At 45.1% G+C, this 230,000-nt stretch overlaps 2 protein-coding genes across 2 annotated transcripts in view; one reads left to right on the forward strand and one right to left on the reverse strand.

Moving 5' to 3' along the window:
* The first annotated feature begins 2,050 nt into the window (after nucleotides 1-2,050).
* On the forward strand, nucleotides 2,051-186,335 carry dnah6 (dynein, axonemal, heavy chain 6). Its single transcript, XM_065004536.1, has 74 exons — nucleotides 2,051-2,132; nucleotides 2,532-2,642; nucleotides 5,730-5,819; nucleotides 6,109-6,229; nucleotides 6,536-6,687; nucleotides 6,988-7,140; nucleotides 9,157-9,408; nucleotides 10,107-10,235; nucleotides 12,886-12,999; nucleotides 15,135-15,278; nucleotides 19,331-19,486; nucleotides 20,886-20,936; nucleotides 21,007-21,219; nucleotides 21,655-21,835; nucleotides 21,924-22,020; nucleotides 22,177-22,405; nucleotides 26,906-27,070; nucleotides 27,244-27,354; nucleotides 27,554-27,679; nucleotides 27,976-28,131; nucleotides 32,787-32,948; nucleotides 33,305-33,442; nucleotides 34,055-34,222; nucleotides 34,312-34,460; nucleotides 38,555-38,662; nucleotides 38,902-39,028; nucleotides 41,504-41,716; nucleotides 42,919-43,140; nucleotides 43,311-43,433; nucleotides 46,663-46,845; nucleotides 47,148-47,291; nucleotides 68,857-69,078; nucleotides 70,255-70,402; nucleotides 71,606-71,763; nucleotides 74,299-74,430; nucleotides 79,598-79,769; nucleotides 82,435-82,581; nucleotides 86,222-86,295; nucleotides 86,450-86,604; nucleotides 86,839-87,070; nucleotides 90,040-90,192; nucleotides 92,488-92,628; nucleotides 99,812-100,054; nucleotides 100,504-100,671; nucleotides 103,084-103,319; nucleotides 108,975-109,077; nucleotides 109,316-109,474; nucleotides 109,648-109,771; nucleotides 111,357-111,553; nucleotides 113,549-113,752; nucleotides 116,516-116,641; nucleotides 116,814-116,978; nucleotides 118,724-118,791; nucleotides 118,917-119,097; nucleotides 119,418-119,597; nucleotides 120,385-120,524; nucleotides 120,629-120,722; nucleotides 123,984-124,119; nucleotides 132,007-132,194; nucleotides 133,028-133,218; nucleotides 147,284-147,444; nucleotides 149,231-149,319; nucleotides 151,009-151,025; nucleotides 151,118-151,190; nucleotides 155,156-155,294; nucleotides 157,691-157,810; nucleotides 158,326-158,447; nucleotides 158,742-158,871; nucleotides 159,399-159,526; nucleotides 161,528-161,713; nucleotides 163,660-163,732; nucleotides 181,021-181,172; nucleotides 181,654-181,876; nucleotides 185,716-186,335. Exons 1-74 carry the CDS (start codon nucleotides 2,064-2,066, stop codon nucleotides 185,817-185,819), a joined length of 10,911 nt encoding a protein of 3,636 aa, XP_064860608.1. The 5' UTR covers nucleotides 2,051-2,063; the 3' UTR covers nucleotides 185,820-186,335.
* Nucleotides 186,336-204,428: 18,093 nt separating this feature from the next.
* LOC135561759 (neuronal acetylcholine receptor subunit alpha-7-like) overlaps nucleotides 204,429-230,000 on the reverse strand; it is an 85,011-nt gene continuing 59,439 nt past the window's right edge. Inside the window, exons 5-10 of the mRNA XM_065003569.1 lie at nucleotides 222,414-222,493; nucleotides 218,075-218,242; nucleotides 213,307-213,501; nucleotides 209,293-209,379; nucleotides 207,126-207,235; nucleotides 204,429-205,736 (exon numbers count right to left, since the gene is read on the reverse strand). Of these exons, the coding sequence (XP_064859641.1) occupies nucleotides 205,041-205,736; nucleotides 207,126-207,235; nucleotides 209,293-209,379; nucleotides 213,307-213,501; nucleotides 218,075-218,242; nucleotides 222,414-222,493 (1,336 nt within the window). The 3' untranslated portion in view covers nucleotides 204,429-205,040. The remainder of the gene's footprint in view (nucleotides 205,737-207,125; nucleotides 207,236-209,292; nucleotides 209,380-213,306; nucleotides 213,502-218,074; nucleotides 218,243-222,413; nucleotides 222,494-230,000) is intronic.

Consider the following 230,000-nt stretch of genomic DNA (forward strand, 5'->3'; position numbering starts at 1 on the left):
GCTGGAGTGCTTTACCTGTGGAGGTGCCGTGAAGGAGCCCCCTTCCTACTCTGTCTTGTTCCAGTTTCATCCGGTTGGCTGACTACCTGATGGTGAACACCATGCACATCCTGGCTGTGAACTCTGTGGCCAAACTACTGGCCGTCCTGCAGGACCAGATCCAACACACCCCACACACGCTGTCATCCACAGCTGGGCCGACACCGATGCTGCTGGAGACGGAGGTGGAGCCACGGAGGACTCTGACAGGAAGGTACAACAAGACCGTTTCAGACCTCTGGTCTGGGACCCACAGCCGTTCCATGGGTCAGATCTATTCCAGAACTAGTCCACGGGATTCAGCCAATCACCAAACCGTTGACCTGGTGACTCAGGTGACTCAGGGGACTCAGGTGACTCAGGTGACTCAGGGGACTCAGGTGACTCAGGTGAGGTTCCGAGTGGCTACATGAAGGTGGCTGTGGAGAGGTTTGACAAAGGCTTCAGGGACACTTCCTCAGACGGGGATGTAGCCTCATCCTGCACGGACTAAAAAGCAACTATGGAGCTAAACAGACACGGTTGGCTTAGTGTTTATTGACAACATTAATACATTTAAACAATGACCACCTTTTTGTCTCTCAAATACATTGTGCCAGTTGTTGATTAGCTATGAGTCAAAACGACATGGTATCAATAACAAGATACAACTAGGATTCTCCACATGGCAGCTCCACGGCTTCCAGCCCCTTCGATGGGCCAGCATCATTACGGTTTCAGCCAACTCATCTCAATGGAGATCCTCCAGTGGACCACTAGGCTTTCTGAAAGCAGAGGCCTGTTTAGGAGAGTTTAAAGCTACAGAGGGACAGTGTGTAACAGGTGTTATCGTCTGTCTTGTAGAATGGAGAAAACAGTCAGCTTTCTGAAAGCAGAGGCCTGTTTAGGAGAGTTTAAAGCTACACAGGGACAGTGTGTAACAGGTGTTATCGTCTGTCTTGTAGAATGGAGAAAACAGTCAGCTTTCTGAAAGCAGAGGCCTGTTTAGGAGAGTTTACAGCTACAGAGGGACAGTGTGTAACAGGTGTTATCGTCTGTCTTGTAGAATGGAGAAAACAGTCAGCTTTCTGAAAGCAGAGGCCTGTTTAGGAGAGTTTAAAGCTACAGAGGGACATTGTGTAACAGGTGTTATCGTCTGTCTTGTAGAATGGAGAAAACAGTCAGCTTTCTGAAAGCAGAGGCCTGTTTAGGAGAGTTTAAGCTACAGAGGGACAGTGTGTAACAGGTGTTATGTCTGTCTTGTAGAATGGAGAAAACAGTCAGCTTTCTGAAAGCAGAGGCCTGTTTAGGAGAGTTTAAAGCTACAGAGGGACAGTGTGTAACAGGTGTTATCGTCTGTCTAGAATGGAGAAAACAGTCAGCTTTCTGAAAGCAGAGGCCTGTTTAGGAGAGTTTAAAGCTACAGAGGGACAGTGTGCAGGTGTTATCGTCTGTCTTGTAGAATGGAGAAAACAGTCAGCTTTCTGAAAGCAGAGGCCTGTTTAGGAGAGTTTAAAGCTACAGAGGGACAGTGTGTAACAGGTGTTATCGTCTGTCTTGTAGAATGGAGAAAACAGTCAGCTTTCTGAAAGCAGAGGCCTGTTTAGGAGAGTTTAAAGCTACAGAGGGACAGTGTTAACAGGTGTTATCGTCTGTCTTGTAGAATGGAGAAAACAGTCAGCTTTCTGAAAGCAGAGGCCTGTTTAGGAGAGTTTAAAGCTACAGAGGGGCATTGTGTAACAGGTGTTATTTTTTCTGTCTTGTAGAATGGAGAAAACAGCCAGCTTTCTGCCTGCATCCTTCTAAAAACCTTTACTAAACGGAATAGTGGGTTCCTTTTGTTGTGACAATCCCTTCCCCTTTAACTGTGTATTAACCCCTGTGTGTGTGTGTGTGTGTCTGTGTGTGTGTGTGTCTGTGTCTGTGTCTGTGTGTGTGTCTGTGTGTGTGTGTGTGTGTGTGTGTGTGTGTGTGTGTGTGTGTGTGTGTGTGTGTGTGTGTACCTCAGGCAAGAGCCCACAGTGGAGGCTGTTCATCTTCTACCCATGTTTGTGTCGGAGCTGATGCTGGAGACCCACGCTCTGACCTATGAACCCTCCGTAGACGTCTTCCAGGTCTGTAACCCCTGACCTCTCACCTTTCAGCTCACCGAAGATGTCATCGTTCTGCAACATGTCAATATGGCTCTGAATGTGTTACTTTTTTTGTTTGTAACAATGTATCTCTCTCTCTCGCTCTTTATGCTGTGCCTGTGTTTTTGTTTGAGTGTCTGTGTGTGTGTCTGTGCGTGTGTCTGTGCCTTGTGTGTGCCTGTGTCTGTCTGTGTGGGTTGTGTGTCTGTGGGTGTCTGTGTGTCTGTGTGTGTTGTGTGTCTGTGTGTGTTGTGTGTCTGTGGGTGTCTGTGTGTGTTGTGTGTCTGTGCGTGTGTCGTGTGTGTGTTGTGTGTCTGTGCGTGTGTGTGTGTGTGTGTGTGTGCCTGTGTGTGTGTGTCTGTGTGTTTATTCCCCTAACAGGAGTGTGTGTCAGAGATCATCTCTAGGTTCCAGGAGACGGTGTTGTCATTAGTTGTGCTGGTGACTGACTCCTACTTTGATGCCTTCACTCAGCCCATGATCAACAGCAAGGTGTGAAACACTACCACTGACTAATTAGCATAACAAAACTGTTTTTTGTTTGTTGCAGATAGCTAGGTGAGACAACTACACCTGTTATAGTGAGTACATTTTTCCTCAAAGTCCAGTGCAGGTCTTAGTTCACCAAAGACAAGGCTGTTATTTAGTTTAGTTGTGTTTTGGGGACAGTTTTCCAGACACAGATTTAACCTAGTTCTAGAATTAAAAGCAACGTGAAGAATCTTCATGATACGTTCTGTTCAGTATTAGTGTTGGTCTGTGTCCAGGAAACCATCCCTAAATGTTTTAATAGTCTGACAAGATGGCTGTTGTCCAGTTAGTAATACTATCCTATCATAACATGGTTGTATTCCACTACCATTCAGGTAGAGGAGATGTAATACTATCCTATCATAACATGGTTGTATTCCACTACCATTCAGGTAGAGGAGATGTAATACTATCCTATCATAACATGGTTGTATTCCACTACCATTCAGGTGGAGGAGATGTAATACTATCCTATCATAACATGGTTGTATTCCACTACCATTCAGGTAGAGGAGATGTAATACTATCCTATCATAACATGGTTGTATTCCACTACCATTCAGGTGGAGGAGATGTAATACTATCATATCATAACATGGTTGTATTCCACAACCATTCAGGTGGAGGAGATGTAATACTATCCTATCATAACATGGTTGTATTCCACAATCATTCAGGTAGAGGAGATGTAATACTATCCTACCATAACATGGTTGTATTCCACAACCATTCAGGTAGAGGAGATGTAATACTATCCTATCATAACATGGTTGTATTCCACTATCATTCAGGTAGAGGAGATGTAATACTATCCTATCATAACATGGTTGTATTCCACTACCATTCAGGTGGAGGAGATGTAATACTATCCTATCATAACATGGTTGTATTCCACAATCATTCAGGTAGAGGAGATGTAATACTATCCTATCATAACATGGTTGTATTCCACAATCATTCAGGTAGAGGAGATGTAATACTATCCTACCATAACATGGTTGTATTCCACTACCATTCAGGTGGAGGAGATGTAATACTATCCTGTCATAACATGGTTGTATTCCACTACCATTCAGGTGGAGGAGATGTAATACTATCCTATCATAACATGGTTGTATTCCACTACCATTCAGGTAGAGGAGATGTAATACTATCCTATCATAACATGGTTGTATTCCACTACCATTCAGGTAGAGGAGATGTAATACTATCCTGTCATAACATGGTTGTATTCCACTATCATTCAGGTAGAGGAGATGTAATACTATCCTATCATAACATGGTTGTATTCCACTACCATTCAGGTAGAGGAGATGTAATACTATCCTACCATAACATGGTTGTATTCCACTACCATTCAGATAGAGGAGATGTAATACTATCCTGTCATAACATGGTTGTATTCCACTATCATTCAGGTAGAGGAGATGTAATACTATCCTATCATAACATGGTTGTATTCCACTACCATTCAGGTAGAGGAGATGTAATACTATCCTATCATAACATGGTTGTATTCCACTACCATTCAGGTGGAGGAGATGTAATACTATCCTACCATAACATGGTTGTATTCCATTACCATTCAGGTGGAGGAGATGTAATACTATCCTATCATAACATGGTTGTATTCCATTACCATTCAGGTAGAGGAGATGTAATACTATCCTATCATAACATGGTTGTATTCCATTACCATTCAGGTGGAGGAGATGTAATACTATCCTACCATAACATGGTTGTATTCCATTACCATTCAGGTGGAGGAGATGTAATACTATCCTGTCATAACATGGTTGTATTCCACTACCATTCAGGTGGAGGAGATGTAATACTATCCTACCATAACATGGTTGTATTCCATTACCATTCAGGTGGAGGAGATGTAATACTATCCTGTCATAACATGGTTGTATTCCACTACCATTCAGGTGGAGGAGATGTAATACTATCCTGTCATAACATGGTTGTATTCCACTACCATTCAGGTGGAGGAGATGTAATACTATCCTATCATAACATGGTTGTATTCCACTACCATTCAGGTAGAGGAGATGTAATACTATCCTATCATAACATGGTTGTATTCCACTACCATTCAGATAGAGGAGATGTAATACTATCCTGTCATAACATGGTTGTATTCCACTACCATTCAGGTAGAGGAGATGTAATACTATCCTATCATAACATGGTTGTATTCCACTACCATTCAGGTAGAGGAGATGTAATACTATCCTATCATAACATGGTTGTATTCCACTATCATTCAGATAGAGGAGATGTAATACTATCCTATCATAACATGGTTGTATTCCACTACCATTCAGATAGAGGAGATGTAATACTATCCTGTCATAACATGGTTGTATTCCACTATCATTCAGATAGAGGAGATGTAATACTATCCTATCATAACATGGTTGTATTCCATTACCATTCAGGTAGAGGAGATGTAATACTATCCTATCATAACATGGTTGTATTCCACTACCATTCAGGTGGAGGAGATGTAATACTATCCTATCATAACATGGTTGTATTCCACTACCATTCAGGTAGAGGAGATGTAACATGGTTGTATTCCACTACCTAGAGGAGATGTAATACTATCCTGTCATAACATGGTTGTATTCCACTACCATTCAGGTAGAGGAGATGTAATACTATCCTGTCATAACATGGTTGTATTCCACTACCATTCAGGTAGAGGAGATGTAATACTATCCTGTCATAACATGGTTGTATTCCACTACCATTCAGGTAGAGGAGATGTAATACTATCCTATCATAACATGGTTGTATTCCATTACCATTCAGGTGGAGGAGATGTAATACTATCCTATCATAACATGGTTGTATTCCACTACCATTCAGGTGGAGGAGATGTAATACTATCCTGTCATAACATGGTTGTATTCCACTATCATTCAGGTAGAGGAGATGTAATACTATCCTATCATAACATGGTTGTATTCCACTACCATTCAGGTAGAGGAGATGTAATACTATCCTATCATAACATGGTTGTATTCCACTACCATTCAGGTGGAGGAGAAGACGTGTGGTGACGGTCCTGGTCTGGAGGCCATGTTAGAGGATGATAAACACCTCCTGAACATCATCCTTGACATCAAGGTCAGCATTCTGTGTCCTCTTTAAAGGTCATTTGAATTAGCTAAGTGGATGGTAATTGTCTTGGACATTTTGATGTCAACTTAGTGTCTATTATGATTCCCTAATGCCAAAGCTCTTTAAATCTGTTGTGGGAGTTAAATGACTTTCACAGTTCAGTGTTTTGTTGTCTTGCCTCTTCGTCCTTGTGCCCTGATTCCCTGACTGTTGGTCTAACTGGCTGCCTCATTAAGAAGTTTGTTTTGTTGTCTCTCCTCGTCTCCCTCTTCCTCCTCCTCTCGCTCCCTCTCAGCAATCGCTCCAGTTTGCGTTTGACTCGGCCAGCGTGTACGCGCGCACCTTTGAGAGCTTCCGCGTCTTCTACAGAGAGAATGAGAGTCTGGACCTGGACGCGCTCAGAGATCAGGATCACGGTACCGTAGCAACGCTCTTCATCATCGTCACCAACATCATCAATTCAATGAACTTACCAGGGAACAGAGACAATGGATTAGCCAAGGCACTTCTTTTCAGTATATAGCTTTGAGTTTCTACAGTCAACACAGATACCACAGCAGCATATCCATTTTGTCTCAGTTCATTCAGACCTTTGGATCCAACGAGGTCCTTTAGGCGTTTTCTGTATATTTCACAGTGTCAGATCAACACTCCACCATCTCTCTTTTTAAACGGTCTAGAGAGCCATCATGTGACTCGGTACCCTGTCCTGTTCCCTGTAGGAGTGGCGTTCTTCTCTGAGAGTCTGAAGAAGTACCACAGAGAACATAAAGAGGCCCTGGCCATCAAACAGAAGAGGCACCTGGGCCTGCTGCTGGTGGACACCACTCTGCTTAAAGGGAAGCTCCTCCCCTCACCACTACGCTGTCTGGAGGTAGGAGGAGAGGAACAGTGTTACCAGTGTTAATAACCCCCTACAGCCCGGGCCTTTACACTGTGGAGATCTGAAACTTATTCATTGGTATTAGCAATATGTACAAATATAAACTTCCACTTAGCCTATCAGAGGGCGAGTTAGAGCTATTACCAAATTGCTTACAAATGTCAAATCCTATCGGTTCTCCACAAGTCCATAGGGCTTAGGATCAAGTGGTGGATTTGGGATTGGGCCGTCCATCCACCCACTGACCAACATTAACGCCTGTGCTGCCCCCCCCCCCACCCTCTCCTCCAGGCCATCAATGACATGCTCCCCCTGCTGGCCAAGAGAAAGATCGACGCCATCATCGCTGAGGCTCAGGATGCCCAGTTCAAACTGGAGTTCATCCCCTCTGCAACTACAGAGTTCGTCAACTCCCTCACCTTCCTAGAGGAGATACAGGAGCGGGTAAGAGACGGTTTTGTCTAGCCTCTTAGTCCGCCCCATCCCGCATGCGGTATCGTTACTACAGCCTCAAGCTCATTAGCATAACGCAACATTAGCGATTTTTTTAAATCGCAAATGAAACGAAATAAATATGCCTGTTCTCAAGCTTATCCTTTTCTTAACAATCCTGTCGTCTCAGATTTTCAAAATATGCTTTAGAACCAGAGAAAATCACTAATTTGTGTAAGAGTGGTGATAGCTAGCTTAGCGTTAGCATTAGCATTTAGCACGCAACATATTCACAAAAACCAGCCAAGGAATCAAATAAAATAATTTACCTTTGAAGAACTTCAGATGTTTCAATGAGGAGACTCTCAGTTACATAGCAGATGTCCAGTTTTTCCTGAAAGATTCTTGTGTAGGACACATCGTTCCCTTTTGTTACTATGCATATGGCTACCGAAACTAACCGAAAATTCAGTCACCTACATGTCGAACTTTTTCCGAATTAACTCCATAATATTGACTGAAACATGGAAAACGTTGTTTGAATCAATCCTGAAGGTGGTTTGTCATATTTCTCTCCGTTGAAAGAACCGTCCTTGTAGCCTGGTTTGTTCTGAGATTTGAATGGAAAAATACCGGGACCTGACTTTTGCGCACCAATTGCCACGCAGCCACCTAGCGGGACACCTGGTAAATGTAGTCTCTTATGGTCAATCTTCCAATGATATGCCTACAAATACGTCACAATGCTGCAGAGACCTTGGGGAAACAAGAGAAAGAGTCCGTTGATTCCTGTCGCATTCACAGCCATATAAGGCGATCATGGAAAACGTAGCCTCAGAAATCCTGTGCATTTCCTGGTCGGTCATACATCTTGGTTTTGCCCGAAACATTTGTTCTAAGGGACTCACAGTGAAAATCTTTGCATTTCTGGAAACGTAAGACTGTCTTCTTTCCAAAGCTATCAATTCCAAGCATATTCGAGCATCTTTTCGTGACAAAATATTGCGCTTAAAACGGGCACGTCTTTTTATCCAAAAATGAAATACTGCCCCTATAGGACTAACAGGTTAAAAGGGATACAGCTTTTGTAAAAATTGACCTTTTTCGTGGCAGATTAGGAGAATTTACGCAGTAGGATTAGGAAAATGCACATAGCAGGTTAGGAGAACTTACACAGTAGGATTAGGAAAATGAACATAGCAGGTTAGGAGAACTTACACAGTAGGATTAGGAAAATGAACATAGCAGGTTAGGAGAATTAGGTTAAGGTTGACGGTCACACAGAGCCATCATCTTCTTCATTCAAGAGACTGACTCCGTCCCAGAGTAGCGGACTCAAACCCAGAGTAGGGGACAGACCCAGAGTAGGGGACTCAGACCCAGAGTAGGGGACTCAGACCCAGAGTAGGCGACGCAGACTCAGAGTAGGGGACTCAGACCCAGAGTAGGGGACTCAGACCCAGAGTAGGGGACTCAGACCCAGAGTAGGGGACTCAGACCCAGAGTAGGGGACTCAGACCCAGAGTAGGGGACTCAGACCCAGAGTAGGGGACTCAGACCCAGAGTAGGGGACTCAGGCCCAGGGGACTCAGGGGACCCAGGCCCAGAGTAGGGGACTCAGGCCCAGAGTAGGGACTCAGACCCAGAGTAGGGGACAGACCCAGAGTATGGGACTCAGACCCAGAGTAGGGGACTCAGACCCAGAGTAGGGGACTCAGACCCAGAGTAGGGGACTCAGACCCAGAGTAGGGGACTCAGACCCAGGGTAGCTGCTGACTCAGCCCCAGAGTACTTTGTCACCTTGTATCACACTGTAGTCATTGTTACATTACTCATTACCAAACTATTGGGAAAGATGACCAAGGGAGTCAGTAGTGTTGGGTTCATGTTGTCAGGTGAAAGTCTTTCTTGGATGTTTCTGGGAAATGACTTAGTCGAATTTCTGTTTTCAGCCAGCATGGCCCGCCTAGGAAAACATCTGGGGTAAACACTGACAGTTCTTTCATGGTCTGTGTGTTTGTGTGTCAGATGGAGTGGTTGGACGAGCAGACAGAGACCGTGTCCCAGATGTACAAGCTGATAGACTCCTACTCCGTGCCCAGCCCTCCTGAGGACTTTGCCGTCTATGCCACCCTGAAACCCTCAGTCACCGGCGTACGCAACGCCATCGACAAGGCCGTGGGAGAGAAGGACGCCAACGTGGACAAGTTCTGTGTCCACCTCCAACGGGACATCACCGACCTCAACAAGGAGGTCAAGAGGGTCAAACAGCAGGCTCAGGTAACTAGAGGTCAAGGGTCAACGCTCAGATGCATTGTATCACACTAGCTTCAGCATCACGCTAAGGGTCAGTGTTTGTCCCCAGATAGGCTTTATAAATAACCGTGGAAAAAGCTAAGAATGTAGACATTAGTCTCTGGATATGACAGTCATTTACAACTGGGTTCCTCTTCCCCAGGTCGTTGTGTTCTAAATCAACTGACCTGAAAAGATAATTTCGTCTGTCACAGTAGGGTAAATAGAGATGTGTATGGGTTTGATCCAGACCAGGGAGGGACAACTTTGATGGGGTTTGGAGCCATTAAAAATCTGAACTCATAGTGAGTGGCCGCTGTGGCTCGCGGGTCTGCATACCCACATCCAGGGAGGGGCGTCAGGTAGCCTAGTGGTTAGAGCGTTGGACTAGTAACCGGAAGGTTGCAAGTTCAAACCCCCAAGCTGACAAGGTACAAATCTGTCGTTCTGCCCCTGAACAGGCAGTTAACCCACTGTTCCTAGGCCGTCATTGAAAATAAGAATTTGTTCTTAACTGACTTGCCTAGTTAAATAAAGGTAAAATAAACATCCATACCCAAGCACACAGGCAGAGCCGGCCCTAGCCTTTTTGGGGCCCTAGGTGACATTTTGCTGCGAGTGAAACAGTTGCCCGTCCCTGACCCATGTATAACTGTGTGTATGTGTTGATCTCTGCTCCCCAGAACAATCAGATCATGGACATCAATGCTGAGCGTCCCAAGGTCCGTCTGCTGCTGGACGAGGTCCAGGTCTCCATAGACGAGCTGCAGAACCAGGCCTTCCAGTACAAGTCTTTCCAGAAGAACTTCAAGGTTCTACTATACTATACAATACTATACTATACTATACAATACCATACTATACAATACAATACAATATTCTACAGTACCATACTATACCATACTATACTATACAATATAATATTCTACAGTGCCATACTATACCATACTATACTATACAATACTATACTATACTATACAATACCACACTATACAATACAATATTCTACAGTACCATACTATACCATACTATACTATACAATGCAATACCATACTATACTATACAATACAATATTCTACAGTGCCATAGTATACCATACTATACTATACAATACAATACAATATTCTACAGTACCATACTATACCATACTATACTATACAGTACAATACTATACAATACCATACTATACATTACCATACCATATAATACAATAACATACTATACAATACAATACCATACTATACAGTACCATACTATACAATACCATACTATACTATACAATACTATACACTACAATACCATACGATACCATACTATATCATACTATACAATACTATACAATACCATACTATACCATACTATACTATACAATACAATATTCTGCAATACAATAATATACAATACCATACTATATCATACTATACCATACTACACAATACAATATTCTACACTACCATACTATACAATACCATACTATACCATACTATACTATAGAATACAATAATATACAATACCATACTATATCATACTATACAATACTATACAATAGCATACTATACAATACCATACTATATGGTACTATACAATATTCTACAATACTATACAATACTACACCATACTATACGATGCCATACTATGCAATACCATACTATACGATACCATACTATACTATACAATACAATATTCTACAATACAATACTATACAATACCATACTATACTATACAATACAATATTCTACAATACCAGGCTATACAATACCATACTATACGATACTATACAATACGATATTCTACAATACTATACAATACTATGCAATACCATACTATACCGTACTATACCATACTATACCATACTATACAATACAATACTATACAATATCATACTATGCTATACCATACTATACAATACTATACCATACTGTACAATACAATATTCTACAATACCATACTATGCCATACCATACTATACAAAACAATATTCTACAATACCATACTATACGATACCATACTATACCATACTATATTATGTAATACAATATTCTACAATACTATACAATACCATACTATACCATACTATACAATACAATACCATACTATACCATGCTAAACCATACTATACAATACAATATTCTACAATACCATACTATACTACACCATACTACCCTATTCAATACTATACAAGGGGATACTATATAATACGATACAATACCATACTATACAATACAATACTATACAATACTTTACAATACTATACTATGCCATACCATACTATACCATACTATGCTATGCAATGCAATATTCTACAGTGCCATACTATACCATACTATACTATACAATGCAATATTCTACAGTACCATACTATACGATACCATACTATACCATACTATACAATACAATGTTATACTATACAATACCATACTATACAATACGATATAATACAATACCATGCTATACAATACCATACTATACCGTACTATACCATACTATACAATATTCTACAATACAATACTATACAATACAATACTATACGATTCAATACATAGATGCCGAGAAATAGGATACAGTACGTCTTCTGACCACCAGAGGACAGCAAAACACCACCTTTCACCATTGTTCCTTGAGAGAAACAGTATAGTTAAATATAGAGTAACTTACTGTTGTGCGTTTAAGTATCTTCCCTTTGGCACTTTTTCACACCTGGATGTGCATTGATTGAGGCAATTCAGATTAGGTGTCTCTTTCAAAGGATGCCTATATTCTCTATCCCTCATTGACCCCTTTCTCCCTGGCCTTGGCACCCGTCTTGTCCACTACCCTCAAGTAGAGTCACCCCTCTCTGACTTCTAACCCCTTGCCTCTGTAGGTTGAGGTGACTAAGTACGAGGCGTTAGTGGAGGTGAGTGACACCTCTCTGACTTCTAACCCCTGACCTCTGTAGGTTGAGATGACTAAGTATGGGGCGTTAGTGGAGATGAGTGACCCCTCTCTGAGCTCTAACCCCTGACCTCTGTAGGTGGAGGTGACTAAGTATGGGGCGTTAGTGGAGATGAGTGACCCCTCTCTGAGCTCTAACCCCTGACCTCTGTAGGTGGAGGTGACTAGGTATGAGGCGTTAGAAGAGCTCAGTGACCACTCTCTGACCTCTAACCCCTGACCTCTGTAGGTGGAGATGACTAACTATGAGGCGTTAGTGGAGATTAGTGACCCCTCTCTGAGCTCTAACCCCTGACCTCTGTAGGTGGAGGTGACTAAGTATGGGGCGTTAGTGGAGATGAGTGACCCCTCTCTGAGCTCTAACCCCTGACCTCTGTAGGTGGAGGTGACTAAGTATGGGGCGTTAGTGGAGATGAGTGACCCTCTCTGAGCTCTAACCCCTGACCTCTGTAGGTGGAAGTGACTAGGTATGAGGCGTTAGAAGAGCTCAGTGACCCCTCTCTAACCTCTAACCCCTGACCTCTGTAGGTGGAGGTGACTAAGTACGAGGCGTTAGAGGAGCTGAGTGCAGAGGTGAAACTGAAACAGCTGCTGTGGGACTCTCTGGAGGAGTGGGACGCCCTGCAGGCCGGCTGGATGGAGGTACAGTATGGAACCATGCAGGGGGTTAGATATCACACACACGACACTGTGTTCCCTACCATACACTTCTGACAAAGGGGATTGTTCCTCTATTCTTCGCTGTCGCAAAGTCTCACCTTTTCCATTCTGACCACACTGCAAAAGTTAATACGATTTTGTCCGAAAATGAGGCGACAGCAACATATTCTAACTGCCTGTGTGTCTTCCTTCTCAGTGTATGTAATAACAGTAGTATACTCCACGTGTCTTCTCAGTGTATGTAGTAACAGTAGTATACTCCACCTGTCTTCTCAGTGTATGTAATAACAGTAGTATACTCCACGTGTCTTCTCAGCGTATGTAGTAACAGTAGTATACTCCACCTGTCTTCTCAGTGTATGTAATAACAGTAGTATACTCCACGTGTCTTCTCAGCGTATGTAGTAACAGTAGTATACTCCACCTGTCTTCTCAGTGTATGTAATAACAGTAGTATACTCCACCTGTCTTCTCAGTGTATGTAATAACAGTAGTATACTCCACCTGTCTTCTCAGTGTATGTAGTAACAGTAGTATACTCCACCTGTCTTCTCAGTGTATGTAATAACAGTAGTATACTCCACGTGTCTTCTCAGTGTATGTAGTAACAGTAGTATACTCCACCTGTTTTCTCAGTGTATGTAATAACAGTAGTATACTCCACCTGTCTTCTCAGTGTATGTAATAACAGTAGTATACTCCACCTGTCTTCTCAGTGTATGTAATAACAGTAGTATACTCCAGCTGTCTTCTCAGTGTATGTAATAACAGTAGTATACTCCACCTGTCTTCTCAGTGTATGTAATAACAGTAGTATACTCCACCTGTCTTCTCAGTGTATGTAATAACAGTAGTATACTCCACCTGTCTTCTCAGTGTATGTAATAACAGTAGTATACTCCACCTGTCTTCTCAGTGTATGTAATAACAGTAGTATACTCCACCTGTCTTCTCAGTGTATGTAATAACAGTAGTATACTCCAGCTGTCTTCTCAGTGTATGTAATAACAGTAGTATACTCCAGCTGTCTTCTCAGTGTATGTAATAACAGTAGTATACTCCACCTGTCTTCTCAGTGTATGTAATAACATTAGTATACTCCACCTGTCTTCTCAGTGTATGTAATAACAGTAGTATACTCCACCTGTCTTCTCAGTGTATGTAATAACAGTAGTATACTCCACCTGTCTTCTCAGTGTATATAATAACAGTAGTATACCTCACCTGTCTTCTCAGTGTATGTAATAACAGTAGTATACTCCACCTGTCTTCTCAGTGTATATAATAACAGTAGTATACCTCACCTGTCTTCTCAGTGTATATAATAACAGTAGTATACTCCACCTGTCTTCTCAGTGTATGTAATAACAGTAGTATACTCCACCTGTCTTCTCAGTGTATATAATAACAGTAGTATACTCCACCTGTCTTCTCAGTGTATGTAATAACAGTAGTATACCTCACCTGTCTTCTCAGTGTATGTAATAACAGTAGTATACTCCACCTGTCTTCTCAGTGTATGTAATAACAGTAGTATACTCCACCTGTCTTCTCAGTGTATGTAATAACAGTAGTATACTCCACCTGTCTTCTCAGTGTGTATGTACTCCACCTGTCTTCTCAGTGTATGTAATAACAGTAGTATACTCCACCTGTCTTCTCAGTGTATGTAATAACAGTAGTATACTCCACCTGTCTTCTCAGTGTATGTAATAACAGTAGTATACTCCACCTGTCTTCTCAGTGTATGTAATAACAGTAGTATACTCCACCTGTCTTCTCAGTGTATGTAATAACAGTAGTATACTCCACCTGTCTTCTCAGTGTATGTAATAACAGTAGTATACTCCACCTGTCTTCTCAGTGTATGTAATAACAGTAGTATACTCCACCTGTCTTCTCAGTGTATGTAATAACAGTAGTATACTCCAGCTGTCTTCTCAGTGTATGTAATAACAGTAGTATACTCCACCTGTCTTCTCAGTGTATGTAATAACAGTAGTATACTCCACCTGTCTTCTCAGTGTATGTAGTAACAGTAGTATACTCCACCTGTCTTCTCAGTGTATGTAATAACAGTAGTATACCCCACCTGCCCTTCTCTCTCTCCCTCCCAGTGTAAGTTTGAGGAGTTGGACCCAGAGACTCTGAGTGCCCAGGTCAATAAATATGCCAAGTGTGTGAACCAGCTGGAGAAAGGCCTGCCACCCAACAGTGTGGTTCCACGACTCAAAGAGCACGTTGAGGGCATGAGGGAGAAGGTATGATGTGTGTTGTGTAGGATGATTCTCTCCAGTTGATGTGTGTTGTGTAGGATGATTCTCTCCAGTTGATGTGTGTTATGTAGGATGATTCTCTCCAGTTGATGTGTGTTGTGTAGGATGATTCTCTCCAGTTGATGTGTGTTGTGAAGGATGATTCTCTCCAGTTGATGTCGATATGATGTGTGTTGTGTAGGATGATTCTCTCCAGTTGATGTCGATATGATGTGTGTTGTGAAGGATGATTCTCTCCAGTTGATGTGTGTTGTGAAGGATGATTCTCTCCAGTTGATGTCGATATGATGTGTGTTGTGAAGGATGATTCTCTCCAGTTGATGTCGATATGATGTGTGTTGTGTAGGATGATTCTCTCCAGTTGATGTCGATATGATGTGTGTTGTGTAGGATGATTCTCTCCAGTTGATGTGTGTTATGTAGGATGATTCTCTCCAGTTGATGTCGATATGATGTGTGTTGTGTAGGATGATTCTCTCCAGTTGATGTGTGTTATGTAGGATGATTCTCTCCAGTTGATGTCGATATGATGTGTGTTGTGAAGGATGATTCTCTCCAGTTGATGTCGATATGATGTGTGTTGTGTAGGATGATTCTCTCCAGTTGATGTCGATATGATGTGTGTTATGTAGGATGATTCTCTCCAGTTAATGTGTGTTATGTAGGATGATTCTCTCCAGTTGATGTGTGTTATGTAGGATGATTCTCTCCAGTTGATGTCGATATGATGTGTGTTGTGAAGGATGATTCTCTCCAGTTGATGTCGATATGATGTGATATGATGATTCTCTCCAGTTGATGTCGATATGATGTAGGATGATTCTCTCCAGTTGATGTCGATATGATGATGATGTCCAGTTGATGTGTGTAGGATGATTCTCTCCAGTTAATGTGTGTTATGTAGGATGATTCTCTCCAGTTAATGTGTGTTGTGTAGGATGATTCTCTCCAGTTAATGTGTGTTGTGTAGGATGATTCTCTCCAGTTAATGTGTGTTGTGTAGGATGATTCTCTCCAGTTAATGTGTGTTGTGTAGGATGATTCTCTCCAGTTAATGTGTGTTGTGAAGGATGATTCTCTCCAGTTGATGTGTGTTATGTAGGATGATTCTCTCCAGTTGATGTCGATATGATGTGTGTTGTGAAGGATGATTCTCTCCAGTTGATGTGTGTTATGTAGGATGATTCTCTCCAGTTGATGTCGATATGATGTGTGTTGTGTAGGATGATTCTCTCCAGTTGATGTGTGTTGTGAAGGATGATTCTCTCCAGTTGATGTCGATATGATGTGTGTTGTGAAGGATGATTCTCTCCAGTTGATGTCGATATGATGTGTGTTGTGTAGGATGATTCTCTCCAGTTAATGTGTGTTATGTAGGATGATTCTCTCCAGTTGATGTGTGTTATGTAGGATGATTCTCTCCAGTTGATGTGTGTTGTGTAGGATGATTCTCTCCAGTTGATGTGTGTTGTGTAGGATGATTCTCTCCAGTTGATGTGTGTTGTGTAGGAGGATTCTCTCCAGTTGATGTGTGTTGTGTAGGAGGATTCTCTCCAGTTGATGTCGATATGATGTGTGTTGTGTAGGATGATTCTCTCCAGTTGATGTCGATATGATGTGTGTTGTGAAGGATGATTCTCTCCAGTTGATGTCGATATGATGTGTGTTGTGAAGGATGATTCTCTCCAGTTGATGTCGATATGATGTGTGTTGTGTAGGATGATTCTCTCCAGTTGATGTCGATATGATGTGTGTTGTGAAGGATGATTCTCTCCAGTTGATGTCGATATGATGTGTGTTGTGAAGGATGATTCTCTCCAGTTGATGTCGATATGATGTGTGTTGTGAAGGATGATTCTCTCCAGTTGATGTCGATATGATGTGTGTTGTGAAGGATGATTCTCTCCAGTTGATGTCGATATGATGTGTGTTGTGAAGGATGATTCTCTCCAGTTGATGTCGATATGATGTGTGTTGTGTAGGATGATTCTCTCCAGTTGATGTGTGTTGTGTAGGAGGATTCTCTCCAGTTGATGTGTGTTATGTAGGATGATTCTCTCCAGTTGATGTCGATATGATGTGTGTTGTGAAGGATGATTCTCTCCAGTTGATGTCGATATGATGTGTGTTGTGTAGGATTATTCTCTCCAGTTGATGTGTGTTGTGTAGGATGATTCTCTCCAGTTGATGTGTGTTGTGTAGGATGATTCTCTCCAGTTGATGTGTGTTGTGTAGGATGATTCTCTCCAGTTGATGTGTGTTATGTAGGATGATTCTCTCCAGTTGATGTCGATATGATGTGTGTTGTGTAGGATGATTCTCTCCAGTTGATGTGTGTTGTGTAGGATGATTCTCTCCAGTTGATGTGTGTTGTGTAGGATGATTCTCTCCAGTTGATGTGTGTTGTGTAGGATGATTCTCTCCAGTTGATGTCGATATGATGTGTGTTATGTAGGATGATTCTCTCCAGTTGATGTCGATATGATGTGTGTTGTGTAGGATGATTCTCTCCAGTTGATGTGTGTTATGTAGGATGATTCTCTCCAGTTGATGTCGATATGATGTGTGTTATGTAGGATGATTCTCTCCAGTTGATGTCGATATGATGTGTGTTATGTAGGATGATTCTCTCCAGTTGATGTGTGTTGTGTAGGATGATTCTCTCCAGTTGATGTCGATATGATGTGTGTTATGTAGGATGATTCTCTCCAGTTGATGTCGATATGATGTGTGTTGTGTAGGATGATTCTCTCCAGTTGATGTGTGTTGTGTAGGATGATTCTCTCCAGTTGATGTCGATATGATGTGTGTTATGTAGGATGATTCTCTCCCAGATCACAGACTGCCAGTTGATGTCGATATGATGTGTGTTATGTTAGGATGATTCTCTCCAGTTGATGTCGATATGATGTGTGTTATGTAGGATGATTCTCTCCAGTTGATGTCGATATGATGTGTGTTATGTAGGATGATTCTCTCCAGTTGATGTCGATATGATGTGTGTTGTGTAGGATGATTCTCTCCAGTTGATGTCGATATGATGTGTGTTGTGTAGGATGATTCTCTCCAGTTGATGTCGATATGATGTGTGTTATGTAGGATGATTCTCTCCAGTTGATGTGTGTTGTGAAGGATGATTCTCTCCAGTTGATGTCGATATGATGTGTGTTGTGTAGGATGATTCTCTCCAGTTGATGTCGATATGATGTGTGTTATGTAGGATGATTCTCTCCAGTTGATGTCGATATGATGTGTGTTGTGTAGGATGATTCTCTCCAGTTGATGTGTGTTGTGAAGGATGATTCTCTCCAGTTGATGTCGATATGATGTGTGTTATGTAGGATGATTCTCTCCAGTTGATGTCGATATGATGTGTGACAGAAGATTGTTTTTTGTTACGGTCTGTAATGTACTGTATATGCATGAGGGAACACCTGCTCTCTCCATGACAGACTGACCAGGTGAATCCAGGTGAAAGCTATGATCCCTTATTGATGTCACTTGTTAAATCCACTTCAATCAGTGTAGATGAAGGGGAGGAGACATGTTAAAGAAGGACTTCTGAGCCTTGAGACCATTGAGACATGGAATGTTTGTGTGTCATTCAGAGGGTGAATGGGTAAGACAAAAGATTTAAATGCCTTTGAACAGGGTATGGTAGTAGGTGCCAGGTGCACCAATTTGAGTGTGTCAAGAACTGCAACGCTGCTGGGTTTTTCATGCTCAACAGTTTCCTGTGTGTAACAAGAATGGTCCACCACCCAAAGGACATCCAGCCAACTTGACACAACTGTGGGAAGCATTGAAGTCACCATGGGCCAGCATCCCTGTGGAACGCTTTCAACACCCTGTAGAGTCCATGTCCTGATGAATTGAGACTGTTCTGAGGGCAAATGGGGGTGCAACTCAATATTAGTAAGGTGTTGCTAATGTTTTGTACACTCAGGGTGTGTGTGTGTTACCTGGCTGTGGCTGTGTGTGTGTGTGTGTTACCTGGCTGTGGGTGTGTATAACGTGTGTGTCTTTTCTCCCTCCAGCTCCCAGTGATCACAGACCTGCGTAACCCGTGTCTGAAGGGCAGACACTGGGAGATTCTGGAGGCCGTCATAGAGGCCAGTCTCCTGGAGGAACCTCAAACTCTGGCCTCTCTGGAGGGACTCAACATCTTCAGCTACAGCGAAGCGATACAGGAGGTAACACCCTCCCTCTGCTATGACATGGACATACTGGAGGTTACACCCTCCCTCTGCTATGACATGGACATACAGGAGGTACCACCCTCCCTCTGCTATGACATGGACATACAGGAGGTAACATCTGCTATGACATGGACATACAGGAGGTAACACCCTCCCTCTGCTATGACATGGACATACAGGAGGTAACACCCTCCCTCTGCTATGACATGGACATACAGGAGGTAACACCCTCCCTCTGCTATGACATGGACATACATGAGGTAACACTCTCCCTCTACTATGACATGGACATACAGGAGGTAACACCCTCCCTCTGCTATGACATGGACATACAGGAGGTAACACCCTCCCTCTGCTATGACATGGACATACAGGAGGTAACATCTGCTATGACATGGACATACAGGAGGTAACACCCTCCCTCTGCTATGACATGGACATACAGGAGGTAACACCCTCCCTCTGCTATGACATGGACATACAGGAGGTAACACCCTCCCTCTGCTATGACATGGACATACAGGAGGTAACACCCTCCCTCTGCTATGACATGGACATACAGGAGGTAACACCCTCCCTCTCTGCTATGACATGGACATACAGGAGGTAACACCCTCCCTCTGCTATGACATGGACATACAGGAGGTACCACCCTCCCTCTGCTATGACATGGACATACAGGAGGTAACATCTGCTATGACATGGACATACAGGAGGTAACATCTGCTATGACATGGACATACAGGAGGTAACATCTGATATGACATGGACATACAGGAGGTAACATCTGCTATGACATGGACATACAGGAGGTAACATCTGCTATGACATGGACATACAGGAGGTACCACCCTCCCTCTGCTATGACATGGACATACAGGAGGTAACATCTGCTATGACATGGACATACAGGAGGTACCACCCTCCCTCTGCTATGACATGGACATACAGGAGGTAACATCTGCTATGACATGGACATACAGGAGGTAACATCTGCTATGACATGGACATACAGGAGGTAACATCTGCTATGACATGGACATACAGGAGGTAACATCTGCTATGACATGGACATACAGGAGGTAACATCTGCTATGACATGGACATACAGGAGGTAACATCTGCTATGACATGGACATACAGGAGGTAACATCTGCTATGACATGGACATACAGGAGGTAACATCTGCTATGACATGGACATACAGGAGGTAACATCTGCTATGACATGGACATACAGGAGGTAACATCTGCTATGACATGGACATACAGGAGGGTCCAACCACAGACTTGTTGATGTAGTTGTATGTATCCATTCTGTTGTAGCAGGTGAACCAGGCCAAACAGAAGCAGTACAGTAAAGTGTTTGACCCAGTCTGGTTCTCCTCTTCCAGGTGTCAGGACAGGCTTCAGGAGAGGCATCGCTGGAGACCATCCTTAAAAAGGTAGGAAAGACCCAGGAAGAACATGTTGTAGTTCTACTTCCTGTAAACTCAACTCAACCCCACTGTGTAGGTTGAGGATTCCTGGAAGACCACGGAGTTTCCGGTTCTCTCCCACCGGGAGTCTAAAGACCTGTTCATCCTGGGAGGAACTGATGACATTCAGGTGCTGCTGGATGACAGTACCATCAACATGGCCACGGTGGCGTCCTCTCGCTACGTCGGACCCATCAAGACCAGAGTAGACGAGTGGCAGAGGCAGCTAAACCTCTTCAGCCAGACACTGGTGAGACCGAGACCAATCACATTCATTTACTGTTTTGGCTAAACTCAAGGTGAGAGACTAGAGACCATATGAAATGGATGGGACTGTGTGATGATGCTGTTTTATACGTCAAATGGTCATGTATCAAATGCTAATGGTCATGTATCAAATGCTAATGGTCATGTATCAAATGCTAATGGTCATGTATCAAATGCTAATGGTCATGTATCAAATGCTAATGGTCATGTATCAAATGCTAGGTAATTCTCTCCTCCTTCTCCCCCTCTACCCTTCTAATCTTAACCCTCTTTCTCTCACTGATTTCCCTCCCTCCCTCCCTCCCTCCCTCCCTCCCTCCCTCCCTCCCTCCCTCCCTCTCTCTCTCTCTCTCTCTCTCTCTCTCTCTCTCTCTCTCTCTCTCTCTCTCTCCTCTCCCTCCCTCCCTCCCTCCTGTAGGAAGAGTGGCTGACGTGTCAGCGTAACTGGCTGTATCTGGAGAGTATCTTCAGTGCTCCAGACATCCAGAGACAGCTTCCTGCTGAAGCCAAGATGTTCCTCCAGGTGGACAAGTCCTGGAAGGAGATTATGAGGAAGGTCAACAGGCTTCCCAATGCTCTGAGGGCTGCTACACAGCCAGGTAACTAACTCTCTCTCTCACACACACTCAGAGAGAGAGAGAGAGGGTGTCACCCCCCCCCTCCCCTGTTCTCTTTGTCTCTCTACAGGTCTGCTGGAGATCTTCCAGAACAACAACGCCCTGCTAGACCAGATCCAGAAGTGTCTGGAGGCCTACCTGGAGTCCAAGAGAGTCATCTTCCCCAGGTACTGTGCTGTCTGCATGTATTTCTCTAGGACCAGGATTGGTGGTCAACATCTGAACCACTTGGTTAAGTCTCACTGTGTTGTGATGTTCCCTGTGGTGAAATGTTAGAAGACAATTCCTGAATCAACGGGTCCGTCTCTCGGTACCGTTCCCAGGTTCTACTTCCTGTCCAACGATGAGCTCCTGGAGATCTTGGCTCAGACCAGGAACCCCCAGGCCGTTCAGCCCCACCTCAGGAAGTGTTTTGATGCTATCGCCCGCCTGGAGTTCGCCCTGCTGCCCCCTCCGCCACCCGGCGCCATGACAACGCAGCCTGCAGACGGAGAGCAGGAGAAGGTCTACAGCAACGACATTCTGGCCATGGTCTCACCTGAAGGAGAGAAGGTAGGTAATATACTGGTCATGGTCTCACCTGAAGGAGAGAAGGTAGGTAATATACTGGTCATGGTCTCACCTGAGAGAGTGAAGGTAGGTAATATACTGGTCATGGTCTCACCTGAAGGAGAGAAGGTAGGTAATATACTGGTCATGGTCTCACCTGAGAGAGTGAAGGTAGGTAATATACTGGTCATGGTCTCACCTGAAGGAGAGAAGGTAGGTAATATACTGGTCATGGTCTCACCTGAAGGAGAGAAGGTAGGTAATATACTGGTCATGGTCTCACCTGAAGGAGAGAAGGTAGGTAATATACTGGTCATGGTCTCACCTGAAGGAGAGGAGGTAGGTAATATACTGGTCATGGTCTCACCTGAGAGAGAGAAGTTAGGTAATATACTGGTCATGGTCTCACCTGAGAGAGAGAAGGTAGGTAATATACTGGTCATGGTCTCACCTGAAGGAGAGAAGGTAGGTAATATACTGGTCATCGTCTCACCTGAAGGAGAGAAGGTAGGTAATATACTGGTCATGGTCTCACCTGAAGAAGATAAGGTAGGTAATATACTGGTCATGGTCTCACCTGAGAGAGAGAAGGTAGGTAATATACTGGTCATGGTCTCACCTGAGGGAGAGAAGGTAGGTAATATACTAGTCATGGTCTCACCTGAAGGAGAGAAGGTAGGTAATATACTGGTCATGGTCTCACCTGAAGGAGAGAAGGTAGGTAATATACTGGTCAGATTCTCACCTGAAGGAGAGAAGGTAGGTAATATACTGGTCATGGTCTCACCTGAAGGAGAGAAGGTAGGTAATATACTGGTCATGGTCTCACCTGAAGGAGAGAAGGTAGGTAATATACTGGTCATGGTCTCACCTGAAGGAGAGAAGGTAGGTAATATACTGGTCATGGTCTCACCTGAAGGAGAGAAGGTAGGTAATATATATGGTCTCACCTAGGTAATATCTGGTCATGGTCTCACCTGAAGGAGAGAAGGTAGGTAATATACTGGTCATGGTCTCACCTGAAGGAGAGAAGGTAGGTAATATACTGGTCATGGTCTCACCTGAAGGAGAGAAGGTAGGTAATATACTGGTCATGGTCTCACCTGAAGAAGAGAAGGTAGGTAATATACTGGTCATGGTCTCACCTGAAGAGAGAGAAGGTAGGTAATATACTGGTCATGGTCTCACCTGAAGGAGAGAAGGTAGGTAATATACTGGTCATGGTCTCACCTGAAGGAGAGAAGGTAGGTAATATACTGGTCATGGTCTCACCTGAAGAGAGAAGGTAGGTAATATACTGGTCATGGTCTCACCTGAAGGAGAGAAGGTAGGTAATATACTGGTCATGGTCTCACCTGAAGGAGAGAAGGTAGGTAATATACTGGTCATGGTCTCACCTGAAGGAGAGAAGGTAGGTAATATACTGGTCATGGTCTCACCTGAAGGAGAGAAGGTAGGTAATATACTGGTCATGGTCTCACCTGAAGGAGAGAAGGTAGGTAATATACTGGTCATGGTCTCACCTGAAGGAGAGAAGGTAGGTAATATACTGGTCATGGTCTCACCTGAAGGAGAGAAGGTAGGTAATATACTGGTCATGGTCTCACCTGAAGGAGAGAAGGTAGGTAATATACTGGTCATGGTCTCACCTGAAGGAGAGAAGGTAGGTAATATACTGGTCATGGTCTCACCTGAAGGAGAGAAGGTAGGTAATATACTGGTCATGGTCTCACCTGAAGAGAGAAGGTAGGTAATATACTGGTCATGGTCTCACCTGAGAGAGAAGGTAGGTAATATACTGGTCATGGTCTCACCTGAAGGAGAGAAGGTAGGTAATATACTGGTCATGGTCTCACCTGAAGGAGAGAAGGTAGGTAATATACTGGTCTAAGGTGGTCTCACCTGAAGGAGAGAAGGTAGGTAATATACTGGTCATGGTCTCACCTGAAGGAGAGAAGGTAGGTAATATACTGGTCATGGTCTCACCTGAAGGAGAGAAGGTAGGTAATATACTGGTCATGGTCTCACCTGAAGGAGAGAAGGTAGGTAATATACTGGTCATGGTCTCACCTGAAGAGAAGGTAGGTAATATACTGGTCATGGTCTCACCTGAAGGAGAGAAGGTAGGTAATATACTGGTCATGGTCTCACCTGAAGGAGAGAAGGTAGGTAATATACTGGTCATGGTCTCACCTGAGGAGAGAAGGTAGGTAATATACTGGTCATGGTCTCACCTGAAGGAGAGAAGGTAGGTAATATACTGGTCATGGTCTCACCTGAAGGAGAGAAGGTAGGTAATATACTGGTCATGGTCTCACCTGAAGGAGAGAAGGTAGGTAATATACTGGTCATGGTCTCACCTGAAGGAGAGAAGGTAGGTAATATACTGGTCATGGTCTCACCTGAAGAGAGAGAGAAGGTAGGTAATATACTGGTCATGGTCTCACCTGAAGGAGAGAAGGTAGGTAATATACTGGTCATGGTCTCACCTGAAGGAGAGAAGGTAGGTAATATACTGGTCATGGTCTCACCTGAAGAGAGAGAAGGTAGGTAATATACTGGTCATGGTCTCACCTGAGAGAGAGAAGGTAGGTAATATACTGGTCATGGTCTCACCTGAAGGAGAGAAGGTAGGTAATATACTGGTCATGGTCTCACCTGAAGGAGAGAAGGTAGGTAATATACTGGTCATGGTCTCACCTGAAGGAGAGAAGGTAGGTAATATACTGGTCATGGTCTCACCTGAAGGAGAGAAGGTAGGTAATATACTGGTCATGGTCTCACCTGAAGGAGAGAAGGTAGGTAATATACTGGTCATGGTCTCACCTGAGAGAGAGAGAAGGTAGGTAATATACTGGTCATGGTCTCACCTGAAGGAGAGAAGGTAGGTAATATACTGGTCATGGTCTCACCTGAAGGAGAGAAGGTAGGTAATATACTGGTCATGGTCTCACCTGAAGGAGAAGGAGAAGGTAGGTAATATACTGGTCATGGTCTCACCTGAAGGAGAGAAGGTAGGTAATATACTGGTCATGGTCTCACCTGAAGAGAGAAGGTAGGTAATATACTGGTCATGGTCTCACCTGAGAGAGAGAAGGTAGGTAATATACTGGTCATGGTCTCACCTGAAGGAGAGAAGGTAGGTAATATACTGGTCATGGTCTCACCTGAGAGAGAGAAGGTAGGTAATATACTGGTCATGGTCTCACCTGAAGAGAGAGAAGGTAGGTAATATACTGGTCATGGTCTCACCTGAGAGAGAGAAGGTAGGTAATATACTGGTCATGGTCTCACCTGAAGGAGAGAAGGTAGGTAATATACTGGTCATGGTCTCACCTGAAGGAGAGAAGGTAGGTAATATACTGGTCATGGTCTCACCTGAAGGAGAGAAGGTAGGTAATATAATGGTCTCACCTGAAGGAGAGAAGATAGGTAATATACTGGTTATGGTCTCACCTGAAGGAGAGAAGGTAGGTAATATACTGGTCTGGTCATGGTCTCACCTGAAGGAGAGAAGGTAGGTAATATACTGGTCATGGTCTCACCTGAGAGAGAAGGTAGGTAATATACTGGTCATGGTCTCACCTGAGAGAGAAGGTAGGTAATATACTGGTCATGGTCTCACCTGAGAGAGAGAAGGTAGGTAATATACTGGTCATGGTCTCACCTGAAGGAGAGAAGGTAGGTAATATACTGGTCATGGTCTCACCTGAGAGAGAGAAGGTAGGTAATATACTGGTCATGGTCTCACCTGAGAGAGTGAAGGTAGGTAATATACTGGTCATGGTCTCACCTGAGAGAGAGAAGGTAGGTAATATACTGGTCACACATTCTGTGTGTGTGTATTTGTGTGTGTTCATTCTGTGTGTGTGTATTTGTGTGTGTTCATTCTGTGTGTGTGTATCTGTGTGTGTTCATTCTTTGTGTGTGTATCTGTGTGTGTTCATTCTGTGTGTGTGTATCTGTGTGTGTTCATTCTGTGTGTGTGTATCTGTGTGTTCATTCTGTGTGTGTGTATCTGTGTGTTCATTCTGTGTGTGTGTATCTGTGTGTTCATTCTGTGTGTGTGTATCTGTGTGTGTTCATTCTGTGTGTGTGTATCTGTGTGTGTTCATTCTGTGTGTGTGTATCTGTGTGTGTTCATTCTTTGTGTGTGTATCTGTGTGTGTTCATTCTGTGTGTGTGTATCTGTGTGTGTTCATTCTTTGTGTGTGTATCTGTGTGTTCATTCTGTGTGTGTGTATTTGTGTGTGTTCATTCTGTGTGTGTGTATCTGTGTGTGTTCATTCTGTGTGTGTGTATCTGTGTGTGTTCATTCTGTGTGTGTGTATCTGTGTGTGTTCATTCTTTGTGTGTGTATCTGTGTGTTCATTCTGTGTGTGTGTATTTGTGTGTGTTCATTCTGTGTGTGTGTATCTGTGTGTGTTCATTCTGTGTGTGTGTATCTGTGTGTGTTCATTCTGTGTGTGTGTATCTGTGTGTGTTCATTCTGTGTGTGTGTAGGTGGGCCTGGCTAAAGGTCTGAAGGCGCGTGGTAACGTAGAGGACTGGCTGGGTAAAGTAGAGGAGGCCATGTTCTCTTCCCTCCGCCGCCTCAGCAAGGCCTCCATCGCTGACTACCAGAGTAAAGAACGAGAGGAGTGGGTGGTGGCTGGACACCCCTCACAGGTACACACACACACACACACACACACTAACCTCCATCGCTGACTACCAGAGCAAACAACGAGAGTAGCCTCTGAAGAAATGAATGAATTCCTATTGTATGATTATCATGTGTTGTAAACCTGGTGTCTGTAAGAGGTTAATGTCCAGCTGCAGTGCTCCTCTGTGTCCACCAGGTGGTGTTAACTATCAGTCAGTTGATGTGGTGCAGAGACCTGGACGGCTGTCTGGAGGGAGACCACGACCACTTCATGGCCCTGCAGGACTTTGAATATGTCAACATTGATGTACGACCGTCCAAAATGACTGTTTTCAACAGCCTACAGTGGTGACAACACCTTGGAACAGAGATATTTATCTTTATAGAAATACTTTTGTTTTTTTATCATTTGATGATTCTCCTCGTGTCTGTCTGTCTGCTTGTCTGTCTGCCTGCCTCCCTCCCTACTTGTCTGTCTGTCTATCTATCTGTCTGTCTGTCTATAGAGGCTGAATGCCCTAGCAGCCCTGGTTCGAGGCCAACTTCCCACCCTGCACCGTAACATCATCACAGCTCTCATCACCGTAGACGTGCATGCCAGGGACATTGTCACAGACCTCGTGGCCCGGAAGGTATTGTACGCCTGCAAACCACCCACTGCATCATGGGAAGTGTAGTTCATTCAAAAAATATTGTTTTACATAAATCCAACTTGTCTGATCAAAAACAACAGTTTATGTCCTGTTTATTTGGCCTTGACCTTGATTAGTGACCAAGGCTGTGTGTGTGTGTGTGTGTGTGTGTGTGTGTGTGTGTGTGTGTGTGTGTGTGTGTGTGTGTGTGTGTGTGTGTGTGTGTGTGTGTGTGTGTGCGCGTGTGTGTATGTGTGTGTCTGTGTGTGTGTGTCTGTGTGTGTGTGTGTGTGTAGGTTGACTCCAGCAGTAACTTTGAGTGGCAGAGGCAGCTGCGTTACTACTGGGACTTGGACCTAGATAACTGTGTGGCCAGGATGGCTCTGTCCACCTACATCTATGGATATGAATACCTGGGGGCCTGCCCTCGCCTCGTCATCACCCCACTCACAGTAATACACACACACACACACACACACACACAAACACACACACACACACACACACACACACACACAAGACAGTGACAAACAATGTTTCAAAGCAACAGTCTAAGACATTGCAGATGGTATCCTTCTGTGCATGATTGTCTTGGTGTGTGTGTGTGTGTGCACCTGCACTTCGGGACATTTTCCCTCATCAGACTGCATGGGGAAATCAGAAAAGCACTACGTGGGGAAATATGTGTCAGGATGCCTTGATTAACATGCCCATGTTCCCCGTGTCTCAAAGTTAAACAAATCAAAATATATTTTATATTTGAGATTCTTCAATGTAGCCACCCTTTGCCATGATGACAGCTTTGCCCACTCTTGGCATTCTCTCAACCCGCTTCACCTGGAATGCTTTTCCAACAGTCTTGAAGGAGTTCCCACATATGCTGAGCACTTGTTGGCTGCTTTTCACTCTGCGGTCCAACTCATCCCAAACCATCTCAATTGGTTGAGGTTTGGTAATGTGGATGCCAGGTCATCTGATGCAGCACTTCACTCTCCTTCTTGGTCAAATAGCCCTTACACAGCTTTGAGGTGTGTTGGGTCATTGTCCTGTTGAAAAACAAATGATAGTCCTACTAAGCTCAAACCAGATGGGATGGCATATCGCTGCAGAATGTGGTGGTAGCCATGCTGGTTAAGTGTGCCTTGAATTCTAAGTAAATCACAGACAGTTTCACCAGCAAAGCACCCCACAGCATCACACCTCTTCCTCCGTGCTTCACGGTGGGAACCACACATGCAGAGATCATCCGTTCAACTATCCTGCGTCTCACAAAGACATTACATGCCTGGTTCCTCTCTAGGTTTCTTCCTAGGTTTTGGCCTTTCTAGGGAGTTTTTCCTAGCCACCGTGCTTCTACACCTGCATTGCTTGCTGTTTGGGGTCTTAGGCTGGGTTTCTGTACAGCACTTTGAGATATCAGCTGATGTACGAAGGGCTATATAAATACATTTGATTTGATTTGATGACGGTTGGATCCAAAAATCTCAAATTTGGACTCATCAGACCAAAGGACAGATTTCCACCGGTCTAATGTTCATTGCTCGTGTTTCTTGGCCTAAGCAACTCTTCTTCTTATTGGTGTCCTTTTAGTAGTGGCTTCTTTCCAGCAATTTGACCACAAAGGCCTGATTTACCCAGTCTCCTCTGAACAGTTGATGTTGAGATGTCTGTTACTTGAACTATGTGAAGCATCTATTTGGGCTGCAATTTCTGAGGCTGGTAGCTCTAATGAACTTGTCCTCTGTAGCAGAGGTAACTCTGGGTCTTCCTTTCCTGTGGCTGTCCTCATGTGAGACAGGTAGCTCTAATGAACTTGTCCTCTGTAGCAGAGGTAACTCTGGGTCTTCCTTTCCTGTGGCTGTCCTCATGAGAGACAGGTAGCTCTAATGAACTTGTCCTCTGTAGCAGAGGTAACTCTGGGTCTTCAGAGGTAACTCTGGGTCCTCATGAGAGACAGGTAGCTTTCCTGTGGCTGTCCTCATGAGAGACAGGTAGCTCTAATGAACTTGTCCTCTGTAGCAGAGGTAACTCTGGGTCTTCCTTTCCTGTGGCAGTCCTCATGTGAGACAGGTAGCTCTAATGAACTTGTCCTCTGTAGCAGAGGTAACTCTGGGTCTTCCTTTCCTGTGGCAGTCCTCATGTGAGACAGGTAGCTCTAATGAACTTGTCCTCTGTAGCAGAGGTAACTCTGGGTCTTCCTTTCCTGTGGCTGTCCTCATGTGAGACAGGTAGCTCTAATGAACTTGTCCTCTGTAGCAGAGGTAACTCTGGGTCTTCCTTTCCTGTGGCAGTCCTCATGAGAGACAGGTAGCTCTAATGAACTTGTCCTCTGTAGCAGAGGTAACTCTGGGTCTTCCTTTCCTGTGGCTGTCCTCATGAGAGACAGGTAGCTCTAATGAACTTGTCCTCTGTAGCAGAGGTAACTCTGGGTCTTCCTTTCCTGTGGCAGTCCTCATGAGAGCCAGTTTCATCATCGTTTTTGCGACTGCACTTGAAGCAACTTTCAAAGTTCTTAATTTTCCTGATTGGTTGACCTTCATGTCTTAAAGTAATGATGGACTGTAGTTTCTCTTTGCTTATTTGAGCTGTTCTTGCCATAATATGGACTTGGTCTTTTACCAAATAGGGCTATCTTCTGTATACCACCCCTACCTTGTCACAGCTCAAATGCATTAAGAAGGAAAGAAATTCCACAAACCCGTTTTGTCTCTGTAGGATCTTTCCATCCATTAACCCATTGTGTCTCTCTAGGATCTCTCCATCTATTAACCCATTGTCTCTCTCTAGGATCTCTTCACCCATTAACCTGTTGTGTCTCTCTAGGATCTCTCTAGGATCTCTCCATCTATTAACCTGTTGTCTCTCTCTAGGATCTCTCCATCTATTAACCTGTTGTCTCTCTCTAGGATCTCTCCATCTATTAACCTGTTGTCTCTCTCTAGGATCTCTCCATCTATTAACCTGTTGTGTCTCTCTAGGATCTCTCCATCTATTAACCTGTTGTCTCTCTCTAGGATCTCTCCATCTATTAACCTGTTGTCTCTCTCTAGGATCTCTCCATCTATTAACCTGTTGTCTCTCTAGGATCTCTCCATCTATTAACCTGTTGTCTCTCTCTAGGATCTCTCCATCTATTAACCTGTTGTCTCTCTCTAGGATCTCTCCATCTATTAACCTGTTGTCTCTCTCTAGGATCTCTCCATCTATTAACCTGTTGTCTCTCTCTAGGATCTCTCCATCTATTAACCTGTTGTGTCTCTCTAGGATCTCTCTAGGATCTCTCTAGGATCTCTCCATCTATTAACCTGTTGTCTCTCCATCTATTAACCTGTTGTCTCTCTCTCTCCATCTATTAACCTGTTGTCTCTCTAGGATCTCTCCATCTATTAACCTGTTGTCTCTCTCTAGGATCTCTCCATCCATTAACCTGTTGTATGTCTCTAGGATCTCTCTAGGATCTCTCTAGGATCTCTCCATCCATTAACCTGTTGTATGTCTCTCTCTAGGATCTCTCCATTCATTAACCCGTTGTATGTCTCTCTAGGATCTCTCCATCCATTAACCTGTTGTATCTCTCTAGGATCTCTCCATCCATTAACCCGTTGTATGTCTCTCTCTAGGATCTCTCCATCCATTAACCTGTTGTATCTCTCTAGGATCTCTCCATCTATTAACCTCTTGTCTCTCTCTAGGATCTCTCCATCTATTAACCTGTTGTCTCTCTCTAGGATCTCTCCATCTATTAACCTGTTGTCTCTCTCTAGGATCTCTCCATCCATTAACCTGTTGCATGTCTCTCTCTAGGATCTCTCCATCCATTAACCCGTTGTATGTCTCTCTCTAGGATCTCTCCATCCATTAACCCGTTGTATGTCTCTAGGATCTCTCCATCTATTAACCTGTTGTCTCTCTCTAGGATCTCTCCATCTATTAACCTGTTGTCTCTCTCTAGGATCTCTCCATTCATTAACCTGTTGTATCTCTCTAGGATCTCTCCATCCATTAACCTGTTGTATCTCTCTAGGATCTCTCCATCCATTAACCCGTTGTATGTCTCTCTCTAGGATCTCTCCATCCATTAACCTGTTGTATCTCTCTAGGATCTCTCCATCCATTAACCCGTTGTATGTCTCTCTCTAGGATCTCTCCATCTATTAACCTGTTGTCTCTCTCTAGGATCTCTCCATTCATTAACCTGTTGTATCTCTCTAGGATCTCTCCATCTATTAACCTGTTGTCTCTCTCTAGGATCTCTCCATCCATTAACCTGTTGCATGTCTCTCTCTAGGATCTCTCTAAGGATCTCTCCACATCCATTAACCTGTTGTATCTCTCTAGGATCTCTCCATCCATTAACCTGTTGTCTCTCTCTAGGATCTCTCCATCCATTAACCTGTTGCATGTCTCTCTCTAGGATCTCTCCATCTATTAATCTCTCCATCTCTCCCATTAACCTGATCTCTCCATCCATTTGTATCTCTCTAGGATCTCTCCATCTATTAACCTGTTGTCTCTCTCTAGGATCTCTCCATCTATTAACCTGTTGTCTCTCTCTAGGATCTCTCCATCCATTAACCTGTTGTCTCTCTCTAGGATCTCTCCATCTATTAACCTGTTGTCTCTCTCTAGGATCTCTCCATCTATTAACCTGTTGTCTAGGATCTCTCCATCTATTAACCTCTCTCTAGGATCTCTCCATCTATTAACCTGTTGTCTCTCTCTAGGATCTCTCCATCTATTAACCTGTTGTCTCTCTCTAGGATCTCTCCATCTATTAACCTGTTGTCTCTCTCTAGGATCTCTCCATTCATTAACCTGTTGTATCTCTCTAGGATCTCTCCATCCCATTAACCTGTTGTCTCTCTCTAGGATCTCTCCATCCATTAACCTGTTGCATGATCTCTCCACCCATTAACCTGTTGTATCTCTCCTAGGATCTCTCCATCCATTAACCTGTCTGATCTCTCCATCCATTAACCTGTTGCATGTCTCTCTCTAGGATCTCTCCATCCATTAACCTGTTGTCTCTCTCTAGGATCTCTCCACCCATTAACCTGTTGTATCTCTCTAGGATCTCTCCATCCATTAACCCGTTGTATGTCTCTAGGATCGTTGCTACCTGTGTCTGATGGGGGCTCTTCAGTTAGACCTTGGTGGGGCTCCAGCAGGCCCAGCTGGAACAGGGAAGACGGAGACCACTAAGGACCTGGCCAAGGCTCTGTCCATCCAGTGTGTCGTCTTCAACTGTTCTGATGGACTGGACTACAAGGTACTGATTAGACTGACCAGCACAGAACCTTCTATTCCAGGGTTTCCCAAACTCAATCCTGCCCTAGCATTGCACGGCTGAGTCAAATAATCAGAGACTGATGATGAGTTGGTTATTTCAATCAGCTGTGTAGTGCTAGGGCAAGAAACAAACCTAGTTTGGGGAACCCTGTTCTCTCCCCCTCTTCCTTTACCCTTCTAATCCCAACCCTCTGTCTCTCTCTCTCCTATTGTCTTTGTTTTACCCAGACACTAACACTAGGGGACAGTGTCACCACAGCAGTGGATCTTCTTCATAATGAAGGATCCTGTTTTATTCCTGCTATCTGCTTAACCAATCACCTGTCTGTGTTGTAGATGATGGGGAAGTTCTTCAGTGGTCTGGCCCAATCAGGGGCCTGGTGTTGTTTTGATGAGTTTAACCGCATCGACATCGAGGTGCTGTCTGTCATCGCCCAGCAACTCATTACTATCCGCAATGCCAAGATGGCGAAGGTATACCCTCCCCTTTCCCCTGTCTGTCCCAATATCTTTACATTTAGAAACTGGGTGGTTCGAGCCCTGGATGCTGATTGGCTGAAATCCATGGTATATGAGACAGTATACCACCAGTATGACAAAACGTTTATTTTTATTGCTCTAATTATGTTGATAACCAGTTTATAATAGCATTAAGGCAACCCTGGGTTTGTGGTATATGACCAATATACCACGGCTAAGGGCTGTATCCAGGCACTCTGCTTTGTGTCGTGCTTAAGAACAGCCGTTAGCCGTGGTATATTGGCCAAGAACCACAGCTCCTCGGGACTTATTGCTGGAATATATCACAAATACAGTATATACTGGTACCTACAACTCATCACCATCCACAATGTGAAGACATCAGGCAAGATTGATGTCCGCTCGGCTGAAGAAGTTGTTAGCCCTCTGAACTAAAGCATGGATATCAGGTCTGTTTCTTCAGACCTCAGTGTAACAAAGGTAGTTTAACTAACAGAATCGTCTGTTCCTGTTGTCATGGTGATGTGTACACTACCTAAGTAAACGACACGGTAGATGCTCACAACCCGGTTCAGTCCTCCGTGTCATGTGGTCTCTGTCTTGTAGCTGTCCAGGTTCATGTTTGAGGGCAGAGAGATCAAGCTGGTGATGACATGTGCTGCCTTCATCACTATGAACCCAGGCTACGCTGGACGCACTGAGCTCCCTGACAACCTCAAAGCCCTGTTCAGACCCATAGCCATGATGGTGCCCAACTATGCCCTGATCGCTGAGGTAACTGGGGGGGCTGGGGATGTGTTACGATGCTGAGGTCATTTGTAGCTGGGGACCAGATCATTGACTTCCATTCTCCCCTCCTCTAGGTGATCCTCTACTCTGAGGGTTTTGAGTCCAGTAAGACTCTGGCCCGTAAGATGACCCAGATGTACAAGCTGTGTTCTGAGCAGCTCTCCCAACAGGACCACTACGACTTCGGCATGAGGGCCGTCAAGTCTGTCCTCGTCATGGCAGGGTAGGACCCACAGGGGGTGCTATTCTATACTGGTCTAGGGTAGGACCCACAGGGGGTGCTATTCTATACTGGTCTAGGGTAGGACCCACAGGGGGTGCTATTCTATACTGGTCTAGGGTAGGACCCACAGGGGGTGCTATTCTCTACCGGTCTAGGGTAGGACCCACAGGGGGTGCTATTCTCTACTGGTCTAGGGTAGGACCCACAGGGGGTGCTATTCTATACCGGTCTAGGGTAGGACCCACAGGGGGTGCTATTCTCTACCGGTCTAGGGTAGGACCCACAGGGGGTGCTATTCTCTACTGGTCTAGGGTAGGACCCACAGGGGGTGCTATTCTATACTGGTCTAGGGTAGGACCCACAAGGGGTGCTATTCTATACTGGTCTAGGGTAGGACCCACAGAGGGTGCTATTCTCTACCGGTCTAGGGTAGGACCCACAGGGGGTGCTATTCTCTACCGTTCTAGGGTAGGACCCACAGGAGGTGCTATTCTCTACTGGTCTAGGATAGGACCCACAGGGGGTGCTATTCTCTACCGGTCTAGGGTAGGACCCACAAGGGGTGCTATTCTATACCCGTCTAGGGTAGGACCCACAGGGGGTGCTATTCTATACCGGTCTAGGGTAGGACCCACAGGGGGTGCTATTCTATACTGGTCTAGGGTAGGACCCACAGGGGGTGCTATTCTATACTGGTCTAGGGTAGGACCCACAGGGGGTGCTATTCTCTACCGGTCTAGGGTAGGACCCACAGGGGGTGCTATTCTCTACTGGTCTAGGGTAGGACCCACAGGGGGTGCTATTCTATACCGGTCTAGGGTAGGACCCACAGGGGGTGCTATTCTCTACCGGTCTAGGGTAGGACCCACAGAGAGAAAAAGGGGGTGCTATTCTCTACTGGTCTAGGGTAGGACCCACAGGGGTGCTATTCTATACTGGTCTAGGGTAGGACCCACAAGGGGTGCTATTCTATACTGGTCTAGGGTAGGACCCACAGAGGGTGCTATTCTCTACCGGTCTAGGGTAGGACCCACAGGGGTGCTATTCTCTACCGTTCTAGGGTAGGACCCACAGGAGGTGCTATTCTCTACTGGTCTAGGATAGGACCCACAGGGGTGCTATTCTCTACCGGTCTAGGGTAGGACCCACAAGGGGTGCTATTCTATACCCGTCTAGGTAGGACCCACAGGGGTGCTATTCTATACCGGTCTAGGGTAGGACACAACGTTGTACCCTGTTCAATCAAAGTTGCACACCGGTATCTGTTAGATTTTGGGGGTAAAACAAGGTACTTTTGAACTCGTCATGACCAGATAGGACACAGAGAGAAAAACAGAACTCTATTCAATCAAAACCACCAGCCGGTATCTGACAGTTTCTGGGCTTTTTATGTACTAGGTCGTTTTATGTACAAATCAGTTTGAAACGATGTTCAGTTTTATCCTCATAGTGCCGTTTACAGATCTCCCACTACCCAGAACCCTCTACCCAGAACCCTCTACCCAGAACCCTCTACCCTTATGCATTTTACAGCCACTTCTATGCAAATGTGAACCTTTGGGTAGCGTTCCCAATGGCACCATATTCCCTATGCAGTGCACTACTTTTGACCAGCTTTATATAGGGAATAAGGTGCCATTTGGGACACAGACCTTATTGTCAAAGCTGAGAGTGACACAGTGCAGGATGGTGACAGGAAGAGCAGACTAGACAAGGGAAATGCCTTGTTTCCTCTCTGCAGGGCTGACTCAGAGAGAATAGGATAGTAGCATATGACCTCCTGCCTGGTCTACTGACCCGTTCCTCATCACACTTCCCTGACAGGAAGGACTGAGACACTGTATCAACATCATATTAAAGATGATTGGCATCATTCAGATCCTCCTGGTCTAGATGTGGTAGTAATGTCCCCTGTCTGTCCCATCCATCACACTCCTGGTGTAGATGTGGTAGTAATGTCCCCTGTCTGTCCTATCCATCACACTCCTGGTCTAGATGTGGTAGTAATGTCCCCTGTCTGTCCCATCCATCACACTCCTGGTCTAGATGTGGTAATAATGTCCCCTGTCTGTCCCATCCATCATGCTCCTGGTCTAGATGTGGTAGTAATGTCCCCTGTCTGTCCCATCCATCACGCTCCTGGTCTAGATGTGGTAGTAATGTCCCCTGTCTGTCCCATCCATCACGCTCCTGGTCTAGATGTGGTAGTAATGTCCCCTGTCTGTCCCATCCATCACACTCCTGGTGTAGATGTGGTAGTAATGTCCCCTGTCTGTCCTATCCATCACGCTCCTGGTCTAGATGTGGTAGTAATGTCCCCTGTCTGTCCCATCCATCACACTCCTGGTCTAGATGTGGTAGTAATGTCCCCTGTCTGTCCCATCCATCACGCTCCTGGTCTAGATGTGGTAGTAATGTCCCCTGTCTGTCCCATCCATCATGCTCCTGGTCTAGATGTGGTAGTAATGTCCCCTGTCTGTCCCATCCATCACGCTCCTGGTCTAGATGTGGTAGTAATGTCCCCTGTCTGTCCCATCCATCACACTCCTGGTCTAGATGTGGTAGTAATGTCCCCTGTCTGTCCCATCCATCACACTCCTGGTCTAGATGTGGTAGTAATGTCCCCTGTCTGTCCCATCCATCACACTCCTGGTCTAGATGTGGTAGTAATGTCCCCTGTCTGTCCCATCCATCACACTCCTGGTCTAGATGTGGTAGTAATGTCCCCTGTCTGTCCCATCCATCACACTCCTGGTCTAGATGTGGTAGTAATGTCCCCTGTCTGTCCCATCCATCACACTCCTGGTCTAGATGTGGTAGTAATGTCCCCTGTCTGTCCCATCCATCACATTCCTGGTCTAGATGTGGTAGTAATGTCCCCTGTCTGTCCCATCCATCACACTCCTGGTGTAGATGTGGTAGTAATGTCCCCTGTCTGTACCATCCATCACGCTCCTGGTCTAGATGTGGTAGTAATGTCCCCTGTCTGTCCCATCCATCATGCTCCTGGTCTAGATGTGGTAGTAATGTCCCCTGTCTGTCCCATCCATCATGCTCCTGGTCTAGATGTGGTAGTAATGTCCCCTGTCTGTCCCATCCATCACACTTCATCCCAGATTGACTCACACAGCTATTGTCTTGTCACAGGGTGAGCTGTTCATTTTACAGGTGTGAGTAACAAGCCCTCTGTCTTTAGAGCCACCCTCTTCTGTCTGTCCCATTCACTTTTTACAACCGCTGTAAATCCAATGTAATGGGCCTGCCATTATCACCCTGTGTGTGTGGGTGTGTGTGTTACAGCACCACACATTATTAATGCATGGCTTGGTGAACAGTCACTGGGGATTGATTAGCCGAGCTCTGGGAAAGGAGGGACGGAGGGAGGATGACAGGCACAGTAAAGAGAGAGACAGGAGGAGAGAGGAGAGGAATTCACTTCTACCTAACAACCTCCAACCAAGCTGTGTGTGTCTGCATGTGTGTTTGTGTGTAACAGAGAGATGGTGAGTGTGTTTAAAGTGATGTTTCAGTTCAGTGACCTTTAGACGACCCGGTGATACATTCAGTTCAGTGACCTTTAGACGACCCGGTGATGCATTCAGTTCAGTGACCTTTAGACGACCCGGTGATACATTCAGTTCAGTGACCTTTAGACGACCCGGTGATGCATTCAGTTCAGTGACCTTTAGACGACCCGGTGATGCATTCAGTTCCACGACCTTTAGACGACCCGGTGATGTTTCAGTTCAGTGACCTTTAGACGACCCGGTGATACATTCAGTTCAGTGACCTTTAGACGACCCGGTGATGTTTCAGTTCAGTGACCTTTAGACGACCCGGTGATGCATTCAGTTCCACGACCTTTAGACGACCCGGTGATGTATTCAGTTCAGTGACCTTTAGACGATTCCAAATTGAAGTCAGTCAATTCAGGAAGTGATTTAAAGTTAAATACATTTGAAATACTGTAAATAGCTTATTCCTTTTCATTGTATTGAAAATTAATTGAAAAAAGATGAGATTTTGACTCTGAAGAGAGAGGGACCCCTACATTTATAGAGAATGCATTATGTTGTGCGTGTGACCCCCGACAGCTCTCTGAAGAGAGAGAACCCCCACCTGAGTGAAGACGTGGTTCTGATCAGGGCTCTGAGAGACTCCAATCTGCCCAAGTTCCTCACAGACGATGCTGCGCTCTTTGGGTGAGAGAACACACACACACAGACACACACACACAGACACACCAATGGTGTCCCACAGCTACTGTTACAGCACTATGGAGAAGAATAGAACGTTCCACTGTTCATCATGCCTCATGCCTTACTGACGTGTGTTTGTCCGTATGACGGCTCTGTGTGTGTGTGTGTTTCTGTGTATGACGGTTCTGTGTCTGTGTGTTTCTGTGTATGACGGTTCTGTGTCTGTGTGTTCTCTGCTCTAGTGGCATCATGTCTGACCTGTTCCCTGGCGTTTCCATCCCTGAACATGACTACGGTGTTCTCCAAACCACCATCCTGGAGTCTCTAGTGAAACGCAACCTGCAGCCCCTACCCAGCATGACGCACAAGGTACTAACTGACCCTACCCAGCATGACCAACAAGGTACTGACTGACCCTACCCAGCATGACGCACAAGGTACTGACTGACCCTACCCAGCATGACGCACAAGGTACTGACTGACCCTACCCAGCATGACCAACAAGGTACTGACTGACCCTACCCAGCATGACGCACAAGGTACTGACTGACCCTACCCAGCATGACCAACAAGGTACTGACTGACCCTACCCAGCATGACGCACAAGGTACTGACTGACCCTACCCAGCATGACGCACAAGGTACTGACTGACCCTACCCAGCATGACGCACAAGGTACTGACTGACCCTACCCAGCATGACGCACAAGGTACTAACTGACCCTACCCAGCATGACGCACAAGGTACTAACTGACCCTACCCAGCATGACGCACAAGGAACTGACTGACACTACCCAGCATGACGCACAAGGTACTGACTGACCCTACCCAGCATGACGCACAAGGTACTGACTGACCCTACCCAGCATGACGCACAAGGTACTGACTGACCCTACCCAGCATGACTGACTGACCCTACCCAGCATGACGCACAAGGTACTGACTGACCCACCCAGCAGGTACTGACTGACCCTACCCAGCATGACGCACCAAGTTAGCTGACTGACCCTACCCAGCATACGCACAAGGTACTAGACTGACCCTACCCAGCATGACCAACAAGGTACAGACTGACCCTACCCAGCATGACCAACAAGGTACAGACTGACCCTACCCAGCATGACCAACAAGGTACAGACTGACCCTACCCAGCATGACCAACAAGGTACTGACTGACCCTACCCAGCATGACCAACAAGGTACAGACTGACCCTACCCAGCATGACCAACAAGGTACAGACTGACAAGCATGACCAACAAGGTACAGACTGACCCTACCCAACATGACCAACAAGGTACAGACTGACCCTACCCAGCATGACCAACAAGGTACTGACTGACCCTACCCAGCATGACCAACAAGGTACTGACTGACCCTACCCAGCATGACCAACAAGGTACAGACTGACCCTACCCAGCATGACGCACACGGTACAGACTGACCCTACCCAGCATGACCAACAAGGTACTGACTGACCCTACCCAGCATGACCAACAAGGTACTGACAGACCCTACCCAGCATGACCAACAAGGTACAGACTGACCCTACCCAGCATGACCAACAAGGTACTGACTGACCCTACCCAGCATGACCAACAAGGTACAGACTGACCCTACCCAGCATGACACACAAGGTACTGACTGACCCTACCCAGAATGACCAACAAGGTACTGACTGACCCAACCCAGCATGACACACAATGTACTGACTGACTGACTCAACTTATGTATTAATTTAAATAAACATAATGTAGGCCTCACAGTGCTTTATATAATTAAGTAATCCATGATTTTATTTTACCTTTATTTAACCAGGCAAGTCAGTTAAGAACACATTCTTATTTTCAATGACGGCCTGGGAACAGTGGGTTAACTGCCTGTTCAGGGGCAGAACGACAGATTTGTACCTTGTCAGCTCGGGGGTTTGAACTCACAACCTTCCGGTTACTAGTCCAACGCTCTAACCACTAGGCTACCCTGCCGCCCATGATGGCTATGTCATTACAAATGATCAAGATTAAACACAAAAACATCATTCATAAATCATTCAATTTGGTTCAGTTTGACTTCAAATTAAAATACATGAATTAGTGATGATGTATAATCCTTATATGTTTCTCTGTGTCGTTGTAACCCTTCCTCTCCCTCCCTCCAGGTGATCTCTGTGTGGTTGTAACCCTTCCTCTCCCTCCCTCCAGGTGATCTCTGTGTGGTTGTAACCCTTCCTCTCCCTCCCTCCAGGGGATCTCTGTGTGGTTGTAACCCTTCCTCTCCCTCCCTCCAGGTGATCTCTGTGTGGTTGTAACCCTTCCTCTCCCTCCCTCCAGGTGATCTCTGTGTGGTTGTAACCCTTCCTCTCCCTCCCTCCAGGTGATCTCTGTGTGGTTGTAACCCTTCCTCTCCCTCCCTCCAGGTGATCTCTGTGTGGTTGTAACCCTTCCTCTCCCTCCCTCCAGGTGATCTCTGTGTGGTTGTAACCCTTCCTCTCCCTCCCTCCAGGTGATCTCTGTGTGGTTGTAACCCTTCCTCTCCCTCCCTCCAGGTGATCTCTGTGTGGTTGTAACCCTTCCTCTCCCTCCCTCCAGGTGATCTCTGTGTGGTTGTAACCCTTCCTCTCCCTCCCTCCAGGTGATCTCTGTGTGGTTGTAACCCTTCCTCTCCCTCCCTCCAGGGGATCTTTGTGTGGTTGTAACCCTTCCTCTCCCTCCCTCCAGGTGATCTCTGTGTGGTTGTAACCCTTCCTCTCCCTCCCTCCAGGTGATCTCTGTGTGGTTGTAACCCTTCCTCTCCCTCCCTCCAGGTGATCTCTGTGTGGTTGTAACCCTTCCTCTCCCTCCCTCCAGGTGATCCAGCTGTATGAGACCATGATAGTACGTCATGGTGTGATGTTGGTGGGTCCTACAGGTGGAGGGAAGACCACGGTCTACTCCATCCTGTCTGATACCTTAGATACCCTGTGGCAGGCTGGCCACGGGAAACACAACCCCTTCTACCTTCCGGTCAAGACATACGTCCTCAACCCCAAGTCTGTCACCATGGGAGAGCTCTACGGAGAGGTACGCCTGGCTGACAATTCATCTGTGCACTAACAGACTCACATACTGTCGTTTCATTTCAACCATTTGATGTCTATGATGTACTGAGGGCTTTGCGGATTTTAATAAAGCTATAGGGACTGATTCTCTTGACCTCTTCTCACTGCAGCTCTCTGCTCCACTTACAGCACCACTGACCTTTATTTTAACCTGACTATTGTTTCTGGTGTTCTCCTTTAAGATCTGGAAAGTGGCACATGTCCTCCCCTTACATGAAGGAGGAGATCCTTCTGACTTAGATAACTGCTGTCCAATTTCCCTGTCCAACTTTTAGCGAACAACTTTTTAAACTTCTCACTGTTCTTAATATGAACCAATCCGGTTTTAGACCTGGACACAGCACCGGTTCAGCTGCTACGGTTATTCTAGATGATGTGTTAAATTGCTTGGATCATAAAAAAATCATTCTGCTGCCTTATTTATAAACCTTTTCGAGGCCTTTGACACTGTTGACTGTCACATTCTCATTCAAAGGCTGACTGAAATAGGTCTGGGTCAGGCTTTTTGCAAGTGGTTTAAGAATGATCTGTCAGACAGGACTCAATGCATGATCTCTGATGGTGTTCAGTCTAGTTTCCTGGATATTACAAAAGGTGTACCGCAGGGGTCTGTACTGGGACCTGTTCTCTTTACTATTTATGTCAATAATACTGGTCTATCTGTTTAAAATAATGTTTAAAAAACATATGGATGAGCTAGTTAAAAAGCTCAGATTTAAAGTGGGCTTCTGTTTTTAGACATACTGTAGATCTGGCCTCTCCCTAAATAGCAGGAAGCAGGTTGTAGAGTCAAATTTACTGCCAGTTGTTAACTATGGTCATGTGTTATTGGTAATGTACATTTCTCTTCCTGTTTGTGAGAAGATGTTTGTACTCAGGGCACCATTGGGAATGAGACCCTGGTCTCAATTGGGCTGCTCTGAATAAATAAAAGTGAATACCACATTTTATAAATAAATCTATCCATAAACAGTCAGTTGATTTGTTAACGGTTAACCATCCAACTCATTAATGTACCAATTAGTTCAATCAATGTATCCTTCGTTCGCTTGCTCGCTCGTTTACTCACTCACTTGCTATTGGTTTTTACCAATATGTATATACAAACATAGGTCACAATGTGCATAACATGAGCCCCTAACCTTTCATCCCTGACCCCTACAGGTGAACATATTGACCCTGGAGTGGCGTGACGGCCTGATGGCGCTCAGCGTGCGAGCGGCCTGCAACGACACCAGCGATGACCACAAGTGGATCGTGTCGGACGGTCCGGTGGACGCGCTGTGGATTGAGAACATGAACACGGTCCTGGACGACAACAAGATGCTGTGTCTGGCCAACAGCGAACGCATCAAACTGACCCCGTCTATACACATGGTGTTTGAGGTCAGAGAGGGGTCAGGGGTTATAGGTTAGGGGTCCCTCTTCATTGCGTTCTAGTGTTGATGACAAGCGGGACAGTCACTATGGACGTCTTTGACATGAACAGATAATAGTGACATGTTAAAGATCCAGACTTTGTAAATGCTCTGCAACCTTTGTGTTGTGTGTCTCAGGTCCAGGACTTATCGGTGGCGTCCCCAGCCACAGTGAGTCGCTGTGGGATGGTCTACATCGACTCTAACGAACTCAAATGGATGCCCTATGTCCAGACCTGGATCACTGGCCTGGCTAAAAAGGTGATTTACCATTCTCCTTAACATGGTCCAGACCTGGATCACTGTTCTGACTAACAAGGTGATTTACCAGTCTCCTTAACATGGTCCAGACCTGGATCACTGTTCTGACTAACAAGGTGATTTTACCAGTCTCCTTAACATGGTCCAGACCTGGATCACTGTTCTGACTAACAAGGTGATTTACCAGTCTCCTGGATCACTGGCCTGACTAACAAGGTGATTTACCAGTCTCCTTAACATGGACCAGACCTGGATCACTGGCCTGACTAACAAGGTGATTTACCAGTCTCCTTAACATGGTCCAGACCTGGATCACTGGCCTGACTAACAAGGTGATTTACCAGTCTCCTTAACATGGTCCAGACCTGGATCACTGTTCTGACTAACAAGGTGATTTACCAGTCTCCTTAACATGGTCCAGACCTGGATCACTGTTCTGACTAACAAGGTGATTTACCAGTCTCCTTAACATGGTCCAGACCTGGATCACTGGCCTGACTAACAGGTGATTTACCAGTCTCCTTAACATGGTCTAGACCTGGATCACTGGCCTGACTAACAAGGTGATTTACCAGTCTCCTTAACATGGTCCAGACCTGGATCACTGTTCTGACTAACAAGGTGATTTTACCAGTCTCCTTAACATGGTCCAGACCTGGATCACTGTTCTGACTAACAAGGTGATTTACCAGTCTCCTGGATCACTGGCCTGACTAACAAGGTGATTTACCAGTCTCCTTAACATGGACCAGACCTGGATCACTGGCCTGACTAACAAGGTGATTTACCAGTCTCCTTAACATGGTCCAGACCTGGATCACTGGCCTGACTAACAAGGTGATTTACCAGTCTCCTTAACATGGTCCAGACCTGGATCACTGTTCTGACTAACAAGGTGATTTACCAGTCTCCTTAACATGGTCCAGACCTGGATCACTGTTCTGACTAACAAGGTGATTTACCAGTCTCCTTAACATGGTCCAGACCTGGATCACTGGCCTGACTAACAGGTGATTTACCAGTCTCCTTAACATGGTCTAGACCTGGATCACTGGCCTGACTAACAAGGTGATTTACCAGTCTCCTTAACATGGTCCAGACCTGGATCACTGGCCTGGCTAACAAGGTGATTTACCAGTCTCCTTAACATGGTCCAGACCTGGATCACTGTTCTGACTAACAAGGTGATTTACCAGTCTCCTTAACATGGTCCAGACCTGGATCACTGGCCTGACTAACAAGGTGATTTACCAGTCTCCTTAACATGGTCTAGACCTGGATCACTGGCCTGACTAACAAGGTGATTTACCAGTCTCCTTAACATGGTCCAGACCTGGATCACTGTTCTGACTAACAAGGTGATTTACCAGTCTCCTTAACATGGTCCAGACCTGGATCACTGGCCTGGCTAACAAGGTGATTTACGAGTCTCCTTAACATGGTCCAGACCTGGATCACTGTTCTGACTAACAAGGTGATTTACCAGTCTCCTTAACATGGTCCAGACCTGGATCACTGTTCTGACTAACAAGGTGATTTACCAGTCTCCTTAACATGGTCCAGACCTGGATCACTGTTCTGACTAACAAGGTGATTTACCAGTCTCCTTAACATGGTCCAGACCTGGATCACTGTTCTGACTAACAAGGTGATTTACCAGTCTCCTTAACATGGTCCAGACCTGGATCACTGGCATGACTAACAAGGTGATTTACCAGTCTCCTTAACATGGTCTAGACCTGGATCACTGTTCTGACTAACAAGGTGATTTACCAGTCTCCTTAACATGGTCCAGACCTGGATCACTGGCCTGACTAACAAGGTGATTTACCAGTCTCCTTAACATGGTCCAGACCTGGATCACTGGCCTGGCTAACAAGGTGATTTCCTGCGCTGATCACATCTCTACTCCATCAGAATATACATCTACCATGTCTTCATAATCATAATGCCCCTCTGTGGAAGGAGCTGTGGCCTCAGTCAAGCCTGTTTGGAAATCTGTATTCTCATGTTATCGTTCTGTGAAGATCACAGAGAATGTCGCGTGTCTCAGACCAAAGACAGAGGTGTATCTAACTATATAGATGGCTAGAATGGTACTCCTACTGTCAGTGTCAGCAGATCCATCATAAACATCAACCACCACAACACGTCAAAGATCATCATGTGACCTGTCACCTCTAACCTTTACACATTCTCTCTTCGTCACCTCTAACCTTTACACATTCTCTCTTCGTCACCTCTAACCTTTACACATTCTCTCTTCGTCACCTCTAACCTTTACACATTCTCTCTTCGTCACCTCTAACCTTTACACATTCTCTCTTCGTCACCTCTAACCTTTACACATTCTCTCTTCGTCACCTCTAACCTTTACACATTCTCTCTTCGTCACCTCTAACCTTTACACATTCTCTCTTCGTCACCTCTAACCTTTACACATTCTCTCTTCGTCACCTCTAACCTTTACACATTCTCTCTTCGTCACCTCTAACCTTTACACATTCTCTCTTCGTCACCTCTAACCTTTACACATTCTCTCTTCGTCACCTCTAACCTTTACACATTCTCTCTTCGTCACCTCTAACCTTTACACATTCTCTCTTCGTCATCTCTAACCTTTACACATTCTCTCTTCGTCATCTCTAACCTTTACACATTCTCTCTTCGTCACCTCTAACCTTTACACATTCTCTCTTCGTCACCTCTAACCTTTACACATTCTCTCTTCGTCACCTCTAACCTTTACACATTCTCTCTTCGTCATCTCTAACCTTTACACATTCTCTCTTCGTCACCTCTAACCTTTACACATTCTCTCTTCGTCACCTCTAACCTTTACACATTCTCTCTTGCATCATTAGAGGAGGATCCTGTGAACTGTCCCTGTCTTTATGATAACTGTCTTTAAATGGTTTTATATCCTTCCTCGTACTGCTGCTGCTGTTTCTGATGTTACAGACCTACAGTGTTGTCAGAGATGGGTTTTATCTGCTGTTGTGTCTGATGTTATAGCTGACAGATGATGTATCTTGATTACTGTCTATTGAGTTATTGGTTGACATGGATCTTTATCTTAATTCAAAAGCCAACTTTTACCTTTTTTTTCCTTGATGTCCTGATCATACATTTAACTTGCCCTGCTTCTCACTCTGTCTGCCCTCTCTGCTCTCTCTGCCCTCTCTGTTGCTGTCTCCCCCTATCCTCCTCTCCCTTCTACCCCCCCCAGCTCCCTGAGGCGGTGTGTATGTACCTATTGGCGTTGTTTGAGCAGTACGTGGAGAAGGGTCTTCAGTTTGTGTGGAAGCGTTGTGTCCAGGCCATGGGCCAGGTGGACATCAGTAAGGTCACTACCCTCTGCTGCTTGATGGAGGCGCTGCTGCTGGGAGACGGAAGACCAGACCTCAAGATGGTAGGCTAAATGTTACTAGAGCGCAGCATGACCACAACCACATGTTAACCAGTCATTATACACATCTTTAAACTGGGTGGTTCGAGCCCTGAAAGCTGATTGGCTGACAGACGTGGTATATCAGACCGTATACCACAAGTATGACAAAACATTGATTTTTTACTTCTCTAATTACGTTGTCGACCAGTGTTATAATAGCAATAAGGCACCTCGGGGGTTTGTGGTATATGGCCAATATAGCACGTGTGTGTGTGTGTGTGTGTGTGTGTGTGTGTGTGTGTGTGTGTGTGTGTGTGTTCTAGGAAGCTAAGCACCTGAACAGTGTGTTGTGTCAGACGTTTGTGTTCTGCTACCTGTGGTCTGTGGGGGGTAACCTGACTGACAGCCACTGGGATGCCTTCGACAGCTTCGTCAGACAACAGTTTGAAGACAATAATGATGCCAAGGTTAGTAGGGCCTTCATCACCATCGCTATAATCATCATCATAGTCAGAATAATTATACTAATAATAATTATCATTGTCATCATTTGTAGTCAGAATTATAATAATCATCATTATTGTCAGAATTTTAATCATCATCATTATTGTCAGAATTGTAATCATCATCATAGTCAGAATTATGATCATCATCATAGTCAGAACTATGATCATCATCATAGTCAGAATTATAATCATCATCATAGTCAGAATTATAATCATCATCATTATAGTCAGAATTATAATCATCATTATTGTCAGAATTGTAATCATTATTGTCAGAATTGTAATCATCATCATAGTCAGAATTATGATCATCATCATAGTCAGAACTATGATCATCATCATAGTCAGAACTATGATCATCATCATAGTCAGAATTATGATCATCATCATTATAGTCATCATCATAGTCAGAATTATAATCATCATCATCATCATAGTCAGAATTATAATCATCGTCATAGTCAGAATTATAATCATCATCATAGTCAGAATAATCATCATCATCATAGTCAGAATTATAATCATCATCATCATAGTCAGAATTATAATCATCATCATAGTCAGAATTATAATCATCATCATAGTCAGAATTATAATCATCATCATCATAGTCAGAATTATAATCATCATCATAGTCAGAATTATAATCATCATCATCATAGTCAGAATTATAATCATCATCATCATCATAGTCAGAATTATAATCATCATCATAGTCAGAATTATAATCATCATCATTATAGTCAGAATTATAATCATCATCATCATAGTCAGAATTATAATCATCATCATCATCATAGTCAGAATTATAATCATCATCATTATAGTCAGAATTATAATCATCATCATTATTGTCAGAATTGTAATCATTATTGTCAGAATTGTAATCATCATCATAGTCAGAATTATGATCATCATCATAGTCAGAATTATGATCATCATCATTATAGTCATCATCATAGTCAGAATTATAATCATCATCATCATCATCATAGTCAGAATTATAATCATCATCATAGTCAGAATTATAATCATCATCATAGTCAGAATTATAATCATCATCATCATAGTCAGAATTATAATCATCATCATAGTCAGAATTGTAATCATCATCATAGTCAGAATTATAATCATCATCATCATAGTCAGAATTATAATCATCATCATAGTCAGAATTATAATCATCATCATCATAGTCAGAATTATAATCATCATCATCATAGTCAGAATTATAATCATCATCATAGTCAGAATTATAATCATCATCATCATAGTCAGAATTATAATCATCATCATAGTCAGAATTATAATCATCATCATCATAGTCAGAATTATAATCATCATCATAGTCAGAATTGTAATCATCATCATAGTCAGAATTATAATCATCATCATCATAGTCAGAATTATAATCATCATTATAGTCAGAATTATAATCATCATCATCATAGTCAGAATTATAATCATCATCATAGTCAGAATTATAATCATCATCATTATAGTCAGAATTATAATCATCATCATCATAGTCAGAATTATAATCATCATCATTATAGTCAGAATTATATCATCATCATAGTCATCATCATAGTCAGAATTATAATCATCATCATAGTCAGAATTATAATCATCATCATTATAGTCAGAATTATAATCATCATCATCATAGTCAGAATTATAATCATCATCATAGTCAGAATTATAATCATCATCATTATAGTCAGAATTATAATCATCATCATCATCATAGTCAGAATTATAATCATCATCATAGTCAGAATTATAATCATCATCATCATAGTCAGAATTATAATCATCATCATAGTCAGAATTATAATCATCATCATAGTCAGAATTATAATCATCATCATCATAGTCAGAATTATAATCATCATCATCATAGTCAGAATTATAATCATCATCATAGTCAGAATTATAATCATCATCATCATAGTCAGAATTATAATCATCATCATCATAGTCAGAATTATAATCATCATCATAGTCAGAATTATAATCATCATCATCATAGTCAGAATTATAATCATTATCATAGTCAGAATTATAATCATCATCATCATCATAGTCAGAATTATAATCATCATCATCATAGTCAGAATTATAATCATCATCATCATAGTCAGAATTATAATCATCATCATTATAGTCAGAATTATAATCATCATCATAGTCAGAATTATAATCATCATCATCATAGTCAGAATTATAATCATCATCATCATAGTCAGAATTATAATCATCATCATATAGTCATCATCATTATAGTCAGAATTATAATCATCATCATAATCATCATCATCATCATAGTCAGAATTATAGAATTATAATCATCATCATCATAGTCAGAATTATAATCATCATCATAGTCAGAATTATAATCATCATCATCATTATAGTCAGAATTATAATCATCATCATCATAGTCAGAATTATAATCATCATCATAGTCAGAATTATAATCATCATCATCATCATAGTCAGAATTATAATCATCATCATCATAGTCAGAATTATAATCATCATCATCATAGTCAGAATTATAATCATCATCATCATAGTCAGAATTATAATCATCATCATCATAGTCAGAATTATAATCATCATCATAGTCAGAATTATAATCATCATCATTATAGTCAGAATTATAATCATCATCATCATAGTCAGAATTATAATCATCATCATAGTCAGAATTATTATAATCATCATCATCATAGTCAGAATTATAATAATCATTATATCAGAATTATAATCATCATCATAGTCAGAATTATAGTCAGAATTATAATCATCATCATTATAGTCAGAATTATAATCATCATCATCATAGTCAGAATTATAATCATCATCATCATAGTCAGAATTATAATCATCATCATCAGAATTATAGTCAGAATTATAATCATCATCATTATAGTCAGAATTATAATCATCATCATCATAGTCAGAATTATAATCATCATCATCATAGTCAGAATTAGAATCATCATCATTATAGTCAGAATTATAATCATCATTATAGTCAGAATTATAATCATCATCATCATAGTCAGAATTATAATCATCATCATAGTCAGAATTATAATCATCATCATTATAGTCAGAATTATAATCATCATCATCATAGTCAGAATTATAATCATCATCATAGTCAGAATTATAATCAGAATTATAATCATCATCATAGTCAGAATTATAATCATCATCATAGTCAGAATTATAATCATCATCAGAATTATAATCATCATCATATCATAGTCAGAATTATAATCATCATCATAGTCAGAATTATAATAATCATTATATCATTATAGTCAGAATTATAATCATCATCATCATAGTCAGAATTATAATCATCATCATTATAGTCAGAATTATAATCATCATCATTATAGTCAGAATTATAATCATCATCATAGTCAGAATTATAATCATCATCATCATAGTCAGAATTATAATCATCATCATAGTCAGAATTATAATCATCATCATAGTCAGAATTATAATCATCATCATAGTCAGAATTATAATCATCATCATTATAGTCAGAATTATAATCATCATCATAGTCAGAATTATAATCATCATCATCATAGTCAGAATTATAATCATCATCATCATAGTCAGAATTATAATCATCATCATCATCATAGTCAGAATTATAATCATCATCATCATAGTCAGAATTATAATCATCATCATCATAGTCAGAATTATAATCATCATCATCATAGTCAGAATTATATCATCATCATCATAGTCAGAATTATAATCATCATCATCATCATAGTCAGAATTATAATCATCATCATAGTCATCATCATCATATAATCAGAATTATCAATTATCATCATCATCATAGTCAGAATTATAATCATCATCATCATAGTCAGAATTATAATCATCATCATAGTCAGAATTATAATCATCATCATCATCATAGTCAGAATTATAATCATCATCATAGTCAGAATTATAATCATCATCATCATCATAGTCAGAATTATAATCATCATCATTATAGTCAGAATTATAATTATCATAGTCAGAATTATATCATCATCATCATCATAGTCAGAATTATAATCATCATCATAGTCAGAATTATAATCATCATCATAGTCAGAATTATAATCATCATCATATATCAGAAATCATCATCATCATAGTCAGAATTATATCATCATCATCATAGTCAGAATTATAATCATCATCATCATAGTCAGAATTATAATCATCATCATCATAGTCAGAATTATAATCATCATCATCATAGTCAGAATTATAATCATCATCATAGTCAGAATTATAATCATCATCATAGTCAGAATTATAATCATCATCATTATCAGAATAATATAAGTCAGAATTATAATCATCATCATCATAGTCAGAATTATAATCATCATCATCATCATAGTCAGAATTATAATCATCATCATAGTCAGAATTATAATCATCATCATAGTCAGAATTATAATCATCATCATCATAGTCAGAATTATAATCATCATCATAGTCAGAATTATAATCATCATCATAGTCAGAATTATAATCATCATCATCATAGTCAGAATTATAATCATCATCATAGTCAGAATTATAATCATCATCATCATAGTCAGAATTATAATCATCATCATCATAGTCAGAATTATAATCATCATCATAGTCAGAATTATAATCATCATCATCATAGTCAGAATTATAATCATCATCATAGTCAGAATTATAATCATCATCATCATAGTCAGAATTATAATCATCATCATCATAGTCAGAATTATAATCATCATCATAGTCAGAATTATAATCATCATCATCATAGTCAGAATTATAATCATCATCATCATAGTCAGAATTATAATCATCATCATCATAGTCAGAATTATAATCATCATCATCATAGTCAGAATTATAATCATCATCATCATAGTCAGAATTATAATCATCATCATAGTCAGAATTATAATCATCATCATTATAGTCAGAATTATAATCATCATCATAGTCAGAATTATAATCATCATCATCATAGTCAGAATTATAATCATCATCATCATAGTCAGAATTATAATCATCATCATCATAGTCAGAATTATAATCATCATCATCATAGTCAGAATTATAATCATCATCATTATAGTCAGAATTATAATCATCATCATCATAGTCAGAATTATAATCATCATCATAGTCAGAATTATAATCATCATCATTATAGTCAGAATTATAATCATCATCATCATAGTCAGAATTATAATCATCATCATCATAGTCAGAATTATAATCATCATCATTATAGTCAGAATTATAATCATCATCATCATCATAGTCAGAATTATAATCATCATCATAGTCAGAATTATAATCATCATCATTATAGTCAGAATTATAATCATCATCATAGTCAGAATTATAATCATCATCATCATAGTCAGAATTATAATCATCATCATCATCATAGTCAGAATTATAATCATCATCATAGTCAGAATTATAATCATCATCATTATAGTCAGAATTATAATCATCATCATCATAGTCAGAATTATAATCATCATCATCATAGTCAGAATTATAATCATCATCATAGTCAGAATTATAATCATCATCATTATAGTCAGAATTATAATCATCATCATCATAGTCAGAATTATAATCATCATAATTATAGTCAGAATTATAATCATCATCATTATAGTCAGAATTATAATCATCATTATAGTCAGAATTATAATCATCATCATAGTCAGAATTATAATCATCATCATTATAGTCAGAATTATAATCATCATCATCATCATAGTCAGAATTATAATCATCATCATAGTCAGAATTATAATCATCATCATCATAGTCAGAATTATAATCATCATCATAGTCAGAATTATAATCAGAATTATAATCATCATCATCATCATCATATAGTCAGAATTATAATCATCATCATCATAGTCAGAATTATAATCATCATCATCATAGTCAGAATTATAATCATCATCATCATAGTCAGAATTATAATCATCATCATCATAGTCAGAATTATAATCATCATCATCATAGTCAGAATTATAATCATCATCATCATAGTCAGAATTATAATCATCATCATCATAGTCATAAATTATATATCATCATCATCATAGTCAGAATTATAATCATCATCATAGTCAGAATTATAATCATCATCATCATCATAGTCAGAATTATAATCATCATCATTATAGTCAGAATTATAATCATCATCATAGTCAGAATTATAATCATCATCATCATTATAGTCAGAATTATAATCATCATCATAGTCAGAATTATAATCATCATCATCATCATAGTCAGAATTATAATCATCATCATTATAGTCAGAATTATAATCATCATCATAGTCAGAATTATAATCATCATCATCATAGTCAGAATTATAATCATCATCATAGTCAGAATTATAATCATCATCATTATAGTCAGAATTATAATCATCATCATCATAGTCAGAATTATAATCATCATCATTATAGTCAGAATTATAATCATCATCATTATAGTCAGAATTATAATCATCATTATAGTCAGAATTATAATCATCATCATAGTCAGAATTATAATCATCATCATAGTCAGAATTATAATCATCATCATTATAGTCAGAATTATAATCATCATCATCATAGTCAGAATTATAATCATCATCATAGTCAGAATTATAATCATCATCATTATAGTCAGAATTATAATCATCATCATAGTCAGAATTATAATCATCATCATCATTATAGTCAGAATTATAATCATCATCATAGTCAGAATTATAATCATCATCATTATAGTCAGAATTATAATCATCATCATCATAGTCAGAATTATAATCATCATCATTATAGTCAGAATTATAATCATCATCATTATAGTCAGAATTATAATCATCATCATCATAGTCAGAATTATAATCATCATCATAGTCAGAATTATAATCATCATCATCATAGTCAGAATTATAATCATCATCATTATAGTCAGAATTATAATCATCATCATCATAGTCAGAATTATAATCATCATCATAGTCAGAATTATAATCATCATCATTATAGTCAGAATTATAATCATCATCATCATCATAGTCAGAATTATAATCATCATCATAGTCAGAATTATAATCATCATCATCATCATAGTCAGAATTATAATCATCATCATCATAGTCAGAATTATAATCATCATCATCATAGTCAGAATTATAATCATCATCATTATAGTCAGAATTATAATCATCATCATCATAGTCAGAATTATAATCATCATCATCATCATAGTCAGAATTATAATCATCATCATCATAGTCAGAATTATAATCATCATCATTATAGTCAGAATTATAATCATCATCATAGTCAGAATTATAATCATCATCATCATAGTCAGAATTATAATCATCATCATAGTCAGAATTATAATCATCATCATAGTCAGAATTATAATCATCATCATAGTCAGAATTATAATCATCATCATTATAGTCAGAATTATAATCATCATTATAGTCAGAATTATAATCATCATCATTATAATCATCATTATAGTCAGAATTATAATCATCATCATCATAGTCAGAATTATAATCATCATCATAGTCAGAATTATAATCATCATCATTATAGTCAGAATTATAATCATCATCATAGTCAGAATTATAATCATCATCATCATAGTCAGAATTATAATCATCATCATAGTCAGAATTATAATCATCATCATTATAGTCAGAATTATAATCATCATCATCATAGTCAGAATTGTAATCATCATCATCATAGTCAGAATTAGAATCATCATCATTATAGTCAGAATTATAATCATCATCATAGTCAGAATTATAATCATCATCATTATAGTCAGAATTATAATCATCATTATAGTCAGAATTATAATCATCATCATTATAGTCAGAATTATAATCATCATTATAGTCAGAATTATAATCATCATTATAGTCAGAATTATAATCATCATCATCATAGTCAGAATTATAATCATCATCATAGTCAGAATTATAATCATCATTATAGTCAGAATTATAATCATCATCATTATAGTCATCATTATAGTCAGAATTATAATCATCATTATAGTCAGAATCATCATAATCAGAATTATAATCATCATCATTATAGTCAGAATTATAATCATCATCATCATAGTCAGAATTATAATCATCATCATAGTCAGAATTATAATCATCATTATAGTCAGAATTATAATCATCATCATCATAGTCAGAATTATAATCATCATTATAGTCAGAATTATAATCATCATCATCATAGTCAGAATTATAATCATCATCATTATAGTCAGAATTATAATCATCATCATAGTCAGAATTATAATCATCATTATAGTCAGAATTATAATCATCATCATTATAGTCATCATTATAGTCAGAATTATAATCATCATCATTATAGTCAGAATTATAATCATCATCATCATAGTCAGAATTATAATCATCATCATAGTCAGAATTATAATCATCATTATAGTCAGAATTATAATCATCATCATTATAGTCATCATTATAGTCAGAATTATAATCATCATCATTATAGTCAGAATTATAATCATCATCATCATAGTCAGAATTATAATCATCATCATCATAGTCAGAATTATAATCATCATCATTATAGTCAGAATTATAATCATCATCATCATCATAGTCAGAATTATAATCATCATCATTATAGTCAGAATTATAATCATCATCATCATAGTCAGAATTATAATCATCATCATCATAGTCAGAATTATAATCATCATCATTATAGTCAGAATTATAATCATCATCATTATAGTCAGAATTATAATCATCATTATAGTCAGAATTATAATCATCATTATAGTCAGAATTATAATCATCATCATCATAGTCAGAATTATAATCATCATCATAGTCAGAATTATAATCATCATTATAGTCAGAATTATAATCATCATCATTATAGTCATCATTATAGTCAGAATTATAATCATCATCATTATAGTCAGAATTATAATCATCATCATCATAGTCAGAATTATAATCATCATCATAGTCAGAATTATAATCATCATCATTATAGTCATCATTATAGTCAGAATTATAATCATCATCATTATAGTCAGAATTATAATCATCATCATCATAGTCAGAATTATAATCATCATCATTATAGTCAGAATTATAATCATCATCATCATAGTCAGAATTATAATCATCATCATTATAGTCAGAATTATAATCATCATCATAGTCAGAATTATAATCATCATCATTATAGTCAGAATTATAATCATCATCATAGTCAGAATTATAATCATCATCATTATAGTCAGTATTATAATCATCATTATAGTCAGAATTATAATCATCATCATAGTCAGAATTATAATCATCATCATCATCATAGTCAGAATTATAATCATCATCATAGTCAGAATTATAATCATCATCATCATAGTCAGAATTATAATCATCATCATAGTCAGAATTATAATCATCATCATAGTCAGAATTATAATCATCATTATAGTCAGAATTATAATCATCATCATCATCATAGTCAGAATTATAATCATCATCATAGTCAGAATTATAATCATCATCATCATAGTCAGAATTATAATCATCATTATAGTCAGAATTATAATCATCATCATTATAGTCAGAATTATAATCATCATCATCATAGTCAGAATTATAATCATCATTATAGTCAGAATTATAATCATCATCATAGTCATAATTATAATAATCATCATTATAGTCAGAATTATAATCATCATCATTATAGTCAGAATTATAATCATCATCATTACAGTCAGAATTATAGTCATCATTATTGTCACAATTATAATCATCATCATAGTCATAATTATAATCATCATCATTATAGTCAGAATTATAATCATCATTATAGTCAGAATTATAATCATCATCATAGTCATAATTATAATAATCATCATTATAGTCATAATTATAATAATCATTATTATAGTTAGAATTATAATCATCATCATCATAGTCAGAATTATAATCATCATCATCATAGTCAGAATTATAATCATCTACAGCATGCCATGCTTATCACACACACAGGGGGAGAGAGACACACTATATACTGTTTTCTTTTCCATACCATCAGAAGACTGCATAAAAAAAAAAAACTGCATTTCCAGACAGGTTCAAATCTTTATCTATTACCAGAGTCCAACTTAACCTGCCCTGACTGCCATACATATTACTGAAGGCCAACACTCCTCGCCAGGTGCTAGCTAGTATTAGCATGCTACAGAGGTGTAACTGGGGAATGGGGATTCTGTCCTGTTTTCTCCTAAGGTTAGATGTTTTTATCTGAAACTCCATGGGCAAGAACTAGGACCAGACCCTTTCTGCCTGGCTAGAATTTTCTCTTTCAAGCCGAACTGAACTCGAGAACCAACTTCTCGACATTAGTCAAAACATTTATTTTGATTTCCACAATGCCACTTGCCCACTACCACAGGATAAACAGCTGCCCACTACCCCTGGATAAACAGCTGCCCACTACCTCATGATAAACAGCTGCCCACTACCACAGGATAAAACAGCTGCCCACTACCACAGGATAAACAGCTGCCCACTACCACAGGATAAAACAGCTGCCCACTACCACAGGATAAACAGCTGTCCACTACCACAGGATAAACAGCTGCCCACTACCACAGGATAAAACAGCTGCCCACTACCCCTGGATAAACAGCTGCCCACTACCACAGGATAAAACAGCTGCCCACTACCCCTGGATAAACAGCTGCCCACTACCACAGGATAAAACAGCTGCCCACTACCACAGGATAAACAGCTGCCCACTACCACAGTATAAACAGCTGCCCACTACCACAGTATAAACAGCTGCCCACTACCTCATGATAAACAGCTGCCCACTACCACAGGATAAAACAGCTGCCCACTACCCCTGGATAAAACAGCTGCCCACTACCACAGGATAAAACAGCTGCCCACTACCACAGGATAAACAGCTGCCCACTACCACAGGATAAACAGCTGCCCACTACCCCTGGATAAAACAGCTGCCCACTACCACAGGATAAACAGCTGCCCACTACCTCATGATAAACAGCTGCCCACTACCACAGGATAAAACAGTTGCCCACTACCACAGTATAAACAGCTGCCCACTACCACAGTATAAACAGCTGCCCACTACCTCATGATAAACAGCTGCCCACTACCACAGGATAAACAGCTGCCCACTACCACAGGATAAAACAGCTGCCCACTACCACAGGATAAAACAGCTGCCCACTACCACAGGATAAAACAGCTGCCCACTACCACAGGATAAAACAGCTGCCCACTACCACAGGATAAAACAGTTGCCCACTACCTCATGATAAACAGCTGCCCACTACCTCATGATAAACAGCTGCCCACTACCACAGGATAAAACAGCTGCCCACTACCACAGGATAAAACAGTTGCCCACTACCACATGATAAACAGCTGCCCACTACCACAGGATAAACAGCTGCCCACTACCACATGATAAACAGCTGCCCACTACCACAGGATAAACAGCTGCCCACTACCACAGGATAAACAGCTGCCCACTACCACAGGATAAACAGCTGCCCACTACCACAGGATAAACAGCTGCCCACTACCACAGGATAAACAGCTGCCCACTACCACAGGATAAACAGCTGCCCACTACCACAGGATAAACAGCTGCCCACTACCACAGGATAAACAGCTGCCCACTACCACATGATAAACAGCTGCCCACTACCACATGATAAACAGCTGCCCACTACCACATGATAAACAGCTGCCCACTACCACAGGATAAACAGCTGCCCACTACCACAGGATAAACAGCTGCCCACTACCACATGATAAACAGCTGCCCACTACCACAGGATAAAACAGCTGCCCACTACCTCATGATAAACAGCTGCCCACTACCACAGGATAAAACAGCTGCCCACTACCACAGGATAAAACAGCTGCCCACTACCACAGGATAAAACAGCTGCCCACTACCACAGGATAAAACAGCTGCCCACTACCACAGGATAAAACAGCTGCCCACTACCACAGGATAAAACAGCTGCCCACTACCACAGGATAAAACAGCTGCCCACTACCACATGATAAACAGCTGCCCACTACCACAGGATAAACAGCTGTCCACTACCACAGGATAAACAGCTGGCCACTACCACAGGATAAACAGCTGCCCACTACCACAGGATAAACAGCTGCCCACTACCTCAGGATAAACAGCTGCCCACTACCACAGGATAAACAGCTGTGGTGATTATGGTCTATCCATTGATACAGCAGAACACAGACAGTGAGAGTCCTGCCCAGTAGCACAGGATAAACAGCTGTGGTGATTATGGTCTATCCATTGATACAGCAGAACACAGCCAGTGAGACAGTCCTGCCCAGTAGCACAGGATAAACAGCTGTGGTGATTATGGTCTATCCATTGATACAGCAGAACACAGACAGTGAGACAGTCCTGCCCAGTAGCACAGGATAAACAGCTGTGGTGATTACGGTCTATCCATTGATACAGCAGAACACAGACAGTGAGACAGTCCTGCCCACTACCACAGGATAAACAGCTGTGGTGATTATGGTCTATCCATTGATACAGCAGAACACAGACAGTGAGAGTCCTGCCCAGTAGCACAGGATAAACAGCTGTGGTGATTATGGTCTATCCATTGATACAGCAGAACACAGCCAGTGAGACAGTCCTGCCCAGTAGCACAGGATAAACAGCTGTGGTGATTATGGTCTATCCATTGATACAGCAGAACACAGACAGTGAGACAGTCCTGCCCAGTAGCACAGGATAAACAGCTGTGGTGATTACGGTCTATCCATTGATACAGCAGAACACAGACAGTGAGACAGTCCTGCCCAGTAGCACATGATAAACAGCTGTGGTGATTATGGTCTATCCATTGATACAGCAGAACACAGACAGTGAGACAGTCCTGCCCAGTAGCACAGGATAAACAGCTGTGGTGATTATGGTCTATCCATTGATACAGCAGAACACAGACAGTGAGACAGTCCTGCCCAGTAGCACAGGATAAACAGCTGTGGTGATTATGGTCTATCCATTGATACAGCAGAACACAGACAGTGAGACAGTCCTGCCCAGTAGCACAGGATAAACAGCTGTGGTGATTATGGTCTATCCATTGATACAGCAGAACACAGACAGTGAGACAGTCCTGCCCAGTAGCACAGGATAAACACCTGTGGTGATTGTGGTCTATCCATTGATACAGCAGAACACAGACAGTGAGACAGTCCTGCCCAGTAGCACAGGATAAACAGCTGTGGTGATTATGGTCTATCCATTGATACAGCAGAACACAGACAGTGAGACAGTCCTTCCCAGTAGCACAGGATAAACAGCTGTGGTGATTATGGTCTATCCATTGATACAGCAGAACACAGACAGTGAGACAGTCCTGCCCAGTAGCACAGGATAAACAGCTGTGGTGATTATGGTCTATCCATTGATACAGCAGAACACAGACAGTGAGACAGTCCTTCCCAGTAGCACAGGATAAACAGCTGTGGTGATTATGGTCTATCCATTGATACAGCAGAACACAGACAGTGAGACAGTCCTGCCCAGTAGCACAGGATAAACAGCTGTGGTGATTACGGTCTATCCATTGATACAGCAGAACACAGACAGTGAGACAGTCCTGCCCAGTAGCACAGGATAAACAGCTGTGGTGATTATGGTCTATCCATTGATACAGCAGAACACAGACAGTGAGACAGTCCTTCCCAGTAGCACAGGATAAACAGCTGTGGTGATTATGGTCTATCCATTGATACAGCAGAACACAGACAGTGAGACAGTCCTGCCCAGTAGCACAGGATAAACAGCTGTGGTGATTATGGTCTATCCATTGATACAGCAGAACACAGACAGTGAGACAGTCCTTCCCAGTAGCACAGGATAAACAGCTGTGGTGATTATGGTCTATCCATTGATACAGCAGAACACAGACAGTGAGACAGTCCTGCCCAGTAGCACAGGATAAACAGCTGTGGTGATTATGGTCTATCCATTGATACAGCAGAACACAGACAGTGAGACAGTCCTGCCCAGTAGCACAGGATAAACAGCTGTGGTGATTATGGTCTATCCATTGATACAGCAGAACACAGACAGTGAGACAGTCCTGCCCAGTACCACAGGATAAACAGCTGTGGTGATTATGGTCTATCCATTGATACAGCAGAACACAGACAGTGAGACAGTTCTGCCCAGTAGCACAGGATAAACAGCTGTGGTGATTACGGTCTATCCATTGATACAGCAGAACACAGACAGTGAGACAGTTCTGCCCAGTAGCACAGGATAAACAGCTGTGGTGATTACGGTCTATCCATTGATACAGCAGAACACAGACAGTGAGACAGTCCTGCCCAGTAGCACAGCGGGTTGGACTTTGTTTACACAAGACAACACGTCGCACATATTTTTACTTGTGAAAAACTGCATCAAACACCATAGCTAGACGTATTGATAAATGTCCTACTGCACCAAACACCTGAGCTAGATGTATTGATAAATGTCCTACTGCACCCAACACCTTAAGTAGATGTATTGGTAAATATCCTACTGCACCAAACACCTTAAGTAGATGTATTGATAAATGTCCTACTGCGTCAAACACCTGAGCTAGATGTATTGATAAATATATCCTACTGCACCAAACACCTTAAGTAGATGTATTGGTAAATATCCTACTGCACCAAACACCTTAGGTAGATGTATTGAAAAATATCCTACTGCATCAAACACCTGAGCTAGATGTATTGATAAATATATCCTACTGCACCAAACACCTTAAGTAGATGTATTGGTAAATATATCCTGCTGCATCAAACACCTGAGCTAGATGTATTGATAAATGTCCTACTGCACCAAACACCTTAAGTAGATGTATTGATAAATATCCTACTGCACCAAACACCTGAGCTAGATGTATTGATAAATGTCCTACTGCACCAAACACCTTAGGTAGATGTATTGGTAAATATCATACTGCACCAGACACCTTAGCTATATGTATTGGTAAATATCCTACTGCACCAAACACCTTAAGTAGATGTATTGGAAAATATCCTACTGCACCAAACACCTGAGCTAGATGTATTGATAAATGTCCTACTGCACCCACCACCTGAGCTAGATGTATTGATAAATGTCCTACTGCATCAAACACCTGAGCTAGATGTATTGATAAATGTCCTACTGCACCCACCACCTGAGCTAGATGTATTGATAAATGTCCTACTGCATCAAACACCTGAGCTAGATGTATTGATAAATGTCCTACTGCATCAAACACCTGAGCTAGATGTATTGATAAATATCCTACTGCACCCACCACCTGAGCTAGATGTAAACTTCCGCGACTAAATGCTCCTTTGCAAAAACGTCTAAATTAATGACAGATTTCTTGAATTATCTTAAATTCATTCTGACTCTTTTTTAGGAAGTGATACTGGCTTTGTTCCTATGGTGTCTCATGGGGGACAAACATCAGTAACTGCCACATCAATCCACACCTCCAAGACTGACATTTTTCTTCATAAGCAACAGATACACACTTGCTGAATCGGTGCGTTCAGTCACTCGTTAAGTCCTCTGAAAGGGTTTAAAATCAAATAGAGGCCGTACCTGTGGAATCAACTCAATCTGTAGACTACTACCAATTATGAACATCTGACGAAGACTGCTACCAATTATGAACATCTGACGAAGACTGCTACCAATTATGAACATCTGACGAAGACTGCTACCAATTATGAACATCTGACGAAGACTGCTTCCAATTATGAACATCTGACGAAGACTGCTACCAATTATGAACATCTGACGAAGACTGCTACCAATTATGAACATCTGACGAAGACTGCTACCAATTATGAACATCTGACGAAGACTGCTACCAATTATGAACATCTGACGAAGACTGCTACCAATTATGAACATCTGACGAAGACTGCTACCAATTATGAACATCTGACGAAGACTGCTACCAATTATGAACATCTGACGAAGACTGCTACCAATTATGAACATCTGACGAAGACTGCTACCAATTATAAGTGTATTCAGTTGTTTTTATCAATTTGAAATATGCAACAAAAACATGTGCTGTAAAGGCATGCCATTTTAGTAGATGGATATGAACATATTGAAATGAACATCTCTAAAGGTATCGGTAGGAAAACCTCTGTCTGTCCCCTCAGAAATAAGGACAGCAGGTGAACGAGGCTGGAAGATAACTTTCAATGTATTTCATCATGCCATCAATGGAGACTATGGTTGCCTTTGGTTGGTATCACAGTAATGATATCCAATAGGAACTCTCTACTTTCCTGTTCTGGAAGTGTCCCCTGGGTTGTAACAGTGTAATGATGGATAGAATGTTGTATTCCTTGAGTGAGTCCGTGGACGAGTAGAATATGCATCATTTACCTGTTAGTGGAGTGAGAGAGTGTGAGGGAGAAAGGGTGAAGGCTGAATGTGTTATGGTCCATAACTAACAGAGATGATTTGTCCTGGAGGATCTAAACATGCATGCACACACACCCCCAGACACCAACACAAGGCTGGTGAAGTCTGTCTCTGGGGATAACTCATGTGAGGTGACTGTCGCTCTGTCTTCTGTGGAGTTAGGGGCCATTCTGTGGAGTTAGAGGCCATTATGTACCTATTCACATTCATGTCTACTGTGGAGTTATGGGCCATTATGGACACATTAATATTCCTGTCTACTGTGGAGTTATGGGCCAAAATTGACACATTATTATGCATGTCTACTGTGTAGTTAGGGCCATTATGTACCAGTTAATGGTCATGTCTACTGTGGAGTTAGGGACCATTATGTACCCATTGACATTCCTATCTACTGTGGAGTTAGTGGCCATTATGTACCCATTCACATTCCTATCTACTGTGGAGTTAGGGACCATTATGTACCAGTTAATGGTCATGTCTACTGTGGAGTTAGGGGCCATTATGTACCCATTCACATTCCTATCTACTGTGGAGTTATGGGCCATTATGTACCCATTCACATTCCTATCTACTGTGGAGTTAGGGGCCATTATGTACCAGTTAATAGTCATGTCTACTGTGGAGTTAGGGGCCATTATGTACCCATTCACATTCCTATCTACTGTGGAGTTAGGGGCCATTATGTACCCATTCACATTCCTATCTACTGTGGAGTTATGGGCCATTATGTACCCATTGATATTCCTGTCTACTGTGGAGTTAGGGGGCATTGTGTACACATTAATATTCCTGACTACTGTGGAGTTAGGGGCCATTGTATACACATTAATATTCCTGACTACTGTGAAGTTAGGGGCCATTATGTACACATTAATATTCCTGATTACTGTGGAGTTAGGGGCCATTATGTACACATTAATATTCTTGACTACTGTGGAGTTAGGGGCCATTGTGTACACATTAATATTCCTGACTACTGTGAAGTTAGGAGCCATTATGTACCCATTCATATTCCTGTCTACTGTGGAGTTAGGAGGCATTGTGTACACATTCATATCCCTGTGTGTGAAATGATATGTGTGCCAGTTTCCGTGCCCGCTAGCCCTGGAGTTGGTGGCTGGCTCTCGCTGACAGTAAACAAACCACACGCACCCACTCACCTCCAACAGCAGGACACCAAGTCCAGGGGGACAAACACAGCACACATACTCTAACACACTGCAGGGGGGGACACAAACTCTCACACACTGCGGGGGGCACAGGCTTCTCCAGGCATCAGTTACCTTAACATAGAGACACACAGGCCTGCACCTTTTAATGGCGTTCTGACCACCAAACTGTTTCATCCTGACATGGATTTGTCTACCTGCTTCCATCATGACATTTCCCGTGTTAGAATATATGAAACATTATTATTACCAACCCTGTTAGATCTGTATGACTTAGGGACAGTAAATACTATCAACCCTGTTAGATCTGTATGACTTAGGGACAGTAAATACTATCAACCCTGTTAGATCTGTATGACTTAGGGACAGTAAATACTATCAACCCTGTTAGATCTGTATGACTTAGGGACAGTAAATACTATCAACCCTGTTAGATCTGTATGACTTAGGGACAGTAAATACTATCAACCCTGTTAGATCTGTATGACTTAGGGACAGTAAATACTATCAACCCTGTTAATGACTTAGGGACAGTAAATACTATCAACCCTGTTAGATCTGTATGACTTAGGGACAGTAAATACTATCAACCCTGTTAGATCTGTATGACTTAGGGACAGTAAATACTATCAACCCTGTTAGATCTGTATGACTTAGGGACAGTAAATACTATCAACCCTGTTAGATCTGTATGACTTAGTAAATACTATCAACCCTGTTAGATCTGTATGACTTAGGGACAGTAAATACTATCAACCCTGTTAGATCTGTATGACTTAGGGACAGTAAATACTATCAACCCTGTTAGATCTGTATGACTTAGTAAATACTATCATCCCTGTTAGATCTGTATGACTTAGTAAATACTATCAACCCTGTTAGATCTGTATGACTTAGGGACAGTAAATACTATCATCCCTGTTAGATCTGTATGACTTAGGGACAGTAAATACTATCAACCCTGTTAGATCTGTATGACTTAGGGACAGTAAATACTATCAACCCTGTTAGATCTGTATGACTTAGTAAATACTATCAACCCTGTTAGATCTGTATGACTTAGGGACAGTAAATACTATCAACCCTGTTAGATCTGTATGACTTAGGGACAGTAAATACTATCAACCCTGTTAGATCTGTATGACTTAGGGACAGTAAATACTATCAACCCTGTTAGATCTGTATGACTTAGTAAATACTATCAACCCTGTTAGATCTGTATGACTTAGGGACAGTAAATACTATCAACCCTGTTAGATCTGTATGACTTAGGGACAGTAAATACTATCAACCCTGTTAGATCTGTATGACTTAGGGACAGTAAATACTATCAACCCTGTTAGATCTGTATGACTTAGATCTGGACTTAGTAAATACTATCAACCCTGTTAGATCTGTATGACTTAGGGACAGTAAATACTATCAACCCTGTTAGATCTGTATGACTTAGGGACAGTAAATACTATCAACCCTGTTAGATCTGTATGACTTAGGGACAGTAAATACTATCAACCCTGTTAGATCTGTATGACTTAGGGACAGTAAATACTATCAACCCTGTTAGATCTGTATGACTTAGGGACAGTAAATACTATCAACCCTGTTAGATCTGTATGACTTAGGGACAGTAAATACTATCATCCCTGTTAGATCTGTATGACTTAGGGACAGTAAATACTATCATCCCTGTTAGATCTGTATGACTTAGTAAATACTATCAACCCTGTTAGATCTGTATGACTTAGGGACAGTAAATACTATCATCCCTGTTAGATCTGTATGACTTAGGGACAGTAAATACTATCAACCCTGTTAGATCTGTATGACTTAGGGACAGTAAATACTATCATCCCTGTTAGATCTGTATGACTTAGTAAATACTATCAACCCTGTTAGATCTGTATGACTTAGGGACAGTAAATACTATCATCCCTGTTAGATCTGTATGACTTAGGGACAGTAAATACTATCAACCCTGTTAGATCTGTATGACTTAGGGACAGTAAATACTATCATCCCTGTTAGATCTGTATGACTTAGTAAATACTATCAACCCTGTTAGATCTGTATGACTTAGGGACAGTAAATACTATCAACCCTGTTAGATCTGTATGACTTAGGGACAGTAAATACTATCAACCCTGTTAGATCTGTATGACTTAGGGACAGTAAATACTATCAACCCTGTTAGATCTGTATGACTTAGGGACAGTAAATACTATCAACCCTGTTAGATCTGTATGACTTAGGGACAGTAAATACTATCAACCCTGTTAGATCTGTATGACTTAGGGACAGTAAATACTATCAACCCTGTTAGATCTGTATGACTTAGGGACAGTAAATACTATCAACCCTGTTAGATCTGTATGACTTAGGGACAGTAAATACTATCAACCCTGTTAGATTGTATGATCTTAGGGACAGTAAATACTATCAACCCTTAGATCTGGACTTAGTAAATACTATCAACCCTGTTAGATCTGTATGACTTAGGGACAGTAAATACTATCAACCCTGTTAGATCTGTATGACTTAGGGACAGTAAATACTATCAACCCTGTTAGATCTGTATGACTTAGGGACAGTAAATACTATCATCCCTGTTAGATCTGTATGACTTAGGGACAGTAAATACTATCAACCCTGTTAGATCTGTATGACTTAGGGACAGTAAATACTATCATCCCTGTTAGATCTGTATGACTTAGTAAATACTATCAACCCTGTTAGATCTGTATGACTTAGGGACAGTAAATACTATCAACCCTGTTAGATCTGTATGACTTAGTAAATACTATCAACCCTGTTAGATCTGTATGACTTAGTGACAGTAAATACTATCAACCCTGTTAGATCTGTATGACTTAGGGACAGTAAATACTATCAACCCTGTTAGATCTGTATGACTTAGGGACAGTAAATACTATCAACCCTGTTAGATCTGTATGACTTAGGGACAGTAAATACTATCAACCCTGTTAGATCTGTATGACTTAGTAAATACTATCAACCCTGTTAGATCTGTATGAATTAGGGACAGTAAATACTATCAACCCTGTTAGATCTGTATGACTTAGGGACAGTAAATACTATCAACCCTGTTAGATCTGTATGACTTAGTAAATACTATCAACCCTGTTAGATCTGTATGACTTAGTAAATACTATCAACCCTGTTAGATCTGTATGACTTAGGGACAGTAAATACTATCAACCCTGTTAGATCTGTATGAATTAGGGACAGTAAATACTATCAACCCTGTTAGATCTGTATGACTTAGTAAATACTATCAACCCTGTTAGATCTGTATGAATTAGGGACAGTACATACTATCAACCCTGTTAGATCTGTATGAATTAGGGACAGTAAATACTATCAACCCTGTTAGATCTGTATGACTTAGGGACAGTAAATACTATCAGCCCTGTTAGATCTGTATGACTTAGGGACAGTAAATACTATCATCCCTGTTAGATCTGTATGACTTAGGGACAGTAAATACTATCAACCCTGTTAGATCTGTATGACTTAGGGACAGTAAATACTATCAACCCTGTTAGATCTGTATGACTTAGGGACAGTAAATACTATCAACCCTGTTAGATCTGTATGACTTAGGGACAGTAAATACTATCATCCCTGTCTGTGTGAGTATATGCTAGTATGTGTCACTGTATTTGTCTATATTGTGTGTGTGGTGTGTGTGTGTAGCTGCCCAGCTCGGGGGACCTGTGGAGTGTGTTCATGGACTTCAACCACAAGCGTCTGGAGCCGTGGGAGAGGATCATCCCCTCCTTTAGGTACAACAAGGAACTGCCCTTCTTTGAGATGCTGGTTCCCACCACCGACACAGTGCGTTATGGCTACCTGATGGAGAAACTACTGTCTGTAGGACACTCTGTTCTCTTCACCGGCATCACCGGAGTAGGAAAGGTATGGTTACACACACACACACACACACACCACACACACAACACGCACGCACGCACACACACACACACGCACGCACACGCACACACACACAACTAAACTACTCTAGACTGCTCCTTGGATACATCACATAATGTAATTCATCTAACACTCACTGTTAACCCTATGCATCCCTCAGTGTGTCCTCTTGTCTCTCTCTGTGTGTGTCAGTCTGTGGTGGCCCGTGGTCTTCTGAACAGTGTCCTCAGTGTGTTCTCTTGTCTCTCTCTGTGTGTGTCGGTCTGTGGTGGCCCGTGGTCTTCCTCAGTGTGTTCTCTTGTCTCTCTCTGTGTGTGTCAGTCTGTGGTGGCCCGTGGTCTTCTGAACAGTGTCCTCAGTGTGTTCTCTTGTCTCTCTCTGTGTGTGCTAGTCTGTGGTGGCCCGTGGTCTTCTGAACAGTGTCCTCAGTGTGTTCTCTTGTCTCTCTCTGTGTGTGTCGGTCTGTGGTGGCCCGTGGTCTTCTGAACAGTGTCCTCAGTGTGTTCTCTTGTCTCTCTCTGTGTGTGTCGGTCTGTGGTGGCCCGTGGTCTTCTGAACAGTGTCCTCAGTGTGTTCTCTTGTCTCGCTCTGTGTGTGTCAGTCTGTGGTGGCCCGTGGTCTTCTGAACAGTGTCCTCAGTGTGTTCTCTTGTCTCTCTCTGTGTGTGTCAGTCTGTGGTGGCCTGTGGTCTTCTGAACAGTGTCCTCAGTGTGTTCTCTTGTCTCTCTCTGTGTGTGTCGGTCTGTGGTGGCCCGTGGTCTTCTGAACAGTGTCCTCAGTGTGTTCTCTTGTCTCTCTCTGTGTGTGTCGGTCTGTGGTGGCCCGTGGTCTTCTGAACAGTGTCCTCAGTGTGTTCTCTTGTCTCTCTCTGTGTGTGTCAGTCTGTGGTGGCCCGTGGTCTTCTGAACAGTGTCCTCAGTGTGTTCTCTTGTCTCTCTCTGTGTGTGTCAGTCTGTGGTGGCCCGTGGTCTTCTGAACAGTGTCCTCAGTGTGTTGTCTTGTCTCTCTCTGTGTGTGTCAGTCTGTGGTGGCCCGTGGTCTGCTGAACAGTGTCCTCAGTGTGTTGTCTTGTCTCTCTCTGTGTGTGTCAGTCTGTGGTGGCCCGTGGTCTTCTGAACAGTGTCCTCAGTGTGTTCTCTTGTCTCTCTCTGTGTGTGTCAGTCTGTGGTGGCCCGTGGTCTTCTGAACAGTGTCCAGGAGAAGGGAGGCTATGTTCCCGTCTATATCAACTTCTCAGCACAGACCACCTCGGCCAGAACACAGGAGATGATCGAGTCCAAACTGGAGAAGAAGAGGAAGAACATTCTGGGTGAGAGAGAGAGAGAGAGAGTAATATGGGGGTAGAGATACGGTAACTAGCAATACGTTCTGGGTGAGAAAGAGAGAGAGAGAGAGAGAGTAATATTGGGGTAGAGATACGGTAACTAGCAACACATTCTGGGTGAGAGAGAGAGAGAGTAATATTGGGGTAGAGATACGGTAACTAGCAACACATTCTGGGTGAGAGAGAGGGAGAGAGAGCAATATTGGGGTAGAGATACGGTAACTAGCAACACATTCTGGGTGAGAGAGAGAGAGAGGGTGAGAGAGAGAGAGAGAAATATTGGGGTAGAGATACAGTAACTAGCAATACATTCTGGGTGAGAGAGAGAGAGTAATATTGGGGTAGAGATACGGTAACTAGCAACACATTCTGGGTGAGAGAGAGAGAGAGAGAGTAATATTGGGGTAGAGATACGGTAACTAGCAACACATTCTGGGTGAGAGAGAGAGTAATATTGGGGTAGAGATATGGTAACTAGCAACACATTCTGGGTGAGAGAGAGAGAGGAATATTGGGGTAGAGATATGGTAACTAGCAACACATTCTGGGTGAGAGAGAGAAAGAGAGAGAGTAACATTGGGATAGAGATACGGTAACTAGCAACACATTCTGGGTGAGAGAGAGAGAGGAATATTGGGGTAGAGATATGGTAACTAGCAACACATTCTGGGTGAGAGAGAGAGAGTAATATTGGTGTAGAGATATGGTAACTAGCAACACATTCTGGGTGAGAGAGAGAGAGGAATATTGGTGTAGAGATATGGTAACTAGCAAAACATTCTGGGTGAGAAAGAGAGAGTAATATTGGGGTAGAGATGCGGTAACTCGCAAAACATTCTGGGTGGGAAAGAGAGAGGAATATTGGGGTAGAGATACGGTAACTAGCAATATGTTCTGGGTGAGAGAGAGAGAGTAATATTGGGGTAGAGGTACGGTAACTAGCAACACATTCTGGGTGAGAGAGAGAGATTGAGAGACATAAGAGGAAAGAGACAGGAATGATATTGGAGAGGTGCGATGATAGGTTCTCCCAGACACGGTCCTGGGTTCATATGTTGTTGGCCTCCTAGCACAACATGGTGGTTATACATCACCCAGGCAATGTTACAGATCACCCTGGTAACAAGAACTGATAGGCCTATTTAGTGAAGTGTTATTAATGGCCTCCCTCCCTCCTCTTCATGTCAGGTGCTCCTGGTAACAGAAAGATAGTGATCTTTGTGGATGATCTGAACATGCCTAAATTGGACACCTACGGCTCCCAGCCTCCAATAGAGCTGCTCAGACAGTTCCAGGACTTCCACGGCTTCTACGACCGAGAGAAGTTCTTCTGGAAGGAGATCCAGGTACACACACACCACACACACACACACACACACACACACACACACACACACACACACACACACACACACACACACACACACACACACACACACACACACACACACACCACACACACACACACACCCACACACCACACACACACACACCGCACCACACCACACACACACACACACACACACACACACACACACACACACACACACACACACACACCACACCACACCACACCACACCACACCACACCACACCACACACACACCACACACCACATACACCACACACCACACACCACATACACCACACACCACACACACACACACCACACACACACAGTCTTGTTCAATATGTAGATAGAGTCTCATCTTGTCTGGGCTAAAGGATATTAGGTGAAACATTGAGTCTATTCTGCTCCAGTCGAAGTCGCTTTGGATAAGAGCGTCTGCTAAATGACTTACATGTTTTAAGTCTGAGAAAATGAAGTGACTTTATGTTTGTGGTCAGTGAAAACTTTGACTTTAGTATTCAGACAGAGGGATGGTCTGAGGTCCATAGTAGATTGGAGGCCCAGGTCCAGGAGCTGATAGGGTCCATTATTCTGCTACAGTACAATGTGTTTGTTTTAGTCCTTTGTTACTGTTGTGAATGGTCAGCACACAGTAATTAGGTTCCAATAGCACACATTAAAACACTCTATTTGTACATATTAGGGACCAATTAATCTGTGAGTGGGTGGGTGGATGTGTGGGGGTGGATGTGGGGTGGGGATGTGTGGGGGGTGGATGTGTGGGGGTGGGTGGATGTGTGGGGGTGGATGTGTGGGGTTGGGTGGATGTGAGGGGTGAGTGGATGTGTGGGGGTGGGTGGATGTGTGGGGTTGGGTGGATGTGTGGGGTTGGGTGGATGTGAGGGGGTGGGTGGATGTGGGGGTGGATGGTGGGGTTGGGTGGATGTGTGGGGGTGGGTGGATGTGTGGGGGTGGGTGGATGTGAGGGGGTGGGTGGATGTGTGGGGGTGGATGGATGTGAGGGGTGGGTGGATGTGTGGGGGTGGATGTGGGGTTGGGTGGATGTGAGGGGTGGGTGGATGTGTGGGGGTGGGTGGATGTGAGGGGTGGGTGGATGTGGGGGGTGGATGTGTGGGGTTGGGTGGATGTGTGGGGTTGGGTGGATGTGTGGGGGTGGGTGGATGTGTGGGGGTGGATGTGTGGGGTTGGGTGGATGTGAGGGGTGAGTGGATGTGTGGGGGTGGGTGGATGTGGGGGTGGATGTGGGTGGGTGGGGGGTGGGTGGGTGTGTGGGGGTGGGTGGATGTGAGGTGGGTGAATGTGTGGGGGTGGGTGGATGTGAGGGGGGGTGGGGGTGGATTGTGGGGGGGGGGTGGGTGGATGTGTGGGGGTGGGTGGATGTGAGGGGGTGGGTGGATGTGAGGGGTGGATGTGTGGGGGTGGGTGGATGTGGGGGGTGGATGTGTGGGGGTGGGTGGATGTGGGGGTGGATGTGTGGGGGTGGGTGGATGTGGGGGGTGGGTGGATGTGAGGGGTGGGTGGATGAGGGGTGGGTGGATGTGTGGGGGTGGATGTGAGGGGGTGGATGTGTGGGGGTGAGTGGATGAGGGGTGGGTGGATGTGAGGGGGTGGGTGGATGGATGTGAGGTTGTGGGTGGATTTGTGGGGGTGGGTGGATGTGAGGGGTGAGTGGATGTGAGGGGTGGGTGGATCAGTGGGGGTGTGTGGTGGGTGGATGTGAGGTTGTGGGTGGATGTGTGGGGGTGGGTGGATCAGTGGGGGTGGGTGGATCAGTGGGGTGGGTGGATCAGTGGGGGTGGGTGGATGTGGGGGGGTGCAAGTGAATCATTCAGGGAATCAGTTATTCTGTTAGTTGAGATCTGAACGTGTACTGGGTGTAAATGTGTTTCCACCACATGCAGACAGACGACAGACAACCATGTCAAGACAGCAACCAGAGTAGTCACACAAGGTCATATGCACACACACACACACACACACACACACACACACACACACACACACACACACACACACACACACACACACACACACACACACACACACACACACACACACACACACACACACACACACCCCCACACACACACACACACACACACACACACACACACACACACACACACACACACAGCAACCAGAGTAGTCACACACACACACACACACACACACACACACACACACACACACACACGCACAGGGAATACAGAACCAATGGCATGTCAATATTTTCTAATCCAAACAGGATTTCACTCTGAAGTTTAACTCAGCTAAAAATTCTGGCCCGGGTGGATGTTCTTCAAACTGAAAGTCAAATATAATATTGATAGAAGACGAAATCGATGAAAAATATGAGGTTTCAAAATATGAGGGTTTAAATATATATGAAAATATGAGGGTTTAAAAATATATGAAAATGTGTTGGTAGGAAATCTTTTTTTCTGTGCCAAATCTTCCTTTCGACCCCCCTCTCCTCCGTTCTTCTCTCTCATTCTCTTTCTCTCTGCAGGACATGACGATCGCGGCGGCCTGCGCTCCGCCTGGAGGGGGCCGTAACCCGGTGACCCCTCGTTTCATCCGCCACTTCAGCATGCTGTGTCTGCCCACTCCCTCCGAACACAGCCTCAAACAGATCTTCAATGTGGGTAACCCCTGACCTCTGACATCTAAACCCTGCCCTAAGAGCACAGTCTCAAACAGATCTTCAATGTGGGTAACCCCTGACCTCTGACATCTAAACCCTGCCCTAAGAGCACAGCCTCAAACAGATCTTCAATGTGGGTAACCCCTGACCTCTGACATCTAAACCCTGCCCTAAGAGCACAGCCTCAAACAGATCTTCAATGTGGGTAACCCCTGACCTCTGACATCTAAACCCTGCCCTAAGAGCACAGTCTCAAACAGATCTTCAATGTGGGTAACCCCTGACCTCTGACATCTAAACCCTGCCCTAAGAGCACAGTCTCAAACAGATCTTCAATGTGGGTAACCCCTGACCTCTGACATCTAAACCCTGCCCTAAGAGCACAGTCTCAAACAGATCTTCAATGTGGGTAACCCCTGACCTCTGACATCTAAACCCTGCCCTAAGAGCACAGTCTCAAACAGATCTTCAAGGTCAAGACTTAACCTCCAACCTCAGTTCCTAACCCTAATATGACCTTTTAACCCCTTGTCTCCAAACCCTCTTGTCTCTTCTCTCCTCATGTCCTCTCCCTCACAGCCCCTTAACAAGCTGTGGTAGTTTAATTACAGATCAACCATCCTCATGTCCTCTCCCTCACAGCCCCTTAACAAGCTGTGGTAGTTTAATTACAGATCAAGCATCCTCATGTCCTCTCCCTCACAGCCCCTTAACAAGCTGTGGTAGTTTAATTACAGATCAACCATCCTCATGTCCTCTCCCTCATAGCCCCTTAACACGCTGTGGTAGTTTAATTACAGATCGACTATCGTCATGTCCTCTCCCTCACAGCCCCTTAACAAGCTGTGGTAGTTTAATTACAGATCAACCATCCTCATGTCCTCACAGCCCTCACAGCCCCTTAACAAGCTGTGGTAGTTTAATTACAGATCAACCATCCTCATGTCCTCTCCCTCACAGCCCCTTAACAAGCTGTGGTAGTTTAATTACAGATCAACTATCATCATGTCCTCTCCCTCACAGCCCCTTAACAAGCTGTGGTAGTTTAATTACAGATCAACCATCCTCATGTCCTCTCCCTCACAGCCCCTTAACAAGCTGTGGTAGTTTAATTACAGATCAACCATCCTCATGTCCTCTCCCTCACAGCCCCTTAACAAGCTGTGGTAGTTTAATTACAGATCAACCATCCTCATGTCCTCTCCCTCACAGCCCCTTAACAAGCTGTGGTAGTTTAATTACAGATCAACCATCCTCATGTCCTCTCCCTCACAGCCCCTTAACACGCTGTGGTAGTTTAATTACAGATCAACCATCCTCATGTCCTCTCCCTCACAGCCCCTTAACAAGCTGTGGTAGTTTAATTACAGATCAACCATCCTCATGTCCTCATGTCCTCCCTCACAGCCCCTTAACAAGCTGTGGTAGTTTAATTACAGATCAACCATCCTCATGTCCTCTCCCTCACAGCCCCTTAACAAGCTGTGGTAGTTTAATTACAGATCAACCATCCTCATGTCCTCTCCCTCACAGCCCCTTAACACGCTGTGGTAGTTTAATTACAGATCAACCATCCTCATGTCCTCTCCCTCACAGCCCCTTAACAAGCTGTGGTAGTTTAATTACAGATCAACCATCCTCATGTCCTCTCCCTCACAGCCCCTTAACAAGCTGTGGTAGTTTAATTACAGATCAACCATCCTCATGTCCTCTCCCTCACAGCCCCTTAACAAGCTGTGGTAGTTTAATTACAGACAGATCAACCATCCTCATGTCCTCTCCCTCACAGCCCCTTAACACGCTGTGGTCCAGTTTAGATTACAGATCAACCATCCTCATGTCCTCTCCCTCACAGCCCCTTAACACGCTGTGGTAGTTTAATTACAGATCAACCATCCTCATGTCCTCTCCCTCACAGCCCCTTAACACGCTGTGGTAGTTTAATTACAGATCAACCATCCTCATGTCCTCTCCCTCACAGCCCCTTAACAAGCTGTGGTAGTTTAATTACAGATCAACCATCCTCATGTCCTCTCCCTCACAGCCCCTTAACACGCTGTGGTAGTTTAATTACAGATTGACTATCGTCATGTCCTCTCCCTCACAGCCCCTTAACAAGCTGTGGTAGTTTAATTACAGATCAACCATCCTCATGTCCTCTCCCTCACAGCCCCTTAACAAGCTGTGGTAGTTTAATTACAGATCAACCACATCGTCATGTCCTCCTCCCTCACAGCCCCTTAACAAGCTGTGGTAGTTTAATTACAGATCAACCATCCTCATGTCCTCTCCCTCACAGCCCCTTAACACGCTGTGGTAGTTTAATTACAGATCGACTATCGTCATGTCCTCTCCCTCACAGCCCCTTAACACGCTGTGGTAGTTTAATTACAGATCGACTATCGTCATGTCCTCTCCTTCACAGCCCCTTAACACGCTGTGGTAGTTTAATTACAGATCAACTATCCTCATGTCCTCTCCTTCACAGCCCCTTAATTAATTACAGATCAACCATCCTCATGTCCTCTCCCTCACAGCCCCTTAACACGCTGTGGTAGTTTAATTACAGATCGACTATCGTCATGTCCTCTCCTTCACAGCCCCTTAACACGCTGTGGTAGTTTAATTACAGATCGACTATCGTCATGTCCTCTCCTTCACAGCCCCTTAATTAATTACAGATCAACCATCCTCATGTCCTCTCCCTCACAGCCCCTTAACACGCTGTGGTAGTTTAATTACAGATTGACTATCGTCATGTCCTCTCCCTCACAGCCCCTTAACACGCTGTGGTAGTTTAATTACAGATCGACTATCGTCATGCCCTCTCCCTCACAGCCCCTTAACACGCTGTGGTAGTTTAATTACAGATCGACTATCGTCATGTCCTCTCCCTCACAGCCCCTTAACACGCTGTGGTAGTTTAATTACAGATCAACCATCCTCATGTCCTCTCCCTCACAGCCCCTTAACACGCTGTGGTAGTTTAATTACAGATTGACTATCGTCATGTCCTCTCCCTCACAGCCCCTTAACACGCTGTGGTAGTTTAATTACAGATCAACCATCCTCATGTCCTCTCCCTCACAGCCCCTTAACAAGCTGTGGTAGTTTAATTACAGATCAACCATCCTCATGTCCTCTCCCTCACAGCCCCTTAACAAGCTGTGGTAGTTTAATTACAGATCAACCATCCTCATGTCCTCTTCCTCACAGCCCCTTAACACGCTGTGGTAGTTTAATTACAGATTGACTATCGTCATGTCCTCTCCCTCACAGCCCCTTAACACGCTGTGGTAGTTTAATTACAGATCAACCATCCTCATGTCCTCTCCCTCACAGCCCCTTAACAAGCTGTGGTAGTTTAATTACAGATCAACCATCCTCATGTCCTCTCCCTCACAGCCCCTTAACAAGCTGTGGTAGTTTAATTACAGATCAACCATCCTCATGTCCTCTCCTCACAGCCCCTTAACACGCTGTCCAGGTAGTTTAATTACAGATCAACCATCCTCATGTCCTCTCCCTCACAGCCCCTTAACAAGCTGTGGTAGTTTAATTACAGATCAACCATCCTCATGTCCTCTCCCTCACAGCCCCTTAACAAGCTGTGGTAGTTTAATTACAGATCAACCATCCTCATGTCCTCTCCCTCACAGCCCCTTAAAACGCTGTGGTAGTTTAATTACAGATCAACCATCCTCATGTCCTCTCCCTCACAGCCCCTTAACACGCTGTGGTAGTTTAATTACAGATCAACCATCCTCATGTCCTCTCCCTCACAGCCCCTTAACACGCTGTGGTAGTTTAATTACAGATCAACCATCCTCATGTCCTCTCCCTCACAGCCCCTTAACAAGCTGTGGTAGTTTAATTACAGATCAACCATCCTCATGTCCTCTCCCTCACAGCCCCTTAACAAGCTGTGGTAGTTTAATTACAGATTGACTATCGTCATGTCCTCTCCCTCACAGCCCCTTAACACGCTGTGGTAGTTTAATTACAGATCAACCATCCTCATGTCCTCTCCCTCACAGCCCCTTAACACGCTGTGGTAGTTTAATAACAAGCTGTGGTAGTTTAATTACAGATCGACTATCGTCATGTCCTCTCCCTCACAGCCCCTTAACACGCTGTGGTAGTTTAATTACAGATCGACTATCGTCATGTCCTCTCCTTCACAGCCCCTTAACACGCTGTGGTAGTTTAATTACAGATCAACTATCCTCATGTCCTCTCCTTCACAGCCCCTTAATTAATTACAGATCAACCATCCTCATGTCCTCTCCCTCACAGCCCCTTAACAAGCTGTGGTAGTTTAATTACAGATCAACTATCCTCATGTCCTCTCCCTCACAGCCCCTTAACACGCTGTGGTAGTTTAATTACAGATCGACTATCGTCATGTCCTCTCCTTCACAGCCCCTTAACACGCTGTGGTAGTTTAATTACAGATCGACTATCGTCATGTCCTCTCCTTCACAGCCCCTTAATTAATTACAGATCAACCATCCTCATGTCCTCTCCCTCAGAGCCCCTTAACACGCTGTGGTAGTTTAATTACAGATTGACTATCGTCATGTCCTCTCCCTCACAGCCCCTTAACAAGCTGTGGTAGTTTAATTACAGATCAACCATCCTCATGTCCTCTCCCTCACAGCCCCTTAACAAGCTGTGGTAGTTTAATTACAGATCAACCATCCTCATGTCCTCTCCCTCACAGCCCCTTAATTAATTACAGATCGACTATTCTCTCACATGTTTTTCTATCCTCGTTTGGACCTATAATTGATTTACATTCAAAATCCTGTTTTCCTTAACCCCCTAAACCTTAACCCAAACCCTACACCTATCTCCTAAACCTAATGCCTTACCCTAACCCTAATTCTAACGCTAAACCTAACCCTAAATTTAACCCCTAATCTTAAAATGAACTTTGTCCTCATGGGGATGTGGGAAATGTCCCCACGAGGGAGAATTTGCCTTGTTTTCCTATCCTTGTGGTGGCTTTTGGGGGATTCAGAACAACAAGACCACACGCACACACACAATCACATGCATGTCTTGAGTCTGCCCTCTCTCCTCAAGGGCATATTCAAGCACACACACCCTCAAGCCCACGTACGCTTAACTCTCCCTGTTGAAACGGTCTCTCCCCCTCCAGGCCATCCTCAGTGGTTTCCTCAGTGAGTTCCCCCAGGCGGTGAGGTCTTCAGCAGGCAGCATCGTAGACGCAGCAGTAGAGATCTACCACCGCATGTCTGTGGACCTCCTGCCTACACCAGCCAAGTCCCACTATGTCTTCAACCTCAGGGACCTCTCCAAGTGTGTCCAGGGTGAGACACACACACACACTACGTCTTCACCCTCAGGGACCTCTCCAAGTGTGTCCAGGGTGAGACACACACACATACTACGTCTTCACCCTCAGGGACCTCTCCAAGTGTGTCCAGGGTGAGACACACACACACACACACACTACGTCTTCACCATCAGGGACCTCTCCAAGTGTGTCCAGGGTGAGACACACACACACACACTACATCTTCACCCTCAAGGACCTCTCCAAGTGTGTCCAGGGTGAGACACACACACACACACACTACGTCTTCACCCTCAGGGACCTCTCCAAGTGTGTCCAGGGTGAGACACACACACACACACACTACGTCTTCACCCTCAGGGACCTCTCCAAGTGTGTCCAGGGTGAGACACACACACACACTATGTCTTCAACCTCAGGGACCTCTCCAAGTGTGTCCAGGGTGAGACACACACACACACGACGTCTTCACCCTCAGGGACCTCTCCAAGTGTGTCCAGGGTGAGACACACACACACACACGTCTTCACCATCAGGGACCTCTCCAAGTGTGTCCAGGGTGAGACACACACACACACAGACGTCTTCACCCTCAAGGACCTCTCCAAGTGTGTCCAGGGTGAGACACACACACACACACACAGAGTCTTCACCCTCAGGGACCTCTCCAAGTGTGTCCAGGGTGAGACACACACACACACACAGACGTCTTCACCCTCAGGGACCTCTCCAAGTGTGTCCAGGGTGAGACACACACACACTATGTCTTCAACCTCAGGGACTCTCCAAGTGTGTCCAGGGTGAGAACACACACACAGACGTCTTCACCCTCAGGGAACTCTCCAAGTGTGTCCAGGGTGAGACACACACACACAGACGTCTTCACCCTCAGGGACCTCTCCAAGTGTGTCCAGGGTGAGACACACACACACACAGACGTCTTCACCCTCAAGGACCTCTCCAAGTGTGTCCAGGGTGAGACACACACACACACACAGACGTCTTCACCCTCAGGACCTCTCCAAGTGTGTCCAGGGTGAGAACACACACACACACAGACGTCTTCACCCTCAGGGACCTCTCCAAGTGTGTCCAGGGTGAGACACACACACACACTATGTCTTCAACCTCAGGGACCTCTCCAAGTGTGTCCAGGGTGAGACACACACACACACACAGACGTCTTCACCCTCAGGGACCCTCCAAGTGTGTCCAGGGTGAGACATAACACACACACACTACGTCTTCACCCTCAGGGATCTCTCCAAGTGTGTCCAGGGTGAGACACACACATACACACAGACGTCTTCACCCTCAGGGACCTCTCCAAGTGTGTCCAGGGTGAGAGACACACACACACACTATGTCTTCAACCTCAGGGACCTTCCAAGTGTGTCCAGGGTGAGACACACACACACACACACACACACACAGAGTCTTCAACCTCAGGGACCTCTCCAAGTGTGTCCAGGGTGAGACACACACACACACTAGAACCTTCACCCTCAGGGACCTCTCCAAGTGTGTCCAGGGTGAGACACACACACACACACACAGAGTCTTCACCCTCAGGGACCTCTCCAAGTGTGTCCAGGGTGAGACACACACACACACACACACACTACGTCTTCACCCTCAGGGACCTCTCCAAGTGTGTCCAGGGTGAGAAAGTTTGTCTTGGCTTATTCACTTGTAAGTTATTAAAGTAGCGGATGGACTGAGATGCTCTTGGTTGTAGCCTGAAGTCCAGACAGAGACAGTACCAGTCCTCTACCCAGCAGCCTCACAACCATCATCAGAGCAGAGAGGCCAGAGTTGAAGTGACTACTGCTCCCTGACCCCGCTAGGGAGTCACCATGCAGAACACACACACACATACACACAACACCAGCGAGCGTAAACACACACACATACACCCACATACACACACCAGCATTAATACTTACACAGAGTTTAATAAGGCCAACCCAGCCCCCATTCTTGCTGAGGGCCAGCGTGGTCACATTAATGCCCTCAACTTTCTAACAAGACTTGAACATGGATCCTCTGGTGTGTCCGACCCATCATATCTCCTAAAGCATCCCTAGCATTGCATAACATTGATAACAACAGGGATGTGTCAACAGCAGATATTAGACTTTTCTTTACTTCTTCATGTGTTAAGGTTGCAGGGTGAGAACCATAAAGTTGAATCATGTTTTATTATTCTCTGGTCGTAAATAAATCATGTTAAATCCATCTAACCCTCCCTGCCTTTTTACCTCCCTCTTCACCTTCCTCCCTCCCCCGCTCCCTCTCCCCTCTCCTCCCTGCCTCCCACTCCCTCTCCCCTCTCCTCCCTGCCTCCCACTCCCTCTCATCTCTCCTCCCTCCACCTCTCTCCCTCCCTTCACCCCCTCTCTCCCTCCCTTCACCTCCCTCCTCATTCTCACTCCATCTCCCTCCCTGCTTCTTTACCTCTCTCTTCCCTTCACCTCCCCCTCCCCCACTCCCTCTCCCCCTCCTCCCTCCATCTCTCTCCCTCCACTCTCTCTCTCATTTTCTCTCTCCCTCCCTGCCTCTTTTAGAACCTCCCTCCCCCGCTCCCTCTCTTCCCCCTCCTCCCTCCCTCCCTCCTCTCACCTCTCTCTCTCATTCTTCTCTCTCTCCCTCCCTCCCTCTGTCTGTCTGTCCTCCAGGTATGTTGCAGTGTGAGCCAGGCACGGTGAGGGATCAGAATGGGATATTCCGTCTGTTCTGTCACGAGTGTCAGAGAGTGTTCCACGACCGCCTCATCAACAACGAAGACAAAACCTACTTCAACACCATCGTGTCTGAGATGGCCAGTAAGAACATAACCCAGAGTTTAATAGAACCTAGAGCTAGACACTCAGTAAGAACATAACCCAGAGTTTAATAGAACCTAGAGCTAGACACTCAGTAAGAACATAACACAGAGTTTAATAGAACCTAGACGGCCAGTAAGAATATAACACAGAGTTTAATAGAACCTAGACGGCCAGTAAGAATATAACACAGAGTTTAATAGAACCTAGACACTCAGTAAGAACATAACACAGAGTTTAATAGAACCTAGACGGCCAGTAAGAACATAACACAGAGTTTAATAGAACCTAGACAGTTAGTAAGAACATAATACAGAGTTTAATAGAACCTAGACGGCCAGTAAGAACATAACACAGAGTGTAATAGAACCTAGACGGCCAGTAAGAACATAACACAGAGTTTAATAGAACCTAGACGGCCAGTAAGAACATAACACAGAGTTTAATAGAACCTAGACAGTTAGTAAGAACATAATACAGAGTTTAATAGAACCTAGACGGCCAGTAAGAACATAACACAGAGTGTAATAGAACCTAGACGGCCAGTAAGAACATAACACAGAGTTTAATAGAACCTAGAGATAGACACTCAGTAAGAACATAACACAGAGTGTAATAGAACCTAGACGGCCAGTAAGAATATAACACAGAGTTTAATAGAACCTAGACGGCCAGTAAGAATATAACACAGAGTTTAATAGAACCTAGACACTCAGTAAGAACATAACACAGAGTGTAATAGAACCTAGACGGCCAGTAAGAACATAACACAGAGTGTAATAGAACCTAGAGCTAGACACTCAGTAAGAACATAACACAGAGTTTAATAGAACCTAGACAGTTAGTAAGAACATAACACAGAGTGTAATAGAACCTAGACGGCCAGTAAGAACATAACACAGAGTTTAATAGAACCTAGAGATAGACACTCAGTAAGAACATAACACAGAGTTTAATAGAACCTAGACGGCCAGTAAGAACATAACACAGAGTTTAATAGAACCTAGACGGCCAGTAAGAACATAACACAGAGTGTAATAGAATCTAGAGATAGACACTCAGTAAGAACATAACACAGAGTTTAATAGAACCTACACGGCCATTAAGAACATTACACAGAGTTTAATAGAACCTAGACAGCCAGTAAGAACATAACACAGAGTGTAATGGAACCTAGAGCTAGACACTCAGTAAGAACATAACACAGAGTTTAATAGAACCTAGACGGCCAGTAAGAACATAACACAGAGTTTAATAGAACCTAGACGGCCAGTAAGAACATAACACAGAGTTTAATAGAACCTAGACGGCCAGTAAGAACATAACACAGAGTGTAATAGAATCTAGAGATAGACACTCAGTAAGAACATAACACAGAGTTTAATAGAACCTAGACGGCCAGTAAGAACATAACACAGAGTTTAATAGAACCTAGACGGCCAGTAAGAACATAATACAGAGTTTAATAGAACCTAGACGGCCAGTAAGAACATAACACAGAGTTTAATAGAACCTAGACGGCCAGTAAGAACATAACACAGAGTTTAATAGAACCTAGACGGCCAGTAAGAACATAATACACAGTTAATTAGAACCTAGACGGCCAGTAAGAACATAACACAGAGTTTAATAGAACCTAGACGGCCAGTAAGAACATAATACAGAGTGTAATAGAACCTAGACAGCCAGTAAGAACATAATACAGAGTTAATTAGAACCTAGACGGCCAGTAAGAACATAATACAGAGTTAATTAGAACCTAGACGGCCAGTAAGAACATAACACAGAGTTTAATAGAACCTAGACGGCCAGTAAGAACATAACACAGAGTTAATTAGAACCTAGACGGCCAGTAAGAACATAACACAGAGTTTAATAGAACCTAGACGGCCAGTAAGAACATAACACAGAGTTTAATAGAAACCTAGCCAGTAAGAACATAATACAGAGTTAATTAGAACCTAGACGGCCAGTAAGAACATAACACAGAGTTTAATAGAACCTAGACGGCCAGTAAGAACATAACACAGAGTTTAATAGAACCTAGACGGCCAGTAAGAACATAATACAGAGTTAATTAGAACCTAGACGGCCAGTAAGAACATAACACAGAGTTTAATAGAACCTAGACGGCCAGTAAGAATATAATACAGAGTTAATTAGAACCTAGACGGCCAGTAAGAACATAACACAGAGTTTAATAGAATCTAGACGGCCAGTAAGAACATAATACAGAGTTAATTAGAACCTAGACGGCCAGTAAGAAGATAATACAGAGTTAATTAGAACCTAGACGGCCAGTAAGAACATAACACAGAGTTTAATAGAACCTAGACGGCCAGTAAGAACATAATACAGAGTTAATTAGAACCTAGACGGCCAGTAAGAACATAATACAGAGTTAATTAGAACCTAGACGGCCAGTAAGAACATAACACAGAGTTTAATAGAACCTAGACGGCCAGTAAGAACATAATACAGAGTTAATTAGAACCTAGACGGCCAGTAAGAACATAACACAGAGTTTAATAGAACCTAGACGGCCAGTAAGAACATAATACAGAGTTTAATAGAACCTAGACGGCCAGTAAGAACATAACACAGAGTTTAATAGAACCTAGACGGCCAGTAAGAACATAATACAGAGTTAATTAGAACCTAGACGGCCAGTAAGAACATAACACAGAGTTTAATAGAACCTAGACGGCCAGTAAGAATATAATACAGAGTTAATTAGAACCTAGACGGCCAGTAAGAACATAACACAGAGTTTAATAGAACCTAGACGGCCAGTAAGAACATAATACAGAGTTAATTAGAACCTAGACGGCCAGTAAGAAGATAATACAGAGTTAATTAGAACCTAGACGGCCAGTAAGAACATAACACAGAGTTTAATAGAACCTAGACGGCCAGTAAGAACATAATACAGAGTTAATTAGAACCTAGACGGCCAGTAAGAACATAATACAGAGTTAATTAGAACCTAGACGGCCAGTAAGAACATAACACAGAGTTTAATAGAACCTAGACGGCCAGTAAGAACATAATACAGAGTTAATTAGAACCTAGACGGCCAGTAAGAACATAACACAGAGTTTAATAGAACCTAAGACAGAGTTAATTAGAACCTAGACGGCCAGTAAGAACATAACACAGAGTTTAATAGAACCTAGACGGCCAGTAAGAACATAACACAGAGTTAATAGAACCTAGACGGCCAGTAAGAACATAACACAGAGTTTAATAGAACCTAGACGGCCAGTAAGAACATAACACAGAGTTAATTAGAACCTAGACGGCCAGTAAGAACATAACACAGAGTTTAATAGAACCTAGACGGCCAGTAAGAACATAATACAGAGTTAATTAGAACCTAGACGGCCAGTAAGAACATAACACAGAGTTCAATAGAACCTAGAGCTAGACGGTCAGTAAGAACATAACACAGAGTTCAATAGAACCTAGACGGCTAGTTTGAACTTTCAGAGTTTTGCCTCTCACTAAGCAGTGTTTTGACATATTAAGTTTGAAAGCCATTTCAATGTCCTTATCTAAAACGTCCTTATCTAAAACGTCCCACAATTGGTGAGCTATGAATAGCAACTCTTTAAATATATTTCCGTTCTTCTTCTTTCAGGCAAATATTTTGGCTTCAATTTAGAACCCAATTACTTTGTGACCAAACCCATCATATTTGGAGATTTCATCAAGGTAAAATGCACTATAAGCCTATAAATCCAATCAATTTCCCAGGTGCTCAAAGCGCTTAACATTTACGGCATTCATCTATCTATCTCGTAATCCTTCCTGTCCCCCCCTCCATCTCTCCCTCCCCCTTTCCCTCCCTCCCTCTCCTCTCCTCTAGGTGGGTGCAGAGAAGGCAGATCGTCTGTATGAGGACCTAACAGAGCCAGATAAGATCAGGGCTGTGCTCCAGGACTACCTGGATGACTACAACATGACCTTCTCCAAGGAGACCAAGCTGGTGTTCTTCCAGGACGCTGTAGAACACGTCTCCAGGTCATTTTACACTCGGAAACAGGGCCCTATTCCCTAATTAGTGCAGTGAATGCATTCGAAATTGTACCCTATTCCCTATATAGTGTACAGACGGTTTGGCCTAAATCGCACCCTATTCCCTATTTAGTGAACTGATTTTGTCCAGAACCCCTTAAAGAGTTAGTTTTTGTGTTTTTGTAATGCTTCAATTTGTTAAATTGCTAACTTCCTGACCCAGTCCTTCTGTTCCTATAGGATAGCGCGTATGATCCGCCAGGAGCGCGGTAACGCCCTATTGGTGGGCGTGGGGGGCACGGGGAAACAGTCACTGACGCGGCTGGCGGCCCACATGTGCGGCATGCGCTGCTTCCAGATAGAACTGAGCCGAGGATACAACTACGACAGCTTCCATGAAGACCTGAGACGGCTGTTCAAGATGGCTGGGGTGGAGGGCAAGGACATGGTGTTCCTCTTCACTGACACACAGGTAGGGGAGGGGAAGGACATGGTGTTCCTCTTCACTGACACACAGGTAGGGGAGGGGAAGAGGGGGGAGAGGACATGGTGTTCCTCTTCACTGACACACAGGTAGGGGAGGGGAAGAGGAGGGTGAGGACATGGTGTTCCTCTTCACTGACACACAGGTAGGGGAGGGGAAGAGGAGGGTGAGGACATGGTGTTCCTCTTCACTGACACACAGGTAGGGGAGGGCAAGAGGAGGGCAAGGACATGGTGTTCCTCTTCACTGACACACAGGTAGGGGAGGGGAAGAGGAGGGCGAGGACATGGTGTTCCTCTTCACTGACACACAGGTAGGGGAGGGGAAGAGGAGGGTGAGGACATGGTGTTCCTCTTCACTGACACACAGGTAGGGGAGGGCAAGAGGAGGGCAAGGACATGGTGTTCCTCTTCACTGACACACAGGTAGGGGAGGGCAAGAGGAGGGCAAGGACATGGTGTTCCTCTTCACTGACACACAGGTAGGGGAGGGGAAGAGGAGGGCGAGGACATGGTGTTCCTCTTCACTGACACACAGGTAGGGGAGGGGAAGAGGGGGGCAAGGACATGGTGTTCCTCTTCACTGACACACAGGTAGGGGAGGGGAAGAGGAGGGTGAGGACATGGTGTTCCTCTTCACTGACACACAGGTAGGGGAGGGGAAGAGGAGGGCGAGGACATGGTGTTCCTCTTCACTGACACACAGGTAGGGGAGGGCAAGGACATGGTGTTCCTCTTCACTGACACACAGGTAGGGGAGGGCAAGGACATGGTGTTCCTCTTCACTGACACACAGGTAGGGGAGGGCAAGGACATGGTGTTCCTCTTCACTGACACACAGGTAGGGGAGGGCAAGGACATGGTGTTCCTCTTCACTGACACACAGGTAGGGGAGGGGAAGAGGAGGGCAAGGACATGGTGTTCCTCTTCACTGACACACAGGTAGGGGAGGGGAAGAGGGGGGAGAGGACATGGTGTTCCTCTTCACTGACACACAGGTAGGGGAGGGGAAGGACATGGTGTTCCTCTTCACTGACACACAGGTAGGGGAGGGGAAGAGGGGGGCAAGGACATGGTGTTCCTCTTCACTGACACACAGGTAGGGGAGGGGAAGAGGAGGGTGAGGACATGGTGTTCCTCTTCACTGACACACAGGTAGGGGAGGGCAAGAGGAGGGCGAGGTCTTGGTGTTCCTCTTCACTGACACACAGGTAGGGGAGGGGAAGAGGGGGGCAAGGACATGGTGTTCCTCTTCACTGACACACAGGTAGGGGAGGGGAAGAGGGGGGCGAGGACATGGTGTTCCTCTTCACTGACACACAGGTAGGGGAGGGGGGCAAGGACATGGTGTTCCTCTTCACTGACACACAGGTAGGGGAGGGCAAGAGGGGGGCAAGGACATGGTGTTCCTCTTCACTGACACACAGGTAGGGGAGGGGAAGAGGGGGGCAAGGACATGGTGTTCCTGTACCAGACAGTAGTATTTATGGAGACTATGTGATGGGCAGATAGCAGGTCTATAAAGACTGTACCAGACAGTAGTATTTATGGAGACTATGTGATGGGCAGATAGCAGGTCTATAAAGACTGTACCAGACAGTAGTATTTATGGAGACTATGTGATGGGCAGATAGCAGGTCTATAAAGACTGTACCAGACAGTAGTATTTATGGAGACTATGTGATGGGCAGATAGCAGGTCTATAAAGACTGTACCAGACAGTAGTATTTATGGAGACTATGTGATGGGCAGATAGCAGGTCTATAAAGACTGTACCAGACAGTAGTATTTATGGAGACTATGTGATGGGCAGATAGCAGGTCTATAAAGACTGTACCAGACAGCAGTATTTATGGAGACTATGTGATGGGCAGATAGCAGGTTCCTCCATAAAGACTGTACCAGACAGTAGTATTTATGGAGGCCATGTGATGGGCAGATAGCAGGTCTATAAAGACTGTACCAGACAGTAGTATTTATGGAGACTATGTGATGGGCAGATAGCAGGTCTATAAAGACTGTACCAGACAGTAGTATTTATGGAGGCCATGTGATGGACAGATAGCAGGTCTATAAAGACTGTACCAGACAGTAGTATTTATGGAGACTATGTGATGGGCAGATAGCAGGTCTATAAAGACTGTACCAGACAGTAGTATTTATGGAGGCCATGTGATGGACAGATAGCAGGTCTATAAAGACTGTACCAGACAGTAGTATTTATGGAGACTATGTGATGGGCAGATAGCAGGTCTATAAAGACTGTACCAGACAGTAGTATTTATGGAGACTATGTGATGGGCAGATAGCAGGTCTATAAAGACTGTACCAGACAGTAGTATTTATGGAGACTATGTGATGGGCAGATAGCAGGTCTATAAAGACTGTACCAGACAGTAGTATTTATGAGAGACTATGTGATGGGCAGATAGCAGGTCTATAAAGACTGTACCAGACAGTAGTATTTATGGAGACTATGTGATGGGCAGATAGCAGGTCTATAAAGACTGTACCAGACAGTAGTATTTATGGAGACTATGTGATGGGCAGATAGCAGGTCTATAAAGACTGTACCAGACAGTAGTATTTATGGAGACTATGTGATGGGCAGATAGCAGGTCTATAAAGACTGTACTAGACAGTAATATTTATGGAGACTATGTGATGGGCAGATAGCAGGTCTATAAAGACTGTACCAGACAGTAGTATTTATGGAGACTATGTGATGGGCAGATAGCAGGTTCCTCCATGAAGACTGTACCAGACAGCTAATGAAGTAGCTATGGCCAGTGTTTATCTGTGACCATCTGCTTGCCAAACCATGCCACCTCTGTGACTCATCATTACCCCACTGAGCAGCAGCCGAGGCATTAGCCCTGGAAGCTATAGCTTCAGTCTTCAGTTCTCAGGCACGTTTCCATCCCTCCTCCATTGCATGTGTGTATTATTGTTCATCAGATCGTGGTGGAGGAGTTCCTAGAGGACATTAACAACATGTTGAACAGTGGAGAGGTGCCCAACCTGTTTGAGAAGGATGATCTGGAGCAGGTCCTGGCTGCCACACGGCCCAGAGCCAAGGAGGCCGGCATCAACGAGGGAAACCGAGACGAGGTACAGTAGAGTTCACACTCACTCATAGAACACTCAATATAGAATTGTAATTACAGGGCTCCTCTGTAAAATAGACCTTTACTCCCTGTCAAAATAAAGGTTTAAATATAATAAGTACATGTGTAATATTTATGTATGTACTGTCGTGTCTTTACTATGGATTCAATGATATGACATGTTATTTTATCAAATCAATTATCTGTAATTAATAATTACCTGATTAAACTAATCATGTAAATGTATTAACTAGGAAGTCGGGGCACCACGGAAGAATGTTTATAGAGCTGTTGTCTTCTGAATAAACTCTTAAAGACCTGGTAATATTTTATATCAACAGCAGTCAATTATTAATCGTCACCTTATTCAGTCTCATCTGCACGTCGTAAAATGATTGGTTATCTTCACGAACCCTGGCTAACAAGTTGAATCAGCAATACAAAATTTGGTTTAATTAGTTATTTACTACATTCCCAAATAATCACACAGAATTACATATGCACAGGCTGGATCATACATTGATTACTAATTATGTCATACAAGAAAATGTCCCCAGCGGACGGAACAGATATGACGGCTGATTACACAAAGAAAGGGGGTTGGGTTTGAATGAAAGCGCGGGAAGACTGAGGAACAAAATAACTGGGTCTCTATCGGACCTTATGAAGCTATGCTATCGTAAAAACAGAATCTTGTGCATTCTAAATAACCGCCCATTCGGAAAAGGAAAATGCAAGAATTATATTTTCTCTGAGCTGCGCTTCGATAGTTTAGTCGAAGATGGAAGGCTGGGTTGCCCAGCAGAGATCTCCCTTGTCCTTTGAAGAATATTTCTGGGCGGATACGTTGTAGTCTGTCGTCGTGTGGTAGAACGGATACGTTGTAGTACCCTGTCGTTCTGAAGAGATTGTCCGTCCTTCCCTAGCCCACGTTTACAGCTGCTGCTGATAACTCAACGTCTAGGATGTATCACTTCTTCAGTGAATAAGAGTTCAAAGTTCATACCAAGTTGCCATACTAAGCTCATGCTATATTCTGGCTGGTGTAGCAGGTCTATAAAGACCTACCAGACAGTAGTATTTATGGAGACTATCTGATGGGCAGATAGCAGGTCTATAAAGGACAGACAGTAGTATTCCTCATGTGATGGGCAGAGAGATTAACACAATGTTAATTTTGTTAGGTTGTAGTCATTCAACCATTCACAACCAGAGCTCACGCTGAGGTTGGCTTAGTTTCCCGTGAATTGGGTCACGGGGGTTCTTATAGTAATGTAGAATAGGGATTGCTTCATCATTTCCAACCAATACCTATTCACGTGGGGTGGCCACTGAATGAGCATATTTTACTTATGAAAACAACTCTCTAATTTTAAAAGCTAAAATGACATCTTTTCACAAATAGTTTCATATTTAAACATTTAAATTGCACAACAATTCCATGTGAATCTGATAACTATAATGTGTAAACTTCACAAGATACAGTTTATGTCGTCCTGTCATCAGATATAATGTCCCAGACAAAGAATATGATGTCAGATCAGTTGTTAAGTACCAACGGACACTTTCAACTGGTTGCATTACACAAATATTGTTCTTTTCCCCAACCTTTTGATGTTTCCAAACTCTCTCTATGTTAACAACAGGGCTTTCCAAGAGTCCATTCTGTAGAGTGGACAGAAAAAGGGGGAGATTTTTTGGGGGGGTCATAAACCTCCCCCAACAGGGCAACGTCATGACAGTACCATTCATTAATATTTATACATGTATTTAGACATATATCCAGCAAGCTATTCATTCAAAACGTTCCGTATGTATTGATGTATGTGTTCATATTGAGCTGTTCATCCCAGTAGGATTCAGTATAGTGTCTCGTGTCTTGTTAAGGTCCTATATGAAGTGTTGAGACAGCAGCTATGTCCCAGCAGTAGTCTGTCAACAAGGCAGAGCAGCAGGCTCTGGACACCTCCAGAACTCTGACCCCTTCGCTTTAATTACACGGACTGTGGCCTCAGTCTAAACAACACTCAATTGATTTCCTCTCATGTGTTAGACGGTTTGAATTTGGCACTTGACTATATAGTCAGTCTGTTTGCATGAGTTCCTTTGTATGCGTTTGCTTGAATGCATTTCTATAGATGTGTGTCTCTCGCTGTGTGTGTCTCCCTGTGTTTGTCTCCCTGTGTGTGTCTCCCTGTATGTCTCTCCCTGTGTGTGTCTGTAACATGTATGTGTCTGTAACCTGTGTGTGTAACTTGTGTGTGTAACCTGTGTGTGTGTGTGTGTGTGTGTGTGTTAGGTGTTCCAGTTCTTCATCTCTCGGGTCAGAGAGAAGCTGCACATTGTGTTGTGTATGAGTCCTGTAGGAGATGCCTTCAGGTCCCGCTGTCGTATGTTCCCCTCTCTGGTCAACTGCTGCACCATCGACTGGTTTGTACAGGTCAGGACATTACGCTCTCTGTGGGTGTGGGATTGCCTCTCTCTATCTGTCTCTGTCTCTCTCTCTGTCTCTCTCCCTGTCTCTGTCTCTCTCTCTGTCTCTCTCTCTGTCTCTCTCTCTCTCTCTATCTCTGTCTCTCTGTCTCTCTCTCTCTCTCTGTGTGTCTCTGTCTCTCTCTCTCTGTCTCTCTCTCTGTCTCTGTGTGTGTGTGGGATTGCCTCTCTCTCTCTCTCTCTCTCTCTCTCTCTGTCTCTGTCTCTCTCTCTCTGTCTCTCTCTCTGTCTCTCTCTGTCTCTGTGTGTGTGGGATTGCCTCTCTCTCTCTCTCTCTCTCTCTCTCTGTCTCTGTGTGTGTGGGATTGCCTCTCTCTCTCTCTCTCTCTCTCTCTCTCTCTCTGTCTGTCTCTGTGTGTGTGGGATTGCCTCTCTCTCTCTCTCTCTCTCTCTCTCTCTCTCTCTCTCTCTCTCTCTCTCTCTCTGTCTCTGCATGTGGGGGATTGCCTCTCTCTGTCTCTGTGTGTGTATTTCTGTCTAATTAGTGGATTGTCAAACACACACACACTCATTTACTTTCTGTAATGAGGAGTATGCTGTCACTGCGTGCTCTCAGGGTGAACCGCTCCTCCATTCATCTCCATCAGGAATGTGTGTCAGGCGCCCTGGTGTGTTGTGTCAGGCTCTGTGGGTGTGTGTAATGTTTGTGTGTGTGTGATGGATCACAGGGCGTGGGCTCGCCCCAGGTGTCCATTAGCGAGGGCGCGCCCCTCTCTTCTATAGTTCCACCTCTTTTAATCTGCCTGTTTATTTTCATCATCCCTCCCTCTCTCCTCCACTCTCATCCCTCCATCAAGGTGACCCCCACTGAGAAGGAGCAGTCAGGTGTTTATTTAGTGAAGACTTTATTCTGTTTGTTTAAAAGGAGTCTCTGACCCCCCCCCCCTCTCTCTCTCTCTCTCTCGCTCTCTGTATCTCTGTCTCTCTGTCTCTCTCTCTCTCTCTCTCTCTCTCTCTCTCTGTCTCTCTGATCTCTCTCTCTGTGTCTCTCTGATCTCTCTCTCTCTGCCCTCTCTCTCTCTCTCTCTCTCTCTCTCTGATCTCTCTCTCTCTGCCCCCTCTCTCTCTCTCTCTCTCTCTCTCTCTCTCTCTCTCTGTCTCTCTGATCTCTCTCTCTCTGCCTCTCTCTCTCTCTCTCTCTCTCTCTCTCTGTCTCTCTGTCTCTCTGATCTCTCTCTCTCTGCCTCTCTCTCTCTCTGTCTCTCTGTCTCTCTGATCTCTCTCTCTGCCTCTCTCTCTCTCTCTCTCTCTCTGTCTCTCTGATCTCTCTCTCTCTCTCTCTCTCTCTCTCTCACTCTTTCTCTCTCATTCTCTCTCTCTCTTTCTCTCTCTCTCTCTTTCTCAATTCAATTCAAGGGGCTTTATTGGCATGGGAAACATAGGTTAACATTGCCAAAGCAAGTGAAAAGTGAAATAAACAATACAAATGAACAGTAAATATTACACTCACACAAGTTCCAAAATAATAGTGGGGTTGGGCCTGTTGTTCTGCTCACGGCCTGGGCATATGAGCTGCTGTCATGTTGAGGTCCTTGCAACAGGTGCGGGGGGGGGCATGTATACATTAGGTTTGAGGCACAGTCTCGCAAAATGCTTGCATTCATCCGCTGTTTGGTGGCAGGGTGGAGATAAGATGTATAAGATGTTTTTTCAATCACTCCCTTTCCTGCTGGGGCCACCCTTTCCTGCTGTGGCCACCCTTTCCTGCTGTGGCCACACTTTCCTGCTGTGGCCACCCTTTCCTGCTGTGGCCACCCTTTCCTGCTGTGGCCACCCTTTCCTGCTGTGGCCACCCTTTCCTGCTGTGGCCACCCTTTCCTGCTGTGGCCACACTTTCCTGCTGTGGCCACACTTTCCTGCTGGGACCACCCTTTCCTGCTGGGACCACCCTTTCCTGCTGGGACCACCCTTTCCTGCTGGGACCACCCTTTCCTGCTGGGACCACCCTTTCCTGCTGGGACCACCCTTTCCTGCTGGGACCACCCTTTCCTGCTGGGGCCACCCTTTCCTGCTGGGGCCACCCTCTCCTGCTGTGGCCACCCTTTCCTGCTGTGGCCACACTTTCCTGCTGGGACCACCCTTTCCTGCTGGGACCACCCTCTCCTGCTGTGGCCACCCTTTCCTGCTGTGGCCACACTTTCCTGCTGGGACATTTACATTTTACATTTCCTGCTGGGACCACCCTTTCCTGCAGGGGCCACCCTTTCCTGCTGGGACCACCCTTTCCTGCTGGGGCCACCCTTTCCTGCTGGGGCCACCCTTTCCTGCTGGGGCTACCCTTTCCTGCTGGGGCCACCCTTTCCTGCTGGGCCCTCAGGTCGTTTGTGCCCGTGTGAATTATGATGTGGCTGGGGGACCCTAGTTTGTCCTCTGACAACAGCTCCAGGACATGTCTAGTGTTTGTCCTCTGACAACAGCTCCAGGACATGTCTAGTGTCTGTCCTCTGACAACAACTCCAGGACATGTCTAGTGTTTGTCCTCTGACAACAGCTCCAGGACCTGTGGGGGCTGTTAGGAGTGGTAGGGCTGTTGGAGGAGCTGTCAGGGGGCTGTTAGGAGTGGTAGGGCTGTTGGAGGAGCTGACAGGGGGCTGTTAGGAGTGGTAGGGCTGTTGGAGGAGCTGTCAGGGGGCTGTTAGGAGTGGTAGGGCTGTTGGAGGAGCTGACAGGGGGCTGTTAGGAGTGGTAGGGCTGTTAGGAGTGGTAGGGCTGTTGGAGGAGCTGACAGGGGCTGTTAGGAGTGGTAGGGCTGTTAGGAGTGGTAGGGCTGTTGGAGGAGCTGACAGGGGCTGTTAGGAGTGGTAGGGCTGTTGGAGGAGCTGACAGGGGGCTGTTAGGAGTGGTAGGGCTGTTGGAGGAGCTGACAGGGGCTGTTAGGAGTGGTAGGGCTGTTGGAGGAGCTGACAGGGGGCTGTTAGGAGTGGTAGGGCTGTTGGAGGAGCTGACAGGGGGCTGTTAGGAGTGGTAGGGCTGTTGGAGGAGCTGACAGGGGGCTGTTAGGAGTGGTAGGGCTGTTGGAGGAGCTGACAGGGGCTGTTAGGAGTGGTAGGGCTGTTGGAGGAGCTGACAGGGGGCTGTTAGGAGTGGTAGGGCTGTTGGAGGAGCTGACAGGGGGCTGTTAGGAGTGGTAGGGCTGTTTGAGGAGCTGACAGGGGCTGTTAGGAGTGGTAGGGCTGTTGGAGGAGCTGTCAGGGGGCTGTTGGAGTGGTAGGGCTGTTGGAGGAGCTCAGGGGGCTGTTAGGAGTGGTAGGGCTGTTGGAGGAGCTGACAGGGGGCTGTTAGGAGTGGTAGACCTGTTGGAGGAGCTGACAGGGGGCTGTTAGGAGTGGTAGGGCTGTTGGAGGAGCTGACAGGGGGCTGTTAGGAGTGGTAGGGCTGTTGGAGGAGCTGACAGGGGGCTGTTAGGAGTGGTAGGGCTGTTGGAGGAGCTGACAGGGGGCTGTTAGGAGTGGTAGGGCTGTTGGAGGAGCTGACAGGGGGCTGTTAGGAGTGGTAGGGCTGTTGGAGGAGCTGACAGGGGGCTGTTAGGAGTGGTAGGGCTGTTGGAGGAGCTGACAGGGGGCTGTTAGGAGTGGTAGGGCTGTTGGAGGAGCTGACAGGGGGCTGTTAGGAGTGGTAGGGCTGTTGGAGGAGCTGACAGGGGCTGTTAGGAGTGGTAGGGCTGTTGGAGGAGCTGAGGGGCTGTTAGGAGTGGTAGGGCTGTTGGAGGAGCTTAGGAGTGGTAGGGCTGTTGGAGGAGCTGACAGGGGGCTGTTAGGAGTGGTAGGGCTGTTGGAGGAGCTGACAGGGGGCTGTTAGGAGTGGTAGGCTGTTGGGGGAGCTGTCAGGGGGCTGTTAGGAGTGGTAGGGCTGTTGGAGGAGCTGACAGGGGCTGTTAGGAGTGGTAGGGCTGTTGGAGGAGCTGACAGGGGGGGCTGTTAGGGAGTGGTAGGGCTGTTGGAGGAGCTGACAGGGGCTGTTAGGAGTGGTAGGGCTGTTGGAGGAGCTGACAGGGGGCTGTTAGGAGTGGTAGGGCTGTTGGAGGAGCTGACAGGGGGCTGTTAGGAGTGGTAGGGCTGTTGGAGGAGCTGACAGGGGGCTGTTAGGAGTGGTAGGGCTGTTGGAGGAGCTGACATGGGGCTGTTAGGAGTGGTAGGGCTGTTGGGAGTGGTAGGGCTGTTGGAGGAGCTGACAGGGGGCTGTTAGGAGTGGTAGGGCTGTTGGAGGAGCTGACAGGGGGCTGTTAGGAGTGGTAGGGCTGTTGGAGGAGCTGACAGGGGGCTGTTAGGAGTGGTAGGGCTGTTAGGAGTGGTAGGGCTGTTGGAGGAGCTGACAGGGGGCTGTTAGGAGTGGTAGGGCTGTTGGAGGAGCTGACAGGGGGCTGTTAGGAGTGGTAGGGCTGTTGGAGGAGCTGACAGGGGGCTGTTAGGAGTGGTAGGGCTGTTGGAGGAGCTGACAGGGGGCTGTTAGGAGTGGTAGGGCTGTTGGAGGAGCTGACAGGGGGCTGTTAGGAGTGGTAGGGCTGTTGGGCTGGTGGGTCCTCTGTTGTCTGTCCCATCGTGGTGTTGAAGTTGTGGTCCGGGTCTGAGGTGGGCTGTTCTGCTGGCTTCTCTGGGGGAGTGTCCTGCTCTCTGTCACACCTCAGCTTTCTCACCTCCTCCTTCACTGATGTTAGCTGTTCCATGTGTTCCTCTCTCCTCCTTCACTGCTGTTAGCTGTTCCATGTGTTCCTCTCTCTCCTCCTTCACTGCTGTTAGCTGTTCCATGTGTTCCTCTCCCTCCTCCTTCACTGCTGTTAGCTGTCTCATGTGTTCCTCTTTCTCCTCCTTCACTGCTGTTAGCTGTTCCATGTGTTCCTCTCTCCTCCTTCACTGCTGTTAGCAGTTCCATGTGTTCCTCTCTCCTCCTTCACTGCTGTTAGCTGTTCCATGTGTTCCTCTCTCGTCCTTCACTGCTGTTAGCTGTTCCATGTGTTCCTCTCCCTCCTCTTTCACTGATGTTAGCTGTTCCATGTGTACCTCTCCCTCCTTCACTGCTGTTAGCTGGTCTGTGTTAATATAGCACTGTGCCAGGGGATGGTCTGTGTTAATATAGCACTGTGCCAGGGGATGGTCTGGTTAATATAGCACTGTGCCAGGGGATGGTCTGGTTAATATAGCACTGTGCCAGGGGATGGTCTGGTTAATATAGCACTGTGCCAGGGGATGGTCTGGTTAATATAGCACTGTGCCAGGGGATGGTCTGGTTAATATAGCACTGTACCATGGGATGGTCTGTGTTAATATAACACTGTACCAGGGTATGGTCTGGTTAATATAACACTGTGCCAGGGGATGGTCTGTGTGAATATAGCACTGTGCCAGGGGATGGTCTGTGTTAATATAGCACTGTACCAGGGTATGGTCTGGTTAATATAACACTGTGCCAGGGGATGGTCTGTGTTAATATAGCACTGTGCCAGGGGATGGTCTGGTTAATATAGCACTGTGCCAGGGGATGGTCTGGTTAATATAGCACTGTACCAGGGGGTGGTCTGTGTTAATATAACACTGTGCCAGGGGATGGTCTGTGAATATAGCACTGTGCCAGGGGATGGTCTGTGTTAATATAGCACTGTACCATGGGACTGTAGCACTGTGCCAGGGGATGGTCTGTGTTAATATAGCACTGTGCCAGGGGATGGTCTGGTTAATATAGCACTGTGCCAGGGGATGGTCTGTGTTAATATAGCACTGTACCATGGGATGGTCTGTGTTAATATAGCACTGTGCCAGGGGATGGTCTGGTTAATATAACACTGTGCCAGGGGATGGTCTGTGTTAATATAGCACTGTACCATGGGATGGTCTGTGTTAATATAGCACTGTGCCAGGGGATGGTCTGTGTTAATATAGCACTGTGCCAGGGGATGGTCTGTGTTAATATAGCACTGTACCATGGGATGGTCTGTGTTAATATAGCACTGTACCAGGGGATGGTCTGTGTTAATATAGCACTGTACCAGGGGATGGTCTGTGTTAATATAGCACTGTGCCAGGGGATGGTCTGTGTTAATATAGCACTGTACCAGGGGATGGTCTGTGTTAATATAGCACTGTGCCAGGGGATGGTCTGGTTAATATAACACTGTGCCAGGGGATGGTCTGTGTTAATATAGCACTGTGCCAGGGGATGGTCTGTGTTAATATAGCACTGTGTCAGGGGATGGTCTGTGTTAATATAGCACTGTACCATGGGATGGTCTGTGTTAATATAGCACTGTGCCAGGGGATGGTCTGTGTTAAATAGCACTGTACCAGGGGATGGTCTGTGTTAATATAGCACTGTGCTAGGGGATTGTCTGTGTTAATATAGCACTGTACCAGGGGATGGTCTGTGTTAATATAGCACTGTGCTAGGGGATTGTCTGTTAATATAGCACTGTGCTAGGGGATTGTCTGTTAATATAGCACTGTGCCAGGAGATGGTCTGTGTGGAAAGTAGCAGTCAGCAAATAGTGTCTGTAATTTTGAGGTTTTGATGTAGAGGGTAGTATCCTGTATAAGTCCTTGCGAAAAAAAACATCTACATTTATCTAATTATTTTTTTGGCAGAAGAACTCAGGATCCCATGGCCCCTCTCTCTGTCTCTTTATGTCTGGAAGGAATGTCTCTCTCTCTCTCTCTCTCTCTCTCTCTCTCTCTCTCTTCCCCTCTCTCTGTCTCTTTATGTCTGGAAGGAATGTCTCTCTCTCTCTCTCTCTCTCTCTCTCTCTCTCTCTCTCTCTCTCTCTCTCTCTCTCTCTCTCTCTTCCCCTCTCTCTGTCTCTTTATGTCTGGAAGGAATGTCTCTCTCTCTCTCTCTCTCTCTCTCTCTCTCTGTCTCTTTATCTCTCTCTCTCTCTCTCTCTCTCTCTCTCTCTCTCTCTCTTTCTGTCTGGAAGGAATTCTCCCTCTCTCTCTCTCTCTCTCTCTCTCTCTCTCTCTCTCTCTCTCTCTCTCTCTCTCTCTCTTCCCTCTCTCTGTCTCTCTCTCTCTCTCTCTCTCTCTTCTCTCTCTCTCTCTCTCTCTCTCTCTCCTCTCCCTCTCCTCTCTTCCTCCTCTCTCTCCTCTCTTCTTCTTCACCCACTCTCTCCTACAATCTAACCATCCCCTCCTCTTTCCCCCCTGTAGTGGCCCCGTGAGGCCCTCCTCTCCGTGTCCCAGACCTTCTTCCAGAACGTGGAGTTTGGCAGTGAGGAGATGAAGGATCGTTTCAGTGAGATGTGTGTGGAGATCCACGTCAGTGTGACAGACATGGCCGAGAGGTTCTACTCTGAGCTGAGACGACGCTACTACACTACCCCCACCTCTTACCTGGAACTGATTAACCTCTACCTGGCCATGTTGGGAGAGAAGAGACAGCAACTAGTGGCTGTAAGAGATCAGTAATACTACTGATTAATACTGTTATTAACCTCTAACTGGCCATGTTGGGGGAGAAGAGACAGCAACAGATCTATAATACTGTTTAGCAATAGTAAACACAGCGGCTGTGAGACATCCATAATATGTATTATTTAACGTTATCAATACTCCAGTTTAGCACACTGTGCTTTCTTTGAAATGTGGCTATTTCTCTGAATGGGCGTCAATTCTATACTCCATTCAATCCAAGAAATGTAATTGCTTCTGTGTGCCTGTGTGTGTTTGTGTCTGTGTGTGTGTGTGTGTGTTTGCATGACCGTGTGTGTGTGTGTATCCCTGTGTGTGTGTTCCTGTGTGTGTTCCTACTTGTGCCTGTGTTTCTTTATGTGTGTGTGTGTGTGTGTGTGTGTGTGTGTGTGTGTGTGTGTGTGTGTGTGTGTGTATTCCTGTGTGTGCAGGCTCGTGACAGGGTAAAGAATGGTCTGACTAAGCTGTTGGAGACCAACGTGTTGGTGGATAAGATGAAGGTAGACCTGTCAGCTCTGGAGCCTGTCCTCAAACAAAAGTCTATAGACGTCAACGCCCTCATGGGGAAACTAGCCGTGGACCAGGAGAGCGCCGACAAGGTGGGTGTAGAGTGGAGCTAGAGAAACTAGCCGTGGACCAGGAGAGGGTGGAGCTAGGGAAACTAGTCGTTGACCAGGAGAGGGTGGAGCTAGGGAAACTAGTCGTTGACCAGGAGAGGGTGGAGCTAGGGAAACTAGTCGTTGACCAGGAGAGGGTGGAGCTAGGGAAACTAGTCGTTGACCAGGAGAGGGTGGAGCTAGGGAAACTAGTCGTTGACCAGGAGAGGGTGGAGCTAGGGAAACTGGTCGTTGACCAGGAGAGGGTGGAGCTAGGGAAACTAGTCGTTGACCAGGAGAGGGTGGAGCTAGGGAAACTAGTCGTGGACGAGGAGAGGGTGGAGCTAGGGAAACTAGTCGTGGACCAGGAGAGGGTGGAGCTAGGGAAACTAGTCGTTGACCAGGAGAGGGTGGAGCTAGGGAAACTAGTCGTTGACCAGGAGAGGGTGGAGCTAGGGAAACTAGTCGTTGACCAGGAGAGGGTGGAGCTAGGGAAACTAGTCGTTGACCAGGAGAGGGTGGAGCTAGGACTACTAGTCGTTGACCAGGAGAGGGTGGAGCTAGGGAATCTAGTCGTGGACCAGGAGAGGGTGGAGCTAGGGAAACTAGTCGTTGACCAGGAGAGGGTGGAGCTAGAGAAACTAGTCGTTGACCAGGAAAGGGTGGAGCTAGGGAAACTAGTCGTTGACCAGGAGAGGGTGGAGCTAGGACTACTAGTCGTTGACCAGGAGAGGGTGGAGCTAGGGAAACTAGTCGTGGACCAGGAGAGGGTGGAGCTAGGGAAACTAGTCGTTGACCAGGAGAGGGTGGAGCTAGGGAAACTAGTCGTTGACCAGGAGAGGGTGGAGCTAGGGAAACTAGTCGTTGACCAGGAGAGGGTGGACCTAGGGAAACTGGTCGTTGACCAGGAGAGGGTGGAGCTAGGGAAACTAGTCGTTGACCAGGAGAGGGTGGAGCTAGGGAAACTAGTCGTGGACCAGGAGAGGGTGGAGCTAGGGAAACTAGTCGTGGACCAGGAGAGGGTGGAGCTAGGGAAACTAGTCGTGGACCAGGAGAGGGTGGAGCTAGGGAAACTAGTCGTTGACCAGGAGAGGGTGGAGCTAGGGAAACTAGTCGTTGACCAGGAGAGGGTGGAGCTAGGGAAACTAGTCGTTGACCAGGAGAGGGTGGAGCTAGGGAAACTAGTCGTTGACCAGGAGAGGGTGGAGCTAGGACTACTAGTCGTTGACCAGGAGAGGGTGGAGCTAGGGAAACTAGTCGTGGACCAGGAGAGGGTGGAGCTAGGGAAACTAGTCGTTGACCAGGAGAGGATGGAGCTAGAGAAACTAGTCGTTGACCAGGAAAGGGTGGAGCTAGGGAAACTAGTCGTTGACCAGGAGAGGGTGGAGCTAGGACTACTAGTCGTTGACCAGGAGAGGGTGGAGCTAGGGAAACTAGTCGTGGACCAGGAGAGGGTGGAGCTAGGGAAACTAGTCGTTGACCAGGAGAGGGTGGAGCTAGAGAAACTAGTCGTTGACCAGGAGAGGGTGGAGCTAGGGAAACTAGTCGTTGACCAGGAGAGGGTGGAGCTAAGGAAACTAGTCGTAGACCAGGAGAGGGTGGAGCTAGGGAAACTAGTCGTTGACCAGGAGAGGGTGGAGCTAGGGAAACTAGTCGTTGACCAGGAGAGGGTGGAGCTAGGGAAACTAGTCGTTGACCAGGAGAGGGTGGAGCTAGAGAAACTAGTCGTTGACCAGGAGAGGGTGGAGCTAGGGAAACTAGTCGTTGACCAGGAGAGGGTGGAGCTAGGGAAACTAGTCGTTGACCAGGAGAGGGTGGAGCTAGGGAAACTAGTCGTTGACGAGGAGAGGGTGGAGCTAGGGAAACTAGTCGTTGACCAGGAGAGGGTGGAGCTAGGGCAACTAGTCGATGACCAGAGAGGGTGGAGCTAAGGAAACTAGTCGTTGACCAGGAGAGGGTGGAGCTAGGGAAACTAGTCGATGACCAGAGAGGGTGGAGCTAGGGAAACTAGTCGTTGACCAGAGAGGGTGGAGCTAAGGAAACTAGTCGTAGACCAGGAGAGAGTTGACAAGGGTGGGCATTTTTTGTTTGAATGTTTGTATGTGTCTTGGGGAAATGTGTGTGTTTCTAGGTGTTAGTGTTTTGTCCTCCTCTTTTTTTTCTTCATGTGCACGTCCTATTCTGTCTGTCTGTCTGTCTGTCTGTCTGTCTGTCTGTCTGTCTGTCTGTCTGTCTGTCTGTCTGTCTGTCTGTCTGTCTCTGTGTGTGTGTCTGTCTGTCTGTCTGTTGGTCTGTGTGTGTCTGTCTGTCTGTCTGTCTGTGTGTCTCTGTGTGTGTGTGTGTGTGTGTGTGTGTGTGTGTGTGTGTGTGTGTGTGTGTGTGTGTGTGTCTGTCTGTCTGTCTGTGTGTCCCCAGGTGCGTAAAGTGGTGAAGGAGGATGAGGCCCTGGCCAAGGTGAAGGCTGAGGACACCCAGGCCATAGCAGCAGACGCCCAGAGGGATCTAGACGAGGCTCTGCCCGCTCTGGAAGGTGCCAACAAGGCCCTGGACTCACTGGACAAGGCAGACATCTCAGAGATCAGGGTCTTCACCAAACCACCTGACATGGTTATGACTGTCATGGAGGCCGTCTGCATCCTGCTGGGCAGCAAGTCAGTCCACTAACAACACTTAGATAACGTATTGACAACGTTGTGATTGATGCATGTCAGTCCACTAACAACACTTAGATAACGTATTGACAACGTTGTGATTGATGCATGTCAGTCCACTAACAACACTTAGATAACGTATTGACAACGTTGTGATTGATGCATGTCAGTCCACTAACAACACTTAGATAACGGATTGACAACGTTGTGATTGATGCATGTCAGTCCACTAACAACACTTAGATAACGTATTGACAACGTTGTGATTGATGCATGTCAGTCCACTAACAACACTTAGATAACGTATTGACAATGTTGTGATTGATGCATTGATGCAGATGTTAATGCGAGTGTAGCGAAATGCTTGTGCTTCTAGTGCTTCTAGTTCCGACCATGCAGTAATAACCAACGAGTAATCTAACCTAACAATTCCATACACACAAGTGTAAAGGAATGAATAAGAATATGTACATATAAATATATGGATGAGCGATGGCCGAGTAGCACAGGCAAGGTGCAATAGATGGTATAAGATACAGTAGATACATATGAGATGAGTAATGGAATACATGTTAACATTATTAAAGTTGCATTGTTTCAAGTGACTAGTGATCAATTTATTGAAGTGGCCAGTGATTTGAGTCTCTATGTTGGCAGCAGCCTCTCTGAGTTAGTGATGACTATTTAACAGTCTGATGGCCTTGAGATAGAAGCTGTTTTTCAGTCTCTCGGTCCCAGCTTTGATGCACTTGTACTGACCTCACCTTCTGGATGATAGCGGTGTGAACAGGCAGTGGCTCGGGTGGTTGTTGTCCTTGATGATCTTCATGGCCTTCCTGTGACATCGGGTGGTGTAGGTGTCCTGGAGGGCAGGTAGTTTGCCCCCGGTGATGCGTTGTGCAGAATGCACCACCCTCTGGAAAGCCTTACGGTTGTGGGCGGTGCAGTTGCCGTACCAGGCGGTGATACAGCCCGACAGGATGCTCTCGTTTGTGCATCTGTAAAAGTTTGTCAGGGTTTTAAGTGACAAGCCACATTTCTTCAGCCTCCTGAGGTTGAAGAGGCGCTGTTGTGCCTTCACCACACTGTCTGTGTGGGTGGACCATTTCAGTTTGTCTGTGATGTGTACGCCCAGGAACGTTCCAACTTCTCCACTGCTGTCCCTTCGATGTGGATAGGGGGGTGCTCTCTCTGCTGTTGGGTACAGGAGGGGGCTGAGCACGCACCCTGTGGGGCACCAGTGTTGAGGGTCAGCAAATTGGAGATGTTGTTTCCTACCTTCACCACGTGGGAGCGGCCCGTTAGAAAGTACAGGACCCAATTGCACAGGGCGGGTTGAGACCCAGGGCCTCCAGCTTGATGATGAGCTTGGAGGGTACTACTATATGGTGTTGAATGCTGAGCTGTAGTCAATTAATAGGTATTCCTCTTGTACAGATGGGACAGGGCAGTGTGCACTGATTGCATCGTCTGTGGACCTGTTGGGGCGGTATGCAAACTGAAGTGGGTCTAGGGCAGGGGTGTCAAAGTCAAATGGACGGAGGGCCAAATAAAAAAATCAGCTACAAGACGAGGGCCGGACTGTTCGAATGTTCATTGAAAAAATTTTAAATGACGCATATAGTCTAGTGAACCTAATTGAACCTACTGAAAACCTAACAAATATATTACAATATGATCAGATAAATAAAGCAATATTTTCTTATGGCTCTGTCAGTAATCTTTAATTTTCAACAGACACAAAAGACAAATTTCCTTTATATAAATATCCCCATAACATGAACATTAAATGAAAGAAACCGGTATTCAATGCAACATCAGTAGACTATATTTTCTATTTTAGCAAAAGTGGGCTAAATTTACTTCAAAGAAAAAACAATAATAGCAATTTTCTATCATCCACTCAACTGAAATATTTTTAAAATATAATTGGATTGAAATACAAAAAAATAAAGTGCAAAAATCTATTAATCAAAAACAACACTTTGTTTAAGGAGAAGTAACATGCAGTGAAAACAAATATTAAATTTTAACTTTTAAACTTGAACTGAGTAAAAACTCTAAATATGTGATTGCACAGTAATGTTCACTTGTTTGAGGTTGAGGGTGATACTTGGTGGTGTCCCATCTTTTCCACAAGTTCATCAATGTTCGGGGTAAGGCTCTGAGCTGAAGAAATCCTCAGAATTGAGTGGAGGTGTTCAGCAGTAAGTCGACTTCTGTGTGATGTTTTGTTCAGGTTCATCAAAGAAAACAGTTGTTCACACAGGTATGTGCTGCCAAACATAGACAACGTTTGAGCAGCCTGGATGCGCAGCTGGGGCATTGTGCCGGAGGAAACGGGCGAACTCCGCAGCACCCACTGCCGCATATTTTGCCCTCAGTGCATCATTGCATTGGAGGTCAATCAACTCCATTTGGAGGTTTGGTGGTGAGCTTTCCACGTCAACAGCAAATGGGTTATGAGCAGTTCCAACCTGCTTTTTGTGCTTCAAAGTCAGCAAATCGGCGTCGAAAGTCAGCGGCAAGCATACCTATTTTATCAGCCAACTGTGTGCTCGGGAACGCACTGGTAGAGAGCTTCTCTTTCATGGTCTGGCAGCTGGGAAAGTGGCTCAAATTTTCTTTCCGCATCTGCGTCTCCCACAGAGTCAGTTTGGTTTTAAATGCCTTCACTGTACTGTACATATCAGAGATGACACGATCCCGACCCTGCAGCTGCAAGTTTATTGCATTCAGATGACTCGTAATGTCACACAGAAAAGCCATTTCACACAGAAACATTTCGTCTCGGAGTTGTGTTGTGTCTTTCCCTTTGCTGTCCAAGAACATCTCCTCACGAAGCTGATGAAACATCTTTGAAGCACCTTTCCCTGGCTTAGCCATCGCACCTCTGTGTGATAAGGCAAATCACCATGCTCCGTTTCTAACTCCGTCAGAAATGCCTTGAACTGGCGGTGATTCAAACCTTTGGCTCTGATAAAGTTAACTGTGAGCGTGATGATGCTCATTACATGCTCCATTTTCAAGGCTTTATAAGATACAACGCTTCCTGGTGTATGATACAATGATAAGCTGTCAGCTCACCTGTCGCGTTTTCCTCTTGCATCTTTTGTATCTTCGCCACCAGTCCGCTCCTGTGTCCACACATCGCAGGTGCTCCGTCGGTTGTCAAACCCACGAGTTTTTCCCAAGGCAGCTCCATCTCATTTACACATCTTGACACCTCTTCATACAAATCATGCCCCGTAGTTGTGCCATGCATAGGACGTAAAGCCAAAAACTCCTCTGTCACGCTTAGGTTGGAGTCCACTCCGCGGATGAAAATTGACAACTGGGCAATGTCAGAAATGTCGGTGCTCTCATCCACAGCCAAGGAATATGCAATAAAATCTTTTCCCTTTTTCACAAGCTGCTCTTTTAGATTGATGGACAACTGGTCTACTCTCTCGGCAATGGTGTTTCTGCTCAGACTCACATTTAAAAAGAGTTGCCTTTTTCTGGGCAAACTTCGTCACAAACTTTAATCATGCAGTTTTTGATGAAATCCCCTTCCGTAAATGGCCGGGCTGATTTAGCGATCTCTTCTGCCAAAATAAAACTGGCCTTGACAGCAGCCTGGCCTTGTGATTTGGCTTTTTGAACAGAGCCTGTCGAGATTTGAGGCCTCGTTTTAATTCCTCTGCCTTTTGTAGCCTTTGTTCCATGTCCATATTCTTGTTTTTGTGCGTGTTTCAGTTTTTCATAATGTCGTCTCAGATTATACTCTTTCAGTACCGCCACACTTTCTCCACACAGAAGACACACAGGTTTTCCAGCTACCTTCGTGAACATATACTCCGACTCCCACCTTGTTTGAAACCCCCCGGTTCTCAGTATCCACCTTCCGTTTTGCCATTTTTGATGGGTATCTGAAAGTTAATTTTACTGTGATGCTGACGACTGCTGTGCCAATAAATATTGAAATGAAGCAGCCTACTGCTCGGTGCGTCACCTTTGCATTGTGGGAAATGTAGTATTGGTGCGTGTAAAAGATCTGCGGGCTGCCGGCTTGCTGCGGGCCGGTTCTAATAATAAATCAAGATCATCCCAGGGGCCGTAAAAAACCTTCTTGCGGGCCGGATGTGGCCCGCGGGCCTTGACTCTGACATATGTGGTCTAGGGTATCAGGTAGGGTAGAGATGATATGATCCCTGACTAGTCTCTTAAAGCACTTCATGATGACAGAAGTGAGTGCTACGGGGCGATAGTCATTTAGTTCAGTTATCTTTGCCTTCTTGAGTACAGGAACAATGGTGGCCATCTTGAAGCATGTGGTGGCCACAGAGAAGGAGAGAGGGGGGTGGCGCGGTCCTTGTTAGTGGGCCGTGCCGGTGGCACTGTATTATCCTCAAAGCTGACAAAGAAGGTGTTTAGTGTGTCTGTAAGCGAGACGTCGGTGTCCGTGACGTGGCTGGTTTTCTTTGTGTAATCCGTGATTGCCTGTAGACCCTGCCACATACGTCTTGTATCTGAGCTGTTGAATTGCGACTCCACTTTGTCCCTATACCGACATTTCACTTGTTTGATTGCCTTGCGGAGGGAATAACTACACTGTTTATATTCGGCCATATTCCCAGTCCTCTTTCCATGGTTAAATGTGGTAGTTCGTGCTTTCAGTTTTGCACGATCCATCCACGGCTTCTGGTTAGGGTAGGTTTTAATAGTCATGGTGGGTACAATATCTCCAATGCACTTCTTTATAAACTCACTCACCGAGTCAGCATATAGACCGATGTTGTTCTCTGAGGCTGACCGGAACATTTCCCAGTCCGCGTGATCAAAACAATCTTGAAGCGTGGATTCCGATTGGTCAGACCAGCGTTGAATGGTTCTAGTCATGGGTACACCCTCTTTCAGTTTCTGCCTATAATACGGTAGAAGCAAGATGGAGTCATGGTCGGATTTGCCGAAGGGAGGACGAGGCTAACGTAGCAACAACTGATACGGATGTACCAGTGACTCCCAATGCAGACACACTGGGATGGAACTAGTGAAATGTAGGCCATGCATTATTTAAAAAGACTAAATGTATCTAGCCAGTGGGCTAGTTGGGTACATTGTCTACAAGCTGATCAGCACTAGCATCGGGCTACTGGGCTAGATACATGACCATCCCTGCATACAAACCACACATGTTGTCATTGACCCATAGACAGAAGGTAGCTGCAGGGTCCAGTATGGGAGACTGGCTGAGGTCAGTCACTACTCTGCTGCTGCTCTGCTTGACAAGAAGAGACTGAAGACTCATCATGTCCTCTTGTCTCTGTCTGTCTGATAGAATAATATGTCATCTGGATCGGTGGCTGGTGTTTTCTCTGCTGCTTCCTGTCTGTACTCATAGCAGGCCTGTTAGATAACATGACTCCAGCTGTATCTCTCACACATACGCACGCGCACACACACACACCACACACACACACCACACACACATACACGCACGCACGCACGTGCACACACACACCACACACACACCACATACACACACGCACGCACGCACGTGCACACACACACCACACACACACACACACCACACAACACACACACACATACACACTGTATCTCTCTCTCTCTTTACTTCAACTTTGTCTCTCTCTCTCTCTCCCACCTCTCCAGACCAGACTGGTCCAGTGCCAAGCAGGTGCTGGGTGACTCCTACTTCCTCAGGAAGCTGATGGAATATGACAAGGAAAACATTAAGCCCCAGATTCTCCAGAAGGTCACTAACTCTTTTGGACATTGTTGTTTTTTGATCATCTTCTATTCATGTCTTCCTGTATTGGCTTCATTATTTGTTTGTATTTCCCTCACTGCATTTGCAGAACCCCCCTCACTCTGGTCAAAAGTAGTGCACTATATAGGGAATAGGCCTCTGGTCAACAATAGTACGCTGTATAGGGTGCGGTTTGGAACACAAACTAAATAATGATGATTTTAATTGTTGTTGGTTTTTTTAGCTTCAGAAGTACGTGAACAACCCGGACTTTGTCCCTGAGAAGGTGGAAAAGGTGTCCAAGGCCTGCAAGTCCATGTGTATGTGGGTCCGGGCCATGGACCTCTACTCCAGAGTCCTCAAGGAGGTCGGACCCAAGAAAGAAAGACTGGCAGCCGCACAGGTCAGTGGCACACACACACACACACACACACACACACACACACACACACGCACGCCATCCACCCACTGGTTCCTATTGGAAGAGAAAACGTCAACAGGAAGTTCTGTGTCAGAAGTTCTTTACTAAGTACAGTATTAAGTATTTGTTTTTATATCCCACCCTTCTGGCTGCAGACGGAGCTGAACGCTACCATGGCAACCCTGAAGGAGAAGCAGGCCCAGCTACAGGAAGTACAGAACAAGATTAAGATCCTCCAGGACCAGTTTGACCAGAGCATCGCAGAGAAGGAGGGTCTGGGTAAGAGTTAGAGAGGAGGGTCTGGGTAAGAGTTAGAGAGGAGGGTCTTAGTAAGAGTTAGAGAGGAGGGTCTGCGTAAGAGTTAGAGAGGAGGGTCTGGGTAAGAGTTAGAGAGGAGGGTCTGGGTAAGAGTTAGAGAGGAGGGTCTGGGTAAGAGTTATAGAAGAGGGTCTGGGTAAGAGTTATAGAGGAGGGTCTGGGTAAGAGTTATAGAGGAGGGTCTGGGTAAGAGTTATAGAGGAGGGTCTGGGTAAGAGTTAGATAGGAGGGTCTGGGTAAGAGTTAGAGAGGAGGGTCTGGGTGAGAGTTATCGAGGAGGGTCTGGGTAAGAGTTATAGAGGAGGGTCTGGGTAAGAGTTAGAGAGGAGGGTCTGGATAAGAGTTAGAGAGGAGGGTCTGGGTAAGAGTTATAGAGGAGGGTCTGGGTAAGAGTTAGAGAGGAGGGTCTGGGTAAGAGTTTGAGAGGAGGGTCTTAGTAAGAGTTAGAGAGGAGGGTCTGCGTAAGAGTTAGAGAGGAGGGTCTGGGTAAGAGTTATAGAGGAGGGTCTGGGTAAGAGTTAGAGAGGAGGGTCTGGATAAGAGTTAGAGAGGAGGGTCTGGGTAAGAGTTATAGAGGAGGGTCTGGGTAAGAGTTAGAGAGGAGGGTCTGGGTAAGAGTTTGAGAGGAGGGTCTTAGTAAGAGTTAGAGAGGAGGGTCTGCGTAAGAGTTAGAGAGGAGGGTCTGGGTAAGAGTTAGAGAGGAGGGTCTGGGTAAGAGTTAGAGAGGAGGGTCTGGGTAAGAGTTAGAGAGGAGGGTCTTAGTAAGAGTTAGAGAGGAGGGTCTGCGTAAGAGTTAGAGAGGAGGGTCTGGGTAAGAGTTAGAGAGGAGGGTCTGGGTAAGAGGTAGAGAGGAGGGTCTGGGTAAGAGTTATAGAAGAGGGTCTGGGTAAGAGTTATAGAGGAGGGTCTGGGTAAGAGTTATAGAGGAGGGTCTGGGTAAGAGTTATAGAGGAGGGTCTGGGTAAGAGTTAGATAGGAGGGTCTGGGTAAGAGTTAGAGAGGAGGGTCTGGGTAAGAGTTAGAGAGGAGGGTCTGGGTAAGAGTTAGAGAGGAGGGTCTGGGTAAGAGTTTGAGAGGAGGGTCTGGGTAAGAGTTAGAGAGGAGGGTCTGGGTAAGAGTTAGAGAGGAGGGTCTTAGTAAGAGTTATAGAGGAGGGTCTGGGTAAGAGTTAGAGAGGAGGGTATGGGTAAGAGTTAGAGAGGAGGGTCTGGGTAAGAGTTAGAGAGGAGGGTCTGGGTAAGAGTTAGAGAGGAGGGTCTGGGTAAGAGTTAGAGAGGAGGGTCTTAGTAAGAGTTATAGAGGAGGGTCTGGGTAAGACTGAGTTTGACAGATTTTGGCACATGATTTCCATCATGTTGGCACTTAAAGTTCCCACAATGTTTTCCAAGACAAACCGAAGTTCCAGGAATATGTCAGGACTAATCTACTGTAATCTCTTCTGTGTGCTGTCTGCTACATGAACTCTCTCTGCCTCCCATCCTCTCCCTCACTTTCCCTCCCCTTACCCTCTCCCTCCCCTTACCCTCTCCCCCCCTCTCCCCCCCAGCTAAGACCATGGCTCTAACCGAGGCGAGGCTGGGCCGTGCAGGGAAGCTGACAGCAGCTCTGGGGGACGAGCAGGTTCGCTGGCAGGAGAGCATCGAACTGTTTGAACAGGAGATCCATAACGTGGTGGGAAACGTCTTCATCGCTGCAGCCTGCGTGGCGTATTACGGAGCCTTCACAATGCACTATAGACAACTGGTACATCCTGCTAATTCTCACTATAACCTGCAGCCTGCGTGGCGTATTACGGAGCCTTCACAATGCACTATAGACAACTGGTACATCCTGCTAATTCTCACTATAACCTGCAGCCTGCGTGGCGTACTACGGAGCCTTCACAATGCACTATAGACAACTGGTACATCCTGCTAATTCTCACTATAACCTGCAGCCTGCGTGGCGTACTACGGAGCCTTCACAATGCACTATAGACAACTGGTACATCCTTTATATACAGCCTGCTAATTCTCACTATAACCTGCAGCCTGCGTGGCGTACTACAGAGCCTTCACAATGCACTATAGACAACTGGTACATCCTTTATATACAGCCTGTTAATTCTCACTATAACCTACCGCAGTATGTTGCATTATAACCATTCTAAACTACATAGCCTTCCCCTTGCAGTGGAGACACCTGGTATGTATGGCCTCTATAGAGATGTAGCTTTATACACGGTTCTTACTATCTGTTACTCTACTTCTACGCCCTGCGTCTAAACATTGCCGTCTGTTCTCTGTACACTATTGGAACCAAACCCAGTGAAGCCTGCCTGTTCTAGACAGTGTCTGTGTGCCCACATTTCTCCCTCGGGCCAGACGGAGAGGCAGACCATGTGACAACCTCCCTGCCCACACTGGCACTCTGGCCTAATGACTCTCACTCACCTCAACCCACTGGGTCGGTCTGGCTGTCTGTCAATACTACCACTGTCTCTGTGGTGTCTGTCAATACTACCACTGTCTCTGTACTGTCTGTCAATACTACCACTGTCTATGTGGTGTCTGTCAATACTACCACTGTCTATGTGGTGTCTGTCAATACTATCACTGTCTATGTGCTGTCTGTCAATACTATCACTGTCTATGTGCTGTCTGTCAATACTATCACTGTCTATGTGGTGTCTGTCAATACTATCACTGTCTATGTGCTGTCTGTCAATACTATCACTGTCTATGTGGTGTCTGTCAATACTATCACTGTCTATGTGGTGTCTGTCAATACTATCACTGTCTATGTGGTGTCTGTCAATACTATCACTGTCTATGTGCTGTCTGTCAATACTACCACTGTCTATGTGCTGTCTGTCAATACTATCACTGTCTATGTGCTGTCTGTCAATACTATCACTGTCTATGTGGTGTCTGTCAATACTATCACTGTCTATGTGCTGTCTGTCAATACTACCACTGTCTATGTGGTGTCTGTCAATACTACCACTGTCTGTCAATACTACCACTGTCTCTGTACTGTCTGTCAATACTATCACTGTCTATGTGCTGTCTGTCAATACTACCACTGTCTATGTGCTGTCTGTCAATACTATCACTGTCTATGTGCTGTCTGTCAATACTATCACTGTCTATGTGCTGTCTGTCAATACTATCACTGTCTATGTGCTGTCTGTCAATACTATCACTGTCTATGTGCTGTCTGTCAATACTATCACTGTCTATGTGCTGTCTGTCAATACTATCACTGTCTATGTGCTGTCTGTCAATACTATCACTGTCTATGTGGTGTCTGTCAATACTATCACTGTCTATGTGCTGTCTGTCAATACTATCACTGTCTATGTGCTGTCTGTCAATACTATCACTGTCTATGTGGTGTCTGTCAATATGACCACTGTCTATGTGCTGTCTGTCAATAATACCACTGTCTATGTGGTGTCTGTCAATACTACCACTGTCTGTCAATACTACCACTGTCTATGTACTGTCTGTCAATACTACCACTGTCTATGTACTGTTTGTCAATTCTACCACTGTCTATGTGCTGTCTGTCAATACTACCACTGTCTATGTGCTGTCTGTCAATACTACCACTGTCTATGTGCTGTCTGTCAATACTACCACCATCTCTGTTATGGCAGTTGGCTATGGAGTCAGATGACTTGGGAATGTTCATTCATCCTGAATATACAAGGCTCTGATTGTTGATAAACGTGTGTGTGTGTGTGTGTCTGTGCAGCTGATAGACCAGTGGATTGTGCGATGCCAGGAGTTGGGCATCCCCATCAGTGCCAGCTTCAGCCTCATCAACATCCTGGGTGACCCCTATGAGATCCGCCTGTGGAATGCTGAGGGGTTGCCCCGGGACACCGTTTCCACTGAGAATGGAATCCTGGTTACCCGGGGACGCCGCTGGCCACTCATGATCGACCCTCAGGATCAGGTGACCCAGCCGACAGCAAATCAGTGCTTTTTGTCTTAAATCATTCAACCAATCAGCCAATCAACCAATCAGAAGTATTTATATTACCACACTTTTCATCTCTTCTGTATTCAGTCCTCTACTTAAATACTCTATTTAGATTCTATAACATCTTTTAATCACAGGTACCTTTATATGCGATGGTGTGGCAAATATTTATTCATCTTATACTTTGTAATTAGCTACTTGTCAAGTTGTATTTCTAGTTGTAATTTTCTCTATTCTTGTATTGGCTATGATGACCAGAGTTATTTTTCTGTGGCTACATCTGCTAAAATAACAGTTGTGTTGTAATGTGTTGTGGCTCCAACCCTGACTTTCATTCTCAGACCCCAGCCTGGCTCAAACCCTGACTCCCATTCTCAGACCCCAGCCTGGAACAAACCCTGACTCCCATTCTCAGACCCCAGCCTGGCTCAAACCCTGACTCCCATTCTCAGACCCCAGCCTGGCTCAAACCCTGACTCCCATTCTCAGACCTCAGCCTGGAACAAACCCTGACTCCCAGACCTCAGCCTGGAACAAATCCTGACTCCCAGACCTCAGCCTGGAACAAATCCTGACTCCTGTTCTCAGACCTCAGCCTGGAACAAATCCTGACTCCCGTTCTCAGACCCCAGCCTGGAACAAACCCTGACTCCCATTCTCAGACCCCAGCCTGGAACAAACCCTGACTCCCATTCCCAGACCCCAGCCTGGAACAAACCCTGACTCCCATTCTCAGACCTCAGCCTGGAACAAACCCTGACTCCCATTCCCAGACCCCAGCCTGGAACAAACCCTGACTCCCATTCTCAGACCTCAGGCTGGAACAAACCCTGACTCCCATTCCCAGACCCCAGCCTGGAACAAACCCTGACTCCCATTCTCAGACCTCAGCCTGGAACAAACCCTGACTCCCATTCCCAGACCCCAGCCTGGAACAAACCCTGACTCCCATTCTCAGACCTCAGCCTGGAACAAACCCTGACTCCCATTCCCAGACCCCAGCCTGGAACAAACCCTGACTCCCATTCTCAGACCCCAGCCTGGAACAAACCCTGACTCCCATTCCCAGACCCCAGCCTGGAACAAACCCTGACTCCCATTCTCAGACCCCAGCCTGGAACAAACCCTGACTCCCATTCCCAGACCCCAGCCTGGAACAAACCCTGACTCCCATTCCCAGACCCCAGCCTGGAACAAACCCTGACTCCCATTCTCAGACCCCAGCCTGAAACAAGGCAACAACAGGAGACAACCACCCTGACTATTCTATTACTAACACTATGCCCTTATCACCACGGAGACAACAGCCCTGAGACACTAAGACTATTCCCACTCTCTCTGTGTTGTAATCACACACACACACAGACTCCATGCGCTTGGCCACTGTGTAGTTTGACTCTTAGCTCCAGTCCCCTGACACCTCTTATGCTGCTTCCTGTCATCTTTTATTTCCTTCTCCTCTCTTTCTTTGGGCCTCTGCCCCAGGGAGCGGTCTGTTGACTGGTCTCTGTCTGCCATGCACAGGCCGACGATGGAGATGGGGAGAGACAGGGAGTTGCCTCTCTTTCTTTGGGCCTCTGCCCCAGGGAGCAGTCTGTTGACTGGTCTCTGTCTGCCATGCACAGGCCGCGATGGAGATGGGGAGAGACAGGGAGTTGCCTCTCTTTCTTTGGGCCTCTGCCCCAGGGAGCAGTCTGTTGACTGGTCTCTGTCTGCCATGCACAGGCCGCTATGGAGATGGGGAGAGACAGGGAGTTGCCTCTCTTTCTTTGGGCCTCTGCCCCAGGGAGCAGTCTGTTGACTGGTCTCTGTCTGCCATGCACAGGCCGCTATGGAGATGGGGAGAGACAGGGAGTTGCCTCTCTTTCTTTGGGCCTCTGCCCCAGGGAGCAGTCTGTTGACTGGTCTCTGTCTGCCATGCACAGGCCGCTATGGAGATGGGGAGAGGCAGGGAGTTGCCTCTCTTTCTTTGGGCCTCTGCCCCAGGGAGCAGTCTGTTGACTGGTCTCTGTCTGCCATGCACAGGCCGCTATGCAGATGGGGAGAGGCAGGGAGTTGCCTCTCTTTCTTTGGGCCACTGCCCCAGGGAGCAGTCTGTTGACTGGTCTCTGTCTGCCATGCACAGGCCACTATGGAGATGGGGAGAGGCAGGGAGTTGAGCAGGCAGGGAGGCTTGCTGACAGCCTAGCACGGGGACACTTCGTTGTAGACTCACACACACACGGCTTGTCTGTCCACTGACTCAAATGTAGTGCACTTCTGTTTGTCAGTTTTTATTCATGTCGATGAGAGTGATTCTGACCTGCCGGGTCCATGAATCACCAGGGGTGTCCAACTCATTCCGTGGAGGGCCTGGTGTCTGCAGGTTTCAGTTGTTTCCTTTCAATTAAGACCTAAACAACCAGGTGTGTGGCGTTCCTTACTAATTAGTGACCTTAATTCACCAATCAAGTACAAAGGAGGAGCGAAAACCTGCAGCCACTCGGTCCTTCGTGCATTGAGTTTGACACCTGTGTCATGGACAACATAGTGACTTTCTAGTATGAGAGGAAATGACATGACCCCTCAATGTGACCCCTCAATGGTGGTCACATGGATACTATAAAGGGACAATATGGAAGTTCTGTCCCTTGTGGCGTTGGGATGACGTAGCTACACAATCACAACCGACCTGAAACTAAACAAATAATCCCTCATTTGAAATGCTTCATACAACTGTGTCTGGTCCGTCTCCAGGCCAACCGTTGGATCCGTTCCAAGGAGACCAAGAACGGTCTGAAGGTGATCAAGCTGACCGACTCTGGTTTCCTGCGAACCCTGGAGAACGCCATCCGCATGGGCATGCCCGTGCTGCTGGAGGAGGTCAGTACTATGGCAGCCATTGTAGGTCACGATTCACCATGGAGATTAGTCTCAGGGGACAGTTCTATCCTCTATTTTGGGTCTAGAGTTAGCAAAGAGCCCTGGGTGAGTTGACTTGGAACAGGAAGAATGGTAAAACTGTCCATTTTGTGTCCTGGGTGTGTGTGAGTAGCTGAAGGAGACTGTGGACCCGGCTCTGGAGCCCATCCTGCTGAAGCAGACGTTTGTGGCGGGCGGCCGCACCCTCATCCGCCTCGGAGACTCCGACATTGACTACAACAAGAAATTCAGGTTCTACATGACCACCAAGATGGCCAACCCACACTACCTGCCTGAGGTGGGTCAAACAACCGCAAATTAACACCTGCCTTCAGCCAAACACCGGTCGAAAACCTGACTAGTGATTTACTCTCCCCAGCAGTTTTGGAATGCAGTCCATCTCAGTCTATAGTAATATGGCCTGGGTCATGTTTGCTTTCCATCAATACCAGATGGGGCATGTTTGCTTTGCATCAGTACCAGATGGGTCATGTTTGCTTTGCATCAATACCAGATGGGTCATGTTTGCTTTGCATCAGTACCAGATGGGTCATGTTTGCTTTGCATCAGTACCAGATGGGTCATGTTTGCTTTGCATCAGTACCAGATGGGTCATGTTTGCTTTCCATCAATACCAGGTGGCCTTTATTGGAATTTCAATGTCCATCTGGTTTATCCACAGTCTAAATGAACAGCTCTACAATCAATGGCCCCGTCATTTCACCCCAGAGCAATTTACTCAGAATAATTGGTATTTCCTTTTTAGTTTGTCAAAACCAATGCCGACCAATTGAAAGGAATACATACATGTTTAGAATAACTGTAGGTTAGTAAAGTGTCTGGTTTCTCACCTGTTTCTCACCCACACAAAAAAATCATAAAATAACCACATTAAATCAAATCACATTTATTTATAAAGCCCTTCGTATATCAGCTGATGTGCTGTACAGAAACCCAGCCTAAAACCGCAAGCATTGCAGGTGTAGAAGCACGGTGGCTAGGATAAACTCCCTAGAAAGGACAAACCCTAGGAAGAAACCTAGAGAGGAACCAGGCTATGTGGGGTGGCCAGTCCTCTTCTGGCTGTGCCGGGTGGAGATTATAACAGAACATGGCCAAGATGTTCAAATGTTCATAAATGACCAGCATGGTCAAATAATAATAATCACAGGCAGAACAGTTGAACATTAGACATTAGACGGTCACATTAGACATTAGACGCTCACACACACACACACACACACACACACCCTGCCCCCTCTCTCTCCATGCCAAACGTTGGCACTAGGAACACTGTAAACAGTTGGCTCACACAGGGAGCTGTCAGCCTGGCACAGGCCATGATGATGGGTGGTTGCTGTGAAGAGCCTTGCCCACCTGCCAGACAGCCATGCCCCTGAGTTCACCCAGCCTACGGGCGCGGCGCCTGCTGCCATTTGAAGGCCCTGTCAGCCTGCTCCAGCACTCTTCAGTCCCACAACACAGGGCTGGTGCTAGTCTCAGACCTATTCCCCGGGCCCAGCAATCAGTCAGACAGAAGGGACGTGAATAGACATGTCTGTCACCTCCCTTTAAACACACAGTCTGGACACAGCTGTCACAGATAGATAGTCTAACACACAGCTTACAGTCTGGACACAGCTGTCACAGATAGATAGTCTAACACACAGCTTACAGTCTGGACACAGCTGTCACAGATAGATAGTCTAACACCCAGCATACAGTCTAGACACAGCTGTCACAGATAGATAGTCTAACACACAGCATACAGTCTAGACACAGCTGTCACAGATAGATAGTCTAACACACAGCTTACAGTCTGGACACAGCTGTCACAGATAGATAGTCTAACACAGCTTACAGTCTGGACACAGCTATCACAGATATACACTCTAACACACAGAGACAACTGCCAGGATTCATTAATAATTGAAGTGGGCGTTTGCTGAAGCTCATACTGGTTAGTGTGTTATGATTAGTAGTTGGTCTGATTTGATTGGTTGTTGATGTGTGGAGTTCACACCCCCCCCCCCTGTTTTCTAGGTGTGTATCAAAGTGACCATCATCAACTTCACCGTGACCAAGTCTGGTCTGGAGGACCAGCTTCTCAGGTAAACAACACACCTCTTCTCCCCGCTGACTCTCACTCTCCTCATTAAAGGGGTTCAGACTGTGTGGTTTTCTTGTGGTATGAGCGAGTGGTTGACTTGCGTTCCTTCTCTCTCTCCCCTCACAGTGACGTGGTTCGTCTGGAGCGTCCTGACCTGGAGGAACAGAGGAACCAGCTGATTGTGAGGATCAACGCCGACCGCAACCAGCTGAAGGCCATCGAGGACCGCATCCTCAAACTGCTCTTCAACTCCAAGGGAAACATCCTGGACAATGAGGAGCTGGTGCAGACCCTGCAGGAGTCAAAGGTCAGGGGTTACTGTGGGGTCATGGGGGTAGACAGTAGGATTGTTGAACTCTCAGGTGTGGTCGACTTTCTAACCATCTTTCTGTAGGCCTAGTTTGTGTTCTTCCTGTCCCTCAAATGTCTTTGTGTCGGTTTCCCTTTCTTTCTCTCTCTCTCTCTCTCTCTCTCTCTCTCTCTCTCTCTCTCTCTCTCTCTCTCTCTCTCTCTCTCTCTCTCTCTCTCTCTCTCTCTCTCTCTCTCTCTCTCTCTCTCTCTCTCTCTCTCTCTCTCTCTCCCTCCCTCCCTCTCTCTCTCTCTCTCTCTCCCTCTCTCCCTCTTCAGGTGACGTCAGAGGCCATTAAGCATCGTTTGGAGGAGGCCGAGGCGACAGAGCTGATGATCAACGCGGCCAGGGAGCGCTACCGGCCCGTGGCCACACGAGGCTCCGTCATGTACTTTGTCATCGCCAGCCTCTCTGAGATAGACCCCATGTACCAGTTCTCCCTCAAGTACTTCAAGCAGGTGACCTTTCTGTCTATGTGGTCGAGAATGATTGGTTCTCTGACCTTCATGAATCAGCAATGTTGTTTTTCCCTTTGTGTCATAGTGTATCAGCAACATTCACTGTGGGGCTTTTTCCCTCTGGAGTTGACTTTCTCATCTTCACATCTCCCCAATCACCCCCTCCCTCCCTCTCCCTCCCACTCTCTCTCCCCTGATCACCTCTTCCCCATCTCCTCCCTCCCCCCTCTCTCTCTCCCCTGATCACCTCTTCCCCATCTCCTCCCTCACCCCATCTCCTCCCTCCCTCTCTCTCCCCTGATCACCTCTTCCCCATCTCCACCCTCCCCCCTCTCTCTCCCCTGATCACCTCTTCCCCATCTCCTCCCTCCCCCTCCCTCCCTCTCTCTCTCCCCCTGATCACCTCTTCCCCATCTCCTTCCTCCCTCCCCTCTCTCTCTCCCCTGATCACCTCTTCCCCATCTCCCTCCCTCCCTCTCTCTCTCCCCTGATCATCTCTTCCCCATCTCCTCCCTATCCCTCCCCCTCTCTCTCCCCTGATCATCTCCTCCCCACCTTCCTCCCTCTCCCTCCCCTCTCTCTCCCCTGATCATCTCCTCTTTCCCCCTCCCCACCTTCCTCCCTCTCACCTGCTCTCTCTGATCCCCCTCCCCTCCTTACTCCCTCTCACCTGCTCTCCCTGATCACCTCTTCCCCTTTCTTATTCCCCCCTCTCCCCTGCTCTCCCTGATCCCCCTCCCCACCTTCCTCCCTCTCCCCTGCTCTCTCTGACCCCCCTCCCCTGTAGCTCTTTAACTCCACCATAGAGATATCAGAGAAGAGCAGTGTTCTGGAAGAGCGCCTGCAGATCCTCCTGGACCAGACCTTGCTCACCAGCTACACCAACATATCCCGTGGCCTGTTTGAGCAGCACAAGACCATCTACAGGTAAAGGGGGTTTGACCTTTTCTTTAAGCTGCATTGTGGGTATCAAATGGGCTCTACAAATATATTCATGATGATGATGATGATTCTTATTTTTGGTATTACAGCTTCATGCTTTGTGTGGACATCATGCGCCAGCATGGGGAGGTCACTGACGCAGAGTGGCAGCACTTCCTGCGAGGAGCGCCCCCCCTAGACAAGGTACTCAGGTTGATTGACGGGCCCGTCAGCCAATCAAATGGGACTATCGTCCACTGTCAGCCAATTAAAGGCTAGTGTCCACTCTAAGCCAGTCAAAAATGATAGATATGTGAGCTCTTAGCAAATCACAGGAAGAATTTCAAGCCCTTTACCAATCATAGAGTTTATATTTCAAGACCTTTACCAATCATAGAGTTTATATTTCAGCCCTTTACCAATCATAGAGTTTATATTTCAGCCCTTTACCAATCATAGAGTTTATATTTCAGCCCTTTACCAATCATAGAGTTTATATTTCAGCCCTTTACCAATCATAGAGTTTATATTTCATAGAGTTTATAAGACCTTTACCAATCATAGAGTTTATATTTCAGCCCTTTACCAATCATAGAGTTTATATTTCAGCCCTTTACCAATCATAGAGTTTATATTTCAGCCCTTTACCAATCATAGAGTTTATATTTCAAGACCTTTACCAATCATAGAGTTTATATTTCAGCCCTTTACCAATCATAGAGTTTATATTTCAGCCCCTTATTCAATCATAGAGTTTATATTTCAGCCCTTTACCAATCATAGAGTTTATATTTCAGCCCTTTACCAATCATAGAGTTTATATTTCAGACCTTTACCAATCATAGAGTTTATATTTCAAGACCTTTACCAATCATAGAGTTTATATTTCAGCCCTTTACCAATCATAGAGTTTATATTTCAGCCCTTTACCAATCATAGAGTTTATATTTCAGCCCTTTACCAATCATAGTTTATATTTCAGCCCTTTACCAATCATAGAGTTTATATTTCAGCCCTTTACCAATCATAGAGTTTATATTTCAGCCCTTTACCAATCATAGAGTTTATATTTCAGCCCTTTACCAATCATAGAGTTTATATTTCAGCCCTTTACCAATCATAGAGTTTATATTTCAAGACCTTTACCAATCATAGAGTTTATATTTCAGCCCTTTACCAATCATAGAGTTTATATTTCAGCCCTTTACCAATCATAGAGTTTATATTTCAGACCTTTACCAATCATAGAGTTTATATTTCAGCCCTTTACCAATCATAGAGTTTATATTTCAGCCCTTTACCAATCATAGAGTTTATATTTCAGCCCTTTACCAATCATATAGTTTATATTTCAGCCCTTTACCAATCATAGAGTTTATATTTCAAGACCTTTACCAATCATAGAGTTTATATTTCAGCCCTTTACCAATCATAGAGTTTGTATTTCAGCCCTTTACCAATCATAGAGTTTATATTTCAGCCCTTTACCAATCATAGAGTTTATATTTCAGCCCTTTACCAATCATAGAGTTTATATTTCAGCCCTTTACCAATCATAGAGTTTATATTTCAGCCCTTTACCAATCATAGAGTTTATATTTCAGCCCTTTACCAATCATAGAGTTTATATTTCAAACCCTTTACCAATCATAGAGTTTATATTTCAGCCCTTTACCAATCATAGAGTTTATATTTCAGCCCCTTATTCAATCATAGAGTTTATATTTCAGCCCTTTACCAATCATAGAGTTTATATTTCAGCCCTTTACCAATCATAGAGTTTATATTTCAGCCCTTTACCAATCATAGAGTTTATATTTCAGCCCTTTACCAATCATAGAGTTTATATTTCAGCCCTTTACCAATCATAGAGTTTATATTTCAGCCCTTTACCAATCATAGAGTTTATATTTCAGCCCTTTACCAATCATATTACTGTTCAAACCCAAACCAGAAACAGGGCTCAGGTTTGTTGTAATATGCAGCACAACATAAATAATCTGTCCATTGTCACTGGTCTATAACAGGGCTGTCTGGAATCATCAGTCCATTGTCACTGGTCTATAACAGGGCTGTCTGGAATCATCAGTCCATTGTCACTGGTCTATAACAGGGCTGTCTGGAATCATCAGTCCATTGTCACTGGTCTATAACAGGGCTGTCTGGAATCATCAGTCCATTGTCACTGGTCTATAACAGGGCTGTCTGGAATCATCAGTCCATTGTCACTGGTCTATAACAGGGCTGTCTGGAATCATCTGTCCATTGTCACTGGTCTATAACAGGGCTGTCTGGAATCATCAGTCCATTGTCACTGGTCTATAACAGGGCTGTCTGGAATCATCTGTCCATTGTCACTGGTCTATAACAGGGCTGTCTGGAATCATCAGTCCATTGTCACTGGTCTATAACAGGGCTGTCTGGAATCATCAGTCCATTGTCACTGGTCTATAACAGGGCTGTCTGGAATCTCTCCCTAAAATGAAGATATGTCTTGAGCCAGTCAATGATTCACACTTCTTCTATCCCTCAGCAGTCTTTACTCAGCCCATTAGGAATGCATCATTTTAAATCTCCTAGTTAAGAGTGCCTGTATACCAGAGGGCTTGTCAGCCTCTTTTCCGCTCTGCAGGAGAGAGAAACAGAGAGGGGGAGAGAGTCCCCTCTAACCTGTGACTGTGTGTAGAATACTGATGTCCCCATGTGTCTGTGTGTAGTCAATGACTTAGCTGTCTCCAGAGACACAGATCTAGGATCAGCTAACCCTCCCCAATTCTAACTCTAATCATAAGGTGTGCCATACACTAAACTAGCCTGAGAACAGTGTGTTGGGACACAGACTTCAAAATCTTTCTCTAGAGCAGGGTTTTTTGAAGAGTTCTGACAAGAGTGGATTGCTGAATGTATTATTCAATGACTCTATATCTAATGGGCGGTTTAGTCTGTCTCTATATGTCGTTATTTAAGCAGGGGAAAGATGGCCGCTTTGTCTGAAACTGGGACCCTAAACCATTGGGGGACCATTCTCATTAAAATTATGTCCTGGTCCTCCGTCCTCCCCTGCTTATCTTCTTTTCACCCCACACCTCATCTTCTCTCCATCCATCACCTCGGTTCTCCACGTAATACCCAATGTCCCCTTGTCCTCCCCTCCTCTTCTGTCTCCTCTCCACACCCCCCCCTCTATCTATCATTCTCTTCTATCTCCACTCCTTCTCTCTTCCTCCCTCCCTCCTGGCTCTCTCTCTCTCCCTCCCTCCCCCTGGCTGGCTCTCTCTCCCTCCCTCCCCCTGTCTCTCTCTCTCTCTCCCTCGCTCCCCTGTCTCTCTCTCCCTCCCTCCTCCCTGTCTCTTCCTCCTCCCCCTGTCTCTCTCTCCCTCCCTCCCCCTGTCTCTCTCTCTCCCTCCCCCTGTCTCTCTCTCCCTCCCTCCCCCTGTCTCTCTCTCCCTCCCTCTCCCCCATCAGGATCATCCAGAGAGGCCTGAGGTGCCATGGCTGTCAGAGTTTACCTGGCAGACATGCTGTGAGCTGGAGGACACTCTGCCCTGCTTCAACGGCATCAAGAGAGAGATCACCGCCACACCCATCTCTATAAAACTAGGTAGAGTAGTAACACAGCTAAAATAACCTAGACACCCATCTCTATAAAACTAGGTAGAGTAATAACACACAGCTAAAATAACCTAGACACCCATCTCTATAAAACTAGGTAGAGTAGTAACACACAGCTAAAATAACCTAGACACCCATCTCTATGAAACTAGGTAGAGTAGTAACACAGCTAAAATAACCTAGAGATTACCACTAGGTAGAGTAGTAACACACAGCTAAAATAACCTAGAGATTACCACTAGGTAGAGTAGTAACACAGCTAAAATAACCTAGAGATTACCACTAGGTAGAGTAGTAACACACAGCTAAAATAACCCAGAGATTACCACTAGGTAGAGTAGTAACACAGCTAAAATAACCTAGAGATTACCACTAGGTAGAGTAGTAACACAGCTAAAATAACCTAGAGATTACCACTAGGTAGAGTAGTAACACAGCTAAAATAACCTAGAGATTACCACTAGGTAGAGTTGTAACACACAGCTAAAATAACCTAGAGATTACCACTAGGTAGAGTAGTAACACAGCTAAAATAACCTAGAGATTACCACTAGGTAGAGTAGTAACACAGCTAAAATAACCGAGAGATTACCACTAGGTAGAGTAGTAACACACAGCTAAAATAACCGAGAGATTACCACTAGGTAGAGTAGTAACACAGCTAAAATAACCGAGAGATTACCACTAGGTAGAGTAGTAACACAGCTAAAATAACATAGAGATTACCACTAGGTAGAGTAACACACAGCTAAAATAACCTAGAGATTACCACTAGGTAGAGTAGTAACACACAGCTAAAATAACCCAGAGATTACCACTAGGTAGAGTAGTAACACAGCTAAAATAACCTAGAGATTACCACTAGGTAGAGTAGTAACACAGCTAAAATAACATAGAGATTACCACTAGGTAGAGTAACACACAGCTAAAATAACCTAGAGATTACCACTAGGTAGAGTAGTAACACACAGCTAAAATAACCCAGAGATTACCACTAGGTAGAGTAGTAACACAGCTAAAATAACCTAGAGATTACCACTAGGTAGAGTAGTAACACAGCTAAAATAACCTAGAGATTACCACTAGGTAGAGTAGTAACACAGCTAAAATAACCTAGAGATTACCACTAGGTAGAGTTGTAACACACAGCTAAAATAACCTAGAGATTACCACTAGGTAGAGTAGTAACACAGCTAAAATAACCTAGAGATTACCACTAGGTAGAGTAGTAACACACAGCTAAAATAACCGAGAGATTACCACTAGGTAGAGTAGTAACACAGCTAAAATAACCGAGAGATTACCACTAGGTAGAGTAGTAACACAGCTAAAATAACCTAGAGATTACCACTAGGTAGAGTAGTAACACAGCTAAAATAACCTAGAGATTACCACTAGGTAGAGTAGTAACACAGCTAAAATAACCTAGAGATTACCACTAGGTAGAGTAGTAACACAGCTAAAATAACCTAGAGATTACCACTAGGTAGAGTAGTAACACACAGCTAAAATAACCCAGAGATTACCACTAGGTAGAGTAGTAACACAGCTAAAAATAACCTAGAGATTACCACTAGGTAGAGTAGTAACACAGCTAAAATAACCTAGAGATTACCACTAGGTAGAGTAGTAACACAGCTAAAATAACCTAGAGATTACCACTAGGTAGAGTTGTAACACACAGCTAAAATAACCTAGAGATTACCACTAGGTAGAGTAGTAACACACAGCTAAAATAACCTAGAGATTACCACTAGGTAGAGTAGTAACACAGCTAAAATAACCTAGAGATTACCACTAGGTAGAGTAGTAACACAGCTAAAATAACCTAGAGATTACCACTAGGTAGAGTAGTAACACAGCTAAAATAACCTAGAGATTACCACTAGGTAGAGTAGTAACACACAGCTAAAATAACCTAGAGATTACCACTAGGTAGAGTAGTAAACACAGCTAAAATAACCTAGAGATTACCACTAGGTAGAGTAGTAACACAGCTAAAATAACCTAGAGATTACCACTAGGTAGAGTAGTAACACTAAAATAACAGCTAAAATAACCTAAAATAAGAGATTACCACTAGGTAGAGTAGTAACACACAGCTAAAATAACCCAGAGATTACCACTAGGTAGAGTAGTAACACAGCTAAAATAACCTAGAGATTACCACTAGGTAGAGTAGTAACACAGCTAAAATAACTAGGATTACCACTAGTAACACAGCTAAAATAACCTAGAGATTACCACTAGGTAGAGTAGTAACACAGCTAAAATAACCTAGAGATTACCACTAGGTAGAGTAGTAACACACAGCTAAAATAACCTAGAGATTACCACTAGGTAGAGTAGTAACACAGCTAAAATAACCTAGAGATTACCACTAGGTAGAGTAGTAACACAGCTAAAATAACCTAGAGATTACCACTAGGTAGAGTAGTAACACAGCTAAAATAACCTAGAGATTACCACTAGGTAGGTAGTAGTAGTAACACAGCTAAAATAACCTAGAGATTACCACTAGGTAGAGTAGTAAACACAGCTAAAATAACCTAGAGATTACCACTAGGTAGAGTAGTAACACAGCTAAAATAACCTAGAGATTACCACTAGGTAGAGTAGTAACACAGCTAAAATAACCTAGAGATTACCACTAGGTAGTAGTAGTAACACAGCTAAAATAACCTAGAGATTACCACTAGGTAGAGTAGTAACACAGCTAAAATAACCTAGAGATTACCACTAGGTAGAGTAGTAACACAGCTAAAATAACCTAGAGATTACCACTAGGTAGAGTAGTAACACAGCTAAAATAACCTAGAGATTACCACTAATAACACAGCTAAAATAACTAAAATAGAGATTACCACTAGGTAGAGTAGTAACACAGCTAAAATAACCTAGAGATTACCACTAGGTAGAGTAGTAACACACAGCTAAAATAACCGAGAGATTACCACTAGGTAGAGTAGTAACACAGCTAAAATAACCTAGAGATTACCACTAGGTAGAGTAGTAACACACAGCTAAAATAACCTAGAGATTACCACTAGGTAGAGTAGTAACACAGCTAAAATAACCTAGAGATTACCACTAGGGTAGTAACACAGTAGTACCACACACAGCTAAAATAACCCAGAGATTACCACTAGGTAGAGTAGTAACACAGCTAAAATAACCTAGAGATTACCACTAGGTAGAGTAGTAACACAGCTAAAATAACCTAGAGATTACCACTAGGTAGAGTAGTAACACAGCTAAAATAACCTAGAGATTACCACTAGGTAGAGTAGTAAACACAGCTAAAATAACCTAGAGATTACCACTAGGTAGAGTAGTACACACAGCTAAAATAACCTAGAGATTAGAGATTACCACTAGGTAGAGTAGTAACACAGCTAAAATAACCTAGAGATTACCACTAGGTAGAGTAGTAACACACAGCTAAAATAACCTAGAGATTACCACTAGGTAGAGTAGTAACACAGCTAAAATAACCTAGAGATTACCACTAGGTAGAGTAGTAACACAGCTAAAATAACCTAGAGATTACCACTAGGTAGAGTAGTAACACAGTTTAAAATAACCTAGAGATTACCACTAGGTAGAGTAGTAACACAACTAAAATAACCTAGACACCCATCTCTATAAAACTAGGTAGAGTAGTAACACAGCTAAAATAACCTAGACACCCATCTCTATAAAACTAGGTAGAGTAATAACACAGCTAAAATAACCTAGAGATTACCACTAGGTAGAGTTGTAACACACAGCTAAAATAACCTAGAGATTACCACTAGGTAGAGTAGTAACACAGCTAAAATAACCTAGAGATTACCACTAGGTAGAGTAGTAAACACAGCTAAAATAACCTAGAGATTACCACTAGGTAGAGTAGTAACACACAGCTAAAATAACCTAGAGATTACCACTAGGTAGAGTAGTAACACAGCTAAAATAACCTAGAGATTACCACTAGGTAGAGTAGTAACACACAGCTAAAATAACCTAGAGATTACCACTAGGTAGAGTAGTAACACAGCTAAAATAACCTAGAGATTACCACTAGGTAGAGTAGTAACACAGCTAAAATAACCTAGAGATTACCACTAGGTAGAGTAGTAACACAGCTAAAATAACCTAGAGATTACCACTAGGTAGAGTAGTAACACAGCTAAAATAACCTAGAGATTACCACTAGGTAGAGTAACACACAGCTAAAATAACCTAGAGATTACCACTAGGTAGAGTAGTAACACAGCTAAAATAACCTAGAGATTACCACTAGGTAGAGTAGTAACACAGCTAAAATAACCTAGAGATTACCACTAGGTAGAGTTGTAACACACAGCTAAAATAACCTAGAGATTACCACTAGGTAGAGTAGTAACACAGCTAAAATAACCTAGAGATTACCACTAGGTAGAGTAGTAACACAGCTAAAATAACCTAGAGATTACCACTAGGTAGAGTAGTAACACACAGCTAAAATAACCTAGAGATTACCACTAGGTAGAGTAGTAACACAGCTAAAATAACCTAGAGATTACCACTAGGTAGAGTAGTAACACAGCTAAAATAACCTAGAGATTACCACTAGGTAGAGTAGTAACACAGCTAAAATAACCTAGAGATTACCACTAGGTAGAGTAGTAACACAGCTAAAATAAACCTAAAATAGAGATTACCACTAGGTAGAGTAGTAACACAGCTAAAATAACCTAGACACACAGCTTACCACTAGGTAGAGTAGTAACACACAGCTAAAATAACCTAGAGATTACCACTAGGTAGAGTAGTAACACAGCTAAAATAACCTAGAGATTACCACTAGGTAGAGTAGTAACACAGCTAAAATAACCTAGAGATTACCACTAGGTAGAGTAGTAACACAGCTAAAATAACCTAGAGATTACCACTAGGTAGAGTAGTAACACACAGCTAAAATAACCTAGAGATTACCACTAGGTAGAGTAGTAACACAGCTAAAATAACCTAGAGATTACCACTAGGTAGAGTAGTAACACACAGCTAAAATAACCTAGAGATTACCACTAGGTAGAGTAGTAACACAGCTAAAATAACCTAGAGATTACCACTAGGTAGAGTAGTAACACAGCTAAAATAACCTAGAGATTACCACTAGGTAGAGTAGTAACACAGCTAAAATAACCTAGAGATTACCACTAGGTAGAGTAGTAACACAGCTAAAATAACCTAGAGATTACCACTAGGTAGAGTAGTAACACAGCTAAAATAACCTAGAGATTACCACTAGGTAGAGTAGTAACACAGCTAAAATAACCTAGAGATTACCACTAGGTAGAGTAGTAACACAGCTAAAATAACCTAGAGATTACCACTAGGTAGAGTAGTAACACACAGCTAAAATAACCTAGAGATTACCACTAGGTAGAGTAGTAACACAGCTAAAATAACCTAGAGATTACCACTAGGTAGAGTAGTAACACAGCTAAAATAACCTAGAGATTACCACTAGGTAGAGTAGTAACACAGCTAAAATAACCTAGAGATTACCACTAGGTAGAGTAGTAACACAGCTAAAATAACCTAGAGATTACCACTAGGTAGAGTAGTAACACAGCTAAAATAACCTAGAGATTACCACTAGGTAGAGTAGTAACACAGTTTAAAATAACCTAGAGATTACCACTAGGTAGAGTAGTAACACAACTAAAATAACCTAGACACCCATCTCTATAAAACTAGGTAGAGTAGTAACACAGCTAAAATAACCTAGACACCCATCTCTATAAAACTAGGTAGAGTAATAACACAGCTAAAATAACCTAGAGATTACCACTAGGTAGAGTTGTAACACACAGCTAAAATAACCTAGAGATTACCACTAGGTAGAGTAGTAACACAGCTAAAATAACCTAGAGATTACCACTAGGTAGAGTAGTAAACACAGCTAAAATAACCTAGAGATTACCACTAGGTAGAGTAGTAACACAGCTAAAATAACCTAGAGATTACCACTAGGTAGAGTAGTAACACAGCTAAAATAACCTAGAGATTACCACTAGGTAGAGTAGTAACACACAGCTAAAATAACCGAGAGATTACCACTAGCTAGAGTAGTAACACAGCTAAAATAACCTTGAGATTACCACTAGGTAGAGTAACACACAGCTAAAATAACCTAGAGATTACCACTAGGTATAGTAGTAACACAGCTAAAATAACCTAGAGATTACCACTAGGTAGAGTAGTAACACAGCTAAAATAACCTAGAGATTACCACTAGGTAGAGTAACACACAGCTAAAATAACCTAGAGATTACCACTAGGTAGAGTAGTAACACACAGCTAAAATAACCCAGAGATTACCACTAGGTAGAGTAGTAACACAGCTAAAATAACCTAGAGATTACCACTAGGTAGAGTAGTAACACAGCTAAAATAACCTAGAGATTACCACTAGGTAGAGTAGTAACACAGCTAAAATAACCTAGAGATTACCACTAGGTAGAGTAGTAACACAGCTAAAATAACCTAGAGATTACCACTAGGTAGAGTAGTAACACACAGCTAAAATAACCTAGAGATTACCACTAGGTAGAGTAGTAACACAGCTAAAATAACCTAGAGATTACCACTAGGTAGAGTAGTAACACAGCTAAAATAACCTAGAGATTACCACTAGGTAGGTAGAGTAGTAACACACAGCTAAAATAACCTAGAGATTACCACTAGGTAGAGTAGTAACACAGCTAAAATAACCTAGAGATTACCACTAGGTAGAGTAAACAGCTAAAATAACCTAGAGATTACCACTAGGTAGGTAGAGTAAACACAGCTAAAATAACCTAGAGATTACCACTAGGTAGAGTAGTAACACAGCTAAAATAACCTAGAGATTACCACTAGGTAGAGTAGTAACACAGCTAAAATAACCTAGAGATTACCACTAGGTAGAGTAGTAACACAGCTAAAATAACCTAGACACATTCTATAAAACTCTATAAAACTAGGTAGAGTAACACACAGTAGATTACCACACAGCTAAAATAACCTAGAGATTACCAGCTAAAATAGGTAGAGTAGTAACACACAGCTAAAATAACCTAGAGATTACCACTAGGTAGAGTAGTAACACAGCTAAAATAACCTAGAGATTACCACTAGGTAGAGTAGTAACACAGTTTAAAATAACCTAGAGATTACCACTAGGTAGAGTAGTAACACAACTAAAATAACCTAGACACCCATCTCTATAAAACTAGGTAGAGTAGTAACACAGCTAAAATAACCTAGAGATTACCACTAGGTAGAGTTGTAACACACAGCTAAAATAACCTAGAGATTACCACTAGGTAGAGTAGTAACACAGCTAAAATAACCTAGAGATTACCACTAGGTAGAGTAGTAACACAGCTAAAATAACCTAGAGATTACCACTAGGTAGAGTAGTAACACAGCTAAAATAACCTAGAGATTACCACTAGGTAGAGTAGTAACACAGCTAAAATAACCTAGAGATTACCACTAGGTAGAGTAGTAACACAGCTAAAATAACCTAGAGATTACCACTAGGTAGGTAGTAACACAGCTAAAATAACCTAGAGATTACCACTAGGTAGAGTAGTAACACAGCTAAAATAACCTAGAGATTACCACTAGGTAGAGTAGTAACACAGCTAAAATAACCTAGAGATTACCACTAGGTAGAGTAGTAACACAGCTAAAATAGCCTAGAGATTACCACTAGGTAGAGTAGTAACACAGCTAAAATAGCCTAGAGATTACCACTACCTTAATCTGCTAATGATGTCAATGTCAATGTTGTCAATGGGAACACACACTCTTCTGCCTAGCTACAGAAGTAGATGAATATTGGAGTGTGTGTTCCCAGGTCGTCTGGAAGTGTGTTTCAACCCAGAGAACTGGCAGGGCTACGTGTCTGACTCCCAGCTGCCTCCCTACTCAGAGGAGATGTCTGAAGAAGAGAAGGAAAAGGCAGACGGGGTCAGGGGTCACTGGGATCAGAGACTGGGGGCCTTCCAGAAACTGGTGCTCATCAAGAGCTTCATGGAGGAGAAGGTAGTGGGGGTTGTTGGTGTGCGTGATGGTGAAAGTGCTGCCAGTTTTCTTGGCATCTCTCTCATTGTATGTTGTATATCAATGGTCATATTTGATAGGAGTTGCCCTTCAGGCCACACAGCCATATTTGCAGTTATGTTCATCCATCCGTTTTATTTAGGATGTGTTCTTAAATTCAATCTGGAGTGCCAGAGTGTGGTCAGATTGTACATTGGTAAATCCAGAGTGTTTGGCTCTCGGAGCGTTCAGAGCGCATACTGGACGCTCTGGCGCGAGGTTTGAGCCGAGCGTTCTGACCTCACAACTATCGTCAACCACCCAAGCTAACTGACTAGCTACTTCCAGACACATAATGAGAGAACACCTCACTCTGACCATTTTCCTTGAGCAAGCAGAGCTGGTTAGGCTGTTTTCATGTTATTTTAATTTGATTTATTTTACCTTTATTTAACTAGGCAAGTCAGTTAAGAACAAATTCTTATTTTCAATGACGGCCTAGGAACAGTGGGTTAACTGCCTGTTCAGGGGCAGAGCGACAGATTTGTACCTTGTCAGCTCAGGGATTTGAACTTGCAACCTTCCGGTTACTAGTCCAACGCTCTAACCACTAGGCTACCCTGCCGCCCCCTGAGTGTTGGTGACTGTAACTGTGCTGCTGGCAACATTTTTATGATGTTTTTTTGCCAACGTTTGCTGACAGCGGCCATATTCCGCTGGTGTTGAACGTTTGTAAATGCAGTTATTCTGCTCTCTGAAACACTCAGAGGAGAGAACTCTGGAATCAGAGTAGATAGCCAGAGGGAGTTGACTTTACTCTCCCTCCCTCCCTCTAGGTGGTGTTTGCGGTGACAGAGTTTGTGATCGTGAGCCTGGGGAAACAGTTTGTAGAGAACCCTCCTGTTGACCTGGCCACTCTCTACAGTGACATGTCTCCCTCCACCCCCCTGGTCTTCATCCTCAGTACCGGATCAGACCCCATGGGAGCCTTCCAACGCTTCGCCAAGGAGAGGGGATACCTGGACAGGTGAGGGGGTGGGACAGCGTTAGGATGGAGGAGAAGGGGGAGGGAGGGAGGGAGGGGTAGTTGGGTAACACTGTCCCCCTCTCTGAGACTGTTCCCCTCTCTATGTCCGTCCCCTGCATCTCAGTATTAACAACTTGTCCTTCTTTCTCAGCATGTGTCCAGGTTTGGCTGGTGGAGGCCGTCATTGTAAATAAGAATTTGTTCTTAACTGACTTGCCTAGTTAAATAAAGGTTCAATGAAAAATAAATCAAGACAAATCTCTCTCTAGGTCAGGGTCCTCTCTGTCTCTCAGTATTAACTCTGTCTCTATCTCTCTAGGTCAGGGTCCTCTCTGTCTCTCAGTATTAACTCTGTCTCTGTCTCTCTATTAAGGGTCCTCTCTGTCTCTCAGTATTAACTCTGTCTCTATCTATTAAGGGTCCTCTCTGTCTCTCAGTATTAACTCTGTCTCTATCTCTCTAAGGGTCCTCTCTGTCTCTCAGTATTAACTCTGTCTCTATCTGTCTAGGTCAGGGTGAACTCTCTGTCTCTCAGTATTAACTCTGTCTCTATCTCTCTAGGTCAGGGTCCTCTCTGTCTCTCAGTATTAACTCTGTCTCTATCTCTCTAGGTCAGGGTCCTCTCTGTCTCTCAGTATTAACTCTGTCTCTATCTCTCTAGGTCAGGGTCCTCTCTGTCTCTCAGTATTAACTCTGTCTCTATCTCTCTAGGTCAGGGTCCTCTCTGTCTCTCAGTATTAACTCTGTCTCTATCTCTCTAGGTCAGGGTCCTCTCTGTCTCTCAGTATTAACTCTGTCTCTATCTCTCTAGGTCAGGGTCCTCTCTGTCTCTCAATATTAACCCTCTGTCTCTCAGTATTAACTCTCTGTCTCTCAGTATTAACTCTCTGTCTCTCAGTATTAATCCTCTGTCTCTCAGTGTTAACTCTGTATCTCAGTATTAACTCTCTGTCTCTCAGTATTAACTCTCTGTCTCTCAGTATTAACTATGTCTCTCAGTATGAACTCTCTGTCTCTCAGTATTAACTCTGTCTCTCAGTATGAACTCTGTCTCTCAGTATTAACTCTCTGTCTCTCAGTATGAACTCTGTCTCTCAGTATTAACTCTGTCTCTCAGTATTAACTCTCTGTCTCTCAGTATTAACTCTGTCTCTCAGTATTAACTCTCTGTCTCTCAGTATTAACTCTCTGTCTCTCAGTATTAATCCTCTGTCTCTGTGTTAACTCTGTCTCTCAGTATTAACTCTCTGTCTCTCAGTGTTAACTCTGTATCTCAGTATTAACTCTCTGTCTCTCAGTATTAATCCTTTGTCTCTCAGTATTAACTCTCTGTCTCTCAGTATTAACTCTCTGTCTCTCAGTATTAACTCTCTGTCTCTCAGTGTTAACTCTGTATCTCAGTATTAACTCTCTGTCTCTCAGTATTAACTCTCTGTCTCTCAGTATTAATCCTCTGTCTCTCAGTATTAACTCTCTGTCTCTCAGTATTAACTCTGTCTTTCAGTGTTAACTCTGTCTCTCAGTATTAACTGTCTGTCTCTCAGTATTAAATTTCTGTCTCTCAGTATTAATCCTCTGTCTCTCAGTATTAACTCTCTGTCTCTCAGTAGTAATCCTCTGTCTCTCAGTATTAACCCTGTCTCTCAGTATTAACTCTCTGTCTCTCAGTATTAACTCTGTCTCTCAGTATTAACTATGTCTCTCAGTATTACTCCTCTGTCTCTCAGTATTAACTCTGTCTCTCAGTATTAATCCTCTGGTCTCTCAGTATTAACTCTGTCTCTCAGTATTAATCATCTGTCTCTCAGTATTAATCATCTGTCTCTCAGTATTAATCATCTGTCTCTCAGTATTAACTCTGTCTCTCAGTATTAACCCTCTGTCTCTCAGTATTAACTCTGTCTCTCAGTATTATCTCTCTGTCTCTCAGTATTAACTCTCTGTCTCTCAGTATTAACCCTCTGTCTCTCAGTATTAACTCTGTCTCTCAGTATTATCTCTCTTTCTCTCAGTATTAACTCTCTGTCTCTCATTATTAACTCTCTGTCTCTCAGTATTAACTCTGTCTCTCAGTATTAACTCTCTGTCTCTCAGTATTAACTCTCTGTCTCTCAGTATTAACTCTGTCTCTCAGTATTAACTCTCTGTCTCTCAGTATTAACTCTGTCTCTCAGTATTAATTCTGTCTCTCAGTATTAATCCTCTGTCTCTCAGTATTAACTCTTAACTCTCTGTCTCAGTATTAACTCTGTCTCTCAGTATTATCTCTCTGTCTCTCAGTATTAACTCTGTCTCTCAGTATTAACTCTCTGTCTCTCAGTATTAACTCTGTCTCTCAGTATTAACCTCTGTCTCTCTCTCCAGGGTGAATCTCTCTAGGTCAGGGTCTCTCAGTATTAACCCCCTGTCTCTCTCTCCAGGGTGAGGTCTATCTCTCTAGGTCAGGGTCTCTCAGTATTAACCCCATGTCTCTCTCTCCAGGGTGAGGTCTATCTCTCTAGGTCAGGGTCTCTCAGTATTAACCCCTGTCTCTCTCTCCAGGGTGAGGTCTATCTCTCTAGGTCAGGGTCTCTCAGTATTAACTCTGTCTCACTCTCCAGGGTGAGGTCTATCTCTCTAGGTCAGGGTCTCTCAGTATTAACCCTCTGTCTCTCTCTCCAGGGTGAGGTCTATCTCTCTAGGTCAGGGTTTCTCAGTATTAACCCCATGTCTCTCTCTCCAGGGTGAGGTCTATCTCTCTAGGTCAGGGTCTCTCAGTATTAACCCCCTGTCTCTCTCTCCAGGGTGAGGTCTATCTCTCTAGGTCAGGGTCTCTCAGTATTAACTCTGTCTCGCTCTCCAGGGTGAGGTCTATCTCTCTAGGTCAGGGTCTCTCAGTATTAACTCTGTCTCACTCTCCAGGGTGAGGTCTATCTCTCTAGGTCAGGGTCTCTCAGTGTTAACCCTCTGTATCTCTCTCCAGGGTGAGGTCTATCTCTCTAGGTCAGGGTCTCTCAGTATTAACCCCATGTCTCTCTCACCAGGGTGAGGTCTATCTCTCTAGGTCAGGGTCTCTCAGTATTAACCCCATGTCTCTCTCTCCAGGGTGAGGTCTATCTCTCTAGGTCAGGGTCTCTCAGTATTAATCCTCTGTCTCTCTCTCCAGGGTGAGGTCTATCTCTCTAGGTCAGGGTCTCTCAGTATTAACCCCATGTCTCTCTCACCAGGGTGAGGTCTATCTCTCTAGGTCAGGGTCTCTCAGTATTAACTATGTCTCTCTCTCCAGGGTGAGGTCTATCTCTCTAGGTCAGGGTCTCTCAGTGTTAACCCCCTGTCTCTCTCTCCAGGGTGAGGTCTATCTCTCTAGGTCAGGGTCTCTCAGTGTTAATCCTCTGTATCTCTCTCCAGGGTGAGGTCTATCTCTCTAGGTCAGGGTCTCTCAGTATTAACCCCCTGTCTCTCTCTCCAGGGTGAGGTCTATCTCTCTAGGTCAGGGTCTCTCAGTATTAACCCCATGTCTCTCTCTCCAGGGTGAGGTCTATCTCTCTAGGTCAGGGTCTCTCAGTATTAACTCCATGTCTCTCTCTCCAGGGTGGGGTCTCTCAGTGTTAATCCTCTGTCTCTCTCTCTAGGGTGAGGTCTATCTCTCTAGGTCAGGGTCTCTCAGTGTTAATCCTCTGTATCTCTCTCCAGGGTGAGGTCTATCTCTCTAGGTCAGGGTCTCTCAGTATTAACCTTCTGTCTCTCAGTGTTAACTCTGTCTCTCTCTCCAGGGTGAGATCTATCTCTCTAGGTCAGGGTCTCTCAGTATTAACCCCATGTCTCTCTCTCCAGGGTGAGGTCTATCTCTCTAGGTCAGGGTCTCTCAGTATTAACTCTCTCTCCAGGGTGAGGTCTATCTCTCTAGGTCAGGGTCTCTCAGTATTAACTCTGTCTCTCTCTCCAGGGTGAGGTCTATCTCTCTAGGTCAGGGTCTCTCAGTATTAACCCCCTGTCTCTCTCTCCAGGGTGAGGTCTATCTCTCTAGGTCAGGGTCTCTCAGTATTAACCCCCTGTCTCTCTCTCCAGGGTGAGGTCTATCTCTCTAGGTCAGGGTCTCTCAGTATTAACTCTGTCTCTCTCTCCAGGGTGAGGTCTATCTCTCTAGGTCAGGGTCTCTCAGTATTAACCCCATGTCTCTCTCTCCAGGGTGAGGTCTATCTCTCTAGGTCAGGGTCTCTCAGTATTAACCCCCTTTCTCTCAGTATTAACTCTGTCTCTCTCTCCAGGGTGAGGTCTATCTCTCTAGGTCAGGGTCTCTCAGTATTAACCCCATGTCTCGCTCTCCGGGGTGAGGTCTATCTCTCTAGGTCAGGGTCTCTCAGTGTTAACCCCCTGTCTCTCTCTCCAGGGTGAGGTCTATCTCTCTAGGTCAGGGTCTCTCAGTATTAACCCCATGTCTCTCTCTCCAGGGTGAGGTCTATCTCTCTAGGTCAGGGTCTCTCAGTATTAAGTCTGTCTCGCTCTCCAGGGTGAGGTCTATCTCTCTAGGTCAGGGTCTCTCAGTATTAACCCCATGTCTCTCTCTCCAGGGTGAGGTCTATCTCTTTAGGTCAGGGTCTCTCAGTATTAACTCCATGTCTCTCTCTCCAGGGTGAGGTCTATCTCTCTAGGTCAGGGTCTCTCAGTATTAACTCTCTCTCCAGGGTGAGGTCTATCTCTCTAGGTCAGGGTCTCTCAGTATTATCTCTCTCCACCTATCTCTCTAGGTCAGGGTCTCTCAGTGTTAATCCAGTGTTAACTCTGTCTCTCTCTCCAGGGTGAGATCTATCTCTCTAGGTCAGGGTCTCTCAGTATTAACCCCATGTCTCTCTCTCCAGGGTGAGGTCTATCTCTCTAGGTCAGGGTCTCTCAGTATTAACTCTCTCCAGGGTGAGGTCTATCTCTCTAGGTCAGGGTCTCTCAGTATTAACTCTGTCTCTCTCTCCAGGGTGAGGTCTATCTCTCTAGGTCAGGGTCTCTCAGTATTAAGGGTCTCCCCTGTCTCTCTCTCCAGGGTGAGGTCTATCTCTCTAGGTCAGGGTCTCTCAGTATTAACCCCTGTCTCTCTCTCCAGGGTGAGGTCTATCTCTCTAGGTCAGGGTCTCTCAGTATTAAGGTCAGGGTCTCTGTCTCTCTCTCTCCAGGGTGAGGTCTATCTCTCTAGGTCAGGGTCTCTCAGTATTAACCCCATGTCTCTCTCTCCAGGGTGAGGTCTATCTCTCTAGGTCAGGGTCTCTCAGTATTAACCCCTTTCTCTCAGTATTAACTCTGTCTCTCTCTCTCCAGGGTGAGGTCTATCTCTCTAGGTCAGGGTCTCTCAGTATTAACCCCTGTCTCTCTCTCCAGGGTGAGGTCTATCTCTCTAGGTCAGGGTCTCTCAGTGTTAACCCCTGTCTCTCTCTCCAGGGTGAGGTCTATCTCTCTAGGTCAGGGTCTCTCAGTATTAACCCCATGTCTCTCTCTCCAGGGTGAGGTCTATCTCTCTAGGTCAGGGTCTCTCAGTATTAAGTCTGTCTCTCTCTCCAGGGTGAGGTCTATCTCTCTAGGTCAGGGTCTCTCAGTATTAACCTGTCTCTCTCTCCAGGGTGAGGTCTGATCTCTCTAGGTCAGGGTCTCTCAGTATTAACCCCATGTCTCTCTCTCCAGGGTGAGGTCTATCTCTCTAGGTCAGGGTCTCTCAGTCTTGTCTCTCAGTATTAACTCTGTCTCTCTCTCCAGGGTGAGGTCTATCTCTCTAGGTCAGGGTCTCTCAGTATTAACCCCATGTCTCTCTCTCCAGGGTGAGGTCTATCTCTCTAGGTCAGGGTCTCTCAGGGTGTTAGGTCAGGGTCTCTCCTCTGTCTCTCTCTCCAGGGTGAGGTCTATCTCTCTAGGTCAGGGTCTCTCAGTATTAACCCAGTATTAACTCTGTCTCTCTCTCCAGGGTGAGGTCTATCTCTCTAGGTCAGGGTCTCTCAGTATTAAGTCTGTCTCGCTCTCCAGGGTGAGGTCTATCTCTCTAGGTCAGGGTCTCTCAGTATTAACCCCATGTCTCTCTCTCCAGGGTGAGGTCTATCTCTTTAGGTCAGGGTCTCTCAGTATTAACTCCATGTCTCTCTCTCCAGGGTGAGGTCTATCTCTCTAGGTCAGGGTCTCTCAGTATTAACTCTCTCTCCAGGGTGAGGTCTATCTCTCTAGGTCAGGGTCTCTCAGTATTAACCTTCTGTCTCTCAGTGTTAACTCTGTCTCTCTCTCCAGGGTGAGATCTATCTCTCTAGGTCAGGGTCTCTCAGTATTAACCCCATGTCTCTCTCTCCAGGGTGAGGTCTATCTCTCTAGGTCAGGGTCTCTCAGTATTAACTCTCTCTCCAGGGTGAGGTCTATCTCTCTAGGTCAGGGTCTCTCAGTATTAACTCTGTCTCTCTCTCCAGGGTGAGGTCTATCTCTCTAGGTCAGGGTCTCTCAGTATTAACCCCTGTCTCTCTCTCTCCAGGGTGAGGTCTATCTCTCTAGGTCAGGGTCTCTCAGTATTAACCCCCTGTCTCTCTCTCTCCAGGGTGAGGTCTATCTCTCTAGGTCAGGGTCTCTCAGTATTAACTCTGTCTCTCTCTCTCCAGGGTGAGGTCTATCTCTCTAGGTCAGGGTCTCTCAGTATTAACCCCATGTCTCTCTCTCCAGGGTGAGGTCTATCTCTCTAGGTCAGGGTCTCTCAGTATTAACCCCCTTTCTCTCAGTATTAACTCTGTCTCTCTCTCCAGGGTGAGGTCTATCTCTCTAGGTCAGGGTCTCTCAGTATTAACCCCATGTCTCGCTCTCCGGGGTGAGGTCTATCTCTCTAGGTCAGGGTCTCTCAGTGTTAACCCCCTGTCTCTCTCTCCAGGGTGAGGTCTATCTCTCTAGGTCAGGGTCTCTCAGTATTAACCCCATGTCTCTCTCTCCAGGGTGAGGTCTATCTCTCTAGGTCAGGGTCTCTCAGTATTAACTCTGTCTCGCTCTCCAGGGTGAGGTCTATCTCTCTAGGTCAGGGTCTCTCAGTATTAACCCCATGTCTCTCTCTCCAGGGTGAGGTCTATCTCTTTAGGTCAGGGTCTCTCAGTATTAACTCCATGTCTCTCTCTCCAGGGTGGGGTCTCTCAGTGTTAATCCTCTGTCTCGCTCTCCAGGGTGAGGTCTATCTCTCTAGGTCAGGGTCTCTCAGTGTTAACCTTCTGTCTCTCAGTATTAACCCCATGTCTCTCTCTCCAGGGTGAGGTCTATCTCTCTAGGTCAGGGTCTCTCAGTATTAACCCCATGTCTCGCTCTCCAGGGTGAGGTCTATCTCTCTAGGTCAGGGTCTCTCAGTATTAACTCCATGTCTCTTTCTCTAGGTCAGGGTCTCTCAGTGTTAATCCTCTGTCTCTCTCTCTAGGGTGAGGTCTATCTCTCTAGGTCAGGGTCTCTCAGTGTTAACTCCATGTCTCTTTCTCTAGGTCAGGGTCTCTCAGTGTTAATCCTCTGTCTCTCTCTCCAGGGTGAGGTCTATCTCTCTAGGTCAGGGTCTCTCAGTATTAACCCCCTGTCTCTCTCTCCAGGGTGAGGTCTATCTCTCTAGGTCAGGGTCTCTCAGTATTAACTCTGTCTCGCTCTCCAGGGTGAGGTCTATCTCTCTAGGTCAGGGTCTCTCAGTATTAACTCTGTCTCACTCTCCAGGGTGAGGTCTATCTCTCTAGGTCAGGGTCTCTCAGTGTTAACCCTCTGTATCTCTCTCCAGGGTGAGGTCTATCTCTCTAGGTCAGGGTCTCTCAGTATTAACCCCATGTCTCTCTCACCAGGGTGAGGTCTATCTCTCTAGGTCAGGGTCTCTCAGTATTAACCCCATGTCTCTCTCTCCAGGGTGAGGTCTATCTCTCTAGGTCAGGGTCTCTCAGTATTAATCCTCTGTCTCTCTCTCCAGGGTGAGGTCTATCTCTCTAGGTCAGGGTCTCTCAGTATTAACCCCATGTCTCTCTCACCAGGGTGAGGTCTATCTCTCTAGGTCAGGGTCTCTCAGTATTAACTATGTCTCTCTCTCCAGGGTGAGGTCTATCTCTCTAGGTCAGGGTCTCTCAGTGTTAACCCCCTGTCTCTCTCTCCAGGGTGGGGTCTATCTCTCTAGGTCAGGGTCTCTCAGTGTTAATCCTCTGTATCTCTCTCCAGGGTGAGGTCTATCTCTCTAGGTCAGGGTCTCTCAGTATTAACCCCCTGTCTCTCTCTCCAGGGTGAGGTCTATCTCTCTAGGTCAGGGTCTCTCAGTATTAACCCCATGTCTCTCTCTCCAGGGTGAGGTCTATCTCTCTAGGTCAGGGTCTCTCAGTATTAACCTTCTGTCTCTCAGTGTTAACTCTGTCTCTCTCTCCAGGGTGAGATCTATCTCTCTAGGTCAGGGTCTCTCAGTATTAACCCCATGTCTCTCTCTCCAGGGTGAGGTCTATCTCTCTAGGTCAGGGTCTCTCAGTATTAACTCTCTCTCCAGGGTGAGGTCTATCTCTCTAGGTCAGGGTCTCTCAGTATTAACTCTGTCTCTCTCCAGGGTGAGGTCTATCTCTCTAGGTCAGGGTCTCTCAGTATTAAGGTCTATCCTAGGTCAGGGTCTCTCTGTCTCTCTCTCCAGGGTGAGGTCTATCTCTCTAGGTCAGGGTCTCTCAGTATTAACCCCCTGTCTCTCTCTCCAGGGTGAGGTCTATCTCTCTAGGTCAGGGTCTCTCAGTATTAACTCTGTCTCTCTCTCCAGGGTGAGGTCTATCTCTCTAGGTCAGGGTCTCTCAGTATTAACCCCATGTCTCTCTCTCCAGGGTGAGGTCTATCTCTCTAGGTCAGGGTCTCTCAGTATTATTAAGGTCTATCCCTTTCTCTCAGTATTAACTCTGTCTCTCTCTCCAGGGTGAGGTCTATCTCTCTAGGTCAGGGTCTCTCAGTATTAACCCCATGTCTCGCTCTCCGGGGTGAGGTCTATCTCTCTAGGTCAGGGTCTCTCAGTGTTAACCCCCTGTCTCTCTCTCCAGGGTGAGGTCTATCTCTCTAGGTCAGGGTCTCTCAGTATTAACCCCATGTCTCTCTCTCCAGGGTGAGGTCTATCTCTCTAGGTCAGGGTCTCTCAGTGTTAACTCTGTCTCTCTCTCCAGGGTGAGGTCTATCTCTCTAGGTCAGGGTCTCTCAGTGTTAACTCTGTCTCTCTCTCCAGGGTGAGGTCTATCTCTCTAGGTCAGGGTCTCTCAGTATTAAGTCTGTCTCGCTCTCCAGGGTGAGGTCTATCTCTCTAGGTCAGGGTCTCTCAGTATTAACCCCATGTCTCTCTCTCCAGGGTGAGGTCTATCTCTCTAGGTCAGGGTCTCTCAGTGTTAACCTTCTGTCTCTCAGTATTAACCCCATGTCTCTCTCTCCAGGGTGAGGTCTATCTCTCTAGGTCAGGGTCTCTCAGTATTAACCCCATGTCTCGCTCTCCAGGGTGAGGTCTATCTCTCTAGGTCAGGGTCTCTCAGTATTAAGTCTGTCTGTCTCAGGGTGAGGTCTTCTCTAGGTCAGGGTCTCTCAGTATTAACCCCTGTCTCTCTCTCCAGGGTGAGGTCTATCTCTCTAGGTCAGGGTCTCTCAGTGTTAACCCATGTCTCTGTCTCTCAGTATTAACCTCTGTCTCTCAGTATTAACCCCATGTCTCTCTCCAGGGTGAGGTCTATCTCTCTAGGTCAGGGTCTCTCAGTATTAACTCTGTCCAGGGTGAGGTCTTTCTCTAGGTCAGGGTCTCTCAGTATTAACCTCTGTCTGTCTCTCAGGGTGAGGTCTATCTCTCTAGGTCAGGGTCTCTCAGTGTCTAGGTCAGGGTCTCTCAGTCTCTCTCTCCAGGGTGAGGTCTATCTCTCTAGGTCAGGGTCTCTCAGTATTAACCTCTCTGTCTCTCTCTCCAGGGTGAGGTCTATCTCTCTAGGTCAGGGTCTCTCAGTATTAACCCCTGTCTCTCTCAGGGTGAGGTCTATCTCTCTAGGTCAGGGTCTCTCAGTATTCATGTCTCTCTAGGTCAGGGTCTCTCAGTATTAACCTCTGTCTCGCTCTCCAGGGTGAGGTCTATCTCTCTAGGTCAGGGTCTCTCAGTGTTAACCCCTGTCTCTCAGTATTAAGTATTAACCCCATGTCTCTCTCTCCAGGGTGAGGTCTATCTCTCTAGGTCAGGGTCTCTCAGTATTAACCCCATGTCTCTCTCCAGGGTCTCTATCTCAGTCAGGGTCTCTCAGTATTCTCTCATCCAGGGTGAGGTCTCTCTAGGTCAGGGTCTCTCAGTATTAATCCTCTGTCTCTCTCTCCAGGGTGAGGTCTATCTCTCTAGGTCAGGGTCTCTCAGTATTAACCCCATGTCTCTCTCTCCAGGGTGAGGTCTATCTCTTTAGGTCAGGGTCTCTCAGTATTAACCCCATGTCTCTCTCTCCAGGGTGAGGTCTATCTCTCTAGGTCAGGGTCTCTCAGTATTAACTCTGTCTCGCTCTCCAGGGTGAGTCTATCTCTCTATTCTCTGTCTCTCTCCAGGGTGAGGTCTATCTCTCTAGGTCAGGGTCTCTCAGTATTAACCCCATGTCTCTCTCTCCAGGGTGAGGTCTATCTCTCTAGGTCAGGGTCTCTCAGTATTAACCCCTGTCTCTCCAGGGTGAGGTCTATCTCTCTAGGTCAGGGTCTCTCAGTATTAACTCCATGTCTCTCTCTCTCTAGGTCAGGGTCTCTCAGTGTTAATCTCTCTGTCTCAGGGTCTCTCAGGGTGAGGTTATCTCTCTAGGTCAGGGTCTCTCAGTGTTAACTCCAGGGTGTCTATCTCTCTAGGTCAGGGTCTCTCAGTGTTAATCCTCTGTCTCTCTCTCCAGGGTGAGGTCTATCTCTCTAGGTCAGGGTCTCTCAGTATTAACCCCTGTCTCTCTCTCCAGGGTGAGGTCTATCTCTCTAGGTCAGGTCTCTCAGTATTAACTCTGTCTATCTCTCTAGGTCAGGGTCTCTCAGTATTAACCCCTGTCTCATCTCTCTAGGTCAGGGTCTCTCAGTATTAACTCTGTCTCTCCAGGGTGAGGTCTATCTCTCTAGGTCAGGGTCTCTCAGTATTAACCCCATGTCTCTCTCCAGGGTGAGGTCTATCTCTCTAGGTCAGGGTCTCTCAGTATTAACCCTCTGTCTCTCTCTCTCCAGGGTGAGGTCTATCTCTCTAGGTCAGGGTCTCTCAGTATTAACCCTCTGTCTCTCTCCAGGGTGAGGTCTATCTCTCTAGGTCAGGGTCTCTCAGTATTAACCCCATGTCTCTCTCCAGGGTGAGGTCTATCTCTTTAGGTCAGGGTCTCTCAGTATTCATGTCTCTCTCTCCAGGGTGGGTCTCTCAGTGTTAATCCTCTGTCTCTCTCTCCAGGGTGAGGTCTATCTCTCTAGGTCAGGGTCTCTCAGTGTTAACCCCTCTGTCTCTCTCTCTCCAGGGTGAGGTCTAACTCTCTAGGTCAGGGTCTCTCAGTGTTAACCCTCTGTATCTCTCTCCAGGTTGAGGTCTATCTCTCTAGGTCAGGGTCTCTCAGTATTAAGTCTGTCTCGCTCTCCAGGGTGAGGTCTATCTCTCTAGGTCAGGGTCTCTCAGTATTAACTCTGTCTCGCTCTCCAGGGTGAGGTCTATCTCTCTAGGTCAGGGTCTCTCAGTATTAACTCTGTCTCACTCTCCAGGGTGAGGTCTATCTCTCTAGGTCAGGGTCTCTCAGTGTTAACCCCATGTCTCTCTCACCAGGGTGAGGTCTATCTCTCTAGGTCAGGGTCTCTCAGTATTAACCCCATGTCTCTCTCTCCAGGGTGAGGTCTATCTCTCTAGGTCAGGGTCTCTCAGTATTAATCCTCTGTCTCTCTCTCCAGGGTGAGGTCTATCTCTCTAGGTCAGGGTCTCTCAGTATTAACCCCATGTCTCTCTCTCCAGGGTGAGGTCTATCTCTCTAGGTCAGGGTCTCTCAGTATTAACTATGTCTCTCTCTCCAGGGTGAGGTCTATCTCTCTAGGTCAGGGTCTCTCAGTGTTAACCCCCTGTCTCTCTCTCCAGGGTGAGGTCTATCTCTCTAGGTCAGGGTCTCTCAGTGTTAACCCTCTGTATCTCTCTCCAGGTTGAGGTCTATCTCTCTAGGTCAGGGTCTCTCAGTATTAACCCCCTGTCTCTCTCTCCAGGGTGAGGTCTATCTCTCTAGGTCAGGGTCTCTCAGTATTAACCCCATGTCTCTCTCTCCAGGGTGAGGTCTATCTCTCTAGGTCAGGGTCTCTCAGTATTAACTCCATGTCTCTCTCTCCAGGGTGGGGTCTCTCAGTGTTAATCCTCTGTCTCTCTCTCTCAGGGTGAGGTCTATCTCTCTAGGTCAGGGTCTCTCAGTGTTAATCCTCTGTATCTCTCTCCAGGGTGAGGTCTATCTCTCTAGGTCAGGGTCTCTCAGTATTAACCTTCTGTCTCTCAGTGTTAACTCTCTCTCCAGGGTGAGATCTATCTCTCTAGGTCAGGGTCTCTCAGTATTAACCCCATGTCTCTCTCTCCAGGGTGAGGTCTATCTCTCTAGGTCAGGGTCTCTCAGTATTAACTCTCTCTCCAGGGTGAGGTCTATCTCTCTAGGTCAGGGTCTCTCAGTATTAACTCTGTCTCTCTCTCCAGGGTGAGGTCTATCTCTCTAGGTCAGGGTCTCTCAGTATTAACCCCCTGTCTCTCTCTCCAGGGTGAGGTCTATCTCTCTAGGTCAGGGTCTCTCAGTATTAACCCCCTGTCTCTCTCTCCAGGGTGAGGTCTATCTCTCTAGGTCAGGGTCTCTCAGTATTAACTCTGTCTCTCTCTCCAGGGTGAGGTCTATCTCTCTAGGTCAGGGTCTCTCAGTATTAACCCCATGTCTCTCTCTCCAGGGTGAGGTCTATCTCTCTAGGTCAGGGTCTCTCAGTATTAACCCCCTTTCTCTCAGTATTAACTCTGTCTCTCTCTCCAGGGTGAGGTCTATCTCTCTAGGTCAGGGTCTCTCAGTATTAACCCCATGTCTCGCTCTCCGGGGTGAGGTCTATCTCTCTAGGTCAGGGTCTCTCAGTGTTAACCCCCTGTCTCTCTCTCCAGGGTGAGGTCTATCTCTCTAGGTCAGGGTCTCTCAGTATTAACCCCATGGCTCTCTCTCCAGGGTGAGGTCTATCTCTCTAGGTCAGGGTCTCTCAGTGTTAACTCTGTCTCTCTCTCCAGGGTGAGGTCTATCTCTCTAGGTCAGGGTCTCTCAGTGTTAACTCTGTCTCTCTCTCCAGGGTGAGGTCTATCTCTCTAGGTCAGGGTCTCTCAGTATTAAGTCTGTCTCGCTCTCCAGGGTGAGGTCTATCTCTCTAGGTCAGGGTCTCTCAGTATTAACCCCATGTCTCTCTCTCCAGGGTGAGGTCTATCTCTCTAGGTCAGGGTCTCTCAGTATTAACTCCATGTCTCTCTCTCCAGGGTGGGGTCTCTCAGTGTTAATCCTCTGTCTCGCTCTCCAGGGTGAGGTCTATCTCTCTAGGTCAGGGTCTCTCAGTGTTAACCTTCTGTCTCTCAGTATTAACCCCATGTCTCTCTCTCCAGGGTGAGGTCTATCTCTCTAGGTCAGGGTCTCTCAGTATTAACCCCATGTCTCGCTCTCCAGGGTGAGGTCTATCTCTCTAGGTCAGGGTCTCTCAGTATTAACTCCATGTCTCTTTCTCTAGGTCAGGGTCTCTCAGTGTTAATCCTCTGTCTCTCTCTCTAGGGTGAGGTCTATCTCTCTAGGTCAGGGTCTCTCAGTGTTAACTCCATGTCTCTTTCTCTAGGTCAGGGTCTCTCAGTGTTAATCCTCTGTCTCTCTCTCCAGGGTGAGGTCTATCTCTCTAGGTCAGGGTCTCTCAGTGTTAACCCTCTGTATCTCTCTCCAGGTTGAGGTCTATCTCTCTAGGTCAGGGTCTCTCAGTGTTAACCTTCTGTCTCTCTCTCCAGGGTGAGGTCTATCTCTCTAGGTCAGGGTCTCTCAGTGTTAACCTTCTGTCTCTCTCTCCAGGGTGAGGTCTATCTCTCTAGGTCACGGTCTCTCAGTATTAACTATGTCTCTCTCTCCAGGGTGAGGTCTATCTCTCTAGGTCAGGGTCAGGGTCCTATAGCTGAGAAGATGATTCTGGAAGCTCTGAAGAGTGGTAACTGGATCTTCCTCCAGAACTGTCACCTGGCTGTGTCCTGGATGTTAGCCATGGAGGAACTTATCAAGACCTTCACTGAGCCGGGTCAGACACCCTACACACACACCCTACATACAGACACACCCTACATACACACACACCCTACACACACACACCCTACATACACACACACCCTACATACAGACACACCCTACATACAGACACCCTAAACACACACACACACCCCCTACACACAGACACACCCTACATACAGACACCCTAAACACACACACACACCCTACACACAGACACACCCTACATACAGACACCCTAAACACACACACACCCCCTACACACAGACACACCCTACACACAGACACCCTACACATACACCCTACATACAGACACACCCTACATACAGACACCCTAAACACACACACCCTACACACACACACCCTACATACACACACACCCTACATACAGACACCCACACACACACACACACCCTACACACACACACCCTACACACACACACCCTACATACACACACACCCTACATACAGACACCCTACACACACACACACACCCTACACACACACACACCCTACATACAGACACCCTAAACACACACACACACACCCTACACACACACACCCTACATACACACACCCTACACACACACACACACACACCCTACACACACACACACACCCTACACACAGACACCCTAAACACACACACACACACCCTACACACAGACACCCTAAACACACACACACACCCTACACACAGACACCCTAAACACACACACACACACCCTACACACACACACACCCTACATACAGACACCCTAAACACACACCCCCTACATACAGACACACCCTACATACAGACACCCTAAACACACACCACCTACACACAGACACACACACTGTAGACACACACACACACACACCCTACACACAGACACACACACACACACACATAACCTACACACACACCCTACACACACACGCACCATTTATATTGACCATATTCCCTACAGTATATGACATCCTAAGTCATAGAGGTAGGATGTAGGATTTGTTCTTAACTGACTTGCCTAGTTAAATAAAGGTAAAATAAATAAATAAAACAAAACAAAGTAGATGTTCTAACCGACTTGCCAAAACTATAGTTTGTTTACAAGAAATTTGTGGAGTGGTTGAAAAAAATAGTTTTAATGACTCCAACCTAAGTGATGTAAACTTCCCACTTCAACTGTATGTACCTGGGTATCAGGTGGTGTGAGGTGTTGCTGTGTGGTTAGGTCAGGACACAGGGTGAATGGGAATTTAAATGGCTCTCACACACACACCCTGCACCTGCGGCTGTCCTGTGCTGCTGGACCTCTCTACGACACGCTATGGACTGGACTGACCCTGTGTGTGTGTGCTGTGTGGTTAGGTCAGGACACAGGGTGAATGGGAATTTAAATGGCTCTCACACACACACCCTGCACCTGCGGCTGTCCTGTGCTGCTGGACCTCTCTACGACACGCTATGGACTGGACTGACCCTGTGTGTGTGTACTGTGTGGTTAGGTCAGGACACAGGGTGAATGGGGATTTGAATGGCTCTCACACACACACCCTGCACCTGCGGCTGTCCTGTGCTGCTGGACCTCTCTACGACACGCTATGGACTGGACTGACCCTGTGTGTGTGTGCTGTGTGGTTAGGTCAGGACACAGGGTGAATGGGGATTTGAATGGCTCTCACACACACACCCTGCACCTGCGGCTGTCCTGTGCTGCTGGACCTCTCTACGACACGCTATGGACTGGACTGACCCTGTGTGTGTGTGCTGTGTTTATGTCTACTGACTCATTCTGTCACCTCCTCCCTGTTAGACACGGTGATCCATGAGAACTTCAGGTTGTTCCTGAGCTCCATGCCCACCAAGGTGTTCCCTGTCACCGTCCTCCAGAACTCTGTCAAGGTAACGCTCACCTTTACACACAGGACATAGAGACCTTCGATTCTACAACTCAAACTTAGGTTCTACTACTCCGTTTTAGATTCTGGAACTCAGTCTTAGATGATGAAACTCAGTTTTAGGTTCTAGAATTCAGTCTTATGTTCTGGAATCTGTCTTAGGTTCTAGAATCTGTTTTAGGTTCTGGAATCTCAGTCTTAGGTTCTACCATCTCAGTCTTAGGTTCTACAATCTCAGTCTTAGGTTCTACAATCACAGTCTTAGGTTCTACAATCTCAGTCTTAGGTTCTACAATCTCAGTCTTAGGTTTTACAATCTCAGTTTTAGTTCTATAACTCAGACTTATGTTCTAGAGCATAATCTTGGATTACATTGAAACAGTATTGGATTCTCAAGGCTCTGTTGAGATATTTTTGGATCTTTTCCATAAATATTTTTCCTGTTGCGTCTTTGGACAGATTGTCCTCTCAACCTTAGCCACTCCTCTCAACCTTAGCCACTCCTCTCAACCTTAGCCACTCCTCTCAACCTTAGCCACTCCTCTCAACCTTAGCCACTCCTCTCAACCTTAGCCACTCTTCTCAACCTTAGCCACTCCTCTCAACCTTAGCCACTCTTCTCAACCTTAGCCACTCTTCTCAACCTTAGCCACTCTTCTCAACCTTAGCCACTCCTCTCAACCTTAGCCACTCCTCTCAACCTTAGCCACTCCTCTCAACCTTAGCCACTCCTCTCAACCTTAGCCACTCCTCTCAACCTTAGCCACTCCTCTCAACCTTAGCCACTCCTCTCAACCTTAGCCACTCCTCTCAACCTTAGCCACTCTTCTCAACCTTAGCCACTCCTCTCAACCTTAGCCACTCTTCTCAACCTTAGCCACTCTCAACCTTAGCCACTCCTCTCAACCTTAGTCCCACATCTTACACACTCTCAACCTTAGCCATACTCCTCTCAACCTTAGCATATCCTCTGAACCTCCTACTTATTCATTATGTCTTCTTATCTCAACCTTAGCCACTCTTCTCAACCTTAGCCTCTTCTCCACTCAACTCAACCTTAGCCACTGAGATCTCTCAACCTTAGCCACTCCTCTCAACCTTAGCCACTTCCTCTCAATTTCAGCCACTCCTACTGTATTCAACCTTAGCCACTCCTCTCAACCTTAGCCACTCCTTCTTCAACCTTAGCCACTCTACTTCTCAACCTTAGCCACTCCTCTCAACCTTAGCCACTCTTCTCAACCTTAGCCACACCTCTCACTGTATTCATTATGTCTTAGCCACTCCTCTCAACCTTAGCCCCTCCTCTCAACCTTAGCCACACACCTCTCAACCTTAGCCACACACCTCCACTGTTTCATTATGTCAGAACACACCCTCTACTGTATTCCTTCTGTCAGAACACCACCTCCTACTGTATTCAACCTGTCAGTCCACCTCACTGTACATTAGGTCAGAACACACACCTCCACTGTATTCATTACCTTAGCCACCTCCTACTGTATTCATTAGTCAGAACACATACACTGTGTGTGCTCACACACACCTAACCCATGTGATTATTCATTATGTGCATACCTTAGCCTACTGTCTCAATTATCTGATTGGTTACCTCCTTTTTATTTATTTGTGTGTCACACCTTGCTACTGTATTCATTGTGTCAGTGTGTGTCAACCTGTGTGTGTGTGTCAGAACGTGGGCCTCCTACTGTATTCAACCTTAGAACACACACCTCCTACTGTATTCATCAACCTGCGCCATCATTCACTGAGACACCTCCAACTGTATTCACTTCTGTCAGGAACACATCCTGGGACGCCATTATGTCAGAACACACATCATCTTTTCATTGCTTCTTCCACGCCATCATACAGGTCAGAACACACACTCCTCTGTATTCATTATGTCAGAACACACACCTTCTGTATTCATTATGTCAGAACACACACCTCCTACTGTATTCATTATGTCAGAACACACACCTCCTACTGTATTCATTATGTCAGAACACACACCTCCTACTGTATTCATTATGTCAGAACACACACCTCCTACTGTATTCATTATGTCAGAACACACACCTCCTACTGTATTCATTATGTCAGAACACACACCTCCTACTGTATTCATTATGTCAGAACACACACCTCCTACTGTATTCATTATGTCAGAACACACACCTATGTCAGAACTACTGTATTCATTATGTCAGAACACACACCTCCTACTGTATTCATTATGTCAGAACACACACCTCCTACTGTATTCATTATGTCAGAACACACACCTCCTACTGTATTCATTATGTCAGAACACACACCTCCTACTGTATTCATTATGTCAGAACACACACCTCCTACTGTATTCATTATGTCAGAACACACACCTCCTACTGTATTCATTATGTCAGAACACACACCTCCTACTGTATTCATTATGTCAGAACACACACCTCCTACTGTATTCATTATGTCAGAACACACACCTCCTACTGTATTCATTATGTCAGAACACACACCTCCTACTGTATTCATTATGTCAGAACACACACCTCCTACTGTATTCATTATGTCTACTTCCACGCCATCATACAGGTCAGAACACACACCTCCTACTGTATTCATTATGTCAGAACACACACCTCCTACTGTATTCATTATGTCAGAACACACACCTCCTACTGTATTCATTATGTCAGAACACACACCTCCTACTGTATTCATTATGTCAGAACACACACCTCCTACTGTATTCATTATGTCAGAACACACACGCCTACTCATTCATTAGGTCAGAACACACACCTCCTACTGTATTCATTATGTCAGAACACACACCTCCTACTGTATTCATTATGTCAGAACACACACCTCCTACTGTATTCATTATGTCAGAACACACACCTCCTACTGTATTCACGCCATCATACAGGTCAGAACACACACCTCCTACTGTATTCATTATGTCAGAACACACACCTCCTACTGTATTCATTATGTCAGAACACACACCTCCTACTGTATTCATTATGTCAGAACACACACCTCCTACTGTATTCATTATGTCAGAACACACACCTCCTACTGTATTCATTATGTCAGAACACACACCTCCTACTGTATTCATTATGTCAGAACACACACCTCCTACTGTATTCATTATGTCAGAACACACACCTCCTACTGTATTCATTATGTCAGAACACACACCTCCTACTGTATTCATTATGTCAGAACACACACCTCCTACTGTATTCATTATGTCAGAACACACACCTCCTACTGTATTCATTATGTCAGAACACACACCTACTGTATTCATTATGTCAGAACACACACTTCCTACTGTATTCATTATGTCAGAACACACACCTCCTACTGTATTCATTATGTCAGAACACACACCTCCTACTGTATTCATTATGTCAGAACACACACCTCCTACTGTATTCATTATGTCAGAACACACACCTCCTACTGTATTCATTATGTCAGAACACACACCTCCTACTGTATTCATTATGTCAGAACACACACTACTGTATTCATTATGTTCCTACTGTATTCATTATGTCAGAACACACACCTCCTACTGTATTCATTATGTCAGAACACACACCTCCTACTGTATTCATTATGTCAGAACACACACCTCCTACTGTATTCATTATGTCTACTTCCACGCCATCATACAGGTCAGAACACACACCTCCTACTGTATTCATTATGTCAGAACACACACCTCCTACTGTATTCATTATGTCAGAACACACACCTCCTACTGTATTCATTATGTCAGAACACACACCTCCTACTGTATTCATTATGTCAGAACACACACCTTCCTACTGTATTCATTATGTCAGAACACACACCTCCTACTCAGAACACACACCTCCTACTGTCATTATGTCAGAACACACACCTCCTACTGTATTCATTATGTCAGAACACACACCTCCTACTGTATTCATTATGTCAGAACACACACCTCCTACTGTATTCATTATGTCAGAACACACACCTCCTACTGTATTCATTATGTCAGAACACACACCTCCTACTGTATTCATTATGTCAGAACACACACCTCCTACTGTATTCATTATGTCAGAACACACACCTCCTACTGTATTCATTATGTCAGAACACACACCTCCTACTGTATTCATTATGTCAGAACACACACCTCCTACTGTATTCATTATGTCAGAACACACACCTCCTACTGTATTCATTATGTCAGAACACACACCTCCTACTGTATTCATTATGTCAGAACACACACTCCTACTCATTCATTAGGTCAGAACACACACCTCCTACTGTATTCATTATGTCAGAACACACACCTCCTACTGTATTCATTATGTCAGAACACACACCTCCTACTGTATTCATTATGTCAGAACACACACCTCCTACTGTATTCATTATGTCAGAACACACACCTCCTACTGTATTCATTATGTATTCATTCATACAGGTCAGAACACACACCTCCTACTGTATTCATTATGTCAGAACACACCTCCTACTGTATTCATTATGTCAGAACACACACCTCCTACTGTATTCATTATGTCAGAACACACACCTCCTACTGTATTCATTATGTCAGAACACACACCTCCTACTGTATTCATTATGTCAGAACACACACCTCCTACTGTATTCATTATGTCAGAACACACACCTCCTACTGTATTCATTATGTCAGAACACACACCTCCTACTGTATTCATTATGTCAGAACACACACCTCCTACTGTATTCATTATGTCAGAACACACACCTCCTACTGTATTCATTATGTCAGAACACACACCTCCTACTGTATTCATTATGCCAGAACACACACCTCCTACTGTATTCATTATGTCAGAACACACACCTCCTACTGTATTCATTATGTCAGAACACACACCTCCTACTGTATTCATTATGTCAGAACACACACCTCCTACTGTATTCATTATGTCTACTTCCACGCCATCATACAGGTCAGAACACACACCTCCTACTGTATTCATTATGTCAGAACACACACCTCCTACTGTATTCATTATGTCTACTTCCACGCCATCATACAGGTCAGAACACACACCTCCTACTGTATTCATTATGTCTACTTCCACGCCATCATACAGGTCAGAACACACACCTCCTACTGTATTCATTATGTCTACTTCCACGCCATCATACAGGTCAGAACACACACCTCCTACTGTATTCATTATGTCAGCACACACAATTCCTACTGTATTCATTATGTCTACTTCCACGCCATCATACAGGTCAGAACACACACCTCCTACTGTATTCATTATGTCAGAACACACATCTCCTACTGTATGCATTATGTCAGCACACACAATTCCTACTGTATTCATTATGTCTACTTCCACGCCATCATACAGGTCAGAACACACATCTCCTACTGTATTCATTATGTCAGAACACACACCTCCTACTGTATTCATTATGTCAGCACACACACCTCCTACTGTATTCATTATGTCAGCACACACACCTCCTACTGTATTCATTATGTCAGAACACACACCTCCTACTGTATTCATTAGGTCAGAACACACACCTCCTACTGTATTCATTAGGTCAGAACACACACCTCCTACTGTATTCATTATGTCAGAACACACACCTCCTACTGTATTCATTATGTCAGAACACACACCTCCTACTGTATTCATTATGTCAGAACACACACCTCCTACTGTATTCATTATGTCAGAACACACACCTCCTACTGTATTCATTGTCTTTGTAACTGATGTTGAGATTGACAGTAGAATAAAAACAGTGAGTGTGTGTTGCAGGAGAGGAAGAAGTTTGGTCCTCTGGGTTGGAACATCCGTTATGAGTTCAACGACAGCGACAGAGAGTGTGCCCTGCTCAACCAGAACCTCTACTGTCAGACTGGTCACATACCCTGGGATGCTCTCATCTACATCACTGGTAGGACTGTGTGTGTATCGGCCTCCCTGCCTGTCTCCATGCCTGTCTGTCTCCCTCCTTGCCTGTCTCCCTGCCTGCCTCCTTGCCTCTCTCCCTGCCTGTCTCCCTGTCTCCCTTCCCGCCTCCCTGTCTGCCTTCCCGCCTCCCTGTCTCCCTTCCCGCCTCCCTGTCTCCCTTCCCGCCTCCCTGTCTGCCTTCCCGCCTCCCTGTCTGCCTTCCCGTCTCCCTTCCCGCCTCCCTGTCTGCCTTCCCGCCTCCCTGTCTCCCTTCCCGCCTCCCTGTCTCCCTTCCCGCCTCCCTGTCTCCCTTCCCGCCTCCCTGTCTGCCTTCCCGCCTCCCTGTCTCCCTTCCCGCCTCCCTGTCTCCCTGCCTGCCTGTCTCCCTTCCCGCCTCCCTGTCTCCCTTCCCGCCTCCCTGTCTCCCTTCCCGCCTCCCTGTCTCCCTTCCCGCCTCCCTGTCTCCCTGCCTGCCTGTCTCCTTCCCGCCTCCCCTTCCCGCCTCCCTGTCTCCCTTCCCGCCTCCCTGTCTCCCTGCCTGCCTCCTTGCCTCTCTCCCTGCCTGTCTCCCTGTCTGCCTTCCCGCCTCCCTGTCTGCCTTCCCGCCTCCCTGTCTGCCTTCCCGCCTCCCTGTCTCCCTTCCCGCCTCCCTGTCTGCCTTCCCGTCTCCCTTCCCGCCTCCCTGTCTGCCTTCCCGCCTCCCTGTCTCCCTTCCCACCTCCCTGTCTCCCTTCCCGCCTCCCTGTCTCCCTTCCCGCCTCCCTGTCTCCCTTCCCGCCTCCCTGTCTGCCTGTCTCCCTGCCGGGTCCTCCATTATTCACATTACTGCTGGCCACTGTGAGGTTCTGAGAGGTTTAGTAGCAGGGAAGACCCTGACGTTCAGGGAGGTTTAGTAGCAGGGAAGACCCTGGGGTTCTGGGAGGTTTAGTAGCAGGGAAGACCCTGAGGTTCAGGGAGGTTTAGTAGCAGGGAAGACCCTGAGTTTCTGAGAGGTTTAGTAGCAGGGAAGACCCTGAGGTTCTGCGAGGTTTAGCAGCAGAGAAGACCCTGAGGTTCTGGGAGGTTTAGTAGCAGGGAAGACCCTGAGGTTCTGGGAGGTTTAGTAGCAGGGAAGACCCTGAGGTTCTGGGAGGTTTAGTAGCAGGGAAGACCCTGAGGTTCTGGGAGGTTTAGTAGCAGGGAAGACCCTGAGGTTCTGGGAGGTTTAGTAGCAGGGAAGACCCTGAGGTTCTGGGAGGTTTAGTAGCAGGGAAGACCCTGAGGTTCTGGGAGGTTTAGTAGCAGGGAAGACCCTGAGGTTATGAGAGGTTTAGTAGCAGGGAAGATCCTGAGGTTCTGGGAGGTTTAGTAGCAGGGAAGACCCTGAGGTTCATGGAGGTTTAGTAACAGGGAAGACCCGGAGGTTCTCTGAGGTTTAGTAGCAGGGAAGACCCTGAGGTTCTGAGAGGTTTAGTAGCAGGGAAGACCCTGAGGTTCTGGGAGGTTTAGTAGCAGGGAAGATACTGAGGTTCTGGGAGGTTTTGCACCAGGGAAGACCCTGAGGTTCTGGGAGGTTTAGTAGCAAGGAAGACCTTGAGGTTCTGGGAAGTTTAGTTGCAGGTATTGTTGTGAATTATTAGACACTACTGTACTTTTGTAGCTAGGAACACAAGCATTTCGCTACACCTGCAATAACATGTGACCAGTAAAATTGGATTTGATTTGAGAATGATGTTTGACAAGGAGGAGTCCACATACACTACATTACTACACTACATTACTACACTACATTAAGAAAAGTTTCTCTAAACTGACATGTTTTTCCCCTTTTTCAAATTCGACCCCTTCTAATTATGATTATACATCATTTAAAATATATTTTGGGGGATTACACGCTCCTGAGGCCAGATGTTATTTCATTACTGATTTCTTCTTCAGGCTCTGTAATGTTTGTTTAATTCCTAATTGAACCGTTCTTTGTATGCAGAAACCATCCATTTGAAAATCATTGGGTGTTTAACCTAGAAAATCATTGGGTGTTTAACCTAGCATGATATAGTTTTAAACATCCTGAATCAAAGTGTTCCTCTCTCACGCAGTGTAATAACTGAAAGGTAGACAGAAGGGTTCCGCTGGGTTCCACCGTGTTCTGCATACTAACGTTTAGAACCTCTATTAGAACCTTCCATTTACCCAGCAGACCCTCTGTTCCAGCTCCACTCTGTCTGTAATAGGAATGATTCCAAATGTGCACATGTGTTTTCCACAGCAGGTTCATGTGAAGTGGGTCGTGTTCATTAGGGAAATGACCGTAAAACCAACACGAGCATTTCTTCTGGAGGTAGCCTCTCCAGGTTTCTGTCCATGTTCTTCCTTTCAGCACCTAATGACTCCCCCCACCCTCACCCTCTCTCCCCCCAGGGGAGATAACCTACGGAGGCAGGGTGACTGATGCCTGGGACCAGCGCTGTCTCCGCACCATCCTCAAACGGTTCTTCTCTCCTGTCACCCTGGACCCAGGGTACACCTTCTCCACCTCAGGTGAAGACCACTGTGTGTGTGTGTGCGTGCAAATGTGTGTGTACAATTTGTGTTTACAAATGTTGCTGAATCTGAGAAACGGGGGAAAGGTGTGTCCTGTTGTGTGTGTGTGTGTGTTCAGTGAGATCTAACTGTTCGTATTCTGTTGTGTGTGTGTGTTCAGTGAGATCTAACTGTTGGTATTCTGTGTGTGTGTGTTCAGTGAGATCTAACTGTTGGTATTCTGTCTGTGTGTGTTCAGTGAGATCTAACTGTTGGTATTCTGTGTGTGTGTGTTCAGTGAGATCTAACTGTTGGTATTCTGTCTGTGTGTGTTCAGTGAGATCTAACTGTTGGTATTCTGTGTGTTTATGTTCAGTGAGATCTAACTGTTGGTATTCTGTCTGTGTGTGTTCAGTGAGATCTAACTGTTGGTATTCTGTGTGTGTGTGTGTTCAGTGAGATCTAACTGTTGGTATTCTGTCTGTGTGTGTTCAGTGAGATCTAACTGTTGGTATTCTGTCTGTGTGTGTCAGGTGTCTACTTTGCCCCCGAGGCAGACAGACTGAGTGACTATAACAGGTACATAGAGAACCTTCCTCTCATAGACGACCCTGAGATCTTTGGTATGCACGAGAACGCCAACCTCGCCTTCCAGGTTCGACACTTCACTCTGCTTATATATTCTCACCTTTAGCTCAGTGGGCTAATACTGGCTTGGGGACAATTAACTATACAGTACCTAATGCTAATTTGTTTCGACAGATTTTGTTCATGTACTGTCTGAAAATAAGAGGTCACATCACCAATACAAAACATGTATTTAGCCAGTTAAGAGGAGAACATTACCTTTGATGCTGACAACATGGATACATACTGTAGGCGTATATAGTCTGTGTCCTGTGGGTTACTTGTCATCCCTAAAGCGGTGAGGTCTTGTCTGTCTGTACAGCGTCTGGAGACTATGACCCTGATCAACACCATCCTGGAGGTACAGCCTCGCTCCTCAGCCCGCGGCGGGGGCAAGAGCAACGACCAGATCGTCCACGAGCTGGCCGACTCCATCCTCGCCAAGATCCCGGGTGAGAGAGAGACGCACGTAAACACACTCACACACACACACATCCCAGGCTTGATTTATTCTGGTGCTTTTACGGTTTGATGTTCGCTTTGGTTTGAAATTAAAGTTAGTCTCTCTAAACTCATTATAGTGTGGTTGAAGTCACTGTCTGATCTGTCTCTCTGTCGGTCTGTCTGTCTGTCTGTGTCTGTCTCTCTTTCTGACTGTCTCTCTGTCTGTCTCTCTGTCGGTCTGTCTGTCTGTCTGACTGTCTCTCTGTCTGTGTCTGTCTCTCTATCTGTCTGTGTCTGTCTGATCTGTCTCTGCCTGTCTGTGTCTGTCTCTCTATCTGTCTGTGTCTGTCTGATCTGTCTCTGTCTGTCTGTGTCTGTCTCTCTGTCTGTCTGTGTCTGTCTGACTGTCTGTGTCTGTCTCTCTGTCTGACTGTCTGTCTGTGTTTGTCTCTCTGTCTGTCTGTGTCTGTCTGACTGTCTCTCTGTCTGTCTGTCTGTCTGTCTGATCTGTCTCTCTGTCGGTCTGTCTCCTCAGAGTGTCTGGATATGGATGAGGCAGCAGAGGCTCTGTTTATTCGTGACGCCAACGGACGCCTCAACTCCCTCACCACCGTCCTCGGACAGGAAGTAGACCGCTTTAACAACCTGCTGTGGGTCCTCAGGGTGAGTCAGGGGTCAGGCATTAGAGGTCAGGGGTCAGGCATTAGAGGTCAGGGGTCCCAGTTGAAAAGGTCCTTGATGAAATGTTAGGACAGCTGTATAGGTCCATGGTTCCAGCTGCTGCCCCTAGGTCTCAATGGAAGGTCCCCAGAGGCATAGTGGAGGGACATACAGTGCATTCGGAATCTATTCACCCCTTGACTTTTTCCACATTTTGTTACAGCCTTATTCTAACATATATTACATTTAGTTTTTTTCTCATCAATCTACACACAATAGCCCATAAAGACAAAGCAACAAAAAAAGTTAAAAAATGTTGGCTTTTAAAAAAAATATATATGTCACATTTACATAGGTATTCAGACCCTTTACTCAGTACTTTGTTGAAGCACCTTTGACAGTGATTACAGCCTCCAGTCTTCCTGGGTATGTCGCTGTAAGCTTGGCACACCTGTTTTTGGGGAGTTTCTCCCATTCTTCTCTGCAGATCCTCTCAAGCTCTGTCAGGTTGGATAGAGAGCGTCGCTGCACAGCTATTTTCAGGTCTCTCCAGAGATGTTAGATTGGGTTCAAGTCTGGGCTCTGGCTGGGCTACTCAAGGACATTCAGAGACTTGTCCCGAAGCCACTCCTGCATTGTCTTGTCTGTTTGCTTAGGGTTGTTGTCCTGTTGGAAGGTGAACTAGTCCTCAGCGCTCTGGAGCAGGTTTTCATCAAGGATCTCTCTGTACTTTGCTCCGTTCATCTTTCCCTCGATCCTGACTAGTCTCCCAGTCCCTGCCGCTGTAAAACATCCCCACAGCATGATGCTGTCACCACCCTGCTTCACCGTAGGGATGGTGCCAGGTTTCCTCCAGACGTGACGTTTGGCATTCAGGCCAAAATGTTCAATCTTGGTTTCATCAGACCAGAGAATCTTGTTTCTCATGGTCTGAGAGTTCTTTAGGTGCCTCTTGGCAAACTCCAAGTAGGCTGTCATGTGCTTTTTTACTGAGGAGTGGCTTCCACTTCCACTTGCCACTCTACTATAAAGGCCTGATTGGTGGAGTACTGCAGAGATGATTGTCCATCTGGAAGGTTCTCCCATCTCCACAAAGGAACTCTAGAGCTCTGTCAGAGTGACCATCAGGTTCTTGGTCACCTCCCTGAACAAGGCCCTTCTCCCTGATTGCTCAGTTTGGCCAGGCAGCCAGCTCTAGGTAGAGTCTTGGTGTTCCAAATGATTTCCATTATAAAATGATGGAAGACACTGTTCTTGGGGACCTTCAATGCTGCAGACAGTTGTTTTGTACCCTTCCCCAGATCTGTGCCTCCACACAATCCTGTCTCAGAACTCTACGGTTTTTGCTCTGACATGCACTGTCAACTGTTGGTACCTTATATAGATCTCAAGCACAGGAGGTTGGTGGCACCTTAATTTGGGAGGATGGGCTCGTTGTAATGACTGGAACAGAATAAATGGAATGGTATCAAATACACAAATACATCCGTGTGTGTGAAGCCATTCCATTTGCTCCGTACCAGACATTATTATGATCCGTTCTCCCCTCAGCAGCCTCCACTGATCTCAAGGATGATCCATGGAAACAGGAAACAGGATGCACCGGAGCTCAATTTTGAGTTTCATCGATAAGGTTGAATACTTATGTAAATGTCATATTTCATTTTTTATATCATTTTTTGCAAACATTTCTAAAAACCTGTTTTCGCTTTGTCATTATATGGTATTGTGTGTAGATTGATGAGGGGAAAATATCATTTCATCCATTTTAGAATAAGGCTGTAACGTAACAAAATGTGGAAAAAGGGAATGTGTTTGAGTACTTTCCGAAGAATCTGTATGTGGTTATAAGGACAGATGCTGCAGCCACATTGTTGGCAAACCGTTACTGCAGTGGTGACCTCTGGGTTTATGATGTTCTCTTGTGGATGTCTCAGATAAACACCCACAAACACTTCTCCTCACATTCAGCCTCCCTCCCTCCCTCCCTTCCTCCCTCCCTAGGTGTCTCTGTGTACCCTCCAGAAGGCTATAGCAGGGCTGGTAGTGATGTCAGAGGAGATGGAGAGGATCTACACCAGTTTCCTCAACAACCAGGTTCCAAACCACTGGAGCACCTCAGCCTACCCCTCCCTCAAACCCCTGGCCAGCTGGGTTAAAGACCTGGCCCTCAGGACCTGCTTCATCGAGGTGAGAGAGACATCTCTCTCTCTCATAGACACATGTTGCTGTACAGTTGGGTCAATGAACCTCTCTTTAAGTCCTGAGTCAGACACAATTTACCCCCCAAACCACTATTTGTGTACATATGTATTGATGTACTACGACACAGTGAAACACTATATTTACTTCTCTCAGACGTGTGTGGATGTTGTCAATACATCAGATGGGAAGACTTGTGTGTTTGTGTGTTGTCATTACATCAGATGGGAGACTTGTGTGTTTGTGTGTTGTCATTACATCAGATGGGAGACTTGTGTGTTGTCATTACATCAGATGAGAGACTTGTGTGTTTGTGTGTGGTCATTACATCAGATGGGAGACTTGTGTGTTGTCATTACATCAGATGAGAGACTTGTGTGTTTGTGTGTGGTCATTACATCAGATGGGAGACTTGTGTGTTGTCATTACATCAGATGAGAGACTTGTGTGTTTGTGTGTTGTCATTACATCAGATGGGAGACTTGTGTGTTTGTGTGTTGTCATTACATCAGATGGGAGACTTGTGTGTTTGTGTGTTGTCATTACATCAGATGATAAGACTTGTGTGTTTGTGTGTTGTCATTACATCAGATGGGAGACTTGTGTGTTGTCATTACATCAGATGGGAGACTTGTGTCTCACACACACACACACACACACACACAGTCATTATCAGGGGTAGTGAGATGGGATGATGTGATGAGAGAATCATGTTTAAACATTAGCAGCACGCCATCCACTTCAGACTGACTTCTTTCTTTCTCGTCTCTTACTCCCACGTTCTATTCTTCTGTGTCCTTGCTCTGCATTTACCCATCTCTATCTCTCTCTCTTTCTCTCTCCCTAGTCTTCTCTCTTTCCCTCTCCCTAGTCTTCTCTCTTTCTCTCTTTCCCTCTCCCTAGTCTTCTCTCTTTCTCTCTCCCTAGTCTTCTCTCTTTCTCTCTCCCTAGTCTTCTCTCTTTCTCTCTCCCTAGTCTTCTCTCTTTCCCTCTCCCTAGTCTTCTCTCTTTCTCTCTTTCCCTCTCCCTAGTCTTCTCTCTTTCTCTCTCCCTAGTCTTCTCTCTTTCCCTCTCCCTAGTCTTCTCTCTTTCTCTCTTTCCCTCTCCCTAGTCTTCTCTCTTTCTCTCTCCCTAGTCTCCTCTGTCTTTCCCTCACCCTAGTCTTCTCTCTTTCCCTCTCCCTAGTCTTCTCTTTCCCTCTCCCTAGTCTTCTCTTTCCCTCTCCCTAGTCTTCTCTTTCCCTCTCCCTAGTCTTCTCTCTCTCTCTCCCTAGTCTTCTCTCTTTCTCTCTTTCCCTCTCCCTAGTATTCTCTCTTTTTTCTCCCTCTCTCTCCCTAGTCTTCTCTCTTTCCCTCTCCCTAGTCTTCTCTCTTTCCCTCTCCCTAGTCTTCTCTCTCTTTTGTCTCCCTCTCTCTCCCTAGTCTTCTCTCTTTTTTCTCTTTCCCTCTCCCTAGTCTTCTCTCTCTTTTTTCTCCCTCTCTCTCCCTAGTCTTCTCTCTCTTTGTTTGTCTCTATCTCCAGTCTTCTCTCTCCTCTATCAATTTACATTTTCTATTAGCATGTGAAACATATGTTAACAATGCCAAAGCCAGTGAACTAGATAATAATCTCTCTGCTCTCTGTCCATCTCTCGTTCTCTCTGTGCACTCGCTCCGTCGCCCCAGACTGAAGCGTCTGTTCCGGGAGACTGGTCTTACTGTGTATTACGCAATCCCTAAATGTCTACACACAGACAGATGAACATAACCCCAGTCTCTGGTGACAGCCTTACAATTAGGTTCTGGGAACTGAGATGAACATAACCCAAACAAAATCACCCTCTCCTTCGTGTGCGTGTGTCTGTGTGTGTGTGTCTGTGTGTGTGTGTGTGTGTGTCTGTGTGTGTGTGTTCATGCAGGGAAACCAACTTCCTCTCTGTCTGTGTGTTTGTGTAGAACTGGATCACGCGGGGTCAGCCCAAATCCTTCTGGATCTCTGGACTATTCTTCCCTCAGGGCTTCCTCACTGGTCAGTACACACCGTCTCCTCTGTTCTCTAGTCAATATTATGTAGTATTAAATATCACTGGTCAGTACACACCGTCTCCTCTGTTCTCTAGTCAATATTATGTAGTATTAAATATCACTGGTCAGTACACACCGTCTCCTCTGTTCTCTAGTCAATATTATGTAGTATTAAATATCACTGGTCAGTACACACCGTCTCCTCTGTTCTCTAGTCAATATTATGTAGTATTAAATATCACTGGTCAGTACACACCGTCTCCTCTGTTCTCTAGTCAATGTTATGTACTATTAAATATCACTGGTCAGTACACACCGTCTCCTCTGTTCTCTAGTCAATGTTATGTAGTATTAAATATCACTGGTCAGTACACACCATCTCCTCTGTTCTCTAGTCAATATTATGTAGTATTAAATATCACTGGTCAGTACACACTGTCTCCTCTGTTCTCTAGTCAATATTATGTAGTATTAAATATTACTGGTCAGTACACACTGTCTCCTCTGTTCTCTAGTCAATATTATGTAGTATTAAATATCACTGGTCAGTACACACCATCTCCTCTGTTCTCTAGTCAATATTATGTAGTATTAAATATCACTGGTCAGTACACACTGTCTCCTCTGTTCTCTAGTCAATATTATGTAGTATTAAATATCACTGGTCAGTACACACTGTCTCCTCTGTTCTCTAGTCAATATTATGTAGTATTAAATATTACTGGTCAGTACACACTGTCTCCTCTGTGTTCTGTTCTCTAGTCAATATTATGTAGTATTAAATATCACTGGTCAGTACACACTGTCTCCTCTGTTCTCTAGTCAATATTATGTAGTATTAAATATCACTGGTCAGTACACACTGTCTCCTTTGTGTTCTGTTCTCTAGTCAATATTATGTAGTATTAAATATCACTGGTCAGTACACACCATCTCCTCTGTTCTCTAGTCAATATTATGTAGTATTAAATATCACTGGTCAGTACACACCATCTCCTCTGTTCTCTAGTCAATATTATGTAGTATTAAATATCACTGGTCAGTACACACCATCTCCTCTGTTCTCTAGTCAATATTATGTAGTATTAAATATCACTGGTCAGTACACACCATCTCCTCTGTTCTCTAGTCAATATTATGTAGTATTAAATATCACTGGTCAGTACACACCATCTCCTCTGTTCTCTAGTCAATATTATGTAGTATTAAATATTACTGGTCAGTACACACCGTCTCCTCTGTTCTCTAGTCAATGTTATGTAGTATTAAATATCACTGGTCAGTACACACCGTCTCCTCTGTTCTCTAGTCAATGTTATGTAGTATTAAATATCACTGGTCAGTACACACTGTCTCCTCTGTTCTCTAGTCAATATTATGTAGTATTAAATATCACTGGTCAGTACACACTGTCTCCTCTGTTCTCTAGTCAATATTATGTAGTATTAAATATTACTGGTCAGTACACACTGTCTCCTCTGTGTTCTGTTCTCTAGTCAATATTATGTAGTATTAAATATCACTGGTCAGTACACACTGTCTCCTCTGTTCTCTAGTCAATATTATGTAGTATTAAATATCACTGGTCAGTACACACTGTCTCCTCTGTGTTCTGTTCTCTAGTCAATATTATGTAGTATTAAATATCACTGGTCAGTACACACCGTCTCCTCTGTTCTCTAGTCAATATTATGTAGTATTAAATATCACTGGTCAGTACACACCATCTCCTCTGTTCTCTAGTCAATATTATGTAGTATTAAATATCACTGGTCAGTACACACCATCTCCTCTGTTCTCTAGTCAATGTTATGTAGTATTAAATATCACTGGTCAGTACACACCATCTCCTCTGTTCTCTAGTCAATATTATGTAGTATTAAATATCACTGGTCAGTACACACCGTCTCCTCTGTTCTCTAGTCAATATTATGTAGTATTAAATATCACTGGTCAGTACACACCATCTCCTCTGTTCTCTAGTCAATATTATGTAGTATTAAATATTACTGGTCAGTACACACCGTCTCCTCTGTTCTCTAGTCAATGTTATGTAGTATTAAATATCACTGGTCAGTACACACCGTCTCCTCTGTTCTCTAGTCAATATTATGTAGTATTAAATATCACTGGTCAGTACACACCATCTCCTCTGTTCTCTAGTCAATGTTATGTAGTATTAAATATCACTGGTCAGTACACACCATCTCCTCTGTTCTCTAGTCAATATTATGTAGTATTAAATATCACTGGTCAGTACACACCGTCTCCTCTGTTCTCTAGTCAATATTATGTAGTATTAAATATCACTGGTCAGTACACACCGTCTCCTCTGTTCTCTAGTCAATATTATGTAGTATTAAATATCACTGGTCAGTACACACCGTCTCCTCTGTTCTCTAGTCAATATTATGTAGTATTAAATATCACTGGTCAGTACACACCGTCTCCTCTGTTCTCTAGTCAATGTTATGTACTATTAAATATCACTGGTCAGTACACACCGTCTCCTCTGTTCTCTAGTCAATGTTATGTAGTATTAAATATCACTGGTCAGTACACACCATCTCCTCTGTTCTCTAGTCAATATTATGTAGTATTAAATATCACTGGTCAGTACACACTGTCTCCTCTGTTCTCTAGTCAATATTATGTAGTATTAAATATTACTGGTCAGTACACACTGTCTCCTCTGTTCTCTAGTCAATATTATGTAGTATTAAATATCACTGGTCAGTACACACCATCTCCTCTGTTCTCTAGTCAATATTATGTAGTATTAAATATCACTGGTCAGTACACACTGTCTCCTCTGTTCTCTAGTCAATATTATGTAGTATTAAATATCACTGGTCAGTACACACTGTCTCCTCTGTTCTCTAGTCAATATTATGTAGTATTAAATATTACTGGTCAGTACACACTGTCTCCTCTGTGTTCTGTTCTCTAGTCAATATTATGTAGTATTAAATATCACTGGTCAGTACACACTGTCTCCTCTGTTCTCTAGTCAATATTATGTAGTATTAAATATCACTGGTCAGTACACACTGTCTCCTTTGTGTTCTGTTCTCTAGTCAATATTATGTAGTAGTATTAAATATCACTGGTCAGTACACACCATCTCCTCTGTTCTCTAGTCAATATTATGTAGTATTAAATATCACTGGTCAGTACACACCATCTCCTCTGTTCTCTAGTCAATATTATGTAGTATTAAATATCACTGGTCAGTACACACCATCTCCTCTGTTCTCTAGTCAATATTATGTAGTATTAAATATCACTGGTCAGTACACACCATCTCCTCTGTTCTCTAGTCAATATTATGTAGTATTAAATATCACTGGTCAGTACACACCATCTCCTCTGTTCTCTAGTCAATATTATGTAGTATTAAATATCACTGGTCAGTACACACCATCTCCTCTGTTCTCTAGTCAATATTATGTAGTATTAAATATTACTGGTCAGTACACACCGTCTCCTCTGTTCTCTAGTCAATGTTATGTAGTATTAAATATCACTGGTCAGTACACACCGTCTCCTCTGTTCTCTAGTCAATGTTATGTAGTATTAAATATCACTGGTCAGTACACACTGTCTCCTCTGTTCTCTAGTCAATATTATGTAGTATTAAATATCACTGGTCAGTACACACTGTCTCCTCTGTTCTCTAGTCAATATTATGTAGTATTAAATATCACTGGTCAGTACACACTGTCTCCTCTGTGTTCTGTTCTCTAGTCAATATTATGTAGTATTAAATATCACTGGTCAGTACACACCGTCTCCTCTGTTCTCTAGTCAATATTATGTAGTATTAAATATCACTGGTCAGTACACACCATCTCCTCTGTTCTCTAGTCAATATTATGTAGTATTAAATATCACTGGTCAGTACACACCATCTCCTCTGTTCTCTAGTCAATGTTATGTAGTATTAAATATCACTGGTCAGTACACACCATCTCCTCTGTTCTCTAGTCAATATTATGTAGTATTAAATATCACTGGTCAGTACACACCGTCTCCTCTGTTCTCTAGTCAATATTATGTAGTATTAAATATCACTGGTCAGTACACACCATCTCCTCTGTTCTCTAGTCAATATTATGTAGTATTAAATATTACTGGTCAGTACACACCGTCTCCTCTGTTCTCTAGTCAATGTTATGTAGTATTAAATATCACTGGTCAGTACACACCATCTCCTCTGTTCTCTAGTCAATGTTATGTAGTATTAAATATCACTGGTCAGTACACACTGTCTCCTCTGTGTTCTGTTCTCTAGTCAATATTATGTAGTATTAAATATCACTGGTCAGTACACACCATCTCCTCTGTTCTCTAGTCAATATTATGTAGTATTAAATATTACTGGTCAGTACACACTGTCTCCTCTGTGTTCTGTTCTCTAGTCAATATTATGTAGTATTAAATATCACTGGTCAGTACACACTGTCTCCTCTGTTCTCTAGTCAATATTATGTAGTATTAAATATTACTGGTCAGTACACACTGTCTCCTCTGTGTTCTGTTCTCTAGTCAATATTATGTAGTATTAAATATCACTGGTCAGTACACACTGTCTCCTCTGTTCTCTAGTCAATATTATGTAGTATTAAATATCACTGGTCAGTACACACTGTCTCCTCTGTGTTCTGTTCTCTAGTCAATATTATGTAGTATTAAATATCACTGGTCAGTACACACTGTCTCCTCTGTTCTCTAGTCAATATTATGTAGTATTAAATATCACTGGTCAGTACACACCATCTCCTCTGTTCTCTAGTCAATATTATGTAGTATTAAATATTACTGGTCAGTACACACTGTCTCCTCTGTGTTCTGTTCTCTAGTCAATATTATGTAGTATTAAATATCACTGGTCAGTACACACTGTCTCCTCTGTTCTCTAGTCAATATTATGTAGTATTAAATATCACTGGTCAGTACACACTGTCTCCTCTGTGTTCTGTTCTCTAGTCAATATTATGTAGTATTAAATATCACTGGTCAGTACACACTGTCTCCTCTGTTCTCTAGTCAATATTATGTAGTATTAAATATCACTGGTCAGTACACACCATCTCCTCTGTTCTCTAGTCAATATTATGTAGTATTAAATATCACTGGTCAGTACACACTGTCTCCTCTGTTCTCTAGTCAATATTATGTAGTATTAAATATCACTGGTCAGTACACACTGTCTCCTCTGTGTTCTGTTCTCTAGTAAATATTATGTAGTATTAAATATCACTGGTCAGTACACACTGTCTCCTCTGTTCTCTAGTCAATATTATGTAGTATTAAATATCACTGGACAGTACACACCATCTCCTCTGTTCTCTAGTCAATATTATGTAGAATTAAATATCACTGGTCAGTACACACCATCTCCTCTGTTCTCTAGTCAATATTATGTAGTATTAAATATCACTGGTCAGTACACACTGTCTCCTCTCTTCTCTAGTCAATATTATGTAGTATTAAATATCACTGGTCAGTACACACCATCTCCTCTGTTCTCTAGTCAATCTTATGTAGTATTAAATATCACTGGTCAGTACACACCATCTCCTCTGTTCTCTAGTCAATATTATGTAGTATTAAATATCACTGGTCAGTACACACTGTCTCCTCTGTTCTCTAGTCAATATTATGTAGTATTAAATATCACTGGTCAGTACACACCGTCTCCTCTGTTCTCTAGTCAATATTATGTAGTATTAAATATCACTGTTCAGTACACACCGTCTCCTCTGTTCTCTAGTCAATATTATGTAGTATTAAATATCACTGGTCAGTACACACCATCTCCTCTGTTCTCTAGTCAATATTATGTAGTATTAAATATCACTGGTCAGTACACACCGTCTCCTCTGTGTTCTGTTCTCTAGTCAATATTATGTAGTATTAAATATCACTGGTCAGTACACACCATCTCCTCTGTGTTCTGTTCTCTAGTCAATATTATGTAGTATTAAATATCACTGGTCAGTACACACCGTCTCCTCTGTTCTCTAGTCAATATTATGTAGTATTAAATATCACTGGTCAGTACACACTGTCTCCTCTGTGTTCTGTTCTCTAGTCAATATTATGTAGTATTAAATATCACTAGTCAGTACACACCGTCTCCTCTGTTCTCTAGTCAATATTATGTAGTATTAAATATCACTGGTCAGTACACACTGTCTCCTCTGTTCTCTAGTCAATATTATGTAGTATTAAATATCACTGTTCAGTACACACCGTCTCCTCTGTTCTCTAGTCAATATTATGTAGTATTAAATATCACTGGTCAGTACACACTGTCTCCTCTGTGTTCTGTTCTCTAGTCAATATTATGTAGTATTAAATATCACTGGTCAGTACACACCATCTCCTCTGTGTTCTGTTCTCTAGTCAATATTATGTAGTATTAAATATCACTGGTCAGTACACACCGTCTCCTCTGTTCTCTAGTCAATATTATGTAGTATTAAATATCACTGGTCAGTACACACCGTCTCCTCTGTGTTCTGTTCTGTAGTCAATATTATGTAGTATTAAATATCACTGGTCAGTACACACTGTCTCCTCTGTTCTCTAGTCAATATTATGTAGTATTAAATATCACTGGTCAGTACACACCATCTCCTCTGTGTTCTGTTCTCTAGTCAATATTATGTAGTATTAAATATCACTGGTCAGTACACACTGTCTCCTCTGTTCTCTAGTCAATATTATGTAGTATTAAATATCACTGTTTAGTACACACCGTCTCCTCTGTTCTCTATTCAATATTATGTAGTATTAAATATCACTGGTCAGTACACACTGTCTCCTCTGTGTTCTGTTCTCTAGTCAATATTATGTAGTATTAAATATCACTGGTCAGTACACACCATCTCCTCTGTGTTCTGTTCTCTAGTCAATATTATGTAGTATTAAATATCACTGGTCAGTACACACTGTCTCCTCTCTTCTCTAGTCAATATTATGTAGTATTAAATATCACTGGTCAGTACACACTGTCTCCTCTGTGTTCTGTTCTCTAGTCAATATTATGTAGTATTAAATATCACTGGTCAGTACACACCATCTCCTCTGTTCTCTAGTCAATATTATGTAGTATTAAATATCACTGGTCAGTACACACCATCTCCTCTGTTCTCTAGTCAATATTATGTAGTATTAAATATCACTGGTCAGTACACACCATCTCCTCTGTTCTCTAGTCAATATTATGTAGTATTAAATATCACTGGTCAGTACACACCGTCTCCTCATTTCTCTAGTCAATATTATGTAGTATTAAATATCACTGGTCAGTACACACCATCTCCTCTGTGTTCTGTTCTCTAGTCAATATTATGTAGTATTAAATATCACTGGTCAGTACACACTGTCTCCTCTGTTCTCTAGTCAATATTATGTAGTATTAAATATCACTGGTCAGTACACACTGTCTCCTCTGTGTTCTGTTCTCTAGTAAATATTATGTAGTATTAAATATCACTGGTCAGTACACACTGTCTCCTCTGTTCTCTAGTCAATATTATGTAGTATTAAATATCACTGGTCAGTACACACCATCTCCTCTGTTCTCTAGTCAATATTATGTAGTATTAAATATCACTGGTCAGTACACACCATCTCCTCTGTTCTCTAGTCAATCTTATGTAGTATTAAATATCACTGGTCAGTACACACCATCTCCTCTGTTCTCTAGTCAATATTATGTAGTATTAAATATCACTGGTCAGTACACACCGTCTCCTCTGTTCTCTAGTCAATATTATGTAGTATTAAATATCACTGGTCAGTACACACCGTCTCCTCTGTTCTCTAGTCAATATTATGTAGTATTAAATATCACTGTTCAGTACACACCGTCTCCTCTGTTCTCTAGTCAATATTATGTAGTATTAAATATCACTGGTCAGTACACACCATCTCCTCTGTTCTCTAGTCAATATTATGTAGTATTAAATATCACTGGTCAGTACACACCGTCTCCTCTGTGTTCTGTTCTCTAGTCAATATTATGTAGTATTAAATATCACTGGTCAGTACACACCATCTCCTCTGTGTTCTGTTCTCTAGTCAATATTATGTAGTATTAAATATCACTGGTCAGTACACACCGTCTCCTCTGTTCTCTAGTCAATATTATGTAGTATTAAATATCACTGGTCAGTACACACTGTCTCCTCTGTGTTCTGTTCTCTAGTCAATATTATGTAGTATTAAATATCACTGGTCAGTACACACCGTCTCCTCTGTTCTCTAGTCAATATTATGTAGTATTAAATATCACTGGTCAGTACACACTGTCTCCTCTGTTCTCTAGTCAATATTATGTAGTATTAAATATCACTGTTCAGTACACACCGTCTCCTCTGTTCTCTAGTCAATATTATGTAGTATTAAATATCACTGGTCAGTACACACTGTCTCCTCTGTGTTCTGTTCTCTAGTCAATATTATGTAGTATTAAATATCACTGGTCAGTACACACCGTCTCCTCTGTGTTCTGTTCTCTAGTCAATATTATGTAGTATTAAATATCACTGGTCAGTACACACCATCTCCTCTGTTCTCTAGTCAATATTATGTAGTATTAAATATCACTGGTCAGTACACACCATCTCCTCTGTTCTCTAGTCAATATTATGTAGTATTAAATATCACTGGTCAGTACACACCATCTCCTCTGTGTTCTGTTCTCTAGTCAATATTATGTAGTATTAAATATCACTGGTCAGTACACACCGTCTCCTCTGTTCTCTAGTCAATATTATGTAGTATTAAATATCACTGTTCAGTACACACCGTCTCCTCTGTTCTCTAGTCAATATTATGTAGTATTAAATATCACTGGTCAGTACACACCGTCTCCTCTGTTCTCTAGTCAATATTATGTAGTATTAAATATCACTGGTCAGTACACACTGTCTCCTCTGTTCTCTAGTCAATATTATGTAGTATTAAATATCACTGGTCAGTACACACTGTCTCCTCTGTTCTCTAGTCAATATTATGTAGTATTAAATATCACTGGTCAGTACACACTGTCTCCTCTGTGTTCTGTTCTCTAGTCAATATTATGTAGTATTAAATATCACTGGTCAGTACACACCATCTCCTCTGTGTTCTGTTCTCTAGTCAATATTATGTAGTATTAAATATCACTGGTCAGTACACACTGTCTCCTCTGTTCTCTAGTCAATATTATGTAGTATTAAATATCACTGGTCAGTACACACTGTCTCCTGTGTTCTGTTCTCTAGTCAATATTATGTAGTATTAAATATCACTGGTCAGTACACACCATCTCCTCTGTGTTCTGTTCTCTAGTCAATATTATGTAGTATTAAATATCACTGGTCAGTACACACCATCTCCTCTGTGTTCTGTTCTCTAGTCAATATTATGTAGTATTAAATATCACTGGTCAGTACACACTGTCTCCTCTCTTCTCTAGTCAATATTATGTAGTATTAAATATCACTGGTCAGTACACACCATCTCCTCTGTTCTCTAGTCAATATTATGTAGTATTAAATATCACTGGTCAGTACACACCGTCTCCTCATTTCTCTAGTCAATATTATGTAGTATTAAATATCACTGGTCAGTACACACCATCTCCTCTGTGTTCTGTTCTCTAGTCAATATTATGTAGTATTAAATATCACTGGTCAGTACACACCATCTCCTCTGTTCTCTAGTCAATATTATGTAGTATTAAATATCACTGGTCAGTACACACTGTCTCCTCTGTGTTCTGTTCTCTAGTAAATATTATGTAGTATTAAATATCACTGGTCAGTACACACTGTCTCCTCTGTTCTCTAGTCAATATTATGTAGTATTAAATATCACTGGTCAGTACACACCATCTCCTCTGTTCTCTAGTCAATATTATGTAGTATTAAATATCACTGGTCAGTACACACCATCTCCTCTGTTCTCTAGTCAATATTATGTAGTATTAAATACCACTGGTCAGTACACACTGTCTCCTCTCTTCTCTAGTCAATATTATGTAGTATTAAATATCACTGGTCAGTACACACCATCTCCTCTGTTCTCTAGTCAATCTTATGTAGTATTAAATATCACTGGTCAGTACACACCATCTCCTCTGTTCTCTAGTCAATATTATGTAGTATTAAATATCACTGGTCAGTACACACTGTCTCCTCTGTTCTCTAGTCAATATTATGTAGTATTAAATATCACTGGTCAGTACACACCGTCTCCTCTGTTCTCTAGTCAATATTATGTAGTATTAAATATCACTGTTCAGTACACACCGTCTCCTCTGTTCTCTAGTCAATATTATGTAGTATTAAATATCACTGGTCAGTACACACCATCTCCTCTGTTCTCTAGTCAATATTATGTAGTATTAAATATCACTGGTCAGTACACACCATCTCCTCTGTTCTCTAGTCAATATTATGTAGTATTAAATATCACTGGTCAGTACACACTGTCTCCTCTCTTCTCTAGTCAATATTATGTAGTATTAAATATCACTGGTCAGTACACACCATCTCCTCTGTTCTCTAGTCAATCTTATGTAGTATTAAATATCACTGGTCAGTACACACCATCTCCTCTGTTCTCTAGTCAATATTATGTAGTATTAAATATCACTGGTCAGTACACACTGTCTCCTCTGTTCTCTAGTCAATATTATGTAGTATTAAATATCACTGGTCAGTACACACCGTCTCCTCTGTTCTCTAGTCAATATTATGTAGTATTAAATATCACTGTTCAGTACACACCGTCTCCTCTGTTCTCTAGTCAATATTATGTAGTATTAAATATCACTGGTCAGTACACACCATCTCCTCTGTTCTCTAGTCAATATTATGTAGTATTAAATATCACTGGTCAGTACACACCGTCTCCTCTGTGTTCTGTTCTCTAGTCAATATTATGTAGTATTAAATATCACTGGTCAGTACACACCGTCTCCTCTGTTCTCTAGTCAATATTATGTAGTATTAAATATCACTGGTCAGTACACACTGTCTCCTCTGTGTTCTGTTCTCTAGTCAATATTATGTAGTATTAAATATCACTGGTCAGTACACACCGTCTCCTCTGTTCTCTAGTCAATATTATGTAGTATTAAATATCACTGGTCAGTACACACTGTCTCCTCTGTTCTCTAGTCAATATTATGTAGTATTAAATATCACTGTTCAGTACACACCGTCTCCTCTGTTCTCTAGTCAATATTATGTAGTATTAAATATCACTGGTCAGTACACACTGTCTCCTCTGTGTTCTGTTCTCTAGTCAATATTATGTAGTATTAAATATCACTGGTCAGTACACACCGTCTCCTCTGTGTTCTGTTCTCTAGTCAATATTATGTAGTATTAAATATCACTGGTCAGTACACACCATCTCCTCTGTGTTCTGTTCTCTAGTCAATATTATGTAGTATTAAATATCACTGGTCAGTACACACCGTCTCCTCTGTTCTCTAGTCAATATTATGTAGTATTAAATATCACTGGTCAGTACACACTGTCTCCTCTGTTCTCTAGTCAATATTATGTAGTATTAAATATCACTGTTCAGTACACACCGTCTCCTCTGTTCTCTAGTCAATATTATGTAGTATTAAATATCACTGGTCAGTACACACCGTCTCCTCTGTTCTCTAGTCAATATTATGTAGTATTAAATATCACTGGTCAGTACACACTGTCTCCTCTGTTCTCTAGTCAATATTATGTAGTATTAAATATCACTGGTCAGTACACACTGTCTCCTCTGTTCTCTAGTCAATATTATGTAGTATTAAATATCACTGGTCAGTACACACCGTCTCCTCTGTGTTCTGTTCTCTAGTCAATATTATGTAGTATTAAATATCACTGGTCAGTACACACCGTCTCCTCTGTGTTCTGTTCTGTAGTCAATATTATGTAGTATTAAATATCACTGGTCAGTACACACTGTCTCCTCTGTTCTCTAGTCAATATTATGTAGTATTAAATATCACTGGTCAGTACACACCATCTCCTCTGTGTTCTGTTCTCTAGTCAATATTATGTAGTATTAAATATCACTGGTCAGTACACACTGTCTCCTCTGTTCTCTAGTCAATATTATGTAGTATTAAATATCACTGTTCAGTACACACCGTCTCCTCTGTTCTCTATTCAATATTATGTAGTATTAAATATCACTGGTCAGTACACACCGTCTCCTCTGTTCTCTAGTCAATATTATGTAGTATTAAATATCACTGGTCAGTACACACCGTCTCCTCTGTGTTCTGTTCTCTAGTCAATATTATGTAGTATTAAATATCACTGGTCAGTACACACTGTCTCCTCTGTGTTCTGTTCTCTAGTCAATATTATGTAGTATTAAATATCACTGGTCAGTACACACCATCTCCTCTGTTCTCTAGTCAATATTATGTAGTATTAAATATTCAATATGCTGTACTCTATTAAATATTCAATATGCTGTACTCTATTAAATATTCATTATGCTGTACTCTAGTCAATATTATGTAGTCTATTAAATATTCAATATGCTGCTCTATATTCAATATTATGTAGCAAAAGAATATTCAATATTCTGTTCTTTATTCAATATGATGTAGTCTCTACTCTAGTCAAAATGATGTTCTCTTCAACATTGTAGTCTACTTCATATAGTACCGTGGTCACCAACCTTTTCTGAGTCAAGATCACTTTGAATCAAAAATACATGCCGAGATCTACCGCTCTGATGTTTTATTACCATGACTTCAACAATGTAAGAAACATGAACCAATTAAACACAGCTCTGTAGCAATGAGGTTTGTGCAGTAAGCTACAGGCCCAATACATTATCACCACATACTGGCTTTGCTTGAATTTACCTGCCAATGCATTGCTGTTCGGGACATTTTAAAATATATATATATTTCAGAATTTGAGGTGGGCTATATGATCACACCGGTAATAGATCCATTGTTGTATTCCTTGTGAGGCACAGCTGAGTGAGCATACATTTAAATCATTAGCTGTTTATTTTACTGGGCTGATGGTGCCTGCATCTGGTGGTCAGTCTCAGCGGAGGGAGAGAGCAGCAGACTGAGGGTCAGTCTCAGCAGAGGGAGAGAGCAGCAGACTGAGGGTCAGTCTCAGCAGAGGGAGAGAGCAGCAGACTGAGGGTCAGTCTCAGCGGAGGGAGAGAGCAGCAGACTGAGGGTCAGTCTCAGCGGAGGGAGAGAGCAGCAGACTGAGGGTCAGTCTCAGCAGAGGGAGAGAGCAGCAGACTGAGGGTCAGTCTCAGCAGAGGGAGAGAGCAGCAGACCGAGGGTCAGTCTCAGCAGAGGGAGAGAGCAGCAGACCGAGGGTCAGTCTCAGCAGAGGGAGAGAGCAGCAGACCGAGGGTCAGTCTCAGCAGAGGGAGAGAGCAGCAGACCGAGGGTCAGTCTCCGCAGAGGGCGAGAGCAGCAGGCTGAGGGTCAGTCTCAGCAGAGGGAGAGAGCAGCAGACCGAGGGTCAGTCTCCGCAGAGGGAGAGAGCAGCAGACTGAGGGTCAGTCTCAGCAGAGGGAGAGAGCAGCAGACTGAGGGTCAGTCTCAGCAGAGGGAGAGAGCAGCAGACTGAGGGTCAGTCTCAGCAGAGGGAGAGAGCAGCAGACTGAGGGTCAGTCTCAGCAGAGGGAGAGAGCAGCAGACTGAGGGTCAGTCTCAGCGGAGGGAGAGAGCAGCAGACTGAGGGTCAGTCTCAGCGGAGGGAGAGAGCAGCAGACTGAGGGTCAGTCTCAGCGGAGGGAGAGAGCAGCAGACTGAGGGTCAGTCTCAGCGGAGGGAGAGAGCAGCAGACTGAGGGTCAGTCTCAGCAGAGGGAGAGAGCAGCAGACTGAGGGTCAGTCTCAGCAGAGGGAGAGAGCAGCAGACTGAGGGTCAGTCTCAGCAGAGGGAGAGAGCAGCAGACTGAGGGTCAGTCTCAGCAGAGGGAGAGCAGCAGACTGAGGGTCAGTCTCAGCGGAGGGAGAGAGCAGCAGACTGATGGTCAGTCTCAGCGGAGGGAGAGAGCAGCAGACTGAGGGTCAGTCTCAGCAGAGGGAGAGAGCAGCAGACTGAGGGTCAGTCTCAGCAGAGGGAGAGAGCAGCAGACTGAGGGTCAGTCTCAGCAGAGGGAGAGAGCAGCAGACTGAGGGTCAGTCTCAGCAGAGGGAGAGAGCAGCAGACTGAGGGTCAGTCTCAGCAGAGGGAGAGAGCAGCAGACTGAGGGTCAGTCTCAGCAGAGAGAGAGAGCAGCAGACTGAGGGTCAGTCTCAGCAGAGGGAGAGAGCAGCAGACTGAGGGTCAGTCTCAGCAGAGGGAGAGAGCAGCAGACTGAGGGTCAGTCTCAGAAGAGGGAGAGAGCAGCAGACTGAGGGTCAGTCTCAGCAGAGGGAGAGAGCAGCAGACTGAGGGTCAGTCTCAGCAGAGGGAGAGAGCAGCAGACTGAGGGTCAGTCTCAGCAGAGGGAGAGAGCAGCAGACTGAGGGTCAGTCTCAGCAGAGGGAGAGAGCAGCAGACTGAGGGTCAGTCTCAGCAGAGGGAGAGAGCAGCAGACTGAGGGTCAGTCTCAGCAGAGGGAGAGAGCAGCAGACTGAGGGTCAGTCTCAGCAGAGGGAGAGAGCAGCAGACTGAGGGTCAGTCTCAGCGGAGGGAGAGAGCAGCAGACTGAGGGTCAGTCTCAGCGGAGGGAGAGAGCAGCAGACTGAGGGTCAGTCTCAGCGGAGGGAGAGAGCAGCAGACTGAGGGTCAGTCTCAGCGGAGGGAGAGAGCAGCAGACTGATGGTCAGTCTCAGCGGAGGGAGAGAGCAGCAGACTGAGGGTCAGTCTCAGCAGAGGGAGAGAGCAGCAGACTGAGGGTCAGTCTCAGCAGAGGGAGAGAGCAGCAGACTGAGGGTCAGTCTCAGCAGAGGGAGAGAGCAGCAGACTGAGGGTCAGTCTCAGCAGAGGGAGAGAGCAGCAGACTGAGGGTCAGTCTCAGCAGAGGGAGAGAGCAGCAGACTGAGGGTCAGTCTCAGCAGAGGGAGAGAGCAGCAGACTGAGGGTCAGTCTCAGCAGAGGGAGAGAGCAGCAGACTGAGGGTCAGTCTCAGCAGAGGGAGAGAGCAGCAGACTGAGGGTCAGTCTCAGCAGAGGGAGAGAGCAGCAGACTGAGGGTCAGTCTCAGCAGAGGGAGAGAGCAGCAGACTGAGGGTCAGTCTCAGCGGAGGGAGAGAGCAGCAGACTGAGGGTCAGTCTCAGCAGAGGGAGAGAGCAGCAGACTGATGGTCAGTCTCAGCGGAGGGAGAGAGCAGCAGACTGAGGGTCAGTCTCAGCAGAGGGAGAGAGCAGCAGACTGAGGGTCAGTCTCAGCAGAGGGAGAGAGCAGCAGACTGAGGGTCAGTCTCAGCGGAGGGAGAGAGCAGCAGACTGAGGGTCAGTCTCAGCGGAGGGAGAGAGCAGCAGACTGAGGGTCAGTCTCAGCAGAGGGAGAGAGCAGCAGACTGATGGTCAGTCTCAGCAGAGGGAGAGAGCAGCAGACTGAGGGTCAGTCTCAGCAGAGGGAGAGAGCAGCAGACTGAGGTTCAGTCTCAGCAGAGGGAGAGAGCAGCAGACTGATGGTCAGTCTCAGCGGAGGGAGAGAGCAGCAGACTGATGGTCAGTCTCAGCGGAGGGAGAGAGCAGCAGACTGAGGGTCAGTCTCAGCGGAGGGAGAGAGCAGCAGACTGAGGGTCAGTCTCAGCAGAGGGAGAGAGCAGCAGAGGGAGAGAGCAGCAGACTGAGGGTCAGTCTCAGCAGAGGGAGAGAGCAGCAGACTGAGGGTCAGTCTCAGCGGAGGGAGAGAGCAGCAGACTGACACCGACCAAAAAGGGACACCGTCTTCTAGCTGACGGCCAAACTCGAGTCGCAGTATTTCTGCCTCATGTACAAATTCATGTTGTTAGTCCTATGAACAGAGAAAGTGAAATATTCCTTGATATTAAAAAAGACCCTAATAATAACAAACCAAGCCTACCTATACACTTTCCTCCTCATTCATTACTGCTGCACTGCTTGTTGTAGCGCTGAGTGAAAATAGGAAGAACTCGCATTTTATGGCTGATAAAAGTGTTGAATACAAAGTGTTGACAGTGCTGAGTAAGACCTTAACATGAACTCAGTCATATAAACAGCATCTCTTTGCTGTATTCGTTGACAGTCTCTCTCTAGTCATGGTTTTAAATGTTTTGAAATCTCACAGTATCAATTTTGCCTAAACTTTCTTTCATGCCTGCTACATTACTGCAAACATGGTCATCTGAGCATCTGATTGGCCAGCGGTGGCATAGTGCACTTGATTTCCTCTCCAGGCCCACCGGGACGGCAGAGTTTGAACCTTCAGTCACATACCTGGAGCGCAGGGCAGCTGAATGGGCTGCACCCACCACCATCTACCACCAACAGAGACTGGAACACAAGGCTTTATCGTTGGGTTTTTTACAGAAATGTTTGGCGATGGACTAGATTCCTGGGAGATGGACCGGTTGGTGACCACTGATATAGTATGTTGTTGGGTTATTTACAGAAATGTTTGGCGATGGACTAGATGCCTGGGAGATGGACCGGTTGGTGACCACTGATATAGTATGTTGTTGGGTTATTTACAGAAATGTTTGGCGATGGACTAGAGATGCCTGGGAGATGGACCGATTGGTGACCACTGATATAGTATGTTGTTGGGTTATTTACAGAAATGTTTGGCGATGGACTAGAGATGCCTGGGAGATGGACCTGTTGGTGACCACTGATATAGTATGTTGTTGGGTTATTTACAGAAATGTTTGGCGATGGACTATATTCCTGGGAGATGGACCGGTTGGTGACCACTGATATAGTATGTTGTTGGGTTATTTACAGAAATGTTTGGCGATGGACTAGATGCCTGGGAGATGGACCGGTTGGTGACCACTGATATAGTATGTTGTTGGGTTATTTACAGAAATGTTTGGCGATGGACTAGAGATGCCTGGGAGATGGACCGGTTGGTGACCACTGATATAGTATGTTGTTGGGTTATTTACAGAAATGTTTGGCGATGGACTAGAGATGCCTGGGAGATGGACCGGTTGGTGACCACTGATATAGTATGTTGTTGGGTTTGAGAGAGGTGCTGTATATTTATAAATCCTGTTATTGTTGAACAGGCCTGGGATCAGTCCAAAGTAGAGCACCAAACTGGGTTACAGTCCAGTTACTGAGATGTTGAAACGCTGTTGTGCCGTTCCCCCTCCTGTCCTGTAGGGGCGCTACAGAACCACGCCAGGACCTATAACCTCCCCATCGACGAGCTCAACTTCCGTTTCAACGTGTTGCCGGTCTACCTAGACCAGGGGGCCGTGAGCGAGGCGCTGAAGACCCTACCGGCCGGGGGCGAGCTGGACATGGACTCTGAGGTAGCTACAGGGAGGGGAGAGGGACATATTTAGACAGGTTGCCCTGAGGGCAGGAAGGAGTTTACTGCATCCTGCCTCCAAAGCACAGTCTGACTCTGTGAAAACATGAAGGAGCTAAGCTACTCGCTGATAGAAATGACTCCAACACACGTTGACCTCTGTGGGATGTTGAGGTCATCAGTGAATTAGTCAACTCGTCAGGTTCCTGAAGAGGTTTTAGAACCATATCTGGATCATTATTAGGACCCTGTGTTCTGGACAACCATGTCACATGACCTAGATTTGAACCTTTATTTAAAGCCTTGTCCAGAAATGAGAATTAGACCTAAAATGAAAACAACTGTCTGAGGATGGTGCTGGACGATGAAGCTTTAACTAAAGGTTCAACACCAGGTCATGTGATATGATTGTCCAAAACCCAGGCCTCTAATCATAATGTATCATAATATAACATTATAGTAACTACAGTAACACTCCATAGCTACCCACCATCAACGACGGCGTGCTGGTGCACGGGATGTTCATGGACGCCAGTCGCTGGGACGACGTCGACATGGTGATCGAGGATGCGTTGCCGCGGGTGATGAACGCCATGCTTCCCGTGGTGCACTTCGAACCCCAGCAGAACTATGACCCTGATCCGTCTCTCTACCAGGCTCCGCTGTACAAGACCTCAGCTCGGGCTGGGACTTTGTCTACTACAGGTAAGGACACCTACCTAATATTCAGTTTCACCCCCTTTTGCCCTCAGAACAGCCTCAATTCGTCAGGACATGGACTCTACAAGGTGTTGAAAGCGTTCCACAGGGATGCCGGCCCATGGTGACTCCAATGCTTCCCACAGTTGTGTCAAGTTGGCTGGATGTCCTTTGGGTGGTGGACCATTCTGGATACACATGGGAAACTGTTGAGCGTAAAAAACCCAGCAGCGTTGCAGTTCTTGACGCAAACCAGTGAGCCTGACACCTACTACCATACCCCATTCTTCCATTCACCCTCTGAATATCACACATACACAATCCATGTCTCAATTGTCTCAATGGGCAAGACTAAAGATGTATGTGCTTTTGAACGGGGTATGGTAGTAGGTGCCAGGCACACTGGTTTGTGTCAAGAACTGCAACGCTGCTGGGTTTTTCACGCTCAACAGTTTCCCGAATTGAGGCTGTTCTTGAGGGCAAAAGGGGTGGGGGGATGCAACTCAATATTAGGAAGGTGTTCATAATATTTTGTACACTCAGTGTATAACCACTACACCTGGGGGTTTCAAACCTCTCCTCTCTGGGACTCACAGCCGTTCCATGGATTTGATCTATTGAACCAGCACACCTGATTCAACTAATCATCAAGCCCTTGACTAGGTGAATCAGGAGAGAGAGTTCAGAGCTACAACAACATGTCTGGAGGTCCTGAAGGAGAGGTTTGAGAACCACTGCACTACAGTCCTACCTAGAGCCCTTCCTCTTAGTAAACTGTACCAAGCTCCACTGTATATGACCACAGGACTCTGTCTACGACAGATACACTATGTCCCTATACACACCCTACACCCCTACCTAGAGCCCTGCTACAGTGATTTGCGAAGGTATTCACCCCCTTGGCATTTTTCCTATTTTGTTGCCTTACAACCTGGAATTAAAATTGTTTTTTTGGGGGGGGGGTTGTATCATTTGATTTACACAACATGCCAACCACTGTGAAGATGCAAAATATTTTATATTGTGAAACAAACAAGAAATAAGACACAAAAAAAACAGAAAACTTGAGCGTGCAGAACTATTCACCCCCCACAATTACAGCTGCAAGTCTCTTGGGTTATGTCTCTATAAGCTTGGCACATATAGCCACTGGGATTTCTGTCCATTCTTCAAGGCAAAACTGTTCCAGCTCCTTCAAGTTGAATGGATTCCGCTGGTGTACAGCAATCTTGAAGTCATACCACAGATTCTCAATTGGATTGAGGTCTGGGCTTTGACTAGGCCATTCCAAGACATTTAAATTTTCCCCTTAAACCACTCAAGTGTTGCTTTAGCAGTATGCTTAGGGTCATTGTCCTGCTGGAAGGTGAACCTCTATCCCAGTCTCAAATCTCTGTAAGACTGAGACTCGTTTCCCTCAAGAATTTCCCTGTATTTAGCGCCATCCATCATTCCTTCAATTCTGACCAGCTTCCCAGTCCCTGCTGACGAAAAACAGGGATGGTGATGAGAGGTGTTGGGTTTGCTCCAGACATAGCGTTTTCATTGATGGCCAAAAAGCTACATTTTAGTCTCATCTGACCAGAGTACCTTCTTCCATATGTTTGGGGAGTCTCCCACAAGCCTTTTCTGGCCACTCTTCCGTAAAGTCCAGCTCTGTGGAGTGTACAGCTTAAAGTGGTCCTTTGGACAGATACTCCAATCTCCGCTGTGGAGCTTTGCAGCTCCTTCAGGGTTATCTTTGGTCTCTTTGTTGCCTCTCTGATTAATGCCCTCCTTGCCTGGGGAGAGCTCCTTGGTCTTCATGGTGCCACTTGCTTGGTGGTGTCCCTTGCTTAGCGGTGTTGCAGACTCTGGGGCCTTTCAGAACAGGTGTATATATACTGAGATCATGTGACAGATCATGTGAGTCATTTTTTTTCATTTCACTTCACCAATGTGGACTATTTTGTGCATGTCCATTACATGAAGTCCAAATAAACATACATTTAAATTACAGGTTGAAATGCAACAAAATAGAAAAAAGGCCAAGGGGAATTAATACTTTTGCAAAGGCACTGTACCTACCCAAAGCCCTACCCCAGAGCCCTACTACCTACCCAGAGCATTACTACCTATCCAGAACCCTACCACCTACCTACTTAGAGCCCTACTACCTACCTATCCAGATCCCTACCACCTACCTACCTAGAGCCCTACTACCTACCTACCTAGAGGCCTACTACCTACCTACCTACCTACCTACCCAGAGCCCTACTACCTACCTACCTACCTACCTACCTAGAGCCCTACTACCTACCTTCAGCCCTATTACCTACCTACCCAGAGTCCTACTACCTACCTCCAGCCCTACTACCCACTTAGAGCCCTACTACCTACTTAGAGCCCTACTACCTACCCAAAGCCCTACTACCTACCCAAAGCCCTACTACCTACCCAGAGCCCTACTACCTACCCAGAGCCCTACGACCTACCTAGAGCCCTACTACCTACCCAGAGCCCTACTACCTACCCACCAAGAGCCCTGCTACCTACCCAGAGCACTACTACCTACCTAGAGCCCTACTACCTACCCAGAGCCCTACTACCTACCTTTCCAGATCCCTACCACCTACCTACCTAGAGCCCTACTACCTACCTGCCTACCTACCTAGAGCCCTACTACCTACCTAGAGCCCTATTACATACCCAGAGACCTACTACCTACCTACCTAGAGCACTACTACCTACCTACCTAGAGCACTACTACCTACCTACCTACCTACCCAGAGCCCTACTACCTACCTACCTACCTACCTACCTACCTACCTAGAGCCCTACTACCTACCTTCAGCCCTATTACCTACCTACCTACCCAGAGTCCTACTACCTACCTCCAGCCCTACTACCCACTTAGAGCCCTACTACCTACTTAGAGCCCTACTACCTACCTGTCTACTACCTACCTAGAGCCCTACTACCTACCCAAAGCCCTACTACCTACCCAGAGCCCTACTACCTACCCAGAGCCCTACGACCTACCTAGATCCCTACTACCTACCCAGAGCCCTACTACCTACCCACCAAGAGCCCTGCTACCTACCCAGAGCACTACTACCTACCTAGAGCCCTACTACCTACCCAGAGCCCTACTACCTACCTATCCAGATCCCTACCACCTACCTACCTAGAGCCCTACTACCTACATACCTACCTAGAGCCCTACTACCTACCTAGAGCCCTATTACATACCCAGAGACCTACTACCTACCTACCCAGAGCCCTACTACCTACCTGTCTACTACCTACCTAGAGTCCTACTATCTACCCAGAGCCCTACTACCTACCTACCTAGAGCCATACTACCTACCTACCTAGAGCCATACTACCTACCTACCTAGAGCCATACTACCTACCCAGAGCCCTACTACCTACCTACCTCCAGCCCTACTACCTACCCAGATCCCTACTACCAACCTACCTACCTAGAGCCCTACTACCTACCTACCTAGATCCTACCTCTGCATCATGTCCAGATAGTGACAGACCTGTGTGTTCTCTGGGCCTCTGCATCATGTCCAGATAGTGACAGACCTGTGTGTTCTCTGGTCCTCTGCATCATGTCCAGATAGTGACAGACCTGTGTGTTCTCTGGTCCTCTGCATCATGTCCAGATAGTGACAGACCTGTGTGTTCTCTGGTCCTCTGCATCATGTCCAGATAGTGACAGACCTGTGTGTTCTCTGCATCATGTCCAGATAGTGACAGACCTGTGTGTTCTCTGCATCATGTCCAGATAGTGACAGACCTGTGTGTTCTCTGCATCATGTCCAGATAGTGACAGACCTGTGTGTTCTCTCCCTCAGGCCACTCTACTAACTTTGTGGTGACGGTGATGCTGCCGTCCAGCCTGCCTAGTGACTACTGGATCACCAAGGCCTCAGCCCTGCTCTGTCAGCTCAACGAGTAGTGACCCACCCACAGGCACCACACACACACACACACACACACAGCTGTACTTCTGCACCTTCATTACCAGCAGCACTGATGAAGCCCATTCTCTATGGACTCTTGTTTTCTGGAAACCAGTGACTGTTTCTCACGTCTGTATTGAGAAGTATTCTACTGTGTACTCTCTCCCCCTGCTCATCAGTTGAGAAGTATTCTACTGTGTACTCTCTCTCCCTGCTCATCAGTTGAGAAGTATTCTACTGTGTACTCTCTCTCCCTGCTAATCAGTTGAGAAGTATTCTACTGTGTACTCTCTCTCCCTGCTCATCAGTTGAGAAGTATTCTACTGTGTACTCTCTCTCCCTGCTCATCAGTTGAGAAGTATTCTACTGTGTACTCTCTCTCCCTGCTCATCAGTTGAGAAGTATTCTACTGTGTACTCTCTCTCCCTGCTCATCAGTTGAGAAGTATTCTACTGTGTACTCTCTCTCCCTGCTCATCAGTTGAGAAGTATTCTACTGTGTACTCTCTCTCCCTGCTCTCAGTTGAGAAGTATTCAGTACTCTCTCTCCCTGCTTCAGTTGAGAAGTATTCTACTGTGTACTCTCTCTCCCTGCTCATCAGTTGAGAAGTATTCTACTGTGTACTCTCTCTCCCTGCTAATCAGTTGAGAAGTATTCTACTGTGTACTCTCTCTCCCTGCTCATCAGTTGAGAAGTATTCTACTGTGTACTCTCTCTCCCTGCTCATCAGTTGAGAAGTATTCTACTGTGTACTCTCTCTCCCTGCTCATCAGTTGAGAAGTATTCTACTGTGTACTCTCTCTCCCTGCTCATCAGTTGTATTTGCACGGGGGCCCAAAATGGCATTTTTCTTTTCTCTTCCGAGTTGCTTTGATTAAATACCATGTAGCAGTGCTGTTGTCGTTTGTGCATTTTGCTGTGTGTCTGGGAGAAGAGCATGTCGCTACACCCGCAATAACAGCTGCTAAATAATGTGGGTCACCAATCAGATTTGATTTGATGGGTTCAATTGTGTGTTCAGTTCAGTTCAGTTCCCCCCCCACACACACACACAGTCGACAGGAAGTGTAGACTGCAGTGCTTTCATAGTCACTCGTGTAGCCTGCAAATGTGAAAGGAGAGTAAGATCGTCAATATTCACCAGGAGCATCACGTAAAAATGCATCTGATGCGTGGTCAGGCGAACTCTAATTCACATGTAAGAGATGGTACTTCAGTGTCCTGCGTCTCCCCCATTATATATTAACCATGAGCCCCCTGTCCTTCTCAGCTGAAGGGACACCTGCGATAGTGAACCACCTCGAACAAAAAGCTGTCCTCCTGCATTTAAAAACCACCATATGTTTATCCTGTTACTGAAAAGTTATTTCAACACAGTAACTCACCCATTGTGATGTCAACATTAGAATGCACACACAGGGATCTATATGGAACAAAAATCTAAATGCAACATGTAAACCGCCTGACCCCAACCCATTTGAGATGAGTTGAAAAGCAGCCAACAAGTGCTCAGCATATGTGGGAACTCCTTCAAGACTGTTGGAAAAGCATTCCAGGTGAAGCTGGTTGAGAGAATGCCAAGAGTGTGCAAAACTGCCATCAAGGCAAAAGTTGGCTACTTTGAAGAATCTCAAATCAAATATATTTTGATTTGTTTAACACTTTTTTGGTTACTACATGATTCCATGTGTTATTCCATAGTTTTATTGTCTTCACTGTTATTCTACAATGTAGAAAATAGTAAAAAATAATGAAAAACCCTTTGCCTGGTACTATATATGTTCATCACACCCTCAGGGAGCGAGGTGGAGGAGGAGAGCAAAAAGAGATGGAGGGACAGAAATGGTGCAGAGGAGTCTCTCTGGTCTTCACTGTTTCCTGTCTTCGCCTGCCGTTTATCTAGATCAATGATCTGTGTGGACGCTATGACAGGCCGTTGCTGTCGAGGTGTCTGATACACGGCTGATTGTTACGTCCCCTGTAGCGATGCTACGATGCTAACGGAGAAGAGGAAGGTTTATCTAGATCAATGATCTGTGTGGACGCTATGACAGGTCGTTGCTGTCGAGGTGTCTGATACACGGCTGATTGTTAGGTCCCCTGTAGCGATGCTACGATGCTAACGGAGAAGAGGAAGATGACTGGACTCGTCGTGTTGTATTAAGAGGCAGGCCATCTACTCAACAGATATGGTGGTAGGGAGTCAAGTGACGACATCATTAATAAATGAATAGATGCGATGTACAGTTGAAGTAGGAAGGTTACATACACTTAGGTTGGAGTCATTAAAACTCGTTTTTCAACCACTCCACAAATTTCTTGTTAACAAACTATAGTTTTGGCAAGTCGGTTAGGACATCTACTTTGTGCATGGCACAAGTCATTTTTCCAACAATTGTTTACAGATTTGTTTTACTTATTATTCACTGTATCACAATTCCAGTGGGTCAGAAGTTGACTGTGCCTTTAAACAGCTTGAAAAATTCCCCAAAATGATGTCATGGCTTTAGAAGCAAATTGACACATTTGAGTTCATAGGAGGTGTACCTGTAGATGTATTTCAAGGCCTACCTTCAAACTCAGTGCCTCTTTGCTTGACATCATGGGAAAATCAAAAGAAATTAGCCAAGACCTCAGAAACAAAATTGTAGACTTACACAAGTCTAGTTCATCCTTGTGAGCAATTTCCAAACGCCCGAAGGTACCACGTTCATATGTACAAACAATAGTATGCAAGTATAAACACCATGGGACCACGCAGCTGTCATACTGCTCAGGAACGAGATGCATTCTGTCTCCTAGAGATGAACGTACTTTGGTGCGAAAAGTGCAAATCAATCCCAGAACAACAGCAAAGGACCTTGTGAAGATGCTGGTGGAAACAGATACAAAAGTATCTATATCCACAGTAAAACGAGTCCTATATTGACATAACCTGAAAGGCCGCTCAGCAAGGAAGAACCCACTGCTCCAAAACCGCCATAAAAAAGCCAGACTACGGTTTGCAACTGCACATGGGGACAAAGATCGTACTTTCTGGAGAAAAGTCCTCTGGTCAGATGAAACAAAAATAGAACTGTTTGGCCATAATGACCATCATTATGTTTGGAGGAAAAAGGGGGAGGCTTGCAAGCCGAAGAATACCATCCCAACGGTGAAGCACGGGGGTGACAGCATCATGTTGTGGGGTGCTTTTCTGCAAGAGGGACTGGTGCACTTCACAAAATAGATGGTATCATGAGGAAAATAGATGGCATCATGAGGAGGAAAAATGATGTGGATATATTGAAGCAACATCTCAAGACATCAGTCAGGAAGTTAACCTCTTGAACCTATGGGGGCACTGTGTCATTATTGGATAAAAAGACGTGCCCGTTTTAAGCGCAATATTTTGTCACGAAAAGATGCTCGACTATGCATGGAATTGACAGCCTTGGAAAGACACAACTCTGATGTCTCCAAAACTGCAAAGATATTATCTGTGAGTGCCCCAGAACTAATGCAACAGGGGAAACCAAGATGAAGTTTCATACAGGAAATGCCCCAGATTCTGAAGGCGCTGTGTTCCAATGTCTCCTTATATGGCTGTGAATGCGCCAGGAATGAGCCCGCGCTTTCTGTCTATTCCCTGAGGTGTCTGCAGCATTGTGACGTGTTTGTAGGCATATCATTGGAAGATTGACCATAAGAGAGTAAATTTACCTGGTGTCCCGCCCGGTGTCCTGTGTGCGTAATCTGTAGGTCCATGCGCGTTCCATTTCTTCAGAATTGAAAGTCAACTGCCACGATGGATTTTATCGTCGATAGATATGTGAAAAACACCTTGAGGATTGATTCTAAACATCGGTTTGCCATGTTTCTGTCGATATTATGGAGTTAATTTGGAAAAAAGTTCGCGTTTTAATGACTTATTATTTTATTTTTTTCCTTACCCAAACGCGATGAACAAAACGGAGCGATTAGTCGACACAAATAATATTTTTTGTAAAAACGGAACATTTGCTATCTAACAGAGTCTCCTCATTGAAAACAGCTGAAGTTCTTCAAAGGTAAATGATTTTATTTGAATGCTTTTATGTTTTTTGTGGAAAATGTTGCATGCTGAATGCTAATGCTAAATGGTACGTTAGCCATCAATACTGTTACACAAATGCTTGTTTTGCAATGGTTGAGAAGCATATTTTGAAAATCTGAGATGACAGTGTTGTTAACAAAAGGCTAAGCTTGAGAGCAAATAGATTCATTTCATTTCATTTGCGATTTTCATGAATAGTTAACGTTGTGTTATGCTAATGAGCTTGCTGATAGATTTACACAATCCTGGATACAGGTTTTTTTTCGTAGCTAAACGTGACGCAGAAAACGGAGCGATTTGTCCTAAACAAATAATCTTTCAGGAAAAACTGAACATTTGCTATCTGAGTCTCCTCATTGAAAACATCTGAAGTTCTTCAAAGGTAAATTATTTTATTTGAATGCTTTTATGGTTTTTGTGGAAAATGTTGCATGCTGAATGCTAATGCTAAATGGTACGTTAGCCATCAATACTGTTACACAAATGCCTGTTTTGCAATGGTTGAGAAGCATATTTTGAAAATCTGAGATGACAGTGTTGTTAACAAAAGGCTAAGCTTGAGAGCAAATAGATTCATTTCATTTGCGATTTTCATGAATAGTTAATGTTGCGTTATGGTAATGAGCTTGAGGCTGTAGTCACGATACCGGATCCGGGATGGCTCGACGCAAGAAGTTAAAGCTTGGTTGCAAATGGGTCTTCCAAATGGACAATGACCCCAAGCATACTTCCAAAGTTGTGGAAGGCTTAAGGACAATAAAGTCAAGGTATTGGAGTGGCCATCACAAAGCCCTGACCTCAATCCTATAGAAAATGTGTGGGCAGAAGTGATAAAGAGTGTGCGAGCAAGGAGGCCTACAAACCTGACTCAGTTACACCAGCTCTGTCAGGAGGAATGGGCCAAAATTCACCCAACTTATTGTGGGAAGCTTGTGGAAGGCTACTTGAAACGTTTGACCCAGGTTAAACCATTTAAAGGCAATGCTACCAAATACTAATTGAGTGTATGTAAACTTCTGACCCACTGGGAATGTGATGAAAGAAATAAAAGCTGAAATAAATCATTCTCTCTACTATTATTCTGACATGTCACATTCTTAAAATAAAGTGGTGATCCTAACTGACCTAAGACAGGTAATTTTACTAGGATTATATGTCAGGAAAAATGGAGTTTAAATATATTTGGCTCAGGTGTAAACTTCAGACTTCAACTGTAAACGTCCCACTTCAACTCCATGATAAATAGTGTTACTGGCAGACTGTGCTGCCTGGAGCGAAACACAACGCATATTCCAATGTGTTCAAAACCTTTTGTGCGTTTCGAGTCCCTGTCATTTGTAAACAAACAAAAATGTAAAGCTGTTTTAGAAATGCACTGACATTGAATTGAGACGGTCCAGTCGGTTGTTTAAAGGGATCAGACAGTGCATCTAAAAGCTGAGGTGTGGATGGGGGGAAAGGCTTTCTGTGTGTGTCCATGAATCCATTACCATAGACATCTGGACACAGAAAACCACACACGTGTGCACAAACACAAACACTGGGAGAAACACAAACCACAATCTCTCTCACAGGCAAGCACACAGCACAGCAGGATCTGTTGCGATTTTCAAAGCCTCTGTCACAGATCTTAGCTTAGTATTCCTGCAGCAACAGAGTCCCAGAAGACCCAGAAGGAGGAATCTGTAGAGGAGAAACAGAACAGACCTGCTGGAATAAGAGGATTTCCAGGTGTGCGGACGGACACACACACACACACACACACACACACAATAAAGCAGTGTGTCTGAAGAGTAAACAGAGCGAAACCACCTGTGATGCCTTGAAGGTGTATTGAAAGATTGTCCCTCAGACTGCTAAGTGATTCAGCTCCCCTGTCAAGCAGGATCTAAAACCATGCAGATGAATTACACCCTCCATACACCCTCACTACACCCTCACTACACCCTCACCCTCCATACACCCTCACTACACCTTCCATACACCCTCACTACACCCTCCATACACCCTCACTACCTCCACGAAGACCATTTGCACCAGGGCCATGAGTTGATGACGTCCTCGTCACATCTTCCTCTGGAAGCTGACAGCAGACAGACAGAGACGGATCGAGGGCCATAACGTAGAGTTGGACGTTTTTCCCAGGTTAGGTTCAGGGAAAACTCTGGGCCCTAGTTCCCGGTAGTGAATTGATATTATATCCCAGTAAAGTGCCACCGCAACAGCCAGATTCTGGATGAACTGTGTTAGAACTATAGAGACGAGGGTTTTGGGCCCTGAATGATTTAGCCCTTATGGACTGAACTTAGTTCTCTCTTTATTGTTGTATAATAATATACACTGGTAATGCATGTACATGTTTCTAAGGAGACATTACACACACAGAGGAACAGACACACCCATAAACAAGATATCACCACACTCGTGACAATTGTGACAAATGGCTGACACCCAACTACGGGCATCAGAGTGACTTAAGATTATTATTTTTTTTAAATGTGATTAATCATATTGTCAAATATAGGTACGAAACTCAAAACTTGTCCCATTTTAGTTATCATTTTCAAAAACATTTGTGATATTCTTTAGCCATTTTGTGCAAAAACACTCACCACACATCAGTTAACACAGTGGAGAGGACAACGCATGGTATGTCCAATACTAGGCATGACCGTGATTACACACACAGGGAGGGAATGTGGAACATGATAGACTATTGGCCAGATAAGGACATGTGACATCCACATCCGGTCAGTAGGGTTGTGACATCCAACGGTTCAGGAAGCTTGTTCCAACAGGACAGGGGTACAACAGCCTTCCTTTAGGTGACACAGGTAAGTCTTCTGTTACATGTGGATGAATAAAGTTGAATTTGAATGACCTCTGACGACAGCGGAGTGGTCTTCCCATTAGGGCTTTCCTCGTCTTTGATTGGCTCAGAGCCCAATCAAAGACGAGGAATGTTCAGTTTGGCTTTTTTAGTTCATAATGAATAAGGTTGCATGGACAGATCCTAGATCAGCACTCCTACTCTGAGGCATTTTGTGGAATCGGGCCCCTGATCTTACAAGATCACATCCTGTTTCTCTACAGGGTATGGTGAGACCAAACAGAGCAGTGGTCAGGATGGTGGATCAGGCGACGTCTCTGACCCCACAAACCTTTGGACCTCCAGCCCCAGTCTATGAGTTATTTTTCTCTCTCTCACTCGCTCTTCTTCTCCTCCTCTTCCTCCTCCAATGTCTTGTTTTAATGACCCCCTTTCTCATGTCCGAATCAGCCCAGTCTGAGTTCTGTCAGCGTCATGAAAACAATTGAACAATAGACCGTTGTAATTCAATGATTGATGTCATCTGTTTAACGATAAGAGGATCGCAGTAGTGAGAGTTAGTTTACTGTAGTTGTGTTGACACGGCGACGAGGTTACACACAGATTGTGGTATACATCAGCGGGTTTTCTGTCAATAATACCCCCAGTCACCCGGGTTTCATGTCTCAATAATACCCCCAGTCACCCGTGTTTCAGGTCTCAATAATACCCCCAGTCAACCGGGTTTCATGTCTCAATAATACCCCCAGTCACCCGGGTTTCATGTCTCAATAATACCCCCAGTCACCCGGGTTTCATGTCTCAATAATACCCCCAGTCACCCGGGTTTCATGTCTCAATAATACCCCCAGTCACCCGGGTTTCATGTCTCAATAATACCCCCAGTCATCCGGGTTTCATGTCTCAATAATACCCCCAGTCACCCGGGTTTCATGTCTCAATAATACCCCCAGTCATCCGGGTTTCATGTCTCAATAATACCCCCAGTCATCCGGGTTTCATGTCTCAATAATACCCCCAGTCACTCGGGTTTCATGTCTCAATAATACCCCCAGTCACCCGGGTTTCATGTCTCAATAATACCCCCAGTCACCCGGGTTTCATGTCTCAATAATACCCCCAGTCACCCGGGTTTCATGTCTCAATAATACCCCCAGTCATCTGGGTTTCATGTCTCAATAATACCCCCAGTCATCTGGGTTTCATGTCTCAATAATACCCCCAGTCACCCGGGTTTCATGTCTCAATAATACCCCCAGTCACCCGGGTTTCATGTCTCAATAATACCCCCAGTCACCCGGGTTTCATGTCTCAATAATACCCCCAGTCACCCGGGTTTCATGTCTCAATAATACCCCCAGTCACCCGGGTTTCATGTCTCAATAATACCCCCAGTCATCTGGGTTTCATGTCCTTTTGCTTAACGATAGATGAGGAAAGACTGTTTCATTTCACACAGTATGAGAGAACACAACACTAAAACCACCTGGACTACGAAAGGTCTGTATCCGCCGTGGGAAAACACACAGGGCTTCTTAGGAAAATAGATTTTAAAATACCTTTTTTTAAGTGTCACTTTATCCCTTAAGCTTGTTTTTTGTGTGTGTTGAGTTTTACTTGAAAAAACATCCATGAATATTTCGATTTACCCTGGTATTGATGACAACGAGCTACAAATCTTAACGGGTAACATACTGCTTCAAAAATATAACGCTCACCTGCTGAAGGAATGTGGCTCAGGTAGCAAAGAGTATCATATTCTACACAGATAACATATAGCTGTGCCACTAGAGAGAGAGAGGTTGTAGAGGAGAACCAGAGAGTTAATGGGGACCATCGATTCTCCTATCTGATCTGCAGTGACGCTATGCAGTTCTAGCTAGATACAGTTTAATAAGGTTTCTGGGGAGGAGAAGCGGAGCTGTAATGGAATCACAGTGAAATGTAACCTGAACAACTGTTACTTGTTATACTGTGCATTCCATAAGTATTCAGACCCCTGGACTTTTTACACATGTTGCTACGTTACAGCCTTATTCTGAAATTAATTTAAGTAAAACATTTTCCTCATCAATCAACACACAACACCCCATAATGACAAAACAAAAACCGGTTTTTAAGATTTTTTTGCAAATGTATTTAAAAAAAATAAATGCCTTATTTACATAAGTATTCAGACCCTTTTCTATGAGACTTGAAATTGAGCTCAGGTGCTTCCTGTTTCCAATGACCATCATTGAAACTTTTCTACAAATTGATTGGAGTGCACCTGTGGTAAATTCAATTGATTGGACATGATTTGGAAAGGCACACACCTGTCTATATAAGGTCCCACAGTTGACAGTGCATGTCACAGCAAAAACCAAACCATGAGGTCGAAGGAATTGTCCGTAAAGCTCCGAGACAGGATTGTGTCGAGGCACAGATCTGGGAAAGGGTACAAACACATTTTTGCAGCATTGAAGTTCCCCAAGAACACAGTGGCCTCCATCATTCTTAAATGGAAGAAGTGTGGAACTACCTAGATGTTTCCTAGAGCTGGCTGCAAACTGAGCAATTGGGGGAGAAGGGCCTTGGTCAGTGAGGTGACTAGGAACCCGATGGTCACTCTAACTGAGCTCTAGAGTTCCTCTGTGGAGATGGGAGAACCTTCCAGAAGGACAACCATCTCTGCAGCACTCCACCAATCAGGCCTTTATGGTAGAGTGGCCAGACAGAAGCCACTCCTCAGTAAAAGGCACATGACAGCCTGCTTGGGGTTTGCCAAAAGGCACCTAAAGACTCTCAGACCATGAGAAACAAGATTATCTGGTCTGATGAAACAAATGTAACTCCTTGGCCTGAATGCCAAGCTTCACGTCTGGAGGAAACCTGGTACAATCCCTACGGTGAAGCATGGTGGTGGCAGCATCATGCTGTGGGGATGTTTTTCAGTGGCAGGGAGACTAGTCAGGATTGAGGGAAAGATGAACGGCGCAAAGTACAGAGAGAGATCCTTGATGAAAACCTGCTCCAGAGCGCTCAGGACCTCAGACTTGGGCAAAGGTTCACCTTTCAACAGGACAACGACCCTACGGACAAAGCCAAGACGACACAGGAGTGGCCTAGCCAGAGCCAGACTAGAACCCGATCAAACATCTCTGGAGAGATCTGAAAATAGCTGTGCAGCGACGCTCCCCATCCAACCTGACAGAGCTTGAGAGGATCTGCAGAGAAGGGAGTGCCAAGCTTACAGCGACATACCCAGGAAGACTGGAGGCTGTAATCACTGTCAAAGGTGCTTCAACAAAGTACTAAGTAAAGGGTCTGAATACTTATGTAAATCTGATATCCGTTTTATTTTATTTCAAACAAAACTGTTTTTGCTTTGTCATTATGGGGTATTGTGTGTAGATTGATGAAGAAAAAAAAACATTTAATCAATTTTAGAATAAAGTTGTAACGTAACAAAATGTGGAAGAATTCAAGGTGTCTGAATACTTTCAGAAAGCACTGTATACTGCAGGTATATCTGACTGATTATCTGGGGGACAGAGGGAGAGGAGGGGTGGGGGACAGAGGGAGAGGAGGGGTGGGGGACAGAGGGAGAGGAGGGGTGGGGGACAAGAGGGACAGGAGGGGTGGGGGACAGAGGGAGAGGAGGGGTGGGGGACAGAGGGAGAGGAGGGGTGGGGGACAGGAGGGGTGGGGGACAGAGGGACAGGAGGGGTGGGGGACAGAGGGAGAGGAGGGGTGGGGGACAAGAGGGAGAGGAGGGGTGGGGGACAAGAGGGAGAGGAGGGGTGGGGGACAGAGGGAGAGGAGGGGTGGGGGACAAGAGGGACAGGAGGGGTGGGGGACAAGAGGGACAGGAGGGGTGGGGGACAGGAGGGGTGGGGGACAGAGGGAGAGGAGGGGTGGGGGACAGAGGGAGAGGAGGGGTGGGGGACAGAGGGAGAGGAGGGGTGGGGGACAAGAGGGACAGGAGGGGTGGGGGACAGAGGGAGAGGAGGGGTGGGGGACAGAGGGAGAGGAGGGGTGGGGGACAGGAGGGGTGGGGGACAGAGGGACAGGAGGGGTGGGGGACAGAGGGAGAGGAGGGGTGGGGGACAGAGGGAGAGGAGGGGTGGGGGACAAGAGGGACAGGAGGGGTGGGGGACAGAGGGAGAGGAGGGGTGGGGGACAGAGGGAGAGGAGGGGTGGGGGACAAGAGGGACAGGAGGGGTGGGGGACAGAGGGACAGGAGGGGTGGGGGACAGAGGGAGAGGAGGGGTGGGGGACAGGGGACAGGAGAGGAGGGACAGAGGGACAGGAGGGGTGGGGGACAGAGGGACAGGAGGGGTGGGGGACATAGAGACAGGAGGGGTGGGGGACAAGAGGGACAGGAGGGGTGGGGGACAAGAGGGACAGGAGGGGTGGGGGACAAGAGGGACAGGAAGGGTGGGGGACAAGAGGGACAGGAGGGGTGGGGGACAGAGGGAGAGGAGGGGTGGGGGACAGAGGGAGAGGAGGGGTGGGGGACAAGAGGGACAGGAGGGGTGGGGGACAAGAGGGACAGGAGGGGTGGGGGACAAGAGGGACAGGAGGGGTGGGGGACAAGAGGGACAGGAGGGGTGGGGGACAAGAGGGACAGGAGGGGTGGGGGACAGAGGGAGAGGAGGGGTGGGGGACAGAGGGAGAGGAGGGGTGGGGGACAGAGGGACAGGAGGGGTGGGGGACAGAGGGACAGGAGGGGTGGGGGACAGAGGGAGAGGAGGGTGGGGGACAGAGGGACAGGAGGGGTGGGGGACAGAGGGAGAGGAGGGGTGACAGGGAAAGGGATAAAAGTGTGTCAGTGAATTCACACTGTTCAAGAACTAAAGCCTCACCGACTATATACTGAGGTACCGACTAGAGCTACGGAAGCCATGTTGACAGTACTGTTACTGAACGAGTGGTAAGCATCGACTAGAGCTACGGAAGCCATGTTGACAGTACTGTTACTGAACGAGTGGTAAGCATCGACTAGAGCTACGGAAGCCATGTTGACAGTACTGTTACTGAACGAGTGGTAAGCATCGACTAGAGCTACAGAAGCCATGTTGACAGTACTGTTACTGAACGAGTGGTAAGCGTTCACTACAGCTACAGAAGCCATGTTGACAGTACTGTTACTGAACGAGTGGTAAGCATCGACTAGAGCTACGGAAGCCATGTTGACAGTACTGTTACTGAACGAGTGGTAAGCATCGACTAGAGCTACGGAAGCCATGTTGACAGTACAGTTACTGAACGAGTGGTAAGCATCGACTAGAGCTACGGAAGCCATGTTGACAGTACTGTTACTGAACGAGTGGTAAGCATCGACTAGAGCTACGGAAGCCATGTTGACAGTACTGTTACTGAACAGTGGTAAGCATCGACTAGAGCTACGGAAGCCATGTTGACAGTACTGTTACTGAACGAGTGGTAAGCATCGACTAGAGCTACGGAAGCCATGTTGACAGTACTGTTACTGAACGAGTGGTAAGCGTTCACTACAGCTACAGAAGCCATGTTGACAGTACTGTTACTGAACGAGTGGTAAGCGTTCACTACAGCTACAGAAGCCATGTTGACAGTACTGTTACTGAACGAGTGGTAAGCATCGACTAGAGCTACGGAAGCCATGTTGACAGAACAGTTACTGAACGAGTGGTAAGCATCGACTAGAGCTACGGAAGCCATGTTGACAGTCCTGTTACTGAACGAGTGGTAAGCATCGACTACAGCTACGGAAGCCATGTTGACAGTACTGTTACTGAACGAGTGGTAAGCATCGACTAGAGCTACGGAAGCCATGTTGACAGTACTGTTACTGAACGAGTGGTAAGCGTTCACTACAGCTACAGAAGCCATGTTGACAGTACTGTTACTGAACGAGTGGTAAGCATCGACTAGAGCTACGGAAGCCATGTTGACAGTACTGTTACTGAACGAGTGGTAAGCATCGACTAGAGCTACGGAAGCCATGTTGACAGTACTGTTACTGAACGAGTGGTAAGCGTTCACTACAGCTACAGAAGCCATGTTGACAGTACTGTTACTGAACGAGTGGTAAGCATCGACTAGAGCTACGGAAGCCATGTTGACAGAACAGTTACTGAACGAGTGGTAAGCATCGACTAGAGCTACGGAAGCCATGTTGACAGAACAGTTACTGAACGAGTGGTAAGCATCGACTAGAGCTACGGAAGCCATGTTGACAGTACTGTTACTGAACGAGTGGTAAGCATCGACTAGAGCTACAGAAGCCATGTTGACAGTACTGTTACTGAACGAGTGGTAAGCGTTCACTACAGCTACAGAAGCCATGTTGACAGTACTGTTACTGAACGAGTGGTAAGCATCGACTAGAGCTACGGAAGCCATGTTGACAGTACTGTTACTGAACGAGTGGTAAGCATCGACTAGAGCTACGGAAGCCATGTTGACAGTACAGTTACTGAACGAGTGGTAAGCATCGACTAGAGCTACGGAAGCCATGTTGACAGTACTGTTACTGAACGAGTGGTAAGCATCGACTAGAGCTACGGAAGCCATGTTGACAGTACTGTTACTGAACGAGTGGTAAGCATCGACTAGAGCTACGGAAGCCATGTTGACAGTGCTGTTACTGAACGAGTGGTAAGCATCGACTAGAGCTACAGAAGCCATGTTGACAGTACTGTTACTGAACGAGTGGTAAGCGTTCACTACAGCTACAGAAGCCATGTTGACAGTACTGTTACTGAACGAGTGGTAAGCGTTCACTACAGCTACAGAAGCCATGTTGACAGTACTGTTACTGAACGAGTGGTAAGCATCGACTAGAGCTACGGAAGCCATGTTGACAGAACAGTTACTGAACGAGTGGTAAGCATCGACTAGAGCTACGGAAGCCATGTTGACAGTACTGTTACTGAACGAGTGGTAAGCATCGACTACAGCTACGGAAGCCATGTTGACAGTACTGTTACTGAACGAGTGGTAAGCATCGACTAGAGCTACGGAAGCCATGTTGACAGTACTGTTACTGAACGAGTGGTAAGCGTTCACTACAGCTACAGAAGCCATGTTGACAGTACTGTTACTGAACGAGTGGTAAGCATCGACTAGAGCTACGGAAGCCATGTTGACAGTACTGTTACTGAACGATTGGTAAGCATCGACTAGAGCTACGGAAGCCATGTTGACAGTACTGTTACTGAACGAGTGGTAAGCGTTCACTACAGCTACAGAAGCCATGTTGACAGTACTGTTACTGAACGAGTGGTAAGCATCGACTAGAGCTACGGAAGCCATGTTGACAGAACAGTTACTGAACGAGTGGTAAGCATCGACTAGAGCTACGGAAGCCATGTTGACAGTACTGTTACTGAACGAGTGGTAAGCATCGACTACAGCTACGGAAGCCATGTTGACAGTACTGTTACTGAACGAGTGGTAAGCATCGACTAGAGCTACGGAAGCCATGTTGACAGTACTGTTACTGAACGAGTGGTAAGCATCGACTAGAGCTACGGAAGCCATGTTGACAGTACTGTTACTGAACGAGTGGTAAGCGTTCACTACAGCTACAGAAGCCATGTTGACAGTACTGTTACTGAACGAGTGGTAAGCATCGACTAGAGCTACAGAAGCCATGTTGACAGTACTGTCACTGAACGAGTGGTAAGCATCGACTAGAGCTACAGAAGCCATGTTGACAGTACTGTTACTGAACGATTGGTAAGCGTTCACTACAGGTACAGAAGCCATGTTGACAGTACTGTTACTGAACGAGTGGTAAGCATCGACTACAGCTACGGAAGCCATGTTGACAGTACTGTTACTGAACGAGTGGTAAGCATCGACTAGAGCTACGGAAGCCATGTTGACAGTACTGTTACTGAACGAGTGGTAAGCGTTCACTACAGCTACAGAAGCCATGTTGACAGTACTGTTACTGAACGAGTGGTAAGCATCGACTACAGCTACGGAAGCCATGTTGACAGTAACGTTACTGAACGAGTGGTAAGCATCGACTAGAGCTACGGAAGCCATGTTGACAGTACTGTTACTAAATGAGTGGTAAGCATCGACTAGAGCTACGGAAGCCATGTTGACAGTACTGTTACTGAACGAGTGGTAAGCGTTCACTACAGCTACAGAAGCCATGTTGACAGTACTGTTACTGAACGAGTGGTAAGCATCGACTACAGCTACAGAAGCCATGTTGACAGTACTGTTACTGAACGAGTGGTAAGCATCGACTAGAGCTACAGAAGCCATGTTGACAGTACTGTTACTGAACGAGTGGTAAGCATCGACTAGAGCTACGGAAGCCATGTTGACAGTACAGTTACTGAACGAGTGGTAAGCATCGACTAGAGCTACGGAAGCCATGTTGACAGTACAGTTACTGAACAAGTGGTAAGCATCGACTAGAGCTACGGAAGCCATGTTGACAGTACTGTTAATGAACGAGTGGTAAGCATCGACTAGAGCTACGGAAGCCATGTTGACAGTACTGTTACGGAACGAGTGGTAAGCATCGACTACAGCTACGGAAGCCATGTTGACAGTAACGTTACTGAACGAGTGGTAAGCATCGACTAGAGCTACGGAAGCCATGTTGACAGTACTGTTACTAAATGAGTGGTAAGCATCGACTAGAGCTACGGAAGCCATGTTGACAGTACTGTTACTGAACGAGTGGTAAGCGTTCACTACAGCTACAGAAGCCATGTTGACAGTACTGTTACTGAACGAGTGGTAAGCATCGACTAGAGCTACAGAAGCCATGTTGACAGTACTGTCACTGAACGAGTGGTAAGCATCGACTAGAGCTACAGAAGCCATGTTGACAGTACTGTTACTGAACGATTGGTAAGCGTTCACTACAGGTACAGAAGCCATGTTGACAGTACTGTTACTGAACGAGTGGTAAGCGTTCACTACAGCTACAGAAGCCATGTTGACAGTACTGTTACTGAACGAGTGGTAAGCATCGACTAGAGCTACAGAAGCCATGTTGACAGTACTGTTACTGAACGAGCGGTAAGCATCGACTAGAGCTACAGAAGCCATCAGGCCCTACACCCAAACAAGGGCACTGCGTTCATCCACCTCTGGCCTGCTCGCCTCCCTACCACTGAGGAAGTACAGTTCCCGCTCAGCCCAGTCAAAACTGTTCGCTGCTCTGGCCCCCCAATGGTGGAACAAACTCCCTCACGACGCCAGGACAGCGGAGTCAATCACCACCTTCCGGAGACACCTGAAACCCCACCTCTTTAAGGAATACCTAGGATAGGATAAAGTAATCCTTCTCACCCCCTCCCCCCCTCCCCCCCCCCCCTTAAAAGACCTAGATGCACTATTGTAAAGTGGCTGTTCCACTGGATGTCATAAGGTGAAAGCACCAATTTGTAAGTCGCTCTGGATAAGAGCGTCTGCTAAATGACTTAAATGTAATGTAAATGTAAATGTTGACAGTACTGTCACTGAACGAGTGGTAAGCATCGACTAGAGCTACAGAAGCCATGTTGACAGTACTGTCACTGAACGAGTGGTAAGCATCGACTAGAGCTACAGAAGCCATGTTGACAGTACTGTTACTGAACGAGTGGTAAGCATCGACTAGAGCTACAGAAGCCATGTTGACAGTACTGTCACTGAACGAGTGGTAAGCATCGACTAGAGCTACAGAAGCCATGTTGACAGTACTGTTACTGAACGATTGGTAAGCGTTCACTACAGCTACAGAAGCCATGTTGACAGTACTGTTACTGAACGAGTGGTAAGCGTTCACTACAGCTACAGAAGCCATGTTGACAGTACTGTTACTGAACGAGTGGTAAGCATCGACTAGAGCTACAGTAGCCATGTTGACAGTACTGTTACTGAACGAGTGGTAAGCGTTCACTACAGCTACGGAAGCCATGTTGACAGTACTGTTTCTGAACGAGTGGTAAGCATCGACTAGAGCTACAGAAGCCATGTTGACAGTACTGTTACTGAACGAGTGGTAAGCATCGACTAGAGCTACAGAAGCCATGTTGACAGTACTGTTACTGAACGATTGGTAAGCATCGACTAGAGCTACAGTAGCCATGTTGACAGTACTGTTACTGAACGAGTGGTAAGCGTTCACTACAGCTACGGAAGCCATGTTGACAGTACTGTTACTGAACGAGTGGTAAGCATCGACAAGAGCTACAGAAGACATGTTGACAGTACTGTTACTGAACGAGTGGTAAGCATCGACTAGAGCTACGGAAGCCATGTTGACAGTACTGTTACTGAACGAGTGGTAAGCATCGACTAGAGCTACGGAAGCCATGTTGACAGTACTGTTACTGAACGAGTGGTAAGCATCGACTAGAGCTACGGAAGCCATGTTGACAGTACTGTTACTGAACGAGTGGTAAGCGTTCACTACAGCTACAGAAGCCATGTTGACAGTACTGTTACTGAACGAGTGGTAAGCATCGACTACAGCTACAGAAGCCATGTTGACAGTACTGTTACTGAACGAGTGGTAAGCATCGACTACAGCTACAGAAGCCATGTTGACAGTACTGTTACTGAACGAGTGGTAAGCATCGACTACAGCTACGGAAGCCATGTTGACAGTACTGTTACTGAACGAGTGGTAAGCGTTCACTACAGCTACAGAAGCCATGTTGACAGTACTGTTACTGAACGAGTGGTAAGCATCGACTACAGCTACAGAAGCCATGTTGACAGTACTGTTACTGAACGAGTGGTAAGCATCGACTACAGCTACGGAAGCCATGTTGACAGTACTGTTACTGAACGAGTGGTAAGCGTTCACTACAGCTACAGAAGCCATGTTGACAGTACTGTTACTGAATGAGTGGTAAGCATCGACTAGAGCTACAGAAGCCATGTTGACAGTACTGTTACTGAACGAGTGGTAAGCATCGACTAGAGCTACAGAAGCCATGTTGACAGTACTGTTACTGAACGAGTGGTAAGCATCGACTAGAGCTACAGAAGCCATGTTGACAGTACTGTCACTGAACGAGTGGTAAGCATCGACTAGTGCTACAGAAGCCATGTTGACAGTACTGTTACTGAACGATTGGTAAGCGTTCACTACAGCTACAGAAGCCATGTTGACAGTACTGTTACTGAACGAGTGGTAAGCGTTCACTACAGCTACAGAAGCCATGTTGACAGTACTGTTACTGAAAGAGTGGTAAGCATCGACTAGAGCTACAGAAGCCATGTTGACAGTACTGTTACTGAACGATTGGTAAGCGTTCACTACAGCTACAGAAGCCATGTTGACAGTACTGTTACTGAACGAGTGGTAAGCGTTCACTACAGCTACAGAAGCCATGTTGACAGTACTGTTACTGAACGAGTGGTAAGCATCGACTAGAGCTACAGTAGCAATGTTGACAGTACTGTTACTGAACGAGTGGTAAGCGTTCACTACAGCTACGGAAGCCATGTTGACAGTACTGTTACTGAACGAGTGGTAAGCATCGACTAGAGCTACGGAAGCCATGTTGACAGTACTGTTACTGAACGAGTGGTAAGCATCGACTAGAGCTACGGAAGCCATGTTGACAGTACTGTTACTGAACGAGTGGTAAGCATCGACTAGAGCTACAGAAGCCATGTTGACAGTACTGTTACTGAACGAGTGGTAAGCATCGACTAGAGCTACGGAAGCCATGTTGACAGTACTGTTACTGAACGAGTGGTAAGCATCGACTAGAGCTACAGAAGCCATGTTGACAGTACTGTTACTGTACGAGTGGTAAGCGTTCACTACAGCTACAGTAGCCATGTTGACAGTAACGTTACTGAACGAGTGGTAAGCATCGACTACAGCTACGGAAGCCATGTTGACAGTACTGTTACTGAACGAGTGGTAAGCATCGACTAGAGCTACAGTAGCCATGTTGACAGTACTGTTACTGAACGAGTGGTAAGCGTTCACTACAGCTACAGTAGTCATTTTGACAGTAAACACACCCACATGGAAGATATACTGTATATCACCATAATAATCCACACCCATTATCAAAATATAGACATTGGTGTTCCAAGTACTGGTGTCATAAATAGTCATAACTCTAGAGATTATTTTATCTCAAAACTGTGGGAGGTGGTTTTCAGTGGCTTCACAGAGTAGAGACGGTTAGCTACAGTTTATATTGTTTAGTATTATAGCTAAAGCGCTAGTTAGCGTTAGCCAATTAGCTACAGTGTTCATTAGCGTTAGCCCAATTAGCTACAGTGTTCATTAGCGTTAGCCCAATTAGCTACAGTGTTCATTAGCGTTAGCCCAATTAGCCAGTCGAGATAAAATCCACATTATGTGAGGTAATCCTTGGTCACAGCCTCTAGGAAGTTGGGCGCCGACATGAGGATGGTGAACGTGCCGATGATGGAGAAGATGGTGAATGCCACCAGACAAAGACGATCCACGACCGCCGCCGCAAACTTCCACTCGCTGCAGACCGCCTCTCCCTCGTCCTGCTCCCTGAACCTCTGGGCGATGAAATGAACTTCCTCCAGGATCCGCCCGATCTCCGGGATCTGGTCCACCGTCAACCTCCGGAGGATCCCCGCGTCCCGGTCAGAGAGTAGCGCCTCGTTGGGGGAACACGTTCCGCCTGTCCCCGTGGTCTGACTACCACCCCCAGCCCCTCCACTGCAGACCCCAACCCCTGAAGAGTCACTGCTAGGTGGGCAGCAGGGGTTATCATGAGACCCTCCTAAGGATCCCATCCCTCCCATACCCACAGAGTGGTAGCCGAAGTACAGGTTCATGTTGCCGTTGGTGGTTGAGGTATTGGAGGGCTGTCCCCCAGGGATGGAGCCCATCTGGATGGAGCTGGTGCTGGCGTGGTGAGGGGGAGGGTGGGAGTACTTGTAGCCTCCTGTGGCGGAGCTGGGGGTAGTATTGGTGTTGGTGGTGACGGTGGAGGGGGTGGTCGTCTTGCGTTCCTCACCAGGCTTCTTCATGCGGAGGAACCAGGCGCACCAGTTGAGGAGGATGACTCGCATCTAGAGAGGTAGTGGAGGCAGGGGTGAGGAGAGAGAGAGAGAGAGAGTGGGAGGAGAGAGAGAGAGTGGGAGGAGAGATGGAGAAAAAGGGGGAGAGGAGAGAAAGGTGAAGACAGAGAAAGGTGGCAGCTCCCAAAAAGGGACAGTTTACACTGATATTAAACATTTTGTCTTTTGTTTTTAGGTTTACAATTTTAAAAAAGCAATAAACACATACGTCGTGGCCACATTACATTGTTGACAAAGAACAGCCACAGATAACGCTTTAAGGCACAGATATACAAGGATATTCAGAGGTAGACCAGGTCTTCAGATATACAAGGATATTCAGAGGTAGACCAGGTCTTCAGATATACAAGGATATTCAGAGGTAGACCAGGTCTTCAGATATACAAGGATATTCAGAGGTAGACCAGGTCTTCAGATATACAAGGATATTCAGAGGTAGACCAGGTCTTCAGATATACAAGGATATTCAGAGGTAGACCAGGTCTTCAGATATACAAGGATATTCAGAGGTAGACCAGGTCTTCAGATATACAAGGCTATTCAGAGGTAGACCAGGTCTTCAGATATACAAGGATATTCAGAGGTAGACCAGGTCTTCAGTACCCCGGCAGACTATGAGACAGAGAGGCTCTACGAGGCTGGAGATGGTTGATGTTTAAAACATGCCTGGCCTGTCTGAGAGCTCGTCATCCCCTCAGGCACCGTTTGTCTGCCAGGGCAGAAGTGACACTTCAGGAAGTGACATATGTTACGATGACATCGGCCTAGTCAATGAGCCGTCTCTATGACTTTGAGCTTCATCCACTTTGTGCTCCAACGCTCTACAGGATCGTGTGAATATTGGATGGAAATGGACTGACACTTTAAGATGTGAGATGAGATGACATCGGCCTAGTCAATGAGCAATGTGCTGTCTAGCGAAGAACTTGGCCTGATCTGGTACTTGTGTTACTCTTTCATTCTTGTGACGTGTCCTGGGGTAAGATATATTTGTGGTTTTCTTGTATGACAGGATTTGACTGTGTTGTTGCTCTTACATTAACACTCTTCCACTTCCTCTGACAACTCTCACTTTGGGGAGGAACTGAAGACATTCTAAAATGGGTCTAAGGTGTTGTGGACACCATTCCCTTGTACACACTGGTATTACAGGATCAGAGTTGGTGAAGTCACACGAATGACAAACAAACTGAGCTTGAACTGCTCCACGACTTCTACAACTACTCAATCACAACCAGAGGCAAGGACCACTAAGACAATTGCAATGTATTTTTCCGCGGCAGACATGAACCGGAACTACTCTACGACTGAAGGCGGCAGTTAAAGAGGACATGACACAAAGAGGTTAGCGGGAAATGTAATGTGACCATGGTTACCTACCCATTTAGGCATCTTTACCCCGTGAGGGTCGTGATGGTGGAACTGTAGAACGAGAACTGTGACGACGAGAGAGAGACCCACGATCATCATGGCAAATGAAAAATACTGGCCTGCAACAACAGAAATTTAGATTATAGATATCAATATTAGAAATCATTGTAGTGGGCTGGAACACATAGAAATATAAATAATAGAAGTACTGGGCAGAAACAGAGATATAGATTATAGAATACTGGGCAGGAACATAGAGATATAGAACACTGGAAAGTACTGGGCAGAAACAGAGATATAGATTACAGAACACTGGAAAGTACTGGGCAGGAACATAGAGATATAGATGATAGAACACTGGAAAGTACTGGGCAGGAACATAGAGATATAGAACACTGGAAAGTACTGGGCAGGAACATAGAGATATAGATGATAGAACACTGGAAAGTACTGGGCAGGAACAGAGATATAGATTACAGAACACTGGAAAGTACTGGGCAGGAACATAGAGATATAGATGATAGAACACTGGAAAGTACTGGGCAGGAACATAGAGATATAGATGATAGAACACTGGAAAGTACTGGGCAGGAACATAGAGATATAGATTATAGAACACTGGAAAGTACTGGGCAGGAACATAGAGATATAGATTATAGAACACTGGAAAGTACTGGGCAGGAACATAGAGATATAGATGATAGAACACTGGAAAGTACTGGGCAGGAACATAGAGATATAGATGATAGAACACTGGAAAGTACTGGGCAGGAACATAGAGATATAGATTATAGAACACTGGAAAGTACTGGGCAGGAACATAGAGATATAGATTATAGAACACTGGAAAGTACTGGGCAGGAACATAGAGATATAGAACACTGGAAAGTACTGGGCAGGAACATAGAGATATAGAACACTGGAAAGTACTGGGCAGGAACATAGAGATATAGAACACTGGAAAGTACTGGGCAGGAACATAGAGATATAGATGATAGAACACTGGAAAGTACTGGGCAGGAACATAGAGATATAGATTATAGAACACTGGAAAGTACTGGGCAGGAACATAGAGATATAGATTATAGAACACTGGAAAGTACTGGGCAGGAACATAGAGATATAGAACACTGGAAAGTACTGGGCAGGAACATAGAGATATAGATGATAGAACACTGGAAAGAGATGGATGAGGAAAGGTAGAAAAGAGAGAGATATTTTAACAGGTGATTAACAGGTTATCCCCTGCTTTAGGATAGAGAGAACGAGAGAGAGAGGAATAGAACAAGGTGAGAGAGAGAGAGAGAATGAGATAGAAAGAGGAGAGAGAAAGATAAAGAGAGAGGTAGAAATAGGGAAAAAGAAGAGAGAGAGAGAGAAAGAGAGAGAGAGATTAAGAGAGATAAAGAGAGATAGAGATTAAGAGAGATAGAGATTAAGAGAGAGAGAGATAAAGAGATAGAGGCATTTTAGCAGGAGATGAGAACAGTAACCACCTGTCTGCCTGAGGTGGTAACATCCCTAACACCCTGTCAGCCCTCTGAGCTCTTCATTCTATCAACGTCTCCTCTCTTTCCTGGCTATTGATTCCTTCCATCAATCATGTACTGGCACCCTATTCCCTACATGGTGCACAGTTCCTTCTACACCTCTCCTGTCTAGCTGATTAAAGCCTGAGGTAAACACATTGGCTGCTAGAAGGGAAAACAGCAGACCTCAGTGCTGTAATGAGAATGACGTGTCGTGTGGAAACCCTATTGGTTAGATGTTTGGTCGTGGGGTTTTACACTGGGTTTATGACTGGCTATTCTATACTTCACTGTGTGTGGTCAACTTACCAAGAAAGCAGTGGAGGCTGCTGAGGGGAGGACAGCTCATAACAACGTCTGGGGTGGAGTGGAATGGGATCCAAAACACCTGTTTGATACTGTTCCATTCACTCCATTTCAGCCATTGTTATGAGTCACCCTCCCCTCACCAGCCTCCACTGCAAGAAATACGGGCATAGCAACCAGGCCTAAAGAAGGAACACATGAGTTTGAATTGGTTTCATGATTTAGCTTGGTATCTAATGATGATATTGAACCACCAATCAATTCACAACTTGTATGAACGTAATCATGTAAAATACACCTCAATAAATCACTGATGAGTCAATAGAGGATCAATACTTTACCGATGAGAGGAACAGAGTCTGACGTAGCCGGCATTATTTCTGCTACCAGCAACATGAAGACAGTCAGAGACAGCAACACAGTGATACCTGGGGGAGAGAGGGAGGGGGAGAGAGGGAGGGGAGGGGGGAGAGGGAGGGGGAGAGAGGGAGGGGGAGAGGGAGGGGGAGAGAGGGAGAGGGGGGAGAGAGGGGGGGGGAGAGAGGGGGGGAGAGGGAGGGGGTTGGGGGACAGAGGGAGGGGGTAGAGAGGGAGAGATGGGTGGGGGTAGAGGGAGGTTTGGGGTAGAGGGAGGGAGGTTGGGGTAGAGAGGGAGAGATGGGTGGGGGTAGAGAGGGAGAGATGGGTGGGGGCAGAGAGAGAGAAGGGTAGAGGTAGAGAGGGTGTTAGGAATATTATGAATAAACAATATCCTCATTTTAAATAGAACTGTAATTAAGTAAACTTATACTCTGTTTTATTATATCTGATTAACAATATGAGTTCATAACAAGGGATTGTGGAGCCTGAAACGGGGTAATTACATTAAATAAATACCATTCCAGCCAGGTTGGAGGAGATTAGGAGTGAGGGTTTTTAAGTAAGCAGAAAAGGTCTTTAAACTATGGTTGAACCGAGGAAACTGAGCTCTGGGGTGTTTTAGATAAGGCAGTGAGTGCATTCCTAGGTTTTCTGTTAACTAGAACTGTCAGCTAAGTGGTGATCGATAATGGTGAGGGGTCAAAAGTTAATTCAGTTGTGTTGTGTGTCCTGTGTATGTGCTAGTGGGTCAGAATGAACTTTGAATGAACTTTTAAAGTTCCTTTGTCTCGGTCGAGAGGAGGAGATTCATTCTAGAAGCAATGAAATGACGTCATGTTATTGTACATAAACTGTTGCTCGTGGTAACGTGGCAGCGCGCTCCGAGAATAAATAAATAAATAATAAATAATATCTATTATTGATAAGACTGGTCTCCGTCTATTTTATGCAAACAAGAATCTTACAAATTCTCATACAATAGATTAAGGGAATTCAATTAATGAAAACACATTGGTATTATTAAATTACAGTAACAGAGGGAGGGGGTTGGAGTAGAGAGGGAGGGGGTTGGAGTAGAGAGGTAGGGGGTTGGAGGTAGAGAGGGAGGGGGTTGGAGTAGAGAGAGAGAGAGAAGGGTGGAGGTAGAGGGGGAGGGGGTTGGAGTAGAGAGGGAGGGGGTTGGAGTAGAGAGGGAGGGGGTTGGAGTAGAGAGGGGGGGTTAGAGTAGAGAGGAGGGGGTTGGAGTAGAGAGGGAGGGGGTTGGAGTAGAGAGAGAGAAGGGTGGAGGTAGAGAGGGAGGGGGTTGGAGTAGAGAGAGAGAGAAGGGTGGAGGTAGAGAGGGGGGGAGGGTTGGAGTAGAGAGAGAGATGGGTGGAGGTAGAGAGGGGGAGGGTTGGAGTAGAGAGAGAGAGAACGGTGGAGGTAGAGAGGAGGGGGTTGGAGTAGAGAGGGAGAGATGGGTTGGGGGTAGAGAGGGAGGGGTTGGAGTAGAGAGAGAGGGGGTTGGAGTAGAGAGAGAGAAGGGTGGAGGTAGAGAGGGAGGGGGTTGGAGTAGAGAGAGAGAGAAGGGTGGAGGTAGAGAGGGGGAGGGTTGGAGTAGAGAGAGAGATGGGTGGAGGTAGAGAGGGAGAGATGGGTGGAGGTAGAGAGGGAGGGGGTTGGAGTAGAGAGGGAGAGATGGGTTGGGGGTAGAGAGGGAGAGATGGATGGGGGTAGAGAGGGAGAGATGGATGGGGTAGAGAGGGAGAGATGGATGGGGGTAGAGAGGGAGAGATGGATGGGGGTAGAGAGGGTGAGATGGATGGGGGTAGAGAGGGAGAGATGGATGGGGGTAGAGAGGGAGAGATGGATGGGGGTAGAGAGGGAATGGGGGTAGAGAGGGAGAGATGGATGGGGGTAGAGAGGGAGAGATGGATGGGGGTAGAGAGAGAGAGATGGATGGGGGTAGAGAGAGAGATGGATGGGAGTAGAGAGGGAGAGATGGATGGGATAGAGAGGGAGAGATGGATGGGGGTAGAGAGGGAGAGATGGATGGGAGTAGAGAGGGAGAGATGGATGGGGGTAGAGAGGGAGAGATGGATGGGGGTAGAGAGAGAGATGGATGGGGTAGAGAGAGAGATGGATGGGAGTAGAGAGGGAGAGATGGATGGGATAGAGAGGGAGAGATGGATGGGGGTAGAGAGGGAGAGATGGATGGGAGTAGAGAGGGAGAGATGGATGGGGGTAGAGAGGAGAGATGGATGGGGGTAGAGAGGGAGAGATGGATGGGGTAGAGAGGGAGAGATGGATAGGAGTAGAGAGGGAGATGGATGGGGTAGAGAGGGAGAGATGGATGGGGGTAGAGAGAGAGAGATGGGTGGGGGTAGAGAGGGAGAGATGGATGGGGTAGAGAGGGAGAGATGGATGGGGGTAGAGAGGGAGAGATGGATGGGGGTAGAGAGAGAGAGATGGATGGGGGTAGAGAGGGAGAGATGGATGGGAGTAGAGAGGGAGAGATGGATGGGAGTAGAGAGGAGAGATGGATGGGGGTAGAGAGGGAGAGATGGTTGGGGGTAGAGAGGGAGAGATGGATGGGGTAGAGAGTGAGAGATGGATGGGGTAGAGAGAGAGAGATGGATGGGGTAGAGAGGGAGAGATGGATGGGGGTAGAGAGGGAGAGATGGATGGGAGTAGAGAGGGAGAGATGGATGGGAGTAGAGAGGAGAGATGGATGGGAGTAGAGAGGGAGAGATGGATGGGAGTAGAGAGGGAGAGATGGATGGGGGTAGAGAGGGAGAGATGGAAGGGGTAGAGAGGGAGAAGGGTGGGGGTAGAGAGGGAGAGATGGATGGGGGTAGAGAGGAGAGATGGATGGGAGTAGAGAGGGAGAGATGGATGGGGTAGAGGGGGAGAGATGGATGGGGGTAGAGAGGGAGAAGGGTGGGGGTAGAGAGGGAGAGATGGATGGGAGTAGAGAGGGAGAGATGGATGGGGTAGAGAGGGAGAGATGGATGGGGGTAGAGAGGGAGAGATGGATGGGGGTAGAGAGGGAGAGATGGATGGGGGTAGAGAGGGAGAAGGGTGGGGGTAGAGAGGGAGAGATGGATGGGGGTAGAGAGGGAGAGATGGATGGGGGTAGAGAGGGAGAGATGGATGGGGTAGAGAGGGAGAGATGGATGGGGTAGAGAGGGAGAGATGGATGGGGTAGAGAGGGAGAAATGGATGGGGGTAGAGAGGGAGAGATGGATGGGGGTAGAGAGGGAGAGATGGATGGGGGTAGAGAGGGAGAGATGGATGGGGGTAGAGAGGGAGAGATGGATGGGAGTAGAGAGGGAGAGATGGATGGGGGTAGAGAGGGATAAGGGACATAGAGATGAGAACATAATGAACAGCTACAGCTCACCTCTCAGAGGAATCACAGCTTTCATGTCTTTCAACCATAAAGCCTTATTAGAATACTGGTTGGCATAAAGCCTCATTAGAATACTGGTTGGCATAAAGCCTCATTAGAATACTGGTTGGCATAAAGCCTCATTAGAATACTGGTTGGCATAAAGCCTCATTAGAATACTGGTTGGCATAAAGCCTCATTAGAATACTGGTTGGCATAAAGCCTTATTAGAGTACTGGTTGGCATAAAGCCTCATTGGAATACTGGTTGGCATAAAGCCTCATTAGAATACTGGTTGGCATAAAGCCTTATTAGAATACTGGTTGGCATAAAGCCTCATTAGAATACTGGTTGGCATAAAGCCTTATTAGAATACTGGTTGGCATAAAGCCTTATTCAAAGCATAATATTAGAATTAGCATAAAGGAAGGAAAATAAAAGGATTAGTGTACCATGCGCCCACAGTGTCCACACAGAATGAGGTGTGTGCGTGTGTCTCTGTGTGTCTCTGTGTGTCTCTGTGTGTGTGTGTGTGTGTGTGTGTGTGTGTGTGTGTGTGTGTGTGTGTGTGTGTGTGTGTGCGCCTGTGTACACTCCTGTCCTGTGTGTGGACCCCTCCTCTCACCCAGGGAGATCTTCTCTCCAGAGTCTGCAGGCAGCAGGAAGACCAGCAGGGCCAGGCCAGAGATGAGGACACAGGGGATGAGCAGGTTGAGACCGTAGTACAGTGTTCTCCTCCTCATGGTGACAGTGAAGGTGACGTCAGGGTAGGGTTCCTTACAGCAGTCATAATACAGCTCGTTACGCTTCACTGGGACACCTGGGAGGAGGGGGGGGAGCAAGGTTAGGGTTCCTTACAGCAGTCATAATACAGCTCGTTACGCTTCACTGGGACACCCTGGGAGGAGGGGGGTCAGGTTAGGGTTCCTTACAGCAGTCATAACTGGGACACCAGCTAGGGTTTACGCTTCACTGGGACACCTGGGAGGAGGGGGCAGGTTAGGGTTCCTTACAGCAGTCATAATACAGCTCGTTACGCTTCACTGGGACACCTGGGAGGAGGGGGCAGGTTAGGGTTCCTTACAGCAGTCATAATACAGCTCGTTACGCTTCACTGGGACACCTGGGAGGAGGGGGGGCAGGTTAGGGTTCCTTACAGCAGTCATAATACAGCTCGTTACGCTTCACTGGGACACCTGGGAGGAGGGGGGCAGGTTAGGGTTCCTTACAGCAGTCATAATACAGCTCGTTACGCTTCACTGGGACACCTGGGAGGAGAGGGGGGCAGGTTAGGGTTCCTGGGACACCTGGGAGGAGAGGGGGGGCAGTTAGGGAGTTGGTTACAGCAGTCATAATACAGCTTACAGCAGTCATACGCTTCACTGGGACACCTGGGAGAGGGGGGGCAGGTTAGGGTTCCTTACAGCAGTCATAATACAGCTCGTTACGCTTCACTGGGACACCTGGGAGGAGGGGGGCAGGTTAGGGTTCCTTACAGCAGTCATAATACAGCTCGTTACGCTTCACTGGGAAACCTGGGAGGAGAGGGGGAGGTTAGGGTTCTTTACAGCAGTCATAATACAGCTCGTTACGCTTCACTGGGACACCTGGGAGGAGGGGGGGCAGGTTAGGGTTCCTTACAGCAGTCATAATACAGCTCGTTACGCTTCACTGGGACACCTGGGAGGAGAGGGGGGCAGGTTAGGGTTCCTTACAGCAGTCATAATACAGCTCGTTACGCTTCACTGGGACACCTGGGAGGAGGGGGCAGGTTAGGGTTCCTTACAGCAGTCATAATACAGCTCGTTACGCTTCACTGGGACACCTGGGGGAGGAGGGGGGGCAGGTTAGGGTTCCTTACAGCAGTCATAATACAGCCTCGTTACGCTTCACTGGGACACCTGGGAGGAGGGGGGCAGGTTAGGGTTCCTTACAGCAGTCATAATACAGCTCGTTACGCTTCACTGGGACACCTGGGAGAGAGGGGGGCAGGGGGGCAGGTTAGGGTTCCTGGGACAGCAGTCATAATACAGCTCGTTACGCTTCACTGGGACACCTGGGAGGAGGGGGGGCAGGTTAGGGTTCCTTACAGCAGTCATAATACAGCTCGTTACGCTTCACTGGGACACCTGGGAGGGAGGGGGGCAGGTTAGGGTTCCTTACAGCAGTCATAATCGTTACGCTTCACTGGGACACCTGGGAGGAGTCAGGTTAGGGTTCCTTACAGCAGTCATAATACAGCTTACGCTTCACTGGGACACCTGGGAGGAGGGGGGCAGGTTAGGGTTCCTTACAGCAGTCATAATACAGCTCGTTACGCTTCACTGGGACACCTGGGAGGAGGGGGGCAGGTTAGGGTTCCTTACAGCAGTCATAATACAGCCTCGTTACGCTTCACTGGGACACCTGGGAGGAGAGGGGGGCAGGTTAGGGTTCCTTACAGCAGTCATAATACAGCTCGTTACGCTTCACTGGGACACCTGGGGGAGGAGGGGGGCAGGTTAGGGTTCCTTACAGCAGTCATACTGGGACACCTGGGAGGAGGGGGGGCAGGTTAGGGTTCCTTACAGCAGTCTTCACTGGGACACCTGGGAGGAGAGGGGGGGGCAGGTTAGGGTTCCTTACAGCAGTCATAATACAGCTCGTTACGCTTCACTGGGACACCTGGGAGGAGGGGGGCAGGTTAGGGTTCCTTACAGCAGTCATAATACAGCTCGTTACGCTTCACTGGGACACCTGGGAGGAGGGGGGGCAGGTTAGGGTTCCTTACAGCAGTCATAATACAGCTCGTTACGCTTCACTGGGACACCTGGGAGGAGGGGGGCAGGTTAGGGTTCCTTACAGCAGTCATAATACAGCTCGTTACGCTTCACTGGGACACCTGGGAGGAGGGGGCAGGTTAGGGTTCCTTACAGCAGTCATAATACAGCTTACAGCAGTCATAATACACGCTTCACTGGGACACCTGGGAGGAGGGGGGGGGCAGGTTAGGGTTCCTTACAGCAGTCATAATACAGCTCGTTACGCTTCACTGGGACACCTGGGAGGAGGGGGGCAGGTTAGGGTTCCTTACAGCAGTCATAATACAGCTCGTTACGCTTCACTGGGACACCTGGGAGGAGGGGGGCAGGTTAGGGTTCAGTCTTACAGCAGCTTCACTCATAATACAGCTCGTTACGCTTCACTGGGACACCTGGGAGGAGAGGGGGGGCAGGTTAGGGTTCCTTACAGCAGTCATAATACAGCTCGTTACGCTTCACTGGGACACCTGGGAGGGGGCAGGTTAGGGTTCCTTACAGCAGTCATAATAGGGTTACGCTTCACTGGGACACCTGGGAGGAGGGGGGCAGGTTAGGGCTCCTTACAGCAGTCATAATACAGCTCGTTACGCTTCACTGGGACACCTGGGAGGAGGGGGGGGGCAGGTTAGGGTTCCTGGGACACAGCAGTCATAATACAGCTCGTTACGCTTCACTGGGACACCTGGGAGGAGGGGGGCAGGTTAGGGCTCCTTACAGCAGTCATAATACAGCTCGTTACGCTTCACTGGGACACCTGGGAGGAGGGGGGCAGGTTAGGGCTCCTTACAGCAGTCATAATACAGCTCGTTACGCTTCACTGGGACACCTGGGAGGAGAGGGGGGCAGGTTAGGGTTCCTTACAGCAGTCATAATACAGCTCGTTACGCTTCACTGGGACACCTGGGAGGAGGGGGGCAGGTTAGGGCTCCTTACAGCAGTCATAATACAGCTCGCTTCACTGGGACACCGCAGGTTAGGGTTCCTTACAGCAGTCACTGGGACACCTGGGAGGAGAGGGGGCAGGTTAGGGCTCCTTACAGCAGTCATAATACAGCTCGTTACGCTTCACTGGGACACCTGGGAGGAGGGGGGGCAGGTTAGGGCTCCTTACAGCAGTCATAATACAGCTCGTTACGCTTCACTGGGACACCTGGGAGGAGAGGGGGCAGGTTAGGGCTCCTTACAGCAGTCATAATACAGCTCGTTACGCTTCACTGGGACACCTGGGAGGAGGGGGGCAGGTTAGGGCTCCTTACAGCAGTCATAATACAGCTCGTTACGCTTCACTGGGACACCTGGGAGGGAGGGGGGCAGGTTAGGGTTAGGGCTCCTTACAGCAGTCATAATACAGCTCATAATACAGCTTACGCTTCACTGGGACACCTGGGAGGAGAGGGGGCAGGTTAGGGCTCCTTACAGCAGTCATAATACAGCTCGTTACGCTTCACTGGGACACCTGGGAGGAGGGGGGGCAGGTTAGGGCTCCTTACAGCAGTCACAATACAGCTCATTACGCTTCACTGGGACACCTGGGAGGAGAGGGGGGGGCAGGTTAGGGCTCCTTACAGCAGTCATAATACAGCTCGTTACGCTTCACTGGGACACCTGGGAGGAGGGGGGCAGGTTAGGGCTCCTTACAGCAGTCATAATACAGCCTCGTTACGCTTCACTGGGACACCTGGGAGGGAGGAGGGGGCAGGTTAGGGCTCCTTACAGCAGTCATAATACAGCTCGTTACGCTTCACTGGGACACCTGGGAGGAGGAGGGGGCAGGGTAGGGTTCCTTACAGCAGTCATAATACAGCTCGTTACGCTTCACTGGGACACCTGGGGGGCAGGTGTGTGTGTGTGTGGGGGGATTTCAGACTCATCACTCCAAATGAAGTATTGTTCTTTAAACTGATTAAAACCTAACATCTGAAAACCCTTTGTGTGTGTCTGTGTCCATACGTGTGTGTGTATGTGTGTATAGGACCGTACCCAAGGGTTAAACTCTAAACAGAGCCCCAGGATTGCACCTTTTCTGGCAGAGGCACCAGGGCTGTTTCTGGAGCTGAGCCTGCCTGGCTGGCTGTGCCCCAATCTAGTGAGCCTTTCCTGGGCCAGCTGTCACCTCACACCCCCTGGTTACATACAGCCAGCTGCGTACTGAGTGTATGAGCTGGACATTGATTGGCTGTCTAGCCCGGGGGACCAGGAACTGAAACAGAATAATTCAGGCAGCAGGATAAGAGGCGTAACACCGGGCTCAATAATGGTCTGTCTCGCCCAGGGACCAGAACACTCAGGATCAGAGAGACATGGGACGCAGACACCTCCTAAAACAGGGCTGCATTCTGTCAGAGATCTACTGTAAGCACAGAATGTGTAATCCACATTGTATGGAATGTGCAGTATAAATAAAGATTGATTTGATTTGAGTAGAGCGATGCAGTCTGCTTAGTGGTGGACAGGTCTGGAACAAAAGCCTGCACTCCCAGTAGCTCACCAGGAGGAGTGTTGACCACCGTACCACCGACTCTGCTGTAAAATAAAAAAGTGAACCTGATTTCCTCCAGAGAGTTCCAGGGAGACACTCCTTCAGTCCCTTACCCACGAGATCCCACTCTCCGTTGGGGATGTATGAGGAGATGTCTACGTCCAGGATCTGGAGGTCCAGCAGCCAGCCATTGTAGGTCCACGAGCCAAACTTCAGATCGCACTTCTGGACGTCGAAGGGGAACCAGCGAACATCGATATAGCAGGTACTCTTCAGGATACCTGGGGGAAGGAGAGGAGAGGAGAGGAGAGGAGAGGAGAGGAGAGGAGAGGAGAGGAGAGGATGAGGATGAGGATGAGGAGAAGGAGAGGAGAGGATGAGGAGAGGATGATGAGGAGAAGGGGAAGGAGAAGGAGAAGGAGGAGTGGGCAGTCTTGTCATATTCACATTTTGCCATCGTTCATTTCTGTCGATGATTTTCTATTGCTGAGTAAACATTCAAGATAATGTCCTTCAAATCAAATCAAACTGTTTCACATGCGTCAAATACAACCTGACAGTTAAATGCTTCCCTACAAGCCCTTAACCAACCTGACAGTTAAATGCTTCCCTACAAGCCCGTAACCAACCTGACAGTTAAATGCTTCCCTACAAGCCCTTAACCAACCTGACAGTTAAATGCTTCCCTACAAGCCCTTAACCAACCTGACAGTTAAATGCTTCCCTACAAGCCCTTAACCAACCTGACAGTTAAATGCTTCCCTACAAGCCCTTAACCAACCTGACAGTTAAATGCTTCCCTACAAGCCCTTAACCAACCTTACAGTTAAATGCTTCCCTACAAGCCCTTAACCAAGCTGACAGTTAAATGCTTCCCTACAAGCCCTTAACCAACCTTACAGTTAAATGATTCCCTACAAGCCCTTAACCAACCTGACAGTTAAATGCTTTCCTACAAGCCCTTAACCAACCTGACAGTTAAATGCTTCCCTACAAGCCCTTAACCAACCTTACAGTTAAATGCTTCCCTACAAGCCATTAACCAACCTGACAGTTAAATGCTTCCCTACAAGCCATTAACCAACCTGACAGTTAAATGCTTCCCTACAAGCCCATAACCAACCTGACAGTTAAATGCTTCCCTACAAGCCCATAACCAACCTGACAGTTAAATGCTTCCCTACAAGCCCATAACCAACCTGACAGTTAAATGCTTCCCTACAAGCCCTTATCCAACCTTACAGTTAAATGCTTCCCTACAAGCCCTTAACCAACCTGACAGTTAAATGCTTCCCTACAAGCCCTTAACCAACCTGACAGTTAAATGCTTCCCTACAAGCCCTTAACCAACCTGACAGTTAAATGCTTCCCTACAAGCCCTTAACCAACCTGACAGTTAAATGCTTCCCTACAAGCCCTTAACCAACCTTACAGTTAAATGCTTCCCTACAAGCCCTTAACCAACCTGACAGTTAAATGCTTCCCTACAAGCCCTTAACCAACCTGACAGTTAAATGCTTCCCTACAAGCCCTTAACCAACCTTACAGTTAAATGCTTCCCTACAAGCCATTAACCAACCTTACAGTTAAATGCTTCCCTACAAGCCCTTAACCAACCTGACAGTTAAATGCTTCCCTACAAGCCCTTAACCAACCTGACAGTTAAATGCTTCCCTACAAGCCCTTAACCAACAATGCAGTTCAACAAAGAGTTAAGAAAATATTTACCGAATAAACTCAAGTAAAACAATTATTAAAAAGTAACAATAATGAGGCTACATACAGGGGTCAATGTGTGGGGGTAAAGGTTAGTCGAGGTCATCTGTCCATGTAGGTAGAGGGGTAAAGGTTAGTCGAGGTCATCTGTCCATGTAGGTAGAGGGGTAAAGGTTAGTCGAGGTCATCTGTCCATGTAGGTAGAGGGGTAAAGGTTAGTCGAGGTCATCTGTCCATGTAGGTAGAGGGGTAAAGGTTAGTCGAGGTCATCTGTCCATGTAGGTAGAGGGGTAAAGGTTAGTCGAGGTCATTTGTCCATGTAGGTAGAGGTAAAGGTTAGTCGAGGTCATCTGTCCATGTAGGTAGAGGTAAAGGTTAGTCGAGGTCATTTGTCCATGTAGGTAGAGGGGTAAAGGTTAGTCGAGGTCATCTGTCCATGTAGGTAGAGGGGTAAAGGTTAGTCGAGGTCATCTGTCCATGTAGGTAGAGGGGTAAAGGTTAGTCGAGGTCATCTGTCCATGTAGGTAGAGGGGTAAAGGTTAGTCGAGGTCATTTGTCCATGTAGGTAGAGGTAAAGGTTAGTCGAGGTCATTTGTCCATGTAGGTAGAGGGGTAAAGGTTAGTCGAGGTCATTTGTCCATGTAGGTGGGGGTAAAGGTTAGTCGAGGTCATCTGTCCATGTAGGTAGAGGGGTAAAAGTTAGTCGAGGTCATCTGTCCATGTAGGTAGGGGTAAAGGTTAGTCGAGGTCAGCTGTCCATGTAGGTAGGGGTAAAGGTTAGTCGAGGTCATTTGTCCATGTAGGTAGAGGTAAAGGTTAGTCGAGGTCATTTGTCCATGTAGGTAGAGGGGTAAAGGTTAGTCGAGGTCATTTGTCCATGTAGGTGGGGGTAAAGGTTAGTCGAGGTCATTTGTCCATGTAGGTGGGGGTAAAAGGTTAGTCGAGGTCATTTGTCCATGTAGGTAGGGGTAAAGGTTAGTCGAGGTCATTTGTCCATGTAGGTAGAGGTAAAGGTTAGTCGAGATCATTTGTCCATGTAGGTAGGGGTAAAGGTTAGTCGAGGTCATTTGTCCATGTAGGTAGGGGTAAAGGTTAGTCGATGTCATTTGTCCATGTAGGTAGAGGTAAAGGTTAGTCGAGGTCATTTGTCCATGTAGGTGGGGGTAAAGGTTAGTCGAGGTCATTTGTCCATGTAGGTAGAGGGGTAAAGGTTAGTCGAGGTCATTTGTCCATGTAGGTGGGGGTAAAGGTTAGTCGAGGTCATTTGTCCATGTAGGTAGAGGGGTAAAGGTTAGTCGAGATTATTTGTCCATGTAGGTAGGGGTAAAGGTTAGTCGAGGTCATTTGTCCATGTAGGTAGGGGTAAAGGTTAGTCGAGGTCATTTGTCCAGGTAGGTAGAGGGGTAAAGGTTAGTCGAGGTCATTTGGCCATGTAGGTAGAGGGGTAAAGGTTAGTCGAGGTCATTTGTCCATGTAGGTAGGGGTAAAGGTTAGTCGAGGTCATTTGTCCATGTAGGTAGGGGTAAAGGTTAGTCGAGGTCATTTGTCCATGTAGGTAGAGGGGTAAAGGTTAGTCGAGGTCATTTGTCCATGTAGGTAGAGGTAAAGGTTAGTCGAGGTCATCTGTCCATGTAGGTGGGGGTAAAGGTTAGTCGAGGTCATTTGTCCATGTAGGTAGAGGTAAAGGTTAGTCGAGGTCATCTGTCCATGTAGGTGGGGGTAAAGGTTAGTCGAGGTCATTTGTCCATGTAGGTGGGGGTAAAGGTTAGTCGAGGTCATTTGTCCATGTAGGTGGGGGTAAAGGTTAGTCGAGGTCATTTGTCCATGTAGGTGGGGGTAAAGGTTAGTCGAGGTCATTTGTCCATGTAGGTAGAGGGGTAAAGGTTAGTCGAGGTCATTTGTCCATGTAGGTAGAGGGGTAAAGGTTAGTCGAGGTCATTTGTCCATGTAGGTGGGGGTAAAGGTTAGTCGAGGTCATTTGTCCATGTAGGTAGAGGGGTAAAGGTTAGTCGAGGTCATTTGTCCATGTAGGTAGGGGTAAAGGTTAGTCGAGGTCATTTGTCCATGTAGGTAGAGGGGTAAAGGTTAGTCGAGGTCATTTGTCCATGTAGGTAGAGGGGTAAAGGTTAGTCGAGGTCATTTGTCCATGTAGGTAGAGGGGTAAAGTGGGTGATGGGATTATACATAGATAATAAACAGCGAGTAGCAGCAGTGTAAAAACAGATGGGGGGGGGGGGGGGGTAATAGTCTGTAATAGTCTGGGTGGACATTTGATTAGTTGTGATTAGTTGTTCACCAGTCTTATGGCTTTGGGGTAGAACCTGTTCAGAAACATTTTGGTTCTAGACTTGGTGCTCCGGTACCGCTTGTCATACAGTAGCAGAGAGCATTGGGTTAAAGCGACCCTCCTCAAAGCATAGGTGTCGACCCAGTAACCCCTGGAACTAAACAGGGCTAGACGTGACTCAGTAACCCCTGGAACTGAACAGGGCTAGACGTGACCCAGTAACCCCTGGAACTGAACAGGGCTAGACGTGACCCAGTAACCCCTGGAACTGAACAGGGCTAGACGTGACCCAGTAACCCCTGGAACTGAACAGGGCTAGACGTGACCCAGTAACCCCTGGAACTGAACAGGGCTAGACGTGACCCAGTAACCCCTGGAACTGAACAGGGCTAGACGTGACCCAGTAACCCCTGGAACTGAACAGGGCTAGACGTGACCTGGTAACCCACCTGGTGGGATGTACTGGCAGGACCCAGAGGAGTTGACCAGGACGTTGGTGTGGAAGGTAGCATCAAACCTCTCGTCTGCACTGGAGGAGAGAAGAGAAGAGAGACAGATGAATGATCTGATAGATGTTGTATGGAGGGTAACTAAGTCTGTTGTCATGGAGACATAAATAAAGAGGGGGGCAAAACAGAGAGAAGGAGAGAAAGAGAAGAGAGAGAGAGAAGGAGAGAGAGAGAAAATGAGAGAGAGATAGAGAAGAAGAGAGAGAGAGAGATAGAGAAGGAGAGAGAGCTAGAGAAAAGGAGAGAGAGAGAGAAAAGGAGAGAGAGATAGAGAAGGAGAGAGAGAGAGAAAAGGAGAGAGAGAGAAGAGAGAAACAGAGAGGAGGAGAGAGAGACAGAGAGAGAGAAACAGAGAGAGGAGGAGAGAGAGAGAGAGAGAGAGAGAGAGAGAGAGAGAGAGAGAGAGAGAGAGAGAGAGAAAAGAGAGAAAAGAGAGAAACAGAGAGGAGGAGAGAGAGAGAGGAGAAACAGAGAGAGAGAGGAGAAACAGGGAGAGGAGGAGAGAGAGAGAGAAACAGAGAGGAGGAGTGAGAGAGATAGGAGAGAAACAGAGAGAGGAGGAGAGAGAGAGAGAGAGAGAGAGAGAAACAGAGAGAGGAGGAGAGAGAGAGAGAGAGATAGGAGAGAAACAGAGAGAGGAGAGAGATAGGAGAGAAACAGAGAGAGGAGAGAGAGAGAGAGAGAGAGAGAGAGAGAAACAGAGAGGAGGAGAGAGAGAGAAGAGAGAAACAGAGAGAGGAGGAGAGAGAGAGAGATAGAGAGAGAAACAGAGAGAGGAGGAGAGAGAGAGAGAGAGAGAGAAACAGAGAGAGGAGGAGAGAGAGAAGAGAGAAACAGAGAGAGGAGGAGAGAGAGAGAGAGAGAGAGAGAGAAAAGAGAGAAACAGAGAGAGGAGAGAGAGAGAAGAGAGAAACAGAGAGAGGAGAGCGAGAGAGAGAGAGAGAGAGAGAAACAGAGAGAGAGAGAGAGAGAGAGAGAGAGAGAGAAGAGAGAAAGAGAGAGGAGGAGAGAGAGAGATACTGTATCCTAGACAGAGGGCTCAGTACTGAGCTAGACGGACAGTGTGTATATTATTGATCCGGTCCTCCTTCAGAAAGGGTTTCATCAGAGGCTCAGCGTGTGGTGGGACTGGCTTCAGAAACACTACCATCAAACTGAGATACATCACAAATACATCAGAACAAACACCATATATCACAGGTATTACAGCCGCATCCCCCCGCATCCCCTTTCACCCTCCTCACCCCCGCATCCCCCTCACCCCCGCATCCCCCTCACCCTCAGCATTCCTCCTCACCCCCAGCATCCCTCCTCACCCCCAGCATTCCTCCTCACCCCCCCGCATCCCCCTCACCTTCAGCATCCCTCCTCACCCCCAGCATCCCTCCTCACCCCCAGCATTCCTACTCACCCCCCAGCATCCCCCTCACCCCCGCATTCCTCTCTACCCCCCGCATCCCCCTCACCCCCGCACCCCCCACATCCCCCTCACCCTCCCCGCATCCCTCCCCACCCCTCCTCAACCACCTCGCATTCCTCCTCACCCCCAGCATCCCTCCTCACCCTATCGTTACTCCCCAGATATATATTTTTTAAAAATTGGGGGAAAAGAGTGATTGATCAGATAAAAATGGCTTTTGACCTTCCCTGGTAAATGTTGCTTCTCCAGATCAGATCCCAGCATCAGTGCCTAGAGGGTCGGATTGAGAGATTGTTTCCCATTATGAGAGCCAATGACTAATAAATGAAAGTGCTCATCTTCCCCAAAAAAAGAAGATTATAATTCTCCTGATTCATGCAGACGTCCATTAGTCTGTTTTGAAATGACGAATGGTTACGTGACTGATGTCACAAGAACAGGAAGTGGATTGGAAACAACATACACTATTGGCTGACCCGCAACAAGCCCTTGCACTAAATGCAGGCCCCCAAAAAATATGACTGTAACCAAACCCAAAAGAAGACATCACGATTTACATAATTGAATGTTGATTTATTGCTGCATGTCCCTGTCATAATCGGATATGATAATTGTTCCATTTGTTCAGACGAGAGGAAGCTGCAGGCTTGGTTGTTTGGCAATGTTGGGATGAATCCTATCTCCCAAATGGCACCATATCCCCTAAATAGTGCACTACTTTAGACCTATGGGTCCTGGTGAAAAGTAGTGCGCTGAACAGGAAATAGAGGGTCATTTAGATCACACCCTGATAATCACCCGGTCCATTGTCCAAGAACAAAGGTTTCTAAATTAGCAGCGTTGTAGAGGCCAGCTGAATACAAATGAACTAACGCTGGTTAGGAAGTTATAAATATGATGTGGTTTGTTTTAATGTTCTTGTACTTGAAACCATCCACACTGTTGTAGGCTTGTACCTTGTACAGTGTTTCTCTGTTTTAAATCAACATTTAGTCATTTAATGAATCGATTAATAATGTTTATTAAACTACATAATCCAACTAGCGCATGTTGGTTTATGACTATGAATCAATAATCACACAACATCATATTAGACAAGATATATGAATCACATTAATATGATTCATATACCTCGTTTAATATGATTCATATACCTCGTTTAATATGATTCATATACCTCGTTTAATATGATTCATATACCTCGTTTAATATGATTCATATACCTCGTTTAATATGATTCATATACCTCGTTTAATATGATTCATATATCTCATTTAATATGATTCATATACCTCGTTTAATATGATTCATATACCTCGTTTAATATGATTCATATACCTCATTTAATATGATTCATATACCTCGTTTAATATGATTCATATACCTCGTTTAATATGATTCATACCAGCAATTACGCTCCGAGTTCGGAACGGCTTTTAACGTCAACTGTAATGCCGCTGTTAAAATGTGCTCCTGGGTCGGAGTGAGGCATGTGAGACAAACAGTCGGTGTTTTAAGTACATGGTCCCCCTCGTTGTGTTCTGGGCTTTTATTGGTTCAAATAGAAAAGGCAGACATTCTGTTTAGTTTCTTCTCCTTCAGAGTCATAACCCTGATCCATTGGAATGAGTTACTTTTTGTCCGTCACATACAAACTATTCTGGAGTAATACTGAGATACGGCAATACGGCATGGTTGGAACGTTTCTAAAGCCGTGACAAAAACACTCTTAATGACTTCCTGGCTACATAAAACAGTGACACATCTCATTTCATGGTGTAACACAGGGGCGTACCTGGAGGGGGTGGGGGGAATGATGTAACACAGGGACGTACATGGAGGGGGTGGGGGGAATGATGTAACACAGGGACGTACATGGAGGGGGTGGGGGGAATGATGTAACACAGGGACGTACATGGAGGGGTGGGGGGAATGATGTAACACAGGGACGTACATGGAGGGGTGGGGGGAATGATGTAACACAGGGGCGTACATGGAGGGGGTGGGGGTAATGATGTAACACAGGGGCGTACCTGGAGGGTGGGGGGAATGATGTAACACAGGGACGTACATGGAGGGGGTGGGGGGAATGATGTAACACAGGGACGTACATGGAGGGGTGGGGGAATGATGTAACACAGGGACGTACCTGGAGGGGGGGAATGATGTAACACAGGGCGTATCTGGAGGGGGTGGGGGTAATGATGTAACACAGGGGCGTACCTGGAGGGGGTGGGGGGTAATGATGTAACACAGGGGCGTACCTGGAGGGGGTGGGGGTAATGATGTAACACAGGGGCGTACCTGGAGGGGGTGGGGGGATGATGTAACACAGGGGCGTACCTGGAGGGGGGGGGGTAATGATGTGACACAGGGGCGTACCTGGAGGGGGTGGGGGGAATGATGTAACACAGGGGCGTACCTGGAGGGGGTGGGGGTAATGATGTAACACAGGGGCGTACCTGGAGGGGGTGGGGGGAATGATGTAACACAGGGGCGTACCTGGAGGGGGTGGGGTTTAATGATGTAACACAGGGGCGTACCTGGAGGGGGTGGGGGTAATGATGTAACACAGGGGCGTACCTGGAGGGGGTGGAGGGAATGATGTAACACAGGGACGTACATGGAGGGGGTGGGGGGAATGATGTAACACAGGGACGTACATGGAGGGGGTAATGATGTAACACAGGGCGTACCTGGGGGGGTGGGGGAATGATGTAACATACATGGAGGGGGTAATGATGTAACACAGGGACGTACCTGGAGGGGGTGGGGGGAATGATGTAACACAGGGACGTACCTGGAGGGGGGGGTAATGGTGTAACACAGGGACGTACATGGAGGGGGGGTGGGGGAATGATGTAACACAGGGACGTACATGGAGGGGGTGGGGGAATGATGTAACACAGGGACGTACATGGAGGGGGTGGGGGGAATGATGTAACACAGGGACGTACATGGAGGGGGTGGGGGAATGATGTAACACAGGGACGTACATGGAGGGGGTAATGATGTAACACAGGGGCGTACATGGAGGGGGTGGGGGGAATGATGTAACACAGGGACGTACATGGAGGGGGTGGGGGGAATGATGTAACACAGGGACGTACATGGAGGGGGGTAATGATGTAACACAGGGGCGTACCTGGAGGGGGTGGGGGGAATGGTGTAACACAGGGACGTACATGGAGGGGGTGGGGGGAATGATGTAACACAGGGACGTACATGGAGGGGGGGGGGGGAATGATGTAACACAGGGACGTACATGGAGGGGTGGGGGAATGATGTAACACAGGGACGTACATGGAGGGGGTGGGGGGAATGATGTAACACAGGGACGTACATGGAGGGGGTAATGATGTAACACAGGGGCGTACATGGAGGGGGTGGGGGGAATGATGTAACACAGGGACGTACATGGAGGGGGGTGGGGGGAATGATGTAACACAGGGACGTACATGGAGGGGGTAATGATGTAACACAGGGGCGTACCTGGAGGGGGTGGGGGGAATGATGTAACACAGGGACGTACATGGAGGGGTGGGGGAATGATGTAACACAGGGACGTACATGGAGGGGGTGGGGGGAATGATGTAACACAGGGACGTACATGGAGGGGAGGGGTAATGATGTAACTCAGGGACGTACATGGAGGGGGAATGATGTAACTCAGGGCCGTACATGGAGGGGGTGGGGGGAATGATGTAACACAGGGACGTACATGGAGGGGGATGATGTAACACAGGGACGTACCTGGAGGGGGGTAATGATGTAACACAGGGACGTACCTGGAGGGGGGAATGATGTAACACAGGGACGTACCTGGAGGGGGTAATGATGTAACACACAGGGACGTACCTGGAGGGGGATGATGTAACACAGGGATGTACCTGGAGGGGGGGGTAATGATGTAACACAGGGACGTACCTGGAGGGGGTAATGATGTAACACAGGGATGTACCTGGAGGGGGGTAATGATGTAACACAGGGACGTACCTGGGGGGAATGATGTAACACAGGGACGTACCTGGAGGGGGGTAATGGTGTAACACAGGGACGTACATGGAGGGTGGGGGGAATGATGTAACACAGGGACGTACATGGAGGGGATGGGGGAATGATGTAACACAGGGACGTACATGGAGGGGGGTGGGGGGAATTATGTAACACAGGGACGTACATGGAGGGGGTAATGATGTAACACAGGGGCGTACATGGAGGGGGTGGGGGGAATGATGTAACACAGGGACGTACATGGAGGGGGTGGGGGGAATGATGTAACACAGGGACGTACATGGAGGGGGTAATGATGTAACACAGGGGCGTACCTGGAGGGGGTGGGGGAATGATGTAACACAGGGACGTACATGGAGGGGGTGGGGGGAATGATGTAACACAGGGACGTACATGGAGGGGGAGGGGTAATGATGTAACTCAGGGACGTACATGGAGGGGGGGGAATGATGTAACTCAGGGCCGTACATGGGGGGTGGGGGAATGATGTAACACAGGGACGTACATGGAGGGGGATGATGTAACACAGGGACGTACCTGGAGGGGGTAATGATGTAACACAGGGACGTACCTGGAGGGGGGATGATGTAACACAGGGATGTACCTGGAGGGGGGTAATGATGTAACACAGGGACGTACCTGGAGGGGGGGTAATGATGTAACACAGGGACGTACATGGAGGGGGGAATGATGTAACACAGGGATGTACCTGGGGGGGTAATGATGTAACACAGGGGACGTACCTGGAGGGGGGGAATAATGTAACACAGGGACGTACCTGGAGGGGGTAATGATGTAACACAGGGACGTACCTGGAGGGGGTAATGATGTAACACAGGGACGCACCTGGAGGGGAGGGGGTAATGATGTAACACAGGGACGTACCTGGAGGGAGGGGGTAATGATGTAACTCAGGGACGTACCTGGAGGGGGGGTAATGATGTAACACAGGGACGTACCTGGAGGGGGGGGGGAAATTATGTAACACAGGGACGTACCGGGAGGGGGTAATGATGTAACACAGGGACGTACCTGGAGGGGGTAATGATGTAACACAGGGACGTACCTGGAGGGGGGGTAATGATGTAACACAGGGGCGTACCTGGAGGGGGGGTGGGTAATGATGTAACACAGGGACGTACCTGGATGGGGGTAATGATGTAACACAGGGACGTACCTGGAAGGGGGGTAATGATGTAACACAGGGACGTACCTGGAGGGGGTAATGATGTAACACAGGGACGTACCTGGAGGGGGTAATGATGTAACACAGGGACGTACCTGGAGGGGGGAATGATGTAACACAGGGACGTACATGGAGGGGGGTGGGGGGAATGATGTAACACAGGGACGTACATGGAGGGGGGTAATGATGTAACACAGGGGCGTACCTGGAGGGGGTGGGGGGAATGATGTAACACAGGGACGTACATGGAGGGGGTGGGGGGAATGATGTAACACAGGGACGTACATGGAGGGGGAGGGGTAATGATGTAACTCAGGGACGTACATGGAGGGGGGAATGATGTAACTCAGGGCCGTACATGGAGGGGGTGGGGGAATGATGTAACACAGGGACGTACATGGAGGGGGATGATGTAACACAGGGACGTACCTGGAGGGGGTAATGATGTAACACAGGGACGTACCTGGAGGGGGGATGATGTAACACAGGGATGTACCTGGGAGGGGGGTAATGATGTAACACAGGGACGTACCTGGAGGGGGGTAATGATGTAACACAGGGACGTACATGGAGGGGGGAATGATGTAACACAGGGATGTACCTGGAGGGGGGTAATGATGTAACACAGGGACGTACCTGGGGGGGAATAATGTAACACAGGGACGTACCTGGAGGGGGGTAATGATGTAACACAGGGACGTACCTGGAGGGGGGTAATGATGTAACACAGGGACGCACCTGGAGGGGAGGGGGGTAATGATGTAACACAGGGACGTACCTGGAGGGGAGGGGGTAATGATGTAACTCAGGGACGTACCTGGAGGGGGTAATGATGTAACACAGGGACGTACCTGGAGGGGGAAATTATGTAACACTCACCGGGAGGGGGTAATGATGTAACACAGGG

This window comes from Oncorhynchus nerka, linkage group LG18 (genome assembly GCF_034236695.1).
Source record: "Oncorhynchus nerka isolate Pitt River linkage group LG18, Oner_Uvic_2.0, whole genome shotgun sequence".
Taxonomy (NCBI): domain Eukaryota; kingdom Metazoa; phylum Chordata; class Actinopteri; order Salmoniformes; family Salmonidae; genus Oncorhynchus; species Oncorhynchus nerka.

Coding starts and splice junctions, on each gene's coding strand:
- dnah6 (XM_065004536.1), top strand. CDS start 2,064: ATGTTTGTGTCGGAGCTGATGCTGGAGACCCACGCTCTGACCTATGAA. Junction 147,445..149,230: donor CAAGACCTTCACTGAGCCGG/GTCAGACACCCT, acceptor CCTCCCTGTTAG/ACACGGTGATCCATGAGAAC. Junction 157,811..158,325: donor GTACACCTTCTCCACCTCAG/GTGAAGACCACT, acceptor TGTGTGTGTCAG/GTGTCTACTTTGCCCCCGAG.